The 282437-nt window shown below is 43.1% G+C and overlaps 18 protein-coding genes, 2 long non-coding RNA genes and 1 pseudogene across 35 annotated transcripts; 11 read left to right on the forward strand and 10 right to left on the reverse strand.

Annotated features, from left to right (window-relative positions):
- Positions 1-4274: 4274 nt before the first annotated feature.
- Positions 4275-14001, reverse strand: LOC129839332 (SWI/SNF-related matrix-associated actin-dependent regulator of chromatin subfamily E member 1-like). Of its 6 annotated transcripts, none has more exons than XM_055906670.1 (11): positions 13686-13958; positions 12574-12624; positions 12149-12201; positions 11554-11658; positions 10571-10651; positions 10117-10248; positions 9726-9897; positions 7388-7560; positions 7093-7194; positions 6152-6392; positions 4275-5932 (listed from the first exon to the last, which is right to left on the reverse strand). In XM_055906670.1, exons 2-11 carry the CDS (start codon positions 12578-12580, stop codon positions 5709-5711), a joined length of 1290 nt encoding a protein of 429 aa, XP_055762645.1. In that variant the 5' UTR covers positions 12581-12624; positions 13686-13958; the 3' UTR covers positions 4275-5708. The 6 variants fall into 6 exon arrangements, with proteins under 6 accessions (XP_055762645.1, XP_055762648.1, XP_055762647.1 ...); XM_055906673.1 differs by lacking the exon at positions 13686-13958 and adding an exon at positions 13370-13679; XM_055906672.1 differs by lacking the exon at positions 13686-13958 and adding an exon at positions 13364-13679.
- A 4052-nt stretch (positions 14002-18053) lies between these two features.
- LOC129839204 (insulin-like growth factor-binding protein 4) lies at positions 18054-42766 on the reverse strand. Its single transcript, XM_055906512.1, has 4 exons — positions 41603-42766; positions 26160-26314; positions 25457-25582; positions 18054-23646 (listed from the first exon to the last, which is right to left on the reverse strand). The coding sequence occupies exons 1-4, from the start codon at positions 41961-41963 to the stop codon at positions 23509-23511; spliced, it is 780 nt and encodes a 259-aa protein (XP_055762487.1). The 5' UTR covers positions 41964-42766; the 3' UTR covers positions 18054-23508.
- A 1860-nt stretch (positions 42767-44626) lies between these two features.
- On the forward strand, positions 44627-59192 carry LOC129839566 (zinc finger protein Aiolos-like). Of its 3 annotated transcripts, XM_055907089.1 has the most exons (8): positions 44627-45776; positions 46499-46588; positions 46802-46945; positions 52177-52545; positions 52972-53139; positions 53840-53956; positions 54975-55094; positions 56827-59192. In XM_055907089.1, exons 2-8 carry the CDS (start codon positions 46537-46539, stop codon positions 57492-57494), a joined length of 1638 nt encoding a protein of 545 aa, XP_055763064.1. In that variant the 5' UTR covers positions 44627-45776; positions 46499-46536; the 3' UTR covers positions 57495-59192. The 3 variants fall into 3 exon arrangements, with proteins under 3 accessions (XP_055763064.1, XP_055763063.1, XP_055763065.1); XM_055907088.1 differs by lacking the exon at positions 44627-45776 and having other exon boundaries at positions 45783-46588; XM_055907090.1 differs by lacking the exons at positions 44627-45776; positions 46802-46945 and having other exon boundaries at positions 45783-46588.
- A 4532-nt stretch (positions 59193-63724) lies between these two features.
- Positions 63725-65106, forward strand: LOC129839602 (lysozyme G-like; annotated as a pseudogene).
- Positions 65107-65500: 394 nt separating this feature from the next.
- On the forward strand, positions 65501-88996 carry LOC129839131 (protein AF-17-like). Of its 2 annotated transcripts, XM_055906407.1 has the most exons (20): positions 65502-65954; positions 67172-67251; positions 67440-67494; positions 67752-67861; positions 69339-69442; positions 69526-69619; positions 69954-70073; positions 70197-70283; positions 70642-70792; positions 71027-71881; positions 72461-72627; positions 73642-73759; positions 74947-75013; positions 76347-76495; positions 77048-77260; positions 77471-77547; positions 78822-79177; positions 79506-79563; positions 85524-85712; positions 85928-88996. In XM_055906407.1, the coding sequence occupies exons 1-20, from the start codon at positions 65846-65848 to the stop codon at positions 85961-85963; spliced, it is 3195 nt and encodes a 1064-aa protein (XP_055762382.1). In that variant the 5' UTR covers positions 65502-65845; the 3' UTR covers positions 85964-88996. The 2 variants fall into 2 exon arrangements, with proteins under 2 accessions (XP_055762381.1, XP_055762382.1); XM_055906406.1 differs by lacking the exon at positions 85928-88996 and having other exon boundaries at positions 65501-65954; positions 85524-85921.
- A 2401-nt stretch (positions 88997-91397) lies between these two features.
- On the forward strand, positions 91398-93332 carry LOC129839305 (CDGSH iron-sulfur domain-containing protein 3, mitochondrial-like). Its single transcript, XM_055906629.1, has 3 exons — positions 91398-91794; positions 92469-92597; positions 92971-93332. Exons 1-3 carry the CDS (start codon positions 91708-91710, stop codon positions 93169-93171), a joined length of 417 nt encoding a protein of 138 aa, XP_055762604.1. The 5' UTR covers positions 91398-91707; the 3' UTR covers positions 93172-93332.
- A 683-nt stretch (positions 93333-94015) lies between these two features.
- On the reverse strand, positions 94016-103418 carry LOC129839810 (polycomb complex protein BMI-1-like). 2 transcript variants are annotated; one of them, XM_055907457.1, is made up of 9 exons: positions 103255-103418; positions 100777-100904; positions 100072-100168; positions 99885-99940; positions 97963-98101; positions 97726-97762; positions 97364-97462; positions 97078-97158; positions 94016-96906 (listed from the first exon to the last, which is right to left on the reverse strand). In XM_055907457.1, exons 1-9 carry the CDS (start codon positions 103392-103394, stop codon positions 96541-96543), a joined length of 1143 nt encoding a protein of 380 aa, XP_055763432.1. In that variant the 5' UTR covers positions 103395-103418; the 3' UTR covers positions 94016-96540. The 2 variants fall into 2 exon arrangements, with proteins under 2 accessions (XP_055763432.1, XP_055763433.1); XM_055907458.1 differs by lacking the exon at positions 103255-103418 and adding an exon at positions 101601-101746.
- LOC129839809 (phosphatidylinositol 5-phosphate 4-kinase type-2 beta-like) lies at positions 102294-116612 on the forward strand. The gene is made up of 10 exons (XM_055907455.1): positions 102294-102939; positions 105849-105946; positions 107144-107240; positions 111280-111432; positions 111742-111888; positions 112725-112763; positions 113564-113677; positions 113934-114192; positions 115282-115385; positions 115564-116612. The coding sequence occupies exons 1-10, from the start codon at positions 102796-102798 to the stop codon at positions 115642-115644; spliced, it is 1236 nt and encodes a 411-aa protein (XP_055763430.1). The 5' UTR covers positions 102294-102795; the 3' UTR covers positions 115645-116612.
- Positions 116613-116933: 321 nt separating this feature from the next.
- LOC129839811 (proteasome subunit beta type-3) lies at positions 116934-118896 on the reverse strand. Its single transcript, XM_055907459.1, has 6 exons — positions 118750-118896; positions 117994-118178; positions 117769-117876; positions 117487-117664; positions 117292-117386; positions 116934-117117 (listed from the first exon to the last, which is right to left on the reverse strand). Exons 1-6 carry the CDS (start codon positions 118750-118752, stop codon positions 117069-117071), a joined length of 618 nt encoding a protein of 205 aa, XP_055763434.1. The 5' UTR covers positions 118753-118896; the 3' UTR covers positions 116934-117068.
- Positions 118897-119097: 201 nt separating this feature from the next.
- On the reverse strand, positions 119098-123207 carry LOC129839808 (pre-mRNA-splicing factor CWC25 homolog). Its single transcript, XM_055907454.1, has 9 exons — positions 122984-123207; positions 122362-122534; positions 121922-122158; positions 121731-121800; positions 121466-121614; positions 120493-120574; positions 120093-120358; positions 119790-119960; positions 119098-119698 (listed from the first exon to the last, which is right to left on the reverse strand). The coding sequence occupies exons 1-9, from the start codon at positions 122999-123001 to the stop codon at positions 119584-119586; spliced, it is 1281 nt and encodes a 426-aa protein (XP_055763429.1). The 5' UTR covers positions 123002-123207; the 3' UTR covers positions 119098-119583.
- Positions 123208-125193: 1986 nt separating this feature from the next.
- LOC129839845 (transcription factor Sp6-like) lies at positions 125194-130969 on the reverse strand. Its single transcript, XM_055907516.1, has one exon. The coding sequence runs from the start codon at positions 130800-130802 to the stop codon at positions 129885-129887; it is 918 nt and encodes a 305-aa protein (XP_055763491.1). The 5' UTR covers positions 130803-130969; the 3' UTR covers positions 125194-129884.
- Positions 130970-146780: 15811 nt separating this feature from the next.
- Positions 146781-147783, reverse strand: LOC129839366 (gamma-crystallin M2-like). The gene is made up of 3 exons (XM_055906770.1): positions 147723-147783; positions 147259-147501; positions 146781-147118 (listed from the first exon to the last, which is right to left on the reverse strand). Exons 1-3 carry the CDS (start codon positions 147750-147752, stop codon positions 146819-146821), a joined length of 573 nt encoding a protein of 190 aa, XP_055762745.1. The 5' UTR covers positions 147753-147783; the 3' UTR covers positions 146781-146818.
- A 1543-nt stretch (positions 147784-149326) lies between these two features.
- Positions 149327-157729, forward strand: LOC129839365 (secernin-2-like). Its single transcript, XM_055906769.1, has 9 exons — positions 149327-149434; positions 150330-150498; positions 151067-151248; positions 152473-152672; positions 153332-153547; positions 153855-154020; positions 154482-154662; positions 156471-156630; positions 156768-157729. The coding sequence occupies exons 2-8, from the start codon at positions 150331-150333 to the stop codon at positions 156624-156626; spliced, it is 1269 nt and encodes a 422-aa protein (XP_055762744.1). The 5' UTR covers positions 149327-149434; position 150330; the 3' UTR covers positions 156627-156630; positions 156768-157729.
- Positions 157730-158624: 895 nt separating this feature from the next.
- On the forward strand, positions 158625-169861 carry LOC129839158 (YLP motif-containing protein 1-like). The gene is made up of 5 exons (XM_055906440.1): positions 158625-158886; positions 162693-165605; positions 165775-165849; positions 166063-166768; positions 169455-169861. Exons 1-3 carry the CDS (start codon positions 158821-158823, stop codon positions 165829-165831), a joined length of 3036 nt encoding a protein of 1011 aa, XP_055762415.1. The 5' UTR covers positions 158625-158820; the 3' UTR covers positions 165832-165849; positions 166063-166768; positions 169455-169861.
- An 18832-nt stretch (positions 169862-188693) lies between these two features.
- On the forward strand, positions 188694-193491 carry LOC129839183 (uncharacterized). Its single transcript, XM_055906489.1, has 4 exons — positions 188694-188903; positions 189411-190530; positions 191469-191615; positions 192812-193491. The coding sequence occupies exons 2-4, from the start codon at positions 189451-189453 to the stop codon at positions 193382-193384; spliced, it is 1800 nt and encodes a 599-aa protein (XP_055762464.1). The 5' UTR covers positions 188694-188903; positions 189411-189450; the 3' UTR covers positions 193385-193491.
- On the forward strand, positions 193491-209275 carry LOC129839181 (zinc finger CCCH domain-containing protein 13-like). Of its 3 annotated transcripts, XM_055906483.1 has the most exons (7): positions 193491-197056; positions 197153-198723; positions 199197-200187; positions 202589-202801; positions 202960-206277; positions 206526-206622; positions 206792-209275. In XM_055906483.1, the coding sequence occupies exons 3-6, from the start codon at positions 199237-199239 to the stop codon at positions 206598-206600; spliced, it is 4557 nt and encodes a 1518-aa protein (XP_055762458.1). In that variant the 5' UTR covers positions 193491-197056; positions 197153-198723; positions 199197-199236; the 3' UTR covers positions 206601-206622; positions 206792-209275. The 3 variants fall into 3 exon arrangements, with proteins under 3 accessions (XP_055762458.1, XP_055762460.1, XP_055762459.1); XM_055906485.1 differs by lacking the exons at positions 193491-197056; positions 197153-198723 and adding an exon at positions 198730-198967; XM_055906484.1 differs by lacking the exons at positions 193491-197056; positions 197153-198723 and having other exon boundaries at positions 198730-200187.
- Positions 209276-209660: 385 nt separating this feature from the next.
- LOC129839184 (group XIIB secretory phospholipase A2-like protein) lies at positions 209661-212614 on the reverse strand. Of its 2 annotated transcripts, none has more exons than XM_055906491.1 (4): positions 212309-212614; positions 211266-211342; positions 210299-210464; positions 209661-209949 (listed from the first exon to the last, which is right to left on the reverse strand). In XM_055906491.1, the coding sequence occupies exons 1-4, from the start codon at positions 212562-212564 to the stop codon at positions 209831-209833; spliced, it is 618 nt and encodes a 205-aa protein (XP_055762466.1). In that variant the 5' UTR covers positions 212565-212614; the 3' UTR covers positions 209661-209830. The 2 variants fall into 2 exon arrangements, with proteins under 2 accessions (XP_055762466.1, XP_055762465.1); XM_055906490.1 differs by having other exon boundaries at positions 211254-211342.
- A 436-nt stretch (positions 212615-213050) lies between these two features.
- LOC129839180 (zinc finger CCCH domain-containing protein 4-like) lies at positions 213051-220783 on the forward strand. Of its 4 annotated transcripts, XM_055906481.1 has the most exons (12): positions 213070-213723; positions 213879-214014; positions 214458-214689; positions 214781-215259; positions 215409-215525; positions 215698-215812; positions 216074-216183; positions 216290-216429; positions 216846-218569; positions 218650-218751; positions 218990-219412; positions 220031-220783. In XM_055906481.1, exons 1-12 carry the CDS (start codon positions 213650-213652, stop codon positions 220315-220317), a joined length of 3939 nt encoding a protein of 1312 aa, XP_055762456.1. In that variant the 5' UTR covers positions 213070-213649; the 3' UTR covers positions 220318-220783. The 4 variants fall into 4 exon arrangements, with proteins under 4 accessions (XP_055762455.1, XP_055762454.1, XP_055762456.1 ...); XM_055906480.1 differs by having other exon boundaries at positions 213051-213723; positions 214464-214689; positions 218990-220783; XM_055906479.1 differs by having other exon boundaries at positions 213054-213723; positions 218990-220783.
- Positions 220784-225232: 4449 nt separating this feature from the next.
- On the reverse strand, positions 225233-251011 carry LOC129839182 (integrin alpha-L-like). Its single transcript, XM_055906488.1, has 29 exons — positions 250918-251011; positions 250637-250704; positions 250186-250300; positions 249838-249968; positions 248751-248893; positions 248471-248624; positions 241500-241635; positions 241195-241271; positions 240913-241036; positions 240641-240783; positions 240264-240404; positions 239868-240065; positions 239617-239747; positions 239279-239433; positions 237527-237693; positions 237195-237317; positions 236970-237040; positions 236727-236868; positions 236231-236329; positions 229357-229436; positions 229075-229152; positions 228898-228976; positions 228546-228653; positions 228417-228458; positions 228171-228296; positions 226979-227092; positions 226845-226874; positions 226636-226746; positions 225233-226532 (listed from the first exon to the last, which is right to left on the reverse strand). Exons 1-29 carry the CDS (start codon positions 251009-251011, stop codon positions 226479-226481), a joined length of 3234 nt encoding a protein of 1077 aa, XP_055762463.1. The 3' UTR covers positions 225233-226478.
- A 17003-nt stretch (positions 251012-268014) lies between these two features.
- Positions 268015-273778, forward strand: LOC129839721 (uncharacterized). The gene is made up of 3 exons (XR_008757067.1): positions 268015-268196; positions 269964-270118; positions 272291-273778. It is a non-coding gene; the product is annotated as an uncharacterized LOC129839721 (long non-coding RNA).
- Positions 273779-276448: 2670 nt separating this feature from the next.
- LOC129839822 (uncharacterized) lies at positions 276449-279884 on the reverse strand. Its single transcript, XR_008757104.1, has 3 exons — positions 277707-279884; positions 277564-277634; positions 276449-277324 (listed from the first exon to the last, which is right to left on the reverse strand). It is a non-coding gene; the product is annotated as an uncharacterized LOC129839822 (long non-coding RNA).
- Positions 279885-282437: the final 2553 nt, after the last annotated feature.

A 282437-nucleotide genomic window follows, 5' to 3' on the forward strand; every position in this document is an offset into this window, starting at 1 on the left:
CTGATGTTAGACCTTGATTTTAATTGTATTTTTTACTTTTGTCTGCCTGTACTTTCAGGTGGAGCAGGGATGAAGATAAGGAAAAGCTCTCCGGGTCAAACAGGGCATACTGATTATCATTACAATACATGTACTGTATGTACTCTTAGAAAAAACGGTTCCAAAAGGGTTCTTCAACCGACCCCATAGGAGATCCCTTTTTGGTTCCAGGTAGAACCCTTTTTGGCTCCAGGTAGAACTATTTTGGGTTGTACTTAAAACTTATCTGGGATATGTGGGACGTTGCGAAATTCAAATAAATTACTATGTAAATGAATCTTTCATGAAATCACACATGAAAGACACCAAATTAAAGCTACACATGTTGTGAATCCAGACAACATGTCTGATTTCAAACAGGATTTACGGCGAAAGCACACCAAACGATTATGTTAGGTCCGTACATAGTCACAGAAAAACACAGCCATTTTCCCAGTCAAAGATAGGAGTCACAAAAAGTAGAAATAGAGATAAAATGAATCACTAACCTTTGATGATCCTCATCAGATGACACTCATAGGACATCATGTTACACAATACATGTATGTTTTGTTCGATAATGTGCATATTTATATCCACAAATCTCAGTTTACATTGGCGCCATGTTCAGAAATGCCTCCAACATATCCAGAGAAATTGCAGAGAACCACATCAAATAACAGAAATACTCATCATAAACTTTGATGAAAGATACTTGTTTTACATAGAATTAAAGATACACTTGTTCTTAATGCAACCGCTGTGTCAGATTTCCAAAAAACTTTACGGAAAAAGCAAACCTTGCAATAATCTGGGACGGCGCTCAGCAATAAACAACATTTCTCCGCCATGTTGGAGTCAACAGAAATAAGAAATTACATCATAAATATTCCCTTACCTTTGATGATCTTCACCAGAATGCACTCCCAGGAATCGTAGTTCCACAATAAATTGTTGTTTTGTTCGATAATGTGTATTAATTATGTCCAAGTAGCTACTTTTGCTAGCACGTTTAGTACACATGTTCAAACGCTCGCGCAGGTCCAGGCGAACGTCGGACGAAAACTTCAAAAAGTTATATTACAGGTCGAATAAACTTGTCAAACTAAGTAGAGAAATATTCAATAACGTTCCAACCAGAGAATTCCTTTGTGTCTACAGAAGTAATGGAACGCAAGGCGATATCATGTGGAATGCGCCCGACCAGGAACTGGCACTCTGCCAGACCACTGACTCAAACACCTCCCATCCGGCTCAACATCACAGTAGAGGCTTCATTCAACGTTCTACAGACTGTTGACATCTAGTGGAAGGTGTAGGAAGTGCAAACAGATCCATATCTTACTGGGATTTGAATAGGTGATGAGTTGAAAATCGACCAGCCTCAGAATTCTCACTCCCTGTTTGGATCAGGTTTTTGCCTGCCATATGAGTTCTGTTATACTCACAGACATCATTCAAACATTTTTAGAAACTTCAGAGTGTTTAATATCCAATAGTAATAATAATATGCATATATTAGCATCTGGGACAGAGTAGGAGGCAGTTCACTCTGGGCACGCTATTCATCCAATGTGAAAATGCTGCCCCCTATCCTAAAGAAGTTGTTTTAAAGAGTGTACTATATGTTGGATGAAAAGGCTGTATTACAAAGTCTGCATAAAATGAAATCTTCAGCATAGCAAATAACCCACTTTGAGATACATTTAGCTAGAAGAAAAGTACAAATATAACTAAAAAACAAATACTGAAAAGTATTTACGGCAGAAGTAAGTAACAAACAAGATGGATGCTCATTCTGTGAACAGCATGCATTGAAGGGACTATTTTTAAGTGTCTTACCAAACCAACAGCTACAAAACAGGCCTCCCAGAGCAAGTAGCTGATATGTAGAGAATTTCAAAGGGGAGACAGACTCATTACAATCAATGCTTCATGTGTGTTTAATTCAACATATTAGAGATATACTAATGTTTCTTCATGTCCCCTTTGACAACCTCGACAAATAAGGGATTTACACAAAAGTCTCAGTCATTTCTCCAAAAGTCCCTTTCACCAATACTCATACGGTATACGTTGGTCAGGTCATTGTGTTTACCACCACAACACTTTTGCTTAGGCAGTTGTGACAGTACCACTGCTGTCTTAGTTTATCTTTGTCGGTAAAGGGCACGTTCAGTCTTATTCTCCCCTACTCTCCGCCAACTCTGCACAAGCTGCACACCTGTCTGCCTGTGCGGTTGCGGCTTTGAGTATTCAAGGCGCTCAGGAAAAGAAACCAGCAAAGAAACACTAACCACAATTCTGTGCAACAGGTGACTGCTGCAGAGGGACAACTGTGCACCTCTGCACCTACATTAAAGCTGTGACAAATCTCATCGCTTTTGCAGAAAGCAGATCATAGAAATATAATTATTAGAACGGACAATTATAAGCTGCAAAAAATGGGTAAACGCAATAGGTCCCCGGTACACCCATCACGGATGTTGATTTGAAGAGGAATGTCTTTTCTACTAATTCAATTTATATGGGGCTGCTGGTATGGTTCCTGCACATGGAATCTAACTGCAAAATTGACAGACGTTTTTTTCAAAGTGTGCTAACAGGAAGACGTCTGTAGCTGTACCTTTATCAGTTGATCTTCTACCTGTCTCTTTTATCTGTATATCTTTTACCTGTCCCTTTTATCAGTTTATCTTCTACCTGTCTCTTTCTCTGTTTATCTTCTACCTGTCTCCTTTGCTCACAGCAGGTGAATACAATATAAATACTGTTGGTTAAAAATGTTAACTACAAAATATAACACGACTTCAGACAGCTGGAAAGAGTGGTGCTATATTGAAAACAGGAAACCCACTTCCTTGTACCTTGTAGATCAGAGGACACAGACCAGTGGACCAAATCTTTAACAAATAGTTTCAAATCTGTCACCAGTATTGGGTGCCATAGATTGTGTATGATAAGTAATTGGAAGTGTAACACATTCTGCCTAGAGTTCATGTCTTATAAAAGCTGGCCAGTTCAAATGGGTCACAATTGCACAGGGCTAGGATAACACAGTGCCACCGAGGATAACACAGTGCCACTGACGTCTACTGTCCCCACATGCTTCAAGATGTCCACCATTGTTCCTGTACTCAAGAAAGTAAAGGTAATTGAACTAAATTACTATCATCGTGAAGTGCTTTGAGAGACTGGTCACGGATCATATCACCTCTACCTTACCTGACACCCTAGACCCACTTCAATTTGCATACCAGCCCAATAGATCCACAGACGATGCAATCGACATCGCACTGCACACTGCCCTTTCCCATCTGACAAGAGGAATACCTATGTAAGAATGCTGTTCATTGACTATAGCTCAGCATTCAACACCATAGTACCCTCCAACCTCATCATCAAGCCCGGGGCCCTGGGTCTGAACCCCGCCCTGTGCAACTGTGTCCTGGACTTCAAGTTCCTCTGCGTACACATCACTGACAAACTGAAATGGTCCACCCACACAGACAGTGTGGTGAAGAAGGTGCAACCACAGGGCTCTAACGAGGGTGGTGCGATCTTCCCAACGCATCACGGGGCCAAACTACCAGCCCTCCAAGACACCTACAGCACCCGATGTCACAGGAAGGCCAATAAGATCATCAAGGACAACAACCACCCGAGCCACTGCCTGTTCACCCCGCTATCATCCAGAAGGCGAGGTCAGTACAGGTGCATCGAAGCTGGGACCGAGAGACTGAAAAACAGCTTCTATCTGTTAAATAGCCATTACTAGCACAGTAGAGGCTGCTGCCCTATATACATACTTTAATAATTGAACACTTGTCACTTTAATAATGTTTACATTTTTTGCATTACTCATATGTATATACTGTAATCTTTCCTATTCTACTGTGTCTTAGATTGTGCCACTCTGACATTGCTCGCCCAAATATTTATATATTCTTAATTCCATTCCTTTACTTTAGATTTGTGTGTATTGTTGTGAAATTGTTAGATATTACTGTTAGATATTACTGCACTGTCAGAGCTGAAAACACAAGCATTTCGCTACACCCGCAATAACATCTGCTAAACACGTGTATGTGACAAATACATTTGATTTGAATTCCAAAATGGAATTATCCTCTGTCACCTCAGCCTGAGTGTGGGAATAACTGTTAATATGAACAAACACGCCACCTTAAATGATTACCTTTCTATACGCAACGCGTGAGACATTGAAAACAAACCCTGTCATCAACAACTTCATGTCAGGGTAGAAAAGTTTATTGGTAGAAATATGGCAAACAAAATCGATTTTTAAGACAGTATGTTGATGACTCACTCTGCTCTTCCATGTAGCTTAAGGATGAGATGAAAAACCACTCACATTCACGCAAACCTTGTAACACTGCTTCTTACATTGCATATGAACATTTAAGAGTTTGTTCTGGGGTTGAACATTGTACTACCGGTCATAATAACATAACACTGAAAGGTTGTTCTAAGCATACAGCTTTTGATTTGATTGAGAGCTAGCAGACTTTGGAACACTGACTGGTAGAACTGTACAGCATGGATGAACGCGCCGTATACAACAGGTTGGTGGACGGATAGACTGGGCCCAGGACTCACAACGCACAAGAATAATAATAAATAATGAAAACAATTACTTATTTCTATTAACTCCTGAGACAATACTGTCACTTAATACTGATACTTAGAGTAAACATGAAAAAATATCGAGAGAGAGAGTCACCCCACCCCTTCCGTTACTAAGCAAACTCTTCCATTTGAGGAGTTGCGACATCATGCAAAAATAACATTGAAAGCAACAATAACATTACACTCCAAAGAACAAGTAATTAAACATTGAACAACTTATTTTTTTGCGACAGTTTTTACAACCAGCCTCAATCAGTAAGATTAATGGTGTCTGCCAGATATAGTACTATAGTGTCTGCCAGATATAGTACCATAGTGTCTGCCAGATATAGTACCATAGTGTCTGCCAGATATAGTACCATAGTGTCTGCCAGATATAGTACCATAGTGTCTGCCAGATATAGTACCATAGTGTCTGCCAGATATAGTACCATAGTGTCTGCCAGATATAGTACCATAGTGTCTGCCAGATATAGTACCATAGTGTCTGCCAGATATAGTACCATAGTGTCTGCCAGATATAGTACCATAGTGTCTGCCAGATATAGTACCATAGTGTCTGTCAGATATAGTACCATAGTGTCTGCCAGATATAGTACCATAGTGTCTGCCAGATATAGTACCATAGTGTCTGCCAGATATAGTACCATAGAATAAGACAAGAGATATGTTTGGATATATTGACAGGTGATGGCTGGTTGCTATCGACTGGCACTGCGGTCTGTGATAGAAATACGGTGAATTCACCGTATGAATTGTGACTCAATTTAGATGTCATTCACTTTAGTTGGGACAATTGCTTTGCTTTGTGGACTTGAAGCGCTTCGCAAATTGACAGCAGGTCTATTTTGACCTTGCCAACAGAGCTCTGAAGATTCAACCAATTGCATCAAACTTCCCATCGGAAATAAAAACCCATCTAAACACGACTTGGGTTCACATAGATACTAATGTACAATGTGTTATCATCAGAGTGTGACTGTAGAGATGGAATGATGCATCATGGACATTTCTCGGCCCTAAGGTCAAAGGTCGACTCTTCAGTGGGCGGTAGGGCGTGCCCTGCTCGGCCCCTCTGAGGCTGCTGGCTCGCTGGGCGGGGCGTCCTCCGTCACAGCAGAGGTGGTCTCCGACCCCGTGTTACTGTCACTGGTGCCGTCCTCCATCACCCCTTCCGGAACACTCTCCTTGTCCTCCGACGGCACCCCCTCCTCAACCTCACTGGCAGGACGAGCCGTCGACTCCTCCGAGGCCTTTGACTTCTCTGTAACCAAGAAAGCAGGAAATATTAAGGGGACACCAAACACGTTTGGACCAATGTAATTTCAAACGTGAAAATAACATTGTAAAATGTGCTCAGCAGACAATCTCTTCAAGAGAAGCATCTCCCCATATACCTAACTCAGGGGACCTGACCAGAACCTGACCAGAACCATACATTCAAATACCATACGGTTTAGTGATTAATACTGTTGCGCCTCACCACCAGTATCCATGGGGCTGGGTTCCGTCTCCTCTCTCTCCTTGTTGCTGCTGTCACTGACAGACACCTGTTGGCTCTTGCTGCCATTTGACGGGCCAACTGGTTTCTCCTCCTCCTCCAGGCTAGAGGACGTGGACGCCTCCTTCTCCCGCTCCGACATACGCCTGCGTGATGCATCCTCTGCCGCAGCGACCTCTGCAGATATCTTCTCCATGTCCACCTCCACTTTCATACAACACAGCTGGGCACAGAGTGGCAACATGTTGAGTCTCCCCACCGGGGGATTATTGCTGGGGATTAATGCTATTAATCTTGCAATCAATCTCACACGTGTGCAACTGTGATTAGTAACATGGACAGTGAGTAGAGAGTACAATGTTGACACCTTGATCAGATTTGGCACAGTTCCTGTTTCCTCTACAATGATACTACATTGCAAGGCAGTTAACCCACTGTTTTTTTTTTTTTTTTTTTAATTTAAATTTAAAAATAACCCACTGTTCCCTGGGCGCCGTGGATGTCGATTAAGGCAGCCCTCAACACCTCTCTAATTCAGAGGGGTTGGGTTAAATGCGGAAGACACGTTTCATTTGAATGCATTCAGTTGTACAACTGACTAGGTATCCCCCTTTCAATCATTTTATTTCATTGAGTTGCCCATTGTGAAGCATAGAGGAAGTAAATTGACTCTACGTAAATGGCGCCACCTGGGGTATGGACTACACAGTGCAGCATATGGATTCAGAACTGCACCGAGTCAGTCTTCAGATTCTAAGTGATGACGCCGCATGTTAGCCAGGACACAATGATAAAGTCAGCAGCTGCGGATCTCTACAATGCAGAACTGTCCCATTCCACATAGCCTGAGGTCAACGCTGTAATACTTACTATGTGCAACACAATAGATTTTGCGTACAAGTTCCCGGATATTGATCCCATACCCTTTTCAGCTCGCTGTTGAAAGACTCTGTGGCATCGATGAATTTCCTTTTCTTGTCCTGGTGACGGTCTTCAATCTGAAGTAGCTCCGCCTCCAGCTTCCTCTGTGGACCAGACACACAGAGACCTGCCAATTTACCTGACTGATTACCAGTGTTTAATTATTACTCAAGTATCAAATAAGGAGAAAGGATCTGATATCCCGGTTACCATGACAACAAGGCCATGACTGGGTATCTATATGTATCTAGGAAGACTGATAGAAGACTGACTGAAGACTGACAGACACCAGCGTACCTGGTGCACCATAAGAGACTGGACCTGCCGTTTCAAGACCTGCATGCGGGCGGTAGTGACGACGGAGCGCACGTCAGGGACCACGCTCTCGCTCAGGATCTCGCTGATCAGCCGGTGGTTGCGCTGGAAACGGGCAGCAGCCGAGTGCTTCATGGAGAATCCGTCGTCGTAATCTGGGAGAGAGAATGGAAAAGGCATGTGGCGGGGGCTGTGTGTCTATCAGGGCTCAACGAATACAACTGTCAATGGGTAAAGAGCGGAGAGTTCCCACCCAACAAGTGTAGATGTGGTAGGCTTCAGGAAATAAATCTGATCTGGCATATCTTAATTGGACATAGCTTAACATTGACATACCTACGTTTGGTTGAATCATTTATTTCAGTCGGAAATGTCTGCATATTTGACTGTTTACATGTTTGTTGCATGAATATACTTGAATATACATGAATATACTTGAATATACTTGATTATACATGAATATACTTGAATATACTTGAATATACATGAATATACTTGAATATACATGAATATACTTGAATATACTTGAATATAAATGAATATACTTGAATATACACATTTGCAAAGGAAGTTTCAACATTGTTGTAGTGAATGGTATTGATATTGTTCTGCCTGTGGCTATGGAACCCTGACCTGTTCACCGGACGTGCTACCTGTCCCAGACCTGCTGTTTTCAACTCTCTAGAGACCGCAGGAGCGGTAGAGATACTCTTAATGATCGGCTATGAAAAGCCAACTGACATTTACTCCTGAGGTGCTGACTTGTTGCACCCTCGACAACTACTGTGATTATTATTATTTGACCATGCTGGTCATTTATGAACATTTGAACATCTTGGCCATGTTCTGTTATAATCTCCACCCGGCACAGCAAGAAGAGGACTGGCCACCCCTCATAGCCTGGTTCCTCTCTAGGTTTCTTCCTAGGTTTTGGCCTTTCTATGGAGTTTTTCCTAGCCACCGTGCTTCTACACCTGCATTGGTTGCTTTTTGGGGTTTTAGGCTGGGTTTCTGTACAGCACTTTGAGATATCAGCTGATGTAAGAAGGGCTATATAAATACATTTGATTTGATTTGATATCCATGTGTGGGTAGAGAGATAAAGATACATCTTTCTCTCTCTCTACCTCTCAATAACCTTACTCGTTTACTCCAGAAACGTCTTGGTGGTTTTTACTGGCGCTCGGGCTCTTATTATTTCCCAGAAAAACTAGAGGATATTGCGAAACTAAGTGAACATCCAAGCTCTAAGTACATGACACTTTTCTTTTAAATCCAGGGTCAAATGAAGCTGTCCTCTATAACACTCACATCAAAGTAAGTCATAAATGTAGGAGAAGAAATTGTCGCTTTAATGAGGTCAACTTCTTATTGAACACATGGAGAATTCATTCATTCCACGTTGGGCCAAAAGTCATTCAATTGACAAAAAAATCTAAAAACTGCAGTGATGAAATAAATTAAGTGATTTATTGCTGTAGTCAAAAACCCATTTCATTTGAAGTCTGTGAAGGATGCTACCCTTTGAAAATAGCAATGGGGGCAAGATGGTGCATTTGTCTGTGCATTTGGGAGCGAGAAATACAATTTTGGCTTCATATTAACATCGTACATTTTATGGCGGAGAAAGACGTCATTCGAAAATGATCATCATCTCCATCCAACGTTCCATCTCCAACGCCTTGTTCCATTTTTTGGGGTGCTTTTTCTCCAAAACCAACGGAACAATTTGTTCAGACTCTCCCCATTCTCTGCATCTATAAAGCAACTGATGTGGCAAATCTTTTTGAAGTCATCAATGTAGTCAGCTTGTTGAGAAATTAACCCATAGGGACACTAACCATCACCACCCAAGATATAAAAATGTGATGGTTAGTGTCCCTATGGGTTAATTTCTCAACAAGCTGACTACATTGATGACTTCAAAAAGATTTGCCACATCAATGGCTTCACTGATTTTACCACACGATTTTTTAATGCATTTCCTGTATACCATTATCCAGCTCGATACGAGACAAGCATAATTTCCTGTAGGGTGTAATTCAGAAGTCCAGTTTTGATGTATGTTTCTATGTGATGTGGTGTTGCCTTGTTTCTTACTGGAACTCAGTGAAGCCATTGATCTCAAATACAGGGCCCAGACTTATACAACAGAGCTGAAATGGAGTGGGGCCTATAAGGTCAAGTAGCAAGTGTGACAAACACAAAGAGGTAGTGTAGGGATAGAAATTGACAAGGTATTGTCACAGTTGCTGAAACATGGTGTGGGAACCAGAGTGTGACTGACATGGTAATACTAGTAGTGCTGAGAGCGTCTTACCATCTGGGTCGTCTGCTGGCTGGATACTCATGTACGGCTCGCCCTTGTCGAGACGAGACTGGCGCTGTCGGCTCTCCTCCTCCAGAGCGGCCTCGGCGCGGCTCTTAGCGTTGACGTAAGCCAGGTAGGCTGGAGAGTTGTGGTAGGCCTTCATGCTCTCATTGTACTCAATCTGTAGAGGAGAGACAAAGATGTGACAAAGGGAGAGACCTTTGACACGTGCCCCTGCAATGCAAAAATAAACTATTCAACATTGAAGAAAAGTTACTCAGTATTTTTACAAAGGAAGCAATGATGACTGGAGGGACCCTTCTGACAACTGTTGGAGACACTTGTTACTGGTCACCCATAACAACCCCGTAAATAAACACCCCGGTAAAAACAAACCAACCTTCTCTGCTTCGTAATCATTCAAGTAATCCTGTTTCTCCTCATCAGTGAGGTCCCTCCACATGCCACCGATTATCTTCCCAATTTCCCATAGTTTCAGATCAGGATTGGAGGCTTTTACTTGATCCCAAACCTGGTGATGAGAACCAGACAGGGGCTCATTATCTCCACAAACCTATGGAGGCCGTGTTTAAACTCTCCAGGGAGATATCCCACAGTCTGTCTGTAGTGCTCTTAATGGCTAGGCTGCTGTATGTCTAGTTTCACAGTTCACACCTACCTGCATGGACACATGGGGTAGACGATGTGTAGTGTACATTAAAGAGTGCTCGTCCCTAACCCTGGCTAAAGTGCTGAGTGTTATAAGGGTATAGTACAGTATTTTAATATGTCTTGCAGTGGTGCGCACGATGGAGCAGTTTGGGTGTAAGTAATGTTACGTGTAGACAACTTACCTTGCGACTATATCGCATGTATGGCATCAACGGCTTGTCTGGCGGCTTGGGTGGCTTTGGAATGTTTATTCCTGAAGAATTCTGGGAAATAAAAAGGCACTTATAAGATTCAAAGTCAAAGTTTGGACACCAGCTGGTGCTAAAAATGTCTAGTCATACAATTTTACACGAAGCAAAGTTTCGACTGAAAACCACCCTGCAGGTGAATACGCACCCACATAGTTGATCCTCCAACCTTCAACAAAGTATTTGTAAAAAATCCCAACAAAGACGCATCAAACTACAAAACCATCAGTTCAATCACCTTCATTTAATTCAAGCCTGTTTGAGCCCAGCCAGTGTACAGAAGTCACACAGAGACTATGATTGAGTAACGCTGATGGAAGAAAATACAAAACCTCGCTAAAGCTGAGATTTGCACACCGCGTGACATAATGCCATTATCAGAATCCGAGTGCCAACCATAGCTTGCATGCAGCGACTGAATTATTCCCGTAGCAGCCGAAACCCATGCCAAGCATTGGGTCTATAATGCCATGGCAACGCTGATGGCATGGGTTACTTAGCATGGCTGTCAGCAATGCAGACTTTGAAGGGCAGGATCGAGCGATTTTGAATACACACAGATGGACACTTGGCCAGTCTGCACTAGTATGATGAAGGCAGCAGAGGAACGTTGGGATGGCATACATCTCAGAAAGCCTTGGTAATGGAATGGGTTAGACGAATCATACCGTCTGTCTGTTCAAGAATGTCTGCTCTTATAAGCCCTGGAAAAAGTACTATTTCTAAACAAAGTCAAAGAGCAAAGTTGTTAAGAGCTGTTATAGCTCATATCGGCATATACGTTACTACTGAGTTTTACAAAGCAAGCTAGATTAGGCTGTTTCAATCAAACTAGATAGTTATTTGAAATATTGATGTTAGTTTCCTTCTGTGTCTCGCGTTTTATCCCGGTGTTTTCTCTACGGCATTATTCCTACCGTTGCCCGGCTGTTGTTGCTTGTTGTCCCTCCCAGCCTGTAGTTGTTGTAAGCCAGATGACTGTAGGGGTTGTACCCCACAAACCCGGGGGTGTTGGGCAATTGCTGATGGAAACAAATGAGACAGAAACACAGATGAGAAATAACATAAAATAATGGGGTAACCCGATGACAAAATCAATGAAAAACTGGTGAAAACATGAATGTTGAAAAGCTGTAAAAAGACTTGCACTCATCCTAAAGCAACAAGAAGGATAATCAAGACAGCAATGTTATCTATACATTAGTGTTGTTTATAATGAAAATAATGTATAGTCTACAGTCTACAGTATGTTGTATATTGTACCTCTTAGGGAGTGGAGCTTATTATCTGAGACTGCAAAGCCTATTGCATTGACCAATTCTACTGTGGTAACAGGACTATCTGCAGGGTATACGGTATTAAATGGCCAAATGGATTCCACTTTTAAAAACAAGTTATCCCCCAAAAATGTGGACAGTAGCAAGTTAACATTGAACGATAATAGCCGGCATGAATGTTATTAAGGGACATCCCTTTCCAAATGGCTTCCCATGTGCCATCAGAAATACTTACTGTTGTAGGGGCTGGGGGAGGGGGAGGGGCATATGGCCTTTCTCTTTCTCTTTCTGTATTGAAAGAAAAGGTGAGATTTTAAAATTGAGGCAAAAAGCTGCCTTTTACATCTCTCAATGTTGATTAAATCAATCCCATCAAGGTAGATCTGAATTGTGTGATTTTCTATTTCTCTCTCAGCAAATACATGACGGCTAATTATTAACCTATCAATTATAATACTAGGAAATCATATAGGCTACCAGAAGTTAATATTTCATGCTGAAACACAATTTTATTGTGACAATTTTATTGTGATAACATATACATTTGTAAATTCACATTTTTGTAGCCATAGTTGCCCAGCTTTATCAGAGACCAAACAGAAGTACTCATATTTGCATTATCTGATGGCTAAACTTGTATAATTGCAAACAATTTCTTACTTGACATCTTGGCAGAGGAAGAATTCTATCAATTTATTCCAGTCATTGGGTCTGTAATAAACACAGTATAATGGTCGAAAGCATTTAGGTGTTTCATTAACTTCATCTGTTATTACAGTACTTTAAAAATTGAATAGGAAAGAAAGTAAGTAGCTTGAGACGGAGGACAAAAGAGATGTTGGTGCCAAAATGATGTCAGACGACGTATGTGCAACATCACAACAGTGTCAGTGGACAGGCATGAACATGACAGGGGGTTGATGTGACGACTAGCAAGCTGTTCGCGTCCAAAAACATCGCTTACACTATTTGGAATGGCATTTGCTTATAATTGCACATGCGCAAATAAATCAGATAAATGGAAATGCATTTGCTGGAATATAAAGCTCTGTCATCTTGCGTAGTTGGCTGACACCCAGCTGTGCTAGCTAGCGAGGCTAGTAACGTTGAGCTAACTAACGTTACTTGCTTAGTATATGCAACTACTAGCTATAGCTAGCCAGCTGGCTAACTTGGACCATCTGATCAGCAGATGATTAGCATGCAAACGTAGATAACACAATCAGTTAGCTTGGTAACTTTTGGAGAATAATCTGCAGTTTAAATTATTTAACAAAAGCTAAAATACAGAATATTGTATTTGATACTCCGCATACGTTGTCAGGTAGCTAGCATTAGCTAGCCACTAAGCATTCCGGTTAAATCAAGCTAACGTTAGCTATCTAGCTGTCTCTAAAACATTTCAATTTTGATTTGAGGCGTTAAAACAGCAGATTAACAGTGACTATACCCGAACCGTTTTGGATGTGGATTTTGCAATGGAAAACCTTGGATCAGAGAATTTAGCAAGCACCATGCTAGCTTGATAGCCACTACCTCCTACGCTGTATATGAATAAGCTATTTGCTAGCTAGAGCTGTCACAATATAGTCACATCATCACCTTGCATTTATCTGTAAATCTGTTATTCAAACAAAAGTGGCATTTTACAAAAATTCTTGACATACAATTGAAAGACTATTCAACATAAATCAATTAATGAATACTATTGCTTTTCATATTTTGGTTAGTTCACATAGCAAGCAAGTGAAAGTAATGGCCAGCAAACTCACCCCAAAATCCTTTGTCCCCCACCAGTGTGTGTGGCTAGAATCAGGTTTAGCTAGCAGAAACAGTCCTCAGAATGAAATATTTATATATATATATATGGGGTCCACACAGATTTCAGTAGAATTTTCCAGAACTATTCCTTTCTCCTCTGTTAAGGGCATTATGTTTGCATTACACACCAAGGCTAGCCTACTCTAAATTGAATCACCTAATTTCATTGCTAAAATTTTTCAATCAATATATTACCAAAATAATTGCTATGTAATAAATACACATTTGTGATGATTTTGCAATATAATACTGAATTTCAGACTATCAACTTCATAATTAACCAATTACTGATTTGGAATCAAATATTCTGAATACACGGTTTCACTATAGTGAACTACAGTATGAATGAATCAGTGATGAACATACAATAAGGAGGACATTGCAAGAATTAATTAACAATTTATAATTTATACATAACCGATATAAACTGCACTAATTGAACTATGCTGCTGCAGTTACATGATGACAGGTCTTGTCATTGGTGCACTGATCCAAGGTCGAGCTGCTGCTGCTTATGGCAGAAGAATGAATCTTGCTCATTCATTCTGAACATACATTTTCATATTCCATGGCTTGCCAAGAGCTATTATCCTTAGCTTCAAATTCCATATAATAAAAATGACAAAAATATTGCTTACGTCACCCAAGCAAGAAACTTAGCTATATACATTCTGCTTCACTAACAAAAAGGGTTTTCAGAAAAGCCAAGGCTGGTCTATTCATATCTCCTATTTTGTTAGCAGTGGCGATCCGTCATTGAGGGCCGATGTTGCAAAGAAAAAGCCATATCTCAGACTGGCCAAGAAAAAGAAAAGATGGGCAAAAGAACACAGACACCAGACAGAGGAACTCTGCCTTGAAGGCCAGCATCCCAGAGTCACCTCTACACTGTTGACGTTGAGACTGGTGTTTTATGGGTACTATTTAATGAAGCTGCCAGTTGAGGACATGTGAGGCATCTGTTTCTCAAACTAGACACTCTAATGTACTTGTCATCTTGCTCAGTTGTGCACTGGGGCTTCCCACTCCTCCTATTCTGGTTAGAGACAGTTTGCGCTGTTCTGTGAAGGGAGTAGTACACAGCGCTGTACGAGATCTTCAGTTTCTAGACAATTTCTCGCACGGAATAGCCTACATTTCTCAGAACAAGAATAGACTGATGAGTTTCAGAAGAAAGTTCTTTGTTTCTGGCCATTTTGAGCCTGTAATCAAACCCAAAAATGCTGATGCTACAGATACTCAACTAGTCTAAAGAAAGTTGTATTGCATCTTTAATCAGAACAACAGTTTTCAGCTGTGCTAACATAATTGCAAAAGGGTTTCCTAATGATCAATTAGCATTTTAAAATGATAAACTTGGATTAGTTAACACAACGTGCCATTGGAACACAAGAGTGATGATTGCTGATAATGGGCCACTGTACGCCTATGTAGATATTCCATTAAAAATAAGCAGTTTCCAGCTACAATAGTCATTTACAACATTAACAATGTCTACACTGTATTTCTGATCAATTTGATGTTATTTTAAATGGACAAACAATGTGTTTTTCTTTAAAAAATAAGGACATTTCTAAGTGACCCCAAACTTTTGAACAGTACTGTAGATAAAACGTATCGGTGCTCATCGGCCATTGGACATAAACATTACACAACCAGTTGGAAATCGCAAATTCAACGATGAGTGGTTTGGAAAGAATCAGTAACGGTGGCTAACTGCAAGCATTGCAAAGCAATCACTAGCTTGCAATTCAGTGGAGTGGCTGTGTTGTCCCAAATCTGGGATTGAGGGTCTTATTTCCAAGTTTAAAATGATAAACATTCAACATTGGCCATGCTGTCAACGAAGCGTGATTTGTGTCACGCTCAAAACAACTGTTAACTCAGAACTGTGATATCTTGACTTCAGTGAGTTCAAGACAACTGGGAATTCTGGAAAAAATGACTGGGAAATATGTTTTGAATGGTCCTCCAACTCGTAATTGTAAATCTGGCCTTTTTCTAGAGTTACGACCTGAAGATCAATGACGTCATCATGATTCAACTTAGTTTTTTTCTGAGTTCCCAGTTGTCTTAAAAGCACCATAAATCCAGAGAATGCCAGACTTTGATGACAAAATTTGCCCATGAAGGTCCGCCGTGCCACCTTCCTGTTCAAGTGAGCACAGCACAACAAGGTGAGTCCAAAAATGTATTGTATGCTGCTGCATTAATTATGTAATATGCCAGGGAGATATGTATACTGTAGCTAAGAAAGTAATTCTAAGTGTATGTTGTGTAGTAAGCTGTTAGTAGTCCATGTGCCTCACCCTAGTAATTTGGTCTATTTACCCCTCTTAATTTTGCCTACTGTTCTAACTTGGTGGTGCACATGTAGCCTATAACGTGTTTTAGAGAAATATAATCATTCAATTTTGAGTTTCATTGTCTGCTTTCATGACCCATTTATTTATCCTACAGTTCTGACTTGGTGGACTGGGAGAACACTGTAAGAACAGCCCATTTTCTGAATTCTGTCGCTGTACATTTCAAAAGTGCTAAACAAATAGTTATATTGACTACGTCCATCCTAGCTCGCTCATTAATGTCTTAATTGAAATTACGGATTGCCTCTTACCCACTTGTTGTCCCCTTGTGCCGTAGTTTGTACATCTCAATTGTCATTAGAAACCACATTTGTTTAAGCAAGTCAGCCATATCAGCTATGTTTTTTTAAAGGCAGAAAATGAGGCTGAATGAACTGTTTTGCTGCCAGAAAAGGCTCCGCTGATAGCCAGGTGTAGCAGTGCAGGTGTAGCAGAGCTGGGGCTGAAGTGCCAAGACGCCAGTGCTGCTGCTCTCATGTTTGTATGAATATGCTTCTATATACAGGATTTCTTTCTAACCAAGAGACTGCTTGTTGGCAGTATTGTGTAGTTTATAGTGGTGCTATACACTCATTGTGCCAACCTGTGCTTTTTGGGGGATTGTTTTTAGAAGGAAATAGAGATACAAACTCCCAGATGTGGGGAACGATCTTAGAATGGCCTAAATGTGTGACTGACCACAAATACTGTCTAGTTGTCACACAAATATCTCCAAGTTTTTATACTACATTGATGAAATAAAACGTACAAGTAAATACACGGATATCAGTGGGAGCATTACTATAGTTAACCGCCTGACTGTTTCATGGACTAATGTAGTGACTTTGCATGATTGTAGCATGTGTGGCTAGTGACAACTTCTTATGGCTAGAAGAGAAGAGGACTTTATGACTGCATGATGAAGAAACACGCTCTAGACAGCCTCTGTAATTGCTAGCTAGCTGCAGATAGGCCCATTGAGATAGCACTGTTTGATATCTATGGATAGGCCAGCTTGCGTACATTGACCTCCATCACTGCATCAGTTACTTGATGTGTGGCACCTGTCATGCAGTACTCCATTGTATTCCGTAAATATTTCATATAGCCTATTGTTCATGTACTGGACAGAGGTGTGCAGAGATGGATGACCCCTAGACTAAATGCCAGATGTAAGGGCTTAACTGACACACCCCGAGGCCTCCTTGGCACAGCCCTGGGATTCTGGATGCCTGCATGCTGGAAAAGGCCAATCCCATTTTAAATCAAGCAGAGGATTCCACTTAAATCCCTACTGAGTTCCCATTTTGGATTAGGCATGGGATTTTTTTCTGAACGGTCCGGGGTATTCCCATTCTAAATCAGGTACAGTTTTTCTTAAGCCTGTATGGCTCACCAATAGACTCAGGGAGTGGAACTAAGCAGCCTTGAAAGTTTACTCTGGTGGTGGACCGTGCAGGTATTTTTAGAAGCGGTGGCAGTCATATTATTATGATGTATCATTCCTGAGGTATTCGTTGGACGTGCCTTGAGTATTACTGTTAACGACGTGTATATTTAAGTGGTTAGAAAATATATTTCTGTTAACAAGTCTTCAAAAGTTACATCTGGAAAAATACATTCTTGAGATTCTTTTCAGATGTTCAGTTGACAGAAACTTCAGCACTTTCTGACTCTGTCGGTTGACCTGTTGACCTGTAGCTATGGTTGTGTGGTGGACCTGGAAAATAGTAATGAGATGATGGTTTTCTTAGCCTTTGATGATCCAGAAGTATTGATTGAAACAACCCGTTTAGAAGTGCACCCTCGGTTCTTGTGCAATCAGTATGGCCTGCACTTAGCACAGTATACACTTTCCCTGAACTCAGTATCTACCGTGTGGTGGAATATTTTGGTACATGATCTAACATACATGAACAGTTTAAAACTACATGCCATGCAGCCGTTTAGAGGGGGAAAGAATCAGGCGAGAGATCAGATGCTACACGTTTATCATTTCATTGGATCTAACACAATGTACACAATTCATTCATAGAGTAAAAACCTCTAAGGTAACCAAATCATTATTCCGTAACAAGCAACAATTCTTGCTGCGTTTTCTTCGTGTGTTTGTAAAGCACGGCCCTGTTCTGGACCACACCTACAAGATCTCGCCATGTTTAAACCCAGTATATAGTTAGGCTACACATGCTAAAGTTACTTTGAATTTTTTTTACAGTAGAATTAACAGGTAAAGCCCAAGGCAAACTGGAATATCCCTCAGAAATACAAAATAAGGTAGAGCAAAAGTTAGAGATCAAGTAATATAGTGTAAGTATACACAGTTGAATGTAAATTAAACACGGAAGGTCTTGGATCCAAAAGGAAAAGCAGGACCATTGACTTGAAACATATCACTACTTTACCTAGAGATAATATCTACAGTAGCACAGAAATGAAATGTTCTAGGACTCATATTACTTTGTTTTACCTTTATATAACCAGGCAAGTCAGTAAAGAACAAATTCTTATTTACAATGACGGCCTACTTGTAAAGATAAGGCCTTAGACTTATGTATGGTGTTTTTTCATTCAGTACATGACAAGGGAATATCAACATTTAATGAACACAAAGCACTCCTATAGTTTTGAGGGTTTCATGCCTCAAAATACTCTTCCTTGTAACTTCTTTGGAGAAGCCTTTCAATGTTCGTGTTACTTCATTGTGTTTGGAATTACAATCAACTTATCAGCTACAGTATTATCTCCTTAATACCGTTTCCTGTGTCTTTCTAGTTGGGAATGACATCAGTCGCTTTGTTGAAGTTCTGTGTGATTACGGTTTAGAACAAGGAATTTTTACAATGACAATGAAAATATGACCAGCTTTTGGAATATGTGCTTTTCATTTGGGGGCTGCTGAGGTGGAACTGCTCTTACAGTGGGGCAAAAAAGTATTTAGTCAGCCACCAATTGTTCAAGTTCTTCCACTTAAAAAGATGAGAGAGGCCTGTAATTTTCATCATAGGTACACTTCAACTATGACAGACAAAATGAGAAAAAAAAATCCAGAAAATCACATTGTAGGATTTTGAATGAATTTATTTGCAAATTATGGTGGAAAATAAGTATTTGGTCAATAACAAAAGTTTATCTCAATACTTTGTTATATAACCTTTGTTGGCAATGACAGAGGTCAAACGTTTTCTGTAAATGTTCACAAGGTTTTCACACACTGTTGCTGGTATTTTGGCCCATTCCTCCATGCAGATCTCCTCTACAGCAGTGATGTTTTGGGGCTGTTGCTGGGCAACACAGACTTTCAACTCCCTTCAAGATTTTCTATGGGGTTGAGATCTGGAGACTGGCTAGGCCACTCCAGGACCTTGAAATGCTTCTTACGAAGCCACTCCTTCGTTGCCCGGGCGGTGTGTTTGGGATCATTGTCATGCTGAAAGACCCAGCCACGTTTCATCTTCAATGCCCTTGCTGATGGAAGGAGGTTTTCACTCAAAATCTCATGATACATGGCCCCATTCATTCTGTCTTTTACACGGATCAGTCGTCCTGGTCCCTTTGCAGAAAAACAGCCCCAAAGCATGATGTTTCCACCCCCATGCTTCACAGTAGGTATGGTGTTCTTCGGATGCAACTCAGCATTCTTTGTCCTCCAAACACAACGAGTTGAGTTTTTCCAAAAAGTTATATTTTGGTTTCATCTGACCATATGACATTCTCCCAATCTTCTTCTGGATCATCCAAATGCTCTCTAGCAAACTTCAGACGGGCCTGGACATGTACTGGCTTAAGCAGGGGGACACGTCTGGCACTGCAGGATTTGAGTCCCTGGCGGCGTAGTGTGTTACTGATGGTAGGCTTTGTTACTTTGGCCCCAGCTCTCTGCAGGTCATTCACTAGGTCCCCCCGTGTGGTTCTGGGATTTTTGCTCACCGTTCTTGTGATCATTTTGACCCCACGGGGTGAGATCTTGCGTGGAGCCCCAGATCGAGGGAGATTATCAGTGGTCTTGTATGTCTTCCATTTCCTAATAATTGCTCCCACAGTTGATTTCTTCAAACCAAGCTGCTTACCTATTGCAGATTCAGTCTTCCCAGCCTGGTGCAGGTCTACAATTTTGTTTCTGGTGTCCTTTGACAGCTCTTTGGTCTTGGCCATAGTGGAGTTTGGAGTGTGACTGTTTGAGGTTGTGGACAGGTGTCTTTTATACTGATAACAAGTTCAAACAGGTGCCATTAATACAGGTAACGAGTGGAGGACAGAGGAGCCTCTTAAAGAAGAAGTTACAGGTCTGTGAGAGCCAGAAATCTTGCTTGTTTGTAGGTGACCAAATACTTATTTTCCCCTTATTACAGGCCTCTCTCATCTTTTTAAGTGGGAGAACTTGCACAATTGGTGGCTGACTAAATACTTTTTTGCCCCACTGTATGTAGTATAGGGGAATAGTGGATGTCATGGTGGAATGTGGCGGAAAGTAAGAGCATCCCGTTTTATTGAATAGCCTCAGAGAGCCAAAAAAAAACGTTTTAGGGACTTGTCATTTGAGAAGAAGCTACTATGAACTATTAGTGATCATCAAGAGGCTCAGTTTCAAGGTTAATGACCCAGAAGCAGGCAAAACTGGACGTTTCAACCAGCCCACTGGGGATGTTTGTTTGTCGGTCAAAGTTTTGGTCAAATGTAGGCTAAGTAAATGTCTACAGGTTAGTAATTAGTTCAGAAGATAAGTCATTGACTGAGGGACTTTACCGTATTACCATGCAATATCCCCATAGACCCTTTGGATAACTTTGGCAGTTTTTTATTCTTTTTTTATTTAAGGAAGCAAGTTACAGATACAGTACAGTTGGCTAAGTCCGCAATAATTATCTTTGGCCTGGCTCATGTCAGGTCTTGTCACACATCGACCCAAATGTCTTTGATATTGTGATTCTGAATGGCAATGTAATACAGCTGGGTTTCTATCTACTTTGACCCCAGGCAGGGAGGTGTGAGTGTTCAATGTTGCCTAATGAAATGAGATGTTTCTGTCCCCATTACCCATGGCAGCAATGACAGCACAACCATGATGAAGGGCGTTGCTATGTTGGGCTTAGTTGGACTTGCTACAGTACGTATTCTGTTGCTCTGGATAACAGCCAGAGGAAAGCTCTTGAATGACTTCTAGGCTCCTCTGTCAAACCAGAGGGGTATGTGAGAGAGAGAGAGAGTGAATGGTAAAAGCTGTGTGCCTTACGGAAACAATGTGGCTTTGTGAGAGCAAATCAGTGCGATACAAATGTAGCTGGAACTCTCCAGCTCTCTGTCACTCACACTGTCTCTATTCCCTCTCCCTCTAGTCTATCTACTCACATCTCTGCTGACAAAAAGAGCTGCCTATCATTTGTAGGAGTCTGTTTTTGGACAACCTGTCCTGCACTCTTCTTTCAGTTCTTGAAAGAGGAAGCAGGACAACTACTGCCCACGTCCGTCTGGTTTACCCCCTCGGCCCTGTCCCCTCGCCTCGCTCTACATGAAGCTAACTGTGCCAGTGTACTATTAACACCAATAATGAATGTCCAGGCGAGATGAATCCTTCCTGGAGTCAATTAGTAACCCAACACTCTCAGGGAGATTAAGTGCACTATCCATTTCTAGAAATGATAAACGACCGACCTCACTGAACTCACTGATCAGACTGTCCTGTATTCAAGGGCCGTCTTCTCTCCTATACTCCCTGTGCTCCACAGGTTAAGCCTGAGTCAGTCAATCAACCAATCACATCATAGATCATAGCCCGAGGGAACCAATCATGATCTTTTCCACCCATTTGCAATACAGTACAATCAAATCGCTGTAGGGATGTTAACAGTCTTGTCCATGTAGTATATGTAGACGGTATGTAGAGTATGATGCACCAGTAAGTTTGTCAACATAATAATACAAATCAATGATTCCTTGGCTCATACACTGCTTCATCGATGATGTCAAACCTGATAACTGGCTCTGCCAGAGTAAAAGTCAAGGGTGTTCACTTATACTGGAGGGAGTCCATGTATGACCAGGATGCTATCTCACTGTGAGGTTTCTAATGGTATTATATAGACATCTGACGTTTCTCTGAACGTTTCAGCTAGCTAGCAATTACAGAGGCTGTCTAGAGCGTGTTTCTTCATCATGCAGTCATAAAGTCCTCTTCTCTTCTAGCCATAAGAAGTTGTCACTAGCCACACATGCTACAATCATGCAAAGTCACTACATTAGTCCATGAAACAGTCAGGCGGTTAACTATAGTAATGCTCCCACGGATATCCGTGTATTTACTTGAACGTTTTATTTCATCAATGTCATAGAAAAACTTGGAGATATTTGTGTGACAACTAGACAGTATTTGTGGTCAGTCAAACATTTAGGCTATTCTAAGATCGTCCCCCTCATCTGGAAGTTTGTATCTCTGTTTCCTTCTAAAAACAATCCCCCAAAAAGCACAGGGGGAAAAAATGGGGGGGGGTTTGGCACAATGAGTGTTTAGCACCACTATAAACTACACAATACTGCCAACAAGCAGTCTCTTGGTTAGAAAGAAATCCTGTATATAGAAGCATATTCATACAAACATGAGAGCAGCAGCACTGGCGTCTTGGCACTTCAGCCCCAGCTGGAGAAACAAGATTATCCTATCAGCAGTGTACAGAGTCCTGAGCCCAGCTATGCTGCCAGTCCCCCTGGACAAATAAGCCAGAGAGAGAGCTCCCAGTCAAAGAGAAGGGGGGAAGCGGAGAGGAGGGAGAGAAGGGGGATAGCGATAAAGCACATCTATTCTGAGTTCCTCTCAGAGGTACAGTTTATTCTCTCAAAAGTAATCTCTCTTTTCACTTCATGTCGCCAAACGTTGTGAAAAGCTGTGGCTTATCATCAATTGGTCATTCTCTCTCTCTCTCTCACACACACTCCCAATATTCATTCTATTCTATAGCTGCTGCTGAATGGTCGATGGTGAGTCATGTTAGGACACTTAACTCATGCGTCAAGTTTTTATGTTTTTTGTTTCAAAGATGCTAAGAGATGGAAATCAGAGTTCAACTAGACTACACAAAACCAATGTTGTCCTGTTTTGAGAAGAGTGTTTACAACACTTTTATTCGGGGGCCTGTTGTTTGCCACCTGTTATTTAAAGCAAGAGCATCTGCCTAACTTCACAGAATCGTAAAATACACACATGTGCTCAAAACGATGCATACAGACATACACTCACACACGAAAACAAACAATAGTAAAATTCTATGGTTTCCTTTTATCTTGTTCATATCAAGCAAGTACCGTTAGCCTCACGTGAAGTGAGGCTTTAGGGTTAAGTCCTTTCCTTCCATAGTTGTAACTAAACAGCACCAGTAGAATTTGGCTGGCCCTAAGCCCTAGCCCTGGCCCCCCAGGGGCCCCGCCGGTCCCCTCCTCACTCTCTCATGGTTGCAGTCATTAGCTGGTGGCAGTCCAGTTCCCCCCGCAGCTCCAGGGGCCCCGGCAGCTTCATGCCCGTCTTCTGGTCGACACACCAGCACTTTCCCCGCTGCCCGTCACGTGCTGGCTGGCACTGTAGACACAAGAAACAAGACAGGTGTCAGTCACAAGCCAAATGGCATTTGTTGCACGATAGGCATATGATACAGATCAATGGCATGCGGTAGGGGTCCCCAAATACATTCAGCAATGGACCGATTTTTCCTTGAGCGGATGGTCGGGGGCTGGAACATAGTTATAAATAATTTGTACACTGCAAATTGGCCGCAAGAATCTCAAACAGATATACTATTTGGCAAAAACAGAATCATTTCAAACCTTGATTACATACGATTACATACGATCACATATGCCTCTCTATTTATGGGAATACTTGGGGACAGATTTCCTAAATTAAAATAACTTTGAGCTGATTTCCTGGTGATTCTATAGTATTTTATGTCCAACAACGAAATATATATATTTGGTTCAGAAAACTTTGTTCAGAAAACCACAGGAACTCTGGCATAAGCTGTTGCAGTTTCTTAATAGCACTTAGTTCCCTTAAAGCTGGATTACTTAACGGTGAAATGCCACGCCCGTTTGTGATATTACAACAAAGAAGTTACTGCAAACAACAAACACTTTTAGTCATCCTCGGACATCATTGCACGCACGATAGAAGAGTACTGTACTGCAATATTTTTTTTTACCATGCTGCACCACTCTTCAGCTCGGAAACAAAAACAAAAACATTAACAACGGTGGTAGAGCGGCCAGTGGCGATGTTTCCCCCTCCTGCGGATTCCATCTTTAAGGTACCTTCAAATTCAAACCACTGTTATATTTGACATTGTTCCCTTTGTTAATAACTTTCTCTCAAGCCCCTCAATCTCACCAGTGTGAATACGGATCAATTGAATAGAATCTCAAAGTTGTATGAATCATAACCACTGAGTGGTACGTATCTGTACATAGCCTGGGGGGGTTTGAAACACCCCATCAGCCTGGCTCAACTTTCCTATTGAGATTCCTCCTGTGCAATGAACAGATGCCAGATGACCTCTCATAACCTTAGTTATGCTCACAGCGGGTGCCGTAAAGTTCTACCACAATGCAATTATAGATAAACAGTAAACAGATGCCTTTTACACACTATAAAGAGCAGACGAGGGTACTTTAACTGTGTTACACAATCAAGCCTAACCCCAGACTCTGATGCCCTTGGCAGGGTAAGCCTTTTATCACTGACTGACTCTGCTACGCCTGTTGCTTCGTAGCGTATTCAGCTCTACAGAGCAACAAGCCTTATCTAGCTCCATGTTCTCAGATTCTTCCCAGTCTTATCTACAAAGTTGCCCATTTCAGACATAGCGAGAAATAATAGCTTTTCGAAAAGCTAATGACATCTATCACTGCAATGAAGCGATTACTGTCAACCCTTTTCGGTTAACCACTGTGTTGTGTTGTACTTACGCGGTTCAGCACGATTTTTCTTTGATAAATCACTTTGGTTGTCTGTGGATGTGGAGTCTTGGCAGGAGAAAATGCTCACATAAAACAATGCTGTTACAGGGCCATTTTGTGTTCTGGCTAATAGAGCCGTGACAATGTTAGAGGGGATTGTTTGCGTGGTGTGTTCTTATGTGCCTGTCTGATACCAGACCGAGTGAATGATAGAAGACCTTCTCCACAGACTACCTGGATAAATGTCTGCATCCAAAATGGCACGATATTCCTTATAGTGGTCTACTTTTTTGGTAGTGGCCAATAGGGCTCTGGTTAAAAATAGTGCACTACGTAGGGAATAAATAAGGTGCCATTTCAGAGTATGTCGGAGTACTTCCTGAATAGTGCATAATATAGATACCATTGGGATAATGACTACTCGTCAGTCGACGAACCTGCTTGGCATGGAAGTCTCCGTTCTTGTCACAGTTGGGTATGGGGATGCTGTAGAGATCCTCGTGGGTGCGAGTGTTGGACACCAGTCGGTCCAGCGCTCTCTGCAGCTCAGCACGACATGGAGCCTGAGGACGACCAGTGGAATTAGTCGTAAATCTGTTCAGCTATCATTCCCCTCCTTGCCACTCCTGTCATGTTAATCTTTGGCATATGACACGGAGTACAAGGAGTGGAATGTTAGCTAAACAGACTGGTACCCAGGCTAGTGCGGCCCATGTAGATGTTTGGAAATGTACGCCATGTATGCTTTTATACGTCCATGTAGGTATCTGGAAATGGCAAAGAGTTTTTATACTACCCTTTGTTGTTGGTTTCAGTGAACACCTGGGTTACGTTTCATGAGATGGCCATTAAATGATGAGGGCTGAAAATAACAAATAGGTTACAAGCCGTTTGTAACCCAACTGCTAAACTCACTGGATTTTGATCTGTAAAATAGTCATTGAAAACACCTGTTAAGACCTGTGTCGGTCTAGTAACAAGTCTCAACTAGACTCTAGTTGAAAGCTATGGGGTGGCATTATTTTTTATATCCAGCACCTGCTCAAATACTTTAAATGTGCGTATGTAATGTTTTCCTATAGGTAATCATTATGTGTCATCTTTTCCTATACGGAGGTGAACAGTGGTTGGTGCTCTCACCAGGGCAGCCTTTGGGTCCTCCCTGGCGTTATTGCTTCTCTGATTGGTGGATTTGGCGGGGTGGCGGGCCAGGGTCTTCTGGATGCAGCGCTTGTCCTGGGGACTGCAGCGGATGTTGCTGTTATTGGGGTGCTCAGGGATGACCTCATCCATCGCTGTGGGACACAACAGTTAACATTGAGTCACAACACTACAAGTCACTGACATTTTATTTAACCCTTTACTTATCCAGTAAGTCCCATCAATGTCAAGAGACCTTTTCTTACAAGGGAAACCTCTAGAGCTACAACCTACACAGCACATGAAAGTCTTGCAATCCCAACCCGTACAAGGTCGCAACTCATACGTGTCACACCACAAGAGTTGAAACAATAGACCGTGCCATTTTTGACAAGCTTCTCTGTCAATTACACCGCCTCTCAGAGGCTTTTCGCAATTTGTTGATTGCATGAAAATGTATAATTTAATGTACCTAATTTACAGTATATCACTGATCTGACCCAACGCAAATGTTGTCATACCAACAGAGAGATATCTTTCCATAAATATGTGTATATGACCAATAACATTTGATTTGATTTGATGAAAATACCATGGGGAATTGTAGGCTAAGAACCGGGCTTAGCATCAAGGACAAACAGTGGTGTTCCCACTCAGGGGGGTAAAGTACAGTAATCTCAATTTGGACCTCAGCTCTCTTGGTCTTCCTTTAACCACTGGCACCATACTTCTGCCAAGGAGAGCTATTGATGCATTTGAAATGACCACCCCCTCTCTCCTCGCTGCCTGCCTACCCATTGTGGCCTGTGCCACATTTACCTTGCAATAATTCTCCAGTTCTTTGGCCCTGCGGGCAGCCAGCTGTTTCCTCAGGAAACTGCCCCCCCCCCCCTTCCATCTCCCCTACAGCAAAAGAAACCCTCACTCTACTAAATGGAGATTGGAAGAGGGTATTTTGCAGTGTCACCGGTGGGCAAACGTATGGAGTGTGGAGAGCTTTACAGCTGTTTTGTTCTGGCTTGACTGTTCACCTGTGGCCTTTGCAGGGTTGGTTGGTAACTCAAACACATTTTTTCCCAAACCAACTGTTCTTTGTGGTTCTGCTTGTGACCTGTGGCATTTCATGGGTTGGCACTGCAACCATAGCACCCAGAGCCTGGACTTTTGTGCTTCCTTGAGCTTTGTCTGTCAGATCACTGGAAAGATCAAAGCACGAATGGCGTCTCACGTCAGTGTGGCGTAATACCAGTTGCTTCTGGGAACCTACTTTCTCTTATAGTCAGATCTTCTGCATTGCTCTCTCTGACCTTTCCACGTTGTCCAAGGGAATTCACTCTGTAATTAGGATTAAATAGCAATTAGCTATCAACAGGTTTTGTTGTGAAGTTATTTTTGTTATTGAACAATGGATAGACTAGCCTACTCATGAGGTAAGGTGACCTTTGGCTGTTTCAGACTTGGGGTAAAGTGTTTTGCCATTAGCTATTCTAGTCATATTTCAGTAATGACACGAGAGGTTTACATTTCTATACCGTACCTCTCTACATGAGGTTGAGGTGAGGGAGTTGCTCTGAAGTTCATTGACAGGCTGTGTTCTGCCGACCGGGGGTTTGTATGTTTCTGTTGGCCTTACTCATCAGCACTTTCCGCCAGACCCAGCATGACTTCAGCTGTTTTCCCGTCTCCCTATAAATTGTTCTTCCCCTCTTTTGCCATTTAGCGGTTTGCCGAATCCATGCTCTTTTGGAGTGCCATTTCATACAATCCCAAAGTTATTTAAAAGTGGGTCAGGGGTGCCATGTCCTGTTTGCTGCCACCGCTGTTCTCTGGGGAGGAAGCTGCTGCTTCATTGTGTGGTTTCGGGAGGATTGTGTCAACATCTCAGTTTCAAACACAGGCAGGCTAAGGCACAAGGCAGGCTGCTATGATGAATAATAGAAAGGACGGGACGCACTCCAGGAAAAAATCCAAGTATAATGTTCTTTTAATAAAAATGTATAATGTTAAACAAACAGGAAAAAAAGCCAGGGCCAACCATTTCAGCTAGATTCCTTTGTCAAGAGCTATGATGAAGACCGCAAGTACGGACAGTGTGCAGTATCCACTCGCATCCAACCCCAGCCACAGGTGGATAGCCAAGATAAAGATGGACTCGTTTTTACGACTGTTCTGATAAAGGTTCTATCATTTCCCTCTGTTTTGACAGCGTTTAAAAAACCAAAGGCCATGAACATGTCAACAGGGAGGTTCATGTAAAGTTAACGTGCGTTCAAGAGCTGCTGGTTCCCTCAAACCATCGCCATCTTCCGTCATATCATTGAATTAATGCAGACTTGTCTGCAACCGACCCAGTTGCAAACCATTTTTCAGACATTTGCTCTGACTTAACCCTCCTCCAGTGAGGTGTTTGCCAGGGAATGTTGGTGGTGTGTTCCCACTCCCAGCCCACAGAGGTTCAGAGGGTGGCATGGAACTCCAATGTTTCAGTTGCAGCTGTCACTGGGAGTCTGGATGGAGCATGTGAACTAGTCTCAACACTGTCCCGGGGGACATGTCTGGCTCCGTAGGCTGGACTTTGTTACGCTATATAGCATTATAGTATGTCAGCTAGCGAGATGCTTATCGTCAGCCGTCATTGCATCAGTGGAAATCCGGGTGAGGAGACAGTGGGCGTTTGGCACGCTTAAATGTAAATAGTGCACGTGTGACACAATTTGTCGCCCACCGCATATCTTATATCAAGTCATTGCTCTTTATGTCAGCTGGCATTTGCAAGAATGTGTACAATGTGTTTAACTAAAGTGTTACTGTCACGACCGTCATAATAAGCGGACCAAGGCGCAGCGGGATATGAGTACATCTTCTTTTAATAAAGATGACGAAACACGAAAACTAACACTTTTACAAAACAAAACAATAAACGACCGTGAAGCTATAATCGAAAGTGCACACACAAGCTACTAACGTTCAACAAGAAGTTCCAAGATGGCGTAGCAGTCGGACGTGTGTTTGTATTGTCCTGTATTGTCCTGTAGCGTGTAAATAGTAAATAGTCTTCGTATTTTTCGTATACATTTCGTATATATTTTAATTTCACTTTCCATCTAGGAACTGAATATACATTCCTACATTCCGCCTCACCCAATGTGGTACGGACCTGCTATTTTTTTTATACTTTAGAACCGTAACCCCAAGCAGAAGCTAGCCAGATAACTAGCTACTAGCTAGTAGTCAGTTAGCCACTGCTGCGGTCTTCACCCTCAACTCGGACACAGCCAGCTTCAATACCGGGCCAACACCTGCCAGTCTGCAAGCGCGATATCAACCGAGAGCATATAGGACTGCTTTTTCTCTACCACATCACCGGATTCCTGACGCAAGCTCTGGACAATTACACCGTATCATCACAGCTAGCTAGCTGCAACCGAGTGGCTACTACTGGCTAACACCTCTGTCCCGAAGCAAGCACCAGTTAGCCTTGAGCTAGCCTCGAGCTAGGCCCATCTGCCGGCTAGCTGCAAGCGCGATATCAACCCAGAGCATATAGGACTGCTTTCTCTCTACCACATCACCGGATTCCTGACGCAAGCTCTGGACAATTACACCGTATCATCACAGCTAGCTAGCTGCAACCGAGTGGCTACTACTGGCTAACACCACTGTCCCGAAGCAAGCACCAGTTAGCCTTGAGCTAGCCTCGAGCTAGGCCCATCTGCCGGCTAGCTGAAGAGCTAGCGCTAGCGCCACTGCGCCAGACCCCCTCCGTCTGAGCAGACCACCCCCCGGGCTACTAACTTTATACGCCGCGTGCTAGCTTAGTGGAGGCCTCCTCTGCTCCATCTACGGCTGCCCCCTGGACACTATGATCACTTGGCTACATAGCTGATGCATGCTTGACTGTCCATTAACTCACGGTACTCCATTCTGTTTATTTGTGTTTTACCTGTCGGCTCTGTGCTTTAACTCAGGATCTGTGTGTAGTTAATCCGACCCTCTCTGTCTAGTCGTCGCCATTTTTACCTGTTGTTGCTGTGTTAGACTAACTCCCTGTTATTGCTGCTGTTATCTTACCTGTTGTTTTAGCTAGCTCTCCCAATCAAGACCTGCAATCACTTTATGCCTTATTGTATGTCTCTCTCAAATATCAATATGCCTTGCATACTGTTGTTCAGGCTAGTTTTCATTATCATTGTTTTGGTTTGCAATGGACCCTGTAGTTCCACTCTCCGTACCTCTGATACCCCCTTTGTCCCACCCCCCACACATGCGGTGACCTCACCCATTGAGACCAGCATGTCCAGAGATACAACCTCTCTTATCATCACCCAGTGCCTGGGCTTGCCTCCGCTGTACCCGCGCCCCTCCATACCCCTGTCTGCACATTATGCCCAGAATCTATTCTACCACGCCCATAAATCTGCTCCTTTTATTCTTTGTCCCCAACGCTCTAGGCGACCAGTTTTGATAGCCTTTAGCCGCACCCTCATCCTACTACTCCTCTGTTCCTCGGGTGATGTGGAGGTAAACCCAGGCCCTGCATGTCCCCAGTCACCCTCATTTGTTGACTTCTGCGATCGAAAAAGCCTTGGCCTCATGCATGTCAACATCAGAAGCCTCCTCCCTAAGTTTGCCTTACTCACCGCTTTAGCACACTCTGCCAATCCTGATGTCCTTGCCGTGTCCGAATCCTGGCTTAGGAAGGCCACCAAAAATTCTGAGATTTCCATACCCAACTATAACACTTTCCGTCAAGATAGAACTGCCAAAGGGGGAGGAGTTGCAATCTACTGCAGAGATAGCCTGCAAAGTTCTGTCATACTTTCCAGGTCTATGCCCAAACAGTTCGAACTTCTAATTTTAAAAATTAATCTCTCCAGAAATAAGTCTCTCACCGTTGCCGCCTGCTACCGACCCCCCTCAGCTCCCAGCTGTGCCCTGGACACCATCTGTGAATTGATCGCTCCCCATCTAGCTTCAGAGTTTGTTCTGTTAGGTGACCTAAACTGGGATATGCTTAACACCCCGGCAGTCCTACAATCCAAGCTTGATGCCCTCAATCTCACACAAATCATCAAGGAACCCACCAGGTACAACCCTAAATCCGTAAACATGGGCACCCTAATAGACATTATCCTGACCAACCTGCCCTCCAAATACACCTCTGCTGTCTTCAATCAAGATCTCAGCGATCACTGCCTCATTGCCTGTATCCGCCACGGGTCCGCGGTCAAACGACCACCCCTCATCACTGTCAAACGCTCCCTAAAACACTTCTGCGAGCAGGCCTTTCTAATCGACCTGGCCCGGGTACCCTGGAAGGATATTGACCTCATCCCGTCAGTTGAGGATGCCTGGTCATTCTTTAAATGTTACTTCCTCACCATATTAGACAAGCATGCTCCGTTCAAAAAATGCAGAACCAAAAACAGATATAGCCCTTGGTTCACTCCTGACCTGACTGCCCTCGACCAGCACAAAAACATCCTGTGGCGAACTGCAATAGCATCGAAGAGCCCCCGCGATATGCAACTGTTCAGGGAAGTCAGGAACCAATACACGCAGTCAGTCAGGAAAGCAAAGGCCAGCTTTTTCAAGCAGAAATTCGCATCCTGTAGCTCTAACTCCAAAAAGTTCTGGGATACTGTAAAGTCCATGGAGAACAAGAGCACCTCCTCCCAGCTGCCCACTGCACTGAGGCTAGGTAACACGGTCACCACCGATAAATCCGTGATAATCGAAGACTTCAACAAGCATTTCTCAATGGCTGGCCATGCCTTCCTCCTGGCGACTCCAACCTTGGCCAACAGCCCCGCCCCCCCCGCTGCTACTCGCCCAAGCCTCCCCAGCTTCTCCTTTACCCAAATCCAGATAGCAGATGTTCTGAAAGAGCTGGAAAACCTGGACCCATACAAATCAGCTGGGCTTGACAATCTGGACCCCCTATTCCTGAAACTGTCCGCCGCCATTGTCGCACCCCCTATTACCAGCCTGTTCAACCTCTCCTTCGTATCATCTGAGATCCCCAAGGATTGGAAAGCTGCCGCGGTCATCCCCCTCTTCAAAGGGGGAGACACCCTGGACCCAAACTGTTACAGACCTATATCCATCCTGCCCTGCCTATCTAAGGTCTTCGAAAGCCAAGTCAACAAACAGATCACTGACCATCTCGAATCCCACCGTACCTTCTCCGCTGTGCAATCCGGTTTCCGAGCCGGTCACGGGTGCACCTCAGCCACGCTCAAGGTACTAAACGACATCATAACCGCCATCGATAAAAGACATTACTGTGCAGCCGTCTTCATCGACCTGGCCAAGGCTTTCGACTCTGTCAATCACCATATTCTTATCGGCAGACTCGGTAGCCTCGGTTTTTCTAATGACTGCCTTGCCTGGTTCACCAACTACTTTGCAGACAGAGTTCAGTGTGTCAAATCGGAGGGCATGTTGTCCGGTCCTCTGGCAGTCTCTATGGGGGTACCACAGGGTTCAATTCTCGGGCCGACTCTTTTCTCTGTATACATCAATGATGTTGCTCTTGCTGCGGGCGATTCCCTGATCCACCTCTACGCAGACGACACCATTCTATATACTTCCGGCCCTTCCTTGGACACTGTGCTATCTAACCTCCAAACGAGCTTCAATGCCATACAACACTCCTTCCGTGGCCTCCAACTGCTCTTAAACGCTAGTAAAACCAAATGCATGCTTTTCAACCGTTCGCTGCCTGCACCCGCACGCCCGTCTAGCATCACCACCCTGGACGGTTCCGACCTAGAATATGTGGACATCTATAAGTACCTAGGTGTCTGGCTAGACTGCAAACTCTCCTTCCAGACTCATATCAAACATCTCCAATCCAAAATCAAATCAAGAATCGGCTTTCTATTCCGCAACAAAGCCTCCTTCACTCACGCCGCCAAACTTACCCTAGTAAAACTGACTATCCTACCGATCCTCGACTTCGGCGATGTCATCTACAAAATAGCTTCCAACACTCTACTCAGCAAACTGGACGCAGTTTATCACAGTGCCATTCGTTTTGTTACTAAAGCACCTTATACGACCCACCACTGCGACCTGTATGCCCTAGTCGGCTGGCCCTCGCTACATGTTCGTCGTCAGACCCACTGGCTCCAGGTCATCTACAAGGCTATGCTAGGTAAAGTGCCGCCTTATCTCAGTTCACTGGTCACGATGGCTACACCCACCCGCAGCACGCGCTCCAGCAGGTGTATCTCACTGATCATCCCTAAAGCTAAAACCTCATTTGGACGCCTTTCCTTCCAGTTCTCTGCTGCCTGCGACTGGAACGAATTGCAAAAATCTCTGAAGTTGGAGACTTTTATCTCCCTCAACAACTTTAAAAATCTGCTATCCGAGCAGCTAACCGATCGCTGCAGCTGTACATAGTCCATCTGTAAACTACCCACCCAATTTACCTACCTCACCCCCCATACTGCTTTTATTTATTTACTTTTCTGCTCTTTTGCACACCAGAATCTCTTCTTGCACATGTTCATCTGATGATTTATCACTCCAGTGTTAATCTGCTAAATTGTAATTATTCGATTTATTGCCTACCTCATGCCTTTTGCACACATTGTATATAGATTCTCTTTTTTCTACCATGTTATTGACTTGTTTATTGTTTACTCCATGTGTAACTCTGTGTTGTCTGTTCACACTGCTATGCTTTATCTTGGCCAGGTCGCAGTTGCAAATGAGAACTTGTTCTCAACTAGCCTACCTGGTTAAATAAAGGTGAAATAAAAATAAAAAAAATAAAAATAAAAAATAGACAATTACCCACAAACACCTAAAGCCTATGGCTGCCTTAAATATGGCTCCCAATCAGAGACAACAATAAACAGCTGTCTCTGATTGAGAACCAAACCAGGCAACCATAGACTTTCATAAACACCTACACTGAACACAGCCCCATACATAGTACAAAACCCCCTAAACAATACACACACCCTAAACTAGACAAAACACACAAACATCCCCCATGTCACACCCTGACCTAACTAAACGAATAAAGAAAATCAATATAACAAAGGCCAGGGTGTGACAGTTACCCTCCACTTTTTGGGGTCGTATTTTAAGCTTATTGGTCCATAGTGCTTTGTGTGGCATATTTATATACTGCAAAATAATACATATGGACATTATTACAATATAAAGGGATGTGCTCAAAACTACCCTTTTTTTTCTTCAACTTTCATTTGACTTCTCTGCTTAAACCATGTAGCAGCCATGTGGGCCAAAATGAATTATCCATGAAATAACAACTGAACCGTAATTACTGGTTGGTTTGGGTGGTTTTGGCTCGTGTACCGTAAGAATATCCCACAAAACAGGTTCACGCACCAAAATACAACAACATAAAACATTACAGCAACACACTACTCGTGCCAATAGTAACATTGTCCTTAGTGACTAAGCACATTTTGATTGCAGTACATTTGAGTCTCTGGATTCATTAGATAAGTGAGTCATTGAATTTAGAAATGAAATGTTTCGTGTGCAAACTGTGCATCAATACATAACAACAGGCTTAACTCAAAATTAATGAACGCCCGTTCAAACAATGCACCATTGGCTGAATCGCCTGCCAGATGTTTGTAATATAAGTGTTTGCATTGGATGTTTCGAAAACAAAGCATGATGGGAGCGGTTGCTGTTTAATACGTTCACACAGTTTACGAGGGACTTTGATTTCACTGTGCTCCGAGGATTAGGCGTATTTGAATTTTACGACCAGCTAGCGAGCGCTCATCATCGCTCTGTGTTGTTACTCGCCGTCAGTTGCTTTGTTTGTGCATCTCTGTCTCCACAGCTCCGACACCAGGATTGGTCCTAAATCCATGGTTCCATGGAGGGATCAATTAGCTAATCACATTTACTGAGTTCTGCTGCAGAACGCCCAGCTGTACAAATGGGATAAATACCCAAAGTAAGCAAATAATAAGGACCAAAACACACCCTCAGGGACATCTGCAATTGGTTTGCCCTATTCCCCAACATATCCTCATTGGCCACAGAGAAATGATTGTATCCGTTTCATAATTCCAGTGAGCACACAGACAAGTGTTTTCCTCACATCGTAAGAGTTGTGGATGGTTGACAAAAACAGATGGTCGACTAGAAGTGCCACTGATAGGCCTGCCTAAATCCAGATACATACTGTACATCAGACACATGTAGCTCCTGTAAGCTTACCACCAGCATGAATGGCATCCGCAACACCTTATGTCAGTAATGACATTTCCATTGACGTCTGTATCTGCTTGTAAATACTACACATGTCCAAGTTTAAAAGGTTCGTGAAGCATTTGAATATGACACCAAAGGAGACGCAGTCGGAATGTCTGAATTGATTCCAAGCCCCCATAATGATTTCGACGAATTAGGATTGAGAGAGAGTTTCTAGGAATCAGTTATTAAGGAACTGCATGAGATTTGCAGGACACGATCAGATGCAGAATGTACTCCAGTACTTACAGTTGCTATGGAAATTGAGTTTACGAATACTGCAGCTTTGAACTTGAAGGAATGTAACAGAAGGCGTACAGTAGATTGAATCTGGACTGAATGTATGTCTTCCTCAGATTTAAATGGTCTGTGCGTCAGTCCACGGAAATGGTAGGCTAGCTTTGGGAAAAGTTTATTTACAAAACGTTATTAAAATGTTATATTCTGAGTATTGACCGTTTCATTGGGATATGAGGCAGCATCTCAGTGTCTGGGACTGCTGCTTTATGGTAGCATTTCATCTGTACATGTGCTGTCAATTCAGGATCAGTCATACACTTCCCTCGACGGTGTCCTTGTCTTTGGGAATCTGTTCCATTTTTTTAAAAAAACTCTTCTATTTTTATCAGACATGTTCACTGTTGCTAGGTCTGGGGCAGTGCGGGAAGCGTCTCAAGGAGATGTACCCCTCGGTTTAATAATGGATAAACCCGGCAAATGTGCCACAAAGGAACTCGTATACTTGTGGCTTGGGTTTTTCTCATACTCCCTATCTCTTCCTCTCTCTCTGTTCTCTCTCTCTTCCCCGTTTCTTCCTGTCTCTCTGGCGCATGGGGTTTCAGAGGCGCTGCACTGAAGTGTTGATGTAAGACTTATTGAGTAGGGCTACGTTGGGGGGTACTTTGCTTTATGACAGGACTCGGGGGGGGGGGGGGGGGGGGGGTCAACCGAAGCTGAACACTGGGATAGTAGGATTCCAGAACAATGAAAACAAAACATCCAAACATTTCGACAACGTTTAGCATTTCATCAATCGCTGACACTCCCTAGCTTGTCGAGAGAGTTTACGAGAACTGAACCTTTACACTTTAGCCCACTTCTGCTTCAGCGCTGCTCGCCTCAAACGGACAACACAATGGCGTGGATGACGAAGCCATTCAGTAAACAATGTTGAGGGAAAAACATTCAGCCAGATTAAGCAATGCAGAGGACGGTACGAAGCCAAAACCAAGACAGTCAACCTTTTATCATGCACTAAACAGCTTTCCCCCTCTCTCTGATTCCGTTTAGTCACGCTATGTGCTGGCCTAACCTAGGCTGGCCTCGCACAGAGCAGAAGGCTCTCATTTCTGCTCTGGCAGCAAGCGTGCCGATGAGCTCATCCTAGCAGAGCTGGACAGTGGGCGATGCGCTCCGAGGCAGGGGGAGAGGAGCAGCAACTCACCCAGGCCCAGGGGGAAACTGATGCAGCAGTGCTGGAGACGACTGGAGACTTGAGTCTCTGGAAGTGCATCCAAAATGGCACCCTATTCTCCCTAAAGCAGAGCACTAATTTTGACCAGAGCCCTGAGAATAGTGTGCCATGTCAGACGCAGCCTGGAAGTTGAGGGCTGTTCAAGTCTGTCCAAAGTCTTGCCTTGCTGTGCTGCTTGGAACTGGGAGATAGTTCACTGCCATTACCAATAACCTTTGGAGGTCACGGCAGCGGTGCTGGTGAAAGAAGCGATGTTGGAACAATCAGTGTGGATGAAATCTGGAACAAATGAGTGAATAGCTTCATACGCGGTGTGTTTTTTACGATGCAACCAAACTTCTTTGGCATAATAGAAATCGCCACCGTGAAAAACTGCCTACGAGTTCCCCCTGCTTTGGAAGGGAAAAGAGGAAGAATTTTAAAAAGAAGGAGCAGTTTCATCTGCTGCCATCTGAAGAATACGATGGAGCAGGAATAGCAGATAAGCCATACAGTATTAGACGTTCAAGTGGAACCAGACCTCTGCTGCTGCAGTAGGAAGAAGAAGAATGTGACTACCGTGAGAGGAAAAAGACAGGGGTTGTATCAAGATGTCTGCAGGGGGAAGTGAACAAGACATCTCCAGTAAAAGAGGAGTCAGTCAGTCAGACATCTGCAGTGAAGAGGAGGAGGAGGAGGAATGGGGCCATGAAGAGAGTGAGAATGAATTACTGATTGCAGAGAGCTCTAATAGCCTGAGACTGGCCGCACTCCATTACAGAGTAATTTCATACAGGCAGACAGGCAGCTTTTATTACCTCCTCTTGTTAAACACACACACACACACACACACACACACACACACACACACACACACACACACACACACACACACACACACACACACACACACACACACACACACACATACACATACACATACACATACACACACACACACACACGGTTCCCTGCAATACAACACACACGCATAGCCACGTATTAACATGCTGAGATCGATAACAGGATACACACAGAGATGAACATACATTCACACATATGGTGCATATGCCAACATATACTGCAGCTACATCAGTACACTCATGCATACACTCACAAATATATACAAATACACTTATAATGTATTCTCACACATTTACATTCAGTTCACACTCACACAGACACTACATGACCAAGAGCATGTGTACACCTGCTCATTGGACATTTCATTCCAAAATCATGGGCATTAATATGGAGTTGGTCCCCCCTTTGCTGCTATAACAGCCTCCACTCTTCTAGATGTTGGAACATTTCTGCAGGGACTTGCTTCCATTCAGCCACAAGAGCATTAGTGAGGTCGGGCACCGATGTTGGGCGATTAGGTCTGGCTCGCAGTCAGCATTCCAATTCATCCCCAAGGTGTTCGATGGTGTTGAGGTCAGGGCTCTGTGCAGGCCATTCAAGTTCTTCCTCACCAATCTCGACACCCCATTTCTCTATGGACCTCACTTCGTGCAACGACGAGGCTGAGCCGTTGCATTTCCACTTCACAATAACAGCCCTTAGAGTTGACATGGGCAGCTCTAGCAGGCCAGAAATGTGACGAGCTGACTTGTTGGAAAGGTGACATCTTATGACGTGCCCTGTTGAAAGCCACTGTGCTCTTCAGTAAGGCCGTCTAGTGCCACTGTTTGTCTATGGAGATTGCATGGCTGTGTACTCGATTTTATACACCTGTCATCAACAGGTGTGGCTGAAATAGACCAATCCACTCATTTGAATGGATGACATACTTTTGTATATATAGTGTACGCACACACACACACACACACACACACACACATACACTGAACACACACGCAAAAACACATGCATACATATACTAGCAGCATACCACCCTGCATACCACTGCTGGCTTGCTTCTGCAGCTAAGCAGGGTTGGTCCTGGTCAGTCCCTGGATGGGAGACCAGATGCTGCTGGAAGTGGTGTTGGAGGGCCAGTAGGAGGCACTCTTTCCTCTGGTCTAAAAAATATCCCAATGCCCCAGGGCAGTGATTGGGGACACTGCCCTGTGTAGGGTGCCGTCTTTCGGATGGGACGTTAAACGGGTGTCCTGACTCTCTGAGGTCATTAAAGATCCCATGGCGCTTATCGTAAGAGTAGGGGTGTTAACCCCGGTGTCCTGGCTAAATTCCCAATCTGGCCCTCAAACCATCACGGTCACCTAATAATCCCCAGTTTACAATTGGCTCATTCATCCCCCTCCTCTCCCCTGTAACTATTCCCCAGGTCGTTGCTGCAAATGAGAACGTGTTCTCAGTCAACTTACCTGGTAAAAAAAAATATATATATATATATATATATATATATATATATATATACAAACCCACACACAGAGCACGTACATTTTATCACGCTCGCCGCATCCGATGTGAGTAAGACCTTAAACAGGTCAACATTAACAAGGCCGCAGGGCCAGACGGATTACCAGGATGTGTACTCGGAGCATGCGCTGACCAACTGGCAAGTGTCTTCACTGACATTTTCAACTTCTCCCTGTCTGAGTCTGTAATACCAACTTGTTTCAAGCAGACCAAGAACACTAAGGTAACCTGCCTAAGTGACTACCGACCCGTAGCACTCAGGTCTGTAGCCATGAAGTGCTTTGAAAGGCTTTTCATGGCTCACATCAACACCATTATCCCAGAAACCATAGACCCACTTCAATTTGCATACCGCCCCAACAGATCCTCAGATTATGCAATCTCTATTGCACTCCACACTGCCCTTTCCCACCTGGACAAAAGGAACACCAATGTGAGAATGCTATTCATTGACTACAGCTCAGCGTTCAACACCGTAGTGCCCTCAAAGCTCATCACTAAGCTAAGGACCCTGGGACTAAACATCTCCCTCTGCAACTGGATCCTGGACTTCCTGACGGGCCGCCCCCAAGTGGTAAGGGTAGGTAACAACACATCCGCCATGCTGATCCTCAACACGGGGGCACCTCAGGGGTGCGTGCTCAGTCCCCTCCTGTACTCCCTGTTCACTCATGACTGCACGGCCAGGCACGACTCCATCACCACCATTAAGTTTGCCGATGACACAACAGTGGTAGGCCTGATCAACGACGAGAAAGCCTATAGGGAGGAGGTCAGAGACCTGTCCGTGTGGTGCCAGGACAACAACCTCTCCCTCAACGTGATCAAGACAAAGGAGATGATTGTTGACTACAGGAAAAGGAGGACTGATCACACCCCCATTCTCATCGACGGGGCTGTGGGGGAGCAGGTTGAGAGCTTCAAGTTCCTTGGCGTCCACATCACCAACAAACTATCATGGTCCAAGCACACCAAGGCAGTCGTGAAGAGGGCACGACAAAACCTATTCCCCTCAGGAGACTGAAAATATTTGTCATGGGTCCTCAGATCCTCAAAAGGTTCCACAGCTGCACCATCGAGAGCATCCTGACTGGTTGCGTCACTGCCTGGTATGGCAACTGCTCAGCCTCCGACCACAAGGCACTACGGAGGGTCGTGCGTACGGCCCAGTACATCACTGTGGCCAAGCTTCCTGCCATCCAGGACCTCTATACCAGGCGGTGTCAGAGGAAGGCCCTTAAAATTGTCAAAGACACCCTAGTTATAGACTGTACTCTCTGCTACCGCATGGCAAGCTGTACCGGAGCGCCAAGTCTAGGTCCAAGAGGCTTCTAAACAGCTTATACCCCCAAGCCATAAGACTCCTGAACATCTAATCAAATGGCTACCCAGACTATTTGATTTGCCCCCCCCCCCCCCCCCTCTTTTACACTCCCTGTTATTATCTATGCATAAGTCACTTTAATAACTCTTATTATTTTACTTCTGCTCTTTAATTATTTGTTCTCATTCTTATTTTATTTTATTTTTTAAACTATATTGTTGGTTAGGGCTTGTAAGTGGGCATTTCACTGTAAGGTCTGTTGTATTCAGCGCATGTGACAAATAACATTTGATTTGATTTGATACATCCATACACACACACGCCCAGCCATACTATCCCCACAGTGCTTCTCTCTCTGACCGATAGCTTTTCTGCTCTGTCTAAGGCAGAAGGTGCCCTTTTACTGTGTACGGCCGGGCGCAAAACAGCGGGGGGACTGTGTGCTCTCGGGTCAGGCCATGCGTGAAGAGCTGGTGTGTGTGCTCTGGGCCGAGGCTTAGCGGAGATTAGAGCAAACAAGCAGCACATTGCCACACCTTTCCCAGCTCAGGTAAGAACAGGGAGCAGGGAGAGAACACTCTGGCCCAGCCCCGGCACCCTGGCCCTCTTAACTGCGTATGGTCCAACCGGACCAGCTATGATCCAACATGAGAGAGGGAGAGAGAGGAAGAGAGAGTGTGAGAGCGATACCAACCAGTCCGCCAGGCTTGATTTTACAGCTACATCATATTATATACAGTACTAACCTGGAAAACGACTGAGGCTATTGAGGTGGCGGTGTTCTCATGCACACATGTCCTAATTCTGGGTAGGCGTGCCAGTGCGCCACTAAGAGTGTTGCATACAGTAGCCTAAAATACAATATGGAGAGTTGGACCACAACTGAAGAAAAGAAGGTGGGATGATGCATCGCCCATTTTTAACAGAGGGTGACCACCAGTGATGCCACCTGCACATACAGCCACATCAGTGGACAAGCGTTAAAGATACCGGTATCCCGCAACCACACCTTCCCTCTTGTCTCACCTGAGTTCTCTTCCACATCCCTCTCGTCGGTGCACACTCCCTGGCCATGCATGAGCGAGTGGAGGGGCCTCTCCACGTTCCGCGGCGGGTAGCAGCGGAGCCCCGTGCCACAGCGGGGCGAGTAAACGCCGCAGTGCACCCCCTTGGCCAGGGCGCAGGTGGGGCAGCAGCCGCAGCCCGCCTCCCTCACCGTCTCTTCGCAGCTGCCATCAGGCAGCTGGCAGCTGGCCAGCCGCTCCTCAGAGCACACGGGGCAGCGGATGGCCTCCTCCGTCAGACACAGGGTCGCCAGCGAAAGGGCGCCCACCGCCCACAGGCCCCAGCAGGGCGGCGCTATAGCCGCACCGCCACCTCGCACCATGGCAGTCCCGAAGGCGTGATCTCAAATCTTTACCTTCGATTTCTCTTGCACTTTCCCACAGTTCGTTTGTTAGTATTCCTTCTGTTTCTCTGCTCTCTCACCCACAACTGTTTGGTCTCTGCTTTAGTTTTGGAGGGTAAGGAATGGGAGGGAGGCGGTTGGAGGGTTTGGTCTTTGATGTTGCCCGCTGGTTGGTGTTTCGGGTGGCAGGGGTTTTGGCAGGAGTTGGAACACAATGTCCCCGCTGTTTTACCTCGCCTTTTTTTTGGCTTGATTTCCTAGCCCTGGGATGTTTGGGATGTTGGAGAAAGAATGCAGGTAGATCAAAGAATGCTAAATATCTAGTCCTTGCTCTCCCATCCGACGAAAGTCTTTAAGTCTTTGAGTCGCACAAAGTGGTTATTTGTTGGGAAGTAGAACAAATGTCTATTTAGGTGAGTCTTTGTCCCTTCAAGTAGAATTCACACAGAGCCCATGAAGCCTCTTATAGTGCAAAGAGAAAAGTCTGTGGTTTGCCAATGTCCAGGTGTAGGGAAGGGGCGTCAGGTTTCTCAAGTCGAGTAGCAATTTCCTCTTCCATATGGGGTGCAGTGCAATGGGTTGCTCCTGAGAATGGCTCTACACGAGTGGTTCTTCTTGGAATTTATACTGCTGGCCAATGGACACGCCTCCTTCTTCAGGGGGAGAGGAGCTGAAAGGCACAGGGAAGAAATGCCAGGCTAAGCGCTCACGCTCTCCCTCCCTCACTCTCTCTCTTTTTCTCTCGCTGTCTCTCACTCATGCTCTCACACAGACACACACACGTACTCTCTCCCTCACTTTTTCTCTCTCAATCTTGAATGCTCGCACAGAATTGCAGGGAAGAAAGACTGAGCTGAACCACCCTCCACACACACATACACACACACAAGTTCACTCTCGCTGTACCCACTCTCACTTTCTCTTTCCCTGTGTTGAATATTCACAGAATGAGTATCTCACTTTTTGTCCCTTTATAACACAGAATCACACCGACAAAATATGTAACTAAAGCCTTCTCCTCTCTCACGTTCAGACTCAAGAGCTGGCAGCACCTTCACCCTAACACAATGACTGTGAACACAAAACATTGCTAACTCACATCATTACAATAGCTTTCCTTGAACCACTAACCCCTACTCTCCCCTCTCTCTCTTTCTCATCCCCCCTCTCTCATTCTCTCTCTAAATACACACTAGCCTGAACATGAACTTGCACTCTGACACACAAACACACAGAGAGAGAAGAACGTATCTGGAAAGCTATTATTCTCACTCGCAGTAAAAGGCATTCATATGCACACAAAAGAAAACCACTTCCATGCCATCTTAAACTCTCTTTCACAGACATACACACATACACCTCCAGCCAATGACAAAGCATTGTTGAAATAACAACGCTTGGGCAACCTCATGTCCCTTTCCTGCACATGGCCGTGGTTAGCGTGGCCAGTGTGTGTGTTGTGTGAGAAGACGAGTCCATTAGGCACCAGCATCCCTCTTTTCCTCCCTCCGCATCTGCCCTTTACTCACTCACTCTCCATTCAATTCAATTCAATTCAAGGGCATTTGTTGGCAAGGGAAACATATGTTTACCTTGCCAAAGCAAGTGAAAAAGATAAGAAACTGTCTCTCTCTCTCCAACTAGCTGTGCGGGTCAGCTATAAAAGGCAAATGGACAGTGACCACCACGTGGTAGCCCTGCTCCCACAGGTCTTTAAAAAAGCCTCCCCTCTCCCACAGAGGGCTTTGCCAGCTAACTTTGAATTACACCGCTAGCTGGGAGTGTTCTGATTGTGGGTGTGTGTTTGTAAATTAGAGAATGTAAATTAGTAGGCCGCCAACGTGTGCGTTAGTGTCTGTGTCTTTTGTGTACGTGTGTGTATATGTGTGTGTCCAGGATCTTTCTCATTCACAACTATTTGATTCCAAGGCTTACAGAGGGCTGGAACGACGCCAATTCTCTTTTATGTTCCTCTGCTTGTGTTTTACCATGGTAACCCAGCATGTCTTGTAATGCCTTTGTGTGCTTTCCTTCCCTCTTTTTTTTCATTCTTCAGACTGGTGGCCCGCTGCCATAGGCTGGGCCCTGGGCCCTGGGCCAAACCTCACTAGGCAGTGTAGTAACACTCAGGTGGGTGGTACATGTTATTAGCGATGAGATTCCTTCCTTCCCTCCATTCTGCAAGAAACCAACGTCTAGTCTCGCACAGTGAATGTAAGTATTTTGCATTTCGGACTACATCAGTAGTCCTCTTTACTGATGTAGTGGGCCTCATTGATAGTCAGTACAAATCCCCAAATGACCCATTATTGCTTTTTGGTAATACCTTTTGTCATTTCTATCCAAGTCTCTTGGTATAGGGGCCATTAAGTAATGAATAACAAACTATTACAATATTGGAACACGTAATGTAAATAGTACAATATAACCTTTCTTCAACCGTTTGCTTTTGGCATGTCAAATATCTTGTTCAAGACATAACTCGAATAAGGGAATAAACCTGTACTGTAACAGCGGTAGAGAAATCCACAGGTGTCATCTGTGGAGATGTTTATTGGTCTCCCATCTCTCTTGAAATAATAAGGCCAACTGTAGTGTGTGTGTGTGTGTGTGTGTGTGTGTGTGTGTGTGTGTGTGTGTGTGTGTGTGTGTGTGTGTGTGTGTGTGTGTGTGTGTGTGTGTGTGTGTGTGTGTGTGTGTGTGTGTGTGTGTGTGTGTGTGTGTGAGAGAGAGAAAGAGAGTGAGAATGCTCCCTGGTCCCTCCGTGGTTACAGATGAAGCCGGGTAGGTGATTTGTTGGAAATGAGTTTGCGTGTGTGATCCGCATGTGTGTGAGAGACAGGGATACAGCATTGGGTGCTGCCTGTGTCAGTTGGTGGTTAGTTAGCAATGAGGTTGGGAAAGGGGGTGAGTCAGTAATGTGCGGTCTGCCTCAGCCGTCACAGCTAATTTTCAGATACGATTGTGATTCTGTTAGTCAGTGTCCTACAATACACACACACCTGATTGCTTGTCCCAAGCTGCAGTAAAGCACTTTTTGCTGCTCTGTATTAGTCCAAAATGTCCAATGCCACAGCTCTAATGAGCACATATTCACACACACGGTATAGGCTATAGAAAGCGATGATCCCGTTATAACCAAAAAGCTTCCTGTGGTAGACAGAACAAAAGGCTGTTTGAACCGGTAGACCACAACACTTCACATGAATGCATCAATAACCATGACTCAAACAAAAGTTTCTTCTGACAGCATTACCTTGCTTGGTCATGGTCTATTCATACAATCAGTGGATAGACTTACTGGCAAATTATTAAATCATTGGCAGGGATACATGCACAAAAACACTTTAAATGGAAAGAGGAGGCAGTAGCAGTCTTTGGCCACAAGGTGGGTTACTTGTATATTATATGGAGCCCATCGTTGAACATCTATTGTAATATCCTGTTTTGATCAATCGTAGTCATTCATATCATAATGATAAATCAATGCATACATGTATAATGCATATTCACCACTTCAACATTTTCACTTCACCTCCATTCTTAAAATGTCTTCAGTCTAGTCTTCCTATACCATTACAAAGTATTTCCATCACTTCGTTTTGGCAAAAAATCCGTCCCCTGTTCCTTTAAGACGGTCTCCAAAGTTTAGCGTATGACGTCAACTTTGGCATATCCATAACGCGAGGCGATCCAGTGGCGGAGATAGGAATCTGAACGGCGGGAGAGACAGGTGAATTTAAAACTGGACGTGAGCGCTTCAGTATCAGGTGGGAGATACATAAATTACAGGTAAGACATTTTAAAAAGAGATTATGAAAACTGCTGTTGTCTTCCTTGAGTTAAATATATTTTTAATAGGAATGTGAAATGGGAATAGGAAGATAAGCCTACTGTATAAAAAAACGGAATAGTTCACATTAAAATAGGTGCATTTAGCGATAATTCAAAAAGTCTTATGATAAAGAGAGTTTTATATTGTTTTAAGCATTAACTATTAGCTTTAGTTTATCCTCAAAAACCTATTTAAGTGTGCTGTAAGAAATAGGGCTTAACTTTGTCAAATAAATTAACTACTTCAATGGCAAGGTGTCTTTTCTGTTGAAAATCAAATTATATTCTGGAGAATTGTATGGCTACATTGCTGTAGAAGCGTAGAAGTGTCTCTTTCACAGTTTTCTATTTGCATCATCTTGGCAGGAAATGCATGTTCAGTGATTGTCATATTTTTTCTTCTTCATTTGAATGAACTGCTAGGGTTGAGCAATGGACCATGCACGAACAATTTACCACACATTTATTTAGTCGTTTTCATGGTTATTTTCATTAACATTTTTGAATTTATATACATATTGCATTGAGTATGCCCTACTTTAATGGCTTATTGCTTGAAAAGTCACTAATTCCATGGAAATATGCCAAATTAAATTAGTATTATTTTGCATATAATAACCGATTTAGAGCTTTCTGAGGTAAATGTTAACTTTTGCAGTAATGGGTTGACTGGCACACAGCCTCTTTTGTGTTTTATTTCCACAGAGAATCATTGAAGATGAACACAGAGGAAAAACAAGAGCTCAAGTCATCAGAAGATGAAACGATGGGTATGACAGCTTTTTTCAACGTAGAACTTTCACTATAACTTATATTCCATACCGTAGGCTAATAATCTTTATTGTTGCAAAAAGGATGTTGTGCACAATGCAATGGTCATAAATTGACTTACAAAAAAAATGATGCCCCAGAAAAACTTGCACAGTTTGAGATGTAAGTTAGGCTCCGTATTAAAGACTAAGATGGTGATGGTCTCTTCACAGACGTTAGCAGCGCTGTGACAGATGAGAGGCCACAGGCAGAGGAGGAGGAGAGAGGAGAAGAGGCAGGGGAGAGACAGGGAGAGGAAGAGGAGGCCCCAGAGAAGACCTCAGAGAGTGGAATGGAGTGCTCAGAGGGAATGACAGGTACGAAACACATGTTGATGAGAACATTGCCCCAAAACCATGCTCTATTGACTAGTTTACCCACTTGCGTTCAATACTCAACCGACCTATGGGATGATATGCACAAGCCATTGGGCTTAACAGAGGCTGTGAACAAAGGAGGTCAGATGCCCAAGACCACCAAAGTGTTAACCAGTCATTGACTCCATTTTACAACCTGAGTTGCTGGTAACACTTTATTTTAAGGGTCTGTAATAAACAATTTATACGGCATTTATTAATCCTTACTTAAACATTTATAAACCATTTATGAATCATTAGTAATCACAAGTATACATACCGTTTTATTTGCAGTACCTAATCTAAAGTGAGCGCAATTTATACTTTATGTGTACTTTATAAATGCTTTGAGTGACCAGTGTAATATCTCACAAAAAGACGGGCATGCCATTGGTAGACATTCCTGCAGTACATGGCAAAAGAATAGGCACACAACACAGGATGTTTAAGGAAGTATATATACATGTGTGAATAACTAACTTATTAACATTTACAGATGTGGGAGTAATGATAAATAAAATGGTGAATAAACAGTTTTTAAATGCCTTATGGACCCTTAAATAAAGTGTTACCGATGTGGTGTAAGTCTACTGGAGACCTTGCTCTTCTCTTATTTTAGTCTTTTGCCACAGCTAAACAGTCGGGGTGTAACCCTGTAGCTCTGAATTTCTACTAAAGCGCGCCCTGCGGTTCACTGCTCTCAGGCCCTGGACTCTATATGGGGCCTCTCTCTGTGCAAAGTTTCCATCGCACCTCTGAGCGCTTTGCATGACAAGGAAGCGCATCACCCACCGCTGAGACCACAATGTGGTTTCTGGATGGAATATAACTTGAGTCTCGACAGGGGTTGGTTGACTCTCAGCAGGGACAGGCATTGCAGGCCAGAGCACAGGACTTGATGTGTACACAGTTGCAGTTGTAGGATATATAGACTGTAGGACTTAGGGGATAGCCTATACACTGCAGGGCTTGAGATGTACTTGTATGGTATGAGGTGCACACTTGCAGGGTTTGGGTCTTAAACTTGCAATGCTTGGGGTGTAGGCCTACTCTTGCAGGGCTTATTGGTGTGGGGCTGGGGGATATGGGCCAAATATAATTTCACTATATTTTTCTCATTTTTGATAGTATGGCGGCATTTGACAGAATTTTATGTTTCTGAATAATACAAGTTCCAAATAAGTTTTAGAAGTAGTACATGACCCTAGAATGGCAACAAATTCTGATCAGGACAATGCTGACAGTGAAGTAGTCTATTTGTTGAACTTTTAAGTTATTTAGCACTGTATAAAAATATCTTTAAATATGGTATTGTAAAAATCCATACCGGTATGTAGGTATTCACAATATATCACCCAGCCCTATATTGGTGTACATTTGCTGGGTTTGAGTTATGCACTTTTAGGACTTGGGTTGCACACTTGCGTGGTTTTGGGTATACACTTCTAACTTGAAAGGCAATGCTACACTTATGGGGAGGGCTATGTTCTGAATCTATATGATCAGAAGAAGATGAAGCATGGCTGTTGTTTTCTTTTCTTCGACGTTGACTTAGAGGTTTCTCTATGCCGCTTCGTCCTACCCTGGTTCTGCTTTCTGAGCATTGAAAGGAAATGCCTTGCTGTTATCTCAGGAAACATCTACTAAATCTTTCTCTGACAGTCTGCCTTGTCGTCCTAAATTCGCCTAACCAAACTAGGAGACGGACTAGTGTCAATATTCTAAAATATTCAAACCTGTAAATACAAATGTAGAAGTGGAGATGTGGCGTTTATCACAAAGCCTTGTGGAAGTTTCTGTCTGATGATTGGCCCTGTGGAGCTCTGCTAACCCAGCTAGCATATTTGGTGCCATGGAAGTTGTGGGAATGTACAGTACCAGTCAAAAGTTTGGACACACCTACTCATTCAAGGGTTTTTCTTAATTTTTACTATTTTCTACATTGTAGAATAATAGTGAAGACATCAAAACTATGAAATAACACATTTGCAATCATATAGTAACCAAAAAACTGTTAAACAAATTCTTCAAACTAGCCACCCTTTGCCTTGATGACAGTTTTGCACACTCTTGGCATTCTCGCAACCAGCTTCATGAGGTAGTCACCTGGAATGCATTTCAATGTGCCTTGTTAAAAGTTAATTTGTGGAATTTCTTTCATTCTTAATACATTTGAGCAAATCTGTTGTGTTGTGACAAGGTAGGGGTGGTAAAAGACCAAGTCCATATTATGGCAAGAACAGCTCAAATAAGCAAACAGTCCATCATTAATTTAAGACACGAAGGTCAGTCAATGCGGAACATTTCAAGAACTTTGAAAGTTTTTTCAAGTGCAGTCACAAAAACCATCAAGTGCTACGATGAAATTGTCTCTCATGAGGACTGCCACAGAAAAGGAAGACCCAGAGTTACCTCTGCTGCAGAGGATACATTCATTAGAGTTAACAGCAGCCCAAAAATGTTTTTCACAGAGTTCAAGTAACAGACATATCTCAACATCAACTGTTCAGAAGAGTCTGCGTGATTCCTGCCTTAATGGTCGAATTGCTGCAGAGAAACCACTACAAAAGGACACCAATAATAATAAGAGACTTGTTTGGGCCAAGAAACACGATCAATGGACATCAGACCGGTGGGAGTCTGTCCTTTGGACAGATGAGTCCAAATTTGAGATTTTTGGTTCCAACCGCCATGCCTTTGTGAGACGCAGAGTAGATGAATGGATGATGTGTGGTTCCTACCGTGAAGCATGGAGGAGGTGGTGTGATGGTGACACTGTCAGTGATTTATTTATAATTTAAGGCACACTTAACCAACATGGCTACCACAGCATTTTGCAGCAATACGCCATCCCATCTTGTTTGCGCTTAGTGGGACTACCATTTGTTTATCAACAGGACAATGACCCAAAACACACCTCCAGGCTTTGTAAGGGCTATTTGACCAAGAAGGAGAATGATGGAGTGCTGCATCAGATAACCTGGCCTCCACAATCACCTGGCTTCAACCCAATTAAGATGGTTTGGGATGAGTTGGACCGCAGAGTGAAGGAAAAGCAGCCAACAAGTGCTCAGCATATGTGGGAACTCATTCAAGACTGTTGGATAAGCATTCCAGCTGAAGCTGGTTGAGAGAATGTCATGAGTGTGCAAAGTTGTCCTGGCTAATTTGAAGAATAAAAAATAAAAAATAAATTTTGTTTAAAAAAAAACTTTTTGGGTCACTACATGATTCTAAATGTGTTATTTCATAGTTTTGATGTCTTCACTATTATTCTACAATGTAGAAAATAGTAAAACATTAAGGTAAACCCTTGAATGAGTAGATGTGTCCAAACTTTTGACTGGTACTGTATATTTTCGGTTTCACATTGGTTGTGGGAACGAAGCCATATGTTTCCTGACTGGTAAAACTGAAAGTTTTTTAAACGTTATGAGAATGTTTTATTTTTAAGTTGCAAGTTTTTATTAAAGCCCTGAGAATGGAAATGATAGGTAATTTGGAGTTTTTTAAATACTTCCTTAAACCTTTCACTGAATGTTTCAATAACGCTGCTATCTTATTGTGGGTTAACTTCTTTGAAATCCAAGCACAGGTAAGACACATGAAAATCCATTTCCTTAAGCAGTACGTATGCAAACACCTTTATTTTTTATTGTGACACACCATCAGTGAGATTTGAACCAATAATCTTCTGTTCTCTAACCATGGAATTAGTCCACTGCACCACCAGGATGGAGCTAGCATGCCATGCAAGCACTCATTAAGATCAGGGGTGGCCAATTAGTGGGCACGGCCAACACACCTGAACACCATTAACAAGATAGAGTTTAGAGAGAGTTTTGTTGATGCTGAGGACGGAATGTAAATGTAAATCTCTGAACGTTACGAAAGTGTTCTTATGTTTTTTATGGAAAGTTTTCGGATGTTTTTAAATTACATTCTTAGAACCTTCTCTGAACGTTACAACATTTTGGTTCTCGGAACAATTTGAGAACATGTCTTTTAAATAGAACCATGAGGAAACTTGTAGGAAACGTAATTGCTGAAGTACTGAAATTCCCACAGAAGAACATTGTTTCTTAATGTTCTTGGAACAATTTGAGAACATTACTTTAAATGGAACCATGAGGAAACGTTATATTGAAGTAATGAAATTCCGGAAGAAGAAAGTTGTTTCTTAAGTTTCTTAACATTCTCTCAGCAATTTGAGAACATTCCCAATGTCAAACCATTTGGAGAACGTTCCTAGAACATTACTAACGTTGAAATAAAATGTAACCATGTTTGAACATTTAGAAAACATTCTGTTAAGGTAATCAAACACATGTTTGTTTTTTTGTCAAGTTCCTTAAATGTGCTGAGAATGTTCCAAAGCCAAGCAACTATCCCAGAAAGTTGTAGGACGGTTGTATGCAAAATAATCATAGGACAACCACACTCTCACCAAGCTCTATGAATCATCTGGTTCTCAGAATGCTGTGTTAGCTGGGAAGCTTTTTTATGTCCATATTTGCAGAAAACTGCATGTAGAATCATTAGATAGGTTTTACAGCATAGACCGGCATTTTTCTCTTCGCACACTGGCAGTGGACAAAATACAAACTTTTGGGGTTTAAAGTGGTAATCAGCAGTAGAAACAATAACAAACCCTCTCCCCACCGCTGGTTCGGTAGAAAGCCGAGGGATGGGACTGGAGAAATGTAATCACTCTCAAATTCATAACCAGAGCTATGGATGCAAGGATTGACCATCAATGATATCAAAATTATAGTTTTAACTATGTTTTGAGGCTATATAGGGTTTGTTAACATGTTCTTTGTTTACAAACATTGGAGTAAAACAAGCTAATATTTTGGGTTCTGATGGGCTACGACAGTTGAATTAAGCTCATGAGGCATTTATAAGTTATATTCTTCAATAATCTATTTCTACATCAAATTAATTTATAAGTCCAAAAATGGATGGAACAACTGCTGATTGCCCCTTTAAAGTCAGTCAGTCTGTTTACGAAACCGGTCAGCTGAAATAAGACTAGTCGAAAAGCAAAAAATATAGATTTCTTTAATGTTGTTTTACCACCATAGACCAGTCATAACTAGTCTCATGCAATTAGCTCTAGGTGCTCATGAAGTCAAATAACCAAGGAGGGAAATATATTTAACCCTCTCTTTCTCTCCCCTCCTTCCTAGATGGGGTTCCCGTGAAAACTGAGAGTGAAGAGTATGACGGCAATGACGATCAGTACCCCAAGAGTGAAGAAGAAGGTGAACGAGACAATTACCTTTATGAAGAAGAGGAAGAGGAGGAGAAGGAAAGGGATGAGGATGACGAAGGAGAAGAAGGGGAGGAAGAGGGAGAAACCCTTAACGAACCACAGGACCTGTCTCTGGCAGATTATGTCAAGTATGAGAGCACAGCCCCGCAGGACGCCCACACCGACTCCTCGTTGTACGCAGCAGAACCCCGCAGCCAGGCAGCAGGCAAGCTCAACTGTGACATCTGTGGCCTGTCCTGCGTCAGCATTAATGTGCTGCTCGTGCACAAGCGAAGCCACACCGGTGAGCAGAGTAACACAGCCAAACCAACCCTGACCTTAAATAATGGTGTTTTTGATCAACTTAGTAGATCAAGGTGTTTGATTAAAAGATTTGTGTTTCAATATGTACAGTGACTCATGCGTTACACTTTGAATGGACACATTTGACTTTACATGTACATCTACATTTCTTGCCCTAGTACTGATAAAATGCCATTTCAACATCTGCTATAACACAGTAATTACACTTCACTCAATGGTCTGCTTTATTAGACGTGTGGAACAAACCAAGTGTTACTCCTATTTAGTCACAGTACTACTGAGTAATACATACCAGTAAACGTACCACAGTAGCTCAACTATGTGCTACATAACTACTGTATCAGTCTTGGCAGTGTTGACCGAGTTTTCCATGACATAGGATCCCTCTGTTTTGCCCTACGCCCAGGTGAACGTCCGTTCCACTGCAGCCAGTGTGGTGCCTCCTTCACCCAGAAGGGGAACCTGCTTCGCCACATCAAACTGCACTCCGGGGAGAAGCCCTTCAAGTGCCCTATGTGCAGCTACGCCTGCCGCAGACGAGACGCCCTCAGCGGACACCTGCGCACTCACTCAAGTACCTATCCACCATCTGTGTGCCACCTGCGTTTACATATGTATGACCACACATGCATATCATAATAACACAAACTCAGGTATTTTCCACCTGTTCACTCTTACTTACACACGCGCACAAAATATATGCGTACACATGCAAACACACACACACATGTAGGTACCTATAACCTGTCTGCACACAGTTATTTAGATTTACCACTTCACGTTGGGGCTGTCAGTGACGCTCATTTAAAGGAGGTTCTTGAGTGGCGCATACCCGGGTTTATTTCACGGGCTGTGGCCGAGAGTCCCATAGGACGGCGCACAATTGGCCCAGCGTCGTCCGGGTTAGGGGATGGTTTGGCCGGGGGGGCTTTACTTGGCTCATCGCGCTCTAGCGACTTATTGTGACGGGCCGGGTGCCTGCAGGTTGGCCCCGATCATCAGGTGAACATTGGTGCGGCTGGCTTCCGGGTTAAGCTGGCGGGTGTTCAGGAGCGCGGTTTGGCGGGTAATGTTTCAGAGGACGCATGAGTTTCAGCGATGAGACAAGATCGAAATTGGTGAGAAAAAGGGAGTAAAATACGACAACAAAAAATAAAGGGAGGTTCTTGCAGAGATCGTAGTTGCCCCGTTATTTAACAACAGCCTCAGTAAGCAAAGTGTATGATGGTTTGAAGTGGGAGTTTGTAGTTTTAACTGAAACTCTTTTCTCACAGTAGAGAAGCCCTACAAGTGCAACCACTGCGGTCGCAGTTACAAGCAGCGCAGCTCCCTTGAAGAGCACAGAGAGAGGTGCCATGTGTATATCCAGAACAAAGGCAACGCTGAGAGAGGTGAGAGGCCCTGGAACACTCCTACTTACCCTCTTTTACACACGCACATTTCAGACACACACATACACACTTACACAAACGCACTTTAGACATACACACATACACACTTTACTCATGCAATCTCACACACACACACACACACACACACACACACACACACACACACACACACACACACACACACACACACACACACACACACACACACACACACACACACACACTCATACAACATTCGCAGGCACTCACACGCAGATGTGTGCACATTCTGTTATCTACTCACACATTTGTGCACACACGCATACACACATACACATTTGCTGGCTGCAGAGTTGTGTAGCTTCATTCCATTGAGTTCATGGTCGTAAGTTAGCCCACCATTACAGCTAAATAGGTTGTGGCTGTTGCGGTGGGAGACGTTGTGTTGTAAGGACACCAGAGGGGAAGTCAGTCAGAAGAGATGTAGGACAAACGTCTCGGTGTCGTGATCTGACTGCACACCCCCCAGAAGTCTGTTCGCCTGCCATAGTGGACAGCCAAAACGGTTGCGACACAAACAATACTCTATTGTTTTGTGGTCGGTTGAATGTCGTAAGTACGGCAGATAGATAGCGTGTGGTGAGGAAGCACATCCTCGACCTGCGGTCTTCATCCTGCAGGCCTCACTAGTCGATGAGGCAAAACACCAGGAAGTGAGGTCACAGGCTTTGTTATCTTGGCTGCGCTCAATTTTTTTATTGGTTTCTCTGAGGGTGAGTTTCATTTTAAAGTAACGTTGTTTGTTAGTCCTGTAAAAGAAAAAGATAATTTCACAACCTCAAATGCTCGAGGCAGTAGACAGTTGCAGCACAGCGGACAGAAAGCACACACTTTGTCCTTACTGTACCTCTGCTCTCTCTCTCTCTCTCTCTCTCTCTCTCTCTCTCTCTCTCTCTCTCTCTCTCTCTCTCTGTGTCTCTCTGTGTCTCTCTGTGTCTGTCTCTCTCTGTGTCTGTGTCTGTGTCTGTGCATCTCTCAGCCGGTGAGGACACCCACGTGTCCAGGACTACTCACATGGGCACGGAGCGCGCTCTGCTACTGGACAGGTTGGCGAGCAACGTAGCCAAACGCAAGAGCTCTATGCCACAGAAGTTCACTGGTAGGACCAGTCTGACTCATTCCTCACTTACAGTTCAACTGTCTCTTAGGCTGTCACCTTGGTAGGGTTAACTAGGCATGGGCGAGTGTGTGGGCGGTAAAAACTGCAGATGTTTCTTGTTGTTGTAGATATAGTCATTCAAACAAAATTAGGAATTGCAATTTTGATTTGATGATTCCTTTGTGACTAGACTGACGGTTGCTTATTCTTTTGAGAAATTGCTAATTTGGTAATTAAATAGCAAGCTGATTAATTGTATGTCTGTGTGTAATGGGTCTCTGATTACTGGCTTCATTGCTGCACCTGTCAGGTTTTTACTATAATCTGACCCCTTGCTGTTTGCTGCTGCTGCTGCTGCTGTTATTGTCTTGGTGTTTACTGTCAGTTGCATTTAATTCAAACAAATGTACGTTTTAATGATTTTTAAAAAAGTGTTTCATATTGTTGTCTGTCTAAGCTACATGTCTGTCTGTCTGTCTTTTTCGCTCTCTGTCTATTTGTCTCTCTATCTACGCAGTTCTCCTGTCCCCCCTTGCTTTGCTCGCCAAGCAGGAGTTCTGGGCAGAACGCCAGCCTCATCTACTGCACCGCGCCATAGGGTGGTAGACCACTGCCCTAATTTCCCTGCCTGATGTATATGTTAGGTGGGTATGGTTAACCACGCATAGGAATAGAATGCCAATAACATGAAGCAATCGTGGGAGATGTGCCTTTTGCACACTGGAACACTCTCACGCACAAACCGACAAGTATAAACATCGAAGTTGTAGTGCTTCACTGAAACTTCCACACTACTACCACTGCTGAGTGTTTGAAAACCGTCAGTTTCAGTAAATGAGTGATTTGTCATCACGTTGACTTCCCAAACCCTAAGGCGTTGTATCCATTTCCAATGCCCAGGTCACACTTTCTTGTCAAGCGTCTCCGCTTATCATAAAGTGTTTAGTTTCAGAATTCGAGTCGCTGCAAAGAGACAGCAAAGTGTCTGGCCTAAAGGGATCCTCCTATCACCCTATCACCCTGACAAATGAACTGAAATCTTGCAATATAACGACCACAGGAGGAAAAGAGAGGTGGTGTGTTCGACCACAGGGTTGAAAAACAGGCGAGAGCGCGAAACGTGAGCAGATGGCTCCGTCTCCTCTTGTGGTTGAGCAGCAGCTGCAGCCGTGGAGACTGAGAGGCCTCTTCGTCTTCTCCTCGTCTCTGTGGCTGAGTCCTAAATGGCCCCCTATTCCCTATAGTTCACCAAATGGCACCCTATTCCATTGTGCATTATATAGAACAGGGTGACGTTTGGGACACAGATCTCGGTCCTGTCACGCCCTCTCAGTGTTCGTTCTGTGGTAGGAAGCTCGTTTATCTACAGGGTCAGCGGCTGCCTGCTAGTTCTCCATTGCATGAGCTATCAAGATTTCAATTGTACAGAATGTGCTTTTTATCTTCAAGTGTGACCAAGCTTGCTCTTTTGCTGCTGAAGCTCCTTATGGTTAGTGGAGGTGGCTATCTTGTGGCTCCCTCTCCACTGCACGTCTCTGTCTCTTTTCTGAGAGCGAAATGGTTACTGCAGAGCCATTTATAAAGAGATATATGTGTATATATATATATGGCCATATGTATATATAGAGAGAGATATACAGTTTATGTATTTTTGGCTCTGGGTTAGTGGCCCCACCTGCACAGTGCTGAGTGAGTGAGTGCTGAGGTGTCTCTCCCTGTGTGGGTGATCCAGGGGACAACGGCGTGTGTCTGGACCTGAGCTTCAACAGGGAGCTGATCCACCGCTCTGACGTCATGGACCCTCCCCTCACCTCCCCAGGATCCGAGAACCAGCACATCCACCAGCCCCTCTACACAGGCCAGGACCCTGACTCTGCCTCCCCCCACAGGGCCTACCCCATCCCCCTGAGCCGCGCTGACATGAGTCCCTTGGCCCTCACCAATGGTCACAAGCTGGAGCAGCAGCAGAGCACTGGTCTCACCTACCTGCCCCGGCCCAGCCAGGGCCACCCTAGCATGGACTCACTCCACGCCGATCGGGCCCAGCTCTCCCAGCCTCTCATCTACAGCTTGGGGCACCTGCTGGGGCCCAGTCCCCACAACAGCCTCCCACACCCCCATACCCAGGCTCACGCACTCCCAATGCCCCCCCTAGAGGCTCTGAGGGTGGTAAGGAGCGAGGGGGAGGTAGGGGTTGGGGTAGGTACAGGAGCGGGGGCGGTGTACCCCTGCGGTCATTGCAGGGTGTGGTTTCTGGACTACGTCATGTTCACCATCCACATGGGCTGCCACGGCTTCCGTGACCCACTGGAGTGCAATGTATGTGGCCACCGTAGCCGGGACCGCTACGAGTTCTCCTCACACATTGCGCGCGGCGAGCACCGCCTGGAGTTGAAGTAGTATAGACACATTTGCACGTGAACACACACACACACACACACACACATACACTCATACATATAGTCAGACTCCTAAACGGAATAATGCATACACATTTATACACTTACACACATGAATTGTGTACATACATTACATACACACAAAAATTATCTCAAGGACTTTCCTTTTTGTTTTTAATTAGCACCAGTATTACCACACACACACACACACACACACACACACACACACACACACACACACACACACACACACACACACACACACACAAAGAAATGTAGCATTTCTGTCACGTTCTGACCCTAGTTATTGTGTTAATCCTTTGTTTTGTTGGTCAGGACGTGAGCTGCGTGGGCATTCTATGTTATGTGTTTCTATGTTTAGGTTCATTGTCTATTAGCCTGATATGGTTCTCAATCAGGGACAGGTGTTTTACGTTTCCTCTGATTGAGAACCATATTAAGGTAGGTTGTTTGTTGGTGGGTGATTGTCTTCCGTGTCTGTATGTATGTTCGTACCACACGGGACTGTAGCGTTGGTTTGTAGTATGTACCTGTTTGTGAGTTCTTCGTGTATAAGTTCTCATGTTTTAGGTCAGTCTACGTCGTTTATTTGTTTTGTAGTTTGTTAAAGAGTTTTCGTGTTTCATCGTTCTGTTAATAAATATTATTTATGTCTTCACAATCCGCTGCATTTTGGTCTGATCCCTACTCCACCTCTTCAGACGAAGAGGAGGAGAGAAACCGTTACAATTTCAGTAAAGTAGCATTTAAAATGTTTTATCATACCTTGACTCAAGTGCCAACATTTATTTATGACAAGTGCCAAAGTGTCTAAAGTATAAGACAAGTGCCGAAAGTATAAGAAATCAAGATTATCTGAAAGATAATCATTGATCAATAGTTATTTTTCCATCTAAAATTATGGAAATCTATGTTTTATGTGGGACTACATTTTATTCTACTTCACTAAGCCACAGAATAACTTTTCTAAAAAACATATGTATTTTTCATTTTATTTTTGATGACTATTCAACAAAAGTGTCAATAGAAGTGGTAATAGGCAGTCAATATTTGGCATTACCTTTGCAATGCCTGCTGCTTTTAGGATGTGATATACTACAGTATGTCCAAATGTCCTCTGTATGTACAGCAGTATTAGTTGGACATAGTACTGAGTACAATTTACCTTCACTGTAAGCGAACTGACAGATTCTGCTGTGCGTTTTGTTTTCCTGTAAACTGTACTGAGGTTCAAAAATAAAACCAGATAATTAAAGCTAATCTGGTCATGTGTGGACTGTACCTTGTGAAAGAAATAGCAAGAGCCACTACAGAAAAGGGCCGTCTTCTTAATACAGTCTATGTGCTAATAAAAAAAAGCGATCCTTATGATGTCAAAGTTCATGTGTCTCGTTTTAGGCTGCAGTTTGAGAAGTTCACAGCTTCAAAGAAAGACAGCACTTCACAGTACACTCCCCTCTTCACAACTCCTCAAAGTGAAACTGTTGCTCTGTCCTGGATTTCAACTTACAGTATTTATCTAGCGCTCCCAGAAGTCAAGGAGATGTTGTTGCTATGATACATGTGCTGTGAGACTGCTCTGTAGACATGTTCTGTGGCTCTGCTGAAGCATGTCTGTCCATAGAGGAGACATTATTGCACAAGTAGACAGTCATTAATAAAGAGCATGTAGGATTGATAGTAGGAATTATAATTTATTTTTCCGCTTGATTATTTTTCATTAATACCAATGTTTCGGCTGTGTTTTATGTACATACAGTGTGACTTTAATGTGGAACTGTGCTTGCATATGAAAGTTGGCTAAAGATATGGCCGGTGGGAGCTAAATGTAAAAACACGCTTGATTTGATTTGGGAGAAAGTTCCAATCACATTATGGGATTTTGAGATCCATTGTCCAACCCGGAGGCTGGGGCAATTAACTGATAGATTTCATTCTGCTTTTGTTTTTACTAGAAGACGCCCTCTGGTGGCTAAAGCAGGTCACTATTGTGGCTCGTCACCCAGTCAATAGTCTTGTTTTCCTGCTACAGTATACGTCTTCAGTTCCACTTAATATGAAACTAGAAGTCTGGCACACAGTAAGCAATTCCTAAAGTGCAGAAGGTCCCTTAGGAGAGAACTTGCCTACCCCTATCCAGATAAGAAATCCTCAAACCAATCGAAACTGCTTCTGTTCACCTTCACCTGAGTATCAGTCAGTCACACCAGTAACCTTAGGGCCAACTCACATACCTCATAACAACAGGTGTAGACTAACAGTGAAATGCTTACTTACGGGCTTTCCCAACAACGCAGAGAGACAAAAAATATAAATCATTGAAAAATAATAACACAAGGAATAAATACATAATAAGTAATGATAACTTGGCTATTTACACGGGGTACCCGTACCGAGTCGTTGTGCAGGGGTACGAACGAGGTCATTGAGGTAGATATGTACATATAGCTAGTCTTATCAGTAACAGCAAGCAGGCAATAAGTTGACGAGCCAGCCACATGTCAGACAGACCAGGGACACAGTGAGTCAGACCACCAGAACAGGTGTGATTCTCATCCAGAATCAGCACTCACTTCCCCTTTCTCTCTCTCTCTCTCTCTCTCTCTCTCTCTCTCTCTCTCTCTCTCTCTCTCTCTCTCTCTCTCTCTCTCCTCTCTCTCTCTCTCTCTCTCTCTCTCTCTCTCTCTCTCTCTCTCTCTCTCTCTCTCTCTCTCTCTCCTCTCTCTCTCTCTCCTCTCTCTCTCTCTCTCTCTCTCTCTCTCTCTCTCTCTCTCTCTCTCTCTCTCTCTCTCTCTCTCTCTCTCTCTCTCTCTCTCTCTCTCTCTCTCTCTCTCTGTGTGTGGAGAGACTTGATACTTATAAAGCAGGCTGTGCTCTCAATAAATATGCCCAGATATGCTTATCAGGTTATTTGTTGTAAAGATGACAGGTTTGTATGTCTCTGCATTAAAAACAATGATGCAAAAGAGATATTTGTCAATGTTGAGAGTAAACTGTAATAGAAACAACAGAACTGACTCCTAGGTTGAAAGGGGAGTATAGAAGGGTAGAGAGGTGGGGTGGGTGTCAATGGTAGAAAAGCATACATCCAGTCATTGTTACTTCCCTCTTTTGATGACCCAGGCCTTTGTCTAATTTTCTCTATCTACCCAAGTGTCCCTGTAAAGTTTCCTGTCTCCCTCTCTTCCACAAATGTAAAACAAGTTACACAGCAGCAATTTAAATCAAATCAAATCAAATTTATTTATTTATATAGCCCTTCGTACATCAGCTGATATCTCAAAGTGCTGTACAGAAACCCAGCCTAAACCCCAAACAGCAAGCAATGCAGGTGTACAAGCACAATTTACTTACACAGACAGCAGTGGAGCCTGCTGAGAGGAGAACTGCTCATAAAATTGTCCAGAACAGAGCAAATGGGATGGCATTAAACACCTGGAAACCATGGCCATTACCACAAGCCAGTTCTCCCCAATTAAGGTGCCAACAGCCTCCTCTGAGAGACAGAAGTAATCAATCGACCATGGAGAACATACGATGCACAATGGATTAGGGCTCACAGTGACATCTACTGACTGAATCAAGGTCTAACTTATTTTTCGTTCAGGAAATTGCTTTGATTGATAATTACACAAATTGGGAGAATTGACACTACTGGTGCCTCATGGGCAACAGCAAATGCTGAAAAGTTCCAGTGGTATGTGGTTTCTGACAACTGTTATATATACAATACCAGTTAAAAGTTTGGATACACCTACTCATTCAAGGGTTTTTATTTATTTTTACTATTTTATACATTGTAGAATACTAGTGAAGACATCAAAAGTATGAAATAAAACAAAAAAGTATATTTTCTATTTGATATTCTTCTACTCTGCGTCTCACAAAGACACGGCGGTTGGAACCAAAAATCTCAAATTTGGACTCACCTGACCAAAGGTCAGATTTCCACCGGTCTAATGTCATTGCTCATGTTTCTTGGCCCAAGCAAGTCTCATCTTCTTATTGATGTCCTTTAGTAGTGGTTTCTTTGCGGCAATTCAACCATGAAGGCCTGATTCACGCAGTTTCCTCTGAACAGTTCATGTTGAGATGTGTCTGTTACTTGAACTCTGTGAAAATTTTATTTGGGCTGCAATCTGAGGTGCAGTTAACTCTAATGAAAGTATCCTCTGCAGCAGAGGTACCTCTGGGTCTTCCTTTCAAATCAAATCAAAGTTTATTTGTCACGTGCGCCGAATACAACAGGTGTAGACCTTACAGTGAAATGCTTACTTACTAAGCAATAGTGCGAAAAAAAGGTATGTGTGTGTGTGTGTGTGTGTGTGTGTGTGTGTGTGTGTGTGTGTGTGTGTGTGTGTGTGTGTGTGTGTGTGTGTGTGTGTGTGTGTGTGTGTGTGTGTGTGTGTGTGTGTGTGTGTGTAGGCAGGTAAGTAAAGAAATAAAACAACAGTAAAAATACATTTGAAAATAAGAGTAGCAAGGCTATTAACAGACACCGGTTAGTCAGGCTTATTGAGGTAGAATGTACATGTAGGTATGGTTAAAGTGACTATGCATATATTATGAACAGAGAGTAGCAGCAGCGTAAAAGAGGGGTTGGGGGGGCACACAATGTAAATAGTCCAGGTAACCATTGGTTACCTGTTCAGAAGTCTTATGGCTTGGAGGTAAAAACTGTTGAAGCCTTTTTGTCCTAGACTTGGCACTCCGGTACCGCTTGCCATGCGGTAATAGAGAGAACAGTCTATGACTGCGGTGGCTGGGGCCTTTGACAATTTTTAGGGCCTTCCTCTGACACCGCCTGGTGTTGAGGTCCTGGATGGCAGACAGCTTTGCCCCAGTGATGTATTGGGCCGTACCCTCTTAAATGCCTTGTGGTCAGAGGCCGGGCAATTGCCGTATCAGGCAGTGATGCAACCGGTCAGGATGCTCTCGATGTTGCAGCTGTAGAACCTGAGGATCTCAGAACCCATGACAAATCTTTTTAGTTTCCTGAGGGGGAATAGGCTTTGTCGTGCCCTCTTCACAACTGTCTTGGTGTGTTTGGACCATTCTAGTTTGTTGTTGATGTGGACACCAAGGAATTTGAAGCTCTCAACCTGCTCCACTACAGCCCCGTCGATGAGAATGGGGACGTGCTCGGTGCTCCTTTTCCACAGTCCACAATCATCTCCTTAGTCTTGGTTACGTTGAGGGATAGGTTGTTATTCTGGCACCACCCGGACAGGTCTCTGACCTCCTCCCTATAGGCTGTCTCGTCGTTGCCGGTGATCAGGCCTACCACTGTTGTGTCGTCTGCAAACTTAATGATGGTGTTGGACTTATGCCTGGCCATGCAGTCGTAGGTGAACAGGCAGTACAGGAGGGGACTGAGCACGCACCCCTGGGGAGCTCCAGTGTTGAGGATCAGTGTGGCAGATGTGTTGCTACCTACCCTGTGGCAGTCCTCATAAGAGCCCGTTTCATTATAGTGCTTGATGGTTTTTGCGACTGCACTTGAAGAAACTTTAAAAGTTCTTCATATTTTCCACATAAACTGACCTTCATGTCTTAAAATAATGATGGACTGTCATTTCTCTTTGCTTATTTAAGCTGTTCTTGCCATAATATGGATTTACCAAACTGGGCCATCTTCTGTAGACCACCGCTACCTTGTCACAACACAACTGATTGGCTCAAACACATTAATTTAATAAGGAAAGAAATCCCACAAATTAACTTTTAACAAAACACACCTGTTAATTGAAATGCATTCCAGGTGACTACCTCATGAAACTGGTTGAAAGGATGCCAAGAGTGTGCAAAGCTGTCATCAAGGCAAAAGGTGACTACTCTGAAGAATCTCAAACATAAACTTTTTTTAAATTTGTTTTACACTTTTTTGGTTACCGCATGATTCCATATGCGTAATTTCATGGTTTTGGTGTCTTCACTATTATTCAACAATGTGGAAAATAGTCCAAAGAAAGAAAGACCCTGGAATGAGTAGGTGTGTCCACACTTTTGACTGGTACTGTATGTATAAATTCAGTACACACAAATAATCAATACTGCTAGTATATATGTGACATGGTTATGTCTTGTTGCAATTATGGGTGGGGCTTGGCAGTTAATTAGCACGTTTTTGGCTTATTCCCGGGCAAGACCTAAACCATGTCACATATACATTCATCTAATAATTTAATTTCATAGAAAAGCAAACACAGAATGGCAATAACATTCTTATTTTTGAAATGGCAGAGCGGAGTGGACAAGTACAAGGGCCGCATCACCAGTGCAGGCAAAAGTATGGAGTGGATCCAGCTGTCCTCGGTGGTATCATCTCTAGAGAGTCCAGGGGTGGGACAGGACTGGTCAATTGCTTAGGTTGACAATGGAAATGCCCATGGCCTAATGCAGGTAATATAAACCTTTGAGAATGAATGTGAGACTCTGGATCAGGGGTTGAAATGACATAATTACATAATTAATCATGATTATATGCAGGTTGTAGAGATGTCATTTTTACACCCATTATTATAATCTGGTTGTTTAATTTCAAACATTTTTTTACCCGCTGTGCAACTGCTTCCCAGGAGGTCATGTCTAATGTGGAATTACTTGTTTTTTTATTTTACCTTTATTTAACTAGGCAGGTCAGTTAAGAACATATTCTCATTTTCAATGACAGCCTAGGAACAGTGGGTGAACTGCCTTGTTCAGGGGCAGAACGACAGATTTGTACCTTGTCAGCTCGGGGATTCAATCTTGCATCCTTTCGGTTACTAGTCCAACGCTCTAACCACTAGGCTACGCTGCCGCCCATTAGTGTTTGATGAACATTCTACAATACAACATGAGTCTACAGAATCTACAATTCTATCGATTGAAGCTACAATTCTATTGGAGATCTCTATTATTTTTCTAGGTTGACAAGCGCTGCCACAGTCCAAAGGGGGCATGGGACAGTCAGGAACATATCGACCAAGGCACACAGATGTTGGTTGGCTCCTATTCAGATGCTGAGAAAAAATATCCTCACTGGACCAAGGAGCAGAAGCTGAAATGTATTCACTGACTCACTCCTGGATTGAGCTGATGAAGCATACATGTTGTAGTACTGTATGCAACTACTAACCTATTGTGTTTATGCTTTTCATGGGCGTTGGCAGCCTACAATATGGGGGCTGGCAGCATCTCCTCATATGAGCAGGTGGACGCTAAAACCACTGGAGGGAATTATGCCAATGATGTTGTTGCCAGAGCTCAATATTTCAAAACGCATGGCTATTAAAAGTCTCACAGGCTGACTGGCAGTCTGTCATTCCAAGGAAAGAGAATTACATCCTTTGTTTTTGAGGTCTGCTATAAACTCCTGTTAAAACGTTGGATTACAATGTAATGTTATGTTCATAAACAATAGTTGTAATAGGCTATTACAGACATTCTTATATTGTATTGTATTTTGCACATGTTTATGCATTCATCTCTAAAATAGTTCGCTTCACTTTCTGAGAAAGATCATGTAATAAGTCGTGTAAGGCTTTGCAGTCTAAGGGTTTACAACAATGCTTTACATTACACATCACACAAGTGCCTAATAAAACGCATTATTAGCCTACAAGTGTATTTTGTTGACCTGTGATTAAGCAACCATCATTATGAGACTTTATAATGCCCCTAGCACAACATACGTTACCTGATTCTGTTTTATGGACTATTATTATAATACTTTTTAATATGCCTACATATTGGATATAGTTGTTATAAAGTCTCTAAATATATCGGTAAAGTAGTTGACCTGGACTACATATTTTTGAATGATATTAACAGTTTCCCCAAACTATGTCTGGGTATTCAATTTAGGCTAGCAGGCCTAGACATTTCTGTTTTGTCTGATCCCTAAAGATGGCGCTATGCATTTAAAGTGATTTTATCCACAGTTCAAAGAGAAGAGGCATGCTTTTGTCTACACTTGTCATTACTGTTTTTCGACAGCAGGAGATTGGCCTGTTTTGTCATTATAATGTAGAACGGGGGGATATATGTTGTCATTGAGCATGGACAACTGGGGACATACAACTTCAAGGGATGGAAATATTGTCATCGTCACACAGTGAGATTATTCTGCAGATGTGGGCATGCGCACTGCATCGGTTCTACGGGGGACGGGAAGACATCACGGAAAATACTCGCTGTACCCGAACCCCACGCTGAAATTCATTCTCGGTTGCAGTGTAGCACGACTACCGACTACCATGTTTGATACACTGTTGAAGTCAGGGACTACTTGACACCCTGGCGATTTAAGTCGCCGCAAAACCGTATAAAATACCGTATGGGAACAGTATGCGGGAAATGGTTGGAGGTTGCTGCGTGTGTTCCGATGAGCGAGGCTGGGCTGAAAATCCTCTTGTATACTGTGATGGGCACGGGTGCAGCGTCGCTGTTCACCAGGGTAACTAGCTTGCTATACTACAATGTAATTACGGTATTGGGGCAAGGATGGGGTGGTGCGTACCTACGTGGGTGCGTGTCTGTCTGTGTTTATGTGGGAGGGGGTGTTTTCCTTTAACACGCGTTGCCGTGGTGCGAGAGGGGACATATAACATTACATCGAGCCCTTATGGCGCCGACTATTGCGGTTTTGGTAGAATGGCTATTATTCGATACAAAGTTACGCATCGTTAGGAAGCATTTGCTACTACTGGAGCAGCAGACTTGCTGGCCTATCGGGCCTTGCGGATGAATTGTTTCCTCAACGATGCATCCACATTCTTTGTTGACATCTTTGTATCTCAGCCATGCAGCAATGGATCCACTCAATGTGTCCATCGGTTTTGATTCGAATAAGAGCCATGAATTATGATTTAATGTGTACACCTTTACGGTTGTAAGGCTATAAGGGTTGTGCACACCGTCGCAGTATATCCCCGTGGCTTTTATTTATTGTGCTATGTAGTAAGCATCAAGAACAATATCGTCTGTAGCCGACACACAATACAATATGAGTTTACAAACTGTGATTCACCTCATAGTATTATAAATCAGCCTATGTCTTGCAAAGTCTTCGGAAAAAGGTGACCTACATCAATAGCCTATCAATATTGGGATCATCTCGGGAATATCTTTGACAAGAAATATATAAATCATTGTCACACTTAACTTTATGCCCTGGCTATGCCATCTCTCAATTCAGTTGCCTTGTGGTAAGAGTGTCTGTCCTGAAAAGGTTGGGAGTTTGATTCCCGGCTGAGTCATACCAAAGACTGTAAAATGGGTCCTGCTGCATCTCTGCTTGGCACTCAGCATTAATGAGATAGATTGGGGGTAAAGCCCAGTGATAGACTAGCATCCTGTCCAGGGGGTGTACTTGTACATCAAGCGGCTTCACGCTACAGAAACGGGAGATTGGTTCTTGCTCCTATGAGTCGTTCTGGCTCGTACAAGGCTACTTACTCTATGCTTGCTCTCAACAGTAAAACTAAAATATTAATTAAAAGTTGAAGGTATACCAAGAAGTGAGTTAGTTACATAACTAATAAGTAATGGAACTTGTTTGTGTCTCATTCATTTGAGGGGTAGACTAAAGATTTGTCTGTATTTTTGTCTTTATTTATGTGTGTATGTGTGTGTGTGTGTGTGTGTGTGTGTGTATGTGTGTGTGTGTCACAGCGTGCTATGGTATTGTCCAGGTGCCCACTGGCCCGTGGTTCTGTCGAAAATGTGAGTCTCAGGAGAGAGCTGCCAGAGTGGTGAGTATATATGTCCAGTATATCAACATATTATCCGTATACTCATTCAAATCAATGTAATGTACTGCATGTCTATCAATGTACAGCATATCCCTGCCTGTTGTAGTAATAACACTGGTAGTAGAGTGTGCTATTGAAGCTACTGTGCGTAGTTGGTTATTGTGAGGTGTGCTCTCATTTCTCATCAGAGATGTGAGTTGTGCCCTCACAAAGATGGCGCCCTCAAGAGGACAGACAGTGGAGGTAATCTACTGGAGGCTGACTTTCTTTCCTCTATTCTTCATCCTCCACTTTCCATCAATCCCGCCTCCCTCCACGTTTCCCTTGTCTTACACTCATATAATGTGTTTGTGTCAATGTGTGTGTATGCACGTCAGAGGGTGTGTGTGTGTGTGTGTGTGTGTGTGTGTGTGTGTGTGTGTGTGTGTGTGTGTGTGTGTGTGTGTGTGTGTGTGTGTGTGTGTGTGTGTGTGTACTAATGTGAGCTGTTCTCTCTCCAGGCTGGGCCCATGTGGTTTGTGCACTCTATATTCCCGAGGTGCAGTTCGCTAACGTTCTCACCATGGAGCCTATCGTACTACAGTACGTCCCTCACGACAGATACATCAAGGTATTCTTCACTGTTCACTGTCAACTTTTGATAACCTTGTTTGTCTTTCGTGAAGGATGTTCTGACCGTCATTTGAAATGCATTTTTATTGGCCTGTAAAGATTGAATGACATTGGAGATATGTACTGATATGTCTTTAGCCAGAGTAAATGGTTGTCCATCTATGTGCCTATCTTCAAAATTCCACACAAACTATATTTTTGCACAGGCAAAGCTTTCATGAGATCATCCAGAGTTTTTCCTAAGCCCTCTCTTTCAAGTCCTCTCTGCAAGTTAGCCTTTAGAGTTGGCATCTGGATGGTCATGTGCCATGTATCCCGCCACCGTCTGTATGCTTTTAGGCCTAATGGTCTTGAGTGATCGCTATTGTGGGAAAATCTATATTCAGCATATGCCCACCAGACAGATTGTTTGAATGAAAGCTTTTATATGATTGGTTTACAGTTCTATTCGAGTCAATGGGAAGCTAGTAAGACTCTTGCTGCTGAACGATAGTGAGTGCTTGTCTTGTAGTGGTCTCGTGTTACCATGTCAGGGGCAGCTACAGTAAATTGCTTGCACCTCTCTGGTCTGGGTTGTCAGAGCCATTCATCTGGATTTGCTGCCCTGCATTCTTAGAGAGCGTTTGAGTGGACAATGGGTCGTGTCCCAAATAGTACACTATCCCAAATGGGCCCTGGTCAAAAGTGGTTTTGCTACACAGAGAATAGGGTGCCTTTTGGGACGCAGACAATGAGTGAAGGCTCAATAAGCCCACCAGCTTCCCCCCTCCTTTACAGTAGCTCCAGATGCCGTTCCTCTGTTTCCCTTTGGCTCACAAGGGGAGAGGAGGGGGAGATGAAGGGAAGGAGGGTGTAGATGAAGGGAAGGAGGGGTAGAAGAGAAGAAAGGTAAGGAGCCCGCTGTTCTTTTGTCCAGCACCTGTTGCTAGGCAGACAGCTAGCCCCCTCTGTCTGGGTAATAGCCGTAGGGGAGCGAGGTGTGAAGAGGGGGGGGGGGGGGGTAGAATGTTTCATAACAGGCTGCTATCAATGACAGGCTAGGGTTGGACTTTGGGCACTGGTTAGGCCCATACAGTTGAACAGTATCACACTGACTGTGTCCCAAATGGAACCCTATTCTCTATGTCGTGCACTACTTTTGACCAGAGCCCAGAGTACAGTGCACTACTTTTTAGCCATATGGGCCCTGGTCAAAGGTAGTGCGCTCTACAGGGAATGGGATGCCATTTGGCATAGATACACCTACAGACATCTAGATTTGGGTCGTTCCACCAATTAGGTACCCTTTGAGTAGTCTTCACTTTTTATTTAATGCAAAAAAGCACTAATTTCATGGAACGACCCGATTTCCCTTCCATAGCTAAGTCTGCCCAGTAGATCTGTGAGTGATTTCAGGTGGACATGACATCTGATGTTGATAAGAGGAGATATGTTCTGGTTCCTTCTTGTTCATCTTTCTCCTCCCCTCTCTCTAGACGTGTTATATCTGTGAGGACCATGGGCGAGAGAGCAAGGCTGCTTGTGGCGCCTGCATGACGTGCAACCACCAGGGCTGTCGACAAGCCTTCCACGTCACCTGGTGAGTGGTCTGTGTGTGTGTGTGTGTGTGTTTGTGTGTGTGTGTCCCCTCTCCCATCTGTCTGACTGTCTGACCCTGTGCAGTGCTCAGATGGCTGGCCTGCTGTGTGAGGAGGAGGGCCCTGAGGCTGACAACGTCAAGTACTGTGGCTACTGCAAGCACCATTACATCAAGATGGTAAGAGACTGGCAAATCTATTCGAGTCTGTTTTCAGCTTTCTAGGAGAGCTCCAGTTCTTCTTCATTTAAATGGAATGAAATCTGTTGTGTTGGGTAATAAGAAGGCTTTGGAAAGGACGTACAACTTCCACTTGGTTGTGTAACTTCCATTCACATGCTGCATTGAGGAAGGCTAAGGAGACATCGCTTTTCAAACCGGCGTGGAGAAATAGCTTCCGCCCCCTAGTTGACCCTGTAGCTCTAGCTATTGCCCCTATAGCTGTACTTGCCCCTGCGACCGTTACGGTTGGCAGCGGTGTGACTCTCTGCCTCTCCTCTGTGGGGTCCTGTAGCAGAGGAAGATGCGCTCCAGTGGAGAGAACACAGAACGCAGCGCCTTCGGCCACTCCAGGGGGCGCTCCACGTCCCCCGCCCAGGACAAACACGGCTCCCACCACCACAGGCTCAGGAAGGTGAGTGTCTGTGTATTGTGTGTACGTACCGAACGTGCATTTGACTATTGCCTGGTGTGGCTTGTATTGGTGTATTTGCATGAATGCTCAAATCCTCAGCCTCTCCCTTTTGGTTTCGTTCAGAGTCACAAGGACAAGGTGAGGCTAAAGGAGCGGCATAAAAAGTCCTCTGATGGTCTGGGGTCCTCACTGTCCAGCAGCATGGACAAGGTGAAGCCAATCCCAATATTTACACCCCTAAATGCCCTCAGTCTCTAACCTCTCTTAACTCTCTCTTTCTCTCTCTATCTAATCTTTCCCCACATCCACCAATCCTCTTCCTTCATTGTTCTAGTATAACCATTTGGTTTCCTAAATAGTTTGAACTATTGTGTATTTCTAAATGGACACATTTGAGAAAATGGTTTTATTCCGGTGAGGTCCTTGGTTGAACTCTCTAACAGGACCGTCTCACAATACTTTCTAACGAGCGTAAATGGCTCTAATCTATGACATCAAACCGCTTCTCAATCTAATGACACATCTCCCCACCCCCCCCCCTCGTGACCTCTCTGTGTTGTTGATTTAGTTGTCGTCGGGTCACCACAGCAACAAGGACAGCGAGGGGAATTCGAAGAGGTTGAGCTCTCACGGCCAGCTGGGACATCGCAGTAAGAAGACAGGAAGCATTGGCAAGAGCTGCTCCTCTTCATCTTGCTCCTCCAGTCCCTTCAACACTGGTACAAAGCTAATCCTTTATGGACCAAATAACCGGCCATTTTGTGTCCAAGCAACTTCTCAGTCAGTTCTGTTTGTGAATAACCAACTCTCTAGTGCAGAACTCTTTGTTTTGGTATAACTTCACTGTGTTTAGTCTGAACGTGTGTTTTATAATGGTTTAGGTATAACTGCACCGTATATTGTTGTCTGGTTATTGTGCTGTGTTTAGGAATTACTATTGTGTGTATTCCCAGGTGGCGGCTCCCAAGACTTCCTCCCGTTCTCCTCTACCTCTCGTTTGGAGCGCGACCCCGACCGAGGAGCGGACGAGCACGGCGCCGAGGAGCCCCGGGACGAGCGGACCAGACGGACAGCGCCTGAGGAAGATGACGAGGAAGAGGAGGAGGAAAAGGAAGAAGAGAAAGAAGAGGAGGAGGAATTAGACAATAGTAAATACCACAACAAGGCCTCTCTGCAGCCCCCGGCCCTGACCCCGGTTGACGGACCTCACGGAGGGTCGTCGCAGGGTCCCGAGAGGTCAGAGGGCGAGGCCAACTCTTTCGAGACCAAGGTCACCATCTCCACCTTCGGCTCCATCATGCGCATCACTTCCTCCTCGGGTGGGCTAGGCGGCGGCAGCAGCAAGCTCCGCAAAATCACTTCCTCCTCCTCGGGGGACTACAAGCTTTCCAAGTCGCTTCTCAAGTCCCCGCACCTAGCCACGCCCCCTATACTGGAGGAGGCCGACCTAGAGGAGGACAAGGCCACGCCCCCACCACCGCTGCCAACACACCGGGAGAGGAGGCACCGTGGCAACAAGAAGAGCCGGCACGGTCCGGGGCGCCCGCGGGGGAGCAAGAACCGGGAGCGGACGGAGAGGCGAGAGGAGGAGTACCGTCAGCACCATCACCACACGGCTCCTGCTCCACCTCCTTCCCTAACCTCCTCCTCCACCTCGTCCTCCTCGCTCTTCCCCAGCTCCTCCTCCCTCCCCCACACAGCGTACTCCTCCACCCTGCCCACCTCCTCCCTCTCCTCCTCCTCCTTCCCCTCCACTTCCTCTAGCGTCAGTTTCTCCACAGGCCGCGGCAATACGCTGCTCGGCTCCGGTGAGTCTCTCACCAGATCCGTCGTGAGTGGGCGTAGTCTCTGTGTGGTAGCCCTCTAGCTTCCTGTGTGCACTTGCATGTGAAAATAATACACAGCATTTCTATGTATTGTGGCTGTGGATGATGAACGTACACATTATAAGTATGTGTATTCAGAAGCAAGATACCTCGTTTAGAAAATGGCGGCCAGATTTAAGCTTGTACATATTTGCACGACAGAGAAAGAAAAGGATGAAGAAGTGTAACAGATTGAGTAAAAATAAGAGGAAGGAACCCTTGTATGTGTAAAGCTTTTTGCTTGTGACTTTTTGAGCAGAACTAGAAGTGCAGACTTTACCCGTACGTAGTAAATCTTAGGTAGTTAGTGATCTGTGCGTCGTAAAGAGATTTGTTAGATTGTGGTTTTGTGTGTAGTGTCAACAGAGAGAGCATGTGCGTCAATGGCTGGGTTGACTTCCTGCTTTCGCTCTCCTCTGACAAGATATGACCTCAACAGTTTTAGGTGTGCGGTTGTGTGTGTGTGTGTTCTATAAATTAATGGCATTTATGAATTAAGTCTGATATTATTCTCTTGGTTAGGAATCTACACCAGTCACGAGGGCCCTCTGTCTTTGAGTGAGGGTGTCTGTAACACCCCTCTGTCGTTGGGCGGAGGCATATGTAGCACCGCTCTCTCATCAGGACTCCTGCCATCTCACGTCTCCACACTGTCACTTCAACCAGTCAACTCTGCCCTCAACACACAGGTACTCCAGCAATCAACGTCATGTCTGCGTTAGAGCCTTACCCATACCCGCAACGTTCAGGCCCTACCCTACCCAGGCCCGATTGCTTCTGCCAAATTGAAGGCCCGGTCCTGGCCAAAACCAGAAATAACTTCCTGCGTTAGTCAATCCATTAGCTGCTCCTCTCTGTCTGTCACGAGCTCCCTGCTCTTTGAGTCTGTGAGTATCCATGGCAACGGCTCCGCTTGGGCTGCTCTGCTCAATGAAGAGACATGAGAGAGCAGTTAGCTGTTGGATACTTATCGTCACTCGAAACTCTGTGAAATAAGGTTGAAACACTTGTGACGTCATGTTGCGATCTTAGCCAGATATGACTGTACTGCGCAGCAGAGCACGAGCAAATGGCTCAGCTTCAACATTTTTGTGATCAATTTAGTGATACCCGGGCCCTGCCCGTACCCTAGTTATTGATGATAAAACAGGCCCCACCCGGCCCTAACCCGGTGTATAATGTCAGAGCCCGTCGAGCTCGGATCAGGTAGCAGAGCTTTCGTCTTCTTTCCTAATTGCACACTATTACCCATATACAGATGTATGATCTTCATTTGAGCCAGTTTGCTACAGCAGAAAAATGATCCTGCTTCTGCAGGAAATATGAATTATTATGTGGATTTTAATTCATGGACACTTTTGTAGGGGTTGATACATTTTTCCATAAAGGAGTCTGACATTTCAAGGTGGAAATTACAAACTTCGGGCGCCTTTTTAAACCTCAAATACACTACAAGTTAAAAATGTCCTGCATTGCAGGAAAGTTCTCCTGCAACAGGGTGATCAAATTAAGATCCTACATCTGTAGTGCACTACTTTTGAGGGCCCTGGTCAAAGTAGTGCATATATAGTTCCATTTGAAACGCAGCCCATGACTGAGTTTATCAGCGATATCACGTTACAACGAAAATAGTCTCCCACATGTATTCAGTTGCCAGGTAAATGAGATCCTAACTTTGTTCTGTGTGTGTTAAACCCTTGTAGGTGCACCCATGTTCCAGCTCTTCCTACAGCCTCAGCTCCTCTCAGCCGTTTGGCAGGGTCCTTTCTACTGCCCGTACACTGCCCTCACTACTGAGCCAAGCCCAGACCTCACTTCAAGGTAACACACACACAGTCGTTAGTGAGATACTTATGTTTGCTATGAAGTTACAGAGGGGAGAGTGGGGTAAATTGAGACAAAGGGGTAAGTTGAGCCACCCTTGTTTCTAGGAAACCATACACACAAATTAATAATTTTACCAAATATTTACGGAAGGGGTCTTCATTTCAGTCTGTGACGGAAGAAATCACGTGGGAAAAGTGGTTAGCAAGTTAGGTAGAAATACATTTAAGTCAAATGAATTTTTTGGGTTAGAGGTTTCATGATGCTTGTATCTAAACCAAAGTAGATCATTTTAAGATTGTTCTATACATCAGTTGGGGTCTGTATAAGCTTCAATATGAGGTCGTAAACCAGCAGGAAAGTGCATCGTTGTGTGTGTGTGGGATAATATAGTCCAAATGTTTCCATGGGGTAAGTTGAGCCAATGGTCATGGGGTAAGTTGAGCCAATGGTCATGGGGTAAGTTGAGCCAATGGTCATGGGGTAAGTTGAGCCAATGGTCATGGGGTAAGTTGAGCCAATGGTCATGGGGTAAGTTGAGCCAATGGTCATGGGGTAAGTTGAGCCAATGGTCATGGGGTAAGTTGAGCCAATGATCATGGGGTAAGTTGAGCCAATGGTCATGGGGTAAGTTGAGCCAATGATCATGGGGTAAGTTGAGCCAATGGTCATGGGGTAAGTTGAAATGGTCATGGGGTAAGTTGAAATGGTCATGGGGTAAGTTGAGCCAATGGTCATGGGGTAAGTTGAGCCAATGGTTGAGCAAATGGAAGGGTTTTCTTCCCAGGCAGAAAAAATCAAGGTATTATCTCAGGGATATAAGGTAACAACAGGGCCTTAGGTGTCAAACCTCTGTTAAAAGATGCTTAAAATTATTAAAAGACAAAAAGCGATTGTGTCGAATTGTGTTTGGGAAATGAAGATAGACATGGTTTTAAAAGGGTAGTGGTAATGTTTAATTTAGTACAGAAATGTGTATGCGGCTTAACTTACCCTGTCCCACAGCTCAACTAAGTTGTGCCAAGAGACCACTTTTTTTTGGACAAGCTATGTTTTCAAAACAGAAAGACATACTGTATTTCCCTTGACGGAGTGATGCTGAGTGTAAAAACAGCTCAACTTACCCCAGTCTCCCCTACTGTAGCTCCCTGCTAGTTTATCAGGATTGCTCTCTCTCCTCTCAGAGTCCGAGATGGACGACTGTCGCTTCCCATGTCACGACAACTCGCCACGAGAGAGCCTTTCCTCACAGTAAGTTTCTGTATGACTCTACTCTCACTGTTATCAACACTGTTCTCTCTCACTGTCACTATTAACACTGTTATCTCTCACTGTCACTATCAACACTGTTCTCTCTCACTGTCACTATCAACACTGTTCTCTCTCACTGTCACTATCAACACTGTTCTCTCTCACTGTCACTATCAACACTGTTCTCTCTCACTGTTATCAACACTGTACTCTCTCACTGTCACTATCAACACTATTCTCTCTCACTGTCACTATCAACACTATTCTCTCTCACTGTCACTATCAACACTGTTCTCTCTCACTGTCACTATCAACACTGTTCTCTCTCACTGTCACTATCAACACTGTTCTCTCTAGAGGGTCACTATCAACACTGTTCTCTCTCACTGTCACTATCAACACTGTTCTCTCTCACTGTCACTATCAACACTATTATCTCTCACTGTCACTATCAACACTGTTCTCTCTCACTGTCACTATCAACACTGTTCTCTCTCACTGTCACTATCAACACTGTTCTCTCTCACTGTCAAATGTTATCTCTCACTGTCACTATCAACACTGCTCTCTCTCACTGTCACTATCAATACTATTCTCTCTCACTGTCACGATCAGTACTATTCTCTCTCACTGTCACGATCAGTACTATTCTCTCTCACTGTCACGATCAGTAGTATTCTCTCTCACTGTCACTATCAATACTATTCTCTCTCACTGTCACGATCAGTACTAAACTCTCTCACTGTCACTATCAATACTATTCTCTCTCACTGTCACTATCAACACTATTCTCTCTCACTGTCACTATCAACACTATTCTCTCTCACTGTCACTATCAACACTGTTCTCTCTCACTGTCAAATGTTATCTCTCACTGTCACTATCAACACTGCTCTCTCTCACTGTCACTATCAATACTATTCTCTCTCACTGTCACGATCAGTACTATTCTCTCTCACTGTCACGATCAGTACTATTCTCTCTCACTGTCACGATCAGTACTATTCTCTCTCACTTTCACTATCAATACTATTCTCTCTCACTGTCACGATCAGTACTAAACTCTCTCACTGTCACTATCAATACTATTCTCTCTCACTGTCACGATCAGTACTATTCTCTCTCACTGTCACTATCAATACTATTCTCTCTCACTGTCACTATCAATACTATTACCTCTCACTGTCACTATCAATACTATTCTCTCATACTGTCACTTTTACTTTTGTATACTTTATTATTCTGTCTCTTGTGTACCAATGTTATTCCATTTAAATCTGTCTCTGTTCTCTTAAGCCATATCCCTGTTCATTTACCACTGTTATTCTCTCAGGTCTCCTATGAGCTGTCTGCCTCTACTGTTTGACCAGAGGGAGGGTGTGGGCCCTGGGGTCAGAGGTCGCCCTGAAAACGTCCCTCCATCCAGCTCCCACATAGAGCTCCTCCTGGAGAAGCATGGGAACGGAGAGATGGGTGCCAACAGTAAGTACACGGGGATGCTTTGTGGCAGTCTATAATATATCTTCATTCACTGAGGATTTGTCTTTTTTGGGCGATGTGTCTGCCTTTATGACACAGTCTGTCATACACACCCAATGTCAAATGTATTTTTGGACTCTTTGAAGAGGAAGTGGATTCTTATCAACCCGAGTCAGTCTGATACACTTGCTTTCAGAGCCTTTAAAATGTGCTGTGCTGTTCAGCGATGATCATTAGTGTTTCACAGCCCGTAGCGGCAGGTAGCCTAGTGGTTAGAGCGTTGGGCCAGTAACTGAAAGGTTGCAAGTTCGAATCCCCGAGCTGACCAGGTAATCTGTCGTTCTGCCCCTGAACAAGGCAGTTAACCCACTGTTCCTAGGCTGTCATTGTAGATAAGAATTTGTTCTTAACTGACTTGCCTAGTTAAAAAAAATTATTTTAAATAAAATGGCTTAGTATGGAAACTGTAACAAAAAACACATTTGACTCTAATACAGTGCTCTACTCTCACTTTCTTCTCCCGTCTCCCTCCCCCTTTCCGTCTCTCTCCTCCAGTTGTAGAGATGCTCCAGTCCCTCCACTCGCTGCAGCAGGAGAACCAGCGTCTCCAGGACCAGATTCTCAGCCTGACGGCCAAGAAGGAGCGGCTGCAGCTGCTCAACGTGGAGCTGGCCTGTCCCTTCCCCCCGCAGGTCCACCACTCCCACCACTCCGCCCAGGGCCTAGTGCCCACCACCACCCACATCAGCTTCCTCTCCTCCGCACACGGTCAGATTCAGGAAACCCTCCTCTCAGAAGCTTCCCATCCTCCTTCCCTCATTCGTTGTTAGTTTGCTAGTCTGGAAAGAGTGTCACCATCCCCAAACACGAACCTTGTTTTTGTCAGTATATTCTAGACAGTTGTGTGTTGTGTTTTTGTAGTTGGTTCCCTGTCCCTGTATCTATATCCCTGTGTGTCTACCTCTCTTGTCCCTATAGACCCCCTCAGCACCAATAAGAGTCACCTGTCTAAAAGCTGCTTCCTGAATGACACCTCCTTCATCATCTCATCCGAGGTGAGAACCCCTTTGTGCCCAACGTACCTTGCTTAGTACCGGCCAACACCTGAACCCACTATGTAGTTAGTTATCCAATACTCTTGCCCTTTATCCCAAACTGTAGCGTTAAAGGTGACATCTGAGTTTCGTTTCCAATCAAAGGTGCTGCCTCTACTTGTTTGTGCATTGAGTAGCAACGGTCATCTAAATTGTTAAAAATGCAACAGAAGGACAATGGATGAAGATACTCTTCTTACTGGCACGGACGAATAATGAGTTTAGGGATTTTGGTAGGAATTCAGGTATTCGATTTATTGTAAAATTTCACTTTTTTTATTAGAATGCACTCATATATAAATGTTCTTATTGTATTGGGTATTTTTGGGGGTGTTTTGTGTTAAAATAAAGACAATTCTATATGTGTTGTTTGTATAAATACGGCAGGTTTTATTTGCATATACGAATAAATTAACATAAAGGGGTGGCACAGGGCTGCAACCCCCAAACACTACCTCTGTCCACCCTACCTGCACTCACCTGTGCAGACTTAACTGCCCCATTAATTACTGTTGTTCTCACGTTCCCTTGCATAATTCAACAAGTGTGATAATAGCAGGATACCCTCAGAGTAAAAATCAACACGCTTGGCTCTAGATTACACCTACAGTATCTAAACATACTTTACATTTGCGAGATCAAACTAATATGACTATAATCCGAGTCTTCATTTTCGGAAGATGCTTTCATTTCAGAGCCTCTAATTTGTAAACATTTCAACTGTATTAAATTATTACTTTTTCAAATTCCGCAAAAAAATGAACGGCCATTAAAATAAAGTTATCCTTCTTGTGATGGAAGTGTCAAGACGGTGCGTTAAATCCCTAACGAAGCTTTAGCATTTTTTACAGAATCAATGTAAAGACAATGTATTCCATTGAGCCCATTTTAGCCATTACCAGAGTGTGCTTGACAGGTCATTACGAACGTTTCCACGGTCGTAACGTTAACGGGGGAAAATGACAGGCACAAGCAAGAGTATGAAAGAGTCACAGGAGTAAAATGAAAGCAATTAATCCAGGGAAATTTAAGTGACACGTGAATTTTCACCCCTCAAACACAGGAAATAGATGGGTGAAAAAGACAGATCCTCAGGTGGGCGGGGCATGCGTGTTATTACATTGAGGGAATGTTAATATATGAAATATGGGGAAATGAAACTCACAGATTTCACCTTTAAATGAACCATAACTGTCCTGTTAGTTTTACCCTGTGTTTTTCTCTTCCGACTCTAGGAGCTCCACTCTGGTAGTCCCTCCCACAGTAGCTCCTCCCTCTCCTTCCAGAGCACTCCGCCCCCACAGCAGAGTCCTGCCTCCTTCGGCCAGCCCTTGCTGAACGGTCGGGGTTTGACTGACAGCCTGGGGGGCCTCAGTCAGGCCAGCAGTTCCATGGTTGGCGGGCTCATGGCCTCCCTAGCAGGAAGTCCCCAGCTGAACATGAACGGCGTGCTGGGCAGCCTGAACGGGGTGATCCAGTCACCTGTCCAAAACGGCCCCCAGCCCACCCTGCCGGCCCTGCGGCCCCAGCCTCCTCCTTTGGGCCCCCAGGCACTGGCACAGGGCCTGCAGCTCCCCAAGAGCATGAGTCCGTGAGTACCTCCTCTCTGTCTGATCACCAGAAAAGTATAATTGTTGGGGATAGTGTTGGTTGATTGTTTTGTGAGGATGTTGTTTGTTGATTGCTGTTGATCAGTAGTTGTTGTTGTGATAGCCACGGCCATTTTTTTTGTGACCGTGATACATTTTTATATAGTCTGACTGACAGACAGTTGATGTCTTGTTGTGACTGGCTGTGCTGACTGATTCTGGTCTAGACTGTTACTGTAAATGATTTGTGTCGTGACTAATGGGTTGGTAAGTGTTGTTTGGACTGGAAGTGTCCCATGATGAGTAATATTTAACATCGTTGTGTTTCAGGTCTTCCCTCCTGTCTGAACAGCAGAAGCAGCTCCTTCTCCAGCAGCACTTCACTCCAGTAATGACTCTACCAGGCCTTACAAACACACTCAGACATGCAAACACTTGCAGTACATGCTCTTGATGTTTGGTAACGCAATACAACACAACCATGATGATAAGATGGGGTCGTCATAAGAAGTTAAAATAAAACTGAAACCGTATTAATGGATGAATTTTCAGGACCGAAATAAGAGATACAGTTGAAGTCGGAAGTTTACATACACTTAGGTTGGAGTCATTAAAACTCGTTTTTTCAACCACTCCACAAAATTCTTGTTAACAAACTATAGTTTTGGCAAGTCGGTTAGGACATCTTCTTTGTGCATGACACAAGTAATTTTCCCAACAATTGTTTACAGGCAGATTATTTCACTTATAATTCACTGTATCACAATTCCAGTGGGTCAGAAGTTTACATACACTAAGTTGACTGTGCCTTCAAACAGCTTGGAAAATTCCAGAAAATGATGTCATGGCTTTAGAAGCTTCTGATAGGCTAACTGACATAATTTGAGTCAATTGGAGGTGTACCTGTAGATGTATTTCAAGGCCTACCTTCATACACAGTGTCTCTTTGCTTGACATCATGGGAAAATCAATCTGTCTCCTAGAGATGAATGTACTTTGGTGCGAAAAGTGCAAATCAATCCCAGAACAACAGCAAAGGACCTTGTGAAGATGCTGGAGGAAACAGGTACAAAAGTATCTGTATTCACAGTTAAACGAGTCCTATATCGACATAACCTGAAAGGCTGCTCAGCAAGGAAGATGCCACTGCTCCAAAACTGCCATAAAAAGCCAGACTACAATTTGCAACTGTACATGGGGACAAAGATTGTACTTTTTGGAGAAATGTCCTCTGGTCTGATGTAACAAAAATAGAACTGTTTGGCCATAATGGCCATCGTTATGTTTGGAGGAAAAGGTGGGAAGCTTGCAAGCCGAAGAACACCATCCCAACCGTGAAGCACGGGGGGTGGCAGCATCATGTTGTGGGGGTGCTTTGCTGCAGGAGGGACTGGTGCACTTCACGAAATAGATGGCATCATGAGGGAGGAAAATAATGTGGATATATTGAAGCAACATCTCAAGACATCAGTCAGGAAGTTAAAGCTTGGTCGCAAATGGGTCTTCCAAATGGACAATGACACCAAACAAACTTCCAAAGTTGTGGCAAAATGGCTTAAGGACAACCAGGTCAAGGTATTGGAGTGGCCATCACAAAGCCCTGACCTCAATCCTATGGAAAATGTGTGGGCAGAACTGAAAAAGACGTGTGCGAGCAAGGAGGCCTACAAACCTGACTCAGTTACACCATCTCTGTCAGGAGGAATGGGCCAAAATTCATCCATCTTATTGTGGGAAGCTTGTGGAAGGCTACCTGAAACGTTTGATCCAAGTTAAACAATTTAAAGGCAATGCTATCAAATACTAATTGAGTGTATGTAAACTTCTGACCCAGTGGGAATGTGATGAAATAAATAAAAGCTGAAATAAATCATTCTCTCTACTATTATTCTGACATTTCACATTCTTAAAAGAAAGTGGTGATCCTAACTGACCTAAGACAGGGAATTTTTACTCGGATTAAATGTCAGGAATTGTGAAAAACTTGAGTTTAAATGTATTTGGCTAAGGTGTGTGTAAACTTCCGACTTCAACTGTACATGATTAAAATATAGCTGTAAGCAGCAATGAACGGGGTTCACAGGATGACAAAAAGGACACAAGATCACTCGATCATGTAGGAACTATCTTCCTTTATGTGCAATCATGATTCTAAATACAACATCTGGAGTGAATCTGACATGTGGTTCATGAGATGATTTTGAGAATTAGTGTTACATATGCAAATAATTAGTTATTAGTTTCCTTGTTTTTTTAATATATTACCAAATTCAGTGTGGTTCGTCTTAGGAATGTCTATGATAGTGATGACAAGTTTCAAGTTGATAGGCCACTGTGGATTGGATTTACAGTGTTTTAAATGGGCGTGTAATATCATATTTTTTATTTGGAGCTAGGCTTGTTAGGGGGCGCTACAGGCTGGAGCTGTTTAGGTTGAGGTTGGATAGGATGAGTCTGGAGGTGAGGTGGCAGAGGTGATTGGTAGGGGGCGGCTGCAGCCCTGGAATGGCAGCCCACTGCTGGTGGTTCAGGTGTTGCATGAGCTTGATCAGGTGTAGCTAATGCCAACGCTGGGAGCTGCGTTGGTGTATTGTTTTGGACTGGAATTTGTGCTAGAAGGTGCCATCTGAAACCTCAGCTTCTCAAAAATTACTCCATGATTTTCGACAGTTGTCTTTAAAGCTTGAATCATAGCCAGGAGCTGTTGGATTTGGATTGTCCTGACCTATGATGGACGAGGTCATGAGTTGTCCGGTTATGAGGGTTGAACTTTGAAGTCTCTCTCTTGTTCCTCCTCAGATTCTTTGTACTTCTGTGCAGGGGTGAAAGTGGAATTATTTTCTTCCCGGTACAGGACGTCCTGTAGTGCACCAAAAAATATATATAACATATAGAATCCCTATTAATTCAATAGGATCTCTGTGGGCCTAGTTGTAAAGAATTGTAATTGAACTTTTAAAATGTATGACCTTTAATTTGGTATTTTATTAGGATCCCCATTAGCTGTTGCTAAAGCAGTAGCTAGCCTTCCCGGGGTCCACACCAAACATGAAGTAATACAGAAGATTAATAAACAAGGACAGCATGTCAATTTATTGTGGTATAAACACAACCAGTCATGATGTTTTCATATGAGTGTCAAATACCTACCCGCGCATGTTCATCCACTTGCAACATATTCCCAGCCTCCAAATAATGGTGAATGGAAAGAGACATCTGTTACACAAAATATTAAAAAGTGTAATGACATTTGGCGATTGTCGTTAGGACAGAATTTATGCGTCCATTGCTGTCCGGGCACGTCTCGGTGTCAGCCGCTCATCTCTGCCTTGTCAAAATATCAGGGTTTTCGTCAAACCACATCGCATTTGAAGCATATGCTATATGATCTGTTTTCAAGTCCATTTGCTACTTTTTCATGCCTCTGACTTGCGGTAATGATAAAAAAGTGATGTAATAGCCTACAGTTCTTCTGACATTTTGTTCAAATTATTTTTACAGGCTCATGTTTTACCAATAAGGCGTACCCCCAACATTTAGTTTTCCCGGGACGCCATATCTTTTCCGTACCACCTTACTTTCACTCCTGGCAGTGTGTTTTTGGGAATGGCTTCTGCGCCTCTGGTTGTTCCATATAGCAACGGTGGACTGAAGGAGGTTTTGCCTGGTTCAGGGTTCAAGGTGCCACTATGGCGCATCGATAAGGCGGCAGATGAAATAAGGAGCTGAAGCAGGTATCCAAATAGGGGGGGGGGGGGGGGGGTTATTTGCACACACACGACACAGGAGCACATGGGGGAAGGTTGCAGGGCTATGTTGTGGTTTACTAGGGAAATACAAGAGGGTGATATATACACGTTAAAATACAAGCATGACTGACAAGTGCAGAAGGGATAAATAAATAACTGAAATGCATCTCACATGCCGGACTGACAGGAAATTGTATTAAGTCATTTGGCAGCAGTATATAAACTTTAACATCAACTAAAAAGGATCTTAATATTAACATTTATACATCCTCAATAATATAAAGTACTCACTTGTCAGTCATGCACAACACGGACAGGAAAACATAAGATGGCCACCCCATGCATTCACCAACAAGAATAAGAAAGACTGGAGGGAGAAACTGCTGCTTTAATAGTCAAGGGTGCTAATGAGCAGAGTGGAGCAGGTGAGGTGAGTGGGAAGCGAGGGGCGTGGCCAGAGTAGAGGGGATACCTGGTTTCTGCCATGAGCCTTTGTAACAAGTATAGTGTGACCATCTTTGAATGCATCAATGATATTTTCTCAAACTCTTTAGGGACTATTGTGAGTCCAAAACCAAATTTGGACTGAATCTGACTTTTAGTCCATGCGAATAAATGTTTTTATGACAATTTTAAGCATTAGCGTTACATAGTCAAAAAGTGAATTGTTAATATTTTCCATATTGTTTTGAGATATCAATGCCAAACTTATGGTTCTTCATGGTAATGTCTTTGATGACCTAAAACGTTTCAAGTTGATATGCCATTGTGAAGTGGATTTACAAGGGATTTCAATTGACGCGTAAAATTGATTTCCTGATTTATCAAAAACTTAGCCATCTCTTAACCAATCCCTTAGCTTTTCTCAAATTAAGTTAAGAGATGGGTCTACATACCAAATTGTTATTGGATTTATGGTTCATGAGAATAAGTTTTTCCAAGGTTTTCCAAAATGTCCAAGATTGATGAAAAACTGTCCTAACGGACATTATGGGTCTTTGAGGCAAATTTGTTCAGCATGAGGAAAGACACCTACATTGCCCTCAGAGAGTATTCAAACCCCTTGATTTATTCCACATTTTGTTGTGTTACAGCCTGAATTCAAAATTTATTAAATATTTGTTTTTTTTCCACTTATCTACACACAATACCCCATAATAATGAAGTGAAAACATGTTTTTAGACATGTTTGCAAATGTTTTGAAAATGAAATACAGAAATATCTCATTTACATAAGTATTCACACCCCTGAGTGAATGCTTGTTAGAATCACCTTTGGCAGCGATTATAGCTGTGAGTCTTTCTGGGTAAATCTCTAAGAGCTGTGCACACCTGGATTGTACAATAGTTGCACATTATTATTTTAAAGCCAATTTAAGTCAAAACTGTAACTAGGCAACCCAGGAACATTCAATGTCATCTTGGTAACCAACTCCAGTATATATTTAGCCTTGTGTTTTAGGTTATCCAGCTGAAAGGTCAATTTGTCTCACAGTTTCTGTTGGAAAGCAGACTGGTACTCAGTGATGTGTTAGATTTGCCAAAACATAATGCTTTGTATTCAGGACATAAAGTTAATTTCTTTGCAGTTTTACTTTAGTGTCTTAGTGCAAACAGGATGCATGTTTTGGAATATGTTTACTCTGTACAGGCTTTCTTCTTTTCCCTGTGCGGTTTCCTTCCTCTCCGGCAACTGAGTTAGGAAGGACGCCTGTATCTTTGTAGTGACAGGGTGTATTGATACACCATCCAAAGTGTAATTAATATCTTCACCATACTCAAAGGGATATTCAATGTCTGTTTTTTTGGGGGGGCTCATCTACCAATAGGTGGCACTTCTTTGCCAAGCATTGGAAAATCTCCCTAGTGTTTGTGGTGTTTGAAATTCACTGCTCAACTGAGGGACCTTAGTTGTATGTGTGGGGTACAGAGATGAGGTAGTCCTTCAAAAATCATCATAAACACTATTATTAGTCCATGTAATGTATTATGTGACTTGTTGAGCAACCTTTTAGTACTGAACTTATATAGGCTTAACAAAGGGGGTTAAATACTTGACTCAAGACATTTCAGCTTTTCATTTTTAATTAATTTGTAAACATTTCTAAAAACATAATTCCACTTCCACATTGTGGGTTATTGTGTGACACAACATTTTATAAATTGTAAATTTGGGCTGTAACACAACAAAATGTTGAAAAAGTCAAGGGTTGGGAATACTTACTGAAGGAACTGTACATACAAACGTTCAAGTCTCTAGGTCAAACAGGGCGGTGGATATGAGGGTCTAAGTGAGACTGCTTATAACGGTGTCACCTATAGGCCAATCAGTGCCATTCTTTTTGCCCAAGTTATTCATGGCCTCTAGTTTCTCTGTTCCAAATGATTCAAAAAGTTACCAATCTGATTGACTGTTAAACCCTGATTATTCAATGAGTGTGACCATGGCCAGGTTTATTTTGGTCCCAAAAAGTAAATGGAGAAAAAAAACAGTATATGCTGCAGTCTTTTTTTGGCCCAGCACCGGTAGATTAATTTTGGATGAGCATATCACTACCCATTTTCAAGTCCCTTATCTCTTGGGCTGTGTGTGTCTCAGGAGCAGCAGTTGGTGGTCTATCAGATGCTGCAGCAGCAGCGGCAGAGGGAGCTACAGCGCCTCACACTGACCGGGGCCCTTACCTCCACCCCCACTGCCCAGTCCCCCAACCTGGGGGCCTCGCCCCTGCAGGGTGGCCAGGGAAACCCCCTCTTCGGCCTGCAGGAGAATGCACTTCACAAGTCCGGGGTGAGTGCCGATATGCAGTTGTTCGAGACTCCTTATTTGAATAGGCCATTGTATATGTCAATTCTTGATCAACTGAAGCTTTAAAGAATAAACTTATTTCTAGGAGGTTGACTTGCTTTGTAATGCTGTCAAACCTGAGGATATAATGTGGATAAATGTATGTGTAGGCCAAACATCTAAACTCACAGGTCAGTTTTAAATGTGTTTAATTTCAGGGGGTGGGAGAGAAGGGCGGAGACAAGAATGGCTGATATGCTATCTTCGTGTCTGAACTGTTGCGGCTATAACAGCAGCTATAACAGCAGCTATAACAGGGGAAAGGAAAGTAATCAAGCTGTTCCATCAGAAACTAATGTCACCTTTAATCTCCATCTGAAAGACTCTTGAACTCTTTGTCTTCTATCATCTCTATCTTTCCCCGTCTTTTATGAATGTATAATGGGATCGATTTAAATGGTTATGTTTAATTTTTAATGCATTGAATTACTTTTATTTGTGGATGTTCTTTTCTTCTAGGTCTGTATGTGTGTAGGCAGCTTTCAGAGAGCATAAATACAGTGGTCTGTGATTGAATTGCACTAATCTGTTAACTAGACCAATTGGGTTCGCTCTTGTAGCAAGAGCCAGAGATTCTGGTGTCCTGACGGTAAATGTGGAGAGTATTGGGGTCCAGCATAGAAATTGGACTCTGGTAATCAATTCCAAATCAACCCCTAGCCGCTACTCTCAAGGCACTTCCTGAGATCTGAAATGATTAGATGGGCGTAAACAATATGAGGACTATTCCACCTAGCCAATCAGAAGACATGGTAAACTTTAAACCTATCCAATCTTTTTAGATTTCCTGGAGTGCCTATGGGTAGGGCTAAGTGTCGACTTGGAATTTGGGTGTGAGTGTTTTGGGCCAAAGTGTCCTTAGGCCATAACTTTACTGAAGCACTAACCCTCCACTTAAGCAATTATACCCCTGTGGAACCAATGTATCCCTCCAAACATCCTTGGTGAGAACAATTCTGTCTGACACCTCTCTAAACATCAACTGTCTTCCTCAAGGTCTGTCTTCCTTTCATTGTCTTCCCTCCCATATATTGTACAACTATGATATTCCTATTTTATCCTATTAAATGTCACAGCTACAGGCTGGCATCAAATGATCTGGGGACTGGCATCGACAGTGTAGAGTGCGAACTATGCCTCAGTCCACCCGTGAGAATTTAGAGAGAATGTATGATGTTCAATATGTGTGCCGCTGCCAAGATTAATCAAACGAAACCAAACATTTGAAAATTGTCCCAAGTAAATATGTAAGAAATTCATATTTTTGTTTCCTCAACCCATGTGTACTCTGCTGATATAGAACCCAATAAGGGACATTTGGATACTTGGAACTGATAAGTTAGTATGAATATTTTGCACTCTATCCTGAAGTGTTAGTGTTTTCTTATTTGTTTCTGTTGTACATATTGTTCTGTTGATGCCCGGAAAACTAGTTGTTCTTTTAGCAATACTGTATAGTTGTCAATGCCTTAAAATAACGCTAGAATTACTGAGGAAATTTAACTGACACTTAACAGCCAAAAGGCAGCTTCTTTTGTCTTATTAATTTCTTAATCTAGTTTTTGTTCTGGTTACAATTACCGTTATTTCAGATTTAGGGGAAGCACTCTTTTCAATCTTACCATTTATACTATTGATAGGCAACGGTGATCATGTCAACAATTGTAAAATGAAAATATGTTTATCGGTAGGTCTCAAATCATCTGTAATTGTGTCTTAAGATGCTGCTCATTGTTCTGTTTCTTAGAAGAACTAACAAGCAACATCCCATGTTAGATGGTATCACTTTACTTTGTCGTAAGATCTATAAAAGGCTGTCATAGTAATGACATAGCAGTCATGGTATTTGTGACTATGTTGTTATACAATTGTGACTCAAACTCTTATTGGTTTCATCAGGTCAGTGTTGATTCAATTGTCATCAGGTGACTTCATCTGTTATGATACGACTGCCTATGACATCTGTTACGTCATTCTAATAACACTACTATGTACAGTATGTCTTACTACTGAGATCATGATGTCAAGTTATAAATGTTACCATTCAGAACACATAGGCAACTCGGGAACTGTAATATGTAATTATTATTTTTTTACTGCCTGCTGCATCTACTTTCTTGTGTGGCACATAACAACAGGTCCTTCTGTGCTGGGATCAAGCTAATCTATTAACATTGCCCATTCTCCCAGGTCTTTTAACTCACTGTTCGACTGGAATAATATTTTTCCTTTGTGTTGTTCGTTACTCAACTTATTTGATAATTTCCTCATTTAGCTAAGGTCAAAGATCATTTCCAAATGTGTGTTAGTTTTCTGTTTGCAACCTCGATATTGACCTCCCGTACATGTGATATCGGTAAGTATTAGATCTGTTCTGTTTTTGTTGTTATTTGTCAGTGAGGAACTTTCAAGCGACTATGTTAGTTGGCAAAATACTGTAGCAACGAGACTATAGGAGAATGTTAACGTTGATAACACATGAGCCTATTCCTCCTTATTGACAGGACTTCCAAAGGAGGTCTGCGGTTGAACAAGTACGTCCTTATGAGTTGTTGTACGATTAAGGTAGAAATCTAGGAAAGAACATGTCGAAGAGGTTGTTTTGACTGAAAGAGTACCGCGAAGGAATCTTGAAAGGGAATCTTTCCCATGTTGCACTGGGGCGATTTGGCCCAATAAATGTAAATCTTTTTTTTTATATATATACTTTTTATTTTATTTTATTGTTTGAGTGCAAATTGTATACTTAAATGTGTTTGTGTATAGACACATTCATTTTCTAAGCTTTGAAGTTTGGGTAACAAAGATAATCCATGTTATTGTGTATGTATGCTGTTATGTGTATCTGTTACGTATTACATCATATTTAAGCACCTCTCTCAATGAAGTTTGACGAAAATGGAACTAACTTCTTGGGACATAAAATGCATGAAATGCAGTTAAGTCTCGCAAATCAGTAGCTAAATACCAAGTTTGACTACGCATAGTTTTTAAATGCATTGTTCTCAAAAAATGTTTTATGAAATTTAAATTGAGCACTGCATTTAATAAAAGACAAGCATTGTTGTCAATGTACAGTGTATTTGTTAGAGAGAATTAATCAACAATGAATTTGCCAATATTCAGATTTAATGCCCTGTAAAGTATTTTGATATTTTTGTGTAAAAATTAAAAAGGCGACAATTAAGACGACTGAACTTTTACTGTCAATAAATGTATTTTACTGAGTTGATTTGCATGTTCTCTTGGTTTCAAAGCTTTATTAACAGACTGCAGCATTGTGTGCATCACTTACTTGAAGCAGCCTCTCATAATGCCTTCATGAACCAGTCATAACAGTGTTATGAACAGTCATAACAGTGAAAGAGAGCGGTTCTCCAGTTGGGCTGGTCTGTGACTCACTGCTACATTTTCCAGTCAGAGGAATAAGGCAACCTCACCGAGAGTTGCACACAATAGAAAACGTTATTTCCAGAGGACATACGTATGAGATGGATGTGGTTCTGAGTAATAGCAAAAGAGCAATTATAATATTGACTGTATAAGGCAGGGATGTCAAACATAAGACCTGAGGGGGTCCAATCCGGGCCACAGGTGGTTTGAGTAATAAAACACCTGCGGCTGAATTCTTTGGGGAGGGGGGGGTCTAACTCAATATACTTTAAAATGACTAAAACCAAATGGAAACTATAAATGATAATAGACCTATATTTATACAGTTTCTTGACTGTCCAGCTCGCTAACAATCACTAGACAGTCAGGGAGCATCGGAAACACACAAAAAAACAATGGAGGACTATGTTTAGCAAATTTTGATGGCAAGGAAATACAGTATAGCCAATTTTCAGTGTGGACCTCCGGACCTTGTTGAAGACAGAATGCGGCCTCCGGGGTAAAATGAGTTCAACACCCCTGGTATAAGGAGATAGTGACATAAGCAAAGGACTGCATAACACATAGATGGCTTCAACTACTATTAACAACTGGCAGTCGTAACAACCAACTGTAAATGCATAAGTTTCAATAACAACATCGCTCACTTCCATCCACGCACTCCATCACTCTTGTCCACCTGGAGAGAGACTGAGGAGGCTCTGACCTAAGCCGGCAGAAGGACTGTCGGGTCTTCTTCCCCCTGGCAACCTCCCTAGCCACCTATCTGTGGCTTGCCAGGCCTGGTAGCAGAAGACACCAGGAGTTTTGGGAGACAGTTTATGATACCCCTAGTCCAGAGATGGGCCATTTTGATGAGAGTGGGAGACGCAACAAAAGTCTGAATTCATCATTAGGGGCTCCACTTGCTCACGGGTCTGCGTACCCACATGTCCCTGCCCTAGTCTCTCTGGCGCCGTCAGGTGATGGGTGGAGTGAGCTGCATGAAGTTATAAAACTCAAAGGCGGGGGAATCCATAACAATAACAGTGTCATGAATCAGTCAAAACACTGTAGAAGCAAAGGTGTTGTCTAGCTTGATCATGTTGGAATTCTATTGGATACCTGTTGATTTATACGAACCCTGTGATTTGATTGCACAAAACATTTTATGCTGAGGAAGAAAAAACTGCAGTGATGATTGATCTCTGAAAGTGAAACCTATCTGTGCTCACCCTGTAGGAGAACAAACTGCATTCTCGAGGTATTTAGATGTTGTAGTACAACAGATGTTATGGTCTGTAGAATTTGTTATAATGCAGCTCTTGCTAACATGGCCAGGTGGCTCAGGAGCACCTCTACAAGAAGACATGTAGGATTGGTGACATAGAGATAGATAGAGACAGAGGTGAAAGTAAGGCGGTATGGTCCTGGCAAAAATAAATAGTGGGGGTAGGCTATATCGGTAAAACATGAGCAAAAAATATTAATCTATGCTAATACACCACTTTGTATAATTACCGCATTTCAGAGCCATGAAAAGTTAGTGAATGGACTTGAAAACAGGTGGTATAGCCTACGATCCGAAATGCGATGTGGTCAGATGAGAATACTGACATTTTTGCCAAGGCAGAGATGAGTGGCTGGCACTGAAACACTCACGGACAGCAGTGGGCGCACCAATTCTGGCCTAATGGAATCCAAAAACGTCATTAGACTTTATGGTGTTTTGTGTAACAGATGTCTCTTTCCATTCAACACTGTTGGAGGCTGGAAATATTTTGCAAGTGGATGAACGTGTGCAGGTAGTCTAGTTAAAGGAGCATTTTGAAGTGATTATTTGACAATCAGATGAAAATATCATGACTGCTTGTGTTTATGCCACAATAAAAGGTCATACTTTTAAAAAAATTCAATGACAAATCTTTACGACTAAGCCCACAGAGATCCTATTGAATTAATAAGGATTCTATATGTAATTATATGATTAGGCCCATAAACATGTTTGCACATATAGGAGGTCCCATACAGTGAATAAATGTATTCTACTTTCACCCCTAGATAGAGGATTCCTCTTTATATCTGTACATTATAGCTTCTGTGACAGCATAGGAAGCGCCATTGAGGCTACAACCAATAGGAAAACCCACCCAGTTGACTAATTTTACGACTTTAAAATGGCGTAAGTATGACGGAAACCCTCAATGGCGCAGCCCATGCCAAAACAGCCTTTTGGCCACTAGAGGCCTCTTTCATTCTCGACGATTGGTGATGACTTGTATGGTAGTGAACTTCGCCCTAGGGGCGTCTGTTGACATTTACATTCCAATAGCTTACCTGTCTGTGCTACAATCATTGGCATTGGCGGTATAAGCCCATTTGGAAGTTAATACTTGTTGTGCGTAGTCTAATTTGTCTTTTTAATGTTGTTTTTTGTGTGAAAAGGGTGAAGTGAAAGCTTCTGGAGATTGTTTTCTCTGACTTTTCTTAGGAGGCAGCTTTACTAAAAAGGCTAAACCGTCTACAGGGAAATGTACTAAGACGTTCGCGTGCCTTTTCAGGAAGAATGAACGTGATCTTAGGAACAATGCGTAATGGGACCACGGCAACTTTGAGGCAATCTCAGCTATTTGCGGCTGTTGCCAGTTCAAGGGTAAGTATAGTCAAGGAAAATCAATGTTTGTATGTAGGTCGCTTGTGAGTATTGACTGCAAGTACAATAGTTACAGAATAAAACCTTTTGGAAGCTTTCTGTGGCGATCTGGATTCCAGCCTCTCTATAAAGCCTCACTAAAATAGTTCAAATAGACGATATGATTATCAAAGTATTACTGTTGACATGTGCATTTGAATAAAACATATATATAAATCTAGATGCTAGCGTTCAAAGACAAATTGTAAGGCATTGTATGAAATAGCAACATGTTGTTCATAGTAGATAAAGGAAGGGCAGTTGTTGAAAGAACCTGTATAGTCATTAGAGAACACCTTATTCACCTATGGCACAGATATGCCATTCGTAAGGCAGTGAAGCAGCATTGTGCCATTAAATCTCAATCTTTAATGAAATAATTGATCTAAAGCAAAGTTCAACCGTAATTTGGTAGGTCCACTGAATAGGCTACTAAATTCCAAGTTACATTCAGATAGTAAACTCTCCTAGTGCTGGGTTGGAACAAAAAAAGTTTTTTAACTCAGGCCCCCCTTCCAGCATTGGGGAACCACTGCACCATGAGTTCTCAGTGCCAGGATCAACACTGTTGTCATATGACAAGCATAAGCAATGCATTATTATTGTGTGACTAATCTAAACTACTACTTCCTCAGATGCAGTCTCAGATGCAGTACTCCACTCAGACCAATAAGCCTGTTGTCGCTGCCAAGATGCCTTTCAGGGTGAAAGTGACTGGAGGCAAACGCTACGTCTGGTGTGCCTGTGGACATAGCAAGAAACAGGTGGGTGTTAGGCATTGAATGTTAAAATTCATGCCCATGCAGGGCTCTAGCCTGTACCCTAGACATTGAGGGGGAAAAAAAGGCCCGGCCCTAACCCGATGTATGTCGGGCTCGGGTCAGGTAGCAGAGTTCTAGTTCAAAGCATTGAATGTAAAAAAAACAACTAAAGGATTAGGACTGATGAGTCAAAATTGACACAATATTAACCCTTTCCCTTTCCAGCAGTAGTGATGTAGGCCTGTATGCTCTTTTTAGGTCTTCTACATGAGAATAATGTCTCAGATTGTAATCTGTGCTATAATTAACTCATTTAAATCAGTGAAACAATAGCACTGACAGTCTTTCTCTCTCGCTCTCGCCCTTTCTCTGTCAGCCCTTCTGTGACGGTGCTCACAAGACTAAAGCACCCAGCATCTCTCCACGACACTTCACTCCCGAGAAGGACAGCACCCTTATGCTGTGTGCCTGTAAGCAAACCAAAAATGCACCTTACTGCGATGGCACACATTTCAAGGTCATCTTCCGGCATCTAGTCAGCTCAGTGAAAAAAGTGTTTAAAATGAATAACTTTTAAAAAATGGCATGACGCAGCTAATTTCCTTATAACTGTACTGCCTATATTCATTGTTCATAAATCACTTGTTGACAAAAAAAATGTTTTATGATAAATGGACAGAGGCATTTGTTTTTTCACTGTCCATAAGGGAATAAATAATGGCCTACTATTTCAATACACATTTTGTCATTCTTATTTTTTTTCCTTAAACCATGCATTCTTTTGAGAAACATGCTGGCGTCTGGCAAGTTCATATAGCTGGTATATGATGATCGTTTTTAAACTAAGTTAATGAGTAAAAAAATATAACCGCTTTCAACCCAACCCCTCCGAAAGACACACATACAGGTTTTGGAGAGTTGCTGGGCACTCGGGAAGCTGTTGTTGTGAGGGTTAAGTGCCTTTCTCAAGGGCACAACACCAGGCAAATGGCATCTAGGAATTTAATACCAGCAACCAATGGTTGCCAGCTCACTTCCCGCCAGATCTTTCCAGTATGACCTGAGATTCAAACTCGCAACCCTCCGGCCACTGTCTCACCTCTGCTTGGTCATGTTGTCAACGAGGCAGTATGACATCCTCTGCCTTGAAGTCATGAAAATCCACAGATTCTTTGGAGAGCATATAGTTGCCGTGGATCCCAACTTAAAATCAAGTTAAACATTCCTAAATAGCAGCATAATGATACTACATGATTTAAAGCTCTGCTACTCATGCATTGTTGTTGATAGCAATGTAACAGATTTCTATGTATTAAAGGTCCAAATGGAGACTTATCACAGGAGCACTGGCAAGTTCTGATATTTGAACTACTCAAGAATATAACTCAAAAATGTATCAGAATGGGACACCGTACTCAAAACCAAGCAAGTAAACATTTTAATGACCTAAACATGCACATATGGCTGATATTTTAGAATAATATCATTGAATGGTCATAATATACATTGAGGGAATGTCAAAAGTGTATGAAAATACAACATGGTGTACATGGTCAGATATACAATTCCCTTTGAACTAATTTCTCTGATGCGAGTAGAACAGGTACCGGTATGTAATGCTGACAAACGTACGGTAAGCTACGTTTTTCAGACGATTGTAGTGCTGCTTGAGGCTTGATAAATATAATGGCTTTTCTAATGTCAAAGCACAGGGAAGTTTAGTACTCGCATACTGTGATCTGCATTTCAAAGAAAGTGCATCAAACGTTTCGTACATACTGTATCTATTGTCCTTGGTGATTGGGGCCATTACCAGTTGAAAGTACTGCATCTATCTACATACACCAGAGTTATTATATACAGTATGACTGATGGCAAGAAGACAGATCTTGCCTTTATATTTCTAGTTATATATATGTATATACATACACACACACACATATATACAGTTGAAGTCGGAAGTTTACATACACTTAGGTTGGAGTCATTAAAACTCGTTTTTCAACCACTCCACAAATTTCTTGTTAACAAACTATAATTTTGGCAAGTCAGTTAGGACATCTACTTTGTGCATGACAAAAGTAATTTTCCCAACAATTGTTTAGAGACAGATTATTTCACTTATAATTCACTGTATCACAATTCCAGCGGGTCAGAAGTTTACATACACCAAGTTGACTGTGCCTTTAAACAGCTTGGGAAATTCCAGAAAATTATGTCATGGCTTTAGAAGCTTCCGATAGGCTAATTGACATCATTTGAGTCAATTGGAGGTGTACCTGTGGATGTATTTCAAGTCCTACCTTCAAACTCACTGCCTCTTTGCTTGACATCATTGGAAAATCAAAAGAAATCAGCCAAGACCTCTGGTTCATCCTTGGGGACAGTTTCCAAACTCCTGAAGATACCACATTCATCTATACAAACAATTGTACGCAAGTATAAACACCATGGGACCACGCAGCTGTCATACCTCTCAGGAAGGAGACGCGTTCTGTCTCCTAGAGATGAACAGACTTGTGGTGCGAAAAGTGCAAATCAATCCCAGAACAACAGCAAAGGACCTTGTGAAGATGCTGGAGGAAACAGGTACAAAAGTATCTATATCCACAGTAAAATGAGTCCTATATCGGCATAACCGGAAAGGCCACTCAGCAAGGAAGAAGCCACTGCTCCAAAACCGCCATAAAAAAGCAAGACTACGGTTTGCAACTGCACACTGGGACAAAAATTGTACTTTTTGGAGAAATGTCCTCTGGTCTGATGAAACAAAAATAGAACGGGGGTTGCAGCATCATGTTGTGGGGGTGCTTTGCTGCAGGAGGGACTGGTGCACTTCACAAAATAGATGGCATCATGAGGCAGAAAAATTATGTGGATATATTGAAGCAACATCTCAAGACATCAGCAAGGAAGTTAAAAGCTTGGTCGCAAATGGGTCTTCCAAATGGACAATGACCCCAAGCATATTTCCAAAGTTGTGGCAAAATGGCTTAAGGACAACAAAGTCAAGGTATTGGAAAGGCCATCACAAAGCCTTGACCTCAATCCTATAAAAAAATTGTGGGCACAACTGAAAATAAAAGTGTGCGAGCAAGGAAGCCTACAAACCTGACTCAGTTATACCATCTCTGACAGGAGGAATGGGCTAAAATTCACCCAACTTATTGTGGGAAGCTTGTGGAAGGCTACCTTGAAATGTTTGACCCAATTTAAACAATTTAAAGGCAATGCTACCAAATACTAATTGAGTGTATGCAAACTTCTGACCCACTGGGAATGTGATGAAAGAAATAAAAGCTGAACTAAATCATTCTCTCTACTATTATTCTGACATTTCACATTCTTAAAATAAAGTGGTGATCCTAACTGACCTAGGACAGGAAATTTTTACTCCGATTAAATGTCAGGAATTGTGAAAAACTGAGTTTAAATATATTTGGCTAAGGTGTATGTAAACTTCCGACTTCAACTGTGTGTGTGTGTATATATTATATATATATATATTACATACCCATACAGACAGACAATCGCATCGCAATGCCATTCAGCATTTTGTCAATTGATATTTTAAAGCCAAATTAATTGTGAAGACTTGGGGGAAGGAATCGTTGAACCGACTGCATATTATACAGTTACAAAACAATTACAATATCCTGTATAAAAGATACTCTATATACATGACCAGGTATGTACGAATGCTCACATTGGATACATATTGTACATTTTGTATGTATGTTTTACTCTAACACACAGACACACACACATTGAAATGAAATGTCTATTTGGCTGCACTTGACAGTCTTTTTACTGATCACAATCGCCCTCTCCCTCAGTACTCTCTTGGCAGATTTTCTCCTTGTCTGTCCATTGGTCCATTGAGGGGCTACTCCGACATTTTGGGGCAATTCCGTTCCACTCTCCATGTTTCTGGGATGTATCAGATTTAGGTTGGGGGTGATACCGCCCCTTTGTCCCCTCCCCTAGTCTCAGTCGCTGCTCCATTGCTTTTGCCGTTGACGTTCACCTTGCGGGCGTTGCTCCCTGACTTGGAGGCTAGAGGGAGCCGTTGAGTACCGTTGGGTCCTGTGGTACCGCTGGGGATCTGAAGGGTAGAGGGTTGGCCTCGGAGGGCAGGGCTGGGCAGGGTGGAGGCCTGACCAGCCGGGCTCAGGGCCTTGTCGCTGTGGGAGTCGCTCTCAGAGGTGGGGCTTGTGTTGACACCGTCGGAGTGGGCCTGGGCAGCACCTTGGGACAGCCTTCGACGCTTCCGGGTGGGCTTGACACAGTACTGCAGGGGGAGGGGGCCATTCTGCAAAGAGTCACAGAGAGAAGATGAGAACTCTCCAGACACGTGAAAGATCACTCAGATCCTAGGACCTAGCAAACGTAGATGTTTAGTGAAGTTGGGATTAGGGTTGGAAGTGACAACTGAAGCTTGGTCAGCGTTGTTGTTATAGCCAGTGTGTCAGTTGGCACTTACACGTCGCCAAGAATACATGTAGGCAATATCCATCAGCGTGTAGTAGTCCTTTAAGGGCTCATCAGCGTACAGCACTTCAATCTGTCAAGGTAGAGCATTATTACACATTAATAGCACACAGATCCAAGAGAAGGGCGTGACGTATGGGAATAGTAGGGCTAGTCCACCTAAGCGAAAGCATGCATAATCTACTGTATAGGAATGCAGCTTGTCACTAAAATACAGTATTGAGACAAAGTGGTTGTTAGTGTATACTATGGCTTTCTATGGAGCCTGTAGCAATTACCCGTAAGGTGTTTGGAATGTCCATCTTGCTACGCAGGAACTTGGCTAAGTGCAGGACTGTCATGGCTGCCGGGCATTGCAGGAAGCGTTTGCTGTTGGTCTGAAAATGAAGAGAACAGTACGTGTGGTTAGAACAGAGTTATAACTAGAAGGTAAGGGCAGGACATAATATGAAAGGTTCGAAAAATGTGGTCCTGTATGGCTCAGTTGGTAGAGCTTGGCGCTTGCAATGTATGCGCGCATGACAGTCGTTTTTAAAAGCGTATGCTAAATGGCATTTATTATCATTTAGAGTGTGGATGACAAATTGACATTAGCGTTTGCATGTATATTGGGTTAGCATTTTATGGTTGAATCACTCACATTGTCTCCTTCTGTATCCACGGGTTGTGTGTCACTTCTATAAGCAAATGGAAAAACAGCATGGGTTAAGATGAGCATAGCTTTGTTTTGACCCAGCTTCATGTTAAAACGTATTAGCACATAGAGATACAGCCCTACTGTAACACATTTGGTCTGTTCTATACTATAGGACACAGAAACATCCTATCTAATTGGTTGCATGAAAAAGATTAAGAGATCACACTTTCTAGAACTTACTTGTTCTTCTCATGGAACTGAATGGAGAGACTGATGATTTCATCTTCTGCAATAATAGTTGGCTCCTCCACCACTTCTCCTGGCTCCAGGTGTTGGTTTTCTTGGTTTGTGTAGAAGTCCCGCCTTCGTTTCATCTCATCTGAAGTAAACAAAACAATACATTTCTCATTAGAGTGAAAAAGACATTGGCACGTGTTCGCTTTTAATTAATTATTAAAGGGGGCAACTTTAATAAAACAGGCTTATTACACTGTAATTATCACTAAATATGCTTGTTGTAAAATACTGCAATGTACACTGAACACAAATATAAATGCAACATGTAAAGTGTTGGTCCAATTTTTCATGAGCTGAAATACAATATCTCAAATTTTCCATACGCACAAAAAACGTACTTCTCTCAAATTTTGTGCAAACATTTGTTTACATCCCTGTTAGTGAGCATTTCTCCTTTGCCAAGATACTCCATCCACCTAACAGGTGTGGCATATCAAGAAGCAGATTAAACAGCATGGCCATTACACAGGTGCACCTTGTGCTGGGGACAATAAAAGGCCACAACACAATTCCACATATGTCTCAAGTTTTGATGGAGCATGCAATTGGCATGCTGACTGCAGGAATGTTGCCAAAGAATTGAATGTTAATTTCTCTACCATAAGCCACCTCATACGTTGTTTTAGAGAATTTGGCAGTACATCTAACAGATTACAACCTCTCACCTTCGGTTATTTGAAAATGAAAAAATATATTGCTATTTTTTAAACAAGTCTTAAAGTTGGTTGCAATTTCAGTTTAATCCACCAGAAAAGAAAATTATAATTATGTAAATTATATCATAAATAGGACTGGTGGAGTTACACTAGCAGCTAACAAAAATATATGGAAATGTCTGCTCTATTGAAAATTACAACCAACTGATTGCAGCATTACCGCAAAAAATGGAAGAGGCAAGTGGAAGGGGGACAAAGGAACCTGTCTGTCGGCCCTGCGTTGAAGACCAAAATTGATTAAAGAAAATTGTGATAAAAAAGTATACCAGTTTCATTTAAGGACCAAAAAATGTACAGCTGTGCCATTCAGATTGCAAAATAGTTGGGAAGAGATTAGCGATGCACTGATTCCATTGCACATGGTTTATGAACTGATGCACAAAATGGCAGAGAAAGTGTAATAAAAATTATTATACACAATTCTAGCAACCAATAGTATGAGATATATATACACATACAGTACCAGTCAAAAGTTGACACACCTACTCATTCCAGGGTTTTCTTTATTTGTACTATTTTCTACATTGTAGAATAATAGTGAAGACATCAAAACTATGAAATAGCACATATGTAATCATGTAGTAACCAAAAAAGTGTTTAAAAAGATCTAAATATATTTTATATTTGAAATTCTTCAAAGTAGCGACCTTTTGCCTTGACAGCTATATATAAAAAAATATATAAAAATGGGGTATTGGAAATGATGCAGACAATTAGTGATAGAAGCCACAATCTATCTTCAATATTAAAACTGATCTACCCCATTAAAAAAAGGCCTTACAACCACAGACAACGAGTAACCACGCCAGCCCAAGACCTTCATATCCGACTTCTTCAACCTCTGAGGAAGAGGGGGTGCTGAGGAGTATTTCTAGCTTTAAATAAAGTGCTTTTTGGGGGGAATACTCATTCGGATTGGCTTGGCGTGGCTCCCCAGTGGCTGGGCCTATGCCCTCCCAGGCCCACCCATGGCTGTGCCCCTGCCCAGTCATGTGAAATCCATAGATTAGGGCCTAAAATGTATTTAAATTGACCGACTTCCTTCTATGAACTGTAACTCAGTAAAATCTTTGATATAGTTGCGTTTTATATTTTTGTTCAGTATTTGTATAGAAAACCCACCCCCTTACTCAAGAGATATGGTCTTACCTTTGAATAATCCAGGCACCAACTTGTATACAATGTCCTGTAGAGTTTTGTCTGACCTGAGAAAGGATATGCAAATGATAAAGCCACTTACTAAAGATAAGAGCATGTTGGTTGCACTTATAGATGCATAATAACATAGGTACTCCGAGAGAGACGTGCGCACACACACACATGCAATGTGACTAACCTGATGCTGAGCTGTGGACACGTTTTGTGTACTTGCACATCACATCTGGGGCAGAACTTGTTGGTTTCCAGGAAGGCAACAATGCACGTCTTGCAGACTGGAGTAAGAAGACAGACTTAATGCAAGTGGCTTACTGTATGACTTTTTATGAAAAGAAAATGCATTGTAAATCTACATTCCTTTTCTACGTCAGTTTATAGGCCATATACTCTAGCCCATATACTAATAATGTTATTATTGGTTCATATTCATTAATTTATTTATCCGTTATTTTACCAGGTAAGTTGACTGAGAACACGTTCTCATTTACAGCAACGACCTGGGGAATAGTTACAGGGGAGAGGAGGGGGATGAATGAGCCAATTGTAAACTGGGGATTATTAGGTGACCGTGATGGTTTGAGGGCCAGATTGGGAATTTAGCCAGGACACCGGGGTTAACACCCCTACTCTTACGACAAGTGCCATGGGATCTTTAATGAACTCAGAGAGTCAGGACACCCGTTTAACGTCCCATCTGAAAGACGGCACCCTACACAGGGCAGTGTCCCCAATCACTGCCCTGGGGCATTGGGATATTTTTTAGACCAGAGGAAAGAGTGCCTCCTACTGGCCCTCCAACACCACTTCCAGAAGCACCTGGTCTCCCATCCAGGGACTGACCAGGACCACATTTTGAATAATGCAGTGGACTTAGGAATCTTACATGAGTGCAAGCACTCCACGATGGTTGTGGCATCGATGAAGTAGCCCACACACAGTGGGCATACCAGGTTAGGATTCAGCTCTGTGATTTTTAGCCGACTGGGTTGCATTTTATCCATCTGGAAGGATCTGCAAAAAAAACAACCATCAGACAAAGAATTACTTAGATCATTTATTGGGTAGCAAGATTTGAACCACTAAAGTACATGACACATTTAGTGACCTTTTCTGCTGTTGCTGAATTGTTTTCCAACACAAGGCCTATACATACAAAATGTGTACTGACATATTGAGGTGGTCCACTGACATTGTCTATAATAATATGGATCACTTGTTTTTGCTAGAAGCAGTTATGCTTCTTGTAATGTACCAGTGTCATATCTACTACACAGAATGGCTACTAGTATATGACCATTTATTAGTAATTATTTCCAGCCTGGATGTTTTTTATATATTTCCCCATCCACCAATGTAACAAAATACGTTTGGAACTGCTCTAGTCTAGACCCGACTACCCCAGTGGGGCCTGTGCACGGGGAGGCACGTACCCCAAACCCCGAGAAGACCCACAATGAGCCCCTCCTATACGAGTTGGTTCTTATGCATTATAGACATTCTTTATAAAAACTATGGAAAGACAGACGAAAAATAAGCTTAGATGGAGAGTGGAAAACAAAGCAGCCATCTTAAATTCTGTGACAGGACTGGATATGAGAAACGAACAAGAGAGAATCCAAACATAACACCGAGTACCTCAGTTTGTGTGTTGATGTACCTGTGCATCGCGATATGCGAATAAAAACAATTGATGCCTTTGCTTCCTACCTGATTTGACATGAAAAGCGCCCGTACCTCCCGACGTGGATACAGGTAAATTATTTGGAGTTGGTTAACGTTAGATCTTGCAGCAGCGCCAGAAAATGGCTTTTTTTCCCCCACATAGCCAGAGGACCGCCCATTATGGTCACGTGATATTATTTTCAGTCCCTGCCGCTTGCCATATACAGTACATTGTATTTGCAACATTTTATTTAAAAAAAATACAACTCTCGTATAAGTCACTAAAACACCCTCCTCTCTATACATTAACCACACTCATGAAGGAGTCATTGCATACATTTTCTATTTTGACAACCAGTCCTAGACGGAAAACCACGCCCCCCTAGACAATGCTCCCCTAGAGACAATTCTGAAGTTTTTACTACAGACCATTGATAACTATATTATTGGATTTATTGTAGGATTTTGCGGGTCAACTTGACTGTAAAATGTGTAAGCTTTATAGCATAGGCCTACACATGAAATGTATGCCTTTTCTGCTTCATCACCATTCAGTATGAATGACACATTTACTCTATGAGAAATCCTGATATCTGATTCATAGTACTCATTTTGCCATCAGCAGCTTTTACAATACAGATATACTGATTTTCTCGCCAAAATGTCGCTGCCTCACACTTTCAAGGTACCAACTACAGTACGCGCGCTTCTACTATCTGCCTCTTGGGGGCGCACTTCGCTTTGCGACGTTCAGTCTAGACGCCATCTTGAGGAGACCCCAAAACTGGTGACAACAATCTCAGGCGCATCATAATGGGATTACTAACCTCTAAATAAAATCACCTCAAATCGTTGTGGGTAGCAGACGACATCAGAAAGGAGAGGAGTCGTCCACCAAGAGTGTATTACTTATCAAAGAAGACTGCGGCTTAGCTAAAGGCAACATTGCCTGTAGCTAGATGGCTGGCTAGCTATCTATGCCAACAGCTGGTCTGTGTGCCGCTCCGGAGTGAACCGTGTGGCCTGCTCGGGAGGAAGGGTGGCGACCGCGCAACATGCAATCACGTTAATTTACTACAGAATCAAATTTGATTCAAAGACCCTGCAAATTGGATGCGACAATGCACTTATAGATATCACGCTCTTAATGTAAATTTCGTTGTCTGGAGTGATACGACCCAGCTAGCCTGCTTGATTACAGTGCTGTCTTGCGTTTCCTAAATTATTCCCAACAGGAGACATGTCATCCAACTGTACCAGCGTTGCGCCGGTGAGCGCTAGCAAAACGAAGACGAAAAAGAAACATTTTATAGGACAGAAAGTGAAATTATTCCGTGCAAGTGAGCCTATTCTCAGCGTTTTAATGTGGGGTGTCAACCATACGGTAAATGCATTTTTGTTCATGTTCACAAGCTAGCTTGTTTGTCTATGTGGTGTTTTGAATAGCTAACGGTAACGCGATAGTTAGCCAGCTGCTTGATTGACCAGAGTCAATTTTAGAGTTCATCCATCGTCTAGTAGTCTGTAGTCAGGTACTTAGTCTGATGTTTAGGTGAAAGCTGTTAACCCTTCATTCACCATTCTCCCTAGGCAGGAATATCAATGTAGCATCATTCTAGCTATTTGGTGTGCCAGTCGCGGACGCTTTAAAAATGTGCAGCAAATAGCTGCGACGTTGAACATAAACATTTGACATTACCCCGCGCACGATGCAGGAATTATTCGACACGAGCTGCATAACGTCTTCTGTTCTGTAGAACGTGGGATGTGTGGTGGTCTGAAGTGAGCTAGTTGGTTGGTTTGGAGAGGAGGTCGTGAGCACTGCTCCAACCGAAGCATTCATTCTGTCTAGAGCAGGCCAGAGAGGGGTGTGACTGTTGGAAAGCAGCAGGTTGCATTGAGCCCCAACCGCAGCCTGCCCGCCTATTGTTTTACAGGCATCAATGAATAAGAAAGCGGCAAATCTAACATTTGCAGATTCTAGCCTGATTTAATGTGGTTTAGTGTGAAGTACACATTTGAACACTCAACCATAAAAATAATAGGTTCACAGTTAGTCTAATTTGAGTGGGAAAAGGATTGACAGTGTCTTCAACACATCCTACTTTATTGAGACTGTTTTTCACCAAATGGATCAAGTTTCTCACTCACATGAATGCAGCGATCACCAAATGCAATGCAGAGAGCTTCAAGGCTCCATTTTTGTGGCCAGCAGTAGTAGGCGAACACACCCCCTTCCCTGCTTGACTGACACCTCCAGATCAATGTCTCTGGCATGAAAATGAGGCCCCAGTTGTGGATTCGCTTCACTCAGAATTTGAATAACAGTGCTGATGCATAATTTCACTTCCAATGTTTGCATGCATTTCAATATGTTGCCTTCTCACTAACATGTACATTCCATCTTGCATGTACGATTGTCTGTAATTATTCTACCTCAATTGATTTCCCCCTCTCCTTGCTGTGTTTTTGTTGAGCCTATTTTATGTATATTTCAGTACCTTATGTAAGGATAAATATAGACCATAGTCAAATAGGCAGTTCTTGTAGACCAGGGAAAGAATACATGCTTCAAATAGAGAAAACAATGTCATTAATGAACCAATTAGGATATTTAGTGAAGCTGCAATAATCACCCTGTGATGCATTCTGCAATAATCATCATGGACAAGTTCAGTGTGTGGTGGATGCTGGGTGTAGATTCAAGGTGTAGGCGGCAGGCTAATTTAGGCTAATACAAGAAAGATGTCAAAGCGCCTTCTCCTCAAAGCTCTCATAACCTTAGTCATAACCAGAATATATTTCATCTTGGTAGTCAGTCGTAACATCGTTCTGCTAGTCACAAAGCGGGATGAATTCGGTTCCAAGCTAAGCTTTTGCTCAGAGAAGACCTTTGTCAGTTGGAGCATATAGCCAAACACAAATTTAATTGAAGCTCCCTTCAAAAACACAGATTCAGTCTTGATGGTAGATAATGCCAGCCTTACAGGCTTTCCAACACCGGGAATAACCTACATCTTGAAATCTGATACGAGCCTTCATCAAACTTATAATAAAATCTGCCATTTAGCAGACACTTTTATCTAACGCAACTTACAGTCATGCAGATGGGTGGTCCCGGGAATCGAACGCACTACTCTGGTTTTACAAGCGCCGTGCTCTACCAACTGAGCCACAAAGGACCACCATCAAACTTTGTGTGTAGGTTGATTAGACATAATCCAACATATAGTCAGGTTGCATTGAGCCCCAACCAGCCTGCCTGCCTATTGTTTTACAGGCATCAATGAATAAGAAAGCGGCAAATCTAACATTTGCAGATTCTATTTGCAGATTCCATATAGTCAGGATATCGATTGTGTCTGCCTGCTGAAGGCATTAAGCTATGCCTCTAATGACAAAATAAATATGATGATACTTTTGAAGGACACACTAATTTTGGCTCCCGGGTGGCACAGCGGTCTATGGCACTGCATCTCAGTTCTTGGCACTGCATCACTGCAGACACCCTGGTTCAAATCCAGGCTGTATCACAATCGGCTGTGATCGGGTGTCCCATAGGGTGGCGCACAATTGGCCCAGCGGTGTTTGGTCGGTGTAGGCCGTCATTGTAGATAATAATTTGTTCTTAACTGACTTCTCTAGTTAAATTAAAGGTTAAAATAAAAAAATTTGACCAGAGCATAACCTGTCAGCATATGCTAGACGGTGATTTTTCATAGCATGTCAGACAGTTGAATGAGAGTCTATCCCTTGAAATAGTCTCAGAGAGAGCCTGATATAACTCAAACCCTCAGCTCTAGGAGAGGTTACTTGGCTATGTCCTGCATATTCCATACAACTCAATGTGTTTGTGCTCCGTACGCTATTATTTTTCTACCTCAGAGTAACTTTCCCATTTCTCTCCTATTTTAGCAGCGTCTGTGTCTCCTGGATGCATTCTTGTCTCCTTTTTTTCCTTTGAAGCATTTATTCACGTTCCCTCCCTGCCACTCCTCCTCCTCCTCTTGTCCTGCCACTCCTCCTCCTGGAGTTCATAAATCTATGGAGAGGGCTCTCTCTGGGAATCAGTCTGTTCCTTACAGTGAATCTGTCTCGGTAGATAAGATCAACAGTGTGACAAGGGACTCAGCCAGAGAGCACTGCTGTCAGTTCGCTTTGGTCCAAAGTGAATGATTGTCAGTAAATAGACACTGGTTCACTGCAGTTTGGTCTGGTGTGGGGATTAGTGTGTTGACCTGCTCTAGCGTTCTATTCTGATCTCCTGCTCTTTCTATCTCCCCACTATTTCAGATCAACGAGTTGAGTAACGTGCCTGTACCAGTAATGCTGATGCCTGATGATTTTAAAGCCTACAGTAAGATCAAAGTGGACAACCACCTATTTAACAAGTAGGTATCCCGGGTACTAACTTTGCAACCTGCCATGCCATATTACTGCACACCATATTACGGCCCATATAAACTCAAACAAGAGGCCAATTTAGCTGCATTGTCTAAAATATACAGTACGGTACTACCTGAAATCTGCTGATACTATGTTATGCTACTGATTAGGAGAGAGAAGGTCTTGGCTTGGTTGGCCCAATTGTCTATGACGTGGTGTGCTTTTAAATCACTAGCAAGATCAAGCTCCTCTATCGCCTGTAATATAACTCACCATGGGTCTAGCGATCCCCACTACACTGGAGTTGTAGTCAAAACATTAACTGAACACTTCACTGAGCAGCTTTGCAATGGAAATCATCCTCATAGTGATGCACCTCTAGTATGCTGGTCAAGAGCTTCTCATATTTCCTTTATCTATTCCAGTGAGTTCCTCAGACACTCTGACTCTGCTCATGGACTAACTATAGAATTAGAATAATAGAATGGACATGAACCTTCTTATGGCGTGCTAACAGTCAGCATTTTGGTCAGAGAGTTGGTCAACCATGGTTTGCCAGTGCTGCGATAAGATATTGTGTAATGTAATGCATTTGAAGAATTTACCTAGCCAGACAGTTTAAGAGGAATGATTATATACATTTGTCAAGTGAACTGCCAATATGCCAACATTCCATTCAAACAATGCAATCAATCGACAGCCATAAACTGACTGAAATCAGTTGATAGGACTTAGACAAGTTGTAATGTAACAAGTACTGATATTGTGTCATGTAATAGCACTCACAGCTTTCCAAGAAAACTCAAATTGAGACAACAATGATCTGTTAATGAGTTTAAAACCCAGATAAAACTGTATGATTATATGACTGTTTTAGGTTGGTAATAAGTCTATTACACATCTTCTGATATATCACATGCCTTTTATTTTCCTGCATCAGTCAAATCAGGATTATGCCTCTGGTGATCTACACTACACTAGAGTTCTAGTCAAAACATTCATTGAACACTTAACTGAGCATCTTTGCATTGCATATCATCCTCATAGTGAAGCACCTCTAGTGTAGTATGCTGGTCAATTGCTTCTCACATTTCCGTGATCTGTTCCAATGATTCCTCAGATGACATCAACACTCTGACTGCTAATGGACTAACACACTCTTCATTTATATTAACACTCTTCAACACACTTGTATCTCTCAGAGAGAACCTGCCCAGCCGCTTTAAATTCAAAGAGTACTGCCCTATGGTGTTCCGCAACCTGAGGGAGAGGTTCTGCATCGATGACCAGGATTACCAGGTAAAATATGGTCTCCTGTGTGGAGATGTTTAAGGGGAAGAATGCAGGATGGGTTAACTGAAGAGAAAGACCAGTGAGGATGGGTTCACAGTAGTGAACTGAAAGACAGATTGAGGATAGACGTTTGCTTGGCACGGCTCGGTAATGTCAAAAGGGTAGAGGACAGTTAAGGAGAGAGCAGATCAGACTACCAGAGGGAACCCCCTGTTGTTCCCTGCCCAGTTTGATTCATTGCAGATTCCAATTATTCCCTCAACCCAATGTAATAAGTCTTTCTCAGGATTTCATCCTTCAACCTAATGTAGTAAGTCTTTCTCTGGATTTCATCCTTCAACCCAATGTAGTAAGTCTTTATCAGCATTTCATCCTTCAACCTAATGTAGTAAGTCTTTCTCTGGATTTCATCCTTCAACCCAATGTAGTAAGTCTTTCTCTGGATTTCATCCTTCAACCCAATGTAGTAAGTCTTTATCAGCATTTCATCCTTCAACCTAATGTAGTAAGTCTTTCTCTGGATTTCATCCTTCAACCCAATGTAGTAAGTCCTTCTCTGGATTTCATCCTTCAACCCAATGTAGTAAGTCTTTCTCTGGATTTCATCCTTCAACCCAATGTAGTAAGTCTTTATCAGCATTTCATCCTTCAACCTAATGTAGTAAGTCTTTCTCTGGATTTCATCCTTCAACCCAATGTAGTAAGTCTTTCTCTGGATTTCATCCTTCAACCCAATGTAGTAAGTCTTTATCAGCATTTCATCCTTCAACCTAATGTAATAAGTCTTTCTCTGGATTTCATCCTTCAACCCAATGTAATAAGTCTTTCTCTGGATTTCATCCTTCAAACCAATGTAGTAAATCTTTATCAGCATTTCAACCTAAAGTAGTAAGTCTTTCTCTGGATTTCATCCTTCAACCTAATGTAGTAAGTCTTTCTCTGGATTTCATCCTTCAACCCAATGTAGTAAGTCTTTATCAGCATTTCATCCTTCAACCTAATGTAGTAAGTCTTTCTCTGGATTTCATCCTTCAACCCAATGTAGTAAGTCTTTCTCTGGATTTCATCCTTCAACCCAATGTAGTAAGTCTTTATCAGCATTTCATCCTTCAACCTAATGTAGTAAGTCTTTCTCTGGATTTCATCCTTCAACCCAATGTAGTAAGTTTTTCTCTGGATTTCATCCTTCAACCCAATGTAGTAAGTCTTTATCAGCATTTCATCCTTCAACCTAATGTAATAAGTCTTTCTCTGGATTTCATCCTTCAACCCAATGTAGTAAGTCTTTCTCTGGATTTCATCCTTCAAACCAATGTAGTAAATCTTTATCAGCATTTCAACCTAAAGTAGTAAGTCTTTCTCTGTATTTCATCCTTCAACCCAATGTAGTAAGTCTTTATCAGCATTTCATCCTTCAACCTAATGTAGTAAGTCTTTCTCTGGATTTCATCCTTCAACCTAATGTAGTAAGTCTTTCTCTGGATTTCATCCTTCAACCCAATGTAGTAAGTCTTTATCAGCATTTCATCCTTCAACCTAATGTAGTAAGTCTTTCTCTGGATTTCATCCTTCAACCCAATGTAGTAAGTCTTTCTCTGGATTTCATCCTTCAACCCAATGTAGTAAGTCTTTATCAGCATTTCATCCTTCAACCTAATGTAGTAAGTCTTTCTCTGGATTTCATCCTTCAACCCAATGTAGTAAGTTTTTCTCTGGATTTCATCCTTCAACCCAATGTAGTAAGTCTTTATCAGCATTTCATCCTTCAACCTAATGTAATAAGTCTTTCTCTGGATTTCATCCTTCAACCCAATGTAGTAAGTCTTTCTCTGGATTTCATCCTTCAAACCAATGTAGTAAATCTTTATCAGCATTTCAACCTAAAGTAGTAAGTCTTTCTCTGTATTTCATCCTTCAACCCAATGTAGTAAGTCTTTATCAGCATTTCATCCTTCAACCTAATGTAGTAAGTCTTTCTCTGGATTTCATCCTTCAACCTAATGTAGTAAGTCTTTCTCTGGATTTCATCCTTCAACCCAATGTAGTAAGTCTTTATCAGCATTTCATCCTTCAACCTAATGTAGTAAGTCTTTCTCTGGATTTCATCCTTCAACCCAATGTAGTAAGTCTTTCTCTGGATTTCATCCTTCAACCCAATGTAGTAAGTCTTTATCAGCATTTCATCCTTCAACCTAATGTAGTAAGTCTTTCTCTGGATTTCATCCTTCAACCCAATGTAGTAAGTTTTTCTCTGGATTTCATCCTTCAACCCAATGTAGTAAGTCTTTATCAGCATTTCATCCTTCAACCTAATGTAATAAGTCTTTCTCTGGATTTCATCCTTCAACCCAATGTAGTAAGTCTTTCTCTGGATTTCATCCTTCAAACCAATGTAGTAAATCTTTATCAGCATTTCAACCTAAAGTAGTAAGTCTTTCTCTGTATTTCATCCTTCAACCCAATGTAGTAAGTCTTTCTCTTGATTTCATCCTTCAACCCAATGTAGTAAGTCTTTATCAGCATTTCATCCTTCAACCTAATGTAATAAGTCTTTCTCTGGATTTCATCCTTCAACCCAATGTAGTAAGTCTTTCTCTGGATTTCATCCTTCAAACCAATGTAGTAAATCTTTATCAGCATTTCAACCTAAAGTAGTAAGTCTTTCTCTGGATTTCATCCTTCAACCCAATGTAGTAAGTCTTTATCAGCATTTCATCCTTCAACCTAATGTAGTAAGTCTTTCTCTGGATTTCATCCTTCAACCCAATGTAGTAAGTCTTTATCAGCATTTCATCCTTCAACCTAATGTAGTAAGTCTTTCTCTGGATTTCATCCTTCAACCCAATGTAGTAAGTTTTTCTCTGGATTTCATCCTTCAACCCAATGTAGTAAGTCTTTATCAGCATTTCATCCTTCAACCTAATGTAATAAGTCTTTCTCTGGATTTCATCCTTCAACCCAATGTAGTAAGTCTTTCTCTGGATTTCATCCTTCAAACCAATGTAGTAAATCTTTATCAGCATTTCAACCTAAAGTAGTAAGTCTTTCTCTGGATTTCATCCTTCAACCCAATGTAGTAAGTCTTTCTCTGGATTTCATCCTTCAACCCAATGTAGTAAGTCTTTATCAGCATTTCATGCTTCAACCTAATGTAGTAAGTCTTTCCCTGGATTTCATCCTTCAACCCAATGTAGTAAGTCTTTCTCTGGATTTCATCCTTCAACCCAATGTAGTAAGTCTTTCTCTGGATTTCATCATTCAACCCAATGTAGTAAGTCTTTCTCTGGATTTCATCCTTCAACCCAATGTAGTAAGTCTTTATCAGCATTTCATCCTTCAACCTAATGTAGTAAGTCTTTCTCTGGATTTCATCCTTCAACTCAATGTAGTAAGTCTTTATCAGCATTTCATCCTTCAACCCAATGTAGTAAGTCTTTCTCTGGATTTCATCCTTCAACCCAATGTAGTAAGTCTTTCTCTGGATTTCATCCTTCAACCCAATGCAGTAAGTCTTTCTCTGGATTTCATCCTTCAACCCAATGTAGTAAGTCTTTCTCTGGATTTCATCCTTCAACCCAATGTAGTAAGTCTTTATCAGCATTTCATCCTTCAACCTAATGTAGTAAGTCTTTCTCTGGATTTCATCCTTCAACCCAATGTAGTAAGTCTTTATCAGCATTTCATCCTTCAACCCAATGTAGTAAGTCTTTATCAGCATTTGTTGATAAAGTACTAAAATACATTTTACTGAGTTATCACATGTAAACAATGGGTGTTTTTAGTGTTTAGAGAATCATACCAAGCATAGTTTGTTACATTAAGTTCAACTATCTTGGTAGCCTTGCTAAATGGATCCCTATGTGAAGGTTTTTTTGAGCTTGGAATAGCTCAATGTAAATGAAATCCATTGATCCATTACTAACTCGTGAAGTAATTATGAAGCATTTTCTTTGTAGAGGGCTTTTCATTCATGTCAAAGCCTCAATTTTCTGCTCTGTATGTCTCTCCCTCCCCCGGGCTCCCTCCTGTGGTGGATCGTCATCAGAACTCTCTGACGAGGAGCGCCCCGCTGAACAGCGACTCCCAGGGGCGCTTTGGCAACCGCTTCCTGTCCAGCTACGACCACCGCTTCGTCATCAAGACGGTGTCCAGCGAAGACATCGCCGAGATGCACAACATCCTCAAGAAGTACCACCAGGTGGGAGAGTTACCACATGCACAAGTATAACACGTTAAAATCAAATAAAAATCTGTACAAACATACATGTAGTACATGTTGAAGGGAGCATGTTGGCTTCAAATATTGAGGACCTTTCAATGTGGTGCTGAAGAAATATCTGTGAATTGTCCGATTTGATGGGACTATCCTTTTGTAATAGCTAACAATTATGCCGACTTCATTACTGGAGCTCTCCCACTGTTTCCTTTGCATTACTCATTCCCCTTCCTCCTCTCTCTCTCCTTTCCTCTCCCTATATTTCCATCCTCCTCCTCTGGGTCTCCTCAGTTCATAGTGGAGTGTCATGGCAGCACTCTGCTCCCCCAGTTCCTGGGCATGTACCGGCTAACAGTGGATGGGGTTGAGACGTACATGGTGGTGACCCGTAATGTATTCAGCTACCGTCTGACCGTGCACCGCAAGTACGACCTGAAGGTAGGTGTCGATATGCACACTAGCTTGGCGGGAACTAACTGGGAGAACACTTACTGGTAGTACCCTAACTCCAGTAGGGCACTAGGAGCACACTTACAGCTGTAACACTGTTAGCGCTCATTGGGGTAAGGGCATTTATAATAAGCTCAATGCATAGGGTGCTTGCAGAGTATTCCGGTTCCCAGTAGAACTTGAGGCTCCAGAAACTTACTTAAGGCTAGATTTACAGACTATTTTCTGGTTATGTGATGTATTCTTTTTTATTATTATTTTTTTAACCTTTATTTAACTAGGCAAGTCGGTTAAGAACAAATTCTTATTTACAATGACGGCCTACCGCTGGCCAAACCCGAACGACGTTGGGTCAATTGTGCTCCCCCTATGGGGCTCCCAATCACGGCTGGATGTGATACAGCCTGGAATCGAACCAGAGACTGTAGTGACGCATCTTGCACTGAGACGCAGTGCCTTAGACCGCTGCGCCACTCGGGAGCCCATTATTTAGAAGGGGAAATGGTTAAGAATTCTGCTCTTGTGGAAAAGCTCAATAAATCTGTCTCTTTGTGCATGGGCAACAACACTGAGAATAGAGGTGTGACGGCATACCTCTGTGCCTATTGGCTCTCAGAACATCGTTTCCCTTCACAACAAACACCTCTGTGGTTGACAGGCATTCTCTGGGGGAAACAATTCTGCTTTCTGAAATATGACAATGTTATAACGATACAGTCAAGTCCATGAGAAACAAAGGGGGAACAAAGATGCACAGAATGTCTGTCTCTAACTCTGAATTCCGTGACATCTCTGTGAATTATTATTATTCATTTTTTATTCAGGGTTCCACGGTCTCAAGGGAAGCCAGTGACAAAGAGAAGGTGAGTTCATTTACGTTTATACGATGATGTGTTGGGGTACAATGACAGGAATCCCAAAATAATTGTGTGGATCATGCTAATAAAAAAAAGAATCAAACTAACCAGCTAAAATCAAAACAAATTTATAGCCCAAAATACCTTTAGAAAAGTGCAGAAGTAATGATTTTTCCATCTAATGATAATGAAGCACAGATTAAATAACACATCCACAGTTGGGCCATGTCCGACTGCTGTCTATGCTGCGCAGAAGGGGAAGTCAAAAGGGGGTGAGTGTAGTCCATGTGGAATAGTTAGCTGTGTGCGCTAGTAGTATCCACCATGCGAGTTAGATTACCCGCTCTGAAACCTAGAAGTAGTTATTTCCCTTCCTGGCTACGTCTTTTGTAGAGCGGTGCGTAATACTGCTTTGTGAGTGCTGAGTTGTTGTTGGGAACAGAAGGTTGCTGGTTCACGCCCAGTGAGGGACGGACAGAACCTGGTGGAGCCAATGTCACTGGTCGGATTCGTACTGCGGACCTCTCACTCGAGAAACCACATTTACATTTAAGTCATTTAGCAGACGCTCTTATCCAGAGCGACTTACAAATTGAAGTCGCTCTGAACCCACCGTCTTAACCATTACACCAAGAGGAAATACCTGAAATAGTTGTTCTCCCTAAAAAGTCAATCCGAGGACAATGAGTGGAAACTAAATCAAATGACCCTACTTGTCATGCATCAAAATTAACAGCAAGAAAGACCTCTGTCATTTTGTGTCAATCTCAGAATATTTTGATTCTAATTTCTATCACTCTGCTCAGGCCAAGGAACTCCCCACCTTTAAAGACAACGACTTTCTGAACGAGGGCCAGAAGCTGCAGATAGGAGATGACAACAAGAAGTACTTCTTGGAGAAACTAAAGCGCGACGTAGAGGTAGGAGACATCTCACGGCTGCTCGATTTGATGTCGTTTTTATTCTCTTTACAGTCGTCATTGTTAAAATACCCGGGTAAATGGACATTGTGTTTTGTTTCTAGTCCTTTCAACCAGTTTCAACTAAGTACCTGTGAACAAAGACATGACTTTAGGTTGACAAATAGAAGAATAGTGAGTTTAATGTCCTCCAGGGAAATTTCCCAAAATAACATTTGTTGCAATATCTGGCATCTTTCCCGTTTGTGTGCATCAGTTCCTGGCCACTCTGAAGATCATGGACTACAGTCTGCTGGTGGGGATCCATGATGTGGACCGGGCAGAGCAGGAGGAGATGGAGGTGGAGGCAGGAGGAGAGGAGGAGGAGTACGAGAACGATGGGATGGGAGGAGCACTCACCGGCTCCTTCGGCACCCCTCCAGACAGCCCTGGGAACCCCCTCAATTTTGGTGGGTTCTTCAGCCCTGGCGAGTTTGACCCCTCCGTGGACGTCTACGCAATCAAGAGCAACGACAGTAAGAGACACTCTTTCTTGAGTTTTGTCAAGTGATTTTTCCATGAAATTTTGCTATATTTGTGCAACTCTCTATCTATAGTGATTCAGAAAGTATTGACACCTTAGCTTTTGCCACATTTTGTTGTGTTACAGCCTGAATTTAAAAATGATTAAATTTGAGATTTTTTGTCACTGGCCTAGACACAATAAATACCCGATAATGTCGAAATGGAATTATGTTGTTTTTTAAAAAATGTTTACATACTAATAAAAAAAATAAAGCTGAAATGCCTCGCAAAGAAGGGCACCTATTGATAGATAGGTAAAACAAAATTCAGACATTGAATATCTCTTTGAGCACGGTGAAGTTATTAATTGCACTTTGGATGGTGTATCAATACACCCAGTCACTACAAAGATACAGGAGTCCTTCCAAACTGGAGAGGAAGGAAACCACTCAGGGATTTCACCATGAGGCCAATGGTGACTTTAAAACAGTTACAGAGTTTAATGGCTGTGATAGAACACTGAGGATGGATCAACAACATTGTAGTTATTCCACAATACTAACCTAAATGACAGAGTGAAAAGGAAGCCTGTACAGAATAAAACATATTCCAAAACATGCATCCTTTTTGCAACAAGTCACTTAAATAATACTGCAAAAAAGGACCTGAAAACGGTTGTCTAGCAGTGATTATCAACCAATTTGACAGAGCTTGGAGACTTTTTTTAATAAAAATGGGCAAGTGTACAAACCAGGTGTGGAAAGCTCTTAGAGACTTACCCAGAAAAGCTCACAGCTGTAATTGCTGCCAACGGTACTTCTACAAAGTATTGACTCAGTGGTGTGAATACTAATGTAAATGAGCTATTTCTGTATTTCATTTTCAATACATTTGCAAAAATGTCTAAAAACACATTTTCACTTTGTCATTATGGGCTATTGTGTGTAGATGGGTAAGCAACCAGGAAATGTTGGAGCAATTTCTGTATAGTGCATCTTTAATTAACATTTGAAAATGAAGCTAATTTTAGAACAGACATCATGGGACAGCCCAGTGAAAAGTAATACTTGCTATTTATACTCCTTTGCTCCTTGTGGTAGGTGCTGTGAAGAAAGAAGTGTACTTCATGGCTATCATCGACATCCTCACGCACTACGACGCTAAGAAAAAAGCTGCACATGCTGCCAAAACTGTGAAACATGGGGTGAGTAATGGACTAGATCTGACCAAACATGAAGCCAAGTGTTTAGGCCACAAAGATGCTAGATCATATAGTAGTTTCAAGTAGAAGATCATCTTGTGAGATGTGTTATGACAGAAATTGTAGTTGTATGTTTCTAATGTGCATATGTTTACACTGAACTCTGTTGTCCCTCCTTCAGGCCGGGGCAGAGATCTCCACCGTAAACCCAGAGCAGTACTCCAAAAGATTCTTTGAGTTTATGTCCAACATCCTGTCATAGAATCATCTCTCCTACCCCAGCCAATCACATCCTGTCATAGAGCCATCAGCCACACCCACCCCTCTCTCGCTCCTCCTGCCCCTCCCACCTGACTTAGCCCCACCCCTTACCCTCCCACCCAGGGGACGACAGACTGAAAGGATGCACAGACGACAAGCCTGTTCCATTGACCCACAGAGAGGGGGCGCCGGACTCTTTCAACAAAAAAAAGCAACGCGTCTCTTCTCCTCCCACGTCCTACTCCCTCTGCCTCCTCAGTCTGAGTGCTCAACAAGGAAGGCTAGTGAAACAGAGTTCTATAGGATATTTGAGTCCCTCCCCCCGCCACCTTATACTAGTCCTCACGCCAGCACGGGAACTGTCTCACTAATGCCTTGTAGGAGTCTGTTTAGTACCGTCTGTTCTTTATTGTTTTGACACACATACACACCTCTCACAGACACAGAAGCGGTCAGATCGCATTCATCTTTTGACCGAGTGGCCAACAGGCGTTTACAAACTCTGCTTCCTTGACTTGTCAGGAGATCCGCAGCCGACAGTAACAAAATTGGAAATGCAGGAGATTAATTAATATATAAGGGTTTTACGTAAATGAATGCAATACCAAAATGCATGGCTAAAATGTACATGACTTCGCCAGTTAGTTGAAACGGCAAACCACTGAACTTAGCATCTGAGCATTATGACTAAAAAAGAAAAAAACACATCTGAATGTTACGTTGCCATATTGTTCTGAAAACTTATGACATTTTTACCATGAACATGGAGGTTGGTAAAAGAAAATCCACATAAAAAGGGGAGTACTAAAGCAAATGCTTGTTTTATTACCATAAGAATCATTTTTTATATCATGTTTACATTAATGTAGCATTTGTTTGTATAGTTGTTTTGTTACCGACATTAGATCAGAAAAGTTACTTGAAAAGGATCCATTACATATTAAAGGGAGTTGTTTTTGTTTTCCTGAATCTAGTTTAATTCATTTTCTCACCTTTGACTAACAAAAATCATTCCTTCGTGCCTTGTAGCGGTGGTTTTAAATTAGGTTGTTATAATGACCTATTCTGTCTGTATCAAGAGCGCAGCAAAATTTCCGCGTGAGACAAGTGTCAACAGACAATAGCCGTTTAGCCGCTCAATTCATTCAGACTATTCTTCTCATGAGATTACTGAATTTGGCTGCAGACTATCCTGTCTATCTTTCCCTGTTTTATTAATCCACACAATTATCATGTTAAACCCTCATCTTTCATTACTTGCTCTGAAATAACACACCAGGCAAACCAGAGTCATTAAAACGAATAGTCATTAATTTTATTGAACAGTATTTTAAGAAAAACAGTACACGCAGTGTTTATCATTTTCATACAAAATAGTGGGAGTTGGTAGAGATGAGGGGTTGAAGCAGCAGAGGGAGAGGAGCTTTAATCCATTCGGGCCTTCAGGGTACGTGTGGTGATCTTGTCCTTCTCACTGTCAAAATAAGTCAAATCAAGGTACTGTCACTACAACATTGACCAGAGCGTTACTAAAGATCACCATCTAAATGTCATGTCATTTGTATGAATCCTCAGATTAATTACAAATTTAGCAGGTATTTAATTCAAAATGTAGGCAGTGGAAGAGGAAAAGTATGACTGTACTTACATGACTTGCACAATGACACCCATGCCTGAAACAGCATCCCTGTCCACTGCATTCAGCATGGCTTGGGAGATGGTCTCAAACAGGTCCTCTGGTTCCTGCAGGTGTCAAAAATAACCATTGTAAATAAAGACAGTTAGACATAGTCAACTATCGCACTCAATATATTATCTTACAATACAGTACACAATAACCTACCATGTCTGGCTCCCAGAGAGATTCACACATGCCGTACATCTGCTCTGAGCAAGTGCCGCTCACAACAAAGTCCTCTGTCACCATGGGGCAGCCAATCAGGTCCAGGGAGCAGATGAATGGCTCAAAGGTCTTGGGGTCCAGACCAGCGATCACAGGCTCAATGTAGTATGGCCCAAATCTGAGACAAAGGGATTCACGTTTGATCAATCACAGACTTGCCACCAAGGAGGAAGTGTAGACTTGTATATGAAATACCGTGCTTCTTCACATCAGTAAACTCACCTCCTCTCATAGAGCAGGTTGGAGACCATGCTCATGAATGTCTTGGGTTTGATCTGACGCCCCTCCTTCAGCTCATAGAGGTTCAATCTGAATTTGAGCCTCTGGGAACTGTTAAATAGAGTGGATAATTAATATCACCTGCAAAGTCAATCTGTTGCACTGACCATCCAAATATTCGAAAACTTGGGAGAGAAGAGGTGCACTGATGGATCAAGGCACACTTACACTGTCTGTACGTCAGTAGCCAGACCAGCCAGGCCAATGTAGAGTCTGTCTCCCATGGGAAAGATCTTCTGGAAGTCTGTGGTCACCATCTGAGCCTGTACACCGAATCTCCGATCTGCTGCAATGGCTACACATTGCTTACCCTTCATCGCCATGACGGCGCCACCATTATAGGACATAATAGACTGGAGATGGAAGACAAGGAAGGAGACGAGGGATAGAAGTTAAGTTACAATCGTGACTGGGACAATTTCAAAACCCAAACATTGTTTCAATCACAAACTATTGAGTTAATAACTTTGACGGGTGACCTTCATTACTTGAAACATTGGTGAATCAGTAGAAACATTGGCATAACTATTAGCTAGGAACGTCAAGATGATAAACTTCCATCAACAGACTCAAGTTGCATGATGTTGTTGCATCCCTCTTCAGACAGCTAGTACTAACATTAGCTAGTTAGCTCATTCATAGACTAGCGTTAGCGACAATAATCCAGTTTATAGCTAACTAGGTTGCGAGTTAATGTGGTAGTTACGTTTGGAAAATGCCTAACGCTAGTTATATTTTCGTTGAACAAGTTAGTTACCATTGCAGGTGACTTTTGGCATGGCTAGCTAACGTTAGCAAGCTAAATGCTAGCTACCAAACTGATTAGGCAGCCGGTTGCTAACGTTAGCTGAGCTAGTTTTACAAACCAATCTACGGAACCACAAGTTCTAGCTACATGCATACATTATTTATTGACAATCTTACCATTGTGAATACGTTGAGGTGTCTTCCTTAGCCCTTGAAATATCTTGTAAATGTTCACTATTTTTAATGACTGCGGATAATAATCCCACAGTGACTACACGATTTGGAACAGCCGGAAATCAGTCAACCTTGCTGTTTGATACGTCATTCGGTACTACACGATGATTGGGTCTGTAAAAAGTTCCGGGTGGCCACCGTTGTTATCATTGACGGTTGGGTTAGGGGAGTGTGCAAATGTTCATAGTTTGTTTGAAGCGTGCGAAAGTGAAACAATAATGGAAATAAAGATAAATTACAATACTGTAAACTATGAGCCTGTGACTAAAACACCAAACCACTGGAGATGGGCCCTTAGTCCCCAACTCAAAGAGCTTTCGGGAACTATTTTTTATTAAGATAAACAATTCTTCTCCTTTACAGCAATACACTAAAGATATTCAAGGAACATCGTTTACAAAAGGGTTGTGTGTGTGATAAAAGTTGTAATAATTCTAACCATTGTAGAGAACACAATATACAATTTCCACTTAAAATAAATCCAAGGTTGCTCATTCTATGAAGGTGAGTATGGCTTGTTGTTGCTGGTGAATGGCACGGGTGAGTTTTGCCATTACAGAGGAAGTCAGATTCTTTGCATTGCTTTAGTCAGGGCAATGGCTAAGGGGCAGTTTCACAGGGCCCGAGTGCAAATGCATGGTGCCTCTGCAGTGTCTGTTTTTGTTTATTAAAATAAATGAGTTGGCTGTCCTGGCAAACCGGTGCACATATTTCAGTGTGGTAGCTGGTGCATATTTTTACTCTCCTCCATCAACCCATTCCTGCTTCTTCTAGTTCTCATCTCCTCATGAAATTCTTCTCCAGGGATGCGGGGGTCCTCTGTATGGAGTTGATGTTTCTCTTGACTCGGTCCTCCAAGGATGAGGTGGAGGCACTCTCCAGCTTCATGTTACTGCAGGGAAGGACGCAAGAGTTTTAGAGGACCAGACAACAGCCATAGGAAGTATGCAATACGTGCACATGTCAGTCAGCAAGATACTTACTGGATAAAGCCAGCGTTGCGGTCATGCTTGCCGCCTTTCTCTTTCTCCCGCTCCTCCTGTTCATCCCGTCGTTTGTAACTTCTAACGTTGATTTCACGCTCTTTATCTCTCTGTTTGGCAAAGTCCATCATCTCTCTCCTCTTCTTCTCCAGCTCTTCAGCAGAGAGACATCTAAGAGAATATCACACAGATAAATATAGGGATAAGAAAACACTTTAGGATGGGGTTGTGCGATTACCATTAATTCACCGATGATTGAACACAAGTGTGATAATTGTATAAACAGGTGCTGTGGACTCTTACTTGGTGGTACTGCTCTGACGCCTTTGGTAGCGATCTTTCTGTGGGCTGGGGGCTTTGGGACGCTGGAACTGTGGAACTTTGAACTGGTCTGTCCTGTGGGATGAGTGGTTCTCTGATTTGTGAGAGGAGTGGTTGTCTGTCCTGTGAGAGGAATGATGGCCGTTCCCGTCTGTCCTTTGAGGCGATCGAGAGCAGCTCCTCTCCTGAGAACGGTGCCTCGAGTGGTTGGGGGGCTTTGAGGACTGATGATGCCTCCCAGCTGGAAACTGAGGAGAGAAATTAGGCGATGAGCGGTACACATCTCTCTCAGGAGGATTGAAGTAACTTTGGATTGATTGGACTAAGATATAACAACGTTCGTGGTGTCACTGTCAATGTATAAAGATTGAGCCGTACTGACCTGTAGTCCATAGCCAGCTGGGACATTGCGGTGGTGGGAATGTGAGTGGGTTGTTTCTTTGGATTCCTCTTTAGAATGGTGCCTAGGTAAAGATACATCACTCAGTTAACCCAATGAGTCCCACCGCAACGCTGGAACGTTTTGTCCTTCCAACCCCTTTTAAACATTGTGTGTTTGAGTTACATACTTATGGGTTGTACCATTGGATTCATCCATTTCTTCTGCATCCGTAGGTACTAACCATTAGTCTGTGTGATTATTAACGGCGGCTGAGCTAAAGCGGTGTTTGTGAGACAAGGGCGAATGTCTGTAGAGTCCGAATGGTTTCAGCTATCCATCTATGAAAAGCTCATGAACACGCACATGTAATATGTTTTGTTCTATGACGCTCACAAGCTGCAAAGGAGTCATTAGAAGGTAAGAGGTTCTTCTACATGTCCTAGGAAATCCCAGGACATAGTGTCTATAATACTGTAATAAGCTCACATAGTTGTCACTGACTAGTTGGATATCCATTTCCCAGTGAGCAAACAATTTCTGTACTTACAGCATTAATATAAATTCATTTTTCTCAGGTTTTTGCTTTGGCAAACCTTATTTCTTTATGGACATTTGTCAATTAAAGCAACTACTTATGACAAATTGTTTTGTGTTCTACTTGTAGCCCTGGTTGTCCTGAAAAGAAAATAGTAAAACACTTCACTGAGAGGCTAAATATAAGGGCTAGATATGCAGATAAATGAAATTCAGATAAATCCTAATTAAAAGCAGAATTTTGCTGGGGTCTAACGACTGATAGGATTAAACAAACAATCTACCCCATCCAGGAGTTGCCGTCAACAATAGAAGCTGCAAGCTAGATTTGTAAACTATCACAAAATGCTCATAAGATCCAAACAGTTAAACTGAACATCTGATCATATTGGCATCTGTTTACTGCTCCTGAGAAACCTCTATTGAAGTTTAGGTGCACCTGTGTTTTTTGTTTTCATCCTCAGAGCTGGAGCTCAAGCTCCTTCTCTTATGCTTCTTCTCCTTTCTCCTCTCTTTCTCTTCCCTTTTCTCCTTCTTGTCCTTCTTCCTCTTCTTTTTCTTGTCTTTCTTTTCAAGATTCTGACGCAGCTGAAAGAAAATAAAAAGTGAAAAACTGTTGCTGCTTTAGAACCCAGTTCAACTGAAACTACTACAACAGGCTGAAACTGATTTCATTCCAGTTTTATTGGAGCCATCCAACTTACCATTTCTTTGATCTTCTTCATTTTCACTGGGTTTGTCAAGACCTCCCTCCTCTTCTCCTCCTCTCGTTTCCTTGAAAAATAAGACGCGTCATTATAATCAGCTCTTGGCTAACAGCAGAACATCAATGTATGGCATAACAGTTGCTAGCTGGACACATTAAATGGTAAAGAAAGAGACAAGAGTGACTGACTTGATATCAAACAACGGGTCCTCTCTGATCTTGGCGGCCATGTCGAGGTTGGATGCAGGGGTGGAGGGTTTGAAGATTGAGCCAGGCAGGAGTCCGGTTTGTTCGGATGGACCGCTCTCTGGCTCCTCAAACTGCTGGGTAATCTGCTTGTCGATAGGGCGGCCCAGCAGGTACTCATCACGGGACACCTGACCACCTGGCCCCTGGTACATCCAGTCCAACCGGTCATCTTTTTTCCTGGAGTACAACAACAACAACAAAATGCAGTTGAGTGTTAATGACTGCATCCAAGGAGAGTATCTCTGTCCATTTGTCTGTGGTGAAGAGGGCACATTTAAATTGCTCTCATTTGATTTTTAAACCTAGACAGGACAGTGGTTTTTCTATCAAGGTGAGACCTATTACTTCCTCATCGCAAGGGTCGGTGAGGTGAGCATTACTTTAGAGCCCCAGTCTGCTGAGCGAATCTGGTTATATCTTCTCGAGCTCGTTCCTCTTTCAGCTCCTTCTGAAGCTCCTCGATCTTCTTCGCCTCAGCCTCGTGCTTCTGTTCAGCCTTCCATACCCGCTCTATGTTTTTCATAGTCTGGGGATGCCAGCTCTTCTTCAAGTTCTGACAGAGATAAGGGAAAGTGATATTCGATATAATTAAACAAAACAGGGAAAGATAGCTACAATTGATTAATACAACCATCATTTCTGAATTCCAATTGTTCTTCTAAGGAAGGAATTACTACGTCTGAGTAACGTTAACTAGCTAAGTAGTTGTGTAATAACATAACTGGGAAAATATAAAATAAACACACCTTCAAAACTTAAATGTAGTTAGGGGGTCAACTTAGTTAACTAGCTACGCCAACTAGCCATCGTTGTAGTGGCAGTGATGGCGTTTCGCTTCACTAAACACTAGTTCAGAAGTTGGCAGTAGTTGAATTAAGTGGTTTTGTGATTAGTTAGTTAGCTTGCTAGACATAAACAAAACAAACATGCGAAGTTAGCTAAATTAGTTAGCAAGTTAAGCGCTAACGTTAGCGTTGTAAGCTAATATTTGCTCATACTTACGAGGTCACCTCCTCCCATCTTGACTTAGATCGTCCACTCGGTCCGATTGATAAATAAGATGTGAATAAACGTGTCCTCTACCTATGTGGTTATCGTACCTGACAAAACAAATGTATGTTATTATCTATATAACATCGACATTTGCATGCTAGGCTAGCGTGTTGTGTTTTTCATAGTACTTCCGGCCTTAATTATTTTTTTCCACCCCGGTTGTTTAAGAGTGCGTTATTCTTCTTCTTCGGCTTCTTGGGGATTGGGTTGGCGGATCGCATCCAACTTTCAAGGAGCATACACCGCCACCTACTGTACTGAAGTGTAAGGCCAGTCACGGCCCAACTATATTAAATTCCCTACGTTAGTCCTGTTCCTCTAAGAAAGTAAAATAGACCCTTAGACATCCCTTTCCTCCCCCAATACACCATCCAAACCCCAACCCCAACCCCGTCCAACTTCTCTGACCCTTTCACACAATCTCTCCCTGTCTACATCATACAATTCTCAAAATATCAACACAGGCTCCACCGTTTCCTCAACTAAACGCTCATCACACAGACCTATTATCCACAAAATGGCATTCAAACCTGTGTGCCCAAATCGTAGTCTACTCCACACAACTTACTCTGTCCTACATCCCATACTCCCCACCTCTTCCTTTACTGACCGATACACGCAACAAAATGGCCTCCCCTTACTACTAGCATGCCATTCCCTTTGCCAAAAATGGAGCCCTTTTGCACGGATCAAGGCTTGACTTGACTTCCCAGCGGCCCAGTGGGACCTGAATATCTACCCCCTCTCTCCTCACAGCACTCTTAGTCACCACATCAGCCTTCTCTTTACCCTCCACACCCACATGGGCAGGAACCCAACAAAAGCTTGCCACCACTCCCATCCTTTCCACTCTCATTAACAGCACCAAGTCTCCCCTATCCGACCTGCCCGTCTTCCTTCCTTCCGTCTTTCTTCTCCCTGTCCCACCTCCTTAAATCTGTCATCTATCATCAGGGTGAACAACATCGGACTAACCACACTTCCCTGAGGAGTACCATTGTCCACTTCAAACCGCATTGACAATTCTAACTCCACCCTCACCCGTATGACTCGATCGAACAGGAAATCCATGATCCAGTTTTACAGACGTCCCCCAATTCCCAATGAACTCAACTGGATCAACAACCCTTCCCTCCACATGATATTGTAAGTCTTTTCAATGTCAAAATACACAACATTCATCATCTCTTTTATTGTCAGGGCCTTGGTTATCTCTGTACTAACTGTCACCAGGGCATCCATGGCAGACCTCACTCTCCTGAATGAGAGGAGGCTGGTGGGAGGAGCTATAGGAGGACAGGCTCATTGTAATGGTTGATATGGAATTAATGGAACGGTATCAAACATATGGTAACCATGTTTGACTCCGTTCCATTTATCCAATTCCATTCATTACAATGAACCTGTGCTCCTATATCTCCTCCCACCAGCCTCCACTGTCCTGAACCCACTCTGTGCTAAGCTCATCAAACCCATAAATCCCAAGAAATACATTATCCTACTCACTATCATCTTTTCCATCAATTTACACATGTTGGTTGTCAGTGTGGTAGGTCTATAACTGCCCGCCCTAGTGGGATCTTTACCTGGTTATACAAACAGCAATATCACCGCACATTTCCACCCAGCAGGTAGCACCCCAGTCTTCCACACCTTATTATACCACCCTAACACTGTTTCCAACACACTGTCCAGTGCATGCTTAAACATCATATAACACACTTTATCTTCTCCACAGCCCTCCAACGCCCTTGTCATCTCAAACATAGAAAACTCTGCATCCATTGCTTCTCCTGACTCCCCTTTTCTCTTTAAGACATCTCCATGTCTCTTACTCCCAGAATGCGTCCAACAGCGCAGCATTGTGGAACTTCTTTGAAAAAAGTTGCCATGAAAATGCTCTCTGATCTGTTTAACTCTCTCTCTCTCTCTCACACACACACACACACACACACACACACACACACACACACACACACACACACACACACACACACACACACACACACACACACACACACACACACACACACACACACACACACAAGCTGGTTCTAGCAGTGCATCTTATAATAAATTATGATGAAGTACTGAATAAATAAACAACATACTACTTAGTGATATGTCTCTTTTTATTTCCATAAAGAACATTTCTCTATTAAAATTACAAGCAAGTCTTAAAACCAGGCAATAGTACAGCAGTACTTAAATTATTACAAAATATTGTTTCAATTCATATCTACTGCAACAACATACTACTGTAATCAATAAAATAAGATCATTTAAATAATATTTTAATAATCTTGAATCTGCTCCTATCTAACACATACAACTCAATAATAGCATTTATGATGATAATAGAGATAACCAGTAGGCCTATTTAATACATGTATCAAGTGTTCTTAGGTAGGCCTATTGGAAACGCAAAGCTACAAGGGGGAAATTCCGACCCGATTTAAACGCGTGTAGAAGGGAATTTAATTCCCTTTTTATGCACTTTTCTCTCTACACGTATTCTGACCTTGAACTTAGGCACGAGAATCACTTGCTATTTGTTTAGGTAGACATTTAAAAAATGAAGGTGTAGTGGCCCCATACCCCATATTCTTTTTATTTTTGTATTCTTTTTTGTATTTTTTTTCTCCCCAATTTCAATCTTGTTTCATCGCTGAAACTCACCAACGGGCTCAGGAGGCAAAGGTCGAGTCATGCGTCCTCCAAAACATGACCCGCCAAACCGCAATTCTTAACCCAGAAGCCAGCCGCACCAATGTGTCAGAGGAAACACTGTTCAACTGACAACCGAGGTCAGCCTGCAGGCGCCCAGCCCGCCACAAGGAGTCACTAGAGCGCGATGAGCCCCCCCAGCCAAACCCTCCCCAAACCCAGGCAACGCTGGGCCAGTCGTGCGCCGCCCTATGGGACTTCCGATCACGGACGGTTGTGATACAGCCCAGGATCGAACCCGGGTCTGTAGTGACACCTTTAGCATTGTGATGCAGTGCCTTAGACGCTGCGCCACTTGGGAGGCCCTCAGAAACACCATATTCTAACCTTGTCTTGACTTAATTCCCTCATAATTCCACCCCCTTTACCCGATGAAATGAGGAATAAGGTCGAGCTACCTGTTGATTCCAAGTGAAACAACGTCTACTTTATTTTTTCTGATAGAAGTAACACACTTTTCCATGCACTGTAATTTACAAATTGATAAGAGCTTTTGATTAAAGCTAGGTAAATGAGTAAGCCGTTTGGATAAGGGGATTGTAAATATAAATGACAATTGTTTTAGATCTATTTTACCTTGTGATAGCTGGAGACAAATGTGAAACCAGTCATATGGCAGCAAACTGAAGTGTATCAACCTAGCCTATCATCTTTTCCATGGTGAAGTTTATGGAATGCTGGCCTTATACTGTAACTTGCAAGGATGAAGTTTGGAGACCCAAGCTATAGGCTTCTGTGGCCATCCGCAAATGACTGTATAGCGCCAAAGCTACCGAGTGGATTTATGACTTTTAGAATGTTTGAATTATAAACCCAGACTTTTTACTGTATTTTTTCCAATCTGTTTTAATATTAGCCACTCTCTGTAGAGAGAGTTAGTTTACCTTTTTTGCCTCTGTCAAGTTTGTGTGGTTGTTCCTGAGGATAGCAAGCAATAGTGGATCATATTAGGCTAACGTATTACAAATTGGGCAATAATTCGGGACATGTAGCCTATTTGAATCATTATGGAACACAGATCATATGTAGCAGTTTAAATCTGGAGCCTGGTGCACAGTTTACGACAAATGGACCGTTATCATCAAAGTTACATGATTAGTGAGGATTATTAGGATAGATTTATAGGACTACTGCTCAACCCCTATTGTACACTTTTTCACCTTCAAATATTTCAGAATTGAACAATGGAATTTGGCAACTTTCAGGATAAATCAAACCACTGTATTTTTGATTCACCAATATATTTATTGAGTGGAGGCTCTCCAAACCTGTTTTTTTAATTTTTATTATCCACAGTGGTGTAAAGTACATAAGTAAAAATACTATACTTCTTTACTTTACTATTTATATTTTTGACAACTTTTACTTTTACTTCCATACACTTTCCCTGACACCCCAAAGTACTCATTACATTTTGAATGAAAGAAAAGGAATATGGTCCAATTCACGCACCTATCAAGAGAACATCCCTGCTCATCTCTACTGCCTCTGACCTGGCGGACTCAAATTATTCATATGTGTGATGTCTGAGTGTTGGAGTGTGTCCCTAGCTATCTTTAAATAAAAAAAACATGAAAATTGTGCCACCTGGTTTGTTTAATAAGGAATTTGAAATTATTTACACTTTAACTTTAACTTTTGATACTTAAGTATATTTTAACAATTAAATTGACTTTTAATTCTTAAGTAAATTTCAAACCCAATACTTTTAGAATTTTACTCAAGTAGTATTTTACTGGGTGACTTTTACCTGAGTCATTTTCTATTAAGGTATCTTTACTTTTACTCAAGTATGACAGCTGGATATTATTTCCACCACTGATTATTCATAAATACTTTCCTAACCCTAAATTAATATACAAGCTCCACCAATTGGTGCTGAAAAGGAGATGAATACATGGCTTTCTTTCGTTGATCCCTAAGATTTTGAACTGTTCTATCCATTTATTCTAATTATTCTGTCGAAAATTCTAATTTAAAGGTACACCAAATTTAAAGAGGATACATGATAAATGTACTGGAAACCCTAATGAAAGAAAACTCCATAACAAAATCTATTGGCCAGCAAGTGGCAGGGTTTTCAGCGGTTTAATTATATGTATTCAGCACGCGCAAGGGAACAGCACCTGCATAAGGTAAGACTGAATACCAACTACTGTGAAGTGCGTAGTAAAGGTGTGTGTAGGAAATGCGTACATTTCCTAAGTCTGAATCGGGCCCCAAGTGATTTGCAATAGATGAGTCTCAAGGTGATGTCCTTTCATCACATTTGATTAACAAAATGCAAGTAAACCATCAAAAACCATTATGTTTTATTTTATTTAGGGATATGTCTAATGGGGGCTACAATAAACACCTCAGCGAGAGATCCCTAAGCTAAACCTCAGCTTAGACTCTTTTAAGCACATTTTGACTAAGTCACTACTCAAAATACAACAATGCTTTCGTAACAAGGCTAATTTGTTTTACAGTGAGGACAATAAGCTAAGAAGCCAAAACCACGACACACAGGCCTAAGCCTATTTAGAAAGGTCTAGACTGGATTCCTAAAACATTATCGAAGTGCATCTTCTATCAATATATAAATTATTATTTATGACTATTAATATCAAAATGGGTTCTAAACAATTCCACTCTTTCTGTTTTTGGCATTATGCTTGAACAACCTTGGAGGAGGAATTGTTGCTTGTCCTGGAAGTTGTTGGTGTGACAAAATATGGTTTACCTAAGTTCCTCTCAATGAGGGATTTCAGTTCAGCTCACATTTCAGTCTAGCGTACATTTCAGTAGTGATGTATCCAGCCTGTCTTTTGTCCGAGGAAATCCTTATCAAGTGTTACTACAGTAGGTTCTGTGAAGTGTGAACTTGGTATTGTGTGGATCGGATCATACACTATCAGGGACAAGACCATGGAATTACACATTTCCTGTGAATGAGATATGCTGCCATCACGTAACATTCACACCTGCATAGCTGAGATAAGGCGTGTCAAAAGAGGAGCAACGGTGCTTTTCAGTCACAGTTGAGGGACATTTAAACATGATGATACATACGGTGCATTTAAGTAAAATACATTGATAACACAAATCATGTCTTCTTACTGTACATTAAACAGAAAATATATTTTTGACATAAAACATGGGGTATGAATTCCATGCCATAATGTGCTGTAGTGGGACATCTCTGCACCTCTAGTGCCATACTTTTAATTAATTTGCCATCTACAGAGCAAATGCAGTCATTTTTATTTGCACCGCCCACATACTGCACCAAACAGAATTATAGTGGCGCTTACTGTGGTGCTCTTTGGCAAAAGGTTGACGCCAACATTGTGCGTGGTCAAAACCAAAAATACAGTGTGGAATTTTCCAGTGACATGTTCATACACTCACATACAGTATATTATACACAGCAAGTCAAGGGGGTGGGTTAAAGGGTGGGGAAAGGAAGTGAACACAACATACCAACATATTCTAACCCTCTACTTCCATTGCCTTAAATTCAGTTAGATTTGTGCAGTGGAGACTGGAGAGTTTGATGGCTTCCTGGAAATAAATCTCTCTCCAAGTAGCTAGTAGTTTTACTGTAAACACATCAAGCACCATCTTCAGTTTAACTCGTTCCCAAAGTCTCTGTGGATGGATGGTATAATAGTAGTAGCAGCAATGGAAGTCCTAGCAGCTAGCAAGCTTTGGCTCTGGTTTGGTTGCCACCAAAGCTATCTTTAAATGGAAGAGATTATCTAAAAAATCATTTTCCTTGATTCCTTAGATGGATATCCTTCCAGCAAGGCACTTGACAGCTTGTCCTCTGTTGGTGATGTAACATATGGGTAATCGCTTTGGACTCTTTGGTTTTATGTCTGTCTATGCTGTATGGTGCTGTTATATGTGATATGATGCATTCTGAAAATCAGATGGGCCTTTGTTGCCTTATGTTGTTCAATGCATCTGGTAGAAATAAACTATCAATTTATAATATAAAACCCCCTATGATTCTACCTCCACTGGACTACATGTATTATAAACTATGGATTGATTCTCTGCCTGATAGAAAGGGGCTAAAAGTAGCCTACTGACTATACATTATCGGTATAGCATTCCAGATGTGGACGGGATACAGTTAGCTGGACTGCCCTGTCCCAGAGGGGTCTTTCTCACATTTCGGCTGCTTAAGGGGTGCCTCTGTGTCAGAGGCAGTGGCGTGGGAGGGCTGAGGAGAAGGTGTGTCAAAGCTCTTCCCCATCCTGCCCCCCTCTCCATACACCCTCTCCTCCCCTGGCCCGGAGAGAGACTCGTGCGTGCGCATGTGCTTGGCCAGGTGGTCGTTGCGCATGAACACGCGGGGGCACATGGTGCAGCTGAACTTCTTGGCGCCGGTGTGCGTCTGCAGGTGTCGCTGCAGTTCGTCGGAGCGCGTGAAGCGCTTGCCGCAGAACAGCCAGTTGCAGACGAAGGGCCGGTCCCCGCTGTGCCAGCGCAGGTGGGCCTTCAGGTGGGAGGTCTTGGCGTAGGCCTTGCCGCAGCCCGGGATGTGGCAGTTGTGCATGTGTTTCCTCCGGTCGTCGTCAGTGCTCTGGCCCATCTGCTCGGCGTGGACACAGTTGGGGCACCGGCACACAGACTGGCCCGAACCCCTGGAGGCAGAGCGGCGCTGGGGCTTGGGCCGGACCGAGGTGGCACCTTCCTGTGGCTCCTCCAGGGAATACGTCTCCTGCTGCAGGAGCTCAGGTCCTCCCAGTGGCTCCATCTTGAAGCCATCCTGGGGGAAGAGGTGTGAGTGAGCTGAGTGTGAGGCTGGGGCCAGCTGGGCTAGCTGAGCAGGAGTACACAGCTGGGGCTCAGAGCCGTAAGGCCCCAGGGAGGACTGCAGTCCCATGGAGCTCTGACCAACTGCCTGTAAGCCCACACCCTGGCCCGCCTGCAGGTCCATCCAGCTCCCTGGCCCGGTGTGGAGGTCCCACCATGAGGGAACGTTCATCTCGTCTGAGCTGCCACCAGGAGGGGCTGTCCGTAACCAGGGTTCATAGGGGTGGGCCATGAGACCAGCTGCTGTCTGTGGGATACTGGTGTTGAGGCTGAGTCGGGTGAGGAGTGAGCGGTGGCCGGGTGGGTCCGGGGTGTGGTGTGCTAATTGATAACTGGGTAAAGATGTGTAGACTACCACATGGCTGGATGGAGAGCTTGAGGATCCTATTCACGATTACTGACCTGTTGGCAAAAAAACGGATTGTCAAATTGTAAAATGGTGTAGTAAATTCTTGTAAGATGACTACTGCTTCTAGCCAAATGACTTGAAATACAGTTGGGCTCCAATGTAACCCAACAGACACGCCCCCGTCTCCATGGACACCCCACCCAAGTTCTCACGCTGCGTGGCCGAGGAGAGAGCTGACAGAATGCGGGGAAGGAGACGAGGGGAAACGTGTCCGGACAGAAACCTGCCAAATGCATCCGATGCCAGGTACTTCCCATGGTGGAGGACAGTCAAAGAGAAAACTAAAAAAACAAATTCAGCAGCCCTATGAAGAGGCAGAGTGGAGACAAATATGAAAGGTGGCAGAGGAAGGAGGAGGAGAGTGAGAAAGAGAGAGAGGAGTGTTGACAGGAACAGCCCCGTGCAGAGACGGAGGTAAAAAGGAAGAAGATCCAGGGAGGTAATGGCTGCGGGCCAAGATCTACAGTGTCTGTACGTCTGAGATTTTCGGAGATGAAGCGTAGCAGACAGAATAACCTGTTTTTTTTTATGAATCAGACATGATTTACAGCAACATCCCTTCGAGGCGACTAACAAAAAAAGAGACATTGCGATAAAGAAAACGCCCCGCCTCCTACACACTGGCGGCAGCATGCATCAACAGTTGCTGACTGACGGCTTTCAGGAGCCTGCAAACACAAGTCCAACAATAACACAAGAACAATGACTTTATCCATATAATTAGGGCAGCATGCTCTAAGAAAGTCAGCATCTTGTCCCCATTGCTCTGCAGTGCGTAAACTCCAGTAGACCAGAGCAATGCTAAAATATACATCCCACAAATTAGGTTACCTTGGAATTGTGAGAGGTGACGGAATGCACCTGTTCAAACTATAGGAGTCGAGAGACATTTTTGTCAAAAAGCTGTAACTCAATCTACAGGAGACGCTTACTTTCTTCAAAATACAAAAATGATTCCAAAAATGTTCGGGCCCAAAATGATAAGTTGGCAAATATATACCTTTATTTTTACTGCAGGAAACAGTAAAGCAGTCTGGGTCTGAAGAGGTTACTATCTTGTTCGTCTGAAGATCCTAGGTCGTGATACCATATCTGGGAGAGAGAGACCATACAGCATTAGCCACCCAGACAATCAAGCTTCAATAGAAGGGTCAAGGTTCAATGGTAGACCTGTCTCCTGTACCTTGCCCACAAAACCATTAAAGCCAGGGTGAGCAAGCTATTTCCACAACATACAGAAACTTTGTAAAGATAGCCTACAACTTGTGAGATTTAGATTCACTCTCATCCCTTCCCGTGCTTGAAATGGAATGGAAAAGGAATCAATACAAGGTACACTACCGTTCAAAAGTTTGGGGTCACTTAGAATGTCCTTGCTTTTGAAAGAAAAGTATGTTTTTTTGTCAATTAAAATAACATCAAATTGAAGGTCAGCATCCCGGAGTCGCCTCTTCACTGTTGACGTTGAGACTGGTGTTTTACGGGTACTATTTAATGAAGCTGCCAGTTGAGGACTTGTGAGGCGTCTGTTTCTCAAACTAGACACTCTAATGTACTTGTCCACTTGCTCAGTTGTGCACCGGGGCCTCCCACTCCAGTTTGCGCTGTTCTGTGAAGGGAGTAGTACACAGCGTTGTACGAGATCTTCAGTTTCTTGGCAATTTCTCGCATGGAATAGCCTTCATTTCTCAGAACAAGAATAGACTGACAAGTTTCAGAAGAAAGGTCTTTGTTTCTGGCCATTTTGAGCCTGTAATCGAACCCACAAATGCTAATGCTCCAGATACTCAACTAGTCTAAAGAAGGCCAGTTTTATTGCTTCTTTAATCAGAACAAATGTTTTCAGCTGTGCTAACATAATTGCAAAAGGGTTTTGTAATGATCAATTAGCCTTTTAAAATTATAAACTTGGATTAGCTAGCACAACGTGCCATTGGAACACAGGAGTGATGGTTGCTGATAATGGGCCTCTGTACGCCTATGTAGATATTCCATTAAAAATCAGCCGTTTCCAGCTACAATAGTCATTTACAACATTAACAATGCCTACACTGTATTTATGATCAATTTGATGTTATTTGAATGGACAAAAATGTGCTTTTCTTTCAAAAACAAGGACATTTCTAAGTGACCCCAAACTTTTGAACGGTAGTGTAGGTACATTTAGGGTGCGGGTACTCCCTACCAATGAGCACGGGCCAAACTCAAGCGCTGATCCCTTCAATTGATTTTCAATTTGCTGAGACAACAAACAATGCCTTGAAGACCAACAGGATTACGAGCTATGCTTTGGACTGGTCTTCCCATGGCCCTCTTCAGACACTAGAGAGGACATGCTCTTGAGTTGGAATGAAATCGTAAAGCAATTAGTGTGGAATTCCAGAATTAGAGGTCTGGTGTTAAAGGTCAAGCTGATTTATTTTACGTTGCCCCGGAGCCAGAGCTCCGCCGCTGCTCTGTAATTTTGGGGGAATGTGAGTCAGATGCACCGTGGCGTGAAGCGTCCCCCTCTTTCTCTCTCTCTTCCCCCTCCACTAGTTCGCTCTCTGATATAATAGCCCTGTAAACAAATAAGAGAGTGGCCGATCCTCCTCCATTCACAAAAGTGGCTGGCTGGAACACTAGAGAGTATCCTGAGGGTAACAGCTGGCATGGGGCCCCTGGGGAAGGGGAGCCGGGGAGGAGGAAGGTGCAGGACGACAGGGCTGCATCGTAAAACCTGCCCGACCAAGACCTAACACAGTCCCTGGTTTACTAGTCTGCCAGAGACAGAGGAGGCTCTGCCCTGCCAAGACCCAGCACAACCCCCCCCCCCCCCCCCCCCCCCTGGTTTACTAGTCTGCCAGAGAGGAGAAGATGCTCCGGGGGAGGAACGCATCACGGTAGATGACGAACTGACTTTGGGGTTATTCCGTGTTGGTTATCGTTTCCGATTCAGCCAGTAAAGGGAAAAGTACAAATACAATATAATAGCAGAATAAGATTCCCAATGATTACTGTCACACCCATGAATAAACACTGATAATGAGAGGACCCTGAGCCTCACGGTTGTCACAGTGGCTAGGGAGTTTTCCCATTCAATGACCTTAGAAATGGAAAGATGTATTCTAAGTTTATGTCGTAGTCTATTACAATGAGACAGGAGGTGTCATATCACTTGTGTACTCTATGTCCAACTGTCAACACATGGGTTGTGCTCCTCTGTGTAGACCTGTCTCGATATGAGTCATGATGATTTATTGACACGCTAGTTGAGACACTTCCTCTACTCCATCTTCACATTTTGATTGAGTATTTGAATTGGAATTTCATGTCTGTGCAAGAGTGTTTACAAATCTGCTCAAATTTGGACACATCATGCGTAACATTTACCACATTTGATGTAAAACCACATGAACATACAACAAATCAAGGTTGTTGCATTTGTCGGTGATACTAGTAGACAAACAACTGTCAGACAGTCACTATCCTATAGGGACACCAACACAAACACAGATATTTAGAAGTAGGGGTACAGATGCTTCATACTGTACTGACAATTACAAATGTCTGTGTTTGACAGAAACACATTTTGGATGGTAAAAAGAAAAGTATGGAGAATCCACAAGCTCCGGTCCATTTGTCTACTAGTATCACCGACAAATGCAACAACCTTGATTTGTTGTATGTTCATGTGGTTTTACATCACATGTGGTAAATGTTACGCATGATGTGTCCAAATTTGAGCAGATTTGTAAACACTCTTGCACAGACATGAAATTCCAATTCAAATACTCAATCAAAATGTGAAGATGGAGTAGAGGAAGTGTCTCAACTAGCGTGTCAATAAATCATCATGACTCATATCGAGACAGGTCTACACAGAGGAGCACAACCCATGTGTTGACAGTTGGACATAGAGTACACAAGTGATATGACACCTCCTGTCTCATTGTGTTAGACTACGACATAACCTTAGAATACATCTTTACATTTCTATGGTCATTGAATGGGAAAACCCCCTAGCCACTGTGACAACCGTGAGGCTCAGGGTCCTCTGAGGCATATTGCCTGTCAACTTTGACATTTAAATGTCCTTTAGAAATTCAAGTGCTCTGGTTGAGTTAGCCCCCAACGTCCCATTCACTTAATAACAAATTAGGGCATCCTTCTTAAACATCTACGTTTGAGGTAAGTATTTAGCTGTTTAACAATAAGCCCTAAATTGATCTCCAAGGTTGAGCTTACACAAGTAGGGCTAGTATAGTGATTATAGCGTAGGCCTATCATACACTGATTGATCAGTAATCTACTCAAAACACACCAGTAGCTATGTAACGTACTGAGGAGTATTTTTTTTTCGCTCATACAGGAGTAATAAAGCCCTAGTTCACACAGGAGTAGTATCATTTTGTGATTTATACAATGTTTTATTTGTTTTCTATTTCTATTTATCAAAGGGGTGCTGTAGCACCCTCGGCACCCCTACTTCGAAGAACAGGAAGTGGCTTTAAGGAGCTTTATAGTTAAGTGACGATAATAAACAATTATTTGTCAATCATCATTCATTTGAAAAACACAGTTTCCATCATCATTTGTCACAATAAAGAAAGTTAGACTAAATAAATATCCACCCGTCGAAGGGATAAAAATGTAGTCGATCTTTAGAAAAATGTGCTTATTACTGCCGTTTCTATTACACATGTCGCAATGATTTACTCAACATTGTTTTCGTCGAATAAACCTGGTTCAATGGAAACCTGCCTAGACAGTGTACAGGGAGGAGGTTAGAGCCTGGCGGAGTGGTGCCAGGAAAATAGCCTCTCCTTCAACGTAAAAAAGAAAAACAAAGGAGTGAATCGTGCACTACAGGAGACGGGGCCACAGTGAAGAGGGTCAAAAGCTTCAAGTTCCTTGGCGTGCATATCCCTGAGGACCTGAAATGATCCCACCACACCGACACCGTGGTGAAGAACAGCAGACGCAACAGCGTCTATACAACCTCAGACGGCTGAAATAAAACAGCATGGCCCCTAAGACCCTCACAAACTTTTACAGATGCACCATTGAGAGCATTCTGTCGGGCTGCATCACCGCTTAGTACGGCAACTGCATATCATAGCACAACATATCACTGGGGCACCCGAGTCACAGTCTGTTCACTCTGCTACCATCTAGCAGACAGAGACAGTACAGGTGCATCAAAGCTGGGACAGAAGGACTGAAAAACAGCTTCTATCTCCAGGCCATCAGACTGCTCAACAGCCATCGAGCCATCTTCTGTAGTAAAAGACAAAGATAGACTCACTCACACAAAACACACAAACTTACACACACACACACCTCATAAACACGCAGACTCCTGTACTCACAAATAGACACACACACGCATACACCCATACTCACAAACACACACACACATACACACACTCACACACACACACAGCCAATGCTGCTGTCCCATGTATATAGAGACATTAAACATTGGACCGTTTATTTTATACTTTTGTTTACTCTGTGTATTCATATACTGTATTCTTCATATAGCTCATTGTAATATACAGTGCCTTCAGAAAGTATTCACACCCCTTGACTTAGTTCACATTTTGTTGTGTTACAGCCTGAATTCAAAATTGATTAAATATTTCATTTTCTCACCCATCTACACACAATACTCCATAATGACAAAGTGAAAAAATGTTTTTAGAAATCTATAGAAAATGTATTGAAAATGAAATACAGAAATATCTAATTTACATAAGATTTCACATCCCTGAGTCAATACATGTTAGAATCACCTTTGGCAGCGATTACAGCTGTGAATATTTCTGGGTAAGTCTCTAAGAGCTTTAAACACCTGGATTGTACGATATTAGCACATTATTCTTTTTAAAATTCTTCAAGCTCTGTCAAGTTGGTTGTTGATCATTGCTAGACAGACATTTTCAAGTCTTGCCATAGATTTTCAAGTCGATTTAGGTCAAAACTGTAGCTAGGCTACTCAGGAACATTCAATGTCATCTTGGTAAGTATATTTGGCCATGTATTTTAGGTTACTGTCTAAAAGGTTAATTTGTCTCCCAGTGTCTGTTGGAAAGCACACTAAACCAGGTTTTCCTCAAGGATTTTGTCTGTGCTTAGCTATATTCTGTTTATTTTTATCCTAAAAAACTCCCTAGTCCTTGCCCATGACAAGCATACCCATAACATGATGCAGCCACCACCTTGCTTGAAAATATAAAGAGTGGTACTTAGTGATGTATTGTGTTGGATTTGCCACAAACATAATCAAATCAAATCAAATCAAAGTTTATTTGTCACGTGCGCTGAATACAACAGGTGTGGAGCTTACAATGAAGTGCTTACTTACAGGCCCTAACCAACAGTGCAATTTTTAAATGCAGATAGTCCGGGTAGCCAATGTGAGGGGGCACCGATTAGTCAGGCTAATTGAGGTAGTATGTAGATGAATGTATAGTTAAAGTTACTATGCATATATGATAAACAGAGAGTAGCAGCAGCATAAAAGGGGGGTTGGAGGGGGGGACACAGTGCAAATAGTCCAGGTAGCCATTTGATTACCTGTTCAGAAATCATGGCTTTATATTCAGGACATAACGTTTTTGGCCACATTTCTTGCAGTTTTACTTTCATGCCTTATTTGCAAATAGGATGCATGTTTTGGAATATTTTTATTCTGTCATTTAGGTTAGTAATGTGGAGTAACTACAATGTTGTTGATACATCCAAATGTTTTTCCTATCACAGCCATTAAACTCTGTAACTGTTTTAAAGTCACCATTGGACTCATGGTGAAATCCCTGAGCGGTTTCCTTCCTCTCCAGCAACTGCGTAAGGAAGGACGGCTGTATATTTGTAGTGACTGGGTGTATTGACACACCATCCAAAGTGAAATTAATAACTTCACCATGCTCAAAGAGATATTCAGTGTCTGCTTTTTTAAATGTTTACCCTTCTACCAATAGGTGCCCTTCTTTGCGAGGCATTGGAACACCTCCCTGGTCTTTGTGGTGGAATTTGTGTTCGAAATTCACTGCTCGACTGATGGACCTTAAAGATAATTGTATGTGGGGTACAGAGATAAGGTAGTCATTCAAAAATCATGTTAAACACAATTATTGCACATAGAGTGAATCCCTGCAAGTTATTATGTGACTTGTTAAGCACAATTTTACCCCTGAACTTATTTAGGCTTGCCATTATATACTTATTGACACAAGACATTTCAGCTTATCATTTTTTATTTAAAAAAATTACATTTCTAAAAACATAATTCCACTTTGACATTATGGGGTATTGTGTATAGACCAGTGAAACAAAATCTAAATTGAATAAATGTTAAATGCAGGCTGTAACATAACAATAATGTGGAAAAAGTCAAGGGGTGTGAATACTTTCTGAAGGCACAGTATCTACTACTGTACATTGCATTTTGTTACACTGTTTATTTATATACTGGATTCTCGATCTACTGCTGTATATATTGCATTTAGTGTATATATGCATATATTGCATTTGGATTTCTGATACAGTGTTATTTGTGTTGTCAACTGGATTTGTTCTAACATTTGGATTTCTTGTTTCTTGTTTTTGTACTTAAAATCATCTAGGATTATATAATTCCCTTTCACTGAATGGGTTGTTCCCTGCCCCTGTTGATTACACATACATTATCAAAGTTCTGAATGTCTTGGATCAATCTGGGTTGAAGAGAATCAGCTTGCACTCATAGGCCTACACGGGTCTATATGAGGCATGATGTAATGTTGTCTTATTTTTGTCAACTAAAAGTCACTTCTTTATGCATTTCAGTCACCATAACAATCATACTGTAGTTTTGTGGTCTACTACAGCATTGGAATATATTGTATGAGAGAGTGCAAATAGGCTACTCCCCTATTAAAAATGTGTAAAAAAATTCACTATAACATATTCTAACGACTGGAATACCATTAATTGTAAAAATAAATTATTATTAAAAGAAGTACCTAAAATGCTTTTTTGTTTATTTTGATTGTTGGTTTTGATGGTGATGATGGTTCACCATCATCCTCAATGTGTTTTTCAACATTGGAAGGCATACAAATTACTGGTACTAATTGTTTCCCTCAATCATAATGAATACCCCTGTGTGGGATAACCAATTTCTAAATCGAGGTCTTTGGGGTGGTGAAAACACATAAAAATATGAGACATTCAACAACCTTTTAGGGACTCTTTACCTCCTGCTTTATGTTTCATCTGTGACCAGGAAACATCCCCCTAAATATTAACTCAAACTGGAAAGGAGATTTATTCAAATTTCTACTTTATTCTACTTTATTTTGATGCAAATTGTACAAATTATACTATTTTCAAATATGGTATCAAATGCACAACCTGTCACTCAAACCCAATCCTTTTCATGAGTAGGGAATTAATTTGAATTAGGCTTACAATAAAATATATACATATATATATATATATTCATGACTCCATGACTCATTACAAATTATGAATTGAAATATGTCTTTCCAAATCTAAATTAAAATACACATTGAAGATAATAAATACTTATACAGATATTTCCAATATTTTTTTCTTACTTTTTTTTAAAAACAAATACTTAAATATTTGCCATATTCCTTTATTTCAAGTGGTTCTAGATATTCCAGGTACAGTCCTCTGTTTCATTGTTCATGCAACTGTCAAAAGGATGTACCCGTCACTTCGATATTGTTCCACTACACAAAAAACACAATGCAACGGTTACCTCGTTGGTTAACAATGCGATGCTTATGAATCAAAAACGTTTATATTGAAACATATATAGCTACCTGTTTATCCAATGGTGCCCGTAGTTCTATTCCGACGCGATGTAGGAATAGCTTTTTGTAGCCTATTATATTCACTGGTATGAAAATAAATAAATCACCTTGGCAGAAGTCAAGTAAAAGCCTTTGGTAAAAAAAAAAAAAATGAATAAATAAATAGATATCCTCGTATATCATACAGTTCCCTCCATCTCGGGCTGTTCAGGTGAGACGAGACAACGCTTCCACGTACAGGTAAGCGTACTCAGTGGTGGCAAAGTTTACAATAGGTTATGTATCTTTTTATATTAGCAGGCTCCGCCCTCTTTCGGTGTGTGTTTTTCCTTTGAAGATGCGCTCGCGCGGCTGGAGGTCAGGAAGTGTACATGGGCATGGCTCACTTACGTTACAACATTCGGCCCCATGAGAAAATTGACAACTCTTTGAACCCTCTTGTTACATCATTTGGGGTTGTCTCAGTGCCTAATACTTGCATTTCAAATGGCTCTAATGTTTGCCCACCGCAACTTACTCTCAGGAAAACTTTATTCAAAGCGTTTGACCTGTCAAATAAAAAAAAACACTCTTATGAATTATGTCGCAATGCACTGATGCATTACTAGTAGCTGGTCACTTACAATACAGTAGCCTACTTGTTTATTAGATTGCTTGTTAAAAATAAATGTCACCCATCTTATTGACCCCATGGTGACACAGTGGCATCTGGTACCATTGCAATGGTCATTATTGTCACTGGTCTGGTCACCATATAGGCTCCAATGTCATCCTATGTAAACTACTGGCAACAGGTCTCTATAGCACAGATTGTATCTCTTAATTGTTATGCATACTTAATCTACTCTAACCTGTTTATATCTAACCTTCAGTGTCAGTTCAATTCTCAATTGTCAAGAGACCACAATTTACAAAACAGTATCATATCATTTCATCTACTGCATGTTACAGGCAGTGTAGGTGCCTTATCAAAGCTCAGTTGTGCCCAAATACATAGCTGGTCCTCTTACTTTTGCCAAATGAAAGGAAACACTTGTTAACTGTTGTCTGTCATACCAATGAAAATACTGATTAAATCCAATCCAACATCACTGCTCTTCACAGTTTTATCAGCCTTTTCTTCTAAAGGTTTTATTTTTTCCCTCTCTCAGTTAATTCCTTTCCTGTTACAGCATGTTGGTCGAGTGACTTCAAATCAACTGACAAACAGAGACCACAGACAGACCGGCGGGAAGTGGTTTACTTACTTAATGCCATCTTCTTCTCTTTCTCTGAAGCAGCAGTTTTTAAAATGCTGAGTTTGTAGCAATGATGCACGTACAATGTGTCTATGATTTGGACTGCAACATAACAGGATACAGATGTATTTTGTTTTGAATCAAATTATGAAATTTTGAATCTGATTCATGTTTTCACAAACATGAATGAATGATACAGTGCCTTCAGAAATGATTCATACCCCTTAACTTATTCCACTTTTTTTTCGTGCTACAACCTGAATTCAAAATGGATCAAATGTACGTTAAGTTCCTACACACAATACCCCATAATGACAAATTGAAAACATGCGTTTCAAAAATGTTGCAAATTTACAGACATTTTCAAGTTTTGCCACTGGTAATCAGTGTGTAACGGGCTTCTTCCATCTCTTCATCCGAAGAGGAGTAGCAAGGATTGGACCAAAGTGCAGCGCGGCTAGTGTTCAACATGTTTAATAAAATAACAAGTGAAACACTACAAACAACATACAAAATAACAAAATGTGCAGAAACCGAGACAGACCTATCTGGTGCAGACAATCACAGAGACAGGAAACATAGAATGCCCACCCAAACTCACGTCCTGACCAACTAACACATACAAAACTAACAGAAAACAGGTCAGGAACGTGACACAGTGTAGATTTGGCCTTGTGTTTTAGGTTATTGTTCTGCTGAAAGGTGAATTAATCTCCCAGTGTCTGGTGGAAAGCAGACTGAACCAGGTTTTCCTCTAGGATTTTTCCTGTGCTTAGCTCCATTCTATTTATTTTTCATCCTGAAAAACACCCCAGTCCTAAACAATTACAAGCATACCCATAACATGATGCAGCCCCCACATTGCTTGAAAATATGGAGAGTGGTACTTCAGTGATGTCTTGCATTGGATTTGTCCCAAACATTACACTTTGTATTAAGGACAAAAAGTAAATTACTTTGTCACGTTTTTTTCAGTATTACATTAGTGTCTTGTTGCAAACAGGATGCATGTTTTGGAATATTTGTATTCTGTACAGGCTTCCTTCTTTTCACTGTGTCATTTGGGTTAATATTGTGGAGTAACTATAATGTTGTTGCTCCATCCTCAATTTTCTCCCATCACAGCCATTAAACTCTGCAACTCTTTTAAAGTTCACCATTTGCCTCATGCTGAAATCCCATAGGGTTTCCCTTCCTCTCCGGCAACTGAGTTAGGAAGGACGCCTGTATCTTTGTAGTGACTGGGTGTATTAGTACACCATCAAAAGTGTAATGAATAACTTCACCGTGCTCAAAGGGATATTCAATGTCTGATTTATTTTATTTTCTACCAATAGGTGCTCTTCTTTGTGAGGCAATGGAACACCTCCCTGGTCTTTGTGGTTGAATCTGTGTTTGAAATTCACTGCTCGACTGAGGGACCTTACAGATAATTGTATGTGTGGGGTAGAGAGATGAGGTAGTCATTCAAATATCATGTTAAACACTATTATTGCACACAGAGTGAGACACAAAATCTCAATTTAATCCATTTTAAATTCAGGCTGTAACACAACAAAATGTGGAGAGAGTCAAGGGGTGTGAATACTTTCTGGCACTGTATGTGCGTAGCGTGTTTCAATAAAACAGACTGACTGTGTATTACAACAGAAAACTGTAGCCTACATGCACTGTGCTATACAAGTGCTTCCTCGATAAGGGATGTAGGCTTTTCTTCATTACTTATTAGCTTTCCAAACCTGTATTGAAAAGTTCACACAGAAAGAATTCCTTTCAATTGGGGATTGATCTTGTGTGCGTTCTCACTAGTGAAATTAATCTGGATACGCATGTACACAGAGAGGGATCAAGTTGCTGAATTGGGGACCACACACAATGCCTAAATGATGTTTACCAATGTCTTTCAATAGTCAGGCATATTTCCTTGTGAATAAAATTCTTCCAACTCCAAAAGAGACTGTTTAATAACATTTAATTACAGTGCATTTAAGATCAATTACAAGGGGCTTACAAATTCTCTTAAGGTTTTGAATCTGTTTAGATGGCATGTTGCCCCCTTTTCTGTCAGTGGCTGCATTCTTTTAAGCGTCTTTCATAAGGTTGTGTGTGTTTCTAAATTGTTTGTGTATGTTCGTGGATTTCACCTTCAACCCCTCAAACTGACATCAAAGACCATTTGATAGGGCTTGTACTTAAACTGTAGTCTGTTCAGATGTCAAAGGTGGTTTACCTAAAATTCGGTCCGCTCTCTTCCAGGCGTAGACCTGCTAGTAGGCCTATACACTGTTCACAGCTGGAGTTGAACCTCTAGCAGTTGGTTGGAGATGCTTGGTCATATACTGTAAATATATAGTATATCGTATGTACTGACAGTACACTGTCTCACAGACTCCATTTCAGGACAGGACACACCATCATTTTGGACCTTAAATCCTTCAGCTATTACCCGGGTGCCAAGGACCCACTATAGACCTCATCCACCCGATGTGTCAACTCATATAAATCCATTCACACTCTCCGAGGTTTATATAGCGCTCTAGTCCTGAGGCACATTCTGTATAGCTGAATCTCTCTCGTCGAATGCGGCAGAAGAATCCCACAAATCCCTATGAAATTAATCATCTATCACGGATAGTGAACAAAGTACATTTTGTCACATTGTTGGCCATTCTCCTTGGATTGAAGCTGTTTCATTGAAGTATCCAAAGATAAACAATTCAAGGAACTTATCTTTTGTAGTTTTCTGTTCCACGCTTGCTTTCGTCATCCAGTATCATTAAGAGGCTTCTAGATGGATGAAAAATATATTTTTAAAAAGATAAAAGAAGAAAATTATTATCATAATCGTGCACATAGTTGATGTGTTCATGTCTATGGTGTACTAATTTATTTTCGTCTAAGTCTATAGCTTATTTAACTTTAATTTGTACAGATTTGTCTCATAGAGACAAAAATCTAATTTGCAAGGGAGACCTGTTGTAAGTCGCCTAACATTGACTAACCAACCATAAAGCATGTTTTATGTGTGTCCCACTACAATGGTGTCTCAGCTAAAGCCTAATATCACCGTTGGAGCCTCCAGAGGGATTGGCCAGGTAAAGCCTCATTTCCCCTCTGAGGGTGGAAAAAAAGTCAACTAGAGTAAACAGTAAGTGTACAGTGGTAGACTTCCTATATCCTTGTTTACTATTCAAAATCCCATAAGAGGAGGTACCGGCTGCCAGGGGTTCTGAGTCTGACTGAGTCACGTTTTTTTTCTTCCCTTCTTCATGCAAACACACCTAGACACTCACTCACCACAGCAGCCCCCTCTCCCTCGCTCTCTGCCTCCCCTTTCAACTTCAAACCCAGTCATTTCTGCAAGCTGCTACTTTGATTGTACCAAACACCTGTATTTTTGGGGAGAGACTTCCTCAGTAGCCCCCGCCTCCCATCTTTGATTGTTAAACAGCAGTGGCGCCGCCATTACTGTCTGAGAGACTGATGCCGCCCTGCTTCCCCTCCTCCTCCACTTAAGTTCCTTTTAAAACAGAATTTGAATTGGTCTCGGAGTATGGCGAGTTCCATTTTATTTTATCCACGTTCCACCATTCCAAAGTATCTCAGTTGTAGATGAAGACTTTGAATCTCATATTCCTGTGTGCGACAGCTGCGTAAATCAGAAAGAATCATCACAGAATCATCATGCCAGGAAGCAGAGCCATAACATTCTAGCTCTAAATCAACTAGATTATGACTATTCTCCTGAATGCGCGGAAAGTGAGAATCAGAGGTAACTTTAGTAGAAAATGCTGTCAGAGTTGATTGCTCTGTCTTAGGTCGTATCAACAGTACAGAAAGAGTGTGAACAGAGCAGACACACACACACACACACACACACACACACACACACGGCCCTCTTCCCCTCGCCCTTAATACCAGGCTTTATTATCCAACCTCTCATCCCTGCCATCCTGTCTTCCCCTCCAGATTAATGTCCTCTCCGATCTCCACCAGCTGTTTCCGTGCCAGAACACCCCTCATCTTCCCGGGCCACTGGCCTCTTGGTTCAGGTGGCAGATGGTAGTCTGTCTTTGGGGCTGGGCTATAGGGCCGCATTGTCGCAGTGCCTGCGTGTCTATGAGAGAATAGCCGCCCTCACGCCCATATCAGGAGTGTCAGTGTGTTCACATCGCCACATGCCAGACCGCCCTTGTAAATAAGAATTTGGTCATAACTGAGTTATATAAAATGTATAACCTGTATGGACAGCTTTAAGGGAAGAGCCTTGTGTCACATAGTTCAAAACTTTGGAGTGCACCCACCTTTTGTTGATGAAATAAAATAAAATGATAGCCTTTCACTTTATTCATTTGGATTAAATCAGAAAATGTTACCTTTTAGATTACAATACTATTTTGTTCATCATAATGCAACTTAAATATAACATTTGTAAAATGTAATGTTAACTTACGTAAATATGCTGTGTATGTAGGCAAACGGTGTTTGTTTTGAGAGTGAATTAGGGGGGGGAGGTGTACGCCCACAGTTTGTTTGATATAAAGTGTGTCTGTTTAGTTTAGTCTGTGTGTGGTATGCATGAGTACGTAAGTGTGTGTCTGACTGTGTGTGTGTGTATGTGTGTGTCAGTTTGAGTGATGTTAACTGGGTGTGGCTGTCTGTGCCTGAGGTGGGCGTTTACTTTTCAGGGCTGTTAGTGTTTGTGTCTTGGCACAGACAGGATGTGCAAAGGTTGTCAGCACGGTTCATGAGATGAAAGAACGGGGGGGATAGTCGTGCCAGTCAGATAACAGGTTGTCTACCTGAAAGAATCCGAGCCTGCTTCCTCCACCTCCACCTCCACCTCTACATACATTCCAAGTGTGCTGCACAGTGCCACAAGGAAACACCTCTCACCACCTTAGTGCTTTGACATGCTTTTTCCTAGACACTCAACACCCAAACAAAGCTGGGCATAGCTGAGCACTGATATGGCCAAGTGTTCAACGACAACTGGAATCACAAGCCAAAAACCTAAAGGTTGAAGGTGTTTGTGTTTATACTTCACTTCTCAAGTATCCTTTCGTATGTGCGGACGACACCCTATTAGGCTTAGACAACAAAGGGAAATAATTTAGCTATTGATCAAAAGCGCGAAGAGACTTGTAGACTTGGAATGGACTCAACCCCTTCACTGGAGCCAAACATATTAGTAACAGAGGGTAATAACAATGTCCTAAACTTAATTTTGACAGCAATTTCAGAAATGCTGTTTGGCTGGTTTATATCGTTTCCTTTTGTATTGCCAAGTTACTTCCGTGGAGTATCATTGTCAAAACAAATAAACTCACAGACAGGATCGGAGTCCTGAGGCTGACAGTCTAGTCCAGCTACAAGACCACCAACTGTGATGTAACATTGAGAGTTTTAGCACTGAAACAATTTGCATAGAAGGCCTGGTGCATGTTTTGCACCACAATGAGTGACAACTAGATACATAAATATGTCATATCTTAATTTGATCATTCTGCTGTTGCTGCGAATCGTCCTGCGCTAAATGAAAATACCCTCAAATAAAATATGGCATTATGTACTGTCGCATCATATGAAACATTTGATCTCAAATCCAAAATATTCAAAATGTTCATTCTTAGCTTCACTGTCCAAATACATATGTAAGGGACTGTATATGACAAGGGATGCAGGTGTGAGGACAACAAATCAGCAGGCACATTTTTTTTGTCACACAAAAAAAGGGAAAGATTTAATAGGTTTGTGAATTATTTTATTCAATGGCTTTACTTGCTACGGGTATTTAGTACCAGGAGTCCATGATACGCCTCATGCTCATGAACCTCATGCCACTCATGCCGCCCATGGCTCCCATTCCCATGCCCATGCTGAAGTTGCTGTACTCTCCGGGCCTCATGTACATCATCCTGCCTCTGAAGTGGGGCTGCTCGTACATCAGCCAGTGGCCTTCCATCACGTTGCAGGACTGGCAGTTGGACATGCGGTAGCGATCCATGATGGAGTCACAGTCGTCCACCATCTCGTGCATCTGACCTCCAAAGTTCTCTCTGTCGTAGATCCTCATCCTGTAGTTTCCTCTGTGCTGTTAGGATAAAAGTACAGGTTTCATAGATGAGCTAATTATTTCGAACGTTGCTTAATATGAGAGTGTGACCATTATAAATATGTTTTACCGTCAATGACACGAGGTGACTATTTTAAGATGAGATATTTTCGACCTACCATGGCGATCATGCGGCAGGACTTGATGCAGTCACTCATTCCAAAGTGGTGCATGTAGTCAGGGTACTCGCCCCTCCTCATGAAGTACTGGTTTCCCATGTAGTTGCTGCGGTTGTACAGCATCCAACAGCCACTCTCAACCCTGCAGGAGTGGCACCTGCTCAGGTAGGAGCTCATGTCACTGCAGTCACTGCTGCACTCATAGGAACGGCCCTGGAAGTTCCTGTCCTCGTAGAAGACGATCTGAAAATGTAATGGAATCATTTCTATGAACTAAACAATTGTATGAAGAAACATTTTATAGAAATGTGGGATAGTCTACTATTCAGTCACAATGGCAACCAGGATATTGTGATGAGTCAAACATTCATGTTTTAGTTTGTGGTGCTAGAGCGCTAGAGCCCTTTTGTATACCAATCTAGAAAAATGTTGGTATGTATTTTCAAAACTTTCCCAGTGCTTACCTTGCCCCTGTTCATGTTGGTGGTGGACATGTTTGCTAACTGTGCTGCTGGTTGCTGCTCCTGAACTGACTTCCTACCTGGATTAACCCTTTCTTTTATACCTGACCAAACCCAAAGAATCGCTAGCTCCATTGTTCAAACCCCTGACCCAGCAACATGCTATAGAGGCCTATTGAGGCCACTGAGGTTACGTCCACCTTTCCAGAAAGGCTGCTTTTCAATTGGTTGTTTCTCTTACAAAGTAACATAAAGCCTTTTGAGAGTTTACTCTCAAATTTGAAAGTTCTTCATACATAAGTTTTCAAATCTTACTTGAAGGATAACTTTTATTAATTAGAAAATGACATTTCCTGAAGTAAATGTGTGTGCTTGAAAGTCTTGAAGTATTTCTGGTTGTGAAATAGGAGTATAGTGGTAGTGGTAGCAACAGGTGTAGTAATGGTAGAAGTAGTATTGGTAGTAATAGGGTTTTCATATGCTATGGGTTAGTTATAGTTACCTATTTTGGGGTGGTTTGTTGGTTTGGAGTTATTATAGTTGGTTATAGGGGGCTAGTACAGTAAGATAGAGTGAGTACTATAGCATCATTAGCCATATTATGTGTTTTTAAGCTCTCTAAGGTCTTTAGTTTGAACATTCTGAATGTTTTGTGGCAGTTTAGAATGTTGAAACCTGCATTCTGCCTTTAAAATGGAATATAAAAGGCTATAGTTTATGAAGTATGAATGGTAGCAACAAACTGTGTTAAAGCAATCTAAGTTGATTCAGTCTGCACATGTCAACTTTGGATTGGGGTTTGTAGCTGGGACAGTTCAAGAGCAGGTGGCAAATCCACATTTTGCCTTTAAATCTATGGAAATGTATGCACATTTCAAACTGTTTTTTTCAAAAGGTATACATAGTATCAAAAAGCTGTATACAAGCACACCATTCTAAACCGGTCTGCACGTTTTAAAGATTGAATTGAGTTTTTAGCTTTAACGGTTCTGGAGGAGTAGTGGCTCCATTTTTTACCTGTCCTCTCCATTTAAACCTATGGCCATTAAAATGCATTGGGATTTATGCAAAAGTGTTTGTGTGTGAAAGGTAAGCTATAAGTAGTATCAAAAATGATTGATCATACAACCTGAAGACAGCAAGCCTGCACGTTTTAAAGTTGTTTTGGTGTTGGTTGCTTTTACAGTTTTGGGCTACAGGTGGCAGCTGAAGGAGAGTAATAAGTATGTCGGGTTTTCGAAGTTTTTCTTGCTTTCAGCAGGCGCATCTAATGATTTGACATCTTAGCACAAACCGATCTGGGACCAGGCTATTAGTGCACTGAGAATAAAAACATACTGGTTATTAATCATTACAATGTAGCTTACATGCCATGGATGGGATGGATATGCTCTTTTTGAGCAATTAAATTATCTATTTGATAATAGAATATAGAGGGCCCAAATCTAAAAAGTTGTGATGATGTATTCTTGAATCATGCGGAAATGTTCCCAATTACTTTATTTGGAACAATCTCATTGTGCGCTTGTTACAGCAACATTTGTTGGCTAATTGTTGAATAGGGCTATACACTTGTTTTTCAGTTATGTATTTGCAACAAGTAATCAACGAGACTAGACCTTTAAATACAACCTTTGGATACGATCACGTGGTACAGTAGCTCAACTACAATCTGCCTTCTCGTAGCTACCACGTCTGGTTTTGCGATTAAAAAGGTAACATTTTTCCTGTAGGAATTTGCAACATATCAGTAGCTACAGTAGCCCTATTACTCAACAGATTATAACGACAGCCAACCCTTGGATTGAGATGAAATGACAGTCGTTTATTTGTGCATTTTAGCGTGATATCTCCTGAAACTGGGAAGTGACAGCAAGGGCACATCGCTAACGATACCGTTTATATAGGCCCTATCTTAAATAAACATTTGACTAAAGCCCATTTTAGGCTATCACGTCTCCACAAGACTTCGATCACATTGTTTAAAATGTTTCCGCATTTTAGCGTTACTAAATAGCCATGTTGATAAGAAGAAGGAGACGGCAAGGACCATTCGGATTTGTAAAGATTACCGAGAAGTGCAGTGCACAAGACAGCCTCCTTATCGCTCTGTTTGAGAAGGGATGGGCAATGCACTAGTTGACAGGAAGAACATATTATACCTGAGACTTCCCTAAATATACTGTATAGGGGCTGGATGCCTTATGTCACGTGTGCCCATTCTATATGTGTGCCCATTCTATAGGCTTCTTAGGCTATATACAATAGGCATAGTGTGAAATGAAATAGAAATGGTAAAAACATGACTAACTGATAGTGACAATGATATACAGTATGTGTATATTTTTGAGTTTGCTTATTAAACAGGCAGTTAACTCACTGTTCCTAGGCCATCATTGAAAATAAGAATTTGTTCTTAACTGACTTGCCTAGTTAAATAAAGATAAAATATATTTTTTTTATTGACCAACATAACTATGAGTGTTCCGGATTTTACCGATGTATGACTAAGGCTAGGATTTTTTTCCTGATAATTTGTCCTGACCGGGAAAAACTTATTTCCTGGTAATATATTTGTTATGGTGTTTGTTTGTCCTCTTGTTCATGCAGGATGGCAGAGCCTGAGCCACCCCTCTCTTGTGACTGCTTTGTGTCCTTGCCCCCTGGCTCACAAGATGATCACGTGATCTTTGGGAAGAACTCTGACCGTCCTAGAGATGAGGTCCAGGAGGTTCTTTACTACCCAGCAACCAGTCACCCATCTGGGACCATGCTGGAGGTAAACTAGGCCTAGCTTCACTTCTCCCCATAGATTGACCCTGCTGCAAATTACAATCCTGCTGCCATCTTGAATCGGGGCTCTCTTGAAAAAGAGGTTTGATCTCAATGAGATTAAACCTGGATAAAGCATGGTTAAAGAACTCAAATCCATCTGCCCTCTGAACATTGTATGTAGGCCTGTAGTCAGAGTGTAGGCATTTATGTTAAAAATGGTCACAACAGGTGTTTTGCACTGTGACCAACATCACTAATTGGATTAGAGTTGTTTTCACTGGTGATCAGTCAGTCTGGGCAATATAACGGAGAAGGATTATCAAACCTCTAAAATGCCCCTCCTTGGTATACACAATCAACATGTTCTAATTTACTATTCACTAAGTTTAAAGTTTGAATGATAGACTATCATTTATATGTATTTTCACGCCTTTATGTTACCAACGGTTTATACGACAAGTTTGAGGTATTGGCTGAGTATATGTTGGTATGGTTTGCCAGTAAAATGTATGTTACAATCACATTAAAAGAGAATTGAACAACAGGGTAAGTCTCCATCTCTCCTCCTGCAGTGCACGTACATTCAGATCCCCCAAGCAGAACACACCCATGCTGTGGTCCTCAGCCGGCCTTCCTGGCTGTGGGGGGCCGAGATGGGGGCCAACGACAAGGGGGTTTGCATCGGGAATGAGGCTGTGTGGACCCGCGAAGCTATCGATCCAGGGGAAGCCCTGCTAGGAATGGACCTGGTCCGGTAAGCACGGCTAACCGTAGGCCAGCATACCAAACAGTAGTGTTGTTTTGGGGCCAAGTGAATCCTAACTTCTGAATCACCACCTGGTCCGAAAGATAGAGAGACGAGTTGAGCTGGCTGGGCTGGCTGTTGGGTCAGGTTCCTAAACGAGCGGTCTGATTGAAGGACTGGCCGGTCGATTTCAGACAACATTGGATCCCAGGACCAGGAACGATAGAGAAGCGCTGCCCTTTAAGAATCAATTCACTAACTTCAGAATCACATCACTCAAAGTTTGGTGGGAATAATCAATGCATTAATGTCATTGGTAAATTTGTTGAATAGTAGGTATCCTAACTGGAGATGTGCAAGTATTTCAGCCCGTAGTCAGAAAAGCAAAAGAGGGCTAGGCAGTAGCAGATGGGCTACTGTAAATGTACTAGGTAGACTTCCTTCATGACAGGTTAATACTTACATGTGTGCGTAGGGACTAGTCGTGTAAACAAAGATAGGCCAACTGCCAAAACATTTCTATGGGAGTTTTGATTGAATCCGGCCCAAGTGTGTTTTCACTTATGTCATAAAGCTGCCTTTACATTGTCATAAGCATAACATTTTAAAGGATTTTGTAACGCTCACGCACCATGGAGCCTATTGAAGTGTAATGCTGCACAAATCAATGTAACAGTTAGCAGTTTGCAATGGCAGCCGCAGGTTGGTCCTGTTGTACCACTGACTGCAGTGATATAGCAGCAGCAGGACTAACCTACTCCAGGGGTTGCTGCTCTGTGGCTGACCCTATGCTGCTCTGTGGCTGACCCTATGCTGCTACCAGCCTCACAGCTGTGTGTATGTACTGTGTCCGGGGAATAGTATAAGACAGAATGTTCTATTCTATTTGATTCTAATCTACTCATGATCTGTTCTCTTCTACCACTATTCTATTCCAGTGTTTCCCAACCCTAGTCCTCCAGTACCCCTAACAGTACACATTTTGATTGTAACCCTGGACAAGCACACCTGATTCAACTTGTCAACTAATCGTCAAGCCCTCAATGAGCTGAATGAGGTGCGTTTGTCAAGAGCTACAACAAAAAATGTGTACTGTTGGGGGTACTCGAGGACCAGGTTTGGGAAACACTGTTCTATTCTACCGGTATTCTACTCTATTCTACTCTACTCTACTTTATTCTACTCTACTCCACTCTGCTCTACTCTACTCTACTCTATTCTATTGCTTGACAGCTTGGGGCTTGAGCGTGCGGACAGTGCCTGGGGGGCGGTGAGTGTGATCACTGGTCTGCTGGAGCAGCACGGCCAGGGGGGGCCATGCAGGGAGGACCCGGCGCCCTTCAGCTACCACAACTCCTTCCTCCTGGTGGACCGCAACGAGGCCTGGGTCCTGGAGACCGCCGGCAAGCTCTGGGTGGCACAGAAAGTCACAGGTGAGGAAACTGCTGTAACACCGTTGGAGCTGTAGTGTGAATGGATGTTGGGGGGCGGGACTGAGGGTGGCACAGGAAGTTACATGGTGAGGAAACTGCTGTAACACTGTGGGAGCCGTAGTGTGAATGGATGTTGGGGGAGGGGGGGGGGGGGGACTGAGGGTGGCACAGAAAGTTACATGGTGCGGAAATTGCTCTAACGTCACTGGAGGTGTAGTGTGGACAGAAGTTTTGAAACAGGTTCGTTTCGGTGTAATCTCTGTTAAGGAGTAAAATCTCACGGAACTTGGTCAGCTGAGTGATTAATTTCTTTGTTCATACAGTCCGTGTGCCCCCTTCCGATCTGTGTGGGCATACGTGCGAACCAAAGCAGTTTAAGCACCGCCTTCACCCAATCCTGATAGGTGCAAATAACCAGTGACGAAGACCCCAAAACCGGAACTAATGCTGCTCCTTATCTCACACATCCCATTCAGTCTCTGCAGATATTTCAGTCTCTTCGCAAAATATGCCCACGGGAGATTAGTTTTGTGGTTTTACCCTTATGGTTGTGGTTAGGATAGTGGGAGGGTAAGCTGATCCTAGAACTGTGCATATCTGAGCAACTTATACCAGCAGAATAAAACTATGCACCCCCCACCTGTCTTTGCTTCCCACAGAGGGGGTGAAGAACATCTCCAATGCGCTGACCATTGGGACGGATATCTCGGCGGAGCACCCAGAGCTGCGGAGTGTGGCCCAGGCCCAGGGTTGGTGGAGCGGCGAGGGAGAGTTCTGCTTCAACGCGGTGTTCAAGTCTGAAAACCCCCCCACCAGGATGGAACTGGCCAAGAAGCGCTACAGTGGGGGCACACAGCTCCTCCAACAGCATGATGGTGAGGGAGACTGGAATAGAAAGAATAATCTAATTCAACACATTCAACTCCTTATAACTGTAAAAACTCCCAAAATAATGTTAAAGCAGGCTCTATTAACAACACTATACATGGTTGGTTTGGTTGCCGTATTGCTTATACAGCTATTTTTAATAAAGGCCTGGTATCCCCTCTTACCATAGAAAGCACGTTGAATGTAACTAGCAATGTCATTTCCTGTCTCCTGCCATTTCCTCTCCGGTCGGCTTTCCAATAAAAATAGACGACTAACAACCTACTTAGACGATACATTTTCTGGGTTCCCCAGGTTCTGTGACGGCCAAGGTGATGATGTCCATCCTGAGGGACAAGCCCAGTGGGATCTGCATGGACTCTGGGGGGTTCCGCACCACTGGCAGCATGGTGTCCATCCTGCCCCGTGACCCCAGCCTGCCCTGCATCCACTTCCTCACTGCCACCCCCGACCCCTCCAGGTGCGTCACCTCACCGGCCTGGTCCCAAATGAATCACTCTGACCCTAACCCCATTGTTGTCTGCTCCTTGTGTTTAATCTAAATGAGCTGGATAAGTGTGTGACAAATGTTTAGGAAACTCCTCTTAGCTTACCAGATTGCTATGTGGTAATGTTACTATTTTGCGGATACCTTTCCAGTCCTTTCAGATTTGCAAGAGAGACTCAACAAGGGTGTAGGAGAGGTGGAAAGGGATTGGTTTGGAACTAGGCCCAGGAACCCCTCAGGCTATCTGGAAGTGCTTCTTAAGATTCAGACTCAGATACGCTCTTTGCCTTTTATCTCTGTATTGCTCTTTTTCATCTTCATAATTTCCCCCTTTGGCAAAACTGCTTCCTGATAGGAGTTTCTCTGTGTCTGTGTGTTTCATTTGGTCCTTACCACCTCCCCTCCTCCTACCGGGCTGTCCTCCGTCCTGCCAGGTCTGTTTTCAAGCCTTTTATCTTCTCTGAGTCTGTGACCCCAGTGTCGAGGGTGATCTCCCCACAGTACGGCCCAGACGACCCAGTCAGGAAGCAGCCGCGCTTCCAGAGCCAAGTGGACCGCAGGCACGACCTGTACAAGGCCCATGAGGGGGCCCTGCAGACTATGGAGACCAACCCGGTATATATGTATATATATATATATATATATATATACACTGCTCAAAAAAATAAAGGGAACACTTAAACAACACAATGTAACTCCAAGTCAATCACACTTCTGTGAAATCAAACTGTCCACTTAGGAAACAACACTGATTGACAATAAATTTCACATGCTGTTGTGCAATGGAATAGACAAAAGGTGGAAATTATAGGCAATTAGCAAGACACCCGCCAAAACAGGAGTGACTCTGCAGGTGGTGACCACAGACCACTTCTCAGTTCCTATGCTTCCTGGCTGATGTTTTGGTCACTTTTGAATGCTGGCGGTGCTCTCACTCTAGTGGTAGCATGAGACGGAGTCTACAACCCACACAAGTGGCTCAGGTAGTGCAGTTCATCCAGGATGGCACATCAATGCGAACTGTGGCAAAAAGGTTTGCTGTGTCTGTCAGCGTAGTGTCCAGAGCATGCAGGCGCTACCAGGAGACAGGCCAGTACATCAGGAGACGTGGAGGAGGCCGTAGGAGGGCAACAACCCAGCAGCAGGACCGGTACCTCCGCCTTAGTGCAAGGAGGTGCACTGCCAGAGCCCTGCAAAATGACCTCCAGCAGGCCACAAATGTGCATGTGTCTGCTCAAACGGTCAGAAACAGACTCCATGAGGGTGGTATGAGGGCCTGACGTCCACAGTTGGGGGTTGTGCTTACAGCCCAACACCGTGCAGGACGTTTGGCATTTTCCAGAGAACACCAAGATTGGCAAATTCGCCACTGGCGCCCTGTGCTCTTCAAAGATGAAAGCAGGTTCACACTGAGTACATGAGCACATGTGACAGACGTGACAGAGTCTGGAGACGCCGTGGAGAACGTTCTGATGCCTGCAACATCCTCCAGCATGACCGGTTTGGCGATGGGTCAGTCATGGTGTGGGGTGGCATTTCTTTGTGGGGCCGCACAGCCCTCCATGTGCTCGCCAGAGGTAGCCTGACTGCCATTAGGTACCGAGATGAGATCCTCAGACCCCTTGTGAGACCATATGCTGACACATGCACATTTGTGGCCTGCTGGAGGTCATTTTGCAGGGCTCTGGCAGTGCACCTCCTTGCACTAAGGCGGAGGTAGCGGTCCTGCTGCTGGGTTGTTGCCCTCCTACGGCCTCCTCCACGTCTCCTGATGTACTGGCCTGTCTCCTGGTAGCGCCTGCATGCTCTGGACACTACGCTGACAGACACAGCAAACCTTTTTGCCACATTTCGTATTGATGTGCCATCCTGGATGAACTGCACTACCTGAGCCACTTGTGTGGGTTGTAGACTCCGTCTCATGCTACCACTAGAGTGAGAGCACCGCCAGCATTCAAAAGTGACAAAAAAATCAGCCAGGAAGCATAGGAACTGAGAAGTGGTCTGTGGTCACCGCCTGCAGAATCACTCCTGTTTTGGGGGGTGTCTTGCTAATTGCCTATAATGTCCACCTGTTGTCTATTCCATTTGCACAACAGCATGTGAAATTTATTGTCAATCAGTGTTGCTTCCTAAGTGTGATTTCAGTTTGATTTCACAGAAGTGTGATTGACTTGGAGTTACATTGTGTTGTTTAAGTGTTCCCTTTATTTTTTTGAGCAGTGTATATATTTACATTGAGTGTGGGTATGGACTGATGGATATTATGTGACGTACGTCACCGACTATGAACTTTCATAATTTCCTATAAACTTCACAAATTGCTGTTTGTCAGGTCTTCTCTGCTTGTGCACGTGCTTGTGTGTGGGGGGGCATTCATGTGTGTATTTATGCGTGTGTGTGTGTGTGTTTCTGTCCCTCAGGACGCAGGGAATGCTCTGACTGAGACGTTGAGGATGTTGGAGGGCCAGTGTCTGACGGACATATCAGCCCTGCTCAGTGGAGAATCACCAGCAGAAGAGGAACTGGGGGACCTGTTCTTTGACTGTGTGGACACGGAGCTGAAGTTCTACCAGTGAGGAGGTAAGAACCGTGTGTGTGTGTGTGTGTGTGTGTGTGTGTGTGTGTGTGTGTGTGTGTGTAGTAGTAGTGTGTCTCTGTTTCAGAAGTAGTGACCTTCTCATTACGCCAATGCTGCCTCCAGTTGCTCTCTGTTACAGCGCCCTCATGTGGAGATCGCTAGTGCTTGCAGTTCGGCAGGAGATGGCCATGGGACTGTTACGTCCTGTGCTCCTGTTAGATTGGTTCCCTCCCGTCTCATGCATACGAACCCCCTTGATGCCATTCCATCCATCATTGACACAGAATATAAATGTCTTAACGTTCATGGGATTGGAGCGTCATTATCATTTGTATCACTTTCGGGAGCAATGCTCGCCCCACATTAGTGAGTATGTGATAGACCACTACAGGAGTATACAGTACCAGTCAAAAGTTTGGACACACCTACTCATTCAAGTGTTTTTCTTATTTTACTATTTTCTACATTGTAGAATAATAGTGAAGATGTCCAAACTATGAAACACATATGGAGTCATGTAGTAACCAAAAAAGTTTAAACCAATCAAAATACATTTGATATTCTTCAAAGTAGCCATCCTTTTCCTTGATGACAGCTTTGCACACTCTTGGCATTCTCTCAACCAGCCTCACCTGCAATGCTTTTCCAACGGTCTTGAAGGAGTTCCCACATATGCCTTGCACTTGTTGGCTGATTTTCCTTTACTCTGCGGTCCAACTCATGAGATCGGGGGATTGTGGAGGCCAGGTCATCTGATGCAGTGTAGCTACTTTGAGGAATCTCAAATATAAAATATTTTTTGATTTGTTTAACACATTTTTGGTTACTACATGATTCCAAATGTGTTATTTCATAGTTTGGATGTCTTCACTATTATCCTACAATGTGGAAAATAGTAAAAATAAAGAAAAACCCTGGAATGAGTTGGTGTGTCAACTTTTGACTGGTACTGTATGTCTGTGACTGTGCAGATCTGTTTCACATTTAACACCTACTGTAAGTACGCCATTTGTAAAACTTGCTATTCATTGTTACAAGTGAATGGGGGTTAGTTGACTGACTGCCCCCATGAGAATGAACTAATAAAATATTAGCTCTGTCTGCTGATGTGTCCTGTATTTATTAACACTGTAGTTTAAAACAAACACTGGTGTATTCAATTCAGTAATTCAGTATGTACTGACGTATTTAGTAAAGAATTCAACAAATGTTGTACAGTTTTGTTAAAGTTGGGGAAATTCTAAATCCTGCCACCAACAGGACGTGTTGCACTTCCAATCCTATAAAATATCTTAACTAATAACTTCAGAAGTAACCTAACAAAAGTTTGTCTATTATATTGACAAGATTTTTGAGTGACCGATCTAACAGTGGAAATTGAAATTACATGTCCTCATAGATTGAAGCCAGGTTGGAGGAGGCGAGATCAGGTGGGACCATTCAGCCAATGAGAGGGCAGATACGCGTTTGAACAACAGCCGTAGAGATTGAAAGAAGACTCATCTTTCTATCGGAGCTATTATTGTATCAGTACATTTTCTTTTTCATTGTCTGATTTCTTCCAACTCATAGGAATACCCACCCTGTTGACTACTTTAAAATAGTGGAAGCACTCAATGTCAATGTCCATGCTAAGACAAGTTATATCCATGATGTGTCCTCTATCTCCATGGCCCAACTCCAATATAAAGTCTTTCTTTTTTTAAATTGCCGAAATGCCACGTGCATCGACTTAAATCAGTGCATTCGTATCAACCTAGCCACTACGGAACTTATATTCGATCAAATAAGCCTGATGTAACAAATTAGCAATTACAATTTTTGTTGACCAAATTCGACACACTCTCATTGACCTCAATACAAAAATGCCTCTTTTCCTGGGCTTATTTTAATGGCTAGAGTTTGGGCGGAGTAAAACCTCACGCTTTGCCTCTTGTTCTCTGACCTTACGGAGTCCCCACATCCGTTTTTCAGTGGAAACGGAAGTTAGGTTGAAAATACTGTATCCGTGAAAACCGGAAACATCCGCTTTCTCCCAACCCCGCTGGAGAGGTATGACTGGAAAAGCTAACTAGCTGTTAAACCATAGTTTCTAAACCTTTTTATTTCTACACTATAATACTACAATTTGGTTTTCAAGTCAAAGAGCTCAGTGGTAGGGCGATCAAATATCTGAACCGTCAAAATCCAGAATGAGACGACACACAACATATAATGATGAAGACCTGCGCGATGCTACCAGGAGGAAAGGCGAGAAGGTAAATAATCCGTTTTGTCTGTTCTTGCACATGCATTTCTAGAAGTATTGTCAATGTGACTATTTACATTTGGTTATTTAATTTATTTGCCGGTACCTTCCTGACTGGCATATTTATGTTTAAATAGCCAGCCTGCTCTGAAAATGACATTAGCTAACGTTAGCTAATCTGACGTAAGCTAGCTAGTTGCTAGGAAACTCTGATCTGCTTCTAAAATACGTGGACTGGATTTCTTTTATATCATGTTTTTACAAGTTTAATTCAATGTAACGGGTATGACGACCAACTAAACTGTCTGACCTACCACATGCATCCACATCCAAGCATTCCTTACAAATTCTCTCAATTACCAAACTTCAGGTTTTATTTTGACGATGCATATACTATACATTTTGCAAGTTAGGAAAATAGTGTTGTTTGCCAAGTGGATTCTTCTTTTCCATGCGTTGGCAGTCGAAATACAGACCAGAAATTGAGTGTAGGGTTGAATTTCCGACACACAAAACTCACGCACAGCTAACCCTCTCACTTACGATATACTACATCTACTACTACAAACCCCAGTTAAGTATTTTATTAGGCACCCCGTTAGCTGTTGTCAAGGCAGCAGCTACTCTTCCTGGGGGAACACACAAAACATCACATCATGCAAAACATTGTGCATCATACAAATGCAGATTCCCACCACTACATCACAATTGTACATACAAATATACATTGTTCCACTACTACGTTACATTTTGGGAGAGATTTCCATGTAGTCATGGCTCTATATAGTACTGTGCGTTTCCTAGCCTATGTTCTGGATCTGGGGACTGTGAAGAGAATCCTGGCAGTATACTAGCATGTCTTGTGGAGTATGTATGGGTGTCTGAGCTGTGTGTTAACTTATTGAACAGATAGTTTGATACTTTCAATACCTCAATACCCCCGGTGTAACACAGTTTCTTAACCCCCCCCCTAAAATAAACGATGGCTGTCCATGGTGCTGAAATTGCGAAGGCATCTATAGCTTTGCTTTGGCTAATGCAGGGGTCGGGAACCTTTTTGACTAAGAGAGCCATGAAAGCAAATAATTTGGAAATTTATTTCAGTGAGAGCCATATAATATATTTTAAAAGTGAATTCAACTAAATGTCAGTATAATAAGCCTCTGAATTTGTCGAAGTGCCGATTTACATTCGACCGTTTCATCGATGTAATTTTGTCATTGCAAATTAGACACACCGCAGAACCTGCTCTCTCCACAAAGGCGAATTCTTCGGTCCATTCATCCTGAAATGTACGATACTCGGTGTTTCCTCCGACACATTGGTGCGGCTGGCTTCCGGGTTGGAGGCGCGCTGTGTTAAGAAGCAGTGCGGCTTGGTTGGGTTGTGCTTCGGAGGACGCATGGCTTTCGACCTTCGTCTCTCCCGAGCCCGTACGGGAGTTGTAGCGATGAGACAAGATAGTAATTACTAGCGATTGGACACCACGAAAATTGGGGAGAAAAGGGGAGGAGAAAAAAAAAAAAAAAAGTGAGATTTTTTTTATCTGCGAGCCAGATGCAATCATCAAAAGAGCCACACCTGGCTCGGGAGCCATAGGTTCCCGACCCCTGGTAATGGTTAATGTTTATTGGTAGGCGTAGTTGGTAGTCATTTTCTCATGTTAAGCCTAACATTTCACGAACCTATACATGTCGCAATGCTGCCATTTTTAGACTGCTGATTGGTGGCAATAGTGTGATTACTTGTTCAGTAATTAAAATTGAACATTCAGATTGTAGATTCATGTTTTTATGCAACAGCATACTAATCAGCTACCACTGGATTTTTAAATTAATATACAACTGTCCTGTATAGGCTACCTGAACCTGCATGTCATGAGCCGTCTTCGTGCTCTCGCCTAGCTTAGATGGAACGTTGTTGTGAGTAAAACCAGTCTATTAGTGCCAAATAAGTAGGTCCACCCTCAAAACACTAGTTTACTATTCGTTCATTATTCAGTGTACTATCTATAGCCATGTACTGTATTTAGCTGCTATTTTGCTGCTTTTTTATAAAGGTAGCAGGTAGCCTAGTGGTTAGAGCGTTGGACTCGTAATCGGTTGCTTGATCGAATCCCCGAGCTGACAAGGTAAAAATCTGTTCCTAGGCTGCCATTGTAAGTAAGAATTTGTTGTTAAATAAAAGAAAAACAGGGGAAAAAGTACTTGGCTTGAGGGTAAAATCAGCCACTATTTACTGAAGTCCTCAAAAAAAATTGTGCAAATCTTTTCACAATGGCCTCTAAGTCCAGGTTGCAGACCCGACTGTTTTCTATACGGAGTATTGCCAACCCAGACAGTCTTTCCTGGCATGTTTCATTATAGGCCTATGTCCATTGCGCTGCACAAAAACTAGAAGCACAAGCATTTCGCTACACTCGCATACCACTACTGGCTTGCTTCTGAAGCTAAGCAGGGTTGGTCCTGGTCAGACCCTGGATGGGAGACCAGATGCTGCTGGAAGTGGTGTTGGAGGGCCAGTAGGAGGCACTCTTTCCTCTGGTCTAAAAAATATCCCAATGCCCCAGGGCAGTGTTTGGGGACACTGCCCTGTGTAGGGTGCCGTCTTTCGGATGGGACGTTAAACGGGTGTCCTGACTCTCTGAGGTCATTAAAGATCCCATGGCACTTATCGTAAGAGTAGGGGTGTTAACCCCGGTGTCCTGGCTAAATTCCCAATCTGGCCCTCAAACCATCATGGTCACCTAATAATCCCCAGTTTACAATTGGCTCATTCATCCCCCTCCTCTCCCCTGTAACTATTCCCCAGGTCGTTGCTGCAAATGAGAACGTGTTCTCAGTCAACTTACCTGGTAAAATAACGGTAAATAAATAAATAAATTAACATCTGCTAACCATGTGTATGTGACAAATAAAAATTGATTTGAAAATGTAAATGTATTCTTGAATAATGCATGCCAAGATATACCTGAGATAAGGGACTGTTGATATTTGCAACCACACAACTCAAGCACCGGTTCACCAGTATGAACGAAATCGCAAACCGCTTTTTTTGTCTGTCCAGTATCCAGGACGACCTGTCCCCAGAGCTTCCAATACATTCATTTCTTTCCATAACGTGTTGAAGCCAGCAATGAAGGAGAATGAGAGGCCCAATTAAAGGTGTTACAGAACTGCTGTATTTGAAGCACAACTCACTTCTGCCCAGTTTCCCGGATATTGCTATGGCAATCAAGCTGTGTTTACAATCGTGTAACAGTCGCTTCTGCGGAGAGATCGTTTTCTAAACTAAAACTCATAAGGAACTAACTTTGACGCATTAGGTTCTCGGTCTGATATGAGCTATTGAACCCCTGAGTAAGCTCCACTCATTACACTGGCGCCGTCGTAGCCTTAACCACGGCATTTGTTCACCGATATCCCCTCAATCAGTGATTTATTTTTTTGATGGCCCGAGGCACTTTTTCATTCACATTCCCAAAGCCCAAGAAACAAACACTTAGCTTACCTATGGAAATTAAAAGCGTTAATATGAATTACTTTTTTGAGGGTTACTGTCAAAATTCTTGATAGACTACTTTGAGCCAGGAGAGACTGACATACATGTTGCGGATGTTAGCCCTACGTGTACATTTAAGGGCCAGACATGCTACTCGGTTCTGGGCCAACTGTACTTTGCCTATGTCCTTCTTTGCAGAACTTGACCATATAACTGGTATGAATTATGTCAACCTTCATCCATTTTTAAGCTATAAAGCAAGCAGCTGTCTTAGTGGATGGTTATCCATTGCTATTCTCTCATGTCTCCTGTTAGGTCCCTGAGGATAAACAACACGAATCCACCATTTACTCATTCAGGACACAGGAGCAGGACACAGCAGCCACAGGCTTCCAGCGCTTCCTCAATGTCCTCAACAAAGGGGTGGACATCACCAAGCTCTCAAAGATTGTCAACACCGTGAATGAGTTACCCCCTATTCAGGAGGGCCATCCCAAGACTGCCTACAGGAGTGAGTATAAGGAGGCCCCAGCTCAGAACTCTCAGGATTGCTTGGGGCCCCCGAGTAGAGCTCTGCCACAAGACAACAGTCACTCACACATTCGTGGAGAAAGGAGGCCGGATCTCCCACACGGCCAGCTCCAGAGCCTGCTGGAGTCCATCGGGCTAGACCTGGGGGTGGAGGAGTTGGGCCGACTGACAGACCGGACCAAGGAGAAGCTATACGAAATGAAGAGAGACCAGGAGAGGAGTCCCTTGACGTCAGACAGGCACTCTAGTACTAGAGACTGGGACAGAGAACGAGACGAGGACACAGAGGGGGACAGATCTAAGAGAAATGGAGAAAGAGACCGGGACAGAGACTGGGCCAGTTCTGAGAGAGACCGAGAGAGAGACGGGGACAAATCTGAGAGAGACCGGGACAGGCGCTCTGGTCCCAGGGACAGGCACTCTAGTACCAGGGACAGAGACAGACACTCTGGTTCCAGAGACAGGGACAGGCACTCGGGTACCAGGGACAGCAACAGGGACAGACGCTCTAGTCCCAGGGACAGCAACAGGGACAGGCGCTCTAGAACCAGGGACAGCGAGAGAGATAGGCACTCTGATACCAGGGACAGTGAGAGAGACAGGCCCTCTGGTACCAGTGACAGGGGCTCTAGTACCATGGACAGAGACGAGGACAGGCGCTCTAGTACCATGGACAGAGACGAGGACAGGCGCTCTAGTACCAGAGACGAGGACAGGCGCTCTAGTACCAGAGACGAGGACAGGCGCTCTAGTACCAGAGACGAGGACAGGCGCTCTAGTACCAGAGACGAGGACAGGCGCTCTAGTACCAGAGACGAGGACAGGCGCTCTAGTACCAGGGAGAGAGACGAGGACAGGCGCTCTAGTACCAGGGACAGAGACGAGGACAGGCGCTCTAGTACCGGGGACAGGCGCTCTAGTCCCAGGGACAGGCGCTCTAGTACCAGGGACAGGCGCTCTAGTACCAGGGACAGGCGCTCTAGTACCAGGGACAGGCGCTCTAGTACCAGGGACAGAGACAGGGACAGGCGCTCTAGTACCAGGGACAGGGACAGGCGCTCTAGTAACAGGGACCGAGACAGGGACAGGCGCTCTAGTAACAGGGACCGAGCCAGGGACAGGCGCTCTAGTAACAGGGACAGAGACAGGGACAGGCGCTGTAGTACCAGGGACTGGGACAAAGAAAGTGACATGGATTGGTATAGGGACAAGTCCAAGGAAAGCTCTGCTGAGCTCAACACATACTCTAAGGACCCTATATATCCTCTTTCTCACCCTCCTAATGCATCTATGATGGCAACCTTCTCCACCACCCAGTTCTCTCTGTATACCAGCAGCCCCTACGCCAATGCCTTCCCTCCAGGTTGGGGTTATCCCCCTGGCACCATGCCCCCTGGCCTTATGCCCCCTGGTAACATGCCCCCTGGCACCATGCCCCCTGGCCTTATGCCTCCTAGTACCATGCCCCCTGGCACCATGCCCCCTGGCCTTATGCCTCCTAGTACCATGCCCCCTGGCACCATGCCCCCTGGCACCATGCCCCCTGGCCTTATGCCTCCTAGTACCATGCCCCCTGGCCTTATGCCCCCTGGTAACATGCCCCCTGGCTTTATGCCTCCTGGTACCATGCCCCCTGGCCTTATGCCTCCTGGTACCATGCCCCCTGGCTTTATGCCCCCTGGCTTTATGCCCCCTGGTATTATGCCCCCTGGTATTATGCCCCCTGGTATTATGCCCCCTGGTATTATGCCACCTGGTATTATGCCCCCTGGTATTATGCCCCCTGGTACCATGCCTCCCTTCCCATACCCCCCCCCTGGGTATCCACCCTACCCCAGCGCCCCACCAAATTACTCTAATAGCACAGCAGCCTTAAGCCAGACATACGCATACACCCAAGCTGCTAGCAACCTCAAGCTCTCATCTCCTCAGCTTGCCAGTAACCACCAGTTAGCATATATCCCATTCCCATACAACCAGCCCACTGGCACCCTCCAGCAGCTAAACACCAAGTCCACTGGCAACCTGCTCCAGCTCATGAACCTCCAACTCCCAAACAGCAAGCCCGCTAGCACCCGCCAGCTTACATACATCCAGCCAGCTAGCAACCCCCAGGTCAAATCTACCCAGCCTGGTGGGACCCGCCAGCTTACATACATCCAGTCCGCTAGCAACCCCCAAGTCACATCTACCAAGCCCGCTAGCACCCGCCAGCTTACATACATCCAGACTGCTAGCAACCCCCAGGTCACATCTACCCAGCCCAATAGCGAACTCAAGTTCACAACCACGGCTGTACTGACGCCAGCACTGAAAGTGTTGACCCCAGGCCCCATCTCCTTGAGCAAGGTCCAACAACTGAAGGAGCCGTCACCCCCCCGCTGTCTGCATTACGTTAAGACGGTGGTGCCCAAGGGCAGCAAGCGCCGCATGAGACGGTCAAGAGTCACGAGAAACAGGCAGGCGCTTGAAGTAAGGTGTAATAAATACAGGAAAGAGGTTCTGAGAAAGAGGAGAATATATCGAGATCTCCAAGGGAAGAGAGATGGACTGATTGCAAGAGCTGCAGCGAAAGTGGTCGCTCAGTTGGCTGCAAAGTATCCCAGGGCCCTCTCTGAAGCGGAGGCAGAGAGCGATGTTGAAGGGGAGAAAAGAACAATGCCTGAAGAAGCGATTAAGGGGAAACTAAAGAAGAAGGTTTGTGTAATTACTTCTGGAAGTACAGTATTATCGTTGGTATGAAAGACCTTTGCTTACTTCTATGCTGTTCTCAGTTTTGTCATTATTGCTTATGTCTTTTTACTAACGATATTATTCACCATTCAGTCATATTTTTGTTGACATGTGAGTGTTTACCCTTTCTCAGCTTGAAGAGTTCAACCTGAAGATGAAGCGGAAATCGACGCAACAAACACCAACATAAACTCAAATGCAGTTTGTTGTAAGTAAAAGCATTATAAATACTCCATCTATTCCGTCCATCTATTCACTCCACTTTGGAGAAATTTGGAAAATTGAGTTGTGTCTTAAGTTAATGACCCTGGAATATTTGATTTGGGTCAGTTATGCAATGATTCTCTTATCAAATCAAGAATGCATGATTGTTTTTCTGTCATAGCAAGTAATTCGTCTCAACTCTTCCTGTTTTCTGCAGATCTTCACTTTGGCATCATGATCTCATCTCCCACTAGAATAGAACCTGCTGCTGACCCATCCAGACCCTATGGACATCAGTTGGCTTACATTCTTACCTATCAACCATTTATAGATTTGTAATCTTTGAGCCACATCCTTTAAGGCTACATAGTGAAGATTTTTTTTCAGATTGGATTTATCTGTAGTAGCATGGGTACGGTCAGGGGCTTTTCTTGACAACGTGATCTGACTAGCAAAATTGATTGCCTATATAGGCTTTTCGCTTTAATTAGGTCCTGGAGATTTTCCTAGGCTGGTCATTTGGTCAGGAAAAACTCTTAACCCATTTCTCTGGATCCTCTTTCACTGTATATATACAAATAAAGAGTTATTTTATTTCTTTTTCTCAAAAAGTTACTTCAGTGTGTAAGTCGTGCTGATGCTCTAAACTATGCTTCACACTCCGTCCTGTTGGCGGCAGTATTGGAATTTTAATCATAAGGTGAAAAATCTACAGAAGCAGGTACAGCAGAAAAATAAAATACTTTTTGTCTTTGGCTAGCTAGATCGTTACTTTTGTGCTAGCTAATATATACATTTTTATGCAATTGTATTTCAAGTCAAACACTCTGTCAGTCTTTGATAGCGTACGTGGAACTTGTTTGACGCCGCAAAATCTGAAATGACACTGCGACGAAGAGCGGGGGTGAAGTTGCAGACAGGAGGTAAACAATCGTTTTATAGTTACTGCTTTCAAATTAAGAATTAATTAATAATAAGAATAAGGTCATGTGTTTGGTTATGATAAAAACAATTATTGGGCTATATGCTTCTGTCACGCTCACAGCATGTTCTGAAAATGACAGCTTGCAGCGTTAGCTACCTAGCTTAGTATTAGAGGTTCTGCATCAGATTCATGCAGGTTTAGTATTCTGAACATAGTTGGCATTTATGAGGCCAGCAATCACGTTCCTCACATGCTAGGAACGAATTTCCTCAAGTTATAATGAAATGGTGCCAGTCGGTCCCAAAACACAATTTTTATGGAGACTTGTGGGAGGAGTGCTTACAACGTCGCCACCTGTATGCGCTTTCGGTAGCCTGATTGCATCCGGACGGAGGAGAAGTCCGCAATGCATTCCTGACCACGCCCTGAAGTGATCAGCGAGATCTGAACACAATCAGCACAAAGCCACTTCGCTGCGTCTAGACCCCTATGAAATCTTCCTATTCTGAGAGCCAGGGCCGCAACTTTGGTTTTAGAAGTGAAGGGGGACGCCAGTCTCAAAGTCAACAGTGAAGAGGCGACTCTGGGATTCTGGCGTTCTAGGCAGAGTTCACTGTTCAGTGTCTGTGTTCTTGTGCCCATCTTAATATTTTATTTTTATTGGCCAGTCTGAGATATGGCTTTTTCTTTGCAACTCTGCCTAGAAGGCCAGTATCCCGGAGTCGCCTCTTCACTGTTGACTTTGAGACTGGTGTTTTGCGGGTACTATTTAATGAAGCTGCCAGTTGAGGACTTGTGAGACGTCTGTTTCTTAAGTTTCTTGGTAATTTCTCGCATGGAATAGCCTTCATTTCTCAGAACAAGAATAGACTGACGAGTTTCAGAAGAAAGTTCTTTGTTTCTGGCCATTTTGAGCCTGTAATCAAACCCAAAAATGCTGATGCTACAGATACTCAACTAGTCTAAAGAAAGTTGTATTGCTTCTTTAATCGGCACAGCAGTTTTCAGCTGTGCTAACATAATTGCAAAAGGGTTTTCTAATGATCAATTAGCCTTTTTAAATGATAAACTTGGATTAGCTAGCACAACGTACCATTGGAACACAGGAGTGATGGTTGCTGATAATGGGCCTCTGTACACCTATGTAGATATTCCATAAAAACAATCAGCCGTTTCCAGCTACAACAGTCATTTACAACATTAACAATGTCTACACTGTATTTCTGATCAATTTGATGTTATTTTAATGGACAAAAAAAAGTGATTTTCTTTTTACAAAACAAGGACATTTCTAAGTGACCCCAAACCCCTGCTGAAACCATAAGTTGCATGTAGGTGTCAAGTGTAGACACGACCTGGTGTCTACACTTGATACTTACATGTGACTTCTGCTACAGTATCAGAATACGGACATCGTATTGAAAAGACTGGTCTAGATACACAAAAGTCACTATGTCATCTGATTTGTGTTCAGATCTTGCCTGGTAGTAGGCCTGACCTCAACCCCATCGAACACCTTTGGGATGAATTGGAACTTTGACTATGAACTAGGCCTAATCGGCCAAAATCCGTGCCCGACCTCACTAATGCTCGTGGCCGAATGGAAGCAAGTCCCCGCAGCAATGTTCCAACATCTAGTGGAAAGATGTTTTCTAGATATGCCGGGCATTATCAGCTCATTGTTATCGATGTATCCAAATGAATGTCAATAGAAAACAGCTACTTTGCTGTTATTCTGCCTGCAGAGGTAGTGACTGTGTTAGCCGCAAGCAAGGGATAGGAATGTTGCCAGCGAGAATGACAACAGAACATAAAGAACGAATGACTAGGTCACGTTGCTAGCGACTGAAAGATGATAAAGTATGAATTTGTTTATATAAATGAAAATGTCAGCAAAAGATAAATAATTTTACCGGGAAATGTGTGCTTTCATATTGTTTTCTTTGGCAACTACGGTATAAGCGTTGTAAACGCCTCCGTTCTGTACATTACCTTGGAAGAAAGGACTCTGTCCAGCTGCATGTAATGTACAGAACGTCGGTGTTTATCCCTTACATGTACCACGGGTATGACAAAACACTTATTGTACTCTTCTAATTACATTGTTAACCAGTTTATAATAGCGATAAAGCACCTCCTGGAGTTTGTGGTATATGGCCAATATACAATGTCTAAGAGCTGTATCAAGGCACTCTGCATTGCGTCCTGCATTATCACAGCCCTTACACGGAACCCAAACCGGCTCGCCATCGTGCATACATTTATTTTGTCATCCCACACCAAACGCGATCACGACACGCAGGTTAAAATATCAAAAGAAACTGAACCAATGACATTAATTTGGGGACAGGTCGAAAAGCATTAAACATGTATGGCAGTTTAGCTAGCTAGCTTGCACTTGCCCAAAGTCCTCAACTGCGACAATTAATCCACACACAAAACGGTCAACCGAATCGTTTCTAGTCATCTCTCTTCCTTCCAGGCTTTTTCTTCTCTTGACCTTGTATTGCGATTGGCAACTTTCATAAATTAGCGGCATTACTGCCACTGACCTTGTTCGTCTTCAGTCACCCATGTGGGTATAACCAATGAGGAGATGGCACGTGGGTACTGTAATAAATACCATTTAAAATAACACAAGCATATTGCTATTACATTGTTATAACTAACTTCTTTCTAAGCAGGGTTTCTCACACACCCAGAGACAGATGGCTGACACAGAACATTCAGAAACACTGATAAGAAAAGGGTGCAGACACACACACATACTCAAGGACGGAGGGCTGACTACGCACACACAAAATCTCCTGCTTAGCTGAACATTTGATAACAAAGAACTTTTGCTATAAGACTCAGAAGGATGACGCCCAGCTCATCAGGACCAATCTGAGAAGACAACAACCTGTCCAGAACCAACCAAAGGACCAGAACTTCCAGACTCAACCTACTTTCTGTGTTGTATAAAATGTCTATGCATTCTGTTATCTGGGCTTTTTTCTGGAGGTTCTCTATGAGCCGAAGGAACGAGACCGTATACGCTTGTACCAGATATCTTTACTCATAATTAAACTGTCGCTTGTTATACAATTTATCACCTTGTCTGAATCGATCCTTGACCGGCTCGCCCTTCTCCATATCCAATTATCAACAGTACCTGCTTCTACAAACCAATGAGGAGATGGGAGAGGCAGGACTTGCAGCTCGATCTGCGTCAGAAATAGAACCTATTTTAGCCCTTGGCAACGCAGACGCTCGCGAGCTGTGTGGGTGCAATAATTGAATAACATGGATTTCTAAATTGATTTTGCAACACGAGCGGTGTGGTCAGCCTATTACGCTTCGAACACACCGACAGCATCATTGCGCAAAATACAGTGGCTTGCGAAAGTATTCACACGCCTTGCCATTTTTTCAATTTTGTTGCCTTACAACCTGGAATTAAAATAGATTTCTGGGGGGTTTGTATCATTTGATTTACACAACATGCCTACCACTTTGAAGATGCAAAATATTTTTTATTGTGAGTGTACAAGAAATAAGACAAAAAATCAAAAAACTACAGCATGCATAACTATTCACCCCCCCAAAGTCAATACTTTGTAGAGCCACTTTCAGCAATTACAGCTGCAAGTCTCTTGGGGTATGTCTATAAGCTTGGCACATCTAGCCACTGGGACTTTTGCCCATTCTTCAAGGCAAAACTGCTCTAGCTCCCTCAAGTTGGATGGGTCCCGCTGGTGTACAGCAATCTTTAAGTCATACCACAGATGCTCAATTGGATTTAGGTCTGGGCTTTGACTAGGCCATTCCAAGACATTTAAATGTTTCCCTTTAAACCACGCAGGTGTTGTTTTAGCAGTATGCTTAGGGTAATTGTCCTGCTGGAAGGTGAACCTCTGTCCCTGTTTCAAATCTCTGGAAGATTGAAACAGGTTTCCCTCAAGAATTTCCCTGTATTTAGCATCATCCATCATTCCTTCAATTCTGACCAGTTTCCCAGTCCCTGCCGATGAAAAACATCCCCACCGCATGATGCTGCCACCACCATGCTTCACTGTGGGGATGGTGTTCTCGGGATGATGAGAGGTGTTGGGTTTGCGCCAGACATAGGGTTTCCTTGATGGCCAAATTAGCTCAATTCTAGTCTCATCTGACCAGCGTATCTTCTTCAATATGTTTGGGGATTCTCCATCATGCCTTTTGGTGAACACCAAACGTGTTTGCCTATTTTTTTCTTTAAGCAATGGGGTTTTTCTGGACACTCCTCCGTAAAGCCCAGCTTTGTGGAGTGTATGGCTTAAAGTGGTCCTATGGACAGATACGCCAATCTCCGCTGTGGAGCTTTGCAGCTCCTTCAGGGTTATCTTTGGTCTCTTTTTTGCCTCTGATTAATGCCCTCCTTGCATGGTCCGTGAGTTTTGGTGGGCAGCCCTCTCTTGGCAGGTTTGTTGTGGTGCCATATTATTTACATTTTTTAATAATGTATTTAATGGTGCTCTGTGGGATGTTAAAAGTTTCGGATATTTTTTTATAACCCAACCCTGATCAAGCGTTAACCGTGGTACAGTGCATTCGGAAAGTATTCAGACCCCTTGACTTTTTCCACATTTTCCACATCTTGTTTTTTATAATCAATCTTCACAATCACTAGTTAACTACACATGGTTGGTGATATTACTAGGTTAACTAGCTTGTCCTGCGTTGCATATAATCAATGCGGTGCCTGTTAAATTATCATCGATTCACAGCCCACTTCGCCAAACGGGGGATGATTTAACAAAAGCGCATTCGTGAAAAAAGCTGAATCGTTACACGAATGTACCTAACCATAAACATCAATGCCTTTCTTAAAATCAATACACAGAAGTACATTTTTTTAAACCTGCATATTTAGTTAAAAGAAATTCATGTTAGCAGGCAATATTAACTAGGGAAATTGTGTCACTTCTCTTGCGTTCATTGCACGCAGAGTCAGAGTATATGCAACAGTTTGGGCCGCCTGGCGAATTAATATGCCAGTATTTTACATAATTATGACATAAAATTGAAGGTTGTGCAATGTATCAGCAATATTTTGACTTAGGGTTGCCGCCCGTTCGATAAAATACGGAACGGTTCTGTATTTCACTGAAAGAATAAAAGTTTTGTTTTCGAAATGATAGTTTCCGGATTTGAACATATAAATGACCAACAGCTCGTATTTCTGTGTTTATTATATTATAATTAAGTCTATGATTTGATAGAGCAGTCTGAGCGGTGGTAGGCAGTAGCAGGCTTGTACGCTTTCATTCAAACTTTACTGCGTTTGCCAGCAGCTCTTAGCCATGCTTGATTCACACTCTGTTTATGACTTCAAGCCTATCAACTCCTGAGATTAGGCTGGCAATACTAAAGTGCCTATTAGAACAACATGATGTCTTGAGATGTTGCTTCAATATATCCACATACTTTTCCTCCCTCATGATGCCATCTATTTTGTGAAGTGCACCAGTCCCTCCTGTAGCAAAGCACCCCCACAACATGATGCTGCCACCCCCGTGCTTCACGTTTGGGATGGTGTTCTTCGGCTTGCAAGCCTCCCCCTTTTTCCTCCAAACATAACGATGGTCGTTATGGCCAAACAGTTCTATTTTTCTTTCATCAGACCAGAGGACATTTCTCCAAAAAGTACAATCTTTGTCCCCATGTGCAGTTGCGAACCGTAGTCTGGCTTTTTTATGGCGGTTTTGGAGCAGTGGCTTCTTCCTTGCTGAGCTGCCTTTCCGGTTATGTCGATATAGGACTTGTTTTACTGTGGATATAGATACTTTTGTACCTGTTTCCTCCAGCATCTTCACAAGGTCCTTTGCTGTTGTTCTGGGATTGATTTGCACTTTTCGCACCAAAGTACGTTCATCTCTAGGAGACAGAACGCGTCTACTTCCTGAGCGGTATGATGGCTGCGTGGTCCCATGGTGTTTATACTTGTACTATTGTTTGTGCAGATGAACGTGGTACCTTCAGGCATTTGGAAATTGCTCCCAAGGATGAACCAGACTTGTGGAGGTCTACAATTCTTTTCTCTGAGGTCTAGGCTGATTTCTTTTGATTTTCCCATGATGTCATGCAAAGAGGCACCGAGTTTGAAGGTAGGCCTTGAAATACATCCACAGGTACACCTCCAATTGACTCAAATGATGTCAATTAGCCTATCAGAAGCGTCTAAAGTCATTACATAATTTTCTGGAATTTTTCAAACTGTTTAAAGGCACAGTCAACAGTGTATGTAAACTTCTGACCCACTGGAATTGTGATACAGTGAATTATAAGTCAAATAATCTGTCTGTAAACAATTGTTGGAAAAATGACTTGCCATGCACAAAGTAGATGTCCTAACCGACTTGCCAAAACTATAGTTTATGTATAAAAATCAGCCGATTAATCGGTATTGGCTTTTTTTGGTTCTCCAATTATCGGTATCGGCATTGAAAAATCAGAAATCGGTCGACCTCCAGTTGACAGTGCATGTCAGAGCAAAAACCAAGCCATGAGGTTGAAGGAATAGAGCACAGTGGCCACCATCATTCTTAAATTGAAGAAGTTTAGAAGCACCAAGACTCTTCCTAGAGCTGGCCGCCCGACCAAACTGAGCAATCGGGGGAGAAGGGCCTTGGTCAGGGAGGTGACCAAGAACTCGATGGTCACTCTGACAGAGCTTTGACATTCCTCTGTAGTGCTGGGAGAACCTTCCAGAAGGACAACCATCTCTGCAGAACTTCACCAATCAGGACTTTATGGGAGAGTGGTCAGATGGAAGCCACTCCTCAGTAAAAGGCACATGACAGCCCGCTTGCAGTATGCCAGAAGACACCTAAAGGACTCTCAGACTATGAGAAACAAGATTCTCTGGTCTGGTGAAACCAAGATTGAACTCTTTGGCCTGAATGCCAAGTGTCACGTCTGGAGGAAATCTGGCACCATCCCTACGGTGAAGCATGGTAGTGGCACCATTATGCTGTGGGGATGTTTTTCAGCAGCAGGGACTGGGAGACGTGTTAGGATCGAGGGAAATATGAACGGAGCAAAGTACAGAGATCCTTGATGAAAACCTGCTCCAGAGTGCTCAGGACCTCAGACTGGGGCAAAGGTTCGCCTTCCAACAGGACAATGGGCCTAAGCACACAGCCAAGACAATGCAGGAGTGGCTTCGGGACAAGCCTCTGAATGTCCTTGAGTGGCTCAGCCAGAGCCCGGACTTGAACCCAATCGAACATCTCTGGAGAGACCTGAAAATATCTGTGCAGCGACGCTCCCCATCCAAACTGGCAGAGCTTGAAAGGATCTGCAGAGAAGAATGGGAGAAACTCCCCAACACAGGTATGCCGAGCTTGTAGCGTCATACCCAAGAAGACTCGAGGCTGTAATCGCCGTCAAAGGTGCTTCAACCAAGTTCTGAGTAAAGGGTCTCAATACTTATGTAAATGTGATAATTCCGTTTTTTATTTTTTATTTGCTAACATTTCTAAAAAGCTGTTTTTGCTTTGTCATTATGGGGTGTTATGTGGATATCGGGGGGGGGGGAATATGAATACATTCTGGAATAAGGCTGTAACAGAGGAGATGTTGAGCTCTGTCAGTGACCATCGGGTTTTTGGTCACCTCCCTGACCAAGGCTTTCCTCCCCCGATTGCTCAGTTTGGCCAGCTCTAGGAATAGTCTTGGTGGTTCCAACCTTCTTTCTTTTAAAATTGATGGAGGCCACTGTGTTCTTGGGGACCTTCAATGCTGCAGACATTTTTTGGCACCCTTCCCCAGATCTGTGCCTCGACACAATCCTGTCTTGGACCTCTACGGACAATTCCTTTGACCTTATGGCTTGGTTTTTGCTCTGCCATGCATGGTCAAATATGGGACCTTGTACAGACAGGTGTGTGCCTCTCCAAATCATGTCCAATCAATTGGATTTACCACAGGTGGACTCCAAGTTGTAGGAACATCTCTAGTATGATCAATGGAAACAGGATGCACCAGAGGTCATGTCGATTATTTTTATACATTTGCAACAACAAAAAAGTCTAAAACGGTTTTCATATTGTCATTGTGGGATAGTGTGTGTAACGTAACAACATTTGGAAAAAGTCAAGGGGTCTGAATACTTTCCGAATGCACTGTACGTATAAAGCTATGATGGTACAATTTTATAAATGCCAAAAGATAATTTGGTCGTTCGACATGGTGGGATCTTTTTGTGTAGGTAAAATGTATTTAGCAAGAAATGGAGGTGGAAACGCCTTTATGCGCAAATATTGATCTAATAACCATCATATTAAAGTAAGCTTGGAGTCACACGATGATACTGGGTGTGGTCCTGCCACTATGACTACTATGAAACCATGCAGTTTATTAGACTACAGATGAGTTATGATGAACTTCACAGTGTGGTGAAAGTAAATGGTAGTTCTGATCAATTAGTGCTTTTTGAGGTAGGTTTGATTATTAAAAAATAACGGTTTTTGATTTAGGTTTCGATGATTTTTAATTGGAATTCACTATGCATTATGTGGGTTGAATGATGTAACATAGAACAAAACAATTCATTAAAGTCCCATGATGGTAGTGACTGCCAATTACTGCTTATCACTTATTAACCATCATTTATTCAAATATTTCACTTGTGTATATTACATTTGTTTTATTTGATGACTATTATTTCATTCCAAGTCATGATCTCATCTCTATAGAGCTGCTGTCTGTACTGTCTGACAAAACCACTATTTTGTAGTTCTTCAAAGTCAAAAATGCATAATTTTATGACTGCTGAATACCAACTATCAATCACTTTTAGATCATGTATTTTCAGGTCGAGATACCGTGCAAAGCAATAGCTGCTCTCTATATCCCCTCGTGATGGCGCATTCTTCTGCCTCTTATGTAAAAGAAACACAGACCGGACAAGTAGCTGCACAATGAATTGTGGTCATTGTAGTTAATTGCCATGTTTTATGCGATAAACTATGATGAATATTGGCCCTGTTGGGAACTTAAACTCCCTACCACATCGCCCAGTTCAGACTGGATCTGATTTATCTCCACAGAAACTGAAATGTGTGCATTGAGCTCACAGTAAAACCCCGAACAAAATGGAATTCAAGTAATTGAACCGACATTGGTCAATTAGTTGTAGTTATTTAGAAAAACGAAATATTGTAGTTTAAAAACGGAAAAATAACCAACATTTAATTGCTCAGCACTAGTGCACGGTGATCTTGATGCTCCTTTCCAATAAATATCGAAGCTCTTATTTAAGTGACATGATTATCGATGCATGACTGCCATTTGACAAATCAAAATATTCTCGCTCTTATCCATAATAATCTCATGTAGACTAGCCTACCAGCACAACCTACTAGGGCCAACAGCGCGTGTGCCAATAACAGAGTGAGCACATTTGTTATTTTACGCAACAGCGTTGAAAATGCAATAAATAGAATTCAGTTCATGAAGACTTAAGCGAAAATGTACATTTTGTGTGCACTATATCATCACGCAGTGATTTCTATCACACCACTGGTGGGAAAATGCACATTTTTTCTTTATCCAGATTCTAGAATATTTGCATGAATCTGTCTCCAAATGGATGGAAACCTAGCTAGTGACGGCCATTACCACAAACAACTTCAATAATGTCAAAATGAGGGGTGTTGTCCAAAAGTCATCAGCGATGGATCATTTCTAACCAATCAGACTGTCAAAGCCAATAACGACATTTAGAAACGGTGCTTTACCCACATGTGTTCAGGCCCAATTGATCGGTTTCTCGGACCAATCAAAACGGTTAGAATGTGATTTGTGTTCTAGAAATTGTCGGGTGGTACTCAGATCCAGACTGTCTTCACTAGTAACCACAAAGTCATAAACCCTATTTCTAAAATGTCTTTCAAATCTTTAAACCTGACCATACAGCTAGTTTTTCCTGAATCTTTACGATATAACCAATTTAGACTTTGTGGCTGTGTTAACTAGTGACAACCGATCCAGACTCATTGCAGATTAATAAATGAACGTTCTTGGGCATTTACACAACAACATGTAGCTTACATTAAGCTCACCAATGTCTTCTTACATTTTTATTTTTTATGCTGCAGTGAACCTGAAGAGTCATCCCAGCTCAGGCACGCTGGAAGATAGCATACCCAATGGATCCAGAGAGGTACAGCAGGTACTGAGAGGTACAGGTGGCAGTAAGGAGAAGCTAGTGGGGATTCGGAGGAGTACGGTGCCTCTGATATGAGCTACATCATGGATCTAGAGACTGGAGCGAAGGCTCATTGAGGGGTAGCGGTGCTCCCTTCTCCCCAGACACAGAGGGGGACGTTGATGGAGATCCTGTGCAGCCCAGTGTGGACCTGGAACTCGCTCGTAAGAAGAAGGACCTGGAGGTCATAGAGGAGAAGATAGCTCGCAAGAAAGCTGTTCTTGCTACACGAGAGCTTGAACACGGAGCTAAGGACATGCCTAAAAAACAGACTGCGTCCACAACAGTGAAGGGCATCTCTAAACAGACCAAGATGAACAATACAATGTTCAAAACATACAACAATGTTGCCGACAGGTCGTCACGCGTATGCCTACCTCTTAAATGGAGGGTGCTGGACATTCTAAGTAAGTTCAGAAGAACACCGGTACGGTACCTACTGCGTAAGGTATGTACCTATTAGTTCTGTATTTATTAAACAGGGTTGGGCTCAATTCTGAATTTAGTTGCTAATTGGTCTCCCATTTCCATAAAATGTTGGGATTTGAATTGGCCACACTCCACATGAAGCAGACTTTAATTAGAAGTTAAGGGATAGATTTGGGTCAAATTCCCTTTACTTTGAGTTGTCTGTAGAATTTAATTCAATGAAATTCAAATAGATAATTTATTCCATACATCATTATTATGTTCATGTTGACATCATGCATGGTTACCAAAACTGTGTTTGACATGTTGTATCCCTACCAGCTCGCCGTCATGTATACAGGAAATAACGTGTAAGTACATTTATTTAACATTCCGTCATGGGGCATTCAGCCTTAGGGCGTTCAAGTTAAGTCACGCTGAAATGACTACCTGTTTTAGCAGCACTTGTCTGACGTTGAAGATATATCCATAGTCGGAAGACCGTTCTTATTAAATCGGCATCCCTCACATTACCTGTGCACAAGAAAGTGTTCAAATCAAACATGTCAATGTTTGCGCGCACAGACTGCGTTCTACCTCCTGTCTGTTGCAGCACGGCGCCCGTATTGCCAGGCTGATTAGTTAGGACAAACTGGTGTGAAACACAGACATGTGTGCACGCAAAGCAATAACACAACATGGAATCCATGTTTGAGTTTGATTTGGAGGGGGGGTAGCATCTATCAATTGAATTATTTCCCAATCAGAACCGTCTCCCGACCACGGAAATATCCTTCGACGTGGGAAAAGTGTCACCAAACAGGCACAGTCTAATGTCGGGAAATAAGATGCAGGGTGGGTAAGTGCTATACTGCTAGACCCCTGGGCTAAACGTGTTCTAAAAACATTACATTTTTTAAACTCGTCCTCTTGAAACAAGTTGTAATTACAGTGGCCTGGAGATATTTAAATATTATTTTGTAGGTTGTCTCCCTTACACACTGAACAGAAATATAAATGCAACATGTAAAGTGTTGGTTACATGAGCTGAAATAAAAGATCCCAGAAATATTCTATATGCACACAAAAATCTTATTTGTTTACATCCCTGTTAGTGAGCGTTTCCCTTTTGCCAAGATAATCCATTAATCTGACAGGTGTGGCATATCAAGAAACTGATTAAACAGCATGATCATTACACAGGTGCACCTTGTGCTGGGGGGCAACAAAAGGCCACTCTAAAATGTGGAGTTTTGTCACAACACAATGCCACAGATGTCTCATGTTTTGAGGGAGCTTGCAATTTCCATTCTGAATGCAGGAATGTCCACTAGAGCTGTTGCCAGAAAATTTAATTTTTATTTCTCCACCATAAGCCGCCTCCAATGTAATTTTAGAGAATTTGGCAGTACATCCAACCGGCCTCAACCGCAGACGACGTGTATGGTGTTGTGTGGGCGAGCGGTTTGCTGATGTCAACGTTGTGAACAGAGTGCCCCATGGTGGCGGTTTGGTTATGGTATGGGAAGGCATAAGCTACGGACAATGAACACAATTGCATTTTATTGATGACAATTTGAATGCACAGAGATACCGTGACAAAATCCTGAGGCCCATTGTCGTGCCATTCATCGGCCACCATCACCCCTTGTTTCAGCATGATAATGCACAGCCCCATGTCGCAAGAATCTGTAGACAATTCCTGGAAGCTGAAAATGTTCTAGTTCTTCCATGGCCTGCATACTCACCAGACATGTCACCCATTGAGCATGTTTGGGGTGCTCTGGATCGCCGTGTAGGACAACGTGTTCCAGTTCCCGCCAATATCCAGGAACTTTGCACAGCGATTGAAGAAGAGTGGGACAACATATCACAGGCCACAATCAACACCCTGATCAACTCTATGCAAAGGAGATGTGTCGCGCTGCATGAGGCAAATGGTGGTCACACCAGATACTGACTGGTTATCTGATTTATGCCTCTACCTTTTCTAAAGGCATCTGTGACCAACAGATGCATATCTGTATTCCCAGTCATGTGAAATCCATAGATTAGGGCCTAATGTATTTATTTCAATTGACTGATTTCCTTATATGAACTGTTACTCTGTAAAATCTTTTAAATTGTTGCATGTTCACTTTGCATGTTATTAAATGTAATGATTGAAAAACATACATTTCTCAGAAAGCATTTGGTCAAACACTCCAGAATGGAAGAGAGCATTTCATGACAAAAATACAAACAAAATACTGTTTGGCATCATTGAGTTATAATCAAACTAATATTTTAAAATGGTATCTGTAATCTTTAGCAAGAGGTGGCAGGTAATTTTGGCAAAGTATTTGTCAATGGGTTGAGACTCATATTCATGTCTCAGTTGAATTTCTTTGATTTGAATTAAATTCTACTTCCTTTATTTCAAATTCTGCTTCCTGTGGGGTGTGACCAATTCAAATTTCAATTGTGTTGAATATAATTTTAATTCCAAATTGATGTTAACCCTGTTATGAATAGATATTTCCTGATAGATCAAAAAGAAGTTGCTGCTTGATAGTAAATAATTCCAAAAATGCATTTGTGCAAAAAACTTCCAGAATTAATCAAGGTGTGTAGTGGAAAAAACTCAAATGCCTTTATTGTTTACGGCTTATGCATAGCGAGAATGAAAAAACGGCACCATCAGGGTGACCACCAGATCTTTCTTGATGTTTGGATTCTGATGTTTCTACTACATGGACTTAGCAGTAGAAAAACCTGGTTCTTACATGAACTATTAAGAGTCTAAGAGGTAAATAAAAACTGACCTTGGATCACCTTCATTACACATACTAAAATGGTGCTTTTAGTATGGGGTCCTTTTGTAGCACAGTTGGTAGAGCATGGCGCTTGTAACGCCAGGGTAGTGGGTTCGATTCCCGGGACCAAGCATACGTAAAATGTATGCACACATGACTGTAAGTCACTTTGGATAAAAGCGTCTGCTAAATGGCATATATTATTCTAAAATATTGTCTATTTTCCTCCAGGATACCCCTGCCAAGCTGAAGAAACAAAACAAGATGCGAGCATTGGAGCTGATGATTAGCGCTCCCTTAGAAAATGGAGGCCCGTCCTCTGAGACTGAAAGTGAAGGCTTTAATGAACCAGCGACGCTCTCCCAACAATGAGGAGGTATGTAGCTTTAACAAAACATAGAGCTCTGCAAAAGTATCATAAGAAGGAAGTCAAGAAAACCATGGCTCCCGATTTATACAATCGATTTCTCCCATTGACACCCATTCCAAATAGGCAGGATATGAAGTGTCTACCTACTTGTACACAGCATCTTTTTTGTGTTCTTATAGGCCTACAGTGTTGTCTAGAATGTCATGGCTATATTAGTGTCCATCAACCACGTGCATGTAAATGTTGTTATCCTTTCAGATGCATCGATTGCTACCTATCATGCTAACAGTCATTGAGATGGACTTGTAGCATAGCTAGTCAGATACCAGCCAATCATTGCTGAATGAGTCATTATGAGTAAAATGCAGTTGATAGAATGCAACTAAATACTGAGCACTCCGTAATTATTTGGGGACAGTATAGCATTTTATCTTATTTTGTCTTTACTCCACAGGTTTGGCTTTGAAATCAAACAATGACTGTGTGGTTAAAGTGCAGACTGTCAGCTTTCATTTCAGGGTATTTTTATCCAAATCGAGTGAACCATTTAGAAATTACAGAACGTTCTATACATAGTCCCCCATTTTAGGGGACCAAAAGTATTGGGACAAATTCACTTACGTGTATTAAAGTAGTAAAAAGTTAAGTATTTGGTCCCATAATCATAGCACACAATGACTACATCAAGCTTTGTTGGATGCATTTGCTGTTTGTTTTGGTTGTGTTTCAGATTATTTTGTGCCCAATAGAAATGAATGGTAAATAATGTATAGTCATTTATTTTTTTTATTATATTGAAGATTCATTCAGGATTATCCATAATCATGGTAGGATCCACATGAATGGAAAAGTATTTAGAAACATATTATAATCTTATTTACAATAAAAGTGACTCCAATGACACAATACATTATGTACCATTCATTTCTATTGGGCACAAAATAATCTGAAACACAACCAAAACAAACAGCAAATGCACCCAACACATTTGTAGAGTCACAACCTTGATGTGGTTATTGCGTGCTATGAATATTGGACCAAATAATTCCCTTTTTACTCCTTTAATACACATACAAGTGAATTTGTCCCAATACCTTTGGTCCCCTAAAATGGGGGGGACTATGTCAGAAAGTGCTGTCATTTCTAAACAGTTCACCCGATTATAGATGAAAATAACATAAATTTAAATCTGACAGTCTGCGCTTTAACCTCATAGTCAGTGTTTGATTTAAAATCCAAACTTCTGGAATATAGAGCCAAAAGAAGAAAAAATGTATTCACTGTCCCAACACTGTACAGGGCACTGTACATCTATCGTGACATTCAGATAAATATACCAAGCCCATGATGACACAGAGGTAGTGTGAAATGCACACATAAGTGATACGTAAATGAAGGATACGTTTGATGGGCCATCTTGATGATGCAAGCCGATCAAACACATTTTGTTTGTTTATAGCTGAAGTGAATAGATATTCATTGATATTTCCTCATGTCCCCTGTTAGGTGGTCCCTGATGATAAACCGCATAATCCAACCATTCAGAGGCCAGTTCATTCACTCAGGACACAGGAGCAAGACAAAGCAGCCACAGGCTTCCAGCGCTTCCTCAATGTCCTCAATGAAGGGGTGGACATCAACAAGCTCTCAAAGATCGTCAACGACGAAAATGAGTTACCCGTTGTGGGCGAGAAGCTACCACAAGTTTGGCCGACTCTGCCCGAGGGTCATGTTGACTCCAGCAGTAGATCCAAGTCTTCCCCAGTTGAGGAGAAGAAGGTGAGGCTTGAGGATGAGCAGCGGTACAAGCAGATCCAGACCCTGCTGGAGATCGTTGGGCTGGACTTGGGGGTTGAGGAGTTGGGTCAGCTGACAGATAGAACCAATGACAGGCTGTATGGGAAGATGGGAGACTTGAAAAGGAAGTTCAAGAATGAGAAGGGAAAAGAGAAAAAGGAGAGCGAGCCCTCATTTAAACATCTCAGTACTTCCTCATTACCATCAGACAGCGCCAGCCCTAGCCCCCTTCTAAATCAGCACTCAAACATGACCGTTGAATACAGCAGCTCTAGTAACAGGGTATGAGACATAGAGAGACACAGGGACAGATCTGAGAGGGACTGGCACCGACACTCTGGTACCAGAGACAAGGACAGAGGGAAGGAAGAGGATATAGTCAGATAAATTGAGAGAGATGGAGAGGGAAATGGGCACAGACACTCTAGTATCGGAGAAAGAGACAAGGACATACCGGTAGTCAGAGAAACTTAAGAGATCAGAAAGAAATGGAGAGAAAGACAGTGACAGATCTGAGAGAGACAGAGACCCAGAGAAAGACTGGGACGGAGGCCGAGAGAGAGACTGGGACGGAGGCCGAGAGAGAGACTGGGACGGAGGCCGAGAGAGACTGGGACGGAGGCCGAGAGAGAGACTGGGACGGAGGCCGAGAGAGAGACTGGGACGGAGGCCGAGAGAGAGACTGGGACGGAGGCCGAGAGAGAGACTGGGACGGAGGCCGAGAGAGAGACTGGGACGGAGGCCGAGAGAGAGACTGGGACGGAGGCCGAGAGAGAGACTGGGACGGAGGCCGAGAGAGAGACTGGGACGGAGGCCGAGAGAGAGACTGGGACGGAGGCCGAGAGAGAGACTGGGACGGAGGCCGAGAGAGAGACTGGGACGGAGGCCGAGAGAGAGACTGGGACGGAGGCAGAGAGAGAGACAGGGACGGATCTGAGAGAGACAGGGACGGATCTGAGAGGGACAGGAACAGAGACAGATCTGAGATCGACTGGGACAGAGGCCGAGAGAGAAACAGTGACCGATCTGAGAGAGACCGGGTCAGATACAGATCTGAGAGGCACAGAAACAGAGAGAGGTGCCTGCAAAGGGACAGGGACAAACATTCTAGGACCAGAGACTGGGACAGTGAGAGATCTGAGAGGGATTGGTATGGGGATGAGTCCAGGGAAAGCTCCATTGAGCTCTACTCATACTCCATGGACCCTGTATACCCTGTTTCTCATCCTCCTCATGCATCTATGATGGCAACCTACTCCCCCACCCAATACTCTCAGTATATGGCATACCACAGCAGCCCCTACACCATTGCCTTCCCTCCAGTGTGGGGTTATCCTCATGGTACTATGCCCCCTGGTATTATGCCCCCTGGTACCATGCTTCCTGGTATTATGCTCCCTGTTACAATGCCACCTGGAATCATGCCTGCTGGTGCCATATTGCCTGGTAACAAGCCCCTCCTACCTAACCCCCCTGGGGATCCACCCTACCCCAGCGCCCCCCCATATTACTCTAATGGCACCACATCCTTAAACCAGACATACGCATACACCCAGCCTGCTAGCAACCTCCAGCTCACATCTACCCAGCCTGCTACTAGCAACCTCCAGCTCACATCTACCCAGGCTGCTACTAGCAACCTCCAGCTCTCATCTACCCAGCCTGCTACTAGCAACCTCCAGCTCACATCTACCCAGCCTGCTACTAGCAACCTCCAGCTCTCATCTACCCAACCTGCTACTAGCAACCTCCAGCTCACATCTACCCAGCCTGCTACTAGCAACCTCCAGCTCACATCTACCCAGGCTGCTACTAGCAACCTCCAGCTCTCATCTACCCAGGCTACTACTAGCAACCTCCAGCTCACATCTACCCAGGCTGCTACTAGCAACCTCCAGCTCACATCTACCCAGCCTGCTACTAGCAACCTCCAGCTCTCATCTACCCAGCCTGCTACTAGCAACCTCCAGCTCTCATCTACCCAGGCTGCTACTAGCAACCTCCAGCTCACATCTACCCAGGCTGCCACTAGCAACCTCCAGCTCTCATCTACCCAGCCTGCTACTAGCAACCTCCAGCCCTCATCTACCCAGCCTGCTACTAGCAACCTCCAGCTTACATCTACCCAGCCTGCTAGCAACCTCCAGCTCTCATCTACCCAGGCTGCTACTAGCAACCTCCAGCTCTCATCTACCCAGCCTGCTACTAGCAACCTCCAGCTTACATCTACCCAGCCTGCTAGCAACCTCCAGCTCTCATCTACCCAGGCTGCTACTAGCAACCTCCAGCTCTCATCTACCCAGCCTGCTACTAGCAACCTCCAGCTCACATCTACCCAGGCTGCTACTAGCAACCTCCAGCTCACATCTACCCAGGCTGCCAGCACTGCAGCAGTCTTGCCCCTCCTACGTAACCCCCCCATTTGTCACAAGAAACATGCTCCCTGGCATAAAGAAAAAAACAATGCCCTGAAGCAAGTTTGCAGACAAATGGAACGGAAATGGCGCTCTACCAAATTGGAAGTCTTCCAACTAGCTTGGAAAGACAGTAAAGCGCAATATCGAAAAGCCCTCGCTGCTGCTCGATCAGCCTACATTTCCAACCAGACTGAGGCGGATTAAAAACAATCCAAAATGTATTTTTGATACTGTCGAAAAGATAACTAAAAAGCAGCATTCCCCATGTGAGGATGGCCTTCACTTCACCTAAGCAGTTACATCCTGCCTGGTTGGCCCTGTCTGGGGGTATCATCGGACTGGGCCACATTATCTAAGCACTTTGTGACATTTACTGATGAAAAAAGGCTTAAAAAAATAAATGAATTTGACTGATTGATCTTAACTCAGAGATACACATACATCCAACCTGCTAGCAACCACCGTCTCAGATACACCCGGCCCGCTAGCAACCACCGTCTCAGATACACCCGGCCCGCTAGCAACCACCGTCTCAGATACACCCGGCCCGCTAGCAACCACCGTCTCACATACACCCGGCCCGCTAGCAACCACCGTCTCACATACACCCGGCCCGCTAGCAACCACCGTCTCACATACACCCGGCCCGCTAGCAACCACCGTCTCACATACACCCGGCCCGCTAGCAACCACCGTCTCACATACACCCGGCCCGCTAGCAACCACCGTCTCACATACACCCGGCCCGCTAGCAACCACCGTCTCACATACACCCGGCCCGCTAGCAACCACCGTCTCACATACACCCGGCCCGCTAGCAACCACCGTCTCACATACACCCGGCCCGCTAGCAACCACCGTCTCACATACACCCGGCCCGCTAGCAACCACCATCTCACATACACCCGGCCCGCTAGCAACCACCGTCTCACATACACCCGGCCCGCTAGCAACCACCATCTCACATACACCCGGCCCGCTAGCAACCACCATCTCACATACACCCGGCCCGCTAGCAACCACCATCTCACATACACCCGGCCCGCTAGCAACCACCATCTCACATACACCCGGCCCGCTAGCAACCACCATCTCACATACACCCGGCCCGCTAGCAACCACCATCTCACATACACCCGGCCCGCTAGCAACCACCATCTCACATACACCCGGCCCGCTAGCAACCACCATCTCACATACACCCGGCCCGCTAGCAACCACCATCTCACATACACCCGGCCCGCTAGCAACCACCATCTCACATACACCCAGCCCGCTAGCAACCACCATCTCACATACACCCAGCCCGCTAGCAACCACCATCTCACATACACCCAGCCCGCTAGCAACCACCATCTCACATACACCCAGGTTGCTAGCAACCACCATCTCACATACACCCAGCCCGCTAGCAACCACCATCTCACATACACCCAGCCCGCTAGCAACCACCATCTCACATACACCCAGCCCGCTAGCAACCACCATCTCACATACACCCAGCCCGCTAGCAACCACCATCTCACATACACCCAGCCCGCTAGCAACCACCATCTCACATACACCCAGCCCGCTAGCAACCACCATCTCACATACACCCAGCCCGCTAGCAACCACCATCTCACATACACCCAGCCCGCTAGCAACCACCATCTCACATACACCCAGCCCGCTAGCAACCACCATCTCACATACACCCAGCCCGCTAGCAACCACCATCTCACATACACCCAGCCCGCTAGCAACCACCATCTCACATACACCCAGCCCGATAGCAACCACCATCTCACATACACCCAGCCCGATAGCAACCACCATCTCACATACACCCAGCCCGATAGCAACCACCATCTCACATACACCCAGCCCGCTAGCAACCACCATCTCACATACACCCAGCCCGCTAGCAACCACCATCTCACATACACCCAGCCCGCTAGCAACCACCATCTCACATACACCCAGCCCGCTAGCAACCACCATCTCAGATACACCCAGCCCGCTAGCAACCACCATCTCAGATACACCCAGCCCGCTAGCAACCACCATCTCACATACACCCAGCCCGCTAGCAACCACCATCTCACATACACCCAGCCCGCTAGCAACCACCATCTCACATACACCCAGCCCGCTAGCAACCACCATCTCACATACACCCAGCCCGCTAGCAACCACCATCTCACATACACCCAGCCCGCTAGCAACCACCATCTCACATACACCCAGCCCGCTAGCAACCACCATCTCACATACACCCAGCCCGCTAGCAACCACCATCTCACATACACCCAGCCCGCTAGCAACCACCATCTCACATACACCCAGCCCGCTAGCAACCACCATCTCACATACACCCAGCCCGCTAGCAACCACCATCTCACATACACCCAGCCCGCTAGCAACCACCATCTCACATACACCCAGCCCGCTAGCAACCACCATCTCACATACACCCAGCCCGCTAGCAACCACCATCTCACATACACCCAGCCCGCTAGCAACCACCATCTCACATACACCCAGCCCGCTAGCAACCACCATCTCACATACACCCAGCCCGCTAGCAACCACCATCTCACATACACCCAGCCCGCTAGCAACCACCATCTCACATACACCCAGCCCGCTAGCAACCACCATCTCACATACACCCAGCCCGCTAGCAACCACCATCTCACATACACCCAGCCCGCTAGCAACCACCATCTCACATACACCCAGCCCGCTAGCAACCACCATCTCACATACACCCAGCCCGCTAGCAACCACCATCTCACATACACCCAGCCCGCTAGCAACCACCATCTCACATACACCCAGCCCGCTAGCAACCACCATCTCACATACACCCAGCCCGCTAGCAACCACCATCTCACATACACCCAGCCCGCTAGCAACCACCATCTCACATACACAGCCTGCTAGCAACCACAAGGAAATGAGACAGAAGCATATGCAGGAGCCGTAGCGAAAGTGAAAAGAATAAACATGGAAGAGACAGAAACGTGTGAAGCGTGAAACATGCGAAAGTGTCCTGTCAGATGGTGACAAAGTCCCCCTCTGAACCGGGATGAATGAAGAGAGCAAAGGGGCTGAACCAATATATTCTTCACAGGTATTTTCATTTAGAGTTATCACAATCATCTAAGGAAGCGTCTGTGTAAGAGGAAACGACTTTTGAAGAGGAGGAATAAGGCTCCCCAGCACAAAATAAAGTGACTGCTTGCAGAAGCATCAGGGAAAGTGGCCCCTCAAGTAGCTGCAAAGGATTTCCCCTTTGAAGAGGAGCCCAAGATCCAGAAGGAGTAGCAATGATAGATGGGGAGAAACTACATGCTGACACAGAAGAAGTGGTTCCTCAGGAAGCTGGATTTGTCATGACACTAGCAAAGGATTTGTTATAGTTTATACTCATCCTTAAATACTTCATGTTGAAGCTATTTTCAGTGTAATGTTTTGTATTGTGTGTGGTATGGGTAGGGCCAGGAGTTTTTCTTGACTATGATATCTGCTCAGCAAATGCATTTTCTCTCCCGTTATAAACTAAATATTAAGGCCGTGGAGTTTACTTGGTCTGGTCATGTGGTCAGAAACAACTCCTGGCCCTGGGCATAGTACATGTGTATCAATGCAATGACATGTTTGTAAGTTCTCATGCCTGATAGCTAAAAGCAAGAAAACTGCCCATGTTTCACTCCCCAGTTCAGTCTATAGATCGTCTTTCACTTTGTAAATATTTAAATGAATAAAATATTCTGTCTAATATTGTAAGTGTGGAGTATGTCAAAAGTAATTTAACATTTCTTTTCAGGCATAACTTTCATTGGTTTAGTATTAGAAAATGCCATGCTCTTCGCACTCCGTCCTATTGGTGGCAGTATTGGAATGTCGATCCTATGAAGCTGAATACAGAGCTATAGACGAAGTAGACAAGAAACGAGGTTATGTTGGTTGACCAGTTGCCTTTATAACAAACTTAACCCCATCTGTACAATTTATATTAAAATCAAAGAACTCCGATTTTTAAGAGAGACTGGTATGCAAATTGTTTGACCCTACAAGATCCAGAAGGAGACGGCGAACACATAAGCCTGCGCGAGAATCTCGAGGTAGGCAATCATTAGCTATAGTCCATGTTTGCCGCCACTTATTATGGAAAATGTGCAATGTGACTATTTCAATTTTGCAATTTCATGTATTTGTCGCTATTCTATCAGGCATGCTTGCATTTACAATCGTTAGCTAGCATGGTATATGCCAACCTGCTCTGAAAATTACGTTACGAACTAGCTAGGTAGTAACCTATAGCTAATGTTAGCTGGCTAACGCTAGCACATTTCACCTGACATTCAGAACAATAACGTACAAGCAAGCTAAGTTAGCATTATAGAAAACAAATGCAACTACTTATATATTGGAACTCAACTTGTTTGTTTAAAAGCCTGTTAATTCGTTTGAGGTCTTATGTCTTGCCGTGAACATGCATATCTGGGCAAAGAACATCCAATATAGCATAATCAACGACAAACATGCTTATATTCATCACATACTTAACATTAGTGTTATATAGTTGTCACCCAGACACACAGTACAGTTCACCATTTTATTCTCTGCAGTGAACCTGGAGTGTCAGTCCAGCTCAGGCACCTTGGCAGAATGTACCCCATAGATCCAGAGAGATGCAGTCAGCGGAGGGAGTATGGCGCACCAGAAACATGCAGTCAGCAGAGGGAGTATGAAGAACCAGAGAGATGCAGTCAGCGGAGGGAGTATGAAGAACCAGAGAGGTGCAGTCAGCGGAGGGAGTATGAAGAACCAGAGAGGTGCAGTCGGCGGAGGGAGTATGAAGAACCAGAGAGGTGCAGTCGGCGGAGGGAGTATGAAGAACCAGAGACATACAGTCGGCAGAGGGAGTATGAAGAACCAGAGACATGCAGTCAGCGGAGGGAGTATGGAGAACCAGAGAGGTACAGTCGGCGGAAGGAGTATGAAGAACCAGAGAGGTGCAGTCGGCAGAGGGAGTATGGAGAACCAGAGAGGTGCAGTCGGCAGAGGGAGTATGAAGAACCAGAGACATGCAGTCAGCGGAGGGAGTATGGAGAACCAGAGAGGTACAGTCGGCAGAGGGAGTATGAAGAACCAGAGAGGTACAGTCAGCGGAAGGAGTATGAAGAACCAGAGAGGTACAGTCGGCGGAAGGAGTACAGAGAACCAGAGAGGTACAGTCGGCGGAAGGAGTACGGAGAACCGAGCTCAGGACAATGGAACGATAGCCTTAAGAGAGACAACGGCCAGGCTGTGGCCAGAGAGCCCTACAGTGAATACTCCAGCATGAGGAGGACTAGAGAAGGTTGGGAGGAGTATGGTAGCTCATATCAGAGGAAGCACATCGTGGACCCGTCGTCCAGAGACTGGAGCGAAGGCTCATTGAGGGGTAGCGGTGCTCCCTTCTCCCCAGACACAGATGGGGACGTTGATGGAGATCCTCTGGAGCTCAGTGTGGAGGACCTAGTGGTCATAGAGGAGAAGAGAGCTTGCAAGAAAGCTGTTCTTGCTATGCCAAAGGTTAAACGCGGAGTTAAGGACATGCCTAAAGCACAGACTGCATATGCAACAGCGAAGGACATGTCTAAACAGAGGAAGGCGAACAATACAACATTTAACAGTAATGTCGCGGACCAGGCCTCACGCATATGCCAACCTCTTAAACGGAGGGGGCTGGACATTCTGAGTAAGGTATGTACCTATTAGTGCTGTATTTATTAATCAAGGTTGGGTCAATTATGAATTGCTAATTGGTCTTTAATTCCCATAAAAGTATTAGATTTGAATTGGCCACACTCAACAGGAAGCAGAATTACATTTTAATTAAAGGGATAGTTCATGCAAAATCTAGATTTGTGTCAAATTCCCCTTAATTTATTCCATACATCATTATGTTCATGTTGACATCATGCATGGTTACCAAAACTATGTTTGACATATTGTGGCCGTACCAGCTCGCCGCCATGTATACAGTTAATAACGTGTAAGTACATTTATTTAACATTCCGTCTTGGGGCGTGACATTGGAGAAGTGTTCAAGTTAAGTCACGCTGAAAGGACTATTAATCAATGATGGATTTCAATGTTTGCTCGCACACACTCAATTTCTAGTTCCTGTCTGTTGTAACACGGTGCCCGTATTGCAAGGCTGACTAGTTAGGCCAAACAGGTGGGAAACACCGTTGAGAAACACAGGTGTGCGAGTAAAGCAAAAACAGAAATTGGAATCCATGTTTGATTTGGAGGGGGGGGGGGGGGTAGCATCCATCAATTGAATTGAATTATTTCCTGGGCACTGCTCGGCGACGCAACCGTCTACCAACCACGGAAATTCTTTAAAGCTTTTTATTGTTTATGGCTTATGCATAGCAAAAAAATAAAAATCCACCAATGCGTTGAGACTACAACCGCCTTCATCAGGGTGACCATCAGATCTTTCCTGATGTTTGGATTCTGATGTTTCTGCTACATGGACTTAGCAGCAGACCCCCTTTTCTCCAAACACAGATCTAAGATCAGTTACCCACAGCCATTTAAGAGTCTAAGAGGTAAATAGAAACTGACCTTAGATCACTATTCAGAGACGACTGCATTACACATACAAAAATATTGTCTCTATTTTCCTCCAGGATACCCCTGCCAAGCTGAAGAAACAAAACAAGATGCGAGCATTGGAGCTGATGATTAGCGCTCCCTTAGAAAATGAAGAGGCCCGTCCTCTGAGACTGAAAGTGAAGGCTTTAATGAACCAGCGACGCTCTCCCAACAATGAGGAGGTATGTAGCTTTAACAAAACATAGAGCTCTGCAAAAGTATCATAAGAAGGAAGTCAAGAAAACCATGGCTCCCGATTTATACAATCAATTTCTCCCATTGACACCCATTCCAAATAGGCAGGATATGAAGTGTCTACCTACTTGTACACATCATCTTTTTGTGTTCTTATAGGCCTATAGTTTTTTCTAAAATGTCACCGCTATATTAGTGTTATCCCTGTCAACCACCTGATGCATCAATTGCTACCTAGCATGCGAACAGTCATTGAGATAACTTGTAGCGTAACTAGAATGGCCGAATGAGCCATTATGAGTAGAATGCAACCAAATGCATTCATTGTGACATTCAGATGAACACAGCTAGCCCATGACAACACAAAGGTAGTGTGAAATGCACACATAAGTGATACGTAAATGAAGGATACGTTTGATGGGCCATCTTGATGATGCAAGCAGATCAAACACATTTTGTTTGTTTTATTGCTGAGCGATTAGTGCTTTTTCGGTTTCGATTATTTTTTAACATTAAATGCACTGTGGATTAAGTGGGTTGAATGCTCTAACAGAGTAAAAATATTAATAAAAGTCCCATGATGGTAGTGACTGCCAATTACTGCTTATTAACCATAATTTATTCACATAACTTTAATTTAATAAAATATTTCATTTGTATATATTACATTTGTTTTATTTGATGACCTTATTTCATTCCAAGTCATCTCATCTCTAGAGCTTCTGCCTATGCTGTCTTACAAAATCACTATTTCGTAGTTATTCAAAGTAAATAAGGCATACTTTTATGACTGCTGAATACCAAGTAGATGATGTATTTTCAGGTAGAGATACCTCACTAAGCAATAGCTGCTCTCTATATCACCTCACAATTGTGCATTCTTCTCTCTTCAATAGATGGCGTAAAAGAAACAGACCAGACAAGTAGATGGATTATGGTCATTGTAGTTATGCGCTAAAGCATGCGAAAGATTGGCCTGTTGGAAACTACATTTCCCTACTAATTCCCTACCAAAAAAACGGAAAGAAGTGGTATTCAAATAATTAAACATACGTCGGTCAATTAGTTAAAAAAATAAATAAATAAAAACTACCCGGAATTTCGGTTAATCTCCCAGCACTAGTTTGTTTATAGCTGAAGTGGTTAGATATTCATTGATATTTCATCATATGTTTCCTGTTAGGTGGTCCTGAATGATAAACGGCACAATCAGAGGCCAGTTCATTCACTTAGGACACAGGAGCAAGACATAGCAGCCACAGGCTTCCAGCGCTTCCTCAATGTCCTCAATGAAGGGGTGGACATCAACAAGCTCTCAAAGATCGTCAACAACAAAAATGGGTTACTCATTGTGGGCGAGAAGCTACCACAAGTTTGGCCGACTCTGCCCGAGGGTCATGTTGACTCCAGCAGTAGATCCAAGTCTTCTCCAGTTGAGGAGAAGAAGAAGGTGAGGCTTGAGGATGAGCAGCGGTACGAGCAGATGCAGACCCTGCTGGAGATCGTTGGGCTGGACTTGGGGGTTGAGGAGTTGGGTCAGCTGACAGACAGGACCAATGACAGGCTGTATGGGAAGATGGGAGACTTGAAAAGGAAGTTCAAGAATGAGAAGGGAAAAGAGAAAAAGGAGAGCGAGCCCTCATTTAAACATCTCAGTCCTTCCTCATTACCATCAGACAGCGCCAGCCCTAGCCCCCTTCTAAACCAGCACTCAAACATGACCGTTGAATACAGCAGCTCTAGTAACAGGGTATGAGACATAGAGAGACACAGAGACAGATCTGAGAGGGACTGGCACCGACACTCTGGTACCAGAGACAAGGAAAGAGGGAAGGAAGAGGATATAGTCAGAGAAATTGAGAGAGATGGAGAGGGAAATGGGCACAGACACTCTAGTACCGGAGAAAGAGACAAGGACATACCGGTAGTCAGAGAAACTTAAGAGATCAGAAAGAAATGGAGAGAAAGACAGTGACAGATCTGAGAGAGACAGAGACCCAGAGAAAGACTGGGACGGAGGCCGAGAGAAAGACTGGGACGGAGGCCGAGAGAGAGACTGGGACGGAGGCCGAGACAGGGACAGATCTGAGAGGGACTGGCACCGACACTCTGGTACCAGAGACAAGGACAGAGGGAAGGAAGAGGATATAGTCAGATAAATTGAGAGAGATGGGCACAGACACTCTAGTACTAGAGACCAGGACAGAGAGGGAGACGAGGACAGAGTCAGAAAAGGGGACAGTCCTGCGAGAGAGAAATACGGGCGAAGATGCTCTCGTACCAGAGAAGGGCCGAGTCAGAGAAAGGGACAGATCTGAGAGAAACCGAAAGGGAGACGGGCACGGACACTCTAGTACCAGAGAGAGAGAGACAAGGACATACCAGTATTGAGAAACTAAGAGATCAGAAAGGAATAGAGATAAAGACCCAGAGAAAGACTGAGACGGAGGCCGAGAGAGAGACCGGGACAGATCTAGGAGAGACGGGCCGATACAGAACTGAGCGACACGGGGACAGAGACCCAGAGAAAGACTGGGACGGAGGCCAAGAGAGAGACCGGGACAGATCTAGGAGAAACGGGCCGATACAGATCTGAGAGACACGGGGACAGAGACCCAGAGAAAGACTGGGACGGAGACCGGGACAGATCTGAGAGACACGGGGACAGAGACCCAGAGAAAGACTGGGACGGAGACCGGGACAGATCTGAGAGACACGGGGACAGAGACCCAGAGAAAGGCAGGGACGGAGGCCGAGGGGGAGACCGGGACAGATACAGATCTGAGACAGAAACCGAGCGATAGACAAGGAAGTAGACAGGTGGTTGCAAAGGACCAGAGACAAACAGACAGCGACTGCCACACTATTACTAAAGACTGGGACATAGAGAGATCTGAGAGGTTTAGGCATGGGGATGAGTCCATTGACAGCTCAATTAAGCTCTACTCATACTCCATTTACCCTGTATACCCTGTTTCTCATCCTCCTCGTGCATCTATAATGGCAACAAACTCCCCCACCCAGTACTCTCAGTTTATGGCATACCACGGCAGCCCCTACACCATTGCCTTCCCTCCAGTGTGGGGTTATCCCCCTGATACCACGCTTCCTGGTATTATGTCCCCTGGTACCATGCTTCCTGGAATCATGCCCGCTGGTGCCATGCTGCCTGGTAACAAGCCCCTCCTACCTAACCCCCCCTGGGGATCCACCCTACCCCAGCGCCCCCCCCATATTACTCTAATGGCACCACATCCTTAAACCAGACATACGCATCTACCCAGCCTGCTAGCAATAGCAACCTCCAGCTCACATCTACCCAGCCTGCTACTAGCAACCTCCAGCTCACATCTACCCAGCCTGCTACTAGCAACCTCCAGCTCACATCTACCCAGCCTGCTACTAGCAACCTCCAGCTCACATCTACCCAGGCTGCTACTAGCAACCTCCAGCTCACATCTACCCAGCCTGCTACTAGCAACCTCCAGCTCACATCTACCCAGGCTGCTACTAGCAACCTCCAGCTCACATCTACCCAGCCTGCTACTAGCAACCTCCAGCTCACATCTACCCAGCCTGCTACTAGCAACCTCCAGCTCACATCTACCCAGGCTGCTACTAGCAACCTCCAGCTCACATCTACCCAGCTTGCTACTAGCAACCTCCAGCTCACATCTACCCAGCCTGCTACTAGCAACCTCCAGCTCACATCTACCCAGCCTGCTACTAGCAACCTCCAGCTCACATCTACCCAGCCTGCTACTAGCAACCTCCAGCCCTCATCTACCCAGGCTGCTACTAGCAACCTCCAGCTCTCATCTACCCAGCCTGCTACTAGCAACCTCCAGCTCACATCTACCCAGCCTGCCAGCACTCCAGCAGTCTTAAGTTAGAGATACACATACACCCAGCCTGCTAGCAACCTCCAGCTCACATACACCCAGCACGCTAGCAACCACAAGGAAAAGTCACAGAAGCATGCAGAAGCCGTAGTGAAAGTGTCCTGTCAGATGGCGACAAAGAAGTCCCCCGCGGTATTGACAACTCGGATAGCGACAAAGAAGTCCCCCTCTGAACCAGGGTCCAAGAAGAAAGCAAAGGGGAGAAACAATATATTCTTCACAGGTATATTCATGAAGAGTTATCAGTCATCTAAGGAAGTTTCACTATAATATGAAATGGCTTGAGAAGAGGAGGAATAAGGCTCACCAGCGCAAAAGAAAGCGTTTGCTTGCAGCAGGGAAAGTGGCCCCTCACTTCCCCTTTGAACCGGAGCCCAAGAAAGACCAAGAAGGAGAAGCAATGATAGATGGGGATAAACTACATGCTGACACTGCTAAAGAAGTGGTCCCTCAGGAAGCTGCAAAGAATTTGGAGACACCATCTGAAACAGGGCCTAAGAAAGAACCAGAAGGCGAGAAACCACATGCTGACGCTGCAGAGAAAGTGGCTCCTCAGGTGACTGCAATGGACTCTGCGGCCCCCTCTGAAATGGGCCCCAAGAAAAAAAAATTGTATCCAGGTATCTTCATGAGGATTCGAATCGGATTTCTAAAGAGGCATCAGTACAAGATGAAAGGGAATAGGAAGCATCTTGCAAAGAGGAGGAAAAAGGCTTTCCAGTACAAAGGGAAGAGACCCCTAGTAGACTCTAAGGAGAAAGTGCCTCCTCTAGATGCTGCAAAGGACTCTGGGGAGCCCTCTGAGCCAAAGCCCAAGAAAAAGAAAAATAAGAAAACACTAGAGGAAAAAGGAGAGAGGTTCCGTGTACCCTTATGAATATATTTGACAAGGGGGAAACTGTCAAAGGCAAAAGCAGATACTGAGGCCAATGAACCAGCACCCAAGATGGAAGGGGAGGGAGGAATGACAGAAGGGAAGGAACTGCTTGCAGACACAATAGAGAAAGTAGTTCCTCAGGTGGCTACAAATGACTCTTAGCTTCCCTCTGAACCAGGGCCCAACAAAGAACCAGAAAGAGAGGAAGAAACTACGTTAGAAGAGGAGAAACTGCTTGCAGATCATATGGAGAAAAGTGTCTGCAAAGGGCCCTCTTGGAACCAAAGGCTGAGAAAGGCCGAGAAAGAGAGGACAACGCAATTAAAGATGGCGAGAAACTGCTAGCAGACCTTGTGGAGAAAGCGGCTATAATGGGCCCTGGCTTCCTCTCTGAACCAGGCTGAGAAAGAGACAAGGGAAGAAACAACAAGTTCTCCCTTGGTTATCTGAAATACCCATGTTTTCACTAAGATGAGGTTATGTTGACCTTTTATCTACCTATGACTTGGCGTTCACCATGCAACCACATTTTGTTGTTGTTATGGCAAAGCCTTTTAATGACATTGAATTTCTTAAATGTTCCTCAACTTGAAGAGTTCAACCTGAAGATGGGCACGCCTAACATAGCCTCAAAGGATGGCTAGCTGGTGTAAGTAAAAGCACCAGAAATACATCGGTTTCAAAAGAACAGGATTGTATTATATCATAGCAAGTAATTCGTCTGAACTCTTCCTCTTTTCTGCAGATCTTCACTTGGCATCATGAGCTCGTCTCCCACTAGAATAGAACCTGCTGCTGACCCATCCAGACCCTATGGACATCAGTTGGCTTACATTCTTACCTATCAACCATTTATAGATTTGTAATGACACTAACAAAGGATTTTTTTTAAAGTTGAGCCTTGTCCTTATGCTTCATATTGAAGTTATTTTCAGTGTAATTTATTAGTATTGTGTGTATGTGGTAGGGCCTAGGCCATTCATATATGCTAAGTACCTTTAGCGTCTATTGACGATAGTGTCTTCTGGCCGGGGGCACCGACAAGAGCACCGACACTTGCACGAAATGTTAACATGCATCGTTTGTGGTAAGATTTTGGAGACATAAGGAACTATCTTTCATATCAGTAGAGAGGGAAAACATGTTTATTGGGTTAGGCTTCTCACACGGCCATATTTCCATGTTACAGTGCTTGTTGACGGAAAACGGACGGAAGACCGTTGACTACCTGTGCTAATTAGCGATCTGCATCTCCAAAACCCTGTGTGTAAACGGAAGATGGACGCCACAAACTCATCACTGAAAAATACTGTCGGCTGCAACTGTTAACACCGGTTTTATAAACTGGGTGGTTTGAGGCCTGAATTCTGATTGGCTGAAAGCCATGGTTTATCAGACCGTACACCACGGGTGTGACTAAACATTTCGTTTTACGGCTCTAATTACGTTGGTAACCAGTTTATAATAGCAATAAGGCTCCTCTGGGGTTTGTGATTATGGTCAATATACCACTGCTAAGGGCTGTGTCCAGGCGCTCTGTGTTGCGTCGTGCCGTGGTATATTGCCCATATACCACTCTTCCTCTGGCCTTATTGCTTATATAACACTAGAGTAAATGTATATTTTGCATATGAAAGTAGATGGCTTTATGTTTCTAGAACCGTACCTCAATTTAGATGGGGTATTTGGCTGCCAGAGACAATTTGCCTGTTATAAACCAAATAAGGGTGTGGAGTTTACTTGGTCTGGTCATGTGGTCAGAAAAATCTCCTGGCCCTAGACATAGTACATGTCTATCAATGCGATGAAAAGACTAATGACGGCATTATGTTTGTACGTTCTCATGCCTGATAGCTAAAAGTAAGAACTGCCCTTGTTTCATTCCCCAGTTCAGTCAGCCTTCCTATTTCTATAGATCATCTTTCACTTTGTAAATATGTAATTGAATAAAATATTCTGTCTAATATTGTAAGTGTGTAGTGTATCATATTTCAAATTAACTTCAACCCATTGAGCTTCACATTCCTTTTCAGGGACAACTTCCATTGGTTTTGTATTAGAAAATCCCATGCACTTTCGCATTCTGCCCTATTGGTGGCAGTATTGAATTTTTTATCCTATGAAGCTGAAATAATTTAACTCGAAGTAGTTTATTGTTTGATCAGTTGCCGTTCTAACAATTGAACGATATACAATAGTATTTCCAAGTCAAGGCACTTCGATTTTTCAGACTCTGATTGTGTACGTGCAAGTTATCGGAACCCTCAAGATCCAGAACGAGACGGCGAACAAAGGCCTGCGCAGGCCTGCGCGAAGGTAGCATTAGCGCAGTAAAAAGGGGCAGACTGGAGGCTAACAATTATTACAATCAATGCTTGCACCTTTTAAGTGGCAACGTGACTTTAGATTTGGCTATTTTATATATTTGTCGATATTCTTCTACCTGGAATGCTTACATTTTACAATATTTAGCTAGCAAGCTATATGCGGGCCTGCTCTGAAAATTAGATGACTAACTAACACATTTCAGCTGACATTCAAAACAATATCTTACAAGCAGGTTAGCATATACGTCAAATTTAACTACCTATATATTGGAACTTGTTTGTTAGAAGCCTGTTAATTACTTTGAGCCCTTATGTCTTGCCGTGAACATGCATATCTGGGCAAAGAACATCCAATATAGCATAATCAATGACAAACATGCTTATATTCATCACATGCTTAAACATTAGTGTTATAGTTGTCACCCAGACACACAGTACAGTTCACCATTTTATTCTCTGCAGTGAACCTGGAGTATCAGCCTAGCTCAGGCACCTTGGCAGAATGTACCCCATGGATCCAGAGAGGCACAGTCACCAGAGGGAGTATGGAGAACCAGAGACATGCAGTCACCAGAGGGAGTATGGCGCACCAGAAACATGCAGTCAGCGGAGGGAGTATGAAGAACCAGAGACATGCAGTCAGCGGAGGGAGTATAGGGAACCAGAGACATGCAGTCAGCAGAGGGAGTATGAAGAACCAGAGACATGCAGTCAGAGGAGGGAGTATGAAGAACCAGAGAGATGCAGTCAGCGGAGGGAGTATGAAGAACCAGAGAGGTACAGTCAGCGGAGGGAGTATGGAGAACCAGAGACATGCAGTCAGTGGAGGGAGTATGAAGAACCAGAGAGATGCAGTCAGCAGAGGGAGTATAGGGAACCAGAGACATGCAGTAAGTGGAGGGAGTATGGAGAACCAGAAAGATGCAGTCAGCGGAGGGAGTACAGAGAACCGAGCTCAGGGCAATGGGGCGATGGCCTTGAGACGAGAGACAACGGCCAGGCTATGGCCAGAGAGCCCTACAGTGAATACTCCAGCATGGGGAGGACTAGAGAAGGTTGGGAGGAGTATGGTTCTTCCTCTGATATGAGCTTCATCATGGACCCATCGTCCAGAGACTGGAGCGAAGATTCATTGAGGGGTAGCGGTGCTCCCTTCTCCCCAGACACAGATGGGGACGTTGATGGAGATCCTCTGGAGCTCAGTGTGGAGGACCTGGAGCTCCTTCGTAAGAGGATGGAGCTAGAGATCATAGAGGAACAGATTGCCCGCAAAAAAGCTGTTCTTGCTATGGAATTGGTTGGACCTGAATCAAAGGCCATCCGTAAACAGAAGACGAAGGACAAGGACCTTGAAATGTTAACAAAAAATGTTTCCAATAAGGATGTTACTCTTAAAGAGAGGGTGAATAGCATTTTGAGAAAGCGGGCATGGACCAATGAATGTCGCTCAAAGGTATGTGCTTGTTACATCTGTATTTATGAATAGATGTATTTCCTGATGTTTGATGCTCTGTTCCATGACATAGACTAAGGAGAGGCAGTAGAATAACCTCCAAGTGAAGATCTAGAATCAGTTACCCATAAACCTGTCCCCATTAACCATTTAGAGGTAAAAATACTAAACTGACCTTAGATCAGTATTCAGGGAAAACGTAGGCTTGATCAGCATCATACATCTTCAAATTATTTCTTAATTCTTTGTATGTCCTTTTCAGGAACATCGCAAATTCAACAGCACAACTTCACCACATATACATAAATACAAAAGGGATGTGCATCTTTCCCTTTCAAGACGATTCGACATGCATCTAGATGCATGTGCTCTGATACGGGAACGATACGTTTTAGTTTGAAACGATTCGGTTTGATTAGAGAATTAATAGATTTGGTTTCATACACTTACATTTGTTGCATAATTGCATACATTTTCCATTCTGAATTCAAACATGCTACTGATTTAGCTCATAAGCTGGGCCTCTCTGAGCTGGAGCTGTGTGTGTGTAAATTATATACAGTGCCTTCGGAAAGTATTCAGACCCCTTGACTTTTTCCACATTTTGTTACATTAGTCTGATTCTAAAAATGATTACATCAAATTTCTCCTCATCAATCTACACACAATACCCCATAAGGACAAAGCAAAATGTGTTTAGGCATTTTTGCTAATTTATCATAAAAAAAACTGAAATCACATTTACATAAGTATTCAAACCCTTTACTCAGTACTTTGTTGAAGCACCTTTGACTGCGACTACAGCCTCAAGTCTTCTTGGGTATGACTCTACAAGCTTGGCACACCTGTATTTGGGGAGTTTATCCCATTCTTCTCTGCAGATCCTCTCAAGCTCTGTCAGGTTGGATGGGGAGCGTTGCTGCACAGCTATTTTCAGGTCTCTCCAGAGATGTTCAAGTCCGGGCGCTGACTGGGCCACACAAGGACATTGAAAGACTTGTCCCGAAGCCACTCCTGCGTTGTCTTGGCTGTGTGCTTAGGATCGTTGTTCTGTTGGAAGGTGAACCTTGGTCCCAGTCTGAGGTCCTGAGCGCTCTGGAGCAGGTTTTCATCAAGGCTCTCTCTATACTTTGCGTCAGTCATCTTTCCCTCGATCCTGACTAGTCTTCCAGTTCCTGCTGCTGAAAAACATCCCCACAGCATGATGCTGCCACCGCCATGCTTCACCATAGGGATGGTGCCAGGTTTCCTCCAGACGTGACGCTTGGCATTCAGGCCAAAGAGTTCAATCTTGGTTTCATCAATCCAGAGAATCTTGTTTCTTTAGGTGCCTTTTGGCAAACTCCAAGCGGCCTGTCATGTACCTTTTACTGAGGAGTGGCTTCCGTCTGGCCACTCTGCCATAAAAGCCTGATTAGTGGAAGTTTCTCCCATCTCCACAGAGACTCTAGAGCTCTGTCAGAGTGACCATCATGGTCACCTCCCTGACCAAGGCCTTTCTCCCACGATTGCTCAGTCTGGCCTCGCGGCCAACACTAGGAAGAGTCTTGGTGGTTGCAAACTTCTTCTATTTAAGAATGATGGACGGCACTGTATTCCTGGGGACCTTCAGTGCTGCAAAAATGTTTTGTTACCCTTCCCCAGATCTGTCTCGTAGCTCTACAGACAATTCCTTTAACCTCATGACTTGGTTTTTGCTGTGACATGCACTGTCAACTGTGGGACCTTTTATAGACAGTTGTGTGCCTTTCCAAATCATGTCCAGTCAATTGAATTTACCACAGGTGGACTCCAATCAAGTTGTAGAAACACCTCAAGGATGATCAATGGAAATAGGATGCACCTGAGCTCAGTTTTGAGTCTCATAGCAAAGGGTCTGAATACTTATGTAAATAATGTATTTAATATTCTTATGGGGTATTGTGTGTGTAGATTGCTGAGGATTATATTTTTTAGGGGTCAATTTTGGAATAAGGCTGTAACGTAACAAAATTTGGAGAAAGTCAAGGGGTCTGAATACTTCCCGAAGGCACTGTATGTCTATGGTGTGTGTACTATGTAGGCAACTGATCTGGCCGTAAGGGAGACTAGGCATCTACCACCCCCCTGGCAGATTTTGGGGGACAATGATTTATGGTTCTGAAATCAGCATAACCCACTAACTAACTTGTCACTTTTGCAGATTACGTGTTTGAGCTAGTAATGTATCAATAGTTATCATTTACAAACGATCTATGACATAACCAATTAAAATATAGCACAACTTTGGATTTCACCCCCATCTCAAAATTGAATGGTTTCAAAATCAAATGTTTTTTCTTTTTGTTGGTCAGAATAGTTTGTTTAATTCTCTGATACTGGTGGTACTGGTACATTCAATATTTTCCTCAATTTACTCCAGGAGGCTGCCAACCAGCAGGTCCCTCCCAAGCTTGTTCTCCATCCGCCCAAAGTGGTCAAAAGCTTTGTGGAACGGATGAACGAGTCTATCCTGCACAAAGACAGCATAGTGAAGGGCAGCCTTACCCTGGACATCCATGAAGAGGAGCATCCTCTGAAACTCAAAGTGGAGGCTTTATTGGAGCAGCGACGTAATCCCACGGTGTATAAGGAGGTATGTACTATGTAGCATATTTGGGATCAATTGTGTTTTGAGTCCCCTCACTCTTAAGGAAGCGAACCAGCATACACATTTAAAATGTATATAGCTGTTGCAGTGGATGGTTATTTGTTGATGTTTCCTCATGTTTGGTCCCTTATCCAATTGTTCAGGACAAAGCAGCCAAGGGCTTCCAGTACTTCCTCGATGTCCTCAACAAAGGGGTGGACATCGACAGGCTCTCAAAGATTGTCAACAATTTCAAGGATTTACCCTCTATGGGAGAGGAGCTACCACAAGGTCAGCCGCCTCCACTTGATGGCCAGCCCGAGACCAACTCTAAGAGTGAGAGGAAGGTGCCCTCTCGCAAAAGGCGCTCCCGGTTTGATGAGTTCCCGCTAGGTTGTTTCAATATACTCGGGGTTCAGCCCAATCCGTTTGGGGATCTGTTGCGTGAAGTGGTCCCAGCAGGTAGCGTTCTGCCACAGCACTGCAGTCTCTTACAAAGTGGAGGAGGAGAGATTGGGCAACATAGCCTTAGCTTGGGCTTCATCCAGGCTATGAATAGCCCAAAAAACAAAAAGCCCAAGTCTACACAGGTGGAGGAGAAGAGGAAAGGAAGGTATAAGTCCAAGTCTCCACCTGTTGAGGAGAAGAGGAAAGGGAGGCATACGTCCAAGTCTCCACCTGTTGAGGAGAAGAGGAAAGGGAGGCATAAGTCCAAGTCTCCACCTGTTGAGGAGACGAGGAAAGGGAGGCTTAAGTCCAAGTCTCCACCTGTTGAGGAGAAGAGGAAAGGGAGGCTTAAGTCCAAGTCTCCACCTGTTGAGGAGAAGAGGAAAGGGAGGCTTAAGTCCAAGTCTCCACCTGTTGAGGAGAAGAGGAAAGGGAGGCTTAAGTCCAAGTCTCCACCTGTTGAGGAGAAGAGGAAAGGGAGGCTTAAGTCCAAGTCTCCACCTGTTGAGGAGAATAGGAAAGAGAGGCCTGAGGATGAGCAGAAATACGGACAAATCCAGAGCCTGCTGCAGACTATTGGGCTGGATCTGGGGGTGGAGGAGTTGGGCCGACTGAACGACAGGATCCAGGAGAGGCTGTATGGGAAGAAGAGAGACCTGGAGAAGAAGGTGGGCAAGAAAGAAAGCGTGTGGGGGGTTGAGAAAGAGGAGAGCAAGAAGGACAAAGAGGAGAACAAGAAGGACAAAGAGGAGAACAAGAAGGACAAAGAGGAGAGCAAGAAGGACAAAGAGGAGAGCAAGAAGGACAAAGAGGAGAGCAAGAAGGACAAAGAGGAGAACAAGAAGGGCAAAGAGGAGAGCAAGAAGGGCAAAGAGGAGAGCAAGAAGGGCAAAGAGGAGAGCAAGAAGGACAAAGAGGAGAGCAAGAAGGACAAAGAGGAGAGCAAGAAGGACAAAGAGGAGAGCAAGAAGGACAAAGAGGAGAGCAAGAAGGACAAAGAGGAGAGCAAGAAGGACAAAGAGGAGAGCAAGAAGGACAAAGAGGAGAGCGAGAAGGACAAAGAGGAGAGTGAGAAAGATAAACAGGAGGAGGAAGAGGAGAGCGAGAAGGAGAAAGAGGAGAGCGAGAAAGGGAAAGATAAAGAGGAGAAAGCATGCTCAAGTAAATGTCACAGTTTTTCCTTGTTATCAGATAGCTCCAACTCCAGCCCCCCTTGCCATCGGTGGACCGCAGAATACAAACGCTCTAGCACCAGAGACCAGGACACAGAGAGAGACGGGGGCAGATCTGAGAGAAACAGAGAGAGATACAAGGGCAGATCTGAGAGAAACAGAGACAGACGCTCTAGCACCAGAGACCAGGACAGAGAGAGAGACGGGGACAGATCTGAGAGAGACAGAGACAGACACTCTAGCACCAGAGACCAGGACAGAGAGAGAGACGGCGGCAGATCTGAGAGAAACAGAGACAGACACTCTAGCACCAGAGACCAGGACAGAGAGAGAGACGGCGGCAGATCTGAGAGAAACAGAGACAGACGCTCTAGCACCAGAGACCAGGACAGAGAGAGAGACCGGGGCAGATCTGAGAGAAACAGAGACAGACGCTCTAGCACCAGAGACCAGGACAGAGAGACAGACAGAGACTGGGGCAGATCTGAGAGATTCGGGGGCAGATCTGAGAGAGAGAGAGACAGACGCTCTAGCGCCAGAGACCAGGACAGAGAGAGAGACGGGGGCAGATCTGAGAGAAACAGAGAGAGAGACAGGCACTCTAGGTCCAGAGAGCTTGATAGATATAGATGGTGGGAGACAGAAAGGAAAATACGCTCTAGTACTAGAGACGGGGACAGAGAGTGGGACAGGAGCAGATCTGAGAGAGACAGAGACAGACTATCTAGTACCAGAGGCGGATCAGAGAAAGATGGTGATGGAGACAGATCTGAGAGAGACAAGGACAGAGAGAGATGGTGGGAGCGAGACAAAGACTGGGATGGGGACAAGGAAAGCTTCCTGGGGCTTTACCCATACTCCAACGATCCTACACACCCTCATGCATCTTTGATGGCAACCGACTCAGTGCAGTACATGGCATACCACGGCAGCCGCTATGCCAGCACCTTCCCTCCAGGGTGTGGCTTTCCCCCTGGTACCATGTTCCCTGGTACCGTGCCCCCTGGTACAGTGCCCCTGGCCCACTGTACCAGTGCCCCTGGTACAGTGCCCCCATGCCCACTGGTACAGTGCCCCCCCTATCCACTGTACCCCAACTGCCCACCTCATTACTATAATGGCACTTCAGAAACGTTTTTCCAGCCATACACACAGGCCACTGGAAACCCCCAGTTCACAAACATGGATGTACAAGTGCAGGACCCAGATGCATCCTTGAGCATCCCTAAACAGGACATAGAGACTGTGTGGCCCAGATTTGTCCATCCCAGCATGAACCAAGACTCAAACACTGCTAGACTAAACCGGTTGAGTATAAAAATGCAACTAAAGAGGCAACGCTATAGGATTAATTTGATTAATCGCAGAAATATACAGGAATTGAGACAGCTTAAAGAAACTCATCTGGTGGCTGCCAAGGTGCCCCCCTCTGAGCCAGGTACAAAGAAAGTGCCAGAAATAAATGCGGTCCCTCCTGTGGCTACAAAGTATTCTGGGGCACCCAATAGAACAGGATTCCCAAATAGAAAATGGAGAAAGGGGAAAATATTGGAAGAAAAAGAAAGTATATTCAACCAAGGTTTATCCATGAGAAACAGAGCCTATATGACAAGGTGGAAACTGCGTTTTGCGGAAGCGGTTGCAAAAAGCCTTGAGGTCCCCTCTGAACCAGAGCCCAAGACGGAGCCAGAAGCGGAGGACAAATCATCGACAGAATGGCAGAGACTGTTTGCAGACTCTGTGGAGAATGTGGCCGCAACGGACCTATTTGCCCTCTCTGAACCAGAGGCTGAGAAAAAGCCTGACTGGGAGACCGAGCAGAAAAGGACAGACGAAGAGATGAAGGCCAGATTAAAGAAAAAGGTTTGTGACATTTAGAGTTCGAGACTACATTTGCTCTAATGAATCAAAGTACTGTCCTCTATTGGTTATGAAGAATGCATGTCTGTGTCTATTCTAAATGTTAATAGATGTCATCCCCAGAGAGTGGCAGAAACACCAAAACCTTGCTATATGTCCCTCTTGATTTTCTACTAATTAAATAGTGATGATTTAATATATCAATATGACAAAGCCTTTTTAAAGACAATAATTCTGTTGTTTTTTCCCAGCTTGGCGAGTTCAACCTGAAGATGAAGCAGAAATCAACGCTTTTAAAAGAAGCCCCAACAGAAGCCCCAACATAATCTGAAAGGGCGGCTGTTGTAGGTAAAACAGCTTGAAATACAACATCTGTTTCATGTCAATGAATGTGTGTTCATATCACACCTTAAAAAGTAAGATGTCATTAATAATACCCAGAGAATCTTTTATTTGTGACACTTACGCAATGACATCATTCATCTCAAGTCTTCTTCTTTTCTGCTGATCTTCACAGTGCGTCATGAGCTCACCTCCCCTTCGAACCTGCTGCTGACCCATCCAGACCCTGTGGACATCCGTTGGCTAACATTCTCTTTATCTAATATACACTCACTGGCCAGTTTATTAGGTACATACCGGGTCGGATCCTCCTTTTCCTCCAGAACAGCCTGAATTGTTCGGGGCATTCTACACGTTGTCTGAAACGTTCCACAGGGATGCTGGTTCACGCTGGCGCGATGGCATCACGCAGTTGCTGCAGATTGGACGGCAATACATTCATGCTGCGAACAGCCCATTCCATCTCATCCCAAAAAGGCTGTACTGGGTTGAGGTCTGAGAACTGCGCAGGCCACTTAAGTAAACTGAACTTGCTGTCATGCTCCAGGCAATGTTGTTCCACTCCTCGATTGTCCAGTGCTGATGATCACATGCCCACTGGAGCTGCTGCTTCTTGTTTTTAGCTGATAGGAGTGGAACCCGGTGTGGTCGTCTGCTGCAATAGCCCATCCGTGACAAGGATCGACGAGTTGTGCGTTCTGAGATGCTGTTCGGCACACCGCTGCTGTACTGTGCCACTATTTGTCTGTTTGTGGCCCGCCTGTTAGCTTGCACGATTCTTGCCGTTCTCTTTTGACCTCTCATCAACGAGTTGTTTTCGCCAACAGGACTGCCGCAGAATGGATGTTTTTTTTGTTTGTCGCACCATTCTCGGTCAACTCTAGACACTGTTGTGCCTGAAAAGCCCAGGAAGGTGGCCGTTTCTGATACAGGAGTGTCTGGCACCGACGATCATAACATGCTTAAAGTCGCTTAGGTCAGTTGTTTTGTCCACTAACGTTCAATGGAACAGTAACTGAATGCCTCATTTGCTGTCTCCCTGCTTTATATAGAGAGTCACGGCCACGTGACTCACTGTCTGTGAGAGCAGTCCATTTTCGTAAATGGAGTGGTGTACCAAATAAACTGGCCGATGAGTGAGTTGTTTTTGGGAGTGTCTGTACTTTAATTTACTATTTTTTATTTTTGACAACTTTTACTTTTACTTTGCTACATTCGTAAAGAAAATAATGTACTTTTTACTCAATACAATTTCCCTGACACCAAAAAGTACTCATTACATTTTGAATACCTAGCAGGACAGTAAAATGGTCCAATTCATACACTTATCAAGAGAACATCCCTGGTCATCTCTACTGCCTCTGATCTGGCGGCCTGATTATTGGAGTGTGTCCCTGGCTATCCGTAAATTAAGAAAACACATTGTGCCGTCTGGTTTGCTTAATATAAGGAATTTGAAATTATTTTTGCTTTTCATACTTAATTATATTTTAGCAATTACATTTACTTTTGATACTTAGGTATATTTAAAACCAAATACTTTTTACTTAAGTAGTATTTTACTGGGTGACTTTTATTTGAGTAATTTTCTAAAAAGATATCTTTACTTTTGCTCAAGTATGACGATTGGGTAGATTTTCCACCACTGATTGCATTCTACCACCTGGAATGTCATTGCATTCTACCACCAGAATATTTCTAGATTTGTACACTGAACAAAAATATAAACACAACATGTGAAGTGCTGAAGAAAAATAAATCCAGGAAATGTTCCATATGCACACATTTGTTTACATCTTTGTTAGTGAGCTTTTCTCCTTTGCCAAGATAATCCATCCACCTGACAGTTGTGTCATAAAGGAGCTGATTAAACAGCATGATCGTTACACAGGTGCACCTTGTGCATGGGACAATAAAAGGCCACTTTAAAATGTACAGTTTTGTCAATACAACAATACAATGCCACAGATGTCTCAAGTTTTGAGGGAGCATGCATTTGGCATGCTGACTGCAGGAATGTCCACCAGAGCTCTTGCCAGATAATTTAATGTTCATTTATCTACCATAAGCTACCTCCGTCATTTTAGAGAAATTGTCAGTACGTACAACCGGCCTCACAACCGCAGACCACGTGGGGGGTGCTGTGGAGAATTTCTGTCTGTAGTAAAGCCCTTTTGTGGGGAAAGAATATTCTGATTGGCTGAGCCTGGTGGTGGGTGGCCCTGGCTGCCAAGTGGGTGGGCCTATGCCGTCCAAGGCCCAACCATGGCTACACCTCTCTGCCCAGTCATGTGAAATCCATAAATTAGGGCCTAATGAATTTATTTCAATTTACTAATTTCCTTATATGAACGCTAACTCAGTAAAAACTCAGAAATTGTTGCATGTTGATATTATATCTTTGTTCAGTATAATCATACCACCATAGGTTTGTCTTCTGGACATATCCTCTGAGGATTCATATAGAATTTTTTTTTTCAGTGTACTGTATGTTCAGATTGCTTTTATGTCATTATGGCATGGGCAGTACCAGGAGGTTGTTTTAGTTATAAAAGCCAGAAGTCTAACTATTTTCAATCCCAAGCTTCTATTTCTATAGATCCTGTCCTGTTTCACTTTGTATATATTTAATTGAATAAACTGCTTTCTTTGTATCTTAGGACTAAGTGTGGAGTAATGTATCATTTCTACCTAATGGGGTCAATTAAAAAATGTAGTTATGGCGAGATATAAAACATTTGAATTTAATAGAAGATAATGTCTGGCATTCATCTTTGTAAATTCATGTACAGTATATTTGTATAGTTAGTGTATAGTTTGAACTTTAGATTTGTGTGCATTCTGTGTTCCCCTGTTTTCAGGAAGAGATGCCGTCTGAAGCACATGGCATTCTCATATTTTCCACAACTCAAGAAGACAAATACGAGATTGTATTGTAGTACATCTTTTTTTGTAGATTTAAAAAATAAACCCAACAGTTGTTGCAAATATACAGCACTTGTTCTGTTAAACAAAACCAAGTAAAACACCAAATAAATTACACAAATAGCCAAAATAGGAGTCTTTTGAAAAAACCCTAATCAAGTCGAATCTCCAGCAGTCATCTGGAGTGACGTATCATCCCATATTACTTGGTGAATAGGAGAGCTGTATGTGTGTGTGTGTGCGCGTGCATGTATGCATACGTGAGTGTGTGTATGTCTGTAACCCTAATTTAAAGCTCATCCCTCTCCTCTCCTTCACAGAGGCAGGCTTCCCTCTGGCTGTTCATGTAGGGCCTGCAGCCCAGAGTCCAGACTGTGTTGAACAGGGTGTCTGCTACCGTCTCACAGGCTAGAAGGTAAAGAGGGACATGGGGATGAGAGTTAATTACTGGCCTATTTAAACATCTTGAGCAAAATATCAATAGGCCTGATGAAAGTGCAATGAAGTTCAGGTATAGGGCTGTAGGTGTAATCTGTGGCTCTGTATGAAAAGTGTACAAGCTGTCAAATCTTAGATTTTTACTTAATTCCTTGCGCCCCCTCAAAGTTCATTGGAGAAAGTTTGAGGGGAGGGACGTTGGAGCCTCCTGCAATGGACTTTGACAGGGAGTTGAAGAACAGAGGAATCAAGGGCTTGATGGCTTATACACTTTTCAGACCGTGGAACTTTCCATGTACACTGCATCAGGTTGACTGACCTTCGACCTTTGACATGAAGCCCAGGCTCTTCTTGAGGTCAGAGCAGATGCTGTGGAGACACCAGCGGAACTTGGAGTCGCAGCGGTACTTGTTGGAGCCACAGGTGTCGTAACACATGTCCAGCTGGTTGCAGCACTTAGTCATGGCAGGGATACCCAGATCAACCTTGGTGGAACAGGACATGGGTGGTGAGTGTGTGTGTGTGCGGTGTGCGGTGTGCTATAACGGTGTTATACACTGAGTGTACAAAACATTAGGAACACCTTTCTAATATTGAGTTGCACCAACTTTTGCCTTCAGAACAAGCCTCTATTCATCGGGGCATGGACTCTACAAAGTGTCGAAAGCATTGCACAGGGATGCTGGCCCATGTTGACTCTAATGCTCAAGTTGGCTGGATGTCCTTTGGGTGGTGGACAATTCTTGATACACACAGGAAACGGTTGACCGTTTACAAACCCAGCAGCATTGCAGTTCTTGACACACTCAAAACGGTGCGCCAGGCACCTACTACCATACACCTACTACCATACCCTGTTCAAAGGCACTTAAATATTTAGTCTTGCCCATTCATCCTCTGAATGGCACACATACACCATCCATATCTCACTTGTCTCAAGGCTTAACAATCCTACTTTAACCTGTCTCCTCCCCTTCATCAACACTGATTGAAGTGGATTTAACAAGTGACATCAATAAGGGATCATAGCTTTCACCTGGATTCACCTGGTCAGTCTGTCATTGAAGGAGCATGTGTTCCTAATGTTTTGTACACTCAGTGTATGCGTTCTCTTAATGTTTTGTGCACTCAGTGTATGCGTACTCTTCAATCTGTATATGATTGGAGTTGAATGACCAATGTACAAGTCGAAAAATACTTGATTGTGGAAATGTTTCACCGAGCATTAGTGTGTGTGGGTGTGCGTGTGTATCCAATCATCTACATATGCATACACTATTGGGTACCGGAAGGCCTAGGAAGTAGGCACTGCATCCGTTGGGCTCTGGCATCTGGTAGTCAGGGCGAGGAAGAGCAGCTTTACCTGAGGTAGAAAGAATGTTAGAGACATCAGTTCCCTTCAACTCAAGAAATGCCATGAGGAATATTTTAATTCCACTTTTATTTTATTTTAATCCAATGAGGAAAGTAGGAACTGGAATTACAGTTTACTTGATAAATTGTCTGAATTGACTTGAAATGGAACTGAACCCAACCTTGTTTGCCATCCACACTTGATTGACCAACCCAGCAAAGGGAGCCCACTGGGCACAGATGTCAATTCAAAGTCTAATCCACACTGGTTCAATGTAATTTCATTGAAATTATGTGGAAACAATGTTGATTCAACCAGTGTGTGCCCAGTAGGAGGTTGGATGTCCGTAACTTATATGTCAGACAACAGATGTTGTTGGGGAAGATTATCAGTTCATCAATGATGGTAACCAAAACAGAACCGTGGTCAACACAGGTAAAATCCATGGACATGTGATATCAAAGGTGAAGACTACAGCCTAGCTGTGAATCGCTGAGTATTTCACACTTTACCTCATGACACCTCTGCCAGCTATCTCTCTTGCTCATAGTCCACTGACTAAGGTGCATTATCAGATGTGAGGTGATAAAGGTTATTAGTAATGTCAAAGGAATTCCTAGTATAAGCTCTCCCTAATCAGTTATACGGTGTTCTTGCATTTAAGAGTTTAAATGGCTTTAACATGAGGATGTGTTAAGACTTTAGAAAATCTTAATGTCCATGTTTATCTCCAGTGGGTACCATCTCGCTAATCTATAATGGATTAGGGGAACCTGCCCGGATAATCGTTACACAATTTGAATTTAGGATCACATGGAAGCGGTCTGTACAAAACAGAATATCTCGGCTAACTAATCACTAGCTTGGTGTAGGTCTAGATGGGCTTGTTTAGCTAACTTCTCTGACTATCGTTGGCATGCCACGCATATGATACATGTATGATAGGCTAGCCAGAGGAGTTGATCATGTTCTTACCATATCGACAGCGGTACTGGCACACTCCATCGCGTCCGCCCATAAGCTCCAGCATGGAGTCAAAGTATCCATTGACGGCTTCAAAGCCTCCCCTAACGGAGTTCAGTCCCCACTCGTCCTCATCCTCTGCCTGGGAGGGGTCGACAGGGGCCTGGCTTGGGTCCACTGGTGCAGGTTCCTCAGCGTCCTGGGAGAGGGTCCCCTGGATGGAGAGGCCCAAAACCAGAAGGAGAGCAAGGGAGGCCCAGTGTGTCATTGTGGTTCAGAGAAGCGGAGGGACAGCTAGGGACACAGCGTTGACGATCCACAGAGTTCAGCTGGAGGAATGAGAGAAGCACAAACACAGAGAGAGAGGGAACGAGACAACTCACTCTGTCACGTCAACCGGCACCCAGACCTGGACTTTGAGCTAGACACCGGGACAGCCTCCACTGTGGAGGAACGAAGGTCAGCTCCTATCTAGATTGTATTTATGTTTTAAAGGTGCCCAAGGTGTGCTATATTTATCTGTTTGTAATGTTAATGTGTTTCGTTGTAATCATATTGGTCTCAGTGTTTTGACTATGATCCTATAAAGACTGATGTTCTGTCACCAATTTTGACTATATCAAGACAGGTGATTATGGCATGAAACAGTCAACTAACTAATTGTATTTCACACTTGTTGACTATTCAGTTTTGTTACAAATGATGGTTAATAAAATAATCAATTAAGCATTACGACACATGACTTATTAAACATATTCAAAGATAACATTGGCAAAGCTTGGCCCTAATTGTGTCATGTATACTACTGATAATTTATCTTTCAACATTCTAGTGTGCTGTAAAACGTGCCCTTCTATCAGTACTACTTCTGAAGGAACGCAGTTGACAAGTAGGCGGTGACGTAGTGCACACGTGCTCGGAAGTAAGCAAGGAAAACGTCATGTCTTTCTCTGGCGAGCTGTTTGTCTGGTGATAGCACTGGCTTCGTATTGGAAATTATATTTTGTGAGTACTTATCATGGAAACTGACAAAACGTGTTTGTGCTGTTCGCTCATCTAAGACGAACCGTTTGCAAGTGAAGTGCGCGAGCGTCAAGATAGAGTGGTGCAGGTGCACGAGTCAACACGCACATGCAACGTCTGCAGTGAGCATTTAGCACTACATTATTTAGCTATAACCTCGAAAGTTTACCAGCTACTTTAAAAAAAAAACGTTAGCAAGTTACCTGGCTAGCTACTGCAGTATATAACTATACTGTAGACACATTTTGTAGTGGTCATGAATGAAAACCACTCATTCATATTGTGAGGAGAGGAGTAGGCCTACCCGACACAATATTGCATGTCAGCAACATGGCATTCACCAGCCTTTTTTCAAGTCTTCCAAACAAAGAATTTGACACGACGCCTTGTGAGCCGATCGAGGGGTAAGCTACTATAACACAAATAGTCATTATTTCTACTGTCTCTCTTCTACTATGCTGAATTAATGTAACAAGCGAACTAACTTAGTCAAGTATTTCAGCTTTGAATTGGAATACATAGCCAACTGAGAAAGTATTGTTTCTTCCATTTTTCGCAGATTTCAAAGGGATGAAAGACAACTGGAAACAGTTCAACTGGAGAAGAAGAACGAAAGGGATGCCCAGTCCAGAAAGTGGCCATTGCAAAGGGGTCAACAGAGTGGCCCCAGGAAGAGGAAAAAGGGGGACCAACAGGTGAACTTGTCATGTACTAAACAGATGCTGAATAAGCCAATTCAGAATGGAGAAGTTTTTTTTTGCTAAACATTGACATAAGCCTAACTAACATAGGCCTATCTTGCATTTGTGCCATGTTTTTATACTACTAGGCGAATTGCACACCACATACCTGTAGATCAGGCCTCCAACCCTGTTCCTGGAGAGCTACTCTCCTGTAGGTTTTTGCTCCAATCCCAGTTGTAACTGATCTGGTTCAGTTCATCAACCAGCTAATTATTAGATTGAGGTGCGCCATATTAGGGTTGGGGTGACAACCTACAGGATGGAAGTTCTCCAGGAACGGTGTCGGCAAGCCCTACTGTAGATTATAAAGTTAGTATAGAAATAGTTACCATTACCATTTGGTATTGCCCCTTTTGATTTTGTTGTAATGTTACCCTTTTTGTGTTTTTCTGCAGGAGCAGTGTGGCCAGGCCAAGAAAAGTAAGCTTCATAAATGCCCACCACAATCCTATAAAGACTTTGACTCTGTGGCCCGAGACTACAACACAGTGAAGTGTGATTTCGAGCAACCAGGCTTTGACTTCAGTAGAGACCTGGACTTCTACAATGATAGCAAGGAGGGTGCATCCCCAGGTCATGCTACAGAGAAGTCTGGTTGGAAGAACATGAGGCCCGGAGAAGCCAAGGGTGGGTTTGTATGGATTAACCCTTTACTATTAGCAATGTATTGACTTTAAAAGGTGTGTAGGATTTTAATTTCATTTAACTGTTTCCACAGATCCTGATCAGAAGGATGTTCAAGGTGTAAACAAGAAGAAAGGACAGGAGCAGAAGAGGCAGCAATGGGAGCCTCAGCAGCAGAGACTTGACAACCAGGCCAGAGGCAGAGGGGGAAACTCTGCCAGGAGGGGTGGGGATTTTACTGGAATGGGTGGACGCGGAACTGACCAGCCCAGAGACTTCTCCAACAGGGGTGGAGGTGGTTCCAACAGGGGTGGAGGTGGTTCCAACAGGGGTGGAGGTGGTTCCAACAGGGGTGGAGGTGGTTCCAACAGGGGTGGAGGTGGTTCCAACAGGGGTGGAGGTGGTTCCAACAGGGGTGGAGGTGGTTCCAACAGGGGTCGAGAGTGGAGCAATAGAGGCCGGGACTGTGACAAGAGGGGCAGTTTTCTCCGAAGAGGTGATTGGTCAAAGCGAGGCACTGACCGGTCACGTAGTGGTGGACGACAGTTCCCAGATGATGGACGTTTAACACTGGTAATTCAAAATGAAATCATGGGTACTTCCTTGTCAATATCCATAGAAATGTCATTTGTAGCTATACGATGCTCGGTTACAGCTAAGTAACCCAAGTCAGTGATTTCAGTCTTATGTACATTTTCACAGCTGATTCCAACCTCTTCCAGGAAACTTTGACAGGAAATGGGAAGAAGAACATGACAAAGGAATTCAAAGACCAGAATGCTTTGGAGATTGACGGAAGGTTAATCTGTCGACATTTCCTCAGGGGAAATTGCATCAAGGCAGGTTTCTTTATTTTATGATTAGAAATTGTAACAATATTAATGGGCAATTGACAAATTGAACCTAAACCCAATATATTCAAATGGTAGTCGGGTATGTCTTTTACAGTATATACTGTCAGTGGCCTGACCCATTTGTATAGGTACCCCAACGACTTATTTTGTTTTGCAGGGCGATGACTGCCAGCTAGAACATGCTCTGGACGTCAACTACTCGATCAACGAAGTGTGTAAATTCTACGTCCAGGGATCCTGTTCGAAAGGAGAGAGCTGCATATACATGCACAATATCCTTTTCTCAGCTTATTCTAAATGTCCCTTATGTAGTGGTTGCCACTGGGTGGGTGAGGGGGAAATGACTGTACTCTGTTTTTATACTGTTTCTTTGTGTATCTGTCCTACTACCTCTTATATTTTGTGAAAAACTTCAAATTTGAGCACAAAATAATAACTTAACGACCCATAGCGGATATTGCCTTAACAACAAAATGGCTGCCGTAGGGGTAGATGCAGATGTTTTTGCTTTCTTTCCTTGACCAAGTACCCACAGAGTTTCCCCTGCAAGTTCTTCCATACTTACGAGAAGTGCTGCCAAGGAGACCAGTGCAGGTTTTCCCATGAACCCCTGACTGAGCTCACCAAACAGCTACTGGAGGCAGTCAGTAACTGTCTACCCTGAGATGACACTCCTGCCCTTACACACTGACATATTGTTGGTCCCTGTTACCATTATCTACTAACTAGGGCTTATTTCTCCTATGCAGGCATTGAAGAGGGACAAGGACATAGAGGAACTGGCTAAAAAGGACAAGCCAATCAGCATGGAGGAGTCAGTGGTCACAAAGGAGTCGGCGACAGCTGACGAGACAAAGCCTGTCATTGACATATTCCTGAATCCCCTAAGGTTAAGAATGCGAGTGCACGCGCACACGTTTCTTTTACTGTCCTTGTGGGGACCGAAAATGTACTTCCATTAATTTCCCCTAACCCTTAATCCTAATTGTAAACCTAAACCCTAAGCTTATAATAGTCCTGAGAAATGTCCCCACGAAGGAGAATTTCTTGTTTTACTATCCTTACTAGCCCACACTCCACAGTAGTGTGTGAGAATAGTAAGACCCCCACACCACAGTAGTGTGTTAGACTAGTAAGACCCCCACACCACAATAGTGTGTTAGACTAGTAAGACCCCCACACCACAGTAGTGTGTTAGAATAGTAGTGTATGTATGTGGTTGAGCTTTACATTTTACACTGTTGATAGTAAATTAAAGTTATTCACTAGTGTTTTATTGATTGGCTACATTTGTCTGTATTTCAGGCCAAACTTTTACAACAGCTCATGCCCCTCTGAGCCACATGCTGAGGAAAGTACCCCCGTGTGTCAGAATGAAGTGTCAGCTGAGGTTGTGGAGAAGGAAATTGCCCCTCCTACAGAGTCCATTCGGTCTCCTGATCCTCCCCCAAGCTCTCCTGGCTTTAAGGAACCGGTTTCTTATTCAGTTGAGGCGGTTCTTGGGTCCCATAGGCCCCTGGAAAAACCCTTCCGCAGCTTCTTGGCAGCCTCTATCAGCCAGACCTCACAGACCCAACCAGATCCCCCCACAACTACATTAGTTCCTCCAGACTCTATCCACCCTCGTGATCCACCCCTAAACTCTACATGCGGCAAGAGAAATGTTCCTTATTCAGTCAAAGCTGTGCTTGGATTCCAGAAGCCTGTAGAAAAACCCGTCTGCAGCCAATTTTCAGGATCCATCAACCAGACCTTCACCCCCCCCACACAGATCCATTCAGATCCCCCCAGCACTACATTAGTTTCTCCAGACCCCATTAGTTTGTCTTTTCCTCGTCTAAATAAGAGGCAGGCTTCTTATTCAGTTGAGGCTTTCTCAACGGCCCAGAAGCCGGTGAAAAAAACCTTTTGCAGTCTCTTTGCAGGACCGATCAGCCAGACCTCTACTAGACCTCTCATACAGAACTCTGTTAATTCTCCCATCAACACCCCAGGCTGTAAGAGACCAGCTTCTTATTCAGTTAAGGCTGTTCTAAAGTCCCACCAGCCTGTGGAAAACCCCTCCCGCAGCCTTGTTGCAGGCCCCATCACCCAGTCCTCTCGCCACTCTGATATACAGACCCAACTAGATCGTCCTAGCACTACATTAAATCCTCCAGACTCCATTATGCCCCCCGATCCTCCTTCAGGCTATAAGAGGCTGGCTTATAATTCAGCTAAAGCTGTGCTTGGTTCTCCTAAACCTTTGAAACCATCCTTCAGCAGCCTCTTTGCAGGCCCCATCAGCCAGACCTCTCCCCAACCTCCCACACAGACCCAAGCAGATTCCTCTAGCGCTACATTTGGTCCTTCAGACTCTGCTCCTCCTGCAGGCTGTAAAAGGCCGGCTTCGTATTCTGTTACGGCTGTGCTTGAGACCTATAAGCCTGTGGAAAACCCCTTCCACAGCCGTCTTGCAGGAACCATCAGCCAGACCACTCCCGACCCTCCCTCACAGTCCCTAAACTCCCCAGGTTGTAAGGCACCAGCTTCTAAAAAGCCCATGGAAAAACCCTTCCGTAGCTTCTTTGAAGGCCCCATCAGCCAGACACCCACTAACCACCCTCCCAGACAGACCCAACCAAATCCCCCCATCACTGCATTTGGTCCTCCAGACCCCATTCGGTCTTCTGAGCCTCTTCCAGTCTGCAAGAGACGGACATCCTCAGTTGAGGCTGTCAGTGAGACCCAGAAGTCCATGGAAAAACCATTTCGTAGGCTCTTTGCCGGCCCCCTCACACAGACCTCTACTGCCGGCCATCCAACACAGACCCAACCAGATCCCCCTAGAAATTTCACTGGTAAAAGACCAGCTTATCATTCACTTGAGGCTATGCTTGAGACTCAGAAGCCAGTGGGAAAACCCTTTCGAAGCCTTTTTGCAGGCCCCATCAGCCAGACAACCCACCCTGACCCTCCAACACAGACCCGGCCGTATCCGCCCATAGTCGAGCCTAAACAGGAGGAGCCTGACCCAACACCATTCACCGGTAAGGCCCTGCTTTACTCAATACAATACTTTAAATGCAACTATATTATTGACATTTCATCACCACTTCATGGCCTCCAGAGCCGTCCACAACCCATTCTGTTCTGAGGACCCTCTTCCTACGCTTGAGCCCATGCCGCCAGGAGGGGGAGCCGGAAATCAGTAACAGCTGCAAAGTTCCAGGTACAGTCAGATGCATCATGCTACAAGTAGTGCATTAGTCCTTTAATTTTTTTTTATGATTTATTTTTTACATAAATGCTTTGTGGTAAGTTTGCATAGATGTTTTTTATACTTATTTTCTCACCTACTTCTGGCTAAACTATTAGAATGTTTTTGGCCCTTAGTGTGTATCAAAATATATTCAGGGTTGTCTCCGTTACCGTTGGAAGTATGTCAGACCTGTTGTGACCCCTTTCAGGAGGCGATGGCCTGTGTTCCAGTGAAGATGAAATCACCAGAGGATCTACTTCCACAGGAGAGCAGAGCCAGAAGGTTGATGAGCTGGAGAGTGAGCGAGAGGAGCCAGAGGAGTGCGTTCTGAGAGATGAGCTGTTGGTAATTCCATTAGAACCGTTAGTGCCTTACGTGCCACTTGGTGACCCTCGCCACCATCGCCAGGCTGATATCACCCTGCCACGGTCCACCTTCGTCCAGGACGTGGTGTGGTCCTTTGAAGACCTTGCCCCTCTTCCTCCCCTCTCACTCCATCACCAGCCGTCTGTCCCTCTGGCCTCCCGCTCTTCTGAGAGAACATCAGGTCCTGCTGTTGGACTGTCAGGTCCTGCTGTTGGACTGTCAGGTCCTGCTGTTGGACTGTCAGGTCCTGCTGTTGGACTGTCAGGTCCTGCCGTTGGACTGTCAGGTCCTGCCGTTGGACTGTCAGGTCCTGCCGTTGGACTGTCAGGTCCTGCCGTTGGACTGTCAGGTCCTGCCGTTGGACTGTCAGGTCCTGCCGTTGGACTGTCAGGTCCTGCCGTTGGACTGTCAGGTCCTGCCGTTGGACTGTCAGGTCCTGCCGTTGGACTGTCAGGTCCTGCCGTTGGACTGTCAGGTCCTGCCGTTGGACTGTCAGGTCCTGCCGTTGGACTGTCAGGTCCTGCCGTTGGACTGTCAGGTCCTGCCGTTGGACTGTCAGGTCCTGCCGTTGGACTGTCAGGTCCTGCCGTTGGACTGTCAGGTCCTGCCGTTGGACTGTCAGGTCCTGCCGTTGGACTGTCAGGTCCTGCCGTTGGACTGTCAGGTCCTGCCGTTGGACTGTCAGGTCCTGCCGTTGGACTGTCAGGTCCTGCCGTTGGACTGTCAGGTCCTGCCGTTGGACTGTCAGGTCCTGCCGTTGGACTGTCAGGTCCTGCCGTTGGACTGTCAGGTCCTGCCGTTGGACTGTCAGGTCCTGCCGTTGGACTGTCAGGTCCTGCCGTTGGACTGTCAGGTCCTGCCGTTGGACTGTCAGGTCCTGCAGGACTCAGGCCACAGACATCCTCACAGGACTCCAACTCTCAGGAGGCTGCAGGAGAGCTTCTCATTCCCTCCAGGAATTCAGATAGGAGACAGGTCCAGGTGGGTACCCCCGGCGTCCACAACCTACCAATCCAAGCGATGGTATGGATCACTCGACGTAACACTGATGTACAACCAAAGAGGCTGTCTGGACAAATGAGGTGCAAAAGTGGCAACGTGGGTGACACAAAAACACTGAAAGACCTTTTTAAGACTTTTGACCCCACATCATCTCCCTTCGGACAGTAAGTGCATTTGGACTATGGCTCATATTGTATGCACTGTCGGTCAATGGACTACGCACCTAAAGACTTGCACAAAAACTTGTCCTTCATATGAATGCTTTTGCTCTAGTGTATTTTCCTGCTAACAGATCAGAACAGCAATTCATTGCAAAAATGATTGTGTAAAATGCAGGACACCAATTATGCTCACACACACAAAATCCTCCTTAACTCCATTTGATAAAAAGTGTTACTCCCATTGATATCTTTACATAGCAACAGCTAATGTTACTGTTGAATTGTCAGCCTAGTCTGTCTCGGTGTGAATTGTTTTGGGATTTTCTTAGATGAGGCATGTTGATGTTTTTACAGAATAAATCATCAATCATGTACATTTTTAAGGTAAAAAACTAATTACATTTTATTTCATTTTTATTAAAGGAGAAAGTAACCTATTTGTAACAATAACCTAGTAAACTAGTAACAACTAACCGTTGCCCTCTTCCTCCATTCCTGCTGACTACATTTCCTTTTATTTTTATGAGTGAACAATGGGTTATTACTCAATCAACTGATTCTTATTCCCGTTGTGGAAAATGTCATTATTTAAACTAATGCCGCACCAGTTCTGCTCTGCATGTAGTGCTTCTCTTTTCTTATAGTTAGGTACAGTGCTGTGAAAAAGTATTTGCCAACCCGTTCCTCTACTTTTGCTTTTTTATATATGCTGAATGTTTTCAGCTCTTCAACCAAAACCTAATATTAGATAAAGGGAACCTGAGTTAATAAATAACAGAATTACACCTTATTTCATAAACAAAATTATGCAACACCCAGTGTGAGAAATTAATTACTCACTTTTTTGAAAAAGCCTTTCAGACGTAAACATATTGAGTGTTTTCCTGGTTCTGTGGTCAGGTCAGACTATGTTCATTTATTTAGCAGTTATTCTCTACGGGGACGATTCTGACCCAAGTTAAGCGCACGTAACTCGAACTTAATTCCCTTTAATGCACTTCTCTCTATGCATATTCTGACCTTTAACTTAAGCATGAGAACAGCAGGCTATTTACCTGCTATTCGTTCAGAGTGGAGATCTAAGACATTAAGGAGTGGTGTGTCTAAAGATATGCTGTATTCTGACCGTGACTTAATTCCACTGTCTTTACGTGTGAGGAAACGTGTAAAAGGTCGAGCGAACCTGCCAGTTTTAAGTGGGAAAATGTTTTTTTTGTCAATAGATATAACAGTATTCTCCATCCACTGTAATTATGAGTTGATAAGAGCTAGGTAAATGAGTCATCCGCTTTGAGACATGGCAATTGTTTTAGATGATTTTTCCCTATGATCACTGGAGACTAATGTGAAATCAGTCTTATGGAAGCAAACTGAAAATCATGTCAACATGATTATTGTGTTGCGGCCGCTTTTTCCACAATAAAATGCTCTGCTGTTATTCACAATTGTAATTGGAGACCCAAAATGTATGTCTTAAGTACACCTGATGCATCCAACTCTTTGTGTTTTTCATCAGAAGTCATTAATTGTTAAAGGAGCAGTCCACAGCGCTTTGTTGGGGGAGCCGCGCTAGGCTGCGGTGCGTTCTGTGTACTTCATGCGTTATACACTGCTCAAAAAAATAAAGGGAACACTTAAACAACACAATGTAACTCCAAGTCAATCACAATTCTGTGAAATCAAACTGTCCACTTAGGAAGCAACACTGATTGACAATAAATTTCACATGCTGTTGTGCAAATGGAATAGACAACAGGTGGAAATTATAGGCAATTAGCAAGACACCCCCAATATAGGAGTGGTTCTGCAGGTGGTGACCACAGAGCACTTCTCAGTTCCTATGCTTCCTGGCTGATGTTTTGGTCACTTTTGAATGCTGGCGGTGCTTTCACTCTAGTGGTAGCATAAGACGGAGTCTACAACCCACACAAGTGGCTCAGGTAGTGCAGCTCATCCAGGATGGCACATCAATGCGAGCTGTGGCAAGAAGGTTTGCTGTGTCTGTCAGCGTAATGTCCAGAGCATGGAGGCGCTACCAGGAGACAGGCCAGTACATCGGGAGACGTGGAGGAGGCCGTAGGAGGACAACAACCCAGCAGCAGGACCGCTACCTCCGCCTTTGTGCAAGTAGGAGCACTGCCAGAGCCCTGCAAAATGACCTCCAACAGGCCACAAATGTGCATGTGTCTGCTCAAACGGTCAGAAACAGACTCTGAGGGCCCGACGTCCACAGGTGGGTGTTGTGCTTACAGCCCAACACCGTGCAGGACGTTTGGCATTTGCCAGAGAAAACCAAGATTGGCAAATTCGCCACTGGCGCCCTGTGCTCTTCACAGATGAAAGCAGGTTCACACTGAGCACATGTGACAGAGTCTGGAGACGCCGTGGAGAACGTTCTGCTGCCTGCAACATCCTCCAGCATGACCGGTTTGGCGGTGGGTCAGTCATGGTGTGGGGTGGCATTTCTTTGGGGGGCCGCACAGCCCTCCATGTGCTCGCCAGAGGTAGCCTGACTGCCATTAGGTACCGAGATAAGATCCTCAGACCCCTTGTGAGACCATATGCTGGTGCGGTTGGCCCTGGGTTCCTCCTAATGCAAGACAATGCTAGACCTCATGTGGCTGGAGTGTGTCAGCAGTTCCTGCAAGAGGAAGGCATTGATGCTATGGACTGGCCCGCCCGTTCCCCAGACCTGAATCCAATTGAGCACATCTGGGACATCATGTCTCGCTCCATCCACCATAGCCACGTTGCACCACAGACTGTCCAGGAGTTGGCGGGTGCTTTAGTCCAGGTCTGGGACGAGATCCCTCAGGAGACCATCCGCCACCTCATCAGGAGCATGCCCAGACGTTGTAGGGAGGTCATACAGGCACGTGGAGGCCATACACACTACTGAGCCTCATTTTGACTTGTTTTAAGGACATTACATCAAAGTTGGATCAGCCTGTAGTGTGGTTTTCCACTTTAATTTTGAGTGTGACTCCAAATCCAGACCTCCATGGGTTGATAAATTTGATTTCCATTGATAATTTTTGTGTGATTTTGTTGTCAGCACATTCAACTATGTAAAGAAAAAAGTATTTAATAAGAATATTTCATTCATTCAGATCTAGGATGTGTTATTTTAGTGTTCCCTTTATTTTTTTGAGCAGTGTATTTAACACAGACTCCAAGTAGCTAGCTTTAAGCTAGTTGAAAAGCAAAGCACGTGTCAGGAACGGAAAATGCGGCATAGACATCTGGTATAACAAAACTCGTATGCATCTGGCATTAGGCTTCTAAGGCTAAACCAGCAGAGTGTCTGTACTGTATTCACTTTAGAATTTGTTAAATACAGTGCCTTGAAAAAGTATTTGGCTCCCATCACGTTTTCACATTTTAAGTCTCACAGCCTTGGATTTTGATGTATTAGATTGGGAAGTTTTATTTGAGTCACATTCTCCAACACACATAAAATGGTAAACAATAAAATAATGACAGTTCATTTTTGTATTCATCCCCCTAGGTCAATACTTGCTTGGACCACCTCTGGCAGCTTATTACAGCCAGTAGTCTTTTCAACTCTAACTTTGCACACTGTAATAAAGCAATATTTTCCCATTCCTCCTTGCAAAATTCCTCAAGTTGTGGAACTGTAGACTGCGATTTTGAGGTCTTTCCACAGATTTTTGATGAGATTAAGGTCAGGAGTCTGACTGGGCCACTCAAGGACATCTATTTTCTCTAAGCTACTCCAGTGTTGCTCTGGGAGTGTCCTTTGGGTCATTGTCCTGTTGAAAAACTTCCACAGTAAATCTTTTGGCATAGGGGAGCAAGTTTTTATCCAGCATTTCTATGTATTTTGCACCATTCATCCTCCCATCAATTCTGACAATGTTGCCAGTCCCTTTGCTGAAAAGCCACACATCCCGCTTAGCGTTCACTAGACATTCTGCCACAACGGACCCTTTTTTGTGGAATGCCTTGGAGATTGTTTATACATCAACATCGTCCATTCCAGCCGCTGACTCATTCAGTTACAGTTGGCCTCACAGTAGAAGTCCCTTTCTTGTCAGGCAACTAAGTTTAGAGTGGGGGCCTGATGAGTGTAGTGGTGGTTTAAATTTTTCCACTCGTACTGCTCAGTCGGACGTTCAATGACGTTAAAATGGTCGTGTACCCTTCCCCAGATTTGTGCTTCTCTATAATCACATCTGACTTGCTCTTTCTTTTGAAAGTCTCTATCATACTGTGGGACCATACAGAGAGAGCGGTATTTATCCTTACAGATTTATTATTTTATTTATTTTACACCATTTTTCTCCCCAATTGTTAGTAGGTACTATCTTTTCTCAACTCCCGCATGTACTCAGGAGAGGCGAAAGTCGAGAGCCATGCGTCCTCCGAAACACAACCAAGCTGCACTGCTTCTTAACACAGCATGCATCCAACCCGGAAGCCAGCCGCACCAATGTGTTGGAGGAAACAACGGAGGAAACAACATACACCTAGTGACCTGGTTAGAGCGCACTGCGCCCGGCCCGCCACAGGAGTCGCTAGTGCGCGATGAGACAAGGATATCCCTGCCAGCCAAACCCTCCCTAACCCGGATGACGCTAGGCCAATTGTGCGCAGCCGACCGGGAGGTGGCACAGCTAACACTGCGATGCAGTGCCTTAGACCACTGTGCCACCCGGGAGGCCCTTACAGCTTATCTTAAGGAAGAGGATCAGGAGTCCAGCAAATTGTGACTTGTTTAGGAAATGTATTGGATGTGAGAAAATTTAGGCTTGCAGTTACAAAGGGTATAAATACCTTTTAATTTTTTTTTATCTGATTTCCATTTCATACATTGCACCTGGGCTGCCACCATAATGACATTACAAAAGGCACATAACTACAAAGTATTGATCATTTTGATAATCTCAAAGCACAAGTAATAACATCCAGCACAATACATTTTTTATTTAACCTTTATTTAACTAGGCAAGTCAGTTAAGAACATATTCTTATTTACAATGACGGAAAAGAAAACAAAAAAGTGGGCCTCCATCCCCACCAAGCCAACATGTTGCGCAATAATTTGCGAGCATAGCGCACGGTGGCTGGACCGTTGTCATACAGCTCCCTGATTAGGGTAGGACTGTTGTTCAAAACTTATTGTACACTTTTTATACACCTTCCCAAATTTCATGGAATGATTTTGACAACTTTCAGCATGAAACAAACCACTATTTTTCATTCAATGTGTCTAAAGGCTCGCTAAAGCAGTTGTTTTTGTTTTGTTTTGTGAGTCATACTTTTCTAACCCAAAAATGTCCCTAAATATACCAGTTGGTGCTGAAACAGCCATCTAATTATATGCACATTCATCTCTATCTTTCATTGATCCATATATTCTGTACACGTTCTCTATGTAGTCTAGTCTGTCGACAAATTCGAATTAAAGCAACACTGTATTTAAAGGGATGGCTTAAGATCAATGTATTGAACCCTATTGAATGACAACTCCACAAGGAAATCTGTTGGCCAGCAAGTGGGAAGGTTTTCAGCTGTGTAATTAAATGTATTCGGGTGTGCCCAAGGAAACCAAGCCTGCAAAGCCCATTGCACAGCTACATAAGTTAAGTCTGAATACCAACTAATGAGAAGTGTGTAGGAAAGGTGTGCGTAATTAAATCTTTCCTAAATCTGAGTCAGCCCCCTTTATAAAATCTATGCCCTTCTCAGTATAATGGTTTGATTAATCCTGAATGTTGCCATTCAGTAGTTCAATCCATTAAATATTGGATAATATTTACATTAGATAAATGTACTGAAAACCCTATTGAATGAAAACTCCATGAGAAAATCTGTTGGCCAACAAGGTTTTAGGCGGTTGAATTACATGTATTCAGTGTGCATTAGCAAGCAACATAAGTCTCAATACCAAGTACATTTCCTAAGTCAATCAGCCTGAGTTTTATTTTTTTGTTGCTTAGACTACAACTCCTTTAGCCTGCATCTGACTGACATCCTGTTTCTCTTTTGGTCCCTCCCCTTACCCCCTCATTGCTAGCGTGGAAGCCATTTTTTACTGTCTGAATGTCAACAAGGAGAGGTATTGGCTCTGCTCTCAGGCTTTGGCTGCTTCTCCAAAGCGTTAGCATAGACATTGTTAGCCTTAGCAGCGTCATCTTGCTCACTCTATTCCCCTTCATTCTCTTCATTATCAAGGCTTTTTCTCTGGAAGCATCCCATCTGAGTAGAAAGGGGGGGGGGGAAATGTTGAACAGTTCAACAATCAAAGGGTTGGCCCTTTACATTGCAGAAGCAAAGGTTCTGTCGCAGCTTTGATACTCACCATATACATGGCCATTGTGATGATGATCAGGAGGAAGAGTCCTACTCCAACTCCGGTACCTATTATCAGGTCTCTATGGGGAGGAATGATGAGCTCAGCCTGAACATCAATCTGGAGGAATACATTTTGAGACAATGAGTGACGATGGAACAAGCAATTTAAAAACAATCTTATACAGTAAATCAGTTTAATTCCACAAATGGAATTACCTGTGTTTGGTGGAAGCTTGAAGAGTTATCCTAATGAGCAAATAAATACATACAAAATTGATGCTTTTGGGAATCTTTGCTCAATAAAATATTTATATCTTTGTTGAAGAAAGTTTTTTTTACAGGAAACTTACCCTTGGGTCACTCGCTGTCTGGACATATCGTTTTTTGTCATAGCTGAGTTTGACAAAACTGATGAAATTGACTGTTTCTCTATCCCCAGTGAATTTCTTTGGCAATGACAAGCTCTGTAGAGTGAGATATTGTTAGTAGAACTAGGTGGTCATTTTACATTAAATAGAATGTTACTTGCTTCAGTTCTTAAAGTATTTTGTGGTAGAAGTGTTCTGATTTAAATAGCAGAGAAGTTATACGAAGCTCTGTTTTTGTCGTAACTTGTTGGGAAAGTGGTCAAAACGGCAGATGTTTCAAAAAAGTTCAGACAAAGTAGTTGTGGTTACTAGAACAGCTGTCTGATTTCAGATTTAAATAGCGGAGAAGTAGACCCATATGTTATGTCTAAGTTGAGGTATAAAAAGCTCAGAAAGTGGTCACATTTTCAGTTTGTAAAAGTTGACAGTGAATTTAGTCAATGCAGTAACTAACAAAGCTGCATCATGTGATAGGTAGAAGATATTTCTGTTCTGATTTTAGAATTGAAAAGCAGAGAAGTAGACCAAGATGTCATACCCTCTAAGTTGTTGGGAAAGTAGCTTATTTGTCAGTTAATAAGCCAGGCAAGTGACGCGTTCCTAGGTCCTACTTCTGTGTTCCTGGTCTTTTGCATGGGCTTCAACTTTATCATAAAATCTGAATGCTTTATGATGTTTTTGCAATAAATTGCGCAACAATTTTGCCCATTGAAGACCATTCAAAAAGCCTACAAAAGTTTAAAAACGACTAGGCTACTTGCCGCGTCTCTTGCATGGCGTATTCAACAGTGGGAAGTTAATGATTGAAGTTGATGCGGTTATTAAGACCTCTGTATCTCTTGATTTGTGTATTAGAATGTTGGAATTCATGAGTCTGTATTAATGGAACCTATTGAATGTTGAAGAAATCCCATGGAAGTGGATGGAGGACAAAAAGCTCAATAGTTTAAAAAGTATAATATATATCAATAAGTTGTATGTAAGCACACTGGTCCTGACCACTCTGCACGTTTTAAAGTTTGAATGGCGTTTCTAGCTTAAATGGTGTAGCGTGGTAATGAATAATAAGTATGACAAAGATTTAAAGAGGCATGTTTGCTGTCCCAAAGTCTCATTAATTATTAGCATGTTGTTACTCTGTATCATCATTTGTTAAAGTTGGCTTAATACAGACCCTTGCATGTTGATCGAGGTCCTTGAAGGAAACATTTCCAGACAGCACAAATGTAACTGTCAAAAACTTCTCCAAAAGGAAACTTTCACACTTGATGGACTTGCAGTATTTTTCTGGAGAGCAGTACTGTAAACACAGCCAGAAGCAACATGTGTGTTTCAGTAACATGATTACTATACTGAGTTGTAACCTGATTGGATAGGTTACCAACAATGTCTAGAGTGAGTGGCATATTTGAATACTCACCTCTGTTGTTGAATTGATCATCTTTCCACATTGAGTATGGTTCTTCAAAGAAAAGAAAGGAAACTTCTTATTGAAATAAATTATGGCAGAAAAATGTCAGCATTTTCGTAAGCAATGTGAACAGTTTACCTGTAAGACAGATATTTGGTAGTCCTTCATTTCAAATCTGTGCTCAAGCTTAGTTGGGAAAGTGAAGGTGACTGTGACAGGTACAGACTTAAATCCCAAGTTCTGGACCTGTAAACAGTGGGACATTTAATCACTCAACCATACTAACATTTGAATAGAGATTTCATACAAAGGCATTTGTCACAGAATTTGTAACAAAACATAGACCTTAACTCCCAAAAGATCAAGGTTAGAGTGACAGAGACATTAAAATGGTTTGTTTTTGGAGTATAAAAAGATCTAGCACATTTCCCTCACATCGTGTGACTCACACTTTCAAGACCAGTCACAGCAATAGCAGCTGATTGTTTACCTCATATACATTCACCAGTCTTTTAGGTGATGTGTCCTCCAGAGTAATGTTAATGTAAGTGGTGGAGTCTTGGAGAAGGCTTCAACAACAACAAAAACATATGTCACCTTGATTTTATTAAATTAACTTGGAGTCATTCTCAAACAACATATCAAGTATAGGCTTGTGAAGACTTACGCTTTTGCTACCAGGTCAACTGCAAATTGAACAGGGATGGTCCTGGTAAGGGAAGTATTGGTTGAGTTTCCATTGTCGCTGTAAATAAAGCAAACGCAAAAGCATGTTTTGTGTACATAAATGGAATGCTATGAAGTCCTTCAGCTAATTGAGTAGAAGGTATTGAGGTTGTCTAAAAATAGTTTTAAGCAATGTATGTTCAATACTTTGACTGCATGGGGAAATTGGATTTTCTTGGACTGATTCTCTCACACATTCACGTTGTGGAAGCAGATTTTCTACCTCAGGCCAATGACGGTCATTTCCATTGTGTCGTTCCAGTCATATGTATTCAAAATATGGAATTTACTGGTGAACACGGCCTGGAAATGAAAATGGCATAGTTGACAAAGTCAGACTTGATTTGAGATTTATCATAACTGGAAGTGGAAAAAAAGTGGAAGGCATTCCTTCAGAAAGTATTCATACCTGTTGACTTATTCCACATTTTGTTACAGCCTGAATTCAAAATGGATGAAATAAAAAAACATCTACATACAATACCCCATAATGACATAGTAAAAACATGTTTTTTATATTATTTTAGCAAATTTATTGAAAATGAAAGCTCATTTACATAAGTATTCACACCCTTGAGTCAATAGTTTGTAAAAGCACCTTTAGCAGAGACTACTTCTGTGAGTCTTTCTAGTAAGTCGAAGCGCTTTCCACACCTGGATTGTGCAACATTTTTTTTATTTTTAAAATTCTTCAAGCTCTGTCATTGATTGTTGACCACTTTCAGGTCTTGCCATAGATTTTCACGTAGATTTAAGTGAAAACGGTAACTCACTTTGGAACATTCACGGTCTTCTTGGTAAACAACTCCAGTGTAGATTTGGCCTTGTGTTTTAGGTTATTGTCCTGCTGACAGGTGAATTCATCAGTGTCTGGTTAAAAGCAGACAACCATGGATATAGGATTTTGCCTGTGCTTAGCTCCATTCTGTTTATTTTTTTATCCTGAAAAACTCCCTAGTTAACGATTTACAAATATACCCTTAATATGATGCAGTCACCACTATGCTTGAAAATATGGAGAGTGGTCCTCAGTAATGTGTTGTATTGGATTTGCCCCAAACATAGCACTTGGTATTCAGGACAAAAAGTTAATTTCTTTGCCACAGTTTTTGCAGTATTACTTTAGTGCCAAATCTTTTCAGTCTCCTGAGGGGGAATAGGTTTTTTTCGTGCCTCTCGGACCATGTTAGTTTGTTGATGTGGACACCAAGGAACTTGAAGCTCTCAACCTGCTCCACTACAGCCCCATCGATGAGAATGGGGGTGTGCTGGGTCCTCCTTTTTCCTGTAGTCCACAATCATCTCCTTAGTTTTGATCACATTGAGGGAGAGGTTATTGTCCTGGCACCACACTGCCAGGTCTCTGACCCCCTCACTATAGGCTGTCTCGTCGTTGTTGGTGATCAGGCCTACCACTGTTGTGTTATTAGCAAACGTAATGATGGTGTTGGAGTTGTGCCTGACCGTGCACTTATGAGTGAACAGGGAGTACAGGAGGGGACTGAGCACACACCACTGAGGGGCCCATGTGTTGAGGATCAGCGTGGCAGATGTTACCTGCCCTTACCACCTAAGGGTGGCCCGTCAGGAAGTCCAGGATCCAGTTGCAGAGGGAGGTGTTTAGTCCCAGGGTCCTTAGCTAAGTGATGAGCTTTGAGGGCACTATGGTGTTGAACGCTGAGCTGTAGTCAATGAATAGCATTCTCACATAGGTGTTCCTTTTGTCCAGGTGGGAAAGGGCAATGTGGAGTGCAATAGAGATTGCATCATCTGTGGATCTGTTGGGGCGGTATGCAAATTGGAGTGGGTCTAGGGTTTCTGGGGTAATGGTGTTGATGTGAGCCATGACCAGCCTTTCAAAGCACTTCATGGCTACAGACATTTGTGCTACGGGCCTGTAGTCATTTAGGCAGGTTATCTTTAGTGTTCTTAGGCACAGGGACTATGGTGGTCTGCTTGAAACATGTTGGTGTTACAGACTCAGTCAGGGACAGGTTAAAAATGTCAGTGAAGACACTTGCCAGTTGGTCATCGCATGCTCAGAGTACACGTCCTGGTAATCCATCTGGCCCTGCGGCCTTGTGAATGTTGACCTGTTTAAAGGTCTTACTCACATCGGCTGCGGAGAGCGTGATCACACAGTCGTCCAGAACAACTGATGCGTTCATGCATGTTTCACTGTTACGTGCCTCGAAGCAAGCATATAAGTAATTTAGCTCGTCTGGTAGGCTCGTGTCACTGGGCAGCTCTCGGCTGTGCTTCCCTTTGTAGTCTGTAATACTTTGCCATCCCTGCCACATCTGACGAGTGTCAGAGCCGGTGTAGTACACTTTAATCGTAGTCCTGTATTGATGCTTTTCCTATTTGATGGTTCGTTGAAGGGCATAGCGGGATTTCTTCTAATCTTCCGGGTTACAGTATTACTCCTTGAAACCTGCAGTCATCGATGCACTTATTGATGAAGCCAGTGACTGATGTGATATACTCAATGCCATCGGAAGAATCCCGGAACATATTCCAGTCTGTACTAGCAAAACAGTCCTGTAGCTTTGCATCTGCTTCATCTGAGCACTTTTTTTTTATTGACCGAGTCACTGGTGCTTCTTGCTTTAATTTTTGTTGGAATTATGGTCAGATTTGCCAAATGGAGTGCGGGGGTGAGCTTTGTATGAGTCTCTGTGTGTGGAGTAAAGGTGGTATAGAGTTTGTCCCCCCCCCCCCTCTTAACATGCTGTTGGAAATGAAGTTTCCCTGCATTAAAGTCCTCGGCCACTAGGTGCGCCGCCGTAGGATGAGCGTTTTCCTGTTTGCTTAAGACGGTATATAGCTCATTGAGTGCGGTCTTAGTGCCAGCATCAGTCTGTGGTGGTATGTAGACAGCTACAAAAAATACAGGAACTCTCTAGGTAGATTGACAGCTTATCATGAGACCTTGAGACTTCCTTAAATATCGTGGATTTCTTAGATATCGTGCACCAGCTTTTGTTTACAAATATACATAGACCAACACCGCTTGTCTTACCAGAGGCTGCTGTTCTATCCTGACAATAGTGTATACCCACCAGCTGTATGTTATTCATGTCGTCGTTTAGCCACGACTCGGTGAAACGTAAGATATTAGTTTGTCATGTCCCGTTGGTAGTTTAATCTTGCTCGTAGGTCATCGATTTTATTTTCCAATGATTGCACGTTGGCTAATAGAACAGATGGCAGTGGGGGTGTAGTCGCTCGCCTACGAATTCTCCAAAGGCAGCCCGACCTCCGCCCCCTTTTCCTCTGTCTCTTCTTCACGCAAATGACAGGGATGTGGGCCTGTTCCCGGGAAAGCACTATATCCTTCACGTCGGACTCGTTAAAGGAAAAAGCTTCTTCTAGTTCTTGGTGTGTAATCGCTGTTCTGATGTACAGAAGTTATTTTCGGTCTTGAGCAGTAACATTATGTACAAAATAAGTTTTTAAAAAGTTACAAACAACGCAAAAAAACTAACTGAATAGCACAGTTGGTTAGGAGCACGTAGAACATCAGCCATCCTCTCCAGCGCCATTCTACATTCTTTTCACTGTCAATTGGGTTACTATTGTGGAGTAACTACAATGTTGTAGATCCATCCTCAATTTTCTCCTATCAGAGCCATTAAACTCTAACTGTTTTAAAGTCACCATTGGCCTCATGGTGAAATCCCTGAGCGGTTTCCTTCCTCTCTGGTAACTGAGTAAGGAAGGCCGCCTGTATCTTTGTAGTTACTGGGTATATTGATACACCATCCAAAGTGTAATGAATAACTTCACCATGCTCAAAGGGATATTCAATATATTTTTTCCCGTTTACCAATGAGCACCCTTCTTTGTGAGGCATTGTAAAACCTCCCTAGTCTTTGTGGTTGGATCTGTGTTTAAAGTTCACTGCTCGACTGAGGGACCTTACAGATAATTTTGTGTGTGGGGTTCAGAGACGAGGTAGTCATTCAAAATTAATGTTAAACAATAGCGTCCGAGGCTCTAACCCTGTTTTAGTGAGCAAATTATTTTATTGTCTTGCGTGGTTGTACTGATGGCACGAAGAAGATGGAGTACTGGAAGTATTTGTTTATTCTACTACTAGCCTCACTGAGTTGAGATACTGTGGAGTGCACCAAACACTCTGCTAGTGCAGAGACCTTGGTAACGTACAGCCAGAATGAACCTCATGCCCTACAGCCAAGTAAAGTTGGCCTACTAGAGCTGCCGCCTGAGATGAAACCAAGGAAAAGGGGAAGCGGGGGAGGCATATGACTACAAAACAAGGGAGGAAAGAAGCTCAATCTCCCATCCTTTATCATGGGAAATGTCCACTTGCTTGTAATCAAGACGGAGGTGCTATCGGCAACAACTTAGTATATGAGATTACATCAGCAAACAAGTCTGGTATGGTGCACGGAAACTTGGCTAACGGAGGTCATACCTGATTCCCATGTGGAGGTGGTTGGTTTCACGATCATCCGAGCTGACAGGAGCTCGGAACTTTCGGGGTCAAGTAGGGGGGAGGCGTCTGTATGTGAACAATCAATGGCGTCACAGTGAAGAGGGTCTGTTCCCCTCACGTGGAGGTGTTAGCAGTGGGCTGCCGACCCTACTATTTACCAAGAGTTCTCTAGCGTGATAGTGATTGTCTACATCCCGCCGTCTGCAAATTCTTAACTGGCCACAGACACTATCCACGAAGTCACCACATTACCTACTCAATCGATCACCCTACTCGGTTATCTCTGGAGATTCCAACCAATGGTTGCTGTCCGCAACACTTCCTACCTTAACAGTATGTTAAAGTTCAAACTCGTCTGGACTAGACCATTGACATTCTCTACGCCAATGTGAAAGATGCCTACTGCTAGACTGCTCTGCCTCCACTGGACAATCTAACGGCCTCGTCCAGCTGCTACCAAAGTACCGCCCACTGGTCCAGAGGTAACATGTCACTCAGGCGGTGATTCACGAATGGACACCTGAAACTGGAGAGGCGCTACAGAGCTGCTTTGAAGGTACAGATTGGAATCTATTTATAGACGACTGGGAGGAGGAATTTAAGGGTCTCTGAATGCAAAACGGACTATGTGAACTTCTCTACTGACAATATTGTGCCAAGCAAAATATGAATACATACTGACGTTAGACCGTAAGCTGCAAGCAAAAAACATGCAGGATATCTAGTACGGCAGGAAGAAAACCGAGAGTTTTTTTTGGTTTGTTTTTTACCAGATTCGATAAGTACGATTTGTCCTCCCGGGTGGAGCAGTGGTCTAGGGCACTGCATCGCAGTGCTAACTGCGCCACCAGAGTCTCTGGGTTCGCGCCCAGGCTCTGTCGCAGCCGGCCGCGACCGGGAGGTCCGTGGGGCGACGCACAATTGGCATAGCGTCGTCCGGGGTAGGGAGGGTTTGGCCGGTAGGGATATCCTTGTCTCATCGCGCTCCAGCGACTCCTGTGGCGGGCCGGGCGCAGTGCGTGCTAACCAAGGGGGCCAGGTACACGGTGTTTCCTCCGACACATTGGTGCGGCTGGCTTCCGGGTTGGAGGCGCGCTGTGTTAAGAAGCAGTACGGCTAGTTGGGTTGTGCTTCGGAGGACGCATGGCTTTCGACCTTCGTCTCTCCCGAGCCCGTACGGGAGTTGTAGCGATGAGACAAGGTAGTAATTACTAGCGATTGGATACCACGAAAATTGGGGAGAAAATGGGATAAAAAATATAAAAACATTTTTTTTAAAAGTACGATTTGTCAGCAGAGCAACATCAGATAGTGCAGGTGCTAGACTCTGATCTGGGAAGCACTGAGCCCATGAGCATCTCGAAGAAACAAGTGAGGCAGCTGATGAGGATCAGTCCCAGTAAGTCAGCAGGGCCTGATGGAGTTGACACCAGAGTACTCAAGGTGTGTGCTAACCAACTGGCTTTCATACTGCAGCATATTTTCAACTTCTCACACAACAATGAACTGAGCCACTGTTGAAGAGATTGGCACTGTTGACTCTTATAAGTACTTAGGTGTAACAGTCGACAACAAACTGAACTGGAAGGAGGATTTTCAGTGGCGACAAAAGCCCAATCCAGAATGTACTTTAATAAGGAAGCTTTGATCTTTTAAAGTATGTGACAAAATGCTTTGTATGTTCCATAGCAATGTCGTGGCGAGTGTAGCGACCTATGCCATTGTGTGCTGGAAAGGGAATTTACCTAAGGAGGACTTTTATGCAAGCTTGATAAATCATTAACAGTACTACAATTGGCAGCAGCCTGGAATCAATGCAAGACATGTTCATAAAAAAGCTGCACATGATCGTGGACAATGACACCAGGGCTCGAATGCAACACAGGAGCAGCTTCAGTAGCAGGTTAAGCCTGCCCAGATGTTCCACAGAGAGGTTAGATGGTCATTTTTACCGACAGCCATGAAGCTTTTTAATGAGTAATTGATTAACTTGTTATGAGGTTTTTCTATTGGTAAATGTTGTTGCTTGGTTTTGTCTTTCCCAAAGTAGGATTAAAAAAAAACAGCAATTAAATCAGATTATTATTTTAGGGATACTATGGTGTATGTGCCTTTTTGTCTTAATGTTTGGTTTTTATCATGTTGGTCATTGTTGCGTGTCCTGTCATTTTAAGTCATTGATGCATGCTGTGATAAAACAATTTCCCAAGTTGAGATGAATAAAGTAATGCTCTGCTCTCTACTCATCATTGCACACAGTGAGTCCATGCAATTTATGTGACTTATTAAGCACATTCTTATTTCTGAACTTATTTAGGCTTGCTATAACAACGGGGTTAAACATTTTGAGTCTGGACATTTCAGCTTTTCATTTTTAATTTGTACAAATGTCAATCATAATTCCACTTTGACATTACGGGGTATTAAATTCAGGCTCTAACACAACAACAATTGCAAAAAGTCAAGGGGTCACAATACTTTCTGAATGCACTGTATCGCTCATTTCAAAGCTGTCACTCAATTAGACATTGAGTTACTGCTTTTAGCTCTGAGTCTTAATCATTTAAGAACATTTTAAAAGCTTTACCAGTGGATTCACAGCATTATTTACTGGTATATCTAAGTAATCACTCACTGTAGTTTTACTACGGTAGACAGGTATGCTGACACTGCATGTAGTTCTGTTCATTTCACCTTCCAGACCACCACAGCTGAACACCGTTCTCCTTGTGGACTATGGAATACAGACAATATGTCAAGTGTGTAAATAATTCAGTCCCTGACAGTCTAAAATAAACAAGCATGTTAAAAATGAACCACTTTACGGAACTAATCAATTCAACACTTAAAGGTGCACTACGCATAAATCGCTATATGTACATTTTTGGGCAACCCGACCAAATTCACATACAAATGGGAGTTATAGATCTGTCATTCTCATTGAAAGCAAGTCTGAGAAGGGGTAGATCTGTTCCAGCCCAGGAGGATCACCCCTGATTAAACTAATCACCTAACCCTTGATTGGCTGAACGTGTTTTGGGTCTCCAGGTTTGAATAACACTGGTTTAGATGAGAGCAAGAACAAAACATCAGAGTGAATTACACAATAGATGGAGGGGTGTCGGTATTACCTTCAGAAGATGCATCATGGAGAATGAGAGGCCAGGAGGGTAGAGGAGAGTTAGACTGGTGTTGTAGGAGTCATCCCCGTGATTGGACAGTCTTATAGTCACGTTGAAGAAACTCTGGTCCACCACTAATAAAGTCGATGTGCTGATAAGAGAGACGAGACTGTAGAGTCAGAAAACATACTTGAGCAGTCAGTAATTATTATAGCCACAAACAAGTTACCTCTATGTTTATCAGATACTTACATAAAGTTGAAGTCCACCTCAAGCTCTGCCAAACAGGCTTCATTTTCTTTGCAGTTCTTTTCAAAGGGCACCTATGACGAATTCAAGACAGCTGTGAATGTGTTTAGATTACTTGTTTTCACAGGTCTTTGGCTAAATTACAGTACTCAGTCCACAGTCATTGCTTGCACTGTTGATCATTGTAAGTGAACGGGTTTTAGTCAGACCCAGAATGTTTCCTCGTACCTCGACCACAGCCTGTGTAGGACTGTCAGTATTCAGAATGGCAGTACGACCCTCTTGTTGGCTTTCAGATTGAGAAAAATGAAGTTGGATGATTATGGGCGATAATGTGTCGATCACGCATTGCTGGGAAGAAAAAAAAATGTGGCATTCATTTCCCTATCCATAGTCCTGAAAAACCCTCATTCTTCTCATCACTGAATAAGATCAATACACAATAATTCAATAATAATTCAACAACCTAACAACGTAATGTTATTCATTAAATCCCCTCTTTACGAGAGACATTATGGTTGTTGTATTGTTGCATAGCTACAGTTTCTCATTGATCCTACTGGCATGTAGAGTGAGTGGTTGAAGCAGGTCCGCTCCTTTCTCAGCTCCACAGTAGAGAGAAGTCTTCTGGCCCCTTTGTTCGTGTCGCTGTAAAATGCTCGGCTCCTCTGTCTCAGTGGATCCACATCCAGCGAGTAGGAGACGTTCATCCCTGCACTCAGTGCCCCTGGAAAGGTACACAAGAGTCTGAAATGGCTTCCTTATCAGGGATAGAAGTTCTGAACCTCATGGTTGCCTGCTGACGGACAGCATTGAAGTAGAAAGCAGAGATGGAGTCAAGACCTGAACTCTCGAGTCCCAGATCCACACCAAGGAACAACCTTTGGCACCTTAATTGGGGAGGACAAGCTTGTGGTAATGGCTGGAGTGGAATGGTATCAAACATGGTTTCCATGTGTTTGATGCCATTCCATTTGCTCCTTTCCAGACATTATTATGAACCGTCCCCCCGTCAGCAGCCTCCATCGGTCTTCAGACTGGGAAGAGACCAAGATCCACTTATTGTTGTCAGTGATTTAGCTATGCACCGAGGCTCCGACCTAGACCATCAAGGCCACAATTACACTATATATACAAAAGTATGTGGACACCCCTTCAAAGTTGTAGATTTGGCTATGCAATCTCCACAGACAAACATTGGAAGTAGAAGAAGAGACGGAAGAGCTCAGTGACTTTCAACGTACCACTGTCATAGGATGCCACCTTTCTAACAAGTCAGTTCCTAAAATGTCTGCCCTGCTAGAGCTGCACTTCAACTGTAAGTGCTGTTGTGAAGTGGAAATGTCTAGGTGCAACAACGGCTCAGCCACGAAGTGGTAGGCCAAAGAAGCTCACAGAACGGCACCGCCGAGTGCTGAAATGCGTAAAACACATCTGTCCTCTGTTGCAACACTCACTACCAAGTTCCAAACATCCTCTGGAAGCAACGTCAGCACAATAACTGTTCGTTGGGAGCTTCATGAAATGGGTTTCCATGGCCGAGCAGCCACACACAAGCCTAAGATCTCCATGCCCGATGCCAAGCGTTGGCTGGGGTGGTGTAAAGCTTGCCGCCATTGGACTCTGGAGCAGTGGAAACGCGTTCTCTGGAGTAATGAATCACGCTTCACCATCTGGCAGTCCGACGAACGAATATGGATTTGGAGGATGCCAGGAGAACGCTACCGGTCCCAGTGCATAGTGCCAACTGTAAAGTTTGGTGGAGGAGAAATAATGGTCTGGGGCAGTTTTCATGGTTCGGGCTAGGCCCCTTAGTTCCAGTGCAGGAAAATCTTAACACTACAGAATACAATGACATTCTAGACGAATCTGTGCTTCCAACTTTTTGGCAACAGTTTGTGGAAGGCCCTTTCCTGTTTCAGCATGACAATGCCCCCGTGCACAAAGTGAGGTCCATACAGAAATGGTTTGTTGAGATCAGTGTGGAAGAACTTGACTGGCCTACACAGAACCCTGACCTCAACCCCGTCGAACACCTTTGGGATGAATTGGAATGCCGACTGCAAGCCAGGACTAATCGCCCATCAATGCCCGTCCTCACTAATGCTTGTTGCTGAATGGAAGCAAGTCCCCGCAGCAATGTTCCAATAACTAGTGGAAAGCCTTCCCAAGGGACTTGGAGGCTGTAGCAGCAAAGGGGGGACCAACTCCCTATTAATGCCCATGAATTTGGAATGAGATGTTCGACGAGCAGATATTTTCGGTCATGTAGTGTATGTAGTTTCAGATCATAAAGTTCTGAGAGTTCTTACCAGCTTTACTCTTTGTTGCCTCTGCCATGTTAAAGCAGGCTGTTAAAGTGACCACGGGGGAAATGATCTCTTTTGCCAGACAGTCAAAGTTATCAGTGCTGATCCCCGAGGGATGGAACTGGAGATGAGCAGAGACGCTGAGGACCGGTCTGGACCTGTGAGCGATCATAAAGATTGGGATGTTAGCCTACATTGTACGATGTTGGGTAGCACCGCCCTCACCTCATTGAGCGCAGCCCCCATTCAGTACAGATCGCACCCTAGTGGGATATTTTTACTGGTTAAACAACTGTCCTTTTAAACCAGCTGTCTTTTCTTATCCTTTTTTGGACTCGTACCTCAAGACGACAACTGCGCCACGCGCTCCTACTACGATGTCAGTCAGTCCATCCTCACCCAGGTCCATCTTCCCATCAATCGTCTGGCCAAAGAACTGGATCTTAGATCTCATCCTCACAGCTGAGATGCGCTGCAGTAAGAAGACAAACATTTAATGAAAAGCCATTGATATTGATATCCCAGGAGGGATGTCTGTTTTATTTGATAATGAAGGGCTTCTTTTAACGATTTCCATCTTCGTCTGTCTCACCTGGCTGAATTCAGGGCGGATCCCCTTTAGCTTTTCACCCAGGTAGATGTACACGGCCCCCCTGTGATCGTCCTCAAGTGGAGCGCCCACAGCTACATCCGTCAGCCCATCTCCATTCAGGTCTGTGAGAGAGCAGATGGAGGAGCCGAATCTACCCTGAGACAGCCCTGAAACATTCATCTCCATCCTCAGTTCCAGCTAAGAAAGGAGAGATCACATGAAGATAAATCCATATTACATTGTCTTTTTGTGCATTATTATTAAAGATAATGGATATTTATATCCAAATGAATATACATCGGCTTCCAGATCACAGATCACTAACCCTGATGAACATATTCAACCACAAATTGCAGCATTTGAATCTGTTGTTCAGAGGTTCATAGTTCAGCCCACCTCATCAGTCAGTGTGTAGACGTAGATTCTGCCCCCTCTCGGAGGTTGGTGAAACATTGGTGCCCCCACCAGGAGGAAATCTAAGTTGCCGTCTGAGTCTATGTCCACAGAACACAGCTCTGCCCCGAAGTAGGAGCCCATCTGAGAAAATCAAAACTTACATTCATATAAAAATAGTTTTGAAAAGTTTTAAGAAGCCCTCTGGTTTGGAATGGAACTCATAATTTAACATACAAAGTGACATCATGTGTTCCTCTTTACTATCGGAGGAGTGATTCAACCTTTGAAGTAACCCCAAAATCTGGTTTCATGCTGTCCCTATTGTAAAACTTGATTGAAATACCACACTGCTTGCAGAAATAGCTAATGTTACCAACCTGTTCCCCAGACAATCTTTGTGCCACAGTCCAGTTGTTGTTGACCTTGTTGAAAAGTAGGATCTGTCCCATGTGTTCAGATCTTGGTGCTCCAGTAAAATATAGAAGGTTCTCATTCTTCTTCCCAACAGCTACAGAGTATCCTATAGGAACAATAAAGAATTGTAGGTACAGTGTAACTACACTCCCTTCTCTGAAACATCTGAACTAACAGAGCCTTGAAAATAGGTTTTTTTGAGCAATATCTTTTTTTGAGCTTAATGTTCCATTACCCATATAGGAATCTTTGTCCAATGTGGGGTCCTGGATTTCCCGTTCCTCTGATCTCAGGCCCTCAGTCTCTAAGAGGGACCCACGCCAGTTGTTTGATCCCACTGAGCCCAGAACCAAGGTGTCCTGTAGAGGAAATAAAACAATGGGTAAGATTTTTCATTAATAAGCATTAATTATCTATATAGTGCATCCATAAACTAGTTGTAATGGTGGTCAGTACATTTATAAAAAATGTTAAGATGATGATAAAACATACTGGACATACTATCGCGATATCTCACCTTATCAACGTAGACAGCGCTGAACCCACTCTGAGACATCTCCTTAGTCAAGTTTCCAGCCAGAGCAGTCTTGGAACCTAGAACATACGGACAGTGATATAACTAGCGATATATTAATACTTTTACTGTGGAATGTTTTGAGGAAGGTGTTATCACCAGAAATAAATACCAGTATATTTCAGGAAGTGACCAGTATTTCCACTTCAGTTTTTTTTTTTGATGAATAACAACTCTCAGTTGACAGGGACTTTGCTGAAAAATAAGTAAGTAGTACTAAGACATTTCAACTGAATCTGGAGTCGTACCTTCAATATTGAAGATCTTTTTTTGAAAGTTGTCTAGGATTCCTTTTAGTCCGTTGTAGTCCTGGATGAGGAAAGTGTTGTTCTGTTTTGGCTCTGATGCCAGGGACTTGAGTTTCGTCAAATTCTGCATCTTGACCTGCCAAGAAATATCAAATCAAATCAAATTATACTGGTCACATACACGTGAATAGCAGATTATATTGCGGGTGTAGCGAAATGCTTGTGGTGTAGCGAAATGCTTGTGGTGTAGCGAAATGCTTGTGGTGTAGCGAAATGCTTGTGGTGTAGCGAAATGCTTGTGGTGTAGCGAAATGCTTGTGGTGTAGCGAAATGCTTGTGGAATTATAGTGAAGTCTAATTTCCTTTTCAATATGAATGATATTTAAACATCCACATCGTAATTGGGAAATTGGACTGGACCCTTGAGACTAGTAATAATAATAATAACTATATGTTTTTGAGCTTTTCAATACAAGTAACAAAGTGCTTCAGATCATGAAATAAAAGTACTAACAAACAAACAAAGACAGAAGGAAGAAGAATGAACAAAGAAAGCTAATTAAAATCATACGTTAAAAGCTTCTTTATAAAAGTGTATTCAGCTTATCTATTGACTGACCCGTGTGTCAATCTAAGTAACATAATAAAAAAGTCCCCATCAAAATCCGTCAATTTAAGATAGAGATCTGTTTTTTGCGTGGGCTGCGTGCGTCACAATCCACCGTATCCGCCAATGTCTGCCTTCCGCTTCTGCAGTGGACGGTGGCGGGACCACAGTTGTGTTTGTCAGACCATGAGAGATCCCGAAAATCGGTTGTCTCGCGAAAACGTCTATAGCGTTCGAAAAGAAACGTCCTCTCACTGTCAACTGCGTTTATTTTCAGCAAACTTAACATTTGCAAATATTTGTATGAAGATAACAAGATTCAACAACTGAGACATAAACTGAACAAGTTCCACAGACATGTGACTAACAGAAATTGAATAATGTGTCCCTGAACAAAGGGGGGGTCAAAATTAAGGTAACAGTCAGTATCTGGTGTGGCCACCAGCTGCATTAAGTACTGCAGTACATTTCTTCCTCATGGACTGCACCAGATTCTCCAGTTCTTGCTGTGAGATGTTACCCCACACTTCCACCAAGGCACCTCAAAGTTCCCGGACATTTCTGGGGGGAATGGCCCTAGTCCTCACCCTCCGATCCAACAGGTCCCAGGAATCCGACCATCATCCCTGGTGAGACAAAACTGCGACTTGTCAGTGAAGAGCACTTCATGCCAGTCCTGTCTGGTCCAGCGACGGTGTTGCCGGTGATGTCTGGTGAGGAACTGCCTTACAACAGGCCTACAAGCCCTCAGTCCAGCCTCTCTTAGCCTATTGCGGACAGTCTGAGAACTGATGGAAGGATGGTGCGTTGCTGGTGTAACTCGGGCAGTTGTTGTTGCCATCCTGTACCTGTCCCGCATGTGTGATGTTCGGATGTACCGATCCTGTGCAGGTGGTGTTATACGTGGTCTGCCACTGCGAGGACGATCAGCTGTCCGTCCTGTCTCCCTGTAGCGCTGTCTTAGGTGTTTCACAGTACGGACATTGTAATTTATTGCCCTGGCCACATCTGCAGTCCTCATGCCTTCTTGCAGCATGCCTAAGGCACGTTGACGCAGATGAGCAGGGACCTTGGGAATCTTTCTTTTGGTGCTTTTCAGAGTCAGTAGAAAGGCCTCTTTAGTGTCCTAAGTTTTCATAACTGTGACCTTAATTGCCTACCGTCTGTAAGCGTCTTAACGACCGTTCCACAGGTGCATGTTCATTAATTGTTTATGCTTCATTGAACAAGCATGGGAAAGATGGGCTGTGTACAGGTGCAATGATCGGTGCAATGATCGGTAAGCTACTCTGACAGCTGATGCTTAAAGTTAATGAGGAAGATATAAGACTCCAGCTTCAGTGATTTTTGCAATTCGATCCAGTCACTGGCAGCAGAGAACTGGAAGGAAAGGCGGCCAAAGTAGGAGTTGGCTTTGGGGATGACCAGTGAAATATACCTGCTGAAGCGTGTGCTACGGGTGGGTGTTGCAATGGTGACCAGTGAGCTGAGATAAGGCGGGGCTTTACCTAGCAAAGACTTATAGATCCAGTGGGTTTGACGAAGAATATGAAGCGAGGGCCAGCCAACAAGAGCATACAGGTCGTAGTGGTGGGTAGTATATGGGGCTTCAGAGACAAAACAGATGGCATTGTGATAGACTACATGCAATTTCCTGAGTAGAGTGTTGGAGGCTATTTTGTAAATTACATCGCCAAAGTCAAGGATCGGTAGGATAGTCATTTTTACGAGGGTATGTTTGGCAGCATGAGTGAAGGATGCTTTGTTGTGAAATAGAAAGCCAATTCTAGATTTAATTTTGGATTGGAGATGCTTAATGTGAGTCTGGAAGGAGAGTTTACAGTCTACCCAGACACCTAGGTATTTGTAGTTCTTCACATATTCTAAGTCAGAAGCGTCCAGAGTAGGGATGCTAGACGGGCAGTCGGGTGCGGGCAGCGAATGGTTGAAGAGCATGCATTTAGTTTTACTTGCATTTAAGAGCAGTTGGAGGCCACGGAAGGAGTGCTGTATTGCATTGAAGCTCATCTGGAGGTTTGTTAACACAGTGTCCAAAGAAGGGCCAGAAGTATACAGAATGGTGTCTTCTGCGTAGAGGTGGATCAGAGAATCACCAGCAGCAAGAGCGACATCATTGATGTATACAGAGAAAAGAGTCGGCCCGTGAATTGAACCCTGTGGCACCGCTATAGAGACTGCCAGAGGTCCGGACAACAGGCCCTCCAATTTGACACACTGAATTCTATCTGAGAAGTAGTTGGTGAACCAGGTGAGACAGTCATTTGAGAAACCAAGGCTGTTGAGTCTGCTGATAAGAATGTGGTGATTGACAGAGTCGAAAGCCTTGGCCAGGTCGATGAAGACGGCTGCACAGTATTGTCTTTTATCGATGGCGGTTATGATATCGTTTAGGACCTTGAGCGTGGCTGAGGTGCACCCATGACCAGCCCGGAAACCAGATTGCATAGCGGAGAAGGTACGTGAGATTCGAAATGGTCGGTGATCTGTTTAACTTGGCTTTCGAAGACTTTAGAAAGGCAGGGTAGGATAGATATATGTCTGTAACAGTTTGGATCTAGAGTGTCTCCCTCTTTGAAGAGGGGGATGACCGTGGCAGCTTTCCAATCTTTAGGGATCTCAGACGATACAAAAGAGAGGTTGAACAGGCTAGTAATAGGGATTGCAACAATTACAGCAGATCATTTTAGAAAGAGAGGGTCCAGATTGTCTAGCCCAGCTGATTTGTAGGGTCCAGATTTTGCAGCTCTTTCAGAACATCAGATATCTGGATTTGGGTGAAGGAGAAATGGGGGAGGCTTAGGCAAGTTGCTGTGGGGGGTGCAGAGCTGCTGACCGGGGTAGGGGTAGCCAGGTGGAAAGCATGGCCAGCTGTGGAAAAAATGCTTATTGAAATTCTCCATTATCGTAGATTTATCGGTGGTGACAATGTTTCCTAGCCTCAGTGCAGTGGGCAGCTGGGATGAGGTGCTTTATGACCACTCTATGGAAAGATGAGACTCTCATGAACACGATGAAGAAAACCCATACAAATGAATGGAAGTATGGAGGTAGTTTTGTGCCAACAAAAATATAAGGGGTTAAATATGTGTCCAAGAAACAACAATATATCCTGAGCTTTGTTATATCTCCTAGATATAGGACAGACACTTCAAATCCTTATTCCTTAGGATTTATTTTTTGACAGATTTTTTTTTGCAATTCATGAATGTGTTATTCAAACTGTTTCTATGGTCTATAGTAGTAAAGGCCAAATTCAATATTTTATCAAATTGTTTTATTTTTATTTTTTGGGATAGCTAAAGGAAAAATAGCTAAAGCAAAATCAAATAGCTAAATAATCCATGGTATGACCATCTTAAAACAATTACATATGTTAGCTTAGTAGAACCCTGGGTCTGATTATTTAAATAACGGTCTCTGCAAAGCAGTGAAACTGAATGTGAAACTGAATGCAGATGATGTCACCAAAGGGAAGCATGTACAAGGGGAAAAAAATGGAGCCCAGAATTGACCCCCGAGGGATGCCATAGTGAATAGGTGCTGGGGTCGATACTGAAGCACCCATGCTCACTGAGAAACGTCTGCCGTATAGATATGACCTGCACCAGTCGAGGGCAACTTTTTTACAATTCTGTAAAGAATCGTAAAAACCGTTTGCAGAAATCTGTCCCTGTTATGGGGGGCACCAACATCATGCTTTTTTTTTACATCATTTTTGAGTTGTGGGAGTTCTCAGAGATCAGGGTAGAGAAGTAGTTTGCTCTTGTATATTTAACCACAACAGTGTAATTTTTCATCAGATCCTTCAGTATCTCATAGAATACTTGACGTTTGTAGGCCTTCCATTTCCGTCTGCATTCCTAGTACACTTTTTAAGGCAATAGTGTGGTCATTTATCCAAGGCAGACAGTTGATTTGTGGTCATTGTGTGATGATAGAACAGGATCATTAGTAGAGGATTAAAAAGCATTTGTAAATGTACTAGCAGTTGTGGAGGTATTGATGGGAGTGGGAACAGATACATTTTTAGGAGGAGAAACAACCATTTGCCAATATATTTGCACCTCTGTGTAACGGCTTTCCTCCTCCTCTTCATCCGAAGAGGAGGAGCAGGGATTCGACCAAAACGCAGCGTTGTGAAATGACATGATTTTAATGAACAAGACGAAAAAACACGAAACGAAATACACTTGAATAATTAACAAAATAACAAAACGGAGTAGACAGACCTGGACATGGAACTTACATAAATACACGAAGAACTCACGAACAGGAACAGACTACATAAACCGAGACAGTCCCGTGTGGCGCGACAAACACTGACACAGGAGACAACCACCCACAAACAAACAGTGTGAAAACACCTACCTTAATATGGCTCTCAATCAGAGGAAATGAAAACCACCTGCCTCTAATTGAGAGCCATATCAGGTCACCCTTATACAAACATAGAAACACATAACATAGACTACCCACCCAAACTCACGCCCTGACCGTCAAACACATACAAAATAACAGAAAACCGGTCAGGAACGTGACACTCTGAATTTCAAGTTGAACCGATTTGAAAATGTACCTCAATCCAGGGATGGAAGGTGTTGCTGTTCTCCTAATTATCCCACAAGGGTAAATGGAGAAGATCAAATACTGCTGCTTTAGCATTACCTAACCAGCATGAGGATGAACAAGGCAGTTAAATAGAAAACGAGCACTATTTCAATCTTCTCCATTCACCGTAAATTGTTGTGGGATACGTCGGACTACAGAGAAACCTTCCATCCCTGAAACCTTCCAAACCATTTCACTTGAAGTTCACAGAGATGCAAGTATATTGGCGTTTGGTAGTTTCAAATAGGAGAGCATACCTTCTAGTCAACATGGTTTTACTAGTGATCAGCCAGCTGTAGTTATGGGAATTAAATAGTTGTAATGGAATTAAAGTGCGTTCAGAAAGTACTCAGATCCCTTGACTTTTTCCACATTTTGTTACGTTACAGCCTTATTGTAAAATTGATTAAATATTTTTTTTCTCATAAATATACACACAATACCCCATAATGACAAAGAAAAAACTGTTGGATTTTTTTGTGCAAATTTATTAAAATTAATAAACAGACATACCGTATTTATATAAATATTCAGACCCTTTGCTATGAGACTCGAAATTGAGAGCAGGTGCATCCCTTTTCCATTGATCATCCTTGAGATGTTTCTACAACTTGATTAGAGTCCACCTGTGGTAAATTCTATTGATTGGACATGTTTTGGAAAGGCACAAACCTGTCTATATAAGGTCCCACAGTTGACAGTGATTTTAGAGCAAAAACCAAGCCATGAGGTTGAAGGAATTGTTCGTAGAGCTCCAAGACAGAATTGTGTCGAGGCACAGATCTGGGGAAGATAACCAAAAAATTGCTGCAGCATTTAAGATCCCCAAGAACACAGTGGCCTCTATCATTCTTAAATGGAAGAAGTTTGGAACCACCAAGACTATTCCAAGAGCTAGCCTCCTGGCCAAACTGAACAATCGGGGGAGAAGGGCCTTGGTCCAAGATTGAACTCTTTGGTCTGAATGCCAAGCGTCACGTCTGGAGGAAACCTGGCACCCTACGGTGAAGCACGGTGGTGGCACCATCATGCTGTGGGATTTTTCTTTCAGCGGCAGGGACTGGGAGACTAGTCAGGATCGAGGGAAAGATTAACGGAACAAAGTACAGAGAGATCCATCATGAAAACCTGCTTCAGAATGCTCAGGACCTCAGACTGGGGTGAAGGTTCACCTTCCAACAGGACAACGACCCTAAGCACACAGCCAAGACAATGCAGGAGTGGCTTCGGGACAAGTCTCTGAATGTCCTTGAGTGGCCCAGCCAGAGCCCGGACTTGAACCTGATCGAACATCTCTGGAGAGACCTGAAAATAGCTGTAAAGTGACGCTTCCCATCCAAACTGGCAGAGCTTGAGAGGATCTGCAGAGAAGAATGGGGGAAACTCCCCAACACAGGTGTGCCGAGCTTGTAGCATCATACCCAAGAAGACTCGATACTGTAATCGCTGCCAAAGGTGCTTCAACAAAGTACTGAGTAAAGGGTCTGAATACTTATGTAAATGTGATATTAAAAAAAAAAAATGCCAAAAAAATGTATAATCTGTTCTTGTTTTGTCATTATGGCGTATTGTGTGTATATTCATGAGGGAGTAAAATGATTTAATACATTTTAGAATGAGGCTGTGATGTAACAAAATGTGGAAAAGTCAAGGGGTCTGAATACTTTCCGAATGCACGTAAGTCATACAATTGTGTGGTGTTGGGGTTATGCAGGATCCCTTTTTAAGGACTTACCCCGATGATGAAGCGGATGATGTTTTTCTCATCACTTCTTTTGATAGAGTTAAACCTTCTATCAGTATCACTGGGATCTCCATCTGTTATTACGACCAGCACTTTAGTTGCATCTGCGGTGGCGCCGGCAGCTTGGTTTTCAAAAACGTTTTTCCTGAATTAGATACAAACAACAGATCAAGCTATCTTTCTTACACCACAATCCCCTTTGATCAGACTCTGAGTATTCGGTCAGAACTTTGACAGTAAAACTGATTAATAATGATCAACTGTGACCTACAAGACAAAGTCTATTGCCTGATGTGTGTTGGTTAGATCAGCCATGTGCTTTTCTTCCCAAAGTTTAGTAAAGGCTCTCCCCTCTTGGTAGTCTTTGAAGTTGAAAACTGTCCTGGTGTTTGATGAGAACTGAACCGCTGCGAACTGTCGTTTACAAAAGAGGAAAAGATTACTAATATTGATTTCATACCATACTTTCCATGCAGCAACCTGGGTATTGCACATATACTCTTAGAATTAGTGGTGACTCGAGGAACCCTGAAGATCTTCAAGGAATCCCTGGAGTTCCTCAGGGAACCATTGCTAGTCGATGGTTCATATTTGCAGCTTCGGTTAGTTGAGGGATTCTTGGAGGAACCTTTAATGGTTCAATGTAGCATTGTGCTCCTGGAGGAACCCTGGAGTGGAGGTGCGGCTTAGTAGGTGTTTGGCATTAACGTAGATATTTTTTGGGTCACCCTTTAGAGTGAATGTCAATCCTGTTCATCTGATCTGTTGTATTGTTATCACATGTTAAGATTGAACACTGACCGTTTTGTAGCTTCAATGAGGCTTACAGAGGCATATGAATTCCTCAAGAGCCTACGCAAATCCCAAAGTTAGAATAGTTACCACTGTATTACTATATGTAAACAGAAATGCTAATATTATTCATATTGTATTAGAATAAATAATATGCATACATATTCAAGATTTTTTAATGCAGTGTACAAACTTAACATGATGAACAGGAATGACATTTACGCTAACCATTGGCCAAAAAGAACCATCTGAAAGCTACTCCACCAATAAGCCACTCCTCCAATCTGATAGGCTTCCACCTCTACAATATATTATTAAAAAGGTTCAAAATGTAACCCGTCCCATCACAAAAAGGTTCCGGTTTGAACCTTTACACAGGGGTTCCTTGAAGACCCTTTTCAGAGGGGTTCCTCAAGGAACCTGTTTGAACTGGAAAGGTTCTGCCGTTGTGGCAACCCAAAAGCTTCTTCTAGGCACCTTTACTTCTAAGAGTGTAGATAAACAGATGTATGTTCAGCAACCTCACGAGCACGATTTAAGTTATGAACTTTAAAAGGGAAGTTTACCTTGATTGAGGAGTTTTTTAGGGTTGTCATGATGTTGTTTATGAAACCTTTGTTCTTATCAAATTCTGTCGATGTCATGCTTCCTGATCCGTCAAAGAGGAAAACGAGGTCCACTATTTTCTTAGTACATTCTGGAAGAGAAAGTGAATTACATAAATGTATATGATGTATAACACTCACAACATTCTTCACATATTCAGGAATCCAGATCTTATCATTCACAATTCATATTTTGTGACCTAATCCTAATGTAATTTAGCATGACATGAATAAACAGTCAATGTATACCTAAAACCCTTGGGTTATGTTATTATTATCGACAATTGTCTTCAAGTTTCACCGTTATACCTTGGAAGGCAGGTGTGAAGTTCGAGGTGATCTGGAGCTGGCTGTTGAACTGATAACAGATACTGTTCAGATAGGAGTTCCCATCGCACTCGTGTGCCAGGCCAGGGCTGCAGGCCTGAATGAGGAGAATACGTCATTGTAAATGGGATAAAATAATGGGTGGACCTCAGATGTCTTCAAAAGAGAGAGTTACAGGAATTTGCCATGATCATTTGCTGAGCTATTGTTTTATGACTCAAGTGAAACAAGTCATTTAGGTTTACACAGGAAGCCCAATTCTGATCTTTTTCCCACTAATTGGTATTTTGACCAATCACATCAGATCATTTTTCAGAGCTGATCTGATTGGATTGTTTATGTAAACACAACCAAACACATGTATTACACATACTCACATGGACTATTTGAAAACAAGAACATGATCAAATTAAATGTTTAGTGGTTATCTTACAGTGAACGTTGGCGGAGAAGTAGATTGTCCAGCCATAGACAGTCCAATGTACTTGATTTTGTCAGTAACTGTTGAAAGGGAAAAGGCAGATTTGCAGAATCAACTAGTGTTTCTCATTTTCAAGATCTTGTTGACATTTCAGCAATATTTTAATACTCGATTAGCCATGGTTACCGTGTTAGATGTTCTTATAATTATTAATTTTGTTAATTAAAGTAACCACCATTCTCAATTGCAGTCCAGTAAGTACAGTATAGTGTATCATCAACATCCATCTCTACCTTGAGGAGTGTAACAGTCTGTACAGTTTGTTTGGTCTTGAGCACATCTACAGATTCCACCAGATCCGTTCTTCTGATATGGCGCACTGACCATTACCCTGTGGGGGAGAAATAACAGTATAGATTGGTCGATTTAGATGAGCCTGTGTGACTGCTTATATATATACTCAGTTTATTAGGTACACCCATCTAGTGCCGGGTCAGACCCCCTTTACCTCCAGAACAGCCTGAATTCTGGTGTCGGAAACGTTAGTTGCTCAATTGGTACCATGGGACCTGACGTGTGCCAGGAAAACTTTCCCCACACCAGTACACCACCTCCACCAGCCTGTACCGGTTATACAAGGCAGGATGGATCCATGGACTTATGCTGCTTATGCCAAATCCTGATTCTGCCATCAGTATGATCACCAACACTGGACAATTGAAGAGTGCAAAAACATTGCCTGGTCCGATGAATCATGGTTCCTGTTGCTTCATGTGCCCACTGGAGCCGCTTCTTCTTGTTTTTAGCTGATAGGAGTGTAACCTGGTGTGGTCGTCTGCTGCAGTAGCCCATCCATGACAAGGATTGACGAGTTCTGAGATGCCGTTCTGCGCCATTATTTGTCTGTCTGTGGCCCGCTTGTTAGCTTGCACGATTCTTGCCATTCTCCTTCGACCTCTCTCATTAGCAAGCTTTTTTCGCCCACAGGATTGCCGCTGACTAGATGTTTTTTGTTTGTCGCACAATTCTCAGTAAATCCTAGACAATGTGAAAAGCCCAGGGGGGAAACATTTATGGATACTGGATCCGACACACCTGGCACCGACGATCATGCCACGCTCAAAGTCGCTTAGGTCACTCGTTTAGTCCTTTCTAACATTCAATTGAACAGTAACTGAATGCCTCGATGTCTGTCTGCCTGCTTTATATAGCAAGCCAAGGCCACGAGACTCACTGTCTATAGGAGCGATCCATTTTCGTGAACAGGTTGGTGTACCTAATTAACAGGCCGCTGAGTGTATGACAAACTTTAGATTAAGATTGGTTGCAAAACATTTGTGACAATGTAGTAAATTACTTTTGTTCATCCGTTTTATTTTGGTTACTAAGGTTACAATAACAACTGCATGATGAAGGAGGAAAGCATAGGCAGGATGTTATCAGAGGTGTGATGTGAAGAAACACAGTTCAGAATTTCCGTTCCATCAACGTATGCATAACTAATACACTGATGCACATTAGGTAGTTTCACTGTGTAATAGTCATGGGCATTTGATGCAGCTCACATCATTTAAGAAATGTAAGTAAATGTGCACTGAGGAATATAGATCTATACAGAGACATATATTTTCTAAATACATTGCTATGGATATACAGTACCAGTCAAAAGTTTGGACACACCTAGTCATTCAAGGGGTTTTCTTTATTTTTTACATTGTAGAATAATAGTGAAGACATCAAAACTATGAAATAACACATTTGGAATCATGTAGTAAACAAAAAAGTGTTCAACGAATTAAAACATGTTTTATATTTGAGATTCTTCAAAGTAGCCACCATTTACCTTAATGACAGCTTTGCACACTCTTGGCATTCTCTCAACCAGCTTCATGAGGTAGTCACCTGGAATGCATTTCAATTAACAGGTGTGCCTTGTTAAAAGTTAATTTGTGGAATTTCTTTCCTTAATGTGTTTATGCCAATCATTTGTGTTGTGACAAGGTAGGGGTGGTATACAGCAGATGGCCCTATTTGGTAAAAGACTAACATGCTAACCAAACCGGACACGTCGCGTGCGCGAGCGTCGCAAAATACATTTAGAAATCCATATTATTCAGTTATTGCACCCACACTGCTTGCGCATGCCAACGAGCGTCTGCGAGGCCAAGGGCTAAAATTGAAGTCGTTCCTATTTCTGACGCAGATCGCGCTGAAAGTCATCTCCTCATTGGTTTATAGAAGCAGGTGCCCACGTGCCATCTCCTCATTGGTTATACCCACGTGGGTGACTGAAAGACGAACTTTGTTGCCGGTTGTCGTGGTAATACAATGAAAGTTTAGATGCGATCACCATATAAGATCAAAGATGAAAAAGCCTGGAAAGAGGAGAGATGACTAGAAACGATTCGGTTGGCCGTTTTCTGTGTGGATTAATTGTCGGAGTAGAGGTCCTTGTGCATTTCAGGTAAAATAACAACTCAATGTTTATATTCCAGGACAAATTAGCTAGCAACAGCAAGCTAGCTAAATAGGACAAATTAACGTTAGCTAGCAAGTGCCATACATTGCCATACATGTTTAATGCTTTTCGACATGTCGCCAAATGAATGTCATTGGTTCAGAGTTTGTTTTGATATTTTAACTTGCATGTCGTGATCGCGTTTGGTGTGGGGGGGCAAAATAAATGTATGCACGATGGCGCACGCGCGCAGCCGGTTTGGGTTCCGTGTTAGTCCATATTATGTCAAGAACAGCTCAAATAAGCAAAGAGAAACAACAGTCCATCATTTCTTTAAGACATGAAGGTCAGTCAATCCGGAACATTTCAAGAACTTTGAAAGTTTCTTCATGTGCAGTCGCAAAACCCATCAAGCGCTATGATGAAACTGGCTCTCATGAGGACTGCAACAGGAAAGGAAGACCCAGAGTTGCCTCTGCTGCAGAGGATAAGTTAGAGTTAACTGCACCTCAGATTGCAGCCCAAATAAATACTTCACAGAGGTCAAGTAACAGACACATCTCAGCATCAACTGTTCAGAAGAGATTGCGTGACTCAGACCTTCATTGTCAAGAAGAAACCACTTCTAAAGGACACCAATAAGAAAAAGAGACTTGCTTGGGCCAAGAAACACGAGCAATGGACATTAGACTGGTGGAAATCTGTCCTTTGGTCTGATGAGTCCAAATATGATATTTTTGGTTCCAACAGCCGTTTGTGAGACGCAGAGTAGGTGAAGGGATGATCTCTGCGTGTGTGGTTCCCACAGGAAGCATGCAGGAGGAGGTGTGATGGTGTAGGGGGTGATTTGCTGGTGACACTGTCTAGGATTTATTTAGAATTCAAGACACACTTAACTAGCATGGCTACCACAGCATTCTGCAGTGATACGCCATCCCATTTGGTTTGCGCTTAGTTCGACTATCATTTGCTTTCCAACAGGATCATGACCCAAAACACACCTCCAGGATGTGTAAGGGCTATTTGACCAAGTAGGAGACTAATGGAGTGCTGCATCAGATGACCTAGCCTCCACAATCACCCGACCTCAACCCAATTGAGATGGTTTGGGATGAGTTGAACCGCAGAGTGAAGGAAAATCAGCAAACAAGTGCTGAGCATATGCGGGAACTCCTTCAAGACTGTTGGAAAACCATTCCACATTAAGCTGGTTGAGAGAATGCCAAGAGTGTGCAAAGCTGTCATCAAGGCAAAGGGTGGCTACTTTGAGGAATCTAAAATCTAAAATATATTTTGATTTGTTTAACACTTTTTTGGTTACTACAAGATTCCATGTGTGTTATTTCATAGTTTTGATGGCTTCACTATTATTCTACAATGTAGAAAATAGTAAAAATAAAGAAAACCCCTTGAATGAGTTGGTGTGTCCAAACTTATGACTGGTACTGTATATAGTGCATGTTTGTAGACATTTTTCTGGTCATTTTTGTTTCCTCAAGTGTGTGATACTGTTTTGCAGATGAAGTTTGTAACATAATGCTTGACATTTTTCACTAATATGATAACAGTAACACTTGCCCTTTCTCCTTGCCAGATATGAATTGCAGGACTTTGTATCCAAAGAAATCCTGTTCTTCCCCTTTGTAGATTTTTGTGTTTGCTTCATCGATGTTGAAAGCCATTGAAGAGACAGCTGGCAAAGAAGGGTAGAGAAGCACAATCAGATGATTAGCTAGGTGTCCATCCAAGTGGCGACAGATTTCCATTAGAATATTCTAAAACCTCCATAAAAACAACATGCACTCTTTCTCACCAGAGATCAAATTGACGTGTTGAGGAATAAAGTCTGTGTGTAATGAGGTAGTGCAATTGAAATAACTAGATTATTTTCATTTGTCAAATGGCAGCCAAGCATTGATGATCGTGTCACCAGAATAAGACCCTCGATATTTATTGGAAATTATCATCAAGCTCATCATCTTTCACTTTCACCACCCTGTGAAGTCCCCTCGAATATTCGTTTTTTTTAATTCTCAAAATAAGTGACCAAACTATATTACTATTCCTGGGACTCGCATTGAGCTAGCCAACTCATACAAGAGCTATTAGGAATATAGAGAGAGGAGAGGCCAGTGGAGATGATGTCAGCGGATATGTGTGAATTGTGCAGGACAGGAACAATGAAGATTGAGCGATGTGTAAATTAGAAATTAAGGTAACTCATATATTAATCTATAATTCGTAGGCCTACGCTGCCATACCACCTGACCTGTGCTATGCAAGACAGAGGCAAATAATATCCACTAGAGACAGATTTAGATATCATCATATAGGCCTTCATAAGATAGGCCTACTATCACGTATTTAATTGAATTTATTTTGGGTAACATACATGTACAACAAAATGTACAATGTGAACCCAGAGGATATCACTTGAAAGTATTCATTAAAACGCTTGTTTCCAAAGTGGTCCTCGAAGGTAAAAACTCATATAATGATTAAAAGGCAAGACAAAATTACAAACGACCATAAATACATTAATTTATGTTGACAACCTAAAAAGTGGCACTATTCACTGCACTTTTCCCTAACCGTAAAAATGAACCATATTCATTTGACATTAAAAACAATCTATTCATTGCACATCATACCTATCATTCAAATAAATACACCTGACCACCAGCACAAGGAACAGTGGAGTGGTTTCTCTTACTTTGACAACCTTGTCCAAATGAAAACCTTTGCCTGCTTTTTAAAGTTATTTCTGCTTTTTCTTTGCTTGATCTCCAAGGGTAAGCTATTCCATAGATAAATGCCTGTATAGAAAAACATACTCTTTGCAGTACTGTTTACTCTTGAGATTTTACAAGACAACGCTAGCTCTGGTATTGTAACTGTGTTGGTTATAGACCATATCAATGTGGTTTTTCATATAACCTGGGGCACAATCATTTAAGATGTCAAACATATGATTAAGTTGGTCCACTCTGGACTCCAAAGACAACAAGCCCACCTCCCGGAACTCCTGCACCCCTATGTGGGTCCTAGGGGGGACATTCAGCATATACCTGATAACATTATTTTGCATGACATGCATTCTCATTTTCAGCTTTTTTGACAGCCCACTATACCAAGCAGAGCAGCATAATCAAAATGACACTGAATCAATATTGAGACAAGCAGTTTCTTAACTTTGATGTTAAAATATCTAGTGTTACGATCTAAACATTTCAATTTGTTCACCATTTTAGAAATAATTTTGGCAGCAATCAAGTCTCCAGAAAGGGATTGATCTAGGGACACACCAATATAAGTTACACTTGTTTTAGATCCATGCCTGCATAGTTTACCTTTATCTTGTCAGCTCTAAGCAATCTGTAATAAGAGAGGCCCTAAAATGGATCCCTGCGGTACACCACAGGATATTTCTTTGGCCTCTGACAGAACATCACCAACATTACATACTTGTGTTCTGTTGGTCAGATAAGACCTAAACCAATTCGCTGCTACATCATTTAGACCCATGCATTTCAGTTTCATCAGGAGAACATCATGGTCTACAGTGTCAAACACTTTCTGCAAGTCATCACCATACCTGTATAGTTCCCCTTCTCACTTTCCTGCTTGATGTGGTCAAAAAGGTGGATAAGGCAAGTATCAGTGGAATGAGCCGTTGTAAAGCCAGACTGGAGTTCATAAAGAAGTGCTCAAGAAGGTGTCCCTCAAGTTGATTAAAAACTCATCTCAACAACTTTGGATAAGGTGCTGAGGATCGACACAGGTCTGTAGTGTCCTACATTTGTTTTACTGCTCTTCTTGTGGAGCGGAAACACCCGGGCTCTTTCGAGATCATTGGGAAATGTACCACTACTAATAGAAAGGTTTACAATATGCGTTATCATTTTAGCAGTGACACAAGCACTATCCTTTATGAATCTTGCAGGAAGGTTATGAGCCCAGTTGCTTTGTTTGTGCTCATCAAGCATAGTAGATTGGAAACTTTGTTGTCTTTTACCATGCACAGCTCAAACAAATCATTTGTGAAACCTTTGCTATGGTAAAAGTTCTTAATGAAAGACCGGCCAGTGTCCAGAGCAGCTCAGTAACTTCTTAACGAGAGATTAAGCTATAGCGGTAAAATAAAATGTTATAATCATTTGTAACCTTTGCCTGGTCATTGCATAAAACATCATCAATATCCAGGCCAATCCTACAGGATTTTACTTTATGGGGAGTTTTTGAGCCAATGTCCTTTAAAATGTTCCACAGTTTACGAGGCTGATGTACAGTAAATTGTCATTAACAGCGTCTATGTAATGTTGGGATTTGGCTTCATCCATTTTGTATCTATCCTGGTTTCTACAGTTAAAATAACCATCATAATCTGGTCGTAGATTTGTTCTTCTGAATTTGGCCAGGTAGCGATCCCTTTTCCTTGTGAGGTCTAAGATCTCGGAAGTGATCCATTTCCTTGACCACTGTTTGATTCTACTTTGTTTCATCGGAGCCAGAGAGTCGAGTGCAGACAGAAACAAGCTTGATCAACATCATCACAGTTTAGTACATGAGACCAATCCAAAATTCCAAGTGCTTCTACAAAACGTTCCTTGGAGTATTGTTTCATTAGACCGCACCTTCATGTAGTTATTACCTGGTTCAAGTAGAATTTTGGATTTCTTCCGGGTACAGTAGGTTACCATATGATCACTAAAACCAATATTTAAGACTCCTGACTGTCAGACGTTCTCTTGGTCTGATACAATAATCAAATCCAAAGTTGATTTACTGTCAATACACAATGAATTGTAGAATAAATCAGAAACGTCAAACAAAGCTTCTACCTAGAGCCATAATCCCCGGTATGGAGAAGGTTTTTCAGGTCCGGTCACGTCATCCCTTGCATCAATACATGTGCTCTAATGATAGACATAGCTCTCTCTCCCCCTTCAAACTTCCCTTGTCAATTCATTTGGTAGGTGTAACGGATGTGAAATGGCTAGCTAGTTAGCGGGTACGCGCTAGTAGCATTTCAATCAGTTACGTCAATTGCTCTGAGACATTAAGTAGGGTTGCCCCTTGCTCTGCAAGGGCCGCGGCTTTTGTGGAGCGATGGGTAACGCTGCTTCGTGGGTGACTGTTGTTGTTGTGTGCAGAGGGTCCCTGGTTCGCGCCCGTGTCGGGGCGAGGGGACGACGTAAAGTTATTCTGTTACATAGGCTACATTGTTTTAGCATTATCCAAGGCCTAGGTTTTTATTAGCCAACGTTTTTAGGAAAGGAGAAATATGATTTGCTGTTGTGTGTTTGAAATGCACTGGTGGCTTTAAATGGTGGGTCCTTTTGACGGATATGCATGCGAATTTGCTTATTCTCTCTATGTCCATTCAAAAATATTCCTAAAGTAAATGAATTAGTTTATGTTGTTGCGCATTGTGATGAGACTGTATTTATCAATTTGGCCGAGCGCTTGGCCTCTGGCCATGGTCCTGCTATTGTCACTCCCACCGCGGAGACGCACAAAACAGATAAATGATGGGCTGCACATCGCCTGGATAACCCAGGTTAGCCTATACGTGTCTCCATTTTACCTGGGCTTCTCCCAAATCGTTACAACATGTGGCGCCGCTGTGTTCTGAATTACATTTAGGCTAAAAGTTGGTTAAATACGTTCTTGCCCTGGGTCCCATAATTGGTTAGTCCAGCCCAAATAAATGTCTCTGGTCCAGTGTGTGTCTGGTCCAGTGACTGTCTCAAAAACATGAATACGTTATATAGTGTTATCTAGGTTTAAAAGATTAAGTGACCTATGGTTCCAACCAACTATTGCCTCAAAACCCAAAACGTTTTTGGTGGAACTGGGTTACCGTTATTGACGTAAAACCACAAATAAAGATATGACTAGTTCTGTAAATTACATTTAGAGCATTAGATTTTATTAGGAATATTTGACATAAATGATCCCTGTGCAAGATAAGCATCCAAACATATCCTCCTCTACTTCAACTATACTTATTGATTACAATGGTGTGAACGGTTCAACATACTTGAGTATTTCATACTCAGGAATCGCTCCCGAAAAAGAAACCGTAATTTAAAATATACTTTTATTTACGAGTTCAGCTGACGTTTTGTCCAACCCCTTTTAATATGTAATTGAATATTAAGTTGAGTGAAATCCTGATAGTCAGCGCTTACCCATGGCTGCCATGCAGGTGAGCAGGCAGAGGGGTCCCTGCCTGGACATCTTCTCTTTCACTTTGTTCACCAGCATGCAGTGAGGAAAATATTGCAACACTCAACCTTTGCAAATGAAACTTACTCGTCTTCCTGCACTTTGTTTCCTGTGTGCCTCTTCTTATATGAGGTGTCTCCACCCCCACAAGTAGCTGTGGTAGTTCACTATCATTTGGGTGAGAATGTGGATGTACATTGCCTTCAGAAAGTATTCACACCCCTTGACTTTTTCCACATTTTGTTGAATTTAAAATGTATTAAAAAAAAATATATATATATATTTTTTTTTACTGGTATACACACAATACCCCAAATTGAGTACGGTTACATGCACACAATAATTTGATTACTGTGGATATTCAGATTAAGATAATAGTTAATTAAAACATGTACATGCTTTGCTAGAAGAACGATTTCCTTAATACTCCTGTTTAAATGGATCCATCTGAAATTAGGCTACTTTATGGCACTCTGATAAATGCAGAAAATCACCAATCAAAATAAACGTTCTTCTGCTGTTTTTGGGAAGCACATTTGATTATGACGTCGAACATATAAAGTTAATGTGAAAATTAATTAAAAATGAAAAACTTTACGAACACCAATCTTAGGCAAAGCCATACTATAAAGCTAACAGAAATATTGCTAGCGATTGCCAAGAAATGTATCGCCAAGAAATGGAAATTGGATTCCCCCCTGCCAGTTGCTATGTGGCTATCAGAAGTTAATAGTTGTATCCCACTGGAGAAAATTACTTACCGCTTCAGGAATATGTTAAATACATTTTGCAGAATTTGGCAACCTTTTATTGACTATATGGAGAATCTCCCCCCACATCACATTGAATGAACCTCTAGATTATCCTTATATAATGTTTCACACGTAACGTATAATATGTAGCCTACGGCAGGTGACCTTATGATCCAATGTCTCATTATTATTTTTATTGTATATCTGTATATCTGTATATATAATTATAATTTGTTTTATTTTTTCTTTCTTTGTTACGCTCATCTGTTATTGTCACTTTGTCCTATTGTTGTCTAATATCTTGTCATGTTTGTCTTGAATGTTGTTAATTGGAAAATGCAAAAATAAAATACTTTAAAAAAAAAAAGAAAAATGAAAATCTGAAATGTCTTGAGTCAATAAGTATTCGACCCCTTTGTTGTGGCAAGTCTAAATTAAGTTCAGGAGTAAAAATGTGCTTAACAAATCACATAATAAGTTGCATGGAATAATAATGTTGAACATGATTTTTGAATGACTATCTCATCTCTGTACCCCACACATACAATTATCTGTAAGGTCTCTCAGTCGAGCAGTGAATTTCAGACACAGATTCAACCACCAGGGAGGTTTTACAATGCCTCATAAAGAAGGCCACCTATTGGTAGATGGCTAAACATGAAATGAAAAGCAGATACTAAATAACCCTTTGAGCACGGAGAACTTATTAATTACACTTTGGATGGTGTATCAATGCACCCAGTCACTACAAAGATAGAGGGGGTCATTCCTAACTCAGTTGCCAGAGGAGAAAGAAATCGCTCTGGTATTTCAGCACGAGTTTAAAACAGTTACAGAGTTTAATGGCTGTGATTCCAAAACATGCATCCTGTTAGCAACACGGCACTAAAGTAATACTGCAAAAGATGTGGCAAATAAATTTACTTTTTGTCCTGAATACAAAGTGTTATGTTTGGGGCAAATCCAATGCAACACATTACTGAGTACCACTCTCCATATTTTCAAGCATAGTGGTGGCTGCATCATGTTATGGGTATGTTTGTAATCATTAAGGTCTGGGGAGTTTTTCAGGATAAACATTTTACAAATTAGAGCAAGTACAGGCAAACTGCTAGAGGAAAACCTGGTTCAGTCTGCTTTCCACCAGATACTGGGACATTAATTCACCTTTCAGCAGGACGATAACCTAAAACACAAGGCCAAATCTACACTGGAGTTGCTTACCAAGAAGACAGTGAATGTTCCTGAGTGGCTGAGCTACAGCTTTGACTTAAATATCCGAGAATGGTTGGTTAGCAATGACCAACAGCCAATTTGACAGAGCTTGAAGAATTTAGAAAATAATCATGGGGAACTGTTGCACAATTCAGGTGTGGAAAGCTCTTTAGAAACGTATCTAGAAAGACTCACAGCTGTAATCGCTGCCGAAGGTGATTCTAACATGTATTGACTCAGGATGGAATACTTTTCTAAACTAGATATATTAGTTATTCATTTTTCAGTAAGGTTTTACAAGTGTTCAAATTTCTCTTTCACTTTGACATCACAGCATATTTTTTGTAGATCATTGACAACAAATGACAATTAAATCCATTTGAATCCCACTTTGTATCAACAACATTTGGAAAAAGTCAAAGGCTGTTAACACTTTCTGAAGAAGCTGTACATGTTTTAATCTCATTCCTCTTTTGCATGATTGGTGTTGGTAACTTCCCCCATCTCCTTCTTTTACACTTCCCCAGTGAGAAAACCTAAGTATCAAATCTGAGAAGCCTGAGAAGTAGAGTAGAGTATGACAGCTCAGCACACAAATAGTCTGTGAGAGGAAGGGTTAAGGTACTTTTTTACGCACAATGCTCTTTGGCTATGTAGTGACATCCGTTTGACACTGACACATACAGTGTGAACTGTTGCTGAGTTTCAATACCCTCATGTTTGCTGTTTGTGCAGTTTTGCGTGTCTATCTTGTGTCTACCTTTGTAATTACAGGCCTCATTTGCAAAAGAGACCTTGGTCTCCACAAGACTCCCTGTCCAAGTAAGGTTAAATATAAAATATAAGAAATAATACAATGCATTTTTACATAAGTGTTGGGAAACCCCTTGTGTGTTTGATCTGTCAGTGCACAGCTTATTGCAGTGTGTTGCAGAGTGTAAAGTTCAGAGGATGTCCTCTGTGGATTGCAACATTTCCCTTCTGTTTGAACTATTTACACATCATCTAGACGTTTTTGTTAGTATTGTCTCTTCTCCGAAAGAAACCCCCATCCTACCCAACATTTGATTATTGAACTTTACGCAGAACGTTCTCTTTACCTGTTGCTATTTGTGGTAAGTTTCATCATAATAACAGTACAAAAAACATTATAGACTGGACCAGCTTGGAATATTGTTTTGATTGGTTGATTTTCATCCTGTCTTTCCACTACATTTTTTTGCTTTGTGTGTGTTTGTTTTCCTTAAAATTCTGTTCCCTGGGGTGATTTTATGCTATACTGGATACATTGTCACATTTACATTTGAGTCATTTAGCAGACTCTCTTATCCAGAGCGACTTACAGTAGTGAGTGAATACATTTTCCTACTTTTTCATACCGGTCCCCTGTGGGAATCGAGTAACCCGTGGGCATACCAAGTGTAATGACTGGGTAGGTTTCTTATTTTTGTAACAGGATCCACCTAATGTTGCAGAAAAGAGGAATTGCAGAATTCTGACACGTGGAGTACTTCTGTGTGTTGTCAGTATGACAAAGACACAAACAGTGCCACAAGACCATAGTAGCCTGCTGAGTTAATTAAAGGCTAATTATCTGTGCAACTTTAAGCTGTCACGTTCCTGACCTATTTATGTTAGTTTTTGTGTGTTAGTTGGTCAGGACGTGAGGTTGGGTGGGCATTCTATGTTATCTGTTTCTATGTTGGTTTCGGTTTGCCTGGTATGGCTCTTGATTAGAGGCAGGTGGTTTGCGTTTGCCTCTAATTAAGAGTCATATTTAGGTAGGGCATTCTCACTGTTTGTTTGTGGGTGATTGTCTCCTGTGTCTGTATGTATGTTCGTACCACATAGGACTGTAGCGTTTGTTTGTTTCGTTTCGTATCGATGTCGTCTGTTTCCTGTACGTAAGTTTATGTTTAGTTATGTAAGTTTATGTTCAGGTTTCGTCAACGTCGTTTTGTTATTTTGTAGTTTGGAAAGTGTTTGTTTCGTTTCGTGTTTTGCCATCAGCGTTGTTAAATAAAAGATGGCTTATTTCCCTGAGCCTGCGTTTTGGTCTGAAGATCCTTCTCTCCTCACCTCTTCCGAGGATGAGGAGAGCGTCACCCGTTACAGAATCACCCACCAAGCTAAGACCAAGCGGCAAAGGGAAACTAAACGGAGTAAGGGACAGGAGAGAAAGGATTTCTGGACATGGGAGCAAATAATGAATGGAGAAGGTCCCTGGGCTAAGGCAGGAGAAAATCGCCGTCCCAAAGCTGAGCTGGAGGCACGGAGGAGAGCAGAGGCTACCGAGGAGAGGAACCGGAGCTATGAGGGAACGCGTCTGGCACGGAAGCCAAAAAAGCCCGTGAGTAATTCCCAAAAATTTCTTGGGGGGGGGCTAGGAGATAGTGGGCCAAGGGCAGGTAGGAGACCTGCGCCCACTTCCCAGGCTTACCGTGGAGAGCGGGAGTACGGGCAGGCGCCGTGTTACGCAGTAGAGCGCACGGTGTCTCCTGTACGAGTGCATAGCCCAGTGCGGGTTATTCCACCTCCCCGCACTGGTAGGGCTAGATTGGGTATTGAGCCAGGTGTCATGAGGCCGGCTCAACGCGTCTGGTCTCCAGTGCGTCTCCTCGGGCCGGCATACATGGCACCTGCCTTACGCATGGTTTCCCCGGTTCGCCTACATAGGCCGGTGCGGGTTATTCCACCTCCCCGCACTGGTCGGGCAACCGGGAGCATTCAACCAGGTAAGGTTGGGCAGGTTCAATGCTCAAGAGTGCCAGTACGCCTCCACGGTCCGGTATTTCCGGCACCACCTCCCCGCCCCAGCCTAGTACCTACAGTGTATACACTACGCACTAGGCTACCAGTGCGTATCCTGAGCCCTGTTCCTCCTCCACGCACTCTCCCTGTAGTGCGTGTATCTAGCCCGGTGCCTCCAGTTCCGGCCCCACGCACTAAGCTACCAGTGCGTCTCCAGAGCCCTGTACACACTGTATATTCTCCCCCTACTAATCCTGATGTGCTTGTCCTCAGCCCGGCGTCACCAGTGCCGGTACCACGTATCAGGGATAGAGTAGGCTTTGAGAATACAGTGTGCCCTGTCCCTGCTCCCCGCACTAGTAGGAAGGTGCTTGTCATTAGCACGGTGCCTCCAGTTCCGGCACCACGCACCAGGTCTACAGTGCGCCATATCCGGTCTGAGCCATCCGTCTCCCCAGCGCCATCTGAGCCATCCGTCTCCCCAGCGCCATCTGAGCCATCCGTCTCCCCAGCGCCATCTGAGCCATCCGTCTCCCCAGCGCCATCTGAGCCATCCGTCTCCCCAGCGCCATCTGAGCCATCCGTCTGCCAGGAGCCTGCAAAGCCGCCCGTCTGCCATGAGCCTGCAAAGCCGCCCGTCTGCCATGAGCCTACAGAGCCGTCAGCCAGACAGGAGCCGCTAGAGCCGCCAGCCAGACAGGATCTGCCAGAGCCGCCAACCAGACAGGATCTGCCAGAGCCGCCAACCAGACAGGATCTGCCAGAGCCGCCAACCAGACAGGATCTGCCAGAGCCGCCAACCAGACAGGATCTGCCAGAGCCGCCAACCAGACAGGATCTGCCAGAGCCGCCAACCAGACAGGATCTGCCAGAGCCGCCAACCAGACAGGATCTGCCAGAGCCGCCAACCAGACAGGATCTGCCAGAGCCGCCAGCGAGCCATGAGCAGCCAGAGCCGCCAGCGAGCCATGAGCAGCCAGAGCCGCCAGCGAGCCATGAGCAGCCAGAGCCGTCAGAGCGCCATGAGCAGCCAGAGCCGTCAGAGCGCCATGAGCAGCCAGAGCCGTCAGAGCGCCATGAGCGTCGAGAGCCGTCAGCCTGCCATGAGCGTCGAGAGCCGTCAGCCTGCCATGAGCGTCGAGAGCCGTCAGCCTGCCATGAGCGTCGAGAGCCGTCAGCCTGCCATGAGCGTCGAGAGCCGTCAGCCTGCCATGAGCGTCGAGAGCCGTCAGCCAGCCATGAGCGTCGAGAGTCGTCAGTCAGCCATGAGCTGCCCTTCAGCCTGAAAAGGCTAGATACCCAGAACTGCCCATCAGTCCAGAGCTGTCTCTCTGTCCGGAGCTGCCTTTCAGTCCGGAGTTGCCCCTCTATCCTGATCTCCCTCTCTATCTTTATCTACTTCTATATTCTTATCTATCCCTCTGTCTTGATTTATCTCTCTGTCCCGGTGTTGTCATTATTAGATGTGTTATTAAGAGGATTTTGTGGGGGAAGAAAGAGGGTGGACATGCTTGGAGGGAGGAGGCTAGGATGGATTATGGTGGGGTGGGAACCGCGCCCGGAGCCTGAGCCACCACCGTGGTTAGATGCCCACCCAGACCCTCCCCTAGACTTTGTGCTGGTGCGTCCGGAGTCCGCACCTTGTGGGGGGGGTACTGTCACGTTCCTGACCTATTTATGTTAGTTTTTGTGTGTTAGTTGGTCAGGACGTGAGGTTGGGTGGGCATTCTATGTTATCTGTTTCTATGTTGGTTTCGGTTTGCCTGGTATGGCTCTTGATTAGAGGCAGGTGGTTTGCGTTTGCCTCTAATTAAGAGTCATATTTAGGTAGGGCATTCTCACTGTTTGTTTGTGGGTGATTGTCTCCTGTGTCTGTATGTATGTTCGTACCACATAGGACTGTAGCGTTTGTTTGTTTCGTTTCGTATCGATGTCGTCTGTTTCCTGTACGTAAGTTTATGTTTAGTTATGTAAGTTTATGTTCAGGTTTCGTCAACGTCGTTTTGTTATTTTGTAGTTTGGAAAGTGTTTGTTTCGTTTCGTGTTTTGCCATCAGCGTTGTTAAATAAAAGATGGCTTATTTCCCTGAGCCTGCGTTTTGGTCTGAAGATCCTTCTCTCCTCACCTCTTCCGAGGATGAGGAGAGCGTCACCCGTTACATAAGCTAGCTTAATAACATAGAGGAACACATTTTCAATGTTAAAGGCTAATTATCTGTACAACTTTAAGCTAGCTTAATAACATAAAGGAACACATTTTCAATGCCAATAAGAGTTGCATTTACATTGAGAGTAATTTTGTGCAAATCAATGAATATCAGTATTTCATAGTTTGTGATGATTTACTTTACAACGCCACCAGGCACCACCCTTTCCCATGTTTGAAGGATAACTTTTTTGTTGCGCATACATCCACCCCTTATTGTGATACAGAAATACAACTATATTGACAGACACTAGTTTGACAATGAGACAAGATACTGAGGACACACATACATAGTTGCAAACAAATAGACAGCATATCAACCTATCTAAGGAGATTTACATACAATTTACAAAAATACATCAAATGACAAATGGGAGGAGGGAATGTTTTGGGGTAATGTATATCAATATCTACACTTACCCTCTTTGGCTACACCTATACTACACCTATACCAAGAGGCCAACAAATGACAGAGGGAGAAAATATATACACATCAACATATTTACATTTAAATCTAGAAGAAATAATCATATAGCCTACTGTGCAGGATTTACAAAAGCTCAACAGTGTACCAATGTCATATTTAGGCTACAATGACCTAGTTCACACGTTAAGTTTGTATGCACTAAAATCTTTACATAACAATTGTGGATTTATTTTCTAAGAAAAAACAATAAAAGGATCCTTAAATTGTATCACAACTGATGAATGATATGCATTGTACACCGTGGTGATCCGTCATTTAGGGCAGGTGGGGCAGAGCATCACATATTTAGCAAAAAATAAAATACTAAAATGTGTTATTAAATTGCGTGCTTGCCTGATTTCCATGTTATTTTGGTATTAATACATGTTTGATTCGGTGCGGTATTTTTTTCTGATTACATTTTGGGGACGGAACAACGCGTTCAGTGTAAACTTAAATAACTAATACCAGATATAAAGTATGTCTTTCTGTGGAGAAATCACAGTCAAAGCGTGCAAAGAACTGGTTGAGCTCATTAGCTGGTGCCTCCACAATTCCCTCAGCTGAACGCCCAGCATATCCAGTTACGAACTACATCCCCTTCCACACCTCCCGGATGTTGGTGCGAGCAAACTGTTGCTCCATCTTGTTCTTGTAGTACTTCTTACCAGCCCAGATCATTTGTTTTAGTTCCTTCTGTATCCCTTCCACGTTGACAATGTCACACCTCAGGAATGCTTGTTTGTTTCATAGTGAGTGTGTACTTAGTGTTTATTTTAATACGTGGTTTGTTATCTGGGTAGCACTTCACAGCTCTCTGTGGAACGACATTGTCCACACAGAACTTGATATAGTCGGAATGTTGAATAGAAGGTTTATATGACCACCAGAGGCATTAATGAATGTATTGCACACGGTAAACTCAAAGCATCCCCTCAGCGTTTCACAGCTTTCCTCTGACCATTTCCGTACCATGATGGTTTTGGGCTTTGTTCTGTGCGTGGGTAGGAGGTGAATCATATTGTGGTTAGCCTGCCGTAAAGGGGAGAGGGCACTGAATAAGTATGCGTCCTTTACGTTAGCATACAACAAGTCAATAGTCTTATCATTACGAGTGGGGCATTTAACAAATTGCCTGTTGTTTGGGAGAACAGATTGCCTGTATACTATCCATGGCACCGTGAACTCACGGTGAAGGGTAGGGTGGTCTGAGTGAATAATGTCGCTTTGATTGTGATATGTCCAGCATTACACCATCTGGTGTTGATATAAAAACAGACTCCGCCCCCAACCTTTTTACCTTTACTGTGGCGGTCTATCCAAGCGCATGAGAGAAAACCCGTCCAAAGTTACTGATTCAACAGGTGTATCCTCTCCAAGCCAAGTTTCTGTGAAACAAAACAAGCTCCCATCACGAAAGTCCCGTTGGTTTGCGGACAGCTCATCTCCCTCGTTGGGCAGTGAGCGCACGTTCCCCATGATAATAGACGGAAGGTAAGGCTTACATTGTCTCTGTCTGTTCCGCACTCTCACACCTCTTCTGCGGCGCCGTCTCCTCAGCTTTATCTACGGTGGTAAATCCAGTCGAGAAACGGCGTTGCGCCAGTGGATACATGTAATGGAGAATTGATAGACACTAACAATCAAAGGGCAAACAATTCACAGAAAGAAGTTACGAAACAATGAATGTGCACAAATTGGTGAATTCTGAAGAGAGAGACGCGCCTTGTGCACTCCCCTTAACAAGACATTTTCTTCACACATACTGTAAGCCTAAGGAATACTCTCACAAACAGTGTCAGGTCCAAAGCAGTATCCATTTCTGGAAAAACAGAAATCGACTCCAGTACACCTGTCTCCAACCACACAATCACACACAGAAAGGAAGAGAGAGTGTGTACTGGGGGAGTGCCTGCAGGTCAAGGAGACACCGGATGAACACTAGAGGGCATGGCAGGAGCAGATGTGACACTGTCATCCCTGTGGCCCTCACAATGGGATTAGTCCAATGAGACAGGAGCGAATCAGAGCGAATCAGTGGAGCAAATCGGTGTCTCATGTGCCATGACATTTTTTTAAATTAAATTGCGACTGCTCGACTAAAAAAAGCTGTCGACCAGCAACCTATCAACCAAACAATCGATCAGTCGACTAAATGGGGTCTGTCCTAGTGTGTACACTAGTAAAGTATGAATAATCAATCCCGTACCCAGTTCATCTTATCTCCATACGTGTTCAAATGGTTGATGTTTGTGATGAGATCTTTAAGATCCTGGAAGACAAGAATATATTCTAAATCAGATTTGTCCTCCCTGTCAGAGGCCTCCAGAGCCCCCCAGTAAACTTCCAAGGCCGTAAGGAACCAGGTTCTTATTCAGTCAAGCCTGTGCTTGAGCCCCACAAGCCCCTGGAGAAACCCTTTCGCAGCCTCTTTGCAGGCCCCATCACTCAGACCACCACTCCACACCCTCCAACACAGAACTAACCAGATTCCCCCAGCGCTACATTAGGTCCTAAGGATGCCATTGAGTTGTCTGATAAGCCAGTGGAAAAGCTCTTTCACAGCTTCTTCGCAGGCCCCATCAGCCAGACAACCAACAAAACGGAAAAAAAAGTATTACTCAAGTTTTTCGTTTAGGCTATGTCATCATTGTCATATAATTCATGTGCAATGTTTTAGCTTAAAATGTATGTGTAATATGTTGATGCATTGGATAGCAGATGTAACAGATATACCAGCCACCCCACCCCTCTCTATATCAAAGCTGGGAGGAAGTTATGTAGTAAATAAACAGACGCAGATGCCCTCGCTGTAACGTTAACCGAACTGCGGGAAAGCAGTGTTCGACAGGCAGCGGTGAATGACATTGCGGTGTTGTCTGTGTACCGGAGTCCTTCCTAAAAAAATGTACCAGTAAAAGAATAAAGACGGGTTCCTGCAGATGCTGGAATGCCCACATGCAGGAACGCCCCAAATTGAGGGCCGCAATTACACCCTTCTCCAGAGAGGAGGGGGATTAAGGAGGAGGTTGAGGAGTTGGAGAGTGTGCGATTCCATTAGAATCATTAGTCACCTGCAAATAAGATTGCTCAGATGTGCGATTGCCTTTTGTATTTTGTATTAGAATCATTAGTACCTTGTGTGCCACTCAGCCACCATCTCCAGGTTGACATCACCCTGCCACGGCCCATCTTCGCCCAGGACTTGGTCTGATCCCTGAGGACCTCTCCCCTCTTTCTCCCCTCTCCCTCCATCCCCAGGCCTCGGTCCCTTCGGGCCTCCCCCTTTACTGAGAGAACATCAGGTCCTGCAGTTGGACTCTTCAGCCCTGCCAAAATCAGGCCATAGACATCCTCACAGGACTCAAACTCCCAGGAGGCTGCAGGAGAGTATCTCACTCCCTTCAGTAATTCAGGTAGGAGTCCGTTCCAGGTCGGTACCCCCGGCTTTCACAACCTACCAATCCAAGCGATGGTACGGATGACCACCTCACACTGACGTACAACCAAAGCGACAGTATGGACAGATGAGGAGCAAAAGAGCAAACTTACGTGACAAAAAAACACTGCCAGACCGTTTTAAGACTTTGACACCACTGCATCTCCCTTCTGACAGTAAGTGCATTTGGAATATGGCTCATCATGTATGCAATGTCGGTCAATGGACTACACACCTAAAGAACTACACAAACACTTAAGCCTTAATATGACTGCTTTCACTCTAGTGTTTCTGGAACTGTGATAATCATCACTTATCAGTAGAGCAATTCATTGCACAATTGTGTAAAATGCTGAAGGAAACCACTGCGCAAAACCTAGTTTTCACTATTTAACACAGCCACAAAGTCATAAACCTTGCCCATTTTTAAATTTAGGCCATAATTAATTTTTATGATAGCAATTTTGACATTGTGACTGTTATCTAGCTACGTGGAAACCCCAAAACCCTTAAGCCCACTTGAAAACAGTGTTACTCATATTGATATCTTTACTTAACAGCTAATGGTACTGATGAATAGTCAGCCTAGTCTGTCGCTGTGATTCATTGTTTGGGGATTTTACGTTAGATGAGGCACACAGCTCACAAAAATGTTGAAATGTTTTTTTGACATAATTAATCAATAATAATTAATCATGTTCATTGAATGTGATTCAAGCAGAAAGTAACATACTAAAACACTTAGCCAGTAAACTAGTAACACCTTACCCTTTCTCTCTTCCTCCACTCCTGCCGACTACATTTCCTGTTATTCGATGAGTGAACAATGGAGTGTTATTACAGTCAACTGGTTCTTATTCCCATTAGGAAAATGTTATACAAAAAAATAGCATGTATTGGTTCTCCCTCCTTATAGTAAGGTATATTATATGTTGAGCCTTTTCAGGATTTGGCTGTGATTACTATTAAACGTTTGTTCATAGTTTTTGTTTCTTTTGCAAGTTAATAGTTTTTTATGATCTGATCATGAATTTTTCTCAACTTAGTTGTAACGGCAGATTTCTTCGTCTGAACCAAAGCGCAGCGTGGTTAGTGTTCATCATGACTTTAATTAAGACAATAAACGTGAACACTACAAAATACAAAAACAACAAATGTGAAAAAAACGAAACAGTCCTATCTGGTGCATAGACACAAAGACAGAAGACAACCACCCACAAAACCCAACACAAAACAGGCTACCTAAATATGGTTCCCAATCAGAGACAACACAAAACACCTGCCTCTGATTGAGAACCATATCAGGCCAAACACAGAAATAGGAAAACTAGACACACAACATAAAATGCCCACTCAGCTCACGTCCTGGCCAACACTAAAACAACGAAAACACAAAAGAACTATGGTCAGAACGTGACATTAGTATTTACAGTAACTCAAAAGTATATTGGTGTGCAATTAACAAATACACAAGATCTTGAATATATAGTACTTCCCCTGTATACTCTACCCACTTAAAGTTGAAATGAAACAAGTAACATGTACAACTGAAAGTAAAGGTTTTCATGCCTTCAGAAAGTATTTGTGGCCTGCTGGAGGTCATTTTGCAGGGCTCTGGCAGTGCACCTCCATGCACAAAGGCGGAGGTAGAGGTCCTGCTGCTGGGTTGTTGCCCTCCTACGGCCTCCTCCACGTCTCCTGATGTACTGGCCTGTCTCCTGGTAGCGCCTCCATGCTCTGGACACTACGCTGACAGACACAGCAAACCTTTTTGCCACAATTCGCATTGATGTGCCATCCTGGATGAACTGCACTACCTGAGCCACTTGTGTGGGTTGTAGACTCCGTCTCATGCTACCACTAGAGTGAGAGCACCGCCAGCATTCAAAAGTGACCAAAACATCAGCCAGGAAGCATAGGAACTGAGAAGTGGTCTGTGGTCACCACCTGCAGAATCACTCCTGTTTTGGGGGGTGTCTTGCTAATTGCCTATAATTTCCACCTTTTGTCTATTCCATTTGCACAACAGCATGTGAAATTTATTGTCAATCAGTGTTGCTTCCTAAGTGGACAGTTTGATTTCACAGAAGTGTGATTGACTTGGAGTTACATTGTGTTGTTTAAGTGTTCCCTTTATTTTTTTGAGCAGTGTACATGGCCATTGTGATGATGATCAGGAGGAAGAGTCCTACTCCAACTCCTGTACCTATTATCAGGTCTCTACGGGGAGGAATGATGATCTCAGCCTGGACATCAATCTGGAGGAATACATTTTGAGACAATGAGTAACGATGGAACAAGCATTTTAACAACAATTCTTATACAGTAAATCAGTTTAATTCCACAAATGGAATTACCTGTGTTTGGTGGAAGCTTGAAGAGTTATCCTAATGAGCAAATAAATACATACAAAATTGATGCTTTTGGGAATCTTTGCTCAATAAATATTTGTATTTTTGTTGAAGTTTTTTTTACAGGAAACTTACCCCTGGGTCACTCGCTGTCTGGACATATCGTTTATTGTCATAGCTGAGTTTGACAAAACTGATGAAATTGACTGTTTCTCTATCCCCAGTGAATTTCTTTGGCAAAGACAAGCTCTGTAGAGTGAGATATTGTTAGTATCAACCAACCTAACAACAACATTTATATTGAGATTTTATACAAAGGCATTTGTCACAGAACGTGTAACAAAACATATACTTAAACCCCCAAATGAACAAGCTTAGGGTGACAGAGGCAGTGGAGGCTGCTGAGGGGAGGATGGCTCGTAATGGCTGGAATGAAGCAAATGGAATGGCATCAAACATGTGTTTGACATATTTAAAACCATTCCACTGATTCCTCTTCAGCCATTACCACGAGCCCGTCCTCCCCAATTAAGGTGCCACCAACCTCCTGTGGACAGAGAATATATTTATATGCACACAAATAATTCAATATTAAACTGATTATGGCAATACTCAGTTTAGCATTAGTCATGTAAACACCTTTCTCTGATTATCTTAATCGGCGTACTCATGAGCGAAGTAAGCGTAAACCTATTAAAACATCTTATTTGCAATCTTTTCAAATTATTGGAACACGTAAACACCTTTAAAGGGATACTGTGAGAGAGCTATGCTACTGTACCTGTAGACTTCCAGTCATTGCGCTAGCCAACGCTAGTTAGCATTGGCTCACAAAACGACCACTAACTTCCTTTGTACTGCACGCAGAGAAATAAATTATTTCCACAAGTTCATCCGACTCTGGGTGAGTAGAACAAGAATCTTGCAGTATCCCTTTAATGGTGTATCTGTATCCTGTGGTGTATCTGATCTGCGCATTTGCTATCATGAGCACCGCGAGCATCCCTCTGTGGCGCGAGTGATGCGAGTCCAGAAAATCCTAACGTATGCATCTTAGAATTACTTTTCACATGTCCTTGTCCTTTTCTATGTGTTAGGCCTGGTATGGTTCCCAATCAGAGGCAGCTGTCAATCGTTGTCTCTGATTGAGAACCATACTTAGGTAGCCTGTTCCCACCTGTGTTTGTGGGTAGTTGTTTTCTGTTGTGTGTCTACACCAGCCAGAACTGTTTCGGTTGTTCTCTTTGTTGTTTTTTGTCATTCAGTGTTCAGATTATTTGATTAAATTTACCATGAACACTTACCACGCTGCACCTTGGTCCTCTCCTTCCAACAGCCGTTACAAAGTGCAATATGTGCCATGTAAAAAAGCTAACGTTTAAGTTCATTGCTCAGAACATGAGAACATACTGTATGAAAGCTGGTGGTTCCTTTTAACATGAGTCTTCAATATTCCCAGTTAAGAAGTTTTACGTTGTAGTTATTATAGGAATTGTAGTACTATTTCTCTCTATACCATTTGTATTTCAAATACCTTTGACTATTGGATGTTCTTATAGGCACTTTAGTATTGCCAGCCTAATCTCGGGAGTTGATAGACTTGAAGTCATAAACAGCGTTGTGCATCCCAGCATTGCTAAGAGCTGCTGTTTGAATGAATGCTTACAAGTCTGCTGTTTCCTACCACCGCTCAGTCAGACTGCACTATCAAATATCAAATAATGTACTTAATTATTATAAACACACAGAAATACAAGCCTTTGGTCCTTAATATGGTCAAATCCGGAACTATCATTTTGAAAACAAAACGTTTATTCTTTCAGTGAAATACGGAACCGTTCCGTATTTTATCAAACGGGTGGCAACCCGAAGTCTAAATATTACTGTTACATTGCACAACCTTCAATGTTATGTCATCATTATGTAAAATTCTGGCAAATTAATAGGCTCTATGGATTATACCGCCTCCAACGTTCTAATTTACATCCGATCGGGTTGATGACTTCTGGAGCGAGTTCTGCTATTGTTTTTATCATTAGCTTACTAGCTATCGTCGATGCATTTCTGACTGAAATAGTTCTCAATGACTACGTTTAAATTACAGCCCCGCGAAGGAGGTGCTAATGAACATTGTTCAGTGCCTCTGTTCAGTTTCTTCCAAATCCATCGTTTCCCGGTCGATGTAGAGGCTCAAAAAAAGGTGGTTGGTGGCAGTACGTCGTGACAACTTTGCTGTCACCAAACACACAAAGGTGTGTAGTACACATTTCGTCGAAAGTGACTTTGTTGAGGGAAAAATTGGGGGAGGGGGACAATACCTAAAAAGAGTTGTTGCTCCTACTGTCTTCGCGTGGAACTGGCACATTCAAAAGAGACCTGGTGTTTGGGAAAGAAGACTGAAACCTCCTGCTCCGACTGAGGGGGATGAAGAACAAGGTGCGCTGCCTATGGACTGTGTGTAACAGTATAACTTTTACGTCGTTGTTACGTTCCCCAGTTTCTGTGTTCTGTTTTGTATTTTAGTGTGTGTGTTTCAGGAGATGGCTTCCTGAAGTACTCCCCAACCAGCTGATTGGTCAACACCAGGCTAATTGGTGATTGGAGCTGACCCCGCCCCCTCGTCAAGAAGCAGCTGACTAATCACCATTGCCACCTGAAGATAAAAGCCAGTGTTCTGCCCAAGAAAGATTGAGAGGAGAGAGGAGAGATTTGAGATAAGGAGTAGAGATTTGAGATAAGGAGTAGAGATTTGAGATAAGGAGTAGAGATTTGAGATAAGGAGTAGAGATTTGAGATAAGGAGTAGAGATTTGAGATAAGGAGTAGAGATTTGAAGATTGAGAGAGAAATTAGATTGTGATATAGTGTTGGTTGTGTATCAGAAAGTGTGGTATGTACTGTTGTTGTTGTTAGCAGTTTTTCTATGTCCTGTGTTTGAGTGTTTGTGAAATCATTAATAATTACTCATTTGTTCCCAGGGGGGAAGGAGAAGGCACTTTGGGAGTGCTTAGGCAAGAGGCCCGAGGGCATACACATACCCGTAGTATATTTACTGTCTAGGCACACTAGGTAAGACCTGGGCGGACCACCCCCTGTATTTTGGTTAGGGCACCAGGCGGTGTTAAGTTAGGTAAGTTAAGTGGGTAGGCAGGTTAGATAGGAGAGGGGGAACTTTGATATTTACTTTCTTTGCTTTGGTTCCGTCCAGCCCCTTTTCCCCATATTACCGTGTAAGAAAATAAATTCTAGTAAACGGTAAATTCTGCTTTTGTGTCATCCTTACTCACACCTACAGTCCATACCTCTTGCACTTCAGAGAGTTGAGTTGTAGCAGGGAGTTGCGTTCCCTCTTCTCAGAGGCGTGCGTAACAGTCGTCCCCTCGCCCCGACACGGGCGCGAACCAAGGACCCTCTGCACACATCAACAACTGACACCCACGAAGCATCGTTACCCATCGCTCCACAAAGGCCGCGGCCCTTGCAGAGCAAGGGGCAACCCTACTTGAAGTCTCAGAGCAAGTGACGTAACTGATTGAAATGCTACTAGCGCGTACCCGCTAACTAGCTAGCCATTTCACATCCGTTACACACACCCCCTTTTCAACCTCTTCCTTTTCCGCAGCAACCAGTGATCCGGGTCAACAGCATCAATGTAACAGTATAACTTTACGGCGTCCCCTCGCCCCGACACGGGCGCGAAACCTGAGACCCTCTGCACACATCAACAACGGTCGCCCACGAAGCACGGTCGTTACCCATCGCTCCACAAAGGCCGCGGCCCTTGCAGAGCAAGGGGCAACCCTACTTAAAGTCTCAGAGCAAGTGACGTAACTGATTGAAATGCTACTAGCGCGTACCCGCTAACTAGCTAGCCATTTCACATCCGTTACATGTGCCGTCTCCGATCCGGTCCAGAGCATGGGCCAAGCCGGTGTAAATGTACATGTGTTTATTTGCTAGCAGCAAAATAATAATTTGTTTATCTACGACATGTATCAATCGTTTGTGTGGAGCTTGTATTGGCTTTAATTAGGCAATGAGTAACAACTCAACATCAACTGTTCAGAGTGCGTGAATCAGGCCTTCATGGTCGAATTGCTGCAAAGAAACCACTACTAAAAGGACATCAATAAGAAGAAGAGAATGCTTGGGCCAAGAAACACAAGCAATGGACATTAGTCCGGTGAAAATCTGTCCTTTGTTCTGATGGGTGGGGGAAAGAAATCAAGTAAACACAGAATAGCCAGAATGCAAGATTGAATACAATGTTAGAGATGAGTAATTGATTAACTGAACTGTTGAACATTTGCTGAAATACATTTTTTTAAACAAATCTATTCTACTGTAGAAGTTAACATTCTTCAGTGTGCAGTACTCCTGTACAGCCACTGGCTCCATGGCTAGCCCCCTCTTCATCTCCATGGTCTGCATACCAGATCCCTTGCCATTCCGGGCTGCTGCTCTGCTCCCTTGTAGCAACCTCGACTTTGTGTGACATCTCGTAGGTTGTCTCTAATGCCTTGAGGTGGAACTGCTCCTGATGGCTAAGGACGTAAGCACACTAGGAAGCCTGAAGCCTGTAGCCATCCAATGGAAGTATTGGTGGAGAAGTGGCATTGGCAATCTTCACAATTTCACGGGTCTTTGGCTGTGGAAGCTGATAGGACAGAACACTGCCGGCTTGTACTGGCCCAAAGGCGGACTCAACCAGGGGCACGTCAGCTGACATTTCCATTGTTGTCACAAGAGGGGCAGGAAGTGGAGAAAGGTTGGCATACGGAGAGAAGGTCCATGTCAGACATGTATCCATTGAGTGCTTTGTAGAGAGAACTTCTGCAAAACATTTTAAAACCTTAACATCAAGTTGGAGAGATTACTATGACAAAGACTCATGTAACTTTTCCAGAAACAGCACAAGCCCGAAAGTTCAAATAAAATGAATTAAAATATACAGATTTATAGATGGTATATTTACCCCCAGTCTTTGTCCCAAACAGTTGTCATTATCATCTGGATACAATCACAAGAAAATGTTTTCTAAAATGTTTCCATTCTAGGAACCTCCAACTTACCTTATTCCATCAGCACACGAGTTAGTAGGTTTACAGAACTCTATCCCATCAACCGGACCTGGTTTCACACCCTAATTAACAAGGATTTACTGTTACATGAATACTTTTCAGGTGCATTTTTTAATGGATATTGATAGACTCACAAGTGTTCTTGGCTTGTGCCAACGAGTCTGTGCAGCTGTGAACTGGTGGTGCAGCAGGAATGTTTAGTTGAGAGTAGTGCGCTGTCTGGTAAAGAAGGGCCACCAGATGATTGCACAGAGCACTTCCTGCAACACAGGAGCAGTGGCTTTGGACCACTATCACTGGTACTGAGTGCTTTAACACCATCTGTGAAGATAAGACTGAAGTGACTGAAGTGAGAAACAAGAATGACGCGGCTCATAAATAACAATAAACATAGTAGTGTCTAGTCTTCTTAACTAGGGGCTCATTTAACTATACAGGAATACAATGTGTCTCAGTAACACAATTACCAAACACTGCATCAACAGATCTTTACTAAATAACCTGTTAAGTGGGCAATTCTAAATCAGGATTGGGACCCATCATTAATATCTGTCACGTTCTGACCTTCGTTCCTTTTTTATGTCTTTGTGTTAGGTTGGTCAGGGCGTGAGTTGGGGTGGGTAGTCTATGTTCTTTTTTCTATGTTATTGTATTTCTGTGTTTGGCCTGGTATGGTTCTCAATCAGAGGCAGCTGTCGATCATTGTCTCTGATTGAGAATCATACTTAGGTAGCCTGTTTTCCCCATTTTGGTTGGTGGGTGTTTATTTTCTGTGTAGTGTCTGTTCACTTTGCAGAACTGTTTCGTTTTCTCCTCGTTGTTATTTTGTGTAGTGTTCAGTTTTCTATTAAATTATGACGAACACGTACCACGCTGCATTTTGGTCCTCTTCTCCTTCACCAGACGAGTATCATTACAATATCTATCTACTGATAAGATTAAACGTTGACACTGTCTCCAACACATTTTGACCATGATGACAGTGTCTCACAGGAGATGTTTAACAAGGTCCCTAGTAGCTATCTATAGCCTTTCCCTACTCTCATGCTGTGTGGCTTTTCACTCTTCCTCATGGACCTGTGACAGGCAGCCCTCACGGTGATCTCCCCTGTCAATGTATCTTTGTTAGATACTGTGTAGAAGAAACATGAATAACAGAGACATGAATAACAATTATTTTCAGCTAGCAAATATAGCTAGCAAGCATAACTTAACCAAGCTAATGAAAATACACACATTCTCAGGTAGATTCTGTCAACGTTACATCATTTTACGAACTAGCTAGCTACAGTTAATAGTTAAATAGTTAACCTAGTAATATCATCAACCATGTGTAGTTAACTAGTGATTATGTTAAGATTGATTGTTTTTTTCTAAGATAAGTTTAATGCTAGCTAGCAACTTACCTTGGCTCCTTGCAGCCACAAGGTCCTTTTGATGCTGCACTCGAGTAACAGGTGGTCAGTCTGCCACGCAGTCTCCTCGTGGATTGCAATGTAATCGGCAATAATCGGCGTCCAAAAAGGCCGATTACCGATTGTTATGAAAACTTGAAATCGGCCCTAATTAATCGGCCATGCCGACCGGCCTCTAGCCTGTTCGCTCCCTTTCGGCCAGAGGTGAGTCAGAGACACTCAAAAAGGAGAGGAGAAGAGTCATATAAACATTAGTGTAACTCAATACATCATCAACTATACAATTTTCACTTGAAGAGTTTTAGTTTTTTACATTAGTTTAAGCAAATTCAGAAAATCTAAATAACTCCCTGAAAATTAATGAATATTGAATGGTGAACTGCCACAGATTACCACCGTGATTTAGCTGCAAATTGTGTTATTTTCTTCAAGGTGTTGTAGGAGCTTCTTAATGTTGTCAACTGAAGCTGCAATGTAGATAAAATGTCATTCTCAGCTAGGCCTAACCTAATGTATTTTTTTGTTATTTTTTCTTCTGCTTTTTTTCAAACAACTCAATGGTGCAGACATTAAAGTAACCGTCCAGTGAAAATCTCACTTTTAAAAGTTAATATTCTGTTAAATTATACCCAAATAATGTTGTTGACTCATCCTATACTCTTATTTGTGCCCAAAGCATAAATTGGGGGAAAAATACACTTCAAAAACCCCACCTCAAACTTACATCTCAAAAATGATTGCTTTCATCATAGAGGATGATGTCATCCTCCTGAGGAGAATGAGCTGGCCAATCAGTGGTCTACAGCTTTTCAACATAGTTCAAAATAAAAAAAAATAGGAAGGAAGAATATTTCACTATATTAATTATTGTAATTAACATAGGTCATATTTCATAGAAATCTGGAAACACTGGACAGTCACATTAAGAGACTGTTCCTTCTCCTGCTAGAACAAAATACATTTATGTTAACTGTTGGTCACTAGAGACTAGTATTCCAATAACTACAGGTTCTCCGATTTTCTTTTCTGTTAGGGCTCTGGCTCTATTCAATCTGCATCAAGGAAGTCCAGCTTTACAGCGTGATTGAAATTTAAAGGCAATGTTCCCTCTTTAGCAGAGACTGTATTCACGGTAAACGCTGCATATGTCGGCTCAATCTGAAATTACCTTCACATTTCTATTGCAGAATCTGTAAAGCTTCAGCGTCAGTGAAACTTACCTGGTAAAATAACGGTAAAATTAATAAAATTAATTTAATTGTCTAGAATCCATAAACAATGCAAGCAACTGTAAGCAACATGACTTTACAGATCACATTTGTATAATTTGACATAAAGCAAGAAACAAGCTTAGCCAGTAAATAAATGTACTTACCAGTAACAATGAGGAGATCATCAGCTCAAACCTGTTGTGTACAGGTATTTATGCTCCAGCAGCACTGACTTTACATAAGCCAAACACGTCATATCAGGGAAATACTGCCTACCTATAAGAATTAAAAGTGAAACTTAATTCCCATAGTTATGTAAAAACAATCATATTAAATGCAGACCCTCCTCTCTTCGACGGGGACAAGATAAAGATTTCAAAGCCTTGTTTTTCCCGCAATTGCATTTTGAAATGTTATACAATCAGAACACATTTTTCAAGGCGCTGGGGGGAGGAGAGTGCCTCGCTCATCACATCAGCAGGCCCCAGAGAAACAGGCACAGGGCAGGGCAGACACTTTCATTACAGCAATCGTGAGGATAATGCATTTTCAGTGGCGTGTACTCATGATTAACAATATTTTGTTTTTACAAAATTCACCTAAAAAAAGAATATATGTATATGTATATATGTACATATACAGTACCAGTCATTCCAGGGTTTTTCTTTATTTTTACTATTTTCTACATTGTAGAATAATAGTCAAGACATCAACACTATGAAATAACATATGGAATCATGAAGTAAGCAAAAAAAAGTAGCCACCCGTTGCCTTTGACAGTTTTGCACACTCTTGGCATTCTCTCAACCAACTTCACAAGGTAGTCACCTGGAATGTATTTCAATTAACAGGTGTGCCTGTTAATTTGTGGAATTTCTTTCCTTCTTAATGCGTTTGAGCAAATCAGTTGTGTTGTGACAAGGTAGAGGTGGTATACAGAAGATAGCCCTATTTGGTAAAAGACCAAGTCCATATTATGTCAAGAACAGTCCATCATTACTTTAAGATATGAAGGTCAGTCAATACGGGGGAAAAAAGTGAAGACATCAAAAATGATCTTTAGTCTGTCTGTATTTCATACTTTTCCTTCAATTCACAAGGGGCTGAATGTATCTCACAGGAGAAAGCATCCGTGCGAGTGAAACAGCTCCCCTCTTTCTCAATAAGTGTAGCCCATCTATCTGATGCTGTCTGGTCAGAAATAGTATAACATTGTTGCCGCCCGTAGCATTGAATGCTAGGGACACAGCAAGCATTTGGTGTCCCTTGATAATAATAAAAAAATAATAATAATAGCCAATCAGTGTTGAGCTAAACTCAGTGAGCTCAACGGTGATTGGTCCTGGCGCACCAAAAAAAGTGTTAAAGGAAGCCAGTTTGGATTTGGCTTCACACCAATCACATCACACCAAAAGCAGAACAAAATTTACAGAAAAAACTTGAATTGTTGCATCTTATTGTGTCGTTGTCCTCCGGTGACTAGATGGCTAAAATCCTCCCTTTACTAAATTAACCATGGATGGAGATAGGGATTTGGACTTAATTATTCATACTGGCCAATGATTATAACGGTGAGTCTGATCCAACCATAAATTCATACATTGTGCCCCTGGCCCAGGTGGATAGATGTTTAATATGTGGCTATATGTAGTAAGCTAATGTTAACTAGCTGGCCTGGCGCATAGTTGCCTATGAAAGGAAGTTAGGCTAGCGAGCAAGCGTTTAAGCCAGGTAGCCTAGGACAACAAAATGAAAAGCTTGTAGTGTATGACATAATCAAGAGAGGAGGATGTAATTGGTGGGATGTAATTTTCGCTTCTCTACACACACACACACACACACACACACACACACACACACACACACACACACACACACACACACACACACACACACACACCAGTACCATGGACAGCCACAAATTGTTTTTGGTACCTTTTAGTTGTCACTGTATTAAACTAAGCATAGGTGATTTGATGATGTTGAAATGGTTTTGGAATAGTGGAGGCAGCTCCAGTTTTCTTTGTGACTTGTAGTAACTCTCCGTGGTTCTAAATCAATGGTTGTTTAGTAGTCTGAAAATGTCGGAAACATTAACTTGCTTGACAATGCTGTAGGTCATGTAACTATTACATGCAAAATGCTTTATGGACTTCACCGGACAGATGTTGCTCTCCCATTTCTTGACGAAAGAAAGGTGTGGTTGAATTTATTCTACCACTGTGTCTTCTTGTTGTCT

The sequence above is a fragment of the Salvelinus fontinalis genome, chromosome 40 (assembly GCF_029448725.1).
Source record: "Salvelinus fontinalis isolate EN_2023a chromosome 40, ASM2944872v1, whole genome shotgun sequence".
Classification (NCBI taxonomy): Eukaryota; Metazoa; Chordata; class Actinopteri; order Salmoniformes; family Salmonidae; genus Salvelinus; species Salvelinus fontinalis.

Coding starts and splice junctions, on each gene's coding strand:
- LOC129839845 (XM_055907516.1), bottom strand. CDS start 130,802: ATGGCCCACCCCTATGAACCCTGGTTACGGACAGCCCCTCCTGGTGGC.
- LOC129839184 (XM_055906490.1), bottom strand. CDS start 212,564: ATGACACACTGGGCCTCCCTTGCTCTCCTTCTGGTTTTGGGCCTCTCC. Junction 211,343..212,308: donor CCAGTACCGCTGTCGATATG/GTAAGAACATGA, acceptor TTTCTACCTCAG/GTAAAGCTGCTCTTCCTCGC. Junction 210,465..211,253: donor GCCTTCCGGTACCCAATAGT/GTATGCATATGT, acceptor TGTTCCACCAAG/GTTGATCTGGGTATCCCTGC.
- LOC129839204 (XM_055906512.1), bottom strand. CDS start 41,963: ATGGTGCGAGGTGGCGGTGCGGCTATAGCGCCGCCCTGCTGGGGCCTG. Junction 26,315..41,602: donor GGATGTGGAAGAGAACTCAG/GTGAGACAAGAG, acceptor TGTGTCCCACAG/CGATGGATGAGGTCATCCCT. Junction 23,647..25,456: donor GAGACTTCCATGCCAAGCAG/GTTCGTCGACTG, acceptor TTGTGTCTACAG/TGCCAGCCAGCACGTGACGG.
- LOC129839332 (XM_055906670.1), bottom strand. Junction 11,659..12,148: donor CTCCCCCAGCCCCTACAACA/GTAAGTATTTCT, acceptor TGTTTCCATCAG/CAATTGCCCAACACCCCCGG. Junction 10,249..10,570: donor ACATGCGATATAGTCGCAAG/GTAAGTTGTCTA, acceptor TCTCATCACCAG/GTTTGGGATCAAGTAAAAGC.
- LOC129839180 (XM_055906479.1), top strand. CDS start 213,650: ATGGCATTCACCAGCCTTTTTTCAAGTCTTCCAAACAAAGAATTTGAC. Junction 216,430..216,845: donor ATATTCCTGAATCCCCTAAG/GTTAAGAATGCG, acceptor TCTGTATTTCAG/GCCAAACTTTTACAACAGCT. Junction 218,752..218,989: donor TAACAGCTGCAAAGTTCCAG/GTACAGTCAGAT, acceptor GACCCCTTTCAG/GAGGCGATGGCCTGTGTTCC.
- LOC129839808 (XM_055907454.1), bottom strand. Junction 120,575..121,465: donor GATGAAAACAAAAAACACAG/GTGCACCTAAAC, acceptor ATCTTTACCTAG/GCACCATTCTAAAGAGGAAT. Junction 119,961..120,092: donor CGTCAGAGCAGTACCACCAA/GTAAGAGTCCAC, acceptor ATATTCTCTTAG/ATGTCTCTCTGCTGAAGAGC.
- LOC129839366 (XM_055906770.1), bottom strand. CDS start 147,752: ATGTCCACCACCAACATGAACAGGGGCAAG. Junction 147,502..147,722: donor CCAACATGAACAGGGGCAAG/GTAAGCACTGGG, acceptor TTACATTTTCAG/ATCGTCTTCTACGAGGACAG. Junction 147,119..147,258: donor CCTGCCGCATGATCGCCATG/GTAGGTCGAAAA, acceptor TTATCCTAACAG/CACAGAGGAAACTACAGGAT.
- LOC129839365 (XM_055906769.1), top strand. CDS start 150,331: ATGGCAGAGCCTGAGCCACCCCTCTCTTGTGACTGCTTTGTGTCCTTG. Junction 153,548..153,854: donor GCTCCTCCAACAGCATGATG/GTGAGGGAGACT, acceptor TGGGTTCCCCAG/GTTCTGTGACGGCCAAGGTG. Junction 154,021..154,481: donor GCCACCCCCGACCCCTCCAG/GTGCGTCACCTC, acceptor CCGTCCTGCCAG/GTCTGTTTTCAAGCCTTTTA.
- LOC129839810 (XM_055907457.1), bottom strand. CDS start 103,394: ATGCTTCGGTTGGAGCAGTGCTCACGACCTCCTCTCCAAACCAACCAA. Junction 98,102..99,884: donor GGTGCCTGGATTATTCAAAG/GTAAGACCATAT, acceptor TGTTTACTTCAG/ATGAGATGAAACGAAGGCGG. Junction 97,463..97,725: donor TGGATACAGAAGGAGACAAT/GTGAGTGATTCA, acceptor CTTCATTTTCAG/ACCAACAGCAAACGCTTCCT.
- LOC129839809 (XM_055907455.1), top strand. CDS start 102,796: ATGTCATCCAACTGTACCAGCGTTGCGCCGGTGAGCGCTAGCAAAACG. Junction 105,947..107,143: donor GACAACCACCTATTTAACAA/GTAGGTATCCCG, acceptor TGTATCTCTCAG/AGAGAACCTGCCCAGCCGCT. Junction 112,764..113,563: donor AAGCCAGTGACAAAGAGAAG/GTGAGTTCATTT, acceptor CACTCTGCTCAG/GCCAAGGAACTCCCCACCTT.
- LOC129839158 (XM_055906440.1), top strand. CDS start 158,821: ATGAGACGACACACAACATATAATGATGAAGACCTGCGCGATGCTACC. Junction 158,887..162,692: donor CCAGGAGGAAAGGCGAGAAG/GTAAATAATCCG, acceptor GTCTCCTGTTAG/GTCCCTGAGGATAAACAACA. Junction 165,606..165,774: donor AGGGGAAACTAAAGAAGAAG/GTTTGTGTAATT, acceptor ACCCTTTCTCAG/CTTGAAGAGTTCAACCTGAA.
- LOC129839305 (XM_055906629.1), top strand. CDS start 91,708: ATGAACGTGATCTTAGGAACAATGCGTAATGGGACCACGGCAACTTTG. Junction 91,795..92,468: donor CGGCTGTTGCCAGTTCAAGG/GTAAGTATAGTC, acceptor CTACTTCCTCAG/ATGCAGTCTCAGATGCAGTA. Junction 92,598..92,970: donor GTGGACATAGCAAGAAACAG/GTGGGTGTTAGG, acceptor TTTCTCTGTCAG/CCCTTCTGTGACGGTGCTCA.
- LOC129839181 (XM_055906483.1), top strand. CDS start 199,237: ATGTACCCCATGGATCCAGAGAGGCACAGTCACCAGAGGGAGTATGGA. Junction 202,802..202,959: donor ATCCCACGGTGTATAAGGAG/GTATGTACTATG, acceptor CCAATTGTTCAG/GACAAAGCAGCCAAGGGCTT. Junction 206,278..206,525: donor AGGCCAGATTAAAGAAAAAG/GTTTGTGACATT, acceptor GTTTTTTCCCAG/CTTGGCGAGTTCAACCTGAA.
- LOC129839131 (XM_055906406.1), top strand. CDS start 65,846: ATGCGGGAAATGGTTGGAGGTTGCTGCGTGTGTTCCGATGAGCGAGGC. Junction 65,955..67,171: donor CAGCGTCGCTGTTCACCAGG/GTAACTAGCTTG, acceptor TGTGTGTCACAG/CGTGCTATGGTATTGTCCAG. Junction 75,014..76,346: donor CGAGAGAGCCTTTCCTCACA/GTAAGTTTCTGT, acceptor TTATTCTCTCAG/GTCTCCTATGAGCTGTCTGC.
- LOC129839183 (XM_055906489.1), top strand. CDS start 189,451: ATGTACCCCATAGATCCAGAGAGATGCAGTCAGCGGAGGGAGTATGGC. Junction 190,531..191,468: donor GGCTGGACATTCTGAGTAAG/GTATGTACCTAT, acceptor ATTTTCCTCCAG/GATACCCCTGCCAAGCTGAA. Junction 191,616..192,811: donor GCTCTCCCAACAATGAGGAG/GTATGTAGCTTT, acceptor GTTTCCTGTTAG/GTGGTCCTGAATGATAAACG.
- LOC129839182 (XM_055906488.1), bottom strand. CDS start 251,011: ATGGTCAGTGCGCCATATCAGAAGAACGGATCTGGTGGAATCTGTAGA. Junction 237,041..237,194: donor CTACACAGGCTGTGGTCGAG/GTACGAGGAAAC, acceptor AATTCGTCATAG/GTGCCCTTTGAAAAGAACTG. Junction 227,093..228,170: donor ACCTCGATCAACATGCAAGG/GTCTGTATTAAG, acceptor CTCACTCTACAG/AGCTTGTCATTGCCAAAGAA.
- LOC129839566 (XM_055907089.1), top strand. CDS start 46,537: ATGAACACAGAGGAAAAACAAGAGCTCAAGTCATCAGAAGATGAAACG. Junction 46,946..52,176: donor GTGCTCAGAGGGAATGACAG/GTACGAAACACA, acceptor CCTCCTTCCTAG/ATGGGGTTCCCGTGAAAACT. Junction 52,546..52,971: donor GCACAAGCGAAGCCACACCG/GTGAGCAGAGTA, acceptor CCCTACGCCCAG/GTGAACGTCCGTTCCACTGC.
- LOC129839811 (XM_055907459.1), bottom strand. Junction 117,877..117,993: donor GCTACTGACGTACAGACAGT/GTAAGTGTGCCT, acceptor TCTATTTAACAG/TTCCCAGAGGCTCAAATTCA. Junction 117,665..117,768: donor AACCTGCTCTATGAGAGGAG/GTGAGTTTACTG, acceptor CCTTTGTCTCAG/ATTTGGGCCATACTACATTG.